The 288,358-nt window shown below is 41.6% G+C and overlaps 1 protein-coding gene across 5 annotated transcripts; it reads right to left on the bottom strand.

Moving 5' to 3' along the window:
* Window positions 1–51,852: 51,852 nt before the first annotated feature.
* On the bottom strand, window positions 51,853–271,730 carry FSTL4 (follistatin like 4). 5 transcript variants are annotated; one of them, XM_065849394.2, is made up of 16 exons: window positions 271,626–271,729; window positions 265,988–266,123; window positions 252,816–252,849; window positions 199,971–200,219; window positions 153,988–154,178; window positions 150,612–150,732; window positions 92,408–92,574; window positions 80,450–80,570; window positions 72,835–72,996; window positions 71,705–71,839; window positions 70,239–70,265; window positions 65,133–65,251; window positions 62,116–62,265; window positions 61,435–61,542; window positions 58,271–58,380; window positions 51,853–55,174 (listed from the first exon to the last, which is right to left on the bottom strand). In XM_065849394.2, the coding sequence occupies exons 2-16, from the start codon at window positions 266,114–266,116 to the stop codon at window positions 54,472–54,474; spliced, it is 2,526 nt and encodes an 841-aa protein (XP_065705466.1). In that variant the 5' UTR covers window positions 266,117–266,123; window positions 271,626–271,729; the 3' UTR covers window positions 51,853–54,471. The 5 variants fall into 5 exon arrangements, with proteins under 5 accessions (XP_065705466.1, XP_071670863.1, XP_071670864.1 ...); XM_071814762.1 differs by lacking the exon at window positions 271,626–271,729 and adding an exon at window positions 270,892–270,953; XM_071814763.1 differs by lacking the exon at window positions 252,816–252,849 and having other exon boundaries at window positions 271,626–271,730.
* Between the last annotated feature and the right edge of the window lie 16,628 nt (window positions 271,731–288,358).

Here is a 288,358-nt window from a genome sequence, read left to right as displayed (position 1 = left end):
CACTTCAAACTATTTTCCTTAGCTGATTTTCTAACCAGCCTATAGGCTCTGCCACCCAAACCCCGAAAATCACACATTACACCCCTGAGTCCCTCCACTGCAGCACTTGCATTTAGTGCAATTTTCTCTGGAGTTATTAATTTGCCTTGGTTATTAATGAATAAAACCCTCTTCTTTTCACCACCAGCTCCTTCTGATTCATTCTGCCAGTAACGACAATCCAATGTTCATAACGTAATTGCAACTCCTGTGACCTGTGATGTGAAAAAGGCAAGACAGCAGCACTGTGGAATGAAACTGAGAGGATGAACTGAGCACTTAGAAGAGAAAATGCATCTGTTTACAGACAACCTAGCAATCAGAAAGGATGCTAAAGAAAAAGCTGGGATTTTAATGGACTTGCAGCAGGGGGAGTATGAAAAAGTCACTGCGCTGCAGGCTGAGGCTTGGTTCCACCTGCTGAGCTGGTCCCAGGCAGCCCCCTGGCCGGTGCATGTCCAAGGCCACCACAGACATGACTGTCATCCCCCAGCAGTTGACTTCATTGGTACCTACGCCAGGAAAGTTAGACAATCTTTGGAGACTAATGCTTTTTAATGGAAAGCTAATCCTGGGATAGCTGGCATCCCTGTAAGGGACATCTGGATTTTGCAAAACACACTGTCCTGCTTCTGAGAGCAGTATCACTTTTTATCACTTTGTTTGCTTTATTGTAGTTTTCCTTTAAGTTTTGGGGTCAAATAGGCTCCAAAAGTCCCCTGGCCCGGCATGCTTTCCTCTGTTTCTGTGTCAGAAGCCATGAATGTTACATCGTTTTGTTGCAAAATGATAAATCACAGCTGCCTTCTGACCATGGGAGTGGTGGAAGGTACGATTAATATCCTGTCGTTGCTGGCTGGCAGCAGGTTTTTGGCATGTTGAAGGAAGGGAGCTTTGTAATGACTTAATGCCCCCTTTCCCATAAGCTTAACATTAACCATATGCTTAATAAATTTGCTTTCTCAAAATGGAGCCTGGAGCAAGTGACTGAGAGCTGAACTTTTCTAGGCTCTGTGCCTTCACTCATTCTGTAAAGCTGTAGAAAGCCACTTAAATGTCTCCAATATGTAAGTTTATCCAACTGTAAAATTGGGTATAATAAGGCTTGCTTACTCTACAGCTAAGGTTTAATTCAGTAATGTTTGTTGTGTTGTGTCAGACCTTGTCTAGTGGGTTTAATAGGAAAGGTGTTGTAAATGGGCAGCACAGAGGACTGTCCATTAGCAAAGACATTGTTACAAGAAAAATCTTGCTGGAGTGGAATACAGAAATGAAACAGCAGCTGGCAATCAAATAATTATCTTTCCTCTAAAACATAACCTTCTAGGTAATAAGATGAAGGCAGAAGAAATGGAGTCCATGTTACAGAAGGACAAGTGCTGCATGTTGCCTGGAATAAGCGCCGCAGAGCCTGCTCGGGTGGTGAGTCCCACGTCTGGGTCCCATCCCGCTGCCGTCGCGGTGTGCAGAGCTCCTGCCCCACCATTCGCTCACTGCATTTGTTCAGAACAAGCTGGCAGGGAGATCTTGCAGGGTAAAGCAGAAACCGAGTGGTGAGTTGGGAAACCCTGCTGCTGTGCGCACATCTAGACCACAAAAAATGCCAACAAGAGCAATACACAGCCCTCAGGCAGCTTTGTTGCACTGAACAGCCCTGTTGAGCTGACCAGATTTTTTTTTTTTTTTTTAAAGTGCATAAATTTATCATCTTCATATGTGATTTATAATAAGGAGAACATTCAAAGAATATGGAACATGGTTTGTCCTGACATAAAGCTTTTTGTTTGTGTTTCTTTTTTGCCTGCTAGAATGCTGAGATGGAAGTCACTGGGGTATTTGTGAGCAATGGTGTTTCTCTGAAGGCTGTTGGCTTTTATTCAACTCCTCTGTATTACGTTAAAGGCTGGGGAACAGCCACGTTTGGCCATATCTTGGTCACCCCATTGAAAAGTCATTGCCTCAAGGTGCTGAGAGTCCAAAAAGTGGTAGCAATGGGGCGATGAGGGATACATTGCTGCAAATATAGGTGCAAACAGAGAAACAGTAAGTGTGGACAGTGTGCACTGGGTGAAATTTGGCTGTGCCATTCCCAAACAGTATAATCTTATACCCTTGTTGCTGTTCTCCAGCATGAACAAGAAAATGCATTGGGAGTGGCTGGGGAAGCTTGTGAACAGCCACCCTTGGTTTTCCACATCACTAAGGTGGAATCATGAATCTAAGAAGTGACGAAGCTGATATGAAAACCCCATTTTCATTGCACTTGCAATGGTGTGGAGCAAATGTTGTGCAAGCCACAGTGTCCCCCCATGACTGCTGCCTGCAGAAGAAACAGCTTTCTCAAAGCGTTTAACCAAAAATATCCCACCTTTAGTTTGACCAACAATTACTTTGTGATATGGAAACCCTGAGGCAAGGAATTGGTCTTTCTTATCCCTTAAACACTTCTGTGGCTTTCCTGCCCCAAGCATTGTGTTTGCCAGGTTTCCCAACAATACCTCGGTCCAACTGAATATTTTACATATGTTTGTGAACCGTGTGGTGTATGAGTCACGTGGTGTGAGTCACAGTAACATCCAGAAACTGTAAACGTTTAAATCACAAGTATCAGATCAATCAGGTGGTCTGGAGGAGATGCTCTCAGAGGAAACCATCCTTCTGGTTTGGCTTTTCCAAGGAATTCAAGAGCTCCTTGACTTACTGTCAATTAAAGTCCTTCTCTTCAGTGTTAGATATAATGCTTCCACTACATAGCTCTTGTGTTCAGTGTTAGGAAAATGTGGCCCACTTCTCAAAAATGAAGTGTTTCCAAGGGTTTCAATTAAATCTGACTTTTTAAAGAGTTTCCTCTGCTAAGGGTTGCATTCTACGCTTTGCTTTGTCAGCCTTCATCAGAGGAGAGTTCTGCTGGGAAAGAACTATAACACTGACTGTGATAATTCTTATTTTACCCTTAAAAATGTCTCTTCTATATATTAATCTTCCTGTTGCACATGGATATAAGCCGGTGATTGCCTGGGCTGGAGGAGGAAGTCCCCCCAGTGCCTGGTTATGCACAGCGCTGTGATGGGGACATTGCAGAATCTCCTGAAAGCTGCTGGCAGGGGACACACTGTGGGGCTCAACAGCTCATGTGTAAATGACCTTCAGCCAAACCTCCCTCTCACACACACGGCTGGGTAGGAAAAAAAGATGGTAAATGGATAAGAAAATGACAGAGTAAGTAAGCAGACCAAAGTAACAAGTTTAAATTCAGCTAGGGCTCAGATTTCAATCTGTGAGCCCAGTGCATTTCATTGAATAAAGAAAGGGCAAGGTAGAGAACAGGTCCCTTTTCTTTTTGCAAGCATAGCACGCTGGTTGTGGAAATTAGTCAGCAGTCCCTCCAAGCATGGGAGCAGGGCTGGGTGAGCAGACGTGCTCCCTTCTTTGATAGAACAGAGCCAGACCTCTTAGCTGGACCACAGCTGCCCCACGGGGATGCTGCTGGGGTGGCCAGCAGGGATCGAGCAGGGATGCTCAGCCACTACAATTCCCAGGAGACGGCTTAAAATCAAGGATAATTCAAAGGTTATGGACCTCAGGAGTGGGCTGAATAATGTCATTGTCAAAGGGAAGATCTCCAAAGCTCTGACCAATGCTTCCTCATGCTCTTTCTCCCAACAAATTACTTCTACCATGGCAATTTGTTTAAATGTGCTGCTGCTTCTCATGGTTTCTCCCTCCTTATTTATTTCAAACATTGCTTAATGTTTATCTCTTACTGTTCTGATGACCTTCTGCTTCTACTCTTCTTCTTAATACAATCCCTGAATTTTGTTAGTCCTTGACGAGAGCTGTTCAAAAACCCACACGTGCCCTGGGAGTGCTGCGAAGCCTTTGGCCAGACTCAGCATCGTGCCACCAGCCCAGTGGGGACCAGCAATGCCCGTGAACAGGTTGTCAGAGGTGAAACCCAAACTTTTACGTGCTCTCTGTAAGTGTTAATGAACCTTGTAAAGGGAATGCTCACCGAAGTATATCGAGTCCCAGCTGTTCTCTCCAGGGAAGAGAACCTGGCAGAAATTGCACACTGCTGAAAGATTCTTCAGTTCCTGGAGCTGGTGCAGATATACAGGAGATGGTTGCAAAGGGAGATATTTGCAAAGCGATTGCAACCTCTGGAGAACTGGGCTCCTTACAATATGGTGGTGTTTCCTTTTAGTTTTTTTCTTTTCTTTTAAATCACCATGCCTTGTCATTGCCACTAATCCCCCTGTAGTATTTTTTCTATTATTATTTTTAGAAGTGGAACAGTTTTATCCAGAGCCCCCACACAAAAGGCATACTCCCCATAGACAGATTTGTGAATTGGCTTGTGAGTCTTTAGTGGGACAGAATCAGGTTTCCAGTGGTGAATCTCAGCTGCACTTCTGGAGAAATTCAGGATTTTTTTTTCTCTTCCTTGATTTACTAGTGCTGACATAAATGCCACAGCTGACATTTTTGAAACCATCGTAGACAGCACTTGAAGCTGAGCTGAAGGGCAAGGATACTATTGATTGCAGCAGAGGATGCGTTCACCTGCTACCAGACGCCGATGGCAAGTCCTTGGACAAAAGCAAAACCAAAGACTGAGGAATGGAGTGAAAGTAGATGGAAAAAAATCTCTCTTGAAGCTGATCACTGAAATGCTAGGGCCAAGCAACTTTTCTTAGTTATTGATAATCTATGAATGACATTAATATCCACATTGCCAGCCTGACTGCTTGCAGCTGTCTTGGTGAGTATCTGCTGCGGAAGTTAAGAAGGACATCTTTATTTGGGCTTGTGCTATAGGAAAGAGGTAGGGTTGTGCTCTTACAAGCCACCCATTAGTTTCATCCTTCAAACAAATAATTTCCATGATTCACTGTAGTACTTAACACACTAGGAAGTACTTTAGTTCTCAGAGGAAAAAATGTTACAGCTTTATATAACAATATTTTGGTATTACAAAATATCTACTATCATTGGTTACTTATTCATAGTTAAGAATTGCTGTTGTTGTCATTTTTACATTGGAGGTTGCTATAAAGTGAGAAGATATGCTATTCCTTTCTGGTTTTGTTTTGTTTTAGTAAATTGCAAGTTGTGATTTAAGTTTCCACATTCAGGTTTATTTCTGCCTCCCAGCAGGATAATATAATCAAAAATAACTATTATCGCTTTCATTTTTAAGAGGGGATGGATGAACCAGCTATCTTGTATGTCCTGTATGAAGTTAAATCAAATACATATTTTGATCATTCTTTTTTTTCTTTGGTACCAAATGGATATTATTTAGTACCAGAACCAAAGATGAGAAATCCCAAAGGTGAGTTACCTACTGTTCAAATTCCCAGACAATTAATTAATGAATACCCTTTGAATGAGGTGAATTCTAATCTTTCTCCTGCAGATAAGTGCCCCTGGACTAGTTGTGAGACTGAAAAGGGCACCTACCTCCTCCGTTTCATGAAATCTTACGTGATAACTGACTGGGGATCACTGATTGGGCTTTAACACATCTTGAATGCATTTGATAGCCCATATGTTTAAAATTTGCTCATGTAGCCATATGTCGAAAACTTCCCCAAATGCTACTTGTTCTGATTTTTTGGCTGTTTTGAAGTTCTAAGGAAATGACAGTCTAATGGTGCAGCCCCCAGCTACTCCAGAGTGTGCCAAACATATTGTAGCCAGTTACTCTGTGGTGACCCTAAACACATGGAAAGCGTAGGAGAGAGCACTAATAGCAGAAAGAAGTGACTGCAGCGAGGAAAAAAGTGTTTGGGAGATGCTGTGACTATTACCTTAAGTGAATCAAGGCTTCCTGTTTCTTTTTGTGTTATTATCGCTGTTTCCTCACATTTTTCTGAGCCACTCTCTTTGCTGAGTATTCAGAGGGGCTAAGCTTAGCCTAGTGAGTTCGGTTTTGCCTGCCTGCCTCTGTAGTCAGTGGAGACAGAGACTCTTGAAGTGGGTGATTCACACTGGCTGTTCACTGAGTCTGGAGGCTGGCTGAAAAGATTGGGTTACGGGGCTAATGCCGGCCTGACTGACCACCTGCCTTAACGGTCTTGCCCTTCAATTTTCTTATATATTTGGTTGTATCAATGGCCTTATGAGAAAGCAGAGATATTAAGGTGTGAGACTAACCTGCAAACATCGTTGTGTTTTTCTTTCCACTATTTCAGTCACGTGAGGAGCGGTAGTAGTGACATTTGGTATGAAGCAGTGAGCCTCTTGACTTCCCTCTGGTTTCTGGGTTAGTGGAACACAGAAAGGGCTCCCATACCCATTGCAGAACTGTGTGTCAGCTCCATAGGTTCAGATGTGTTTGGTTTGTTCATTTTTTTCAAACTTTTTGATAATGACTTTTAACAAATCCGCAGTCAAATTTGCTCTCAACTCAAAAAGCAGAAAGGTGGTTTGGTGGTGGTGGTTTTGGTGTTTGTTTTTTGTTTTTTTTCAGTACGTAGTTACTTTTCTCTGGCAAAAGAAGGTCATTGTTACTTTAAAATCACGATTTTTGGGGAGCTTAATGATTAGATGAATGAAAATGAATTCATGTGTTTAGATTCAGGTCTCTAAAGCACACACATATTTTCTATTAGCCTGTTCTGAAGTTAGAATGGCTCCTTGTAGTTTTGATTTTCATCATTACCAAACCACTCAACCCTTCTCAGAACAGGCTGGGACCTGGCTCTGCACCACCAGGAGCCTCCTTAGAGCTGACCTGAAATCAGCTCTGTGTTTTTTTCACTTTCCCTCAGAGAAGTCAATGCACATATTTTTTGTTCTCTATCAGTAACATGCTTGAAACAACCTAAAACCTTCGCATCTTGAGTTCACTTAGTTCAGTTCCCTCAAGCATTGGAAAGGTTCCCTTCCCCATCCCTTTGAAGAAGTGAAACAAAGATCTCTTGCCCCTTATCATTAGAGTGGTTGTTTTCTGTTTGTTTGTTTCTCCAAATTCCCTCACGCTATCAGAGAAAAGTGTTTTTGCTATCAGGATAACACTGTGTTGGGTATTAGACTCTGTTTGCAAATGTCCTGAAAAGGCTTTTTACCCAAAATAAAATAACGTAAGATGTGAGAAGTGAAACAGGTTATAATGCAGGACTGTAGCCCATCCAACCAAAGAGTTTCTTTTCTCTTTTCTTGGTAATAATTGTGCAAGAATTTTCATTCAGAAAAAAAAATCCTGCCAGAAGGACATTGTAATAGATAACCAAACTGTAATCTCTCTGTACGAAATATTGCGGATCATCAGCATAAAACCCTCTTCACATACACACCACTATAATTTCACATTTTCTTCTTTAGGGCTTGCTCATGCCCTTGCATGTATTAAGTCTCTTTCTGTAGAAATGATTAGATTATGGGCCTCTTTTAAGTTTATCACCTTCCTTTTGAAGAAGGGAGATTTGATGTGAAACTCATGAATTCCAAACGGTCACTTCCAAAGCGGCATTCACTGATGAGCCTGGACCAACCGTAAGACAATTAGATAAATAGGCAGCAGGAGCTCCCTCCCACACCTATTTGTGTTCACGCTGGCTATCAAGAGTGATAGTTAAAGCTGAATGAATAATGCAAAATGGAAAGCATGTGTTTTCTTCTCCCTTTTCTGCTCAAGAGCACGTTATATGCTCACATCGGCTGGGAAATGCCATTTTCCTGATCTCTTTGTGCAAGTCCTAAGTAATTTTCACTGAAACTGAAAGGCAACCATCCAAAAGTGCGCAGTGGAAACAATTTTCTGACCTCAAATATATTAAATTACAGAATGTGGCAATATAAAATGTCTAATCCCCCTAACAGCACCGAGTCCTTAGTCTAAATGGTAAGTAGGAATGCCAGGACGTAGCAGTTAGACTGAGGACTCGAACCTGATAGAGGGATTAACCATCTGATGTGACGAAGAGGAATAACCGGTGTTATTAGAGTTAACAGTAACAAAAACTTCCTGGAGGAAGATGATTAAAAACTTGTGCTTCTGAATTTAAAGCAGCACTTGCCCGGGTCTGGGGCAAGTGGCAATGCATCCCTGAGGATGCAGCGGTGCCCCAGGGTCACCGCGGGGCGGGACAGGCTGCGTTTGGCCTGGGATGCACAGCAGGAGCCCTGGGAAGTGCTACTGAACCAGGAGCCTGTTGCTGGAGATCAGAGGAGAATTTTGTAGGGGAGAAGAATATCTTGTATTTAACTTTTTATATCTTGCCCTGAAATGCATGATAGCGGCTGCTCTAGATGCTAGCTTTTCTGATAGATCACTGGCATGTTTTGGTGTTTTTCTGATTTTCCCAGATGTGCTGTTGATGGACCTAATCCGAAAACCACAGAAATTAAACCTCTGTCGTCTCACTCCCTATCCTTGCCACAGCCTCATGGGTTGGGCTCCACACAGCCAGTGGACCCCACTTGCCTTTTCTCCACCAGCAATGTGGAACATGCGGCACGGGCTGGATGTGTGGTGGTGGGGCAGCTCAGGAGGTTTTCATTGATGCCGGGTGTTAATTCCAGATGCGTTTCCATCCGCACTTGGATGCAAATGCCAGGTAGGATCACAAGGTTCATAGGAAATGAGTGTAATGAGGTCATGAACAGAGACAAATCTCCTTCATTTAAAAATTAAAATTTCATTTTGTCGTCTAGCTCTGAACTATTTAGGGCAGGGTAAAAGTAAGCTGTGACTTCAGTGTCAGACATATTCCAAAGCATGTAACGAGATCTTAATTTCTTGAATATAATTAAAGACATAGTACCTAGTAGGCTAATGGCTTTGAGTTAAACTGGGACATCACCTGCAGGTTTAATACAGCGATCACTAAATGGTGGAGTGTGCTGGGCTCTGTGTGCCCTCTGCACTGGCACCGGTGAGCAACTCCTCTGCTCGTTTTTGTGTTTGTCTGACAAGCGCAGGCTTAAGGTAAATTTTCAGAAGTGATTTAAAGCTACCGCAGCACACTTAGCATACTGACTTGACATGTCAAGGCCTCCAATGTGTTAAATGTTTTGCTTTTTTTCTGCCAAAAACAAAGTTAATGTCAAAATACATTTTTTGATGCTTAGGCATGTTTCAGACACTCACCAACAGCTGACTGATACATCTGAACAAACAGAAAATTCATTCATACAGATGTTAACAGAAATGTTTGGAAAACGTGTTTTATCTGCAATTTCTTATAGCAGAGAGAAGCTCTTCATGGTTTCCATCTCAATGCTCTGTCTCAGCTGCCCCCGCATGGAACCCCAGGGCCAGCTGCCCAGGACTGGGCTGTCCAATTCTTACAAAACTGAAAAGAAATCTACTTTTTAATTTGAATCTTTATTTATAAAACCTTTCCTCAGTCGTAGGAGGCTCTTGGGGGATGTTCTGGGGTTGGAGGCTTCAAAGAGCCCAGTATCAAATTATCTTCCTTTTAACTCCATTAACATTAGTCAAACTATGTGAAGGACAAGTTTTATTGTTGGTTTAGATTTTTGTGCTGTAAAGACACAATCCAGAAGTCTCTAGGAAAGAAAAAAGTGTTTCAGCCCGTGCTGCAGGTGAATGTCTGTCATTTCAAGGTCTATCCTGTGTTGAAGCTCTGCCCAGTGGTGGAATACTTCCCACATACTGAACTTGAGGACTGCACCTCAGCACATCCAATAGCCTAAAAACCCAGCACTTGAAATCAGTGCTGTTCCTCTACAGATGGCTCTAGGTTTTGAAATCGGGAGCCCTGACCACAAGGGCAGAGCAAAACCAACAGCAACTTGAACGGGCCAAGAGCTGAAGGTGAGGCAGGAGCCTCCTTCCTCCTTGCTGTGGTGACGGATGAGCAGCTGCAGGCTGGACCAGCTTCGTGCGTGCCAGCTTGATGGGGAATCGTTTTAAGTGTGCGTGCTGGCCAGGAGGTAATTTTTTCCTCAGTCTTAGATCTGAGGGAAAACCCTCTCTCTTGGTGGGAGATGTTGTGCTGGGCTTTATATAACAAAATAAATATATATATATATATTGTTATGCTGCTCCTGAACAATGCTTTTGGCCCCATGCAGGGTTTAAGTTAAGGACATCCCCTGCAGACAGGAGCTTTGATTTGACACCTTGGAGAAGCCCTGCAGCACTGCAAGAGCTCAGCCAGACCCAGAAGATGTTTTGCAGCATGTGTCCACCATGGGGTACCTCACATGGTGAGAGCTCTGCAGGTACCCCGGCTCGGGTGCCATCGGGTTTATTTGGGCATCTGGGAGCCCCTCCATCACACACATCCCTGGAAAGGCTGGAGTAAAATCCTTTAATGGCTCGGGTTCTGGTTATTCAGCCACAGTACTATCTAATACCACTTTGAGGAGGTTAATACACAGCATCAGGAGTAACTTCTGCACCACTCTGTGATGAGAGGTGCCATGCAAGTGCCAAGTATTTTTATTATAAAGCACTTAATAATAAAGTGTGCCTCTCAGAGGGGAAAATTTGCGAATAACTCTTTGCAGTAGAGAGGGCACTCAGTTTTGTATCGCAATCATTGCTCAGTGAATACCCTGGAGAAATGTTTGAAATGAGTGTGATATCTTCCAGGGACATCAGTGTACTTCCCGAGGGATTTTGCTCAGAAACCTATGAAGCTTCTGTTCCTATAGCTTTTGACAGCTTAGAACCTTCTCTATTTCTGTCATAATCCTTCATTACGTTTTGTCAAACTGTTCCAATTGCTATAGCAACTCTAATGAAATCTTGCTCCCTAAATAGCCACGCCAATTTTATCAGGTCAAAATCTGCCCTTTACAGTTAATTCGCTACGTTTTGACTACACTTTTTTTCCTCTGAGTGGAGTTTGCTATGAGAAGGAGCCCAAAATTATTATTAACCTTTTTTTTTTTTCCCTTTTTTTTTCTTTTTTGCTTTAACCCCAAGGGTTTCTTTTAAAATCATGGCTGCATTCAACTAATGTGTGCAAACCATAAGGAGCTGCAAGCTGTCTGCCTCCTGTTACCTCGGATGCTCTTGTGTGCTGACCTGTGTATTTAGAGCAAGATAATGAAAGTTCATCATCGTTACAAAACAGCATGCGTAAGATTTCTATCAAATCATTTGTTAGTCCGAGGAGATGGTGTGGTGTGTATTTTATGACAAAATCTGTGCTATTTCATGGCAGTGAGATCTGATCTGGCTTGAATTCAACCCCACATTATATTTGCAATACCCCAAAGCACTCAGTCTCCCTTTTTACATGGAAATCCAAGATTGCATTTTGCAGCACCTTTGGCATGGAAGCGGATCTGTAATTGAATAGTAAATGTCTCTTTTGCCACTTCCCTTCTGCAATAACATCTTCTGTGCAAGCAGGAAATTTTCTTCCACCAGCTGCCACTGAATGAGCTCTTTATGTTGGTTATTTTTAAATAATTTGCTTAACTTTCTGTGTTGGGAGGACTAAGATGGAAATAAAAGATGGGGTGGCGTGCTCTGCCCTGAGTTTCGGCTGGGGCCAAATAGCACTGTTAGATATTCCCCAAGTAGACAGAGATTAAATTATTCTCTTTGGCTGGACAAGGGGTTTTTTTGCTAAATGGATGACTGAAGTAAAATCTATAAATGGCAATGCTCTAATCATAAACCTACCATATTTCACGAGTTTTGAACAGAAACTAGGGAAATGTTGAATGAATTCAGCAGCTGAAATTGTCTGCCCAATGTGTATTAGGGTACTTTGAAAGGGTATTGTGAAACTTCCATTATATCTTCCTACATTTTACATGAACCGAGACCTTCCTCTTGCCTAGCTTGTATATATTTCTTCACAAAAGAACATAAAAAAAAACTTTTTTCCTTGCTATTGGAGAAAAATGGTTAAATCCCCTCTGAGGCAGCACACATTTCCCCAAATCAGAGAACTGCCTACTAAGCACAATGCTATGGAGTCTGGGCTAAATTAATATTTTCCTTCTACTTGCAGACCCTCATCAATTCCAGCACCTGAATTTCATTAGGGATGCGATTTTTAGAGGAGGGGAAAGGAGTCAGATTCCCAAATTTTGCTAAAATTCAGTGTGAGTTATATGCTTAACGTTCTTGTCTGTTGGCTCATGTGCTGTAAGTCTTGCTCCAACACCTTTGGTGGTACATTATGTTCATTTTGTGTCCTCCAGCCCCTCTCTGGGAGACAACGTTCAGCACAATGGTTTGGAGACTATCAATAATGACAGAACTTGCAAATGGGATCCAAGTCCCTTGGGGTGATGTTGTATGAGTTAACTGCTAGGGAAGGAGCAGAGCTCTTGCAACCTTCAGTTTGCACCATCATTTACAATGTCTTTTGCTTCTTCACCTATGCAGAGGATGGCATAACCCAAAGGTTACTGCCATTGCTGTAGAGTCTCACCCAATGCTCCTAAATAGCCATGAGGAGCTTGGGAGGCAGGAGGAACGCACACTTTGTAGCTGTAAAGCACGATCTGAGAGCAGCAGGGATATTTCTGTGCTGGACTTGATAATAGAACTGTGGGGTTCGAGAAATTGAGGGGGTGTCAGTGACCTGGTGCAAATCAGGAGTCTCTTGCCTGACTGCAAGAAAAACCCCCAAATTGGTAACCTTGATAAAGCTGCTCTTGGCAGTGCTCTCCCTCGCCTACAAATGTTTCCAATTTCTTACACTGTCCAATGTGATTTACAGATCCTGTATTTAAACATCATGCTGGAAATGCACTTTTTGGAGACCAAAATTCGTACCTCTTTGGGGAAATACCATGTAAATACCATACAAACGAAGCCTAACTTCACTGGAAGTGGTACATTTTTCGGAAGATGATGCAGGTAAGCTCTATGTGTTTTGTAGAAAATAACAGTTGCTGAAAATATTGTTATTTTACATTGCAGACTGGTAGCAACCACATCAAATGAAAGGGGAAGGCTGGGGGCACGCGTGTGGAGATCTCTTTGAGAGGTAGCGGCTGCAGAGAGAAAGGACTGCAAGGCAAAGTCAGGAGGGTAGAGTCTGAAATCAAAGCAGGGTCTGATTAAAGTGGGAAAATTACAATGCCAGGGGAATTCAAGTATAGCAGATGACAGAAAGCCAAAAAATATAATCAGAAACAATGTACAGATTCAAAGGGTCATACTTTAGTGCCAGGGAAAAATGGTCTGTGATGAAAGAAGAGAGGCTGATGCTCCCCTCAGCAGCATTGCAGTGCGAATAGTTATTGGCTTGCTTAAGCCAAACTTTAAAATTATTCTCAGAAAAACACACTGTCCTAAATCCTTTTTCCTATACTCATGTGTTCAGTTAAATGTCTGTTCACTAAATACTGTCACCTCAGAGTCTTGCAGGAATATGCTGGTACTCAGGAACTTTGCTTCTTTGTGTTACAGAATTTTGATTCCTTTTATAAGTTGCCTGAGCTCATTATACATTTAATAAGCTGCCATGGCCAGCCACATCGTCTCAGTTCTCTGCAGTTAGCAAATGCTGCTTTGCTTTGGCTTCTGCTAATCATGGCAACCAACCTACTCACATTACTGAAATCACTAATCCCATTAAATAACTTAGCAGATAAAAAACCAAAACAAAACTCTCGTCTAAAATGTAATGTCAATCACAGAGAGCAGTTCTACATTAAATGTTAGCTAGAAGGAAAAAAAAGCCAATACCTCTCAATTTTGTTCATAAAAATCTCTTTAGTTATGAGTTTTCACAAAATGCTGTCTAATTCAATACATTCACAAAGTTAAATCTCCATTTACCTGTCACTCTACCGTTACTCATAGTAATTAAAGCTTCTTCGTCCTATGCCCACCTCAGCTGGAAAAAGGGAGACAACAATTCTTGATCTGTGAGTCAGAAAACAGTAACTTATTCCTCTCAGTACTTTTCCTGAGAAAGGTACTATAGAGGAATTGAGACATCTCCGGTATTGAAGATTACTTAAAAACACATGTTTTGCTAGCTGAAAGAATTCCCTTGATATTTTGCCTTTGCAAATCCCATTTGCATTTCTAATCTTATTTACTTATGAATTTTCCCACGTCTATTCTCATAAATCAGGGGTTTGTATTCTGGAAATTGTGTTTCTAGAAATAATGTCTGAAACTAGGAAAATCTCGCTAGCCAAGAGGGTTCTCCCCTGTGCACCCTCTTTCTCCCTGTGACTTCTTTGGGATGTAAAAGCCATCTGGGGCCAAGCTTCTCACTGGCAGCATTTCAAGGAACTTGTGTTCAGGTTCTTTTTTCTTCTCCAGTGGCAGCAGCTGAGCACAGATGTCTGGATTGGCAACAATTATCAACCCAATTAACCCAGCTAATGGCACCACAGCCCTTTGTGAAGTGACAGATTATTTGCAAGCAGACATGGTACAGCCACTCACCCCTGTCGCAAGCCCTTGTGCCACCGAGAAAATGAGTGGAAGTAGGAACCACCAAGTGATTGGCCACTAAATTGTTGTTAATTAAGCACCAGCAGGAAGTTTGCCATAAAAATAGAACTAATCTTCTTCATCTATTTTGTCTATCCCGTATTTGGCACCGTTATTGTGTCATAATCTTAGTCCACTATCTGGGTAGCAACTTTAGTAGAACATGAAGCAAGGTGAGAGATGCAGGAGAGACCTTCTCACTCTACAACTGCTCGAAAGGAGGTTGGAGCATGGAGGATGTTGGTCTCTTCTCCCAAGTAACAAGGATAGGACAAGAGGAAATGGCCTCAAGTTATGCCAAGGGAGGTTTAGGTGGGATAGTAGGAAAAAATTCTTCCCAGAAGGGATTGTCAGGAATTGTCAGGAACAGGCTGCCCAGGGCAGTGGTGGAGTCACCATCCCTGAAGGGAATTGAGAGATCTGTAGGCGTGGCGCTTAGGGACATGGATTAGCGGTGCACTTGGCAATGTGAGGTAGCAGTTGGGCTTTTTCAACCAAAATCGTTCTATAATCCCATGATTCAGCAGGTGTATAGTGCTGCGGGGTGTTCACTGGAGTGAATGCGTGAAGCAAATTCAGATCAAACAACTCCTGATTGTCACTGAGGTGACCCGTTCCTGCAACCCTGTGACAGCAGGTAGTGCATCTTCGACCAGGGTGGCAAGGTGGAGCAGCCAGGAGCTGTAAGCCATCTGGACTGCACAACTTGAGGTATGCTAATCTGCAAGATTACAAAGACAATATTGCGACCTGTTATTGCAAAATGGTGAAATGTTTCTCAGCTTCATGAAGACTGTACAAAGCAGGTGAAAGCAAATAGCTAATTTTAGGTAGGTAGGTCTTCCTGCAATCCTTTTTCTTCTCTAGTTAACAACAACAGCTTACATTTATTACTGGTGGATCCCATGTGTTTTATACAAGAGGTTTGTATAATTTTCCCCAAATTAACCAGCTCAGGACTTCTGCCTCCTTATTCACTAGTTCAATTTCTCCCTTGAATTACACTATTTTTTTCTGTGCAGTGTCAGAAGGCCCATTTTGCAGAGGTCTAAACCGAACAGCAGAGTGTTATGGTAAGTGGCACGGCCAGGGAGTGAAGCTACTGTTGCAGAAAGAAATGCTAAAGCCGAGTTTCAGGGGAGATTTTAAGAAAACTAGAGATAACATCGTGGACTGCGTTATCCATTCAGATTAAACTGAATGTAATCGCTGCCCCTATCACTACACCACTAAATGCATTTAAAAGAAAAGATTTATTTGCCCACATATTATCCTTCCTCTCTCCTTTCCTCTTGCACTCTCTGCTACTTAGAAGTTCAGGTTTTATCAACAAAATAAAACAGTTTAGCATGAAACTTCTGCACTCTCTGTCATCTCTGGGAGAATTCTGGACTAATGTTCATTTATTTCAAGGCTCTCTCCTCCCCTCTGCTATTATGATTCAGGACTTCAGGGATCCATTTTCTAGGCAGGCTTTAAAGGTTACTCCCTTTAGTACCTTAATACCTCTTACTCTAAGGTTATTCTGCCATTTTTTCCCTAGAAGTCTTCAATTTCTGTTTTAAATGAGAAATAGTTCCTCTAACTGTTGAAGAGAGCTCCTCATTTTGCACTGCTTTTGCAGCTCTTTGTCTTAGCACATCCCATTTTTGATTGAAAATAGCTGCAGCAATTCTTACAAATTCTTTAGGTACTCCAATTATTTACAACCAGCAATGGAGTGGTGGCCATGGCCACATAGATCAGTTGTCTTCTGAATTCAAGAACAACTTTAGGTTTCATCCCGTTCTTGATATTTTCCAATAATTTTGGGGAATAACCAAGAAACGGAGCCTTGCTGGGGCACTAATGCTCATTATATAAATTCCAATCCAGAATAGGCAGCATAATTTGATTTTGAGTCGACATGTTTCTCTGATTCTCCACCTTTAGGACAGCAGCACCCATGTCTTGCTGAGCTGAGAGCTCTGTGTCGCTTATCACCATGTAAAGGGCAGAATGTATTAAATTTAATATTTCAATTCATGATTTGTTGCTTAGTTACATATGCCATGAAGGAAAAGCAGCAATAGCACATGATTTACGTAACTAACTGACAGTCCATATTTTAAGTCTTGAACATTGAATATTCATACCATGTTTATGCAAGCTATTATCTACAGGGGGGGCATGTCAAGAATAAATTCAACATATATTCTTGAATATTTTTAAGGCAAATTTAAACTTGACAAATGAGTTATTGGTTAATCTGAATACCTGGCTGAGTTTTACAATTATATCTGTAAGTATGGTTGTGCACAGGGTAACTCTTCTTCTTCCATGAGATTTTATCACCACAATGATGGACAGATTCCGCTTTCTAAATTCTGCTGTAATACATCATGAAGGTTTGTACAGGCATGAGGTGTGCTTTAGGAAGAGAAAGAATTAACCATTGAGACATAATGTCTTCAGTTCCTCGGGGAACCGTGAAAGTGCTCTTCCCCTTGTCTGCACCCTGTGAAAAATATCCCTAAGACAATAGGAGAGCCTTTTTCACAGAAGGCCATATGCTTGGGAATCTGAAAAAGAAATGTCTTCACTATGACAAAGGTACAGCAGCATGTAAAAAGTGCTGTCTATTGAAATAAGGAGATTTGCAGAGTAAAAAATAAATGCATTACCTCATTACTTTGGTTGGAAAGGTACTAAGATTTTAATTTTCAGTTCAATGGGATAAATTCCTATTTTTAAGAAATAATCTAGAAATTAAAAAAATTCTATAAATTCCTTGAAAATGCATATTTTCCCCTAATATGCCATGGTCTCTGTTCTGAGCAGTGATCAGAGATAGAAGGTGAGCTGCTTTTTTCTGTTCATTTTTGTACACGTATACTTGCAGTGGTCCAATGATATAATTCAGCATCTGATGAAGTTAATAGGAACATGCAATAGGTTATGCATCAGGCCTTTAAAGACTAAATATAGTCTATAAAGCTTTGGGTAATCTCTAATTTTTTTATTAATTTCAAGCTTATTCTGTCCTGCATGTTAGGAAGGGATCTTTGCTAATCTGACAAGTACTGAATGATCTGTTTTAAATTACTGGCTACTGCTGCAATGTATGGAAGGAAGACAAACCATGTCAACTTTGTTATATGACAGAATAAAAATCTGGAATTTAAGCAAAATTGTTATGATTCTTCCAAGTTTACAAAGAAAACTGTCCTGTTGTCTGTCTGCATATGCATGTGGAAATAGTGCAAAAGCCTTCCTTTCTCAGCTCTGCCTCTCTGAGCCGGGTCACTGAAGATAATTATTTAGATTATTACAGGATGCTACCTTGAGTACTTTTCTGCATGAGCTGCAATATGTTGTGTTTTGTGGTTGTTCGTGGTTCTTTTTCAGCTAAATTTCATTTGAACTAAGAGTCCTGCAAAAAAACCCAGAGTAGGGATAGATAGAGGGATGACATTTAGGGAATCGTACATGGCCCTGAGCAGGTACAACTTGCAAACCCAATGGGAGTAGCTTGGTTCATTCATCCAGAGTTCACGTGGAGGCCTGAAGTCAAGCAGCATCAGGGTTTTTCAGAGATCAATGACTGACTTGCCTGAAAAGTTAAGAGTCATTTGACCACAATAACTGGACCTCGTATTGTCTTTGTGATGAACAGGACTCTGTCACGGGAATGTAAACAGCCGGGAGCTGATTTGAACAGATGAGCTCCACCATGGCTCAGCAACAAGAAAATATACTTCACCTGTCCAAATATACCTTTGCACAATTTATGAGCTGAGAGCATTCAGTACAATGGAAGATAAACTTGTTACAGGAGCAACGATCTGCCCTCTAAGAGCCCGAGGAGCTGGGACTAGTCTGCACTGCTCATAGAATCATAGAATCATTGAATCATTTTGGCTGGAAGAGACCCTTAAGATCACTGAGTCCAACCATAACCTAACTCTAGCACTAAATCATGTCCCTAAAACCTCGTCTATACATCTTTCAAACACCTCCAGGCATGGTGACTCCAGGGTGCTTTACAACCCTTTCCAGGAAGAAATTTTTCCTGATATCCAATCTGAACCTTCCCTGGCGCAACCTGAGGCTGTTTCCTCTGGTCCTGTCACTTTTTACTAGGGAGAAGAGACCAACACCCTCCATGCTAAACCTCACTTTCAGTCCTTGAGCATGATCCATAGCTGGATTCGAAAGGAACTGGGGAAAGGAGATGGATTCCTCATACTGGCCTTGTGGGGAGGGAGGGAGGGAGGGAAGTAAAAGAGAGGTGGTCTTTCAACAGCAGAAGGCAGGGACGGCAGACACCCTTCAGGCACTATAACCTATAGTGGAAAGATATGTTTGGCAAGGAGAGTCTGTCCCAAGAGACCCATTCACTCCCTGTCCATCTCTCCTGGACACAATTGTTCATTTTCACATGTTAGATAGCTAAAATGGCTCTTAGTCCACTCTTCCATTAACCATAGACATATTAAACATAACTAATTTCATTAGACTTTTCTCAATAATATCTCACCCATCACAAGTCTCTGTGATCAAGGTATTGAAATGTATCGATTCAGATAATTAATCTCAAGCCCTTTCAGGATCACTTGGATTCCCTACAATGAGTGTCTCCAAAAAGTAACTATTATTCAATTTTTGTACTGTGGATATAGAAAGTAAAGGTGGATTAAAGAAATGAACATAGAGTTACAATAAACAGTGAATTTTTAAGGCCAATTTCTAAATTGTTTTTCCTTGGCCCATGTGTTTTCACTTAGGCGTTTGCACTGTAGGAATGCAGTACAGCATTATGTTTTTGGAGGAATCATGGAGTTATTTTGCAGCACAAACTGTGGAATCCACCTGTGAGTGACTTTGGCTTGTAGCTTCAGTGTCCTCAGAAGCTGCGCATTATTACCACTTTCATTGTGCTTGCAGCATCAGTGTGTGTTAGTGTTAGCATCTTTGTGTTAGTATCTACCTTCTTGTTAAGAAAAACCCTGAAGTTTCCTACATCTCGCCAGCTATGTTTTCCATTCCTGATGCCATATTTCTTCATTCTCTTTGGGCTCATAATGAACGTCTGTTCCTTTGTCTCATTCTCCCCCTTCACTGCTCTCCCTGTTCCAGTGCTTGATTACCATGGACTAAATTTGTGAAGTATCTTTAAATGCTTAAACGTTTTTTAAGCATCTGACTGACTTTTTTTTTTTCCCTGCTGTGATTAGGATATAGGCCTAAGTGATTAATCTGTCTTCTTAAATAATGACAAAAACGTTGCATCAGCATGAGAGGATCTAACCTTTGAAAAATTCCCCCAGGAGCATCCGTTTCTGCTGGGGATATTGCTGCCAGTCAGAGCAGTTAATAAAAAAGGGAAAGCCAATAACACTGCCAGAAGTTTTTGCCATATAAAAGTCAGAGAATTGGGTAGAAGCTGTCAAATATAATGTATGACATTATTAATATGAAGAATTTCAGATCAAAATGAGGCTTACTGTCCCAGCAAATGGGTCATGTGGAAGTGGCTGAGGAGCCAGGGAGTCTTCAAGTGGAACATCTAGAGGAGAGCGCTTGGGCAGACTTTGCAAAGTCATTAATCTTAGCGTTTCAGGAGGATAAGAAAATGAAAGATAACAGAGGAGATATTCCAGCTGTAGTGCTGGGCATCCCTGAGGTGTTTTTCTGCCTTTAGTATGAGCTCTTTAAGATGTAGGAAACCTTTCCTTCCTGGGGGCAATGTGGGCTGTGGTTGCCCGGAGGATGCTGAGGAATGGGGCAGGAGCTCTCCCAGCTGTCCAGCAAGTCCTCTTGGCTGGTTGCAGGGTCGAGGCACCAACATCACTAAAGGCAGTTTTCTCAGACTTGACACAGTGCCTTTTCTCCTCCTTTTAAAATGTCACACTCTGAAAACATTGGTTCAAACCATGCAGGAATTCACGGTGCCTGGGAAGAATTAATTATGCAGTCATCATGTTTTCATAAAACCACAGACTGTTTATTTGTTTAAATATTTGTCTCATTTGTTTCATGTAAATGATCACAACTCTGATTATCTGAACAGGCTATGTAAATTCAACTTGCATCTAGTGGGACGCTGTGCTAGTACAGCTGGTTGGAAACCAGGCAGATGAGGAATATTCATAAGACATCCCAAGCCTAAAAATGGCTCAGCAACCTCTGGAAGATTTTTAGCAGCTTCTGTTGAGTGCTCAGTTTGTTTGACAAATCCCATCTTCCTTGTGGTGTGTAAATTATCCACAAAAAGGGTGCTGCTTTTAAGCATTTATTTTAAATAATTCCTCAAAGCTGCATAGATTTTATCATGGATGTTTCATTACAAAGTATTTCTTTGAGTGCAGAAGGGATATGCTGGGCTCCTGTTGAACCCCTGTTCCTCAATTGAGTTAACCCTTGGAAACAAACTTCTGCTGCATATATTTGGCTTCAGAAATTTCTTTGTGTGAATATTCCTGTGTTTCTCGGGTAGATCTGTTCTGGCACTTGGTACGCTGGGCACCCCAGGCACCCCAGGCACCCCAGGCACCCCAGGCACCCCAGGCACCCCAGGCAGCCGTGGCCCTGGCACCTTCACCCTGACCTCACTGCAGGCTGGGTGTGGAGTTCCTGCATGGAGCCACGAGACATGGCAGGGAATGAGGGCAGGGGAAGAAAAGTGCAAAACCTGGAATTATTTCTTGCTTACATAAGCTCGGCACAAGGTTTGAGTAATAATTTTAAAGCAAAACTGACTCTCATCCTGCTGTGTTAGTGGTTTGTTTTTATTTTTAGTTAATTTAATTTAATTTTCTTACATTAAGGGCAGCTAAAGCACTTGAGAAAAAAAGGCTGTTTCAGGCAACGTTTGCTGCTTCAATGTGTCTTTTGCAAGGAGAAGTTTCGCTGCACCGCTGCAGAGAAGGGAAGGGCGGTGAACAAAACCACCGAAACATACATCTCCATTCCTTATTGCCTCTGATAGGTTTTTTTGGTCAACAATACTGGTAAGTATTAGGTTACAGGTGATCATCAGTTCTTTAATGGACCAGAATTTATTCCTGTAATCATCTCACCGTGCCAGCAGCATTTACCGGTGAACATTGATTTTATTCTCTGTCATTATGGGTAGGCAGGAAGGTCTGTAACAAAATACCCAGCTGGAAACACTCTCTGGTACTAGGACATGGATTTGTCCCACGGATGCTGTGCTGCTTTTCTCTGCTCCTTGTTTGTGCTGTTCTCCCATTCTCCTTCTTCTCACATGTGTGTCTTTGACTGTTCTCTATGATTGAGCAATAAAATAAGGGAAGATTTCTCATTCCCCTGAAGAGTGCAGGGAATAGTTACTTTAATATTTGGCATTTTCTACAGATATTCTGTCAGGAATGGAAGAGTCCTGCTCTGGGCTGCATGTGTGTCTCAAGTCATCTCCTTCAATCTTCTCCTTGCAAGGGATCTTCCATAATACCAACAGGAAAACTCCCTTCTCCCATCGCAGCATTCCCTGGCTCTCTAAGTGCTGATGGTTTTTCCTCATTACCCATCATGAGCTGTTCACCATCTCCTGCCTGAAATGCAAAGTGATCTTGAAATGTCTCAGCAACTTGCTCGCAGCATGTCCTAACATCAGGGGAAATCAGGGAGTATTTACTTGCTCAGATACTTTCTCTCATAATGTAATTGCGGAGCTTTTTCAACAGGGATTTAAAATATTTGTTGACACGGCAGAGAAAGTCTGTGCTGCTTCTCATCCTGGTGGTGTTTGGTGTCTTTAAGGACTGCTGTATTCCTCAAGAGTCTAAACTTTCAAGTAGTGTGATTTTAAAGCTCTTTGCACCAATGATATTTGTCTTATAACTCTGTATTAAAAAAGGTAATAGTGAAATGTCACGCAGCTGGGAAATGTTGTACCTGGAAGATTGGTTATGCTGCGCAGTCAAAATACCTACTGTTTTTTATGGTGTAAGGACTCATAACTAAAATTCAAAGTGGCATATTGCATTAGATTTCCTTGAGCTGAAAATTGTGCGGTGCACTTTTTGTGATGTCTCTGTTTCAGTAGCATTAGAGCATCAAAATATTACCGCCTGCTGATAATCTGATAGAAAACACCCAGATTGCCTTGAGTGAGAAAATATTCAGTGCATAAAAATGTTTCTGTTTTCAGCAAACTCTGACAGTGATGGAGACACTGATTTGGTTACTTTAAACTTGCCTTGCACCTTTTGCTAACAGAAAGATTTTGACAGGAGACTGATTGACTAATGCAATACCTGTTCACAATATTTTTAGTTAAAAGCAGGTGGGATCAAGACACTATGATTCAAAGTGTGTTTTACTGTATGATACTTGTATTATCTTCTCCAGTGAAAACAGATGATGAGTGTGATCAATACTTCAGACATTCTCATTCCAGGGAAAAATTTAAAACCTGATCATTGATAGCACTGAAAAAAAAAAGTTTAACATTTTTCACCTTGCCGAGTTTAAGAGTGCACTTTTTTTGCTACATGTTTTCTGAGAAAAGGGGATTGCGTGGAGCCCATGGACTGGGGGGTTAGGTTAAAATATGTGTATTTTTGCAGATCATAGGCTGCAAATTGTGGCTAAAGAACCATGGAGATCGCTGACTGGGAGCTGTGCCCCTCCTTGCTGCTCCAGAGGGTTTGTAACAAAGCTTCTGCCAGGAACAACCAAGCAGCGATGGTCCATCCAGCCCCTGCGTGAATCCCAAATGGAGAGCTCTGTCTTGTCCCATCACATCTTCCTGTGGTGACACACAATGTGAGATGTCAGACTGTATATATTCACCCCCTGACTGGTAAGAACTGCCTTTATAAAAGAGGGGTTTAAAACAGGGATTGCTTGAACATGAAGTAAATGCAGGAGATGTGGCTGGAGCCATGTCTGAAAATATCTGTAGTATATCTTTATGTATGTAGAGAATAATGCTCAGAAAGAAGAGGGATGTTTATTTATTTATTTATTTTTTAATTGCTATTCTTCAGGGTATTCTGGAAATCAGGATCGAGAACCCCGATGTGGAGTAAGCACGGCTTTTGCGGCCGATTGTGCTCTACAGCAAGGAGTGGAGGGAAGGTGTTTCTACTTTTAAGGTAAAACCGTGTTGGGTGAAACCTGCCCTCTGAGCACAGAGCTGGGTCTGGCTCCGTGCAGTCACAGCCACAACACTACCCATGGCTGCAACAGGTCACCAGCATCCTCAAATCCTTTCAATACAGCTGTGAGTGTGAATGACATTGCCTTTATCTCTCTGGGCGTTAGAAGCGTTACCTTTTTTGTATCTTCTGCTTTTCAGCCATATCTCTTCTTTTGAGCAGAGAAATATTTCCAGCACACAGTTTTGTGGAGATAAACCCTCTGTTTCTCAGGCATGCGTGGGCCTCAGAGGTACTGGTGTTGCTGGGTGTCTTCTCTTCCCTTGTTATATGCAATCTATATTTTTCTCTGAAGAGGTGCATATTTTAAAATATGAATTAAATTACGCCAGGCAGGCAACAAGCAGAGGAGAGAATAGAATAGAGGTTCCTGCTTGGATGCAATGCTTCAGATTTTGGGAAGGGAGAAGAAATTACAGTTGTACCAGTGGGACCCCTGACCAGTGGGTGATGCTGGGGCTGACAGGAGTGGGCAGGGGACAGGAGTGGGGAAACACCACGTGTATCTCCAGTGCACTGGCCCTGGGTCACCCCCTGATGACAGAATGGCAAGATGAAAAGAGGGAGCAAAATTAACACCAGATCAAAATATCAGGCAGAAAGTTAATCAAGGAAGGAAACTATCTGGATTGATTACACTGAGCACAAATTCCACCTGGTTGGCATTACTGAAACCAGATGAGGAAATGGGTATGACTAGAATGTTAAAGTAATTTTTTATGATTTATTTAGCAAGTTCTGAATAGGCCTGAGGGGAGAGGGAGTGACGCTGTCAAAGATATCATTGAATGCTGGAGTTAGCGACAGCTTGGAAGCAAGTTACCTGCCGAGACCAGGGGTTAAAATATGAGCAGATAAAGTACAGCATCAGGTACTTGTTATAGCTGTTACTGACCCCAAATTGGACCCTCAGAACAACCATAAGCATCCAGCTTCCCAGTCTCCTATAGCACAACCTCACCCATGCTGACAATCATATAGGGGCCAGTAAAAATTAAATTGAGAGTCTGCTACTTTCATAAGAATTGGATCCCAAGAAAAAAAAAATATATTTAGATGTCATTTTGACAGACTTGGAGAACATGATCACCAAACTGAAATTCAGCACTAGCTGAATATACATGATTATGGTTTTACCATTTCACAGCTGGATTTCGTGTATTGCACGAGTACCAAACCGGCAGCATGCACGTGTGTGAGTGTATCTGCAGAGCACACACACGTGCACATGTGCAAGCACACGTGTGTGCACACCCGCACGCACTGACACACACGTGCAGACACACGTGTGCACACACACACACTGACACACACGTGTGAACACACACGTACTGATACGTGTGCACATACACAGAGTTGCATTGGCAGAGCCAGACTCAAGAAGCTGGAAACTACCAAACCAAATCAATAAGAAGAAATTTAAACAGTTCCCATTATCATTCACATTCCTCTGATTTCAAACCCATTAGTGGATAAGAGGGAAGTAACAATTAGGTGTTAAGAGACTGAAGGCCAGGTTAATTTGAGAAGAAACAGGTTGATTTTCCAGCAAAAGATACCAACAGAATCTCATTTAATTCAATTCAGACATTTCATTTTATTAGAGGTATATTTGCCATGGTACATAGCTTCTATTATCCCTATAAAAGCGGCATTAGGGGTGTTTTGCTGTTAACTCTGTAATGGAGGATGAAATTGAAAATACAATGCAGGAATGCTCTCTTGGAATTCTCTTATAGATCCAAAATGTTAGGTTTGCAGATGCCAGGAAGACATTCATGTGGCTACAAGGGATGCCCACAATTACACGTGATGGAGACAAACACTTGGGAAAGCTTTCAAGCCATGTGCTTTAATTTTGGTTTAAATGTCAGGAGATTAAGTGGGAATAATACAGAGTAATACCTGAGTCTGAGTGTCCTCCTGGCCCAAATCAGGCAGTGCAAGGGCTTGAAACTGGCTCTTCCCCTTCCAGAAGAAAAGCTGATGGTATGCGCTATTTCAAGGGTAGTTTCATGCCAGAAAAAAAATTCAAGAGTTGTCAAATCAGAATGAAACCGAAATTGATGAGTTCATAATTTGTTGCAATATATATATGAAGATATCTGAAGTTTTTTACATATATATAAACTTTATATTAAAAAGTGTATATAGATATCTATGTAAGGTATGTGTATATGTACACACACTAACATATATATATGTATTTAAAAGGTTTGGATAAGCTGGGAGTTGGCTGCAGCCCTCACATTCAGCTCAGCCCTTCTTGCCACCCACAGCGCCCCCGGGGCTCAGCAACGGGAAATACTCTCATTCTCTAAAAACTGCATTTTCATGTGACGTTTATTTCAGTTGTTTGTTCTCGTTGTCCTTATTTTCATTGATGAGAATATGCATACGGGCCCATGCACAATTACTTCCTGCACTGAATCAAACGTGAAATGATAACTTAGAAAGATAAAAGGCTTTCTAACGCTTTATCAGTTTCTCGAGCTAGCTATTCCTGTTTCTATCTTAAGCTTTAAATATTTGCATTAAAATCCAGATTGCAAGTAACTAGTCTCAGAATAGCATATGAAACAGGAATTTTAAATGGAAATGTGGAATGGGAAATGCGGCATTCTGGAGCTGGGCTTATCTGAGTGTGCAGCTAAGATGCGACAGTCTGCGAAAGCAGCTCCTGCTGCTCAGAAGGACATTCAGCAGGGCAAACCAGGCGCTTTTTTCCCAACTTGAAAATGCAGGCTTCCTCGCTGCCATCTTTCTTTCATAATGCATTTTAATCAAGTCACAAGATGGAAAATTTGCAGTCAATCCAAGCCAGGAATCTATAATCTCACTCAGAATTACTTTATAAATAGAAACCGTTTAATACTTTTGTATAAATTTATGTCCAGTATGTGGTTTGGATTTAATGTGAAGTGTGTATTTGTGCAACTGGATGGGAAAGTGTACAAATGAAAGCTGCAGGAATGATTCAATTTGTATTTTCCTGGTCGTGCGGGGTGTGTTAGTCCCATTGATTGCTGTTCGCAGGCAAGCCAATTAACAAAGCTCTTTCTCCCACATTTTCCATAGCAAAATCTCATTAGTTATAAGAGTTCACACACAAGAAGTGGTGGTATATCATATATAACGAGGAAATAATTAAAGAACCAGTCATTCTGATTGAAATATGTCACTGTGAAAGATGGGCCAAAGCTGCAGCGGTCTCTGCCCTTCGTTCCCATTGCAGGATGTGCTCAGGAAGGGTGAGCGCTGGCATTTCTGGCTGCCAAACAGGTCCCCAAGCTGAGGTATGTGGTGTGACACCTCATAACCACGAAGTACTGACACCATCAGGGAGCACAGGTGAGATGCAAATTGCAGCTGAGTGTGTTTCAAAACCTCATTCCAATAGCAATGCAGAGATGTGGGGTTGCTTGCAGCAGGTGTCATTGTTGCTTGACGTGTTCCTTTGTCCAGGACCCATTTTCACCGACCGAGAGAGGATGCCTTGAGGGACAGGACTGGACCAAGCTGCCGAGATCCCTGGCTTGTGTTTGCCATCATAAAGACTCATATTTTTGCTGTGTGATGTGCATGTTCATGAGACAAACTGCGAAGTTTTGTGAATGTCCATAATTTTCAGTCCCTCCTGTACATCTTGGGGGGATTCTCCTGCAGCCCTGCCAGGAAGGATTGGTTGCTTCTATATATCAGCACTTCTGATGGATGCAGACATAGGAAAACCAGACCTGATCTCTGCCAAGGAGTGAGAGCAGGGGTATCTGCTGTCATCCAGCATCTTTCTTCCTCTTGGAGGAACAGACATGTATGATGGCTGTGGAAAGCATAGAACCTAAGTGATGAGTTAAAGGTCAAAATTAGGGCTGGGGATAAAGGACAAAAAAATCATAGTAAATAAAAGGACTGCTGACAGCAATGGGAAATGAATAATTTCATAGAGCAGCTATTGCTTAAAGCTCTTGCAAAGGACTCGGAGAATTACTCGCTTCATGCTAATTCAAAGTTGCCATCCCAAGCCCTGGAAACTGCTGATAAGAGTAAGATTAACACGACTTGCTTCAACGTGAATGTGTTCAAAAGAGATGCAGAATAGCAAAGGCCACGGGCTGGGGTGACTGTTGTTCTCTGCACCTATGGTAGCCAGGGTTTGGTTTATAGTGTGACCCAGGAGATGGGGTGCAGGGATCCACAGCCTCCTCTGGCAGCAGGCGGGGAGAGCGGCTAATGGAATTTTCAGAAAACCAACTTATGGATAATAGTGACAAACCAACCTTTTTGATTTCCACCCACTAAGGGCTTTCCTTCTCTAAAAGAGCTGCTAATCACTGCGGTGATTAGTTCACACTTCTACTTTTGAAAGCAAACAGTAAATTTAAGAGAATTAGGGGTGAATTTGTCTTGGCAGACATTTACAGTTGTGCGCTTCCGATGAAATGCCAGCAAAACCAAGTCAGTCATAATGCATGTTCTGCAGGTACCCATCGGTTAGTTCTTCCATGGGTTAAGGTGCCTGGCTGGGAACTTCTGTGCTGGTGTTGGTGGTGAAGTTCTCCAGGGGAAATCACCCATGTGTCATTACAAACAGCTCCGTGTTAGCACAACATATAGTTTTGTTTAACTGATTTGCTTATTCTATTTTGGAAAGGTTTCCGCTAAAGATATCATAGTTAGCATACACTGTTCTTTGTAGATAGATAAGTAAACTTGTCGTATATACACATATATGTGTGCATATGCACATATATATATATACATGCACACATAGCAGTCATTTTGAATGAAGTGCATAATACATACTTTTTTCTATTACACATTTTTTAACACAGCTCAGATTACTCCTTCATTCTGCACTCTGGTTCGCACTATTATGCATTAGTAAATCAGGTCTTGTGCTTGCAAAGGCAGAGGTTATCAGAACATTTTCAAGTGAAACATGCAGGAAACCCAGTATAAAAAGGCAAGGCTGTGTGCAGAGCTGCTCTTTCCCTTTCTTTGTGTGTGTACATACTTATTTATATAACACAATTAATGAATGAGAAATACCATGCTATGTAGGTAAAGCTGTGTTTTTCTTTAAAGCAAGTATAGTAACAAAAAAAAAAACCTATATTCGGACTAAAAGGGAAGTGAAAAGGAACATTACTTTTCGTGTGAAATACTATAGAAGTCTGAGGCCATTTTTTGGATGTTATGCCACCCTCTCCACATTTAATCAAGGATTTATGAAATGGAGCACAATTGAGGGGCAGAGCTTTTGTTTCCTGTCATCTTCTTGGCTCTCTTCATTCTTGTTCATGTTTCAGCAACCTATTTTTTATTTAGTTTTCCCAGAGCGATCAAAGACAGAACATGGATTAGAGCCCTGAGATCAACTTTAAATGCAGCCAAAACCTGGACTTGGGTAACTGCAGAGACTAAAAATGTCCATTAGGACTCGAAGTTTAACCAGACACCTGCAAAAAATGTACCTCTAGAGATGCTAAATCAATATTATTATTGCTGGCTATTTGTAATTTAGGTTGCTGGCCTTTAGAGGACTTCACTACCTAAAACTGGAAATTAGGAGGTTGTGCTAGACCGAGAATGCGTGATTTTGAATGCTGTTTTATCACATGTGAGTTGTTATACAGAAAAGCTTTAAAAACATACTTAAGGTACACTGATTTTTCTTCTTCTAACCAAAAATCTATATGCATCACTAGACCCTTTCATTACCAGACTGATCTCCATTTAACTCCATTTGCTGTGACCTTGTTAAGGGTCCTGCAATGATAATGAAATGTTAGATACTTTCAATGGTAGCATTAATACCCTGCTCTCTGTAGTGCGCTGCAGTTGATACTGGGTTTTCTTGTTCAGAAAATTAGTATTGCAATTTTCTAACCTTTGGTGGGTTTTTTTGCTGTTTGTTTTTTGGTTTGTTTTTTTTTTTTTTTGTTTTAGGTCACTTTCGTTTATTATGTTCATAACCATCAGACCAACTACATTTGCATTTTGGCCTAGGACTAATATCTATGCATTTATTTTCATTAAGAAGATTATATTGTTCCTGTCCAAAACAACATGGCAAAACATCACAATTACTCCAAGTGATCATTGCAAGTGTAGCCATTAATTAGTGCCTGATGTGGGGAAAAAAAAAATCCACTTAGGAAGCATGATAATTAACCACATATTTCTTTGGGTCAGGCAGCCGCATTGCATCAAATACTAAATTTATTGTTTCATTTAAATAATTTTGAAATAATTAAGAATTGTGTTGTGCATCTGACTGAGCAGATCCAAAGTACAAAATCATACGTCTATATTATGAACCAAATGGAGCATTGCCAGCAAATGTGAGAAATGAAATATTTTTCTCACTTCTGAGACCAAAAGGAGTGCATATGTATTTTCTATATCACCATATTTCAAAATCATTACCAGTTTGTTTCCATTTGTTTTCTGGTGCCTGAAGATGTACTAAAAATACATCTTTTTAAAAAGCTAAAATGTATGTCCAAACAATATTAACATCTTGGCAGTGCTGGCTGTCTGCACCCTTATGTACACCCAGAGGATATAACTGTGCCAGATACGGCCCTGACTGACTGCAGCATTGCGTGAGGTTTAGTTTATTAATATCAATATATATGATTTGATATTAACATCAAAGCAGGGCTGGATACCTGTTGAGTGAGAGCAACAGAATGTGTCCAGTCTCATACAGGTATCACGTTGTACCAGAGAGCATCCACTCACTCCCGTGTCACCTTCACGAGCGCTAATTCTTAGGAGTAAAATGCTATGTGATCTTATTTCGGTATTACCAAGCACTCAGCAAAAGATGCCTGTGTTAAGCTCAACAAAACAACATTTGGGCAATAAAAAGTTATTTCTAGACACTTCAAACCAATCTTTTGGCTCACTGCTTTGATTTGCCATCAGTGTAATGGCAATTAGTTGGAATCTGTCCTATGTTTTCTTCTGTATTTTCCCCTTCCTCCTCAATACACAGTGAATCATCATCAGATGTTTCTATAAAATATGTAATTTTTTGGGGGGTTAAGTCCAATGAGCTGGAAGCAGTGATTTTTTTTTCAGCATTGCCTTCAGTGGAATTGGTATCACTAATGTTCACATCAGAGAGAATGTGTGGGGCTCAGGATATTTTATTATTTAATTGCTGTTCAACCATGGTTAAAATAATTACAATGGAAGAATTTGCAGTATTACTTCTGGAATAAAAGAAATGTTGAGAGGGATGTGGTTACTTAAAAACTGGTAATTTTTCACAGAATTTGGTAATTTCTCTAAGGACTGTTGCCATCTAGTCCTGTATTCTCCAGAAACACCTGGGGTGAAAATGTCTCCAGCCCAGTGAAGTCTTCAACATTAAAGGTTTTAATACTCAGAAGGACAGAAGTAATTCTTTGAATTGTTGAATCTTGATTTTAAAAAAAACCCAAGTGGCGCGACATGCTTAGATAAAATAATTATCTTTTTTTTTTTTTTAAGTTTGTATAATGTCTATCTATGCAGGGTTTTTAAAACAAGGTGATTTTTAATTTGTTTGTGGGGCTGGTGGGAGGACAGCGTCTCCCTTGGGAACTGCAGAGTGACTCTGGAGCAGCAGCCCAGCGCTCTCCAGGGACGAGGGCTGGGTCTGAGCTGAGCAGCCCCAGAGCTCCCGCGCCAGGAGCCTCTGCGGGACTTTGCTTTGCAATATCTATTTATTTCTGCTTTCCCTGCCACGTGGCAGAGGCACATCTTTGCTGGAGGGCATCAGATCTGGTTGTATGCAAAGCGCTGGGCAGGACTTGCTCTGTAGAGCACAGACCTGCTTACTGCTATTTTATTTCAGATTTTCCTTTGATTCTTGAGTGAACCAATTTTACTGCTTGCAGAAAAAATACTGGTTCAACTCAAAAAAAAAGTCAGCATCTAGCAAAATGAATAATATTTGCTGAGGAAATGATGGGAGTGGGCTGTGTTGGACAAAACAAGAGGAGAGGTGGGCTGCTTGCAGGGGACCTGGCCACAGCTTTGGCCATTGTACCCTCCCTGCCTTCTGCAGCAATAAAACCAAACCTGTTTTCAGAAGGCAAGCAGGAATATGGGCAGAGGAATGGCGTGATGGGATGCAAAAGCCAACACAACATCATTGGTACCCGCCGGCCGGCTGGTGCGCATTCCCCAGCAATGACCCCGGCATCTGCCCTGGTGGGGGGCACAGCAGCATCCTGCTCCCGGTTTCCGTATGTTGATTCTTTTTCCTAGTTTCTAGCGATTTCAGTTTTCTGCCACTCTGCCTCTTCAGAGTTTTTGCTGACAGGACAGAACTGCTGGTAGCAAACACATTATTCATTGTGATTGAGTGCCTAGTAATTACTTTATATATTTTTTTTCAGTTCTCAAATTAAAACCATTTACTAGTAGGAACAGATGTTAAATTCAGGACTCTTGTTGATTGTTAGTGTGACACACACATGAAATGTTTTAAATGAGAAGGCTGATTGAATTTTAAATATGCTGATCTCACTGGTAGAATTGACAATAACTAAAACTGGGAATAACCGAAATGCTTCCAAGAAGAGAAAACAGAGGTGGGGTTTGTTTTTCTAACTCCTGATTGCATAAATCATGTTAAATTCTGCAGACTAAATACAGTAATTTACTGTATGTTAGAGTACCAAACATGAGACTTACATGGTTGCTACCTCAAATGGCAGGAGAAAAGAATTTTAAAAATATGGCAGAATTTATTTTCAAATCAATACATTTTTTCCTTGTTTGTTTATTCAGTAAAACTATATTTTTCAGGAAATCTGACGTTATTGCTTACCAAGGGACCGGTGCCTTTCATGAAGGCTGAGCAGCCCTCTTGCTGCCCCTTAGCCCGCAGGAAGCCCCAGCTCATTTTCCCATTCTGGAGAAGCTGATGGTTTCACTGTGCAAGGCCTGGTGATAAAAAGAAGTGACCAAATTATTGCAAAGCCACCCAACAGAGGATGCAAATCTCTAAGCTGGAGGTAAGCACCAGCTATTGCTGTTAAAATAAGGAGGAATTTTCTTTTACTTCTGTGACAAATCTGTCTATGCGTGTATTTTGCATAAGAAAATACAAACCCCATAAATGTATTTATGAGACAAATGTCTGTTTTAATCACAATGGAAGACTTTGCGGTGTTACATTTCCTAGGGAACCTGTTGCTTTGAAACCTCTTTGCTGCACTGGTGGCATCTCTGGGTTCCTCCTTGGGAGTGAGATGTGGGTCCTGCCCCCTTGCTTGCCCTGAAGCCTGAACTCTGCAATATCAGTTCCACGAACCTATGAAGTAGGTTATTTTCCAACTGTGCAAAGGTGTTTTCTGCAGAACACTTTCCTATATTTGAATCAGAGAAAGTGCATGTCTTGTATGTAGATTTGTTTAAAAATTATTATTATTTTTTGTATCCTGACTTAGCAGGATTTATTGCACACAAGGAATGAAAATTTGAGTTTGGAAAGTAATACAGTAACAATTGCAATTAACCTTCACGCCCTCAGGTAACCCCTGGATGTTGGGTTTAAATCACATTGCTTCTAATTAAGTTTAGTGGCCAAGTACTGCTTGTTCTAAAACATTTTACTGGCATTTCTTCCACAGCAAACTGCTTTAAAGCCTGAATGTTGTGCCAGCTTGACCCCATGTGAACCAATGCCAAAAGGTAACAACAAAAGAAAAGGAAATAGGAGTTGAAAAAGCAGTTTTTCAGCAGTTACAACTTTTATTTGTTACAAAACACTTTGGTATATATGTACTTTCCTCTTATGCCTGATATAATTTACAGATTTATAACACTTGCTGAACTTCTCAAAATGAGAAAACTCCCACTGAGACAGTAAATTGTTGTTGCATTGAATGATCCTTGACAACCTACTGTCACAATACGTGCCGCATTAAAGCAGCCTGGCACCGATGCTGGGGAAAGTTTCCTGACACGCGTTGTCTTCGGGGGCTGTCTCATGCTTTATGGTGTTCATGATCCATAGAGGAAAGGTTGCTAACAGCAGACATTGACCCACTGGTGGCAGTTGCTGTGAAAACATTATTCAAGCTGATTATGTTAATGACAGAAGGATGAGACGCTTCCTAAAAGGTTGGTGTGGCGTCGCCAGAGATGCTTTATTTGTTCAACTGATTGATCATTTAAAGGTTTATAAAACGCCTTCTCTGTATAATAACACATAATCTTGTATGTACAAATTAAACAATCCACAAAGCTAAGGCAGAATGGTTGTTGCAGATCTGATTTTCGTGTAAAATCTCAAGACTTTTACGAGCTTATTTACATAACAAGTCATGGTCTAGTTTCCTTTACCAGCGTCAACTCACCATGGAGTTGGCTTCAGCTGTAAATTTTTACGGTTTGGAGCTAGTGGAACAGAAGAGAATGGTTTGCATATTTTAGTGATTTGAAATACTCTTTTCTTTTAATCGAAGAAAGCAGTGTCATTTTCTTCCAGCAGAATGATCTCTTCCCTAAAAATATGATGCTTGCACACTTTCCCAGGGCAATGTTATGACCCTTCTCCTTCCAGTTAATGCCTGCAGACTGCCTCCTCCACATAGACTCTCCTCTCTACCAGAAAAAAATCTCCTGCAAACCTTGAGGTCTGAGCATCCCTGATCCCCTGGAGCAGGGGGAAGGTACAGCTCACCCTGCTCTTGAACTAGTTAAATCCAAGTAGATAAAAAGATTTTTACATAGACAAGATGTAGGATCAGCATGTGCTCCAGCTGGAAAAGTGCAGCAGGAACAGTCAAACTATTTCTCAGCATAGATGTGTAGCCAAGAGATCTTGAGGATCTCTACCAAATTTTCTTCTGGATTAGCCCTCTGTATTTCCTTCAGCCTCTCAGCTTTCCTCGTTTCACAATGACAATTAAAGGACATTTATAGCAATCTCATTTGTCTCATCTTAAATTTGTTTTGCCAGAGCCAAAGAGCTCTAGAAATGGATTAATAGATTTTCATGCTCGGAAGAGGCCATTCCCCATTTAATTTATATATCTGTTGCTACAGAATTTCACATTTTTTGACTCTATTAATGTGTTTGACAGATCTGACGAAATGGCTAAAACCAAACAGACCTGAAAAATGTGTTTTCTCTTTCCTACCTTCCTACCCCCTCAGGTGAAGAACACACCTGCTTCCGAATGCTTTGCGACTTAAGGCAATTTTTGCATTTTCAACCCATAGCAAGCTGCATAGAGGATATCTCAAAATGCTACACTATTTGACAAGTTTTCAAATAGTGTGGCCAAAACTTGTATATATGTCAGCCTGTATTAAATCAGTCCTGCACCTTTTTTAGCAGTTATGACTTTGAACTTCTACATAAAATAGAAACACCAATCTTTTACAGACGAAGCACATAAATAAAACTCTGTTTAAACATCCTTTAGAAAAATCAGTGCTTTATTGCAAAAATTCCCTAGTTACATTCCACTCTCACGTATTAGAAAAAAAGATAAAAACCAGATGTTTACTGCATATTCAATGGTTGCAAGAGAAAGCAGGTTTACTACCTTATTTTCAATCTTATTTTCTACTGGTAATTCAAGTCTAAATGAAAACAAGCAAAAAAACAACACAAACCAAAGCCAAAACACAGCAGAAGTTAATGTTTTGACATACCTCAGTTCTCACCACCTTCCTGGCATCTGTTTTACTTAATAAAAAAGCAATTAGACGGACGGAGGAGTTCTCTTGGCTCTTTTTGTTCTACAGACCACAGGGGGCAACATCTGCTTCTCCTCATCCTCTTCTCCCCTCAAACAAGAAATTAAATACAAATTACTAAATTAAAGTAACCTGAGGAATTAACTGAATTAAAAATAAGGAAGTTCAGGTTTAAGTCTCTTCGTTTCTGTCCTTTCGAAGGTTATGCCGCTGGAGCTGAGCTGGAGCATGGTCCCCTTTGCACTCGAGCCGATATCCTCCAGTCTGACAGAGCATGTGGTTGGGTGCACATCTGCATCTCCAAAGCTATTCCAGTGTTGTCAGCTGCTATTGATTAAACTGTATTTGATATTGCTGTTGGGGGCTGATCGGTGCCAATCAACTTCATTCCTGGCTTTGAAAATCAGTGGTATGTTTGCAGCTTCCCCGACTGGTCCATTGCATGAATACTGATAAAGTACCCTTGGCTCAGGCAAGAGTCCTTTAGAGTCCAGCTGAAATGCTAGTAATTCAAGTATTTCTGAGGAGATTTCGCTGTTCTGAACATTCCTGTGTGAGCATCAGATTCTGATATTCTTAGCACACAAATCATCTTTCCAGATAGAAATTCAATAGCTCTTCCTAGAACTACCAGTTAAAACTCAGACAGTAGATTAAATATTTACTTGTTCCTTCTCTGGTACCTCTGGGTTGCCAGGAGAATTTAAAGAGGTCCTAATTGCTGAGGAGGGGCTGGGATGCAGCGGGAGAGCAGCTGGGGCCGAAGGGTGCTGGTCCTCAGCTGAGCCCGCGGGATCCTGGCACCCACACCCATCCCCTCCTGGACTCCTTGCATTTTGAAACTGCAGAGATTGTATAAATCCTTTCCTGGGATTTGACGCTACAGATTGTGGAAGTCCAGAAGATCTCCTAAGAGTTGATTCAGCAAAGTGGTGAAGCCGATATCTAAATTTCCCGTCAAATCACTGTGACGTGAAGAAGTGCTTGGTGTTTCAGAGATTATGTAGTTGTGAGTATGGGTGAGTTTAGGTTTGAGCGTGGAGTTACAGCTTGTACTGAAGTGTTTTCAGTCAGGGCCTGAATAAGGTCTCCTATAATGAATTTTTATAGGCTTGAGATACAAGCTGTGTGCTGGCAACTGAACTAGTAGTTTTGCTATCTAAAAATAAAATGAACTAGGATTCTGGTCTCTCATGCTTTTGTCCTATTAAGTAATATCTGTGCAACCACTGAATATTTTGTTCTATTTAATTTAATTACAAACTGATGTTGCCAAAATAATTCTCTTTTTACTGTTGGTGCCCAGTTAATATTTCCTTTTATTTCATGATTCATTCCATTCACTTGTCCTGAAATTGATGCTTGATTGTCATGTAAACTACTTTCCAAATGCACTTCTGAACTGCAAAAACCACAGGAGCAGCCCAGTAATGTTAGTCCAAATGAGAAGATACAGTGGATGTTAACAAGGTCAGGCCTTCAGTGGTAACCCACCCGAGTGCTGCTTTTCTATGTGACTTATAAAGACGGATTATAAACACATCCAGGAACAATTAAGAAAGCAGTTTAGACACAATGATCTTATTTCACTCCACCATCTGGACTTTATATCTTTTGCATCCTTTATTCCACGTAGTTTCTTTCCTCTCGTGAATGGCTGTTTGCTGTAACAGCTGTACAGTGTACAGAAAATCCTGAAATCTGAACTAGACAACACACTGATCTTGTGTTTGCAAATAGATATGAATTTATTGCAGGAGATGAGATAACTGTTTCAAATTTTGCAGGCTTCTCTCTGCTTTGGAAACAACTGGCAGAAGGTCAGTGAATACGTGGAGAGGTAATATAAGAGAAATTTGGCACATTTGCTTTGCAGCTCATACTTTTTATGTATTCTGTTTCATAAAAGAAAAAGGAGCTTCAGTGCAATTTACTTTGGAAGTTAATTGGAGCAGACATTCAAGTCTTAAGTAAATCAGCTCTATATCATTTGACACACAACATTACTTCAATTAGTATGACTTTCGCCATTATCTAGACAGAGGAGAAGACATACCATGCTAATCAGAATATTAAAGTGACACTAGCACTTATATATCATGAATATTTACTTAACAAATGAATGCATAATAAATGAGATTGGTCTAGAAATCATTCTCAGGAGAGAAGATGTGAATTTTTCCCCCCTCAGGAAATTCTTTCTTGTGCCTAATCCAGTTATCAAATTTTCAGTGCATCTTAAGCTGATACCTCCTCCCCCCCGCCAGCACCTCATGTCACAGCTCATACAGGGTTTTCTGCACATAAGGGAATCATATGCAACTTTTCTGAATTGCCCATGAGGCTGCAAGTTATTTTGAGGAATTCTTTTACATATGTTTCTACGCCAGTTGACCCAACCAGAACTAACGGGTCCAAATCTGGAGCTTGAAGCCCCATATTCAACCCAATTTTCATAGTAAGAGCACTGTGATCACTGAGTCCATAAGTTAATACATGGATAAATTCTAGGTCCAGTGTCAAGACAGATGTGCCTGTGCTTTAGGTTGGGGACACAGATCTTCTCTAACGCCCTTCCAGTAAGATGTAAGCCTCAGGACACAGTAACATCTGCCATCCTCTGAGTATGGGCAGTTGTAGACTTTTCTGTAAATTCGGGGGAAGAGACATATTTCCAAGACCAGGAGAACAAAGAGGTTAAAAAATAGCCTGTTTCCTCCATAAAGCATGATGACAAATGCTGATCTCAAGGTCCATGTTAAGAAGTGCGCTGAACTTTACTTTGAAAACTCACAAAGTGAATTTCACACATTTCCTCCATCTGCTTCTGTGGGTAACTGCCCAGAGAAGGACACAGGACACACAGGGTTTTCCCATCCACCAGACAAAGGGTAGGGAATATACAGGATTGTCTCCTTGTGGTTGAAAGACCCAGGAATTTTTAATAACTTCTAGCCTAGGATGGAATGATCTTCAGGATTTCTTGGCCATCCATCACGCCAGTATCTCTGTGTCCTTATGTGGAGCAAGTGACACCTTTCAGAAGCCAAAAAGCTTGGGTTGGACCTTATCTAGGGCTCAGCATGGAGGGTGGCTCTCCAGTAGCTCTGTCTGGAGGGGTCAATCAACTATCTTTGCTGGATTTTTCCACCACAGATGATATCTTTTTGTGTAGGTGACCATCGTGTGGCTCCCATGTTGATTTATCATTTTGCTTTATTTCATGCTATTCAAGTTAGTTCTTCCAGAAGACTTTAATCTTCTTGAAGGGAAGACATCAAGACAAAGTTGAAAGCACATATTCTTAGTGACCCTCACTGGGACTTGCCCCAGAATCTAAAAAGAAGAAAAGCAGAATTATAAGAGCCCATAATTGCTAATGAAAGTGCAGATACAACACTCTTTCTTCCCAACCAACTTACTGTGGATCTGCCAACAGTTTCGCCCACACCAAGCACATGGATGATGCAGCTCTGTGCTTGTTCTGGGGCTGGTTCTCTTTCCCACCAAGAGAAATAAACTGCTTATTAACCAACTCCTGCCCATTAATACTACCTTGTTAACTTCTCTTTAAATGAGGAAGTCAACGACTGCAAAATCCGACAGCAAGGAAAGCTCATTTTCTTGTGATGACCATTGACAGAGTTTGTATGTGTGACTGACACGGTAGATTAAATTACAATAAAAATGGATCTTGCACATAAATGACATCTGGAGATATCTTTAGTGCTATGCTCATCTGCCTGAAGGGACAATGTGGTTTTCTATTACTGCTAAGATGCACAATAGCGTTGCTCGGCTGATTTGGTTTTATTTTTATACTGTATTGCCAGTTCAATTACAAATATAGACAGGCTGCATCAATGGCAATAAAGCATTCATCCTCCAAAAAAGCAGGCTCCTCTACCATTCAAACAGCAAGGGTACCGAAGAAATCGCTGGTCACTTCTGAAAATAGGATATCATTGTAACTTTGAAAAAGGTAGGTGTGTGGCTGTACATGGTCCCTTAAAGACATTGTTTTGCCCCAGCAAAAATAAATGTTTTTGATGATCTTTTATAGTACTCTTCAGGTCTGGATGTCACATCCATGATAAGAGTAGATTTCTTTATCGAGAATACTCCTTTCTGTCAGTTCTGTTTGCCTAATTTGTTGATTCTACAAGACTTTGGAAAAATTGCAGTTTGCACATAGCTGAGATATTTAAGATTTTTTAGAAGGCATATTAATCCAGGTTTTTGCCTACTCTGGGCAGGCTGTGGCCCAATTGCATCTCTGACAGCGATCTGTATGCAAGGAAAGGTTTATGGCGAAGTTTCTTGATTTTTGAGGGCTTGATATTGTGACCTTAACAATGTACTTTTAGCACAGCTTCTGCCTTTATCATGCCATCGGATGTATGAGGGGGTGAAACTATTTCTTTGCCATGCACAGAAGTGACCCAACTTCCATGCTCTGTCTTACCCTTTTTATTAACATTATCTTGCCATGGGACGGGGGCTGAATGCAAAAAAGAATCAAGTGCGAGTTGATTCTCCTGCTATCTTATTGTCTGCAGTACATAAATCTTGAAAAGTGTGCTTTGAATGGGAAAGGATACCAACTTAATGATACATTTACTCTAACTACAGCTGAGTGTGCGCAGAATCCTGATGAGTGCTGCAGACTCTTCATTGTAACAGACGCTGGCCTCCGCTTACAAAGTAAGTTTATTGCATTAGCTGCCTGTAAGCATTTTACTCTCTGGAAGATTCATAAAGTAAATTAAAATTATCTAATTATTTGTTATCTAATTTAATAGAGATCTTCAGATATTACACACATATTATTATATTACAAGCCAGAGTGACAGAGGTCCCTTTCTGAGCTCTGAACAGCTACTGAACATGAAAATGAGACCTCTGCTCACACCCAGACACGTCTAGAGGTCGACTGCAATAGCCTTACCAGGGAGAACTCACTGGACCATGACTTCTATTTATAGATATTTTTCAGTGGATACCTGTCCGTCTGCCTGTTCACCTGTCACCTAACAGAGTCCTGCTGCTCTTGGCAGCTTGCTCCGTGGTCGAGAGCCCAGCGCTGCTGCCAGATCCCTGACATGTCCCTTCTCACAAGGTCCATCTCCTGCCAGGTGCCTGTGGAGACATCGCGGTGCAAACAGGAATGCTCCAAGCAGACCACGGAGGTTCGTAGGCTTAGCTGATGGCCAAAACAATGTTTATTTACTAATCCTTAGTTAATTCTCCTCTCCACGCCTAACTGACCATTCTGCTGTCAAATCTGATAAAATCATAGAATCATAGAATAGTTTGTGTTGGAAAGGACTTTCAAAGGTCATCTAGTCCAGCCCCAAATGCCACCTACTTCCTCCTCTCTGAGCACTTTTTTGCTTATGTCTTTGACCTTGGTTTTGCAGGCTTTGGGATGGAAGAGGTTGTGTCCATCACCTGGGAATGCTCTGCAAACTGTGCCGTGGCCCATCGCCTTCTGCTTCGTGTTCAGCATGGGGTGAGAGAGGGTCTTGGGCTGGAGCAGAAAGTCTCACGTATTTGAAAGGGAGAACAAGTGATCCCTCCTTTTACTGTAATGCTGTTACGTACATTTTAGCCTGTAATTTTTGTAGTCATTATGACAAATTGGTCACGCTGATGTCACTCAGTTCCCCAGAGGTTTCTTAACACCCAAGTCAGCATGTAGTAGGCTGCAAATGGTATTTCAAAATGAAAAATCACAGGTGTTTTCTGGATGTCATCCAAAGAAAGGAGCGTGGATTTCAGGCAGAAATCAAATCAGACTACATGGCAAGATCCCTCTGAACATCTCAGACAGTCAACAGATGGTAGTTGTGGTGTCAGAAGTCAGCTTTCTCACCTGGGAAACTCATTGCCATGAGCAGCAAAGTGTACATTTAAATTAAGTGTTCTATAAAAAGCTTTCAGTAAGGAAGGGCTGAAACAGCAGCAATGCCACGTTACAGACTTTGGTACTGTGGGAGAAATACAGGAAAGAACACCCTTTGCTGCTAAACATAATGAAAATCCACATTATCTTCAGAGAGAGACTTGATTTTATATATCTGTATAGATAAATATATATACACATTTTGCTTCTTTCCATTTATTGTTTGTGCTGTGTGGCTATTGTTCTCCAATGCAGGGTGCACATGTATGTGTACTCCCTTCTTGTCAAACCACAGTGATGGCTTTTGCTGGCATCTCATAGAGACCCATCCTGGAAAGGATGTTTTGTGACCATGTTAGTGTACCCAGATTAGCTATTTATGTAAGTAAACTGCTTGGTGAGAGTGTTAGGTTTTGTTGCAGTTTAGAGTTTTAATGTTTTTGTGTTATGCAGGAAGTATCACCTTCAGGTAGTTAATATTTGTATTTTCTATACTGGTTTATTCCATTCTGTCCCTAATTTCCTCAAGATGTTGGGGAAGTCCTGGATCTTTTCCTTATCCTTCTCTCCACCTGACAACCACATTAATACACGTCATTTAAAAAGAAGATATCAAATCCTCAGCAGGATTCGTTATGTCTTTGCTTAAGCCCGCTGGATAAATACAATTTATGTACTCCTCATTGACACTATCTGTTTCTGATGATGGGGAAATGAAAAATGCATTTATGAGAGAGGCTTACTCTTGGGTTACCTCTAACTTTGAGTGCACAAATGTTGCTCTGTGTTAGACCTCTCAGAGTGTCAACAAAAATTTACTTTTGAAATCGAAGATATGAATGTTTGGGTAGATGTTTGTTGATTATCCAGCCTCTCCTTTCTGAAAATATTTGAATGTACAAAATATAAATAGCACTTTGCGTCACCAAAATGTAACTACTCATACAAGCACACAAAATTCCAAAATGTATACAAAATTGAAGTAATTAATGATGGCGGGTTTTTATTAGAAAAGAATATTTGAAAAAGGATTAGTTTTTGTTGAGGTGCAGGATTTCATCTTTGGTGTTTCTTTTTCGCTGCAGTGACTACAGTTGAACTCCTGAGATACAGGTGTTAGTTGTGAAACCGCTGTCACAAGATGTCTGGACTTTAATACTACAAGAAATACAAATCCTACGTCTGCAGGAGAATACTCTGTGTTTGTCTTGGCAAAAATAGCCATAGGGAAGCTATGGTGCTGGGTTTTAATGTACCATGTTGTTAATTATAACTGCTTGATATTTTCCTCGAATATTTAGGTTCATGTAAACAGCAGGTCTCCTAAGCACTGCAGAAAGGCATAAAATGATAAATTAAGCTAGGTCAAGGAAGAGAAATTATTTTAAATGAATACAAACATCTAATTTGTCTGGAATTTTAATGAATTGAAAAGCCAAAGTTGCTAGAGATGACAGCTTTGTAAATTCTGTTTATCTCTACTAAAATTTATTTGTTTTTCCCCACTCCTTATTCCTGCAGTCACACATCAAGTCAATGCAGTGAGACTTGCTCTACTAAAGTGGAACCAGTCAGCGTTTCCAGTCCTGGGGCACCCATGGGGCCACCTTTGAGTAACACCTGACTGGTCCATACTGGGACTGAGCAAACCAAACCTACCAGGGAGGGTGGGAAATGCAATTATTACATCTCTGTATAACCTGTATATGCAACACCTCCAGCTGCCGTACTAATTGCTGGATTTATTTTTATACAGTTATTGTTAACTGAAACGATCCTAGACTGCCCTTCTAAGGTTATGAGTACATGCAAGCCCAAGCTACACCTTACAACCACAATCCATTCTTTGCCTCTGGAGTAAAGGCACAAGAGCCATTTCTTGATGTTTTTGTTATCACAGGACACTTTTTTGCACTGTCCTAATAGGAACAATTAATGCACATGACATACACGACTTCTATGGCCTACTAAAATACGGTAGAGGCTGCTGCCTTGCCCTGTCATTAAATAAATAAACTAAACTATGTGATGGTACAACCAAAAATAGAGTAAATAAAATGGGACAAAGAATTAACTTAAAATTCACCCACTAAGGCATTAAAAATATTATTTTTTTGTGTCTATTTATTATGGGAATGATGAGTTTAATGAAGATTTCAACATCACCTTCACTGAACTGATGCTGCTAAGCTAAAGTATCTGTTACTGTAAGAAGACGGAATTGCATGTCCCATGCAGTGAACATAAAGCATATTTTTTTCTGAAAAAAAGCATGCTGATTTAAACTTTTGGGGTTTTTTTTTGCAGTTAATTACAGCTTGGTGCTGAGGCTGATGTGCTCAGCAGCACAGCCCATGAGGCACAGGACACACTGACGCTGTCCCGGAGCAGGACATCTGCTTCACATCCCACAGGGCTTTACTTACCATGCAGCACCTTGTCTTCAGAGGGAACTAAGGGCATCAATAGCCACATGCTGGATTGAAGCTATTAGTGATCGTATTATTTATACTGCTAGTAACCATCTTAAGGGTTGCAGGTAGAATTTTTTTTCATTTAAAAAATGGCTTCACCCTCACCAATACTTGAAATATTGGCAAATCCAGTATTCCTACTGATTGTTCCATATTCAGAAGACTATTGCTCCTTCCAGTTATTTTTTTATGCAAAACCTTGAAGATGCTGTATTCACTTTAGTGATGGAATGGAAACCCTGGAATGTACCCAGGGCTGGCTGACCTTGGACTTTTTTTGGCCCTGAGTTTTCAGCAGGCTCCGGACCACCCCAGCCTTCCCGAGGAGGTGTGACAGTGAGTGTAAATCTTCCCGGCTGTCACTTGCCCATTGATCGCAAGGTGCTTGGCAGCCATCTCAATGGTTTAGTGAACAGCGTGTGCTACACACCTGGCATCCATCAGCTGCCTCTTTTGTCTCTCCTGCAACACTGCATAAAAACAGGTTATTTGCAACACTGCAAATAAATAGGTGAGCATCTCCTTCCAGGCTTGTGTTAACATTGTTCCCACTACAGCCCCTAATTTATTGATCAGTGTGTACTTTTCAGTAATATTTACAGCCCAGCTTAATAGCGTGTCTGCATTTTGCTTGCTGCAGATGGTAATTCAGGGGTTTGTTTGGCTGCCTTAAGGAAACACTTTGAAACAACTACCAGTGGGTTTGATTTTTATTGCTGGAAGGATTTAAATAAGTACAAATTTAACATACTCTGTATCATGACTCAGGGTTTTGTGAAGACTGTCTCAGCCTCCATTCTGCTTTGATGACATTTTGAAGGGATGTTTGACACAAACCTGATTATAGCTCCCAAAAACCTGTGCTTGATCTGTTTTGTTTGATACTGTGACCACTGGAGTCTGCAGACCTGCTGCTGATGTTCTTACTCACTAAGGTGTCAGTAGAAGGTGCTAATCAATGTAAAGCTGGTTATAAATCTCTGGCTTGCAGCGATCAGCAGACTCTTATTGGACGGACAGTGGTTGATTTTGCTTTGAAGACTGCTGTACTCTTGCTTTTAATGTAATACCAGGTAAATGCATCTGCTAATTGTCCTTTTTGCTCCTTTTTACTGTAACGATGACATGGACCAGAGAATTTTCCACGTCTTGCCCGGGAGAGGCAAGTCCTGCAAAGCGGCCAGACTTGGGCAGCTCCCATCGCATCCAGGGAAACTGCCAGGGAGCAGCAGGAGCTGGGAGTCAGCCTGGCATCGAAACTGCAGTAATTAAAAATAGCACCTTCTCTGCTGCCCTTATTCCTCCCACACTTGCCAAAACCAATCTGCCTCAATTAAATGCCCTCTAGCACGTCTGGAAAACCAGCAGATGGACTGTTAGTGGATAAAGTGTAGTGCTACATGCACAATGGTTATTACTAGTGAACTTTTCTTCCCCTGCTAACTCCCAAGTGTTGTCACATACCAATGCATGAGCAGGAGCTTTAGGGAGTTTATTAGAGCATTGCCAAGTATCCCCAGCCCCTGGGCCCCCAGGGCCTCTAACAGAAGAAAACAAACGAAGCTGCGTTTGTTGACTGTAAAACAAATTAACTGCTACTTGTGCTGATGTCTTCAGCATATTTCATTTCAGCTTGAACATGTTGACTATCTGCATAATTTCTCCTTGAATAATTTTACTGCCATATGGGATACTGTGGACCTTGAGCTGCTGGCTCTGCGTACAACCCCTCTGTGCATGAGCCCACCATTTCTGCTGAGTCTCTGGTGCGGAGTTGCCCAGCTGAGGTGCTTGCACAATGCGGGGGGTTTGCTAACACCCATCCAGCTATGAGAAGTGGTGATGGCCCCGCTGACACAGCCCTTGCCCCGCCGGGATATGGGGACTCTGCAGACCTCAGGGCAGGGCATGCGGAGCAACCCATGCTGGTAAAATGAGGGGGTTTTTTTTAGGGTACAGATGATAGGATTTTAGCTTCTGAAGCTGTCAAGTGGGATGTTTCCATCAGCACTGATTTGAACATCTAAAGTAAAATAGTGTTCAAGAAAAACAACCAGCTTAGCCTTTCTAAACAGGAAAACTTAAGAAATTCTTCAACAAGATCCTGTCTTTCTTTTACCATGCAGTCTTAATGCAAAGCATAACCTCTAGCACTATATGCTGCGGTTAATATTGTTGACAAGCTAGGATGCCTTTCAGTGCAGACTTCATGTCTTAATTAAATGGAATTTGTTTCAGCAAATAATGCTTTCCAAAAGTGGTGTTGTTTGTGGGTTTGTTTGGTGGATTTTTTGTGTGTTTGTTGGTTGGTTGTTTGTTTGGCCTTAGGACTATTACCAAGATGCTATTAGACATTTTGATAATCAGCCGTCTGTAAGTCAGTGTCACAACACCTCCATGTGAAGACAGATTAATTTTTTTCCCAGCCCAAAATCCTAATTGTAAATCAAATACACAGATGTGGCAGGCTAAGCTTAAATGTAAAACCACAGAGCCATAGTACGCAGTGCATGAGAAAATGAGGAGCTCACCTATTCCACCAGATCCACAAGTTCCCAGCTGCAAATACAGTTACAAACTTGTGCATACATGTGCAACAACACATTCATCTGTTTTTTTAGGGTGGAGAGGAGCCTTGCTCATCATTTCACCTGTATTTCAGCTGGATTTGCATGCTGACGTTTTCAAAAGCCATTGATTGCAGACTTATACCCAGCACAAAAGGGAGACAGCATCCTGTCACCGATAATCCTAACACCCGAAGGATAAAACAGACATCGTCAGCATGAGCTTTTGACAAGTTTTATTGTAAAATTTGAAGAAAAAGAGAATTTACAGTATCTATAGAGAGCACTTAATGTGATTCTTTTTTTTTGCCTGTCCTCTTCTATACCAGGTGTTACTGCAAATACACTGAGTGGTGCTATATAACACATCAAAGTAAATACAAATGTATTTCAAATGTTGCACACTAATACTGTGTAAGTACAAATCTCTACTAAAGTTGATGTATTAAAAATACTTTCATATATTTTATAAATAGGGGGCGGGGGGAAATTCACATGTACAAGCATTAAAGAGGAGGCTTTTTCAGGCAAAGTTGATTTTTGTTTTCCACTGCACATTATCCAGTGTATGTGTTCAGTGTTGAAAATCATTATTAGTCTGTCTTGAGACAAATCAACCTGACTTTTAGCAAGACTTAAAGGGTATGGATGTGCTGTTGACATGTTGTAGCTGTGTACATATGGGACAGTGCACAACTGACAGCAGCGTCTGCATTGGACCAGTGATGCAGAGGCTCTTTCATCAAGGGCAAAAGAAACAAAAATAACACACCCCAAACCCACCTACTAAGGTTCCCAAAGCTTTTTCAGCAGGTCTTGTGAGGTTGTCTTGATTCACCTTCTGAATAAGCTTTTGTCTGCAGGGTGAAAGCAGGATCTCTGTTTTGGCAAGAGCTGGGAGCACACACAGATTTCACAGATACGTGAAGTTGGGGCAGGGGGAATAAGCAGCTGAAAATGCTGCTCAGAGGCAAGGGGAGAAAGAAAAAGGGTGAAAAACCCCTCAGTTTAAAAAACAGCCCCATATCAGTTAGCAGCAGGCCACTTCATACATTTATCTTGAAGCTTTACTTGTATTTTGCTCGAGCTGTGCTGTATCTGCTCTTTGGACTGAGCTCCCCTGGCATGATCCAATTTCCCTTGAGATTCCTGGTGCTATTTCTAGAGTTGTGCTTCATGGTGGACTTAAAAGACATATTGAAGTCCAGGATGAATACAAAATCCACACGGGCAAATCATAGGCTTGTGTGTCTAAAATACAAAGTGCAGCAAAAGAGGCAGGTATTTGTCTATTAAATTCCAAATGAGTGCTAAAATGTTGATCTCTGCTCTTAATGATTTAGGTATTGACAAAAGTGTTTAAATTTTGTTTTCTTCAGCCATATTTTTCAAATTTAATCACAAATTTTCATTAGTTTTCAGCGTCCTCAATGAAGTTTGATGAAATAAATAAAAGAGCTTTTAGCCTGCAGTCCCCTCACCTTTTATTTGGAGAGAATAATAATTTGTTAGGTTATTATTTTTGGCCATGCGTTTGCCCAAATATTTATCCATGAAGAAGAGGAAGAATGCTTGGGATATCTTTCCCTGGGAAAGCTTTGTGCCTCCAGAAGTGAGAACCTAGTGTAGTAAGTACTCTTCAGGGATGCTATTAATTTTCCTACACACAGTCAGAGCAACTATACCAGTAGTTAGTCTGTTTTAAACTATGAAAACATGAAGAATCCAGCAAAGCAACTCCATCAAGTGCCTGTTTCAATGGCCTCACCACCTCCTTGCCAGGCTTGGTGCTAAAACCTCCCCAGTTCTTCCCCCCTCCGCCTGCTCCATTCGATATTCTGCTAAGTGTCTGATGGAGAGGGTTTTTAGCTTAATCCAAGACACTTCAGCTAACTTGGCAGGGGGCTCTGGCACACTTTTCCAGTCTTCCTGGCCACAGTTCTGTATTTCTTTGGTGGTATTATAGTCGCAGTCCAGGGTAGTACTGTGCTTCCTGCTTCAGCGTTTTTCCTGCTCTATTGCTTCTAGAAATCGTCAGTTCTCACTGTGATTCTTTTGCCAACGTGGTCCATGTGTGAGGGAGAAAGAGCAATGCCACACCAAGATGTTGTCTACAAATGTGGTCGCATCTCCTTCCCCATTGAAAAATAAAAGACTATTGAAAATATGAAAAATAATAAAGAAAAAAAGAAGAATCACATAAAGAATTTTGAGGCTTGAGAAAATGCCTTGCCTTGATAGAATAAAATCTGTTTAAGAAACCATAAAGAAGCTGATGGAGCTACTGGGCTGAAATAATTTTACAGAGAGCAAATGGTGAGTAATTTTGGCTATGGGATAAAGATGGCATCCTGCGTGCCAGCGGTTGGATGCCAGTCAGCCAGCTTCAAAGCTGAGGTTGTGTTTAATACAGAGCTGACGTTGTGCTGAGCAAGCTCGGGAACTGGAAAAGTGCCGAGGGAGGAGGGTTTGCTGGCGCTTGCTGCCTGTGCCAACATGTGGTGTCTTCCTGCGGGAGTTCAGCTGCGCTCGTACAGCAGGGAATTTTATCTGCACTGGGACCAGACGTGCTCGTCTCCCTGTCTGACCTCACTTAGATCCAAGCAAATCCTCTGCAGAAATTCTGCACTTTCCTGTGCCGAAGTCAATTAACAGCAAGCTTACTGTGGCCTTAAATAAAACATTAAAACCTCTCGCTCTGCAATACTTCTTGCAGTTAAAAAAACCAAACCAAACCAAACCAAACCAAACCAAACCAAACCAAACCAAACCAAACCAAACCAAACCAAACCAAACCAAACCAAACCAAACCAAACCAAACCAAACCAAACCAAACCAAACCAAACCAAACCACCCAAAAAAACCCATCAAACAGAAACAGCCGACCAAACCCCCTCCTCTTCAGCTAATGCTTCACCCTCAGCTCTGCTGTGATTACAGGCAACATGACAGCCAACATCGCACCCTCTTGCTGCAAGTTCAAGAGCAACTGGAAAGCAGAGAGCTTTTGGGTTGGGCATCTGACGGTGCAGATGCAGCCATCACACGCCTGCAACTGGAGGGAGAAAACTTTGCTAATCTGAGAACTTGATTTTGACTTCTGGAAATGCCAATGCTCTGACATTGTTAACTGGGATGGGTTCTTGCCTACCGGCTGCAGCTGGCTTTCTGCTCCCTGCTGCGCCTGCTGCCTTTAGCTGATGGCTTTGGTCAAGTACCACAGACACCGTGGACTGCCAAGGGTTGGATGCTGAAGTGTTTAATTACAGAAGCCTCTAGGCAGCAGTAGTTTGTATGGTAGAAGCACCACAGCAGGGATCTTTTATTTTTTTAGTCTTGCCTTTTATCTAATAACTACAAGTATTTGGAAAATATGATCCACAATCCCCCATGTTTCCCAAATTTAAGACAAGACATGGAAAAGCCTTGTTGACCACTGAGTTCTGTACCGCTAGTATGAGATTTCATACCTTTTTCGGGCATTTTTTTTTTCTCACAATGAGAGATAAATCAAAACAGTAGAAAGAAAAAAACCCCGAAGGAAAGCAGAGCTTCTTTCCCAGTCAGTGATTCTCTGAGGACTGTAGGTCACCTGAGCATCACTGGAAACACAGCCCCAACCCGGGCTGCAGCTCAGTCCCACCGCTTAGACACAAGCCTCGAGTATTTGGGGACCTTTGTATTTTGGAGGCATCCTGATTTTTACCAAATGTGAGATTCCTCCCTGCTGGCCTCCTTTCCCTGTTTTTCAGGGTAATTGAAAAAATCCTCATAACTTCGTGATTTCATTCTTTAGAGATCAGCATTAAAAAAGAACTAACCTTCCTGTGGAGGCAGGTTAAAAAGAAAGGTGACATTTCAGGACATTGCTCTAGCAGATACAAGCGCTCTCTTCCCAGGCTCCCTGTGCTTGGCTGGGAATTTCTCCCGTCCTCAACACTAAATATCATTGCACTGTCTCTTACATAAAAGAAACACACACAGGCTGGGGGTAGATGATCTATTAGGGGCAAGCAGCAGTACCAGAAGAGGCAAATATAACACTGATCTCTGTTTTGTTTGCCGTGATCTAACTGTATTGTAGGTTGGGGTTCTTTTTTGATTGCGTGTGTGTTGGGTTTTGTTTTTTTTGTTTGTTTGTTTGTTTTTTTTTGCTAGCCCAAGAGAATATGTGTGTAGTGGTGAGTCAAGTGACAACTGCAGGTTTCAGATGGGAGGTAGAGAGGGAGTTGCGATCCAGTTTGGAAAGCGGGCTCTGGCTGCTTGCCTTATGGGCTGCTCTTCATTAGAATAAGGATTTACCTCCAGGTGTTCTAGGGAAGAAATTATCTGGGCATGAGGTGTTGAGCCACAGGACAGGAAACCCTTAGGGTCGAGTGTCACAGTCACAAGAGTTCGATGAAGAGAAGCAACAGCTATGGGTTTAACCATCGGGATGTTCACTTAAAATAAAGCCCTGAACAGGGAGGGATAAAGGGGTTCTTAGGGGAAAAAAAAGCATACAGGTATCGTGGCATTCCTGTGTCTTTGATGAATAACCAGGTTATTGCACTCACATCAACTCCTACATCTCCCCCAGCATCAGTTCCTGCTTTCCTGTTTATTTTGTTGACCTGCTGCAGGGTCGCACGTGGGATCAGCCGTTATCTCCTTACAGGATTGAGATCTTGGCCTTTTTATCTGTTTTGCGCAGTACCGAGCACTCTACTGGGCACTCCAGCAATTAAGACCTAATCGTGGTACAAATCAAATAAATAGGTATTTGTCAATAGGTCATCAGGACTCGTGTGGCTCTTGGGCAAAGCTGTGTTTGTGGAAGGTCAACACAACCACACGGCCCAACTCCTTCAAGGTGTGTGGTTTTTTAAGAGCCCCTCCCACCCGCCCCCCCAGCCCCTTTTGCAGGGGTTACCGAGCAGCTCCCCATCTCCCACCCATCCTGTGGACATGCCCACCTCTGCCTACTGAATTATTTTGGGACTTTTGTTCATTTTTCTTTTTCTCAATAGTGGTTAATAAAAAAAAAAAAAAGTCTTAAATAATATACTGATTATTACCACAGATCTCAAATTAAGGCACTCACTAGTTTTCTCTCCAATTTAAAAGTGGACAGTTTGTAAAAAGTCATTCGACTGCATACTTAAACACGTTACGTAAAAACACACTCATTCAGAAAGTGATCATACTAAGAGAAATACAAAGACAAAACAGTATTTCCATTATACTGCTGTTTAACCTCAACAACGAATGGAAAATGCATCTGATCTTGGGCCTAGAGCCTTATGTCAACTAGGGACTATTTCTTCCATTATTCTAGTATCAGAACACCCAACTGATATATGAGTGTCACAGGATAACCAAGTGGTCATTAATTCAATTTAAATTCAATTAATTACTGTGACTAGTTAATTTATTAGCTAGGAATCACTTGTGAATTGGTGGAGAACACAAGGGGAGTGGGAAAGAATCTACAAAGCAGGAAACATAGTCACTTTTTGACAGAGCTGAAAGGCAAAAATAAGTTGAAACATTTTCTGAGTATATATAAAATTTCTGTGTCATAAAAAAAATAAAATCAGAGTAACAAATGTGCAGCACTTTAATGTCAGATTTGACTGTCATTGGAACTGTTCACAAGTAGTGTGTACAATCTAAGTTGTACTTCATTTTCTAAGTATGATATATATATAACCATTAGGATAATTTGGAAAACACATCACCAGAACTTGGGCTGAAGAGGGAAGAAATGGAACATCTTTGGAAGGTCCAAGTGGGATTTTTCAAGTGAACGCTATTCCAATATTTTGCAACAAACAGGAAGAAGTGAGGTCTGTTACACATCTTTCACAGCCTATATATAAACCAGCCTCAAGAATATTTACCTGAACAGATATATACAGGGTTTTTTTAATATTCTTAAAAAAGTAATATTTGCTTGATCTATGACACAATGAGCGTCTCTACAGGGAAACTTAACATAGGCATAATAAAATATTCAATAAGTCATAAAAGATAACACGAGAGCAGTGTTTGGCCTTGGTAAAACACATTTAGGATGACTGCAATGTATGGATACAGCTTTGTTCAAGAAAGGAGTTGTGCATATATAAAGGTACTTACAAAGCTGGTCTTCTCCTTTCCTTGACATGGGTATGTTTCCTAATCGGATGAGTAGAAAATCATGGACACCATGCATTGCTAAAGGAAAGCTACACCAATCTGTTCTGTACATCTGCATTGCCATGATGGGATAGTATCTTCCAACTGCTATGGCTCATAAGTGAAAAGAGATGTAGGTTCCAGCCTATGGGTGTTGAAGGGCAATTTCAAGGACTCCACGTTTAATGAATTCATAGGATTCAGCTCCCCTTCTTCGTTTGTCTGAACAGATTTTTATATGTTCTCTATAGAACCAAAATCGTTTAAACTACTTCAGGTCTACAGCAATGCTAAAATGCTACTCTTTTGGTATAAGTTTAACATTTAAAGCAAAGATTACCAGTGTCAGTCTGCATCCTTCTCACTTAAAACCACTCTGTGTGCATTGTGAAATGGATGACTTTAAGCATCTGTGGGGAAAAATAATTACCACGCCACTGCATCTCACTGGGTGCGTTCAGTAGCTGCTGCCCTACAAACTCTGGGCAACAAGGTCATTTGTAAAACGAGCTGAATCTTTCAAAAGGCCGACGGGTGCCTCCGATATGAGAGATATTTATCTTGAGAGTTTTCACCAACATCAAGACCACATTTTCATAGCACTATGTGGGATACAACAGCTCGGATGCGCCCATTGATGGTGGCAGTGGAGCTCACTTGGTTTGCATGAGCCAAAGTTGCTCTTGCCCTGATTACTTCATGGTGATGGACATAGAAAGTTACAAAAAGGCAACAAGAAAAGTTTTTATATCTTCCAAATGTGCAAATGGATCTGTATTCTTTATAGGAAATCAACTGAAATTTCTCAATGCCAGCTGTTGCATTCTAGGGTAACCCAGCTGGTTTTACATCAATCTCTTTGCTCGTGACTAAAAGATAATTGGCTATAAACAAGTGTACTCGAAATGGGGAAAAAAAAAATCACAAAGAAAAATTGTTGCTCAGGATGTCTGAAAAGAAACAGTCAAATTAAGGCTATGACTAGAAAATGAGTGAGTTTTCTATTAAAAATACTCTTTGTCACTGTAGCTATTATTTTATGAAGAACCAAGTGAATTCAGTGCTAGTAAATATTTAATGAGAGAAACCAACAATTTCTAGAAGTGTTGCTGCCTCCTATGGGAATAACCGTAACTAATTCTCTGGCCCTGAAGAGCAGATTTTGCATATTGTGCCCAAGCTGACCGCAGTCACGAGCTGCTGAAAGGCTAATGCCCCCCTCTCCTTCACATTTTTTACAAACTCTGACCCCTGCTCAGTGTTTTTTTTTACCCACTCTAATGGCCTAGATATTTCATGCCAAATTTCACAAATATGATCACACAAATACGCATTAGAAGAGGGGGGACTCATTAACATTGCCTTCAGTAGTACCAAGAGCAAAATTAAGCGCAGAAGCAAGCGAGCTGACAGTTACTATTTCTGTTAAGCCGCCTTCTGAAATCACATCCGTGAATCCTCCCAAAGCCATCCTGCAGAGAAAACGGATCAGTTTTCATTAAATCGCTCTCCTAGGTTTCTGTGGCTTGAAAACTGCTCTCTGATGCTTATTTTCCCTCATCATCCGAAGGTGAATTTTAGCTGTGGTCACTGCTTCTGTGTCGGGGTGGGATATTCAGCACGGCTAACGGGCAAGAGATACAGGAAAGAAAAAGGATGGCTTGAACATAACATAAAAGCTCCTCAGTACAGAAAGTCAAAATCTGTTTTGTTCTACAGAATCACCAGGTTTCGTGGCTTATATGATCTCTCAGTGGAGATATTATTCGCTTCCCAGCATTTTTCTCATAACCACAAATCATACTCACAAATAAAAAATATTCCTTCAAAACCACTTCCTATTAGCAGAGCATACCTTATATTATAAAACTTGCAAGTAGACCAGTGTTGTACCATGAAGCCTATACAGGGTTTTTTTTCTTTATTTTTTTTTCTTTTTTTTTTTTCCCCAGTGTAAAAATATACAACGCTACTGCTCATTTGTTGCAGTGTAAAGGTCCAACTGGTACTTGCTTGACGAAGGCTCTACTGCTATTCCCTTTCATACCTCTCCAACCCAGACCACTGTGTTACCCCTCCTTATACCTGAAACCTCACAGCGTAAAGTATTTTGCCTCCCATTTATAACAAACAATGAATCTTTAGCTGGTGTAATGAGATACTGTCCAAATAATCCACTGTCTTTCACAATTCTGTTGTAGTTGCTCCAAGGCCAGTCTTTGGATGTGATGGGGTCTTTTAAATTCTTCAGTACATTCATTTTCCCCGTTGACAGCTCTACAAAAAGCACATCTGTTTGCAAATGTGAAGTAGCATATATATAGTACTGATTACCTTCAGTGAAAGAGGGTTGAAATGTCAGATCAGATACATGTATGTTTGTTTGTAAGTCATAAATCAACTTGATTTCCCCTTGGACAGTTAGTGCCTGGACTTTGATCCTGCCACTGTCTTCATCCGCACTGACCAAATACCGTCCGTCCGGTGAGATGTACGGTGTGCCCGTCACGTCGCTGTTGGGGCCAATGACGGCATCGGTCACACTGTCAATAACAAGCTGCGGTGACGCAGCCACTGACCTATTTCTCCTGCACTGGACAAAGAAGTAACCGCCCAGGTGGGTATAAGCCATGGTCTGTGGTACGCAGTTATGGTTTTTGAAGTTGATAGTCTTGATGTGGGTCACAGTTTCCAGGTCAATTTTGTGAACTGCAGATTTTGATTTGTTAAAGATGAAGCCAAACCTGAAATAGAAAACATGACACTGAAGTCATCTCTGGAGACACAGTGATATGCTTGAGAAAAGATGAAAGTCAGCACAACCAGGAAACTCAACCCTGTTGGTTTCGTAAGTGTGTGCAATACTGCTGTCTCTTTTCTGTAAGAAATCTCTCTCATTTTAGTGCTTCTAAAATGTGCTAAAAGGAAGTATATATATCAGTTAAAACTAGCAGCCTGATCCTGGAAGCTTGAATATGTGTTTGAGTATTTGAATAACATCTTCAAGAGCTGAAGACTTTTCTTGGGAAGACCAACAGACAATAGGAATGATGTTAAGGCTCAGGTATTTTGTAGGTTAGTGTTGACCAGTTTTGTATCTAATCTGTTTCAGGTTTAAAGAGATGTAATTCAGTAAGTACTCGAGACTTCTTCAATCTCAAAACAGAAAACTGTTCAAAATAAAGCACATCCCAGCCAGACTGGGGCCAGAAAATGATTTTGAGCTGCATGTATAACCATTGAGTGAAGACCACGTACAACCTCATCTCTTAAATTACAGCATCAGATGGCAGTTGTGATGCACATTTGCTACCCCTGGGACCTGGGGACCATTGCAGGAGCTGGTAAAGCTGAGGTGTAGAACAGACTTGTGTTAAGCACCATCCCACAGCTCAGGGAAGGTGTAAAACATTTCTTGAGGAACAAAACCAGCCTGGGTGAGCTGAAGAAAATGCGTCTTTACTTTCTGTCTCAAGAGAGGGCAGACAACAATGAGCAGAGAAGAAATGTTCTGTAAAAGATATATGCTGCAGCACATCTGACCTTTTGCTGAAGACAAGAAAAGGTCAAGAATAGCCAAGAAAGGTTTCTGCTTAATTTGAGAGGGAACCTATAGAAACAGCCTGTTTGTGTTCCCCTGGGTTCGCAGGTCACTGATACTAACTGATAAAAACTAATTCTACATTGAGTATCTTTTCATCCGTTCAATGCAGACAGAAGGAAATGAAGTGAGTGCTTAGTTTTGTATCTCTTCTCTGAAAGATGTAAAATTGCTTTGTGAAATATGGAGGATAACATGCTTGCACGCAGATAATATATATTTTGCTTAAAACACTGGGTCTATTTCTTTATTCTTAATCCATTTGTCAATGAGACACTCAGCAATGATTTCACTTCTAAAGAACAAGTCAATGTAGTGTATGATCCCATGAAAATCACTGGGCCAAGCCTTTCATTTTCTCATTATACTTGCATCCATTAGAAACTTCAGAAAATATCTGCAGTGGAGATTCATAGTGCACTGTGTGTGCAGAAATTGGATATGACACTTGTATTTCTCCTGGATGAATGCATTTTAAGTACACTTTAAAAAATGCTTTCCCTTACAGTATTTTTTCCCAAGACTTCCTTAATGCTTGGCCAAATGCCTGAAGAAGTCAAAAAATGGTTCTTATCATAAACTCTAATTTAAAAGTGGGTCAGAACGTGTTTTATGTGCACACGGCTGCAGAAGAGGTGCAGCGCTTGCATGAAATCTGTGATCTGAAATCTCAAAGAAAACTTTGCACTTAGAGAGTTTTTAATAGACAACAATCTACCCTGGGAACTAATAAAAATGGATACATTCCTAGATATTCATCTGAAATAACAGACAGCTGAAATACATATTCAGGAACATTTGCATACAAATATTTTTTGGCTGGCGGAAGAGACTGCTTAAATATACACCTTCCTGGGAAATGCTGGTATTACCATTTATTGTTTCTTAGTGGAGAATTTAGAACGTGATCTCAGTAAGCCCCATTAGACTGTGAGCAATTATTTTTCTGTGCTGAGGGTGAGAGAGAACGGACAAAGACCTGGCCCTGAACAAATGAAATAGGAAATTAGGCACAGCATTCTCTGCTTTGCACATCGAAAGCTATGGACAATTATCTACATTTAATATATCTTAAGGAAGAACATCTCTATACAGTTGATTAATCACACTGAAGCAAAAAGACAATAAAACAAACAAAAAAGAAATTGAATTGTTCCACCTTCCTGTCTTTGAACCCAGACCATACCTTCTCATCAGCTTTAGCATTCAGCAGAGGCACCTATCTCCTGACACTACTATTAGTCAGAATGATATTTTGAAAGCAAACTGGAAAAATGAGGTAGGGAAAAATTAAGAATGACAACCATGAAGTATGTCTCATTATTTTGTGTTTCAGGAAACAAAGTTATTTATTTTGGATCAGATTCAACACATAATAATTTAAGTGTGACCTCCCTGTCTTCCATGTTCACTGCAGGGAACCTAAGATTAATGTAAGGAGTCACACCATGATTTTTGAGTGTTGAACTTAGTTAAACTATACTGGAGACAGAAGATGGCTAAACAGTTGTTATAACATGGTAAGAATAGTGTAAATTGCTGTGCCGTTATCATCAATTTTGATAATGTTAATGGGAGGCTTCCAGTGCCTGCTTGGGAAGCAGCCAGTACTATTCCAAGTAATTAGTATGTTAGTTATACAATCTCATTAACCACTACATCACATTAACATTCAAAACTGATGGTTCATAGAGGTGTCTTTTTTAATATGCAGTGCATACCATTTTTCTGCTCAAACCATACACCTCACAAAGAGATCCAATATTTGAACAAGTAAATAGTTGAAAACACACGGCAGGACCATGCTTTATGCTTCAGGTAGAATGAACTTTTACCACTTCAGGCCATAAATCTTTGACACAGGTTTCTGCCCAAATTCATAAAGCGGTTTTGAGGAGGGAAGGCAGCTTTCCGGCCATCGAACTCCTGGCACAAGCAAGTCCAGGCAGCATGTCTCGCTGCAAGGAGGCATCACTGACCAGCATGAGGTTTGGACACCTGTGGACGGTCCAAGGGAAGTCCACGTTTGTTTCTTATGTTTCCATTGATTCACTGAATAACTACAGGTAATTCGCTCAACCGTTTCTCCATTTCATACATGAAAACAGGAATAGGAGTAGTTAGTTTGATCACGAATTCACTCATTAACAGTTGTCAAGTGCTGTAAGATTATTAGAAGGACGCCCACTAGAAGAAAGCAGCATGGTCACTGTTGCTATTCACTAAGATAATTTCTTACCTAACATGATTAATAATAAGATTTGTAGGTGGTATAAAAAAATCATCCACTCCTTCAAACGGTGTGCGGATAACATGCTGATCCTCCCCTGCACTTGCTTCGGGTATTACCTACAATAAATACACACCAGGTTGGGTACAAGAAAAGCAGTGAGTAAGGCAGAAATGTACATACAGATTACATAGTCATGCACAGTACGGGGTGGCTTTTCCCAGGGATGCAGAAGACTAAAACTGACTAATAACTTTGAAATATTGTTTGGTGTAGCTATCTGGAAAAAGGTGTGGTAATAAATAGTATTTGAGGCTTGACATTTGTAAGGTAAGTACACAATTCTACTTTCGTACCATGTTTATATCTCAGGAAAGAGCCATCATGCAGGAGCTGAAGTAAGACCACAAGACACTGAAGTAAGACACAAAGACCACAACAATTTATTCCCCGCTGTCTAAAATAAACATTTATTTCATGGTTATGTTTATTAATCTCACATAAATGCACAGTGATTATTTATCAGCTTGAAGGATCAAACACTAACTCGCAGCAGTTAATTATCACTTTGAAGAACTGTTCATCCATGAACTGCACCACATACAATTCAGGCCCTTGGGCTGTGCGCCCCTCCCCGTGCTGTCCCCCAGCACAGCACACACCTCCTGGTCATGGACACTCAGCCCCTCCATCGCTCCAGAAAAGGAGACGTGGAATTTTTCAATAATTAAAATGTTAAATATTCAAATTGCTTGCTTGGTTCAAGATGACTTTAGCTCATTCCTTGGGAACTTCTGCTGTAATGTGCAACAGTAGTTTCTTTGAATTTACAGCTACATAATTCATTAAGGAAATGCTTAGTTCAGACAGGTTTAGTTCAAACAGATGTTCTGGTCATGCCATTTAGATTTCTTCCAATTAGATTGCTCAAGAAAGATGTCCACTCTTGCACAGTGCTTTCAAAAAGCCAGACATTTGCTTCCCACAAGCCAGTAATGGCTCAACAACAGCATCCTGTGAGCTGGCTGCATGGGTTGTTTGATAAATCCCTGTCTGCCAAGGAACGAGTGGAAATTGAGACCAACCTGTGCAGTACCATCTTTGTTAAAAAAAATATTTTGTCATCTTATTGAAGAATGGATTTTTCCAAATTAGTTGTCGCCCACCTCTTGGGAAAGCAGGACGGTAAAAAGAAAAGATCTGCTGATGCTGACGCTAATCTCATTCTCTACATGTGTAACTGCACTTCATAAAGGTAACAGAAAGGACTATCTGAGAGCTGGAATCTTATAACAAGTTTCCAACTGTGCAGATGGTGTGTTCTTCTTAATAATCACATGCTTGTGTCATCTCTCCTTTAATTACAGAAACCTCTCACAGCTGGATGGAAGAAATTAAGTCCAGGAGGGTAAAGAGAGCCCATTTTCTCTCCTTAGACCTTGTACGGGAAACTGCTTGTCCCCAGGTGAGACAAGCTGGTGGCATTGCCTCAGAAACCTTCATTTATTTGCCTCTATTCTGTTTCTGGCATCTTTTCCTGAAAATGCCCATGCTGAGTTGCTGATCCATTCCTTACTATCTAAAACCTGCAGGCTGCAGCCAGTATCTCAGATGAAGCACGTGGCTGGTGGGGACGGCTCATCCCACCCTCACGGGGCAGCATCTCCAGCAAAGCCTTGGGCAGCCCCAGACTAACATAGACTCCAGATTTGTAGGTTTTTAGGTCAGAAAGCACAGTCACCCTTCTTCTCTTCCTGTTGGAGAATGCTTTAATGCAGACTTAGACACTAACATTTGTGGTAGAAGGAGTATTCACATGACACCTTTGTTTCCAGAAAGGCTGGGCAGTAAGTGCCAGAAAATAACTACTAGGGAAGGGTATGTCTGGATGGATCACATCAGCTCTCATGTCAGCTCTGTCATATGTCATACAGCAGCAACAAAAGGCCCCATCAGATGCCTGCACTTAATGTTTCTGTACCATCAACTGAAGAGTGAATCCTCCAGGGCAATCCAGAAACAGAAGCTACTTTAGTTGCCCAAATCTACGTGCATTATTGTGCTCCAGAGAGCCCAGTATCAACAGTGGGTCTGATGGTGCTGAGCATGGAGCAGCTCCAGGGAGCTCCCTGGGACCCCTCCAGTGGAATCATCAATACCCAATAACAGAGCTTGTTCCCAAGGTTTTGCATTTGCTGTTTATGGGCTTCTTTCCATACTCTAGAGCGCCCCTTATTGCATTTTACTGTGAGGAACAATTCTACCACATTAAGCTTCACTATCATCCAAAAGGAGGATGAAGGCTTGTGAAACACAAGTGACAAAATGAGTTTAAAGAAAATAAGCAGCAATTCAGCACACTGGCAGAAAATCTGGACTTCTCCTATGTGTAAGACAAGAAGAGGTAAATGCCTTTACCAAACTGAAGAAAAGGATGGTTTTGATCAATGCATAACGGTGATAGGCTAGTAATCCTGAAAGAGGTATGAATATTGAGGTACAGTACAATTCATTCACCCTTTAATGTTTCTTTTTACATGCAATGCTCCCAAATTCTGCAGAGAGAAAAATGCGCAGGTCATCATAACGTCTGCGAAGGGTGTGCTGCAGCTCTGCAGTGAACACACAGTCCCTGCCTTAGGCTCCACCTTGAATGTGTTGCTCAGCCTGACCTGCACCTCCAATGTAAACACTACCAATAGCCGAAAGAATAACAGATTTTTCTGCAGAAAGTGCGTTCTTTGTGGCTTCTTGGTACCTGCTGCTTTTAGACCTCAATCAAGTGAGAAAGAAGCTGCGCTCGCACAGGTTGCACAAATGACCTGGAGCATCACAGGTCCATGGTGTTCGCAGTCAGCTGCCAGCCCCTGCTGTACGGTGTTATAGCACTTGGCTCTGTCATCAGCCTTAAACAAAACAGACCTTGGCAACAAAGCAGCCCTGCTGCCAGCCTATGGCACAGCCATTGCTCAAAACCAAATTAAACAGCAGGAAAAATATGTGAGGATGGACGGAGGAGGGATGAATAAAACACACTAGATATGCAAATGAAAGAGCAGCTTTAAATATAGACCATTAAATGCTGTTAATTACCTGCAACCAACCAGCCACCAGCTTGCTACCGACGATGCCAAGCCAAGTAAGGGTAAAGGCTCGGGTGCACTAGGACTTACCTGCAGTGTTGGGGAGGATTTCCGCATGTCACCCCAGCTCAGCACCCAGACTTGGTCGTGGGACTTGTCATAATGTAATTTGGTTGGTAACGGGTCAACATCCAAGGACTTAAAAAAAAAAAAAAAAAAAAAGAGACATAGGTATTTACGTGGTGACCCAAATGCACATGACGAACACTGAATTAGTTCACTACAGACATTCCCACTGTTACACCCAGCTTTGCACACAAGTACCTCCAAATCAACTGGGGGATCAGCAACACCACCAGCAGTAGAAAAATCTGGCTGCTCAGTGCTGTTTCCAACTAGACATCACTCCATCTTCTGCTGTTACTTATAGCCAGTAGATCAGGGGACAATTTTTGCTTGAATTATACCGCCACCAGTTCATTCTTCCCAACCTGCTTATAACCAAGGCCAGGCAGCGGCTCTGTAAGTCAGAAATTCATTCTAGCATTATTTTATCATGCTAGCTGCAAGCCTGGCTGCAGATGCAGCCCCAAGATGACAATAAACAGTCTGTAAAGGGCTTTTGCCTGCCAGTGAGTTTACAAAAAGTGTAAACTCATGGGTGAAAGCATGGGTGATGTCCGCAGATCCACTGGGCAAAGATCTACTTTTTTTTTGTCCCATATCGAAGTATTTTGCCATCACTGAATACAGCATTCCCCTTGTAAGTACCTGCATGGCTTTCTGAGTCTGGATATCAATTATCAATACTCTATTCTGCTTAGGCTGTGTCACATAAATGTACTTGTCTCTGACATTGACTGCTGAAGCCCAGAGGCAGGACTGAGTGCCTTCACCTTCCCCTCTAGGACAGATCTCTTCCTGAAAAAAGAAAGAGGAGAAAAGGTTTAATTTCTACAAGTTGAGGGCCTGCAGCAGAAAGAAGCTTAGCCTTGAAAATCATAGAAAAAAACTCCATGGGGATTCCATTAAGATGATTTCTTCCCCTTTCTCTCCTGCAAAACGTGAAATAATTATTTTATCAGGTAGCACACAGCAGCTTGGCTTTACCCCATGACATTAAACAGCTGGACCTCCTGCAAACTCATGCTGAATTTAAATAACCACATAGTCTATGGATCTGTCTTTTGAAGTACACTGTAGTTCATTGACACTTGCAGTGCTGTCAGCATTTATTAGCAATAGAAATATCACTCTGTGCTTTGAAAAAAACACATTTACATTAATTGAATCACAGCTTTATATTTTTCATAAAGCCTTCATTTTCGGTTCAGGAAGGCATGCTCTAAGATGTTTGTGCTCAGGGAAATGGTAGCAAAACAAGTAGGATCCTACAGCCTATTGCTCCAACATAGACACTTCCCCTGTTCAAAAGGAACCAAATGCTGTTGCTTTGGACCAAATCCTGTTCACGACTGCCTGATGCCTTATTTTGTTTCTGATCCTTCACTCACTGAGTTCTGTGCGAAACTGGTATTAGGTTTAGTGGGAGCTCACCAGTACCCTCAGTTTGAAGACTCACACATGGTCTCACCAACAAGCCCACGCATACTGGCTACTCTTCACCGTTTTTCCTTCTGTTGAGTTGTTTTATGTAAAAGAACATTTGTGTGGGACCAGGCTGCAGTATGGAAACAAGGGTAAAGCCAAATGAACACATACATGTTTTAGTGAGCACAACTGTTGGTGTTAAATCTTGTTAATACAAGAGTTGGGTCATTTAAAATGATGGCACAACATCCCTGTGAGGACAGCGATTAGAGCAGCAGAGCTCTTTTGGGGAAAGAGGAGGTACCAGCAAAAGCAATGCCAATACCAAGTCTGTATCAGAGTGATGGTTTCAGATAAAAACATTTCACCTCAAAGCAGCCCAGCTCCATTGGTTCAGCACCTTGGTGGAGACCATGTGTAAGGGTTGAAGATACAAGACTCAACAGCTGGGCTGCGTGTTCCTTTCTGGCCGTCCAGCCAGGCTGGGGATCCTCACTACTGCAAGCTAAACTATGCTACAAGAGCCAGCCTTGGGCTTGCAGCAGCCACGTTACAATGGCCAACCACCTGACAGCCTCGAAAGTGCCCTCCTCATCCTCAGCTGTGCCCTGGGGCTGGGGCTCTCACAACACAACATCCACCAAAGCCAACATAAACGGGGAAAGGTCACTGGCCTTTCTGCTACAGAGCTCAGCTGCAGCTGCTCTGTCTGATTTTGTGCCTTCTAACAGCAAATAAAGAAACCTCTGTTGTATAGAAACCCTCCTGAAGTTGCAGGCTCGTGTCACTGTCTACACGGCAAACACTCAAGATACTAAAAGAGAAAAGGGAGTAAAAATAAGTCAATCCTCTGTATACTAAGGGAAAACGCCCTATGATATCTGTAGGAAACCCTTAGAGATCTCTCTGAAAGGCAGCCAAGTAATGACGTTAAAAATCCCTTTTTATGCCCACTGCTGTGCTGACATTATTTCCTTAAGTGCCCTCTCTCCTCTGTTCTTTTCAAGCTGTTTCTCCAGAACCACCTCTTCAATATTTACAGCTCTTCGGAAAAGAAACACAAGGTACCTGTCTTCGAGTAGCTACAGCTCAAGTGTAGCTTAATAATGAGTTCATGCTAAGGACCAGCCTTGGGGTGAGCATCACTCTGGATTTCAAGTGAAGTATATTCCAACATTCCAGTGGAAAAAAAACCCTGTATCAACCACAAATTTATTGAGATTTTAAAAAATATTGAATACAGACTCACAGGAGGATCTTAGCCCATGGTAGCAGAGCCTGACCCAGCCCACAGGGTTCATGATAGTGGTTCTACCCTTTTATTCCTCCCAAAATTGAATGCAAGGCTGAGCCCTTTTCTCCAGAAGGGAGCCACATTCTCAGCTTCCCCTGCAAATTGAGCCTTTTAAAAAAACCTAAATAACAGAGTGACTAAGAAAGCATTTCCGGATATATTTCAGCACCTGTATTTTATGAGATTCGATAGTTTCATGAGTATATACATGCTGTGTGTTACCACGTGTGAGCACACAACACAGGTCACTGAAAACACTGTCCTCCCAGGGCCTACCGGCATGTGTTACCCACGTGCCACATTGAGCTTCGCTGTGTGCGAGCCAGTGGTTGACGTTCGCTGCCACCTGCACAAATTTTCCTTGCAATTTCCTAAAGCAAGGGTTAGGTAAACTCAGTACTGGCAGAAAATGCACATGAGGACAGTGCAGGTCTCTGGTTCAGGAGCAGAAGATGCAGGGGAGCAGCATGGCACAACCATTCTCTGTGCACTCCTCACGGTTAAACTCACGGTTTAACCTGGGAAACTATTTCTAAGGAGCAGAAAATAGCCCATTCCTTTGCCTATGGAGCTGTCAGTAAAAGGGGCCAGTGAGCACCACGGAGTGATGTCTGCATCAACTTGCTATTGAGTTTCACACTTTCTGTACAGCCCAGTTACAACTTTTGGGCATGGGTATATAAATAGGTCAAACAGGGCAAGTGAAAATATTTGCCTACATTTTGATATGATAACTGTCATCAAAGTCTCTGTAGCATGCCAGTAATCCCCCATGTCTGTTTTATAACACATGTGATTCCCTTAATTTTCAAGAAGAGAAGATGATAAACCTCAGGGATGCCACACAAAGCTCATCAAGCTCCAAAATCCCTGTGTCCTTCAGCAATAACAACCTTTGAAGAGATTAAGAGAAAGTTTCCCAGCTGTCGGGTTTAGGACTTACATAACTTGTGAAAATCCTCTCTTCGGGCCTGATGTGTCTCTGGATTTCACATTCATTTGGCTGAAGGACTGTGATCCCATCATCGGAAAAGACATAGAACATATTCCCAACACTCAAGCCTTGAAGGGGGATAAAGCAAAAGGAGCAGGAATTCTTTTTTATGCTTCTGTAGCTGTTAGGACTTTTTTAAAAAACTCTCCCTCCTCCCCCAGCAAACAAAATCTGCCTTAGACAAAAGTTGGCCATTTGGATATAGTTGGTGCATTCACAAAATCAAATTTCATGTCACAATGAGGGCTTCAAGGAGTGAAGAGGTACAGACACATTCAAAAATGCATTGCCTTGGTGGCGGTTGCATGCAAATAACTATGGGTCGTGTGCGTTTGTACCAAAGCAGGCTTTGGTCAAACGAAGCCCCCATATCACACTATAGCTCCCTCAGATTATGACTTAGTTTTTTTAAAAAACTTACTTAAAAATAGCTTGCTAATAGTTTGAGAACTGAGAAGCTGTAGGTAAAATTAAGCTAAAAGTTGGTTTGTAACAGTTTACTTGATTTCTTGTAACCGCAATGCAAAAATCAATGTGTTTAACATCTGTTTCATGAATGAAAATACAGCCTCTGTTTTCTTCAACTAACCATAGCCACCGAAACAAATACATTTTTGAAATCTTGCAAACTGTAATTCACAAATGTGGAGTAGTTCAGCATTGCAATAGCACTCATTTATCCAACTGGGGCATTCCAGGAGATTTGGAAAACTACCTGCCTGTCATTGCTTTGCTGTTAGGAGATCACATTTTCTCATTTCTGTCATGCAGAAATGCCTTAAAACACAGACAATTTAGCTGTTCTTCAGCTACATGCAATTGCAGTAACGAGCATCTGTAAGAAATGTTCAGGATCTTTTCAAACACTCTAGTTAGAAAGATCCAAGCACCATTTCATCTTTTTCACATTGCCACCAGTATGTGTTTGCAATGACCACTGTCCCCCCCTGTGATGTTGATAGTGCACTTATTTGCCAACGATACGGTGATGTGATAATTTGTAATTAATTACGTTCTACCCATGGTGAAATAAGGTCCTAGTTCTACAGATCTGAACAAGGTTCAGTGTTACGATTCCCTTGATTAGTTTGTGCCAGCTCACATCTGCACAGCTTCTCACGTCTCTTAAGTGTTTGCAGGATTGAGGTCTAAATCATCACAGGAAAACTTCACAGTAAAGACATGTATAATTTGGATAAATACATTTTTGGAAAATTTCATTAAATACATAGTACTTAGTAAGAGTAGGAAGGCCGTGTTTTGTGTGTGTGTGTGGTTTTTTTGAGCTAAACCCCCCTGGTTTTGTGCCAAATAAGTGGTTTTAGAGTACAGCATCTCAGCGTGTGGTGTTGGCTGTACTGACAATGTTCAAGTTGAGTCTCTCCAGATCACACCACAGAAACACCCCAGTTAGGGTATCAGGTGGTACAAGAGCCACGATCTTTAAATGTGATGCCGCTGCGTGGGATCATGCATGTAAAAAAAAACCATACTGAACTTCCATTGAGAACTGAGTTATCTTTATGGAATAAGGGCTAACTCTTTATAAGTATATTGTTAAAACATTTCATTCGGGCACTTCAGACCAAAATCCGCACTCACAGCACACACTCAACTCCCATCTGCTTTGATAGGATTTGAGTGAATACATCAGAGGGCAAATTTAACCCTGGCTGGAATGAGTGCACATATTTTTGTAAGTAAAGGTTTTTATCCTACAAAGTGGAAACAGGCAGGCAACAAATTATGACCCTTGTGAAGATGCTTATTATTATTTTCATGCAGGATAGTAGTGTGATTTTGTCTGATGATCCTATTACAATGAGAGTGTATTTGCAAACTAAGATTTTGATAATAAATTTACCCAGCAGATACAGAGTTAGTGACTTGGCAAGTCCCATCACTTATTTTACAGTAAAATGAGTGCAGGTTTTCCTGCTGACCGGCTAAAAATTGCTAATAGCACTCAGGTACTCTCTTTTTGAAGTTTACCAATTTAAATTAAAAATACTTTTTCAGAGCGTAAACTTCACACCAATGTTTATATAAAGCAGGATTTTAACAGACAAAGGAGATGCTTTATTGTGACTTTTGAACTATTGGCCAAGTCTTGATCGGGGTACATCTCTAGCAATCTCATCGACATCAGTAAAACAGACTCCACTCTTGATTACACTGCCCTAACTCCTCATCCTAGGGAATTATTTTAGCACAGAGGTGGGCAATGGAGAACTTTGCTCAGTTGTGTTATTTATACTAATGAGGCAGGTACTACATTGGGAACTAGGGGATTAAAGAGGAGGGGTTTTACTTTTTCCCCTTTATCTGAAGATATTTCAGGTTGGATGACACAACTAGTTAAAAAACTAAAGGTTTTATAAAATGTAACATACTTCATCTGTAGAACCAAAAAAAAAAACAAACACAAACCCCAAAACGCCAGGAAGAACGGGGAGGGTCTCCTAAACAGAACTGTTCTAATCTGAAACATTGCAGATGAAGTGGACTCTAAAATGTTTAGTTTTTTAAACACTTCAGGAGGACAGTTAATGACTAGAAGAGTTTTCTTTCTTTGAGGAATACAATCTCCATCTGAGTGCACATTTGTATTTCCCTCCTTTGATATAAAAAGTAAAATGTGTCACCGTGGAATATTCTCTTCTGATACTCCAATAATTTTCCTCAATTTAATCTAAATGCTTGGAAGCATTTTAGAACTTTAATTTGGTAACAAAAAGGCTTTCAGCTTTTAAGTGCATGCATTATATGAATTATATGAACTGATGGTTGCCCACTGGCATGATAAAAAACAACACTCACTGCAAAAATGAACACTGGTATGAAAAAAATCTCTAGCTCACATTTGGGCTACTCATAGTATTTTTTGTAGACAATTAAAAAGTAGTTTGTACATTGAGTAAATACTGCATGTGCTTCCAGGTCCATGTTTAATGGCTGGCCATGCTATGTGCACTCATTTCTCGAGGTTTTACTTGTGAATGATTTGTGAAAGGTTTTGAGAACAGACTGATACACTTTTAAAAAAGACCAAGTACTTGTGTTAAAACTTGGACTTGCAGAAAAAAGCTTGTTCTACGCAATATTCTGTCTAGGCATGGTCCCGATAGCTTTAGTTACTACAGACCTTGTGGGCATGAGGATGTGATCATTTTAAAAGAGCTCTAGTCTACCAATCCATTTGATAATATTGCTACTTACACATAAGTTTTCATTTTAACAGAATTGAAAGGATATGTTCAAATGTAAAAACAAAATATCATTCCTCTCTTCCAGTTTTCTCTGTGTCAAGATTCCACATACTAAAGTATGTTCGATGGATTCTTTGTCTAAAAAAAATGTGCTGATCAAGTACTATAGAACAACACAGGCAGGGGAATAAACCTGCTCTAAAGATAGCAAACTGTTTAGGAACATCAATAGTACATCTGCATTTACTGCCCATGTTTTCCCTGTACATTGCTCACACTTTTATTTCAAATGTGCAAGGTTGACAAGCAGCAAGTCCATAATGTCTAGCAGAATTATAATAAGACTTTCTGCAACCAACTTCTTAGCTGTTCTTTAAATATTACTATGCTTCTACATCTGGTAGAGTTATCCAAGTACTTTCTTTAAAAAGGAGCATAGGGGATGCAGTACATGAAGAGTCATGTAGCACCACGCAGATGATGCTGGACTGATTAGATGCACTAGAGTTTTCACTTTGAGGCAGATGGGAAATGGCAATTCTTAGTGCCCATAATGCCATTTACAGGAACATTAGCAGTTAAGAGTGCAGCAGGCACTTGCAGGTGGCACATTTCGGACTAAGTGCTGGAGAACCGTCTTATGTGGCTGCCCCATGCCTCGTGACCTCCAAGGGGCTGCATTTGCTGTGTGCACACATCTACAACAGCGGGACAAGAAGTACGCACCAGGACAAGGTAGCACCAGTCACTAAGGGCTGGCACTTTCCCTGTGCTCCTCCAATCCTTTGGGCCAAGCCACAGCGAAGCAGAAAGCTCCAAACAAAGGGCATGAAGCACAAGAGACCTTCCCCACAAGGCTAGAAGGACACAGTTTCCTCTTATGCAACTGACAGATACAAGAACTGCCTTATGCCTGGTTTTCAACCCAAGAACCTTCCTCCAGTGAGCGGAGATCCTGCTTGCAGCGCCTGGTGCCGGGAGGTCCCCGGCTGTGCACTGGGTACCAGATCTACTGAGGCAGATGGGTGAGCTGCTCCAGAGCTCCTTGGGCCTCTGCATGACGCATCTTACTGGGTGTTCGGGAAATTATGACAGCATGATCATGCACAGAATCAAATATCTTTTCATTTCAAGCGCCTCCATAATATTTTTGAGTTAATTAGCTGTTTAGGATTTTTTTTTCTAATTTGCCTTCCAAGATACACAGAAGTTGACCTTGTGCAGGGCACACTATAAATTTGATCAAACTAGAGATCTTAACTGCCAATTAAAACAAGGAGAAATAGGACAACCTTTACCCTGCATCGATTTAAAGGATAGAGGGAAGCAAAACCTGTTGTGGGTTTGTGTTGTTTTTTGGTTTTTTTTTTCTGTACAGTCAAGAACACAATTTCTGTTGCTCACCTAGTAAACATCAATATGTGCTACTGAGGAGGAAGAGCCTGAATTACTTGTTTAAAAATGCAGTGTATTGAATTTATGCCTTACTTGTTCAATTATGGTAATTTGGGAGGACTTTTGACACTTGTGCAATTGTTAATGCAGCTTGAGAATCTCTGGCTACTTGCACTGGTGGCAGTTTATATAAAATTCACATTTTTATATATTTTACAATCACCTGGTATTTCATAGAAGGAAAATGTAAGAAGTTATAGGTACAATTTATATTATGAGCATGACATCTCTTATTTGAATAATTTAGCTTTTAAATGTATAGTCTGTACTTAATCTGGTAACTGTGAAGGTTGATAGAGTTAGTGGCAGGTCAGTGCAGAATGGCCCATCATGGAATTATTAAAGCAGACAAGCACATTATCACTACGACAAAAGAACTTTACTGCAGTACCTTCCTCTCGCCACAGTATGTTTGCAACTGCAGCATCAGAAAATTGGGAAAGCCAGAAAATAATCAAGAAAAGAAAAAAAAACAATAAAACAATGTCAAAATTTTCATTGCAGCAAGTAACTGAATTAATACTCATGTTCACATGAACTGTTTAATTTGTGAAAACTCTTCAACATTCATTCAAATAAAATAACAGGAAAGACAGATAGTTCTAAATACATTTGCTCCTTTCAGAGACAATTCTGAAACTCTGACATGGGAAAAATCCTCACTGAAATGAAGTCAACTTTAGCCTGTGCAAAGATCAAAGTCTTACTAAAGAGATGATGTTACCTTCGAATGTAACTGGACGTATGGTACAGGCTGTGATTTTCTGTACAATAAGCAAACCTGACATCTTTCAGAAGCCCGAGGCTGGCAGTTACAGCAGCGACACACTTTGCTGCATTTCTTCTTGGAATTTCATGCAACTACACTTTCTTTTAGGATTCAAATACTCTCTAAAAGCACATCCGCATTTGAATTTCTCTTTGAGGTACATCCTATTATTTCCCAACATACTGTAATTTCCCTTGCTCAAGTATTCAAGAGAAACAACCGATATTAACAAGAGCACATAAATCTAATGTGGAATAGAATATATTTTCCAAAGAATTGCCACGAGAGTGCGTATTTACGGCTAACTTCATTTTCAATTCTTGCTTTACATTAACAGCCAGAAAAAGTAGCAAAAATCCCATTTGCACCTAGCCTTTTAGTATCACCATGAACCCGGGAGATCTCCCAAGTGGTTAAGACAGTGGAATTAGGAAGGATCAGGCCTGTGGGAGCTTTTCCACTGGGCAACTAATCACCTTCATTAATTTTGTTTCGGGAGCACTGTGGTCGAGATAACACTGCTGCACTCCTGCGGGAGACAGGCAGCTAAGAATGGCTAGGAGAACATTTGTCTTTGAAATGAAGCTAATTTCACACCCAGGGAAACCTATTTTGCTAGGTAGTGATGTAAATACTGATAAAATACATAATTCAATCAAAGCATTTTTCAAGCACCTAAAGATTTGAGAATGTAGTCTTGAAACTGGCTTTAAAAGAGGTCTTGTACAGAAATTGGTGAAATTTATCTTCTGAAACTGCATATAATTCAACAAAATATTAGGGTTTGGATTCTTTTATTTTTAAAACTATCACCAATTTGTTAGCGTAGTAAAGATGTTAACTGCCCCACACCCCGTACACTTCTGGCACATGAAAGGCACCATCGTCCTGGATGACAAGATTTTTACCTTCCCCACCTGATTCCTCCCCAGAACAGTATCCAACCCTCTGATCAAAGCACAGACAAAATTGTCATTATCTTATGAGTCCAACACACGGCATGCAATGGACTGAACTATCAAATTGCATGTATATTGTTACATCTAAATACACTTTAAATAAGTAAATGCATGGAAAATTAAACTTACGGGTCTTTCTTGCCGAATCTTCTATGAAAAGTGAAGATATGTCTTCATCCACTCCCACCTCATTTTTAGCAATGCAGGTATAGGCACCGGTGTCTTCATACCGAACGCTACTGATATGAAGTTCACTTCCATTTGCTGTAAGAAAGACACGCACAGTGTTCCTCACTGCTGCTAATTGCTTTTACTGCCCTTAATTGCCTTACATTGCTGCAGTTGCCTGGCAATGGCTCAACAGGGTGGCTTCACTGCACAATATTTCCCCATACATAACTAGAGGAATTTCGGGGATTCTCGTGAGAGCTGATATTTTGCTTCTTTCCATTAGCACATACACACTCTGCGCCAGAAACGAACAAAGAACAACCCCAAGTGCAAACAATAAATTACATTTAATTTGTTTCTTCTTGTTAAAAAAAAAGTGGAGAAAAACAACTTCAATTTTGCAAGCGGTTTTTCATCAGATCGCCAAAAACTTGGGTTTGGGAGGGGTCCCTCTACAGTTCTTCCTATCATTTGGGGTTCTGGAGTGGGACTGTTGTCTAAAACCCTCAGAAGATTTTGAGATATCGCACCCAACCACGCTGGGATTTCTGCGTTGCCAGCACTGTTTGAGGGCTGCAATACACCACAGCCAGACCCGGGGGGGTGTGGGGAGATTTTAAATAATTTTTACACAGAAAACTGAAAATAAATAAGTTTGCCTTTCATTGTGTCTGTGGCACCCTCATTTGAACAAGGACCAACAGGAGCAAGAGCCTGAATCCCTCTGCAGAGGCGGGTGAGCTGCAGCCTGATTCTCAGCTGATTGCCTCCAATGGAGTGCTTATACCTCAACAAATAATTTAATGCATTTCTCTTCTGATTTACACAGCTGTACACAAAAGATGAGGCAATGGAGAACCAGGCACATGTTCTTTTAACAGAATGCCGTTACCACTTATATCAATCAATACTGTATTTCCCCAGAAATTCACAGGAGAGAAAGATAAAAAGAAAGAACAGGGGTTTTGTAACACGATTTCCAACAACTGGGGCTTAGTGAAAGTACAAGAACTTCTGGTTTAAAGTGAAAAATAATCCTCCTTAATCCCTGTCTACAATAGTTTAATTAATCAAAATTCTGTTCTTACCTAGGAGCGTCAGTTGTTTGGATAGTTTTGGCATGATATCAATGCCGTTCTTCAGCCAGGTAATTCGGGGATTAGGGATGCCTTCGGCGTGACATTTGAGGCTCGCTGACACGCCGGGCTCCTGCGCTTGCGTTTCAGGGTAGACGCGGATCACTGGTGGCACTGCGGGAAACAAGGAATTGGCGACTTTAAAGTCCCCATCAGGTTCTGCCCGTGTCTGTGGCTCGAGAGGAGGGTCTGGTCTGGGGATGTGAGCAATGCGCCAGCTTCCAGCGCAAGCTACAGTTAATGGCTTTTCTACAGATCAACTTTGGGGGCATAAAATAGAAAATAATAATAGAAAAGAGTAAATTAATAAATGGATACCAGGGAGCAATCCCAATATGTGATGTTGTATTTAGACTGTCCTTGCTTGCTTTCATTGTTACTGACTGAACTTCAGTAAAGTTGGATTAAAACCTAAGGCGGGTACTCCCACATTTAAAAATTAAAGTATAAACTCCAGACCTTCACTGAATCTAGTAAGGAAGGAACTGGGAGTTTTTGTCTATTAGAAGTAGCATATTATTTAACATTTTAATTAAAAATACATCAGGAAATTGCCTGCACATTCACTACCTGTTATTCTGAACAAATAAAATGTCTATAAATTACTTCTCTTCAGAGAGGCTTTCAAAATGTGACTTACCTTGCTTCAGGAAGGCCCCTCTGAACTATTCAACACACTCAATTAGTAGAACTACTAATTATACTACAATTTCAGACAAGTTCATTGATTTTCAATCATGTTGCCTTCATTGCTCAAATCAACAAGGCTTAATATCACCCGTTAACTATTTCTTAACAATTTTCTCACATTGTTCAAAGAGAATTGGCAATATTGCAATATCAGTGAAAAAAAATCAACAGGACTCTCCTTCCTTTCACCTAAAAAAAGGATGTGCTGTATTATGGCTGATGGCATTTGGAGGGTGGTCATGGACTGCTATGTTTCATAATCAAGTGGACAAATTTTCTACCAGATTAGGAAATTTTGGGACTCACAATGTAAATGTTGAATGGGGTACAGTTTTGGAAAGCCACGGTCAGAGTCAAATGCGATATGTGGAGACCCAACTTCTTCCTCAAGGAAGATGAGTAACCTCTGCTAGAACGAGTGAAGGACTGAGGAAAATTTGTGGGTTTTTTTAGAAAGCCTGAATGAGTCAATAAAAAAACTTCCACTGGAAATCACTGGCTTAAGGTACCTAACTCACTGCTGTGTTTTTATACAGTCCATCATCAGGCTCCATGATTGGCAAAATTAAATTGACTTAGCAGTTGCTTTAGAATAAAATGAAATCTGTAGCTTGCTACGTGTCTATATATCCATATGGGGATAGTTTAAATAATCATATTCACTAGCATATACTTTCCATCTTTCTATTTTTATTTTTTATGGGCCTTAGCAGAGAGAGGTGTATTTTACGTCTGTCTTACCTACCAGCTGCCAGGTATTAACCAGAGCTGAGTCATCAGCTTGGACGGAAATCTGCCACAACAGAAAGCCCTCAAGTCTACTTGGTTTTTACAGCTTTAAAAGCAGAAGATTGTTCACGTGTAATCTGGGAGGAAATGCCTAGGGGCAACTGGAGCCAAAAAAATGGGAACTTCTAGGAACCAAATGGCTTTAAACTTCACCTCTGCCCTGGACATGTGGGCTTACTTCTTTGTCTTATATTCCCTTTACCTGAGAAGAAAATGTGTTGAGAGACACAGGGTAGTGAGTATAAAACCATGTAAAAGAGCTTTTTAATCAGGAGGCTACCAAAAAAAGACAAGGTTTGTTTTATTATATTGAGTTTGCAAATTCTAAATGAAAGCATTTCCTAACTTCTTATCTTTTCTCCCCCCTGTCACTGTCAGGGTTCAGCTCGACTTCAGGAGGTGGCAGATCAAGCAGAAGGAGAGCAAAGGAAGATCTGCTGCTGGAAACGGCTGGCAGCTGTCACAGCCATCCCTGCCTTTATTTAAGGGACAGTGCCCAAGCAATTCAGGGGAATAAGACTGAGAGTCGAAAGCTCATGATTCTGCCTGTACCCTGGAAAATTAATTTAAATTTCTCTGAGTCAGTGGCTTCAGGCATGATGGGATAAAGACAGTAATTTTTGTCCACTTTGACAGAATTTTATGAAGGTCCTGCACTCAATGCTTGTCTCACCTATGATTTTCCTGCTACTAGTAACATTTTTAGAACAAAATGATTTAGGAACTGAGCTCCATTGAAAGCCTATGTGATTTATTCAGACTCCTAAAGGAGAGGTGGTTTGTCTCCTACAAATGCATAAGAAAAAACCTGCAATACCCAAGCAGGACAGATGCCCAAATCCTGGCGAACTCGACTGACATTTAGTAGTTAACATCCCCAGGTACTTTCCTAATTGTACAGATGGCAGAACCTGCCTCTTCCAGTCCCCTGATGCTGACCCCTTCCTGCCTGGGGGTTTGCCTGCCCCAGCCTTTTGCAGAAAGACTTAGGAAACATTTCTTCATGGAAAGGGTTGTGAAACACTGGAACAGGCTGTCCAGGGAAGTGGTGGAGCCACCATCCCTGGAGGGGTTTAGAAGATATCTACATGAGGGTCTTAGGGACACGGTTCAGTGCCAGAGTTAGGTTATGATTGGACCAGATGATGTTAAGGGTCTCTTCCAACCAAAATGATTCTATGATTCTATGACCTGTGTGCCCGTGTTTGCACCTGGCTGCATGAAAACCAAGTCTGGAGCAAAGCCAGTGAGGTCCTGTGCCCTGTGCAGAGCTCTGCTCCTGACAGGTTACCTCCTGGAGAGACGGAGATGCCCCAACCTGGGCTCAAGTCTTTCTCTAACACATCTCAAATGGCCAAAGATACCAGAGCAATTTTACTCTGAGTCTAGTGGTTTTTTTCTCACTCACCAGCTCTTAATGGAGATAGAGCCCATCTCGGACATCACCTATTTAATGCTTTCAAAACCAGTGTGGGCTGGTATTTTCTGTCAATAGTTTGCTTTAGGCTTTCCTCTGTGCATGGGTGCTCACATCAACCCTCCCAATGCCTGCCACAACGATCACGCTCCCCGGACACAGGGCGCTCCTACATAAAACAGAGTTTACTTGTCTCATACCATGTTAGTCTGCATGTGAGAGTTCGACATATATTACTCGAAGAGCTGAAAACATAATAGGTTTATATTGCAAAAGGTAGCTCAGGGGTCTTTGACACTGAGTCCATGTTCAGCATGAAAATTAGCTTAACTTGGAATTATAGTAAGGTATCTTTTCCAGAGTGTTTAACAAGGAAACTGCTTTCGTTCACCTACAAAAATATGTGTTGCACCTCCGTTCCTGCTCTCTTATAATTTTCCTGCTCCTTTGATTTTTAAACTCTTTGTTTCTTCTCCCTTGTCTTACATAATTCATTGCACAGGTGAATTATTGCAGGCAACTGCCTTGTGATAACAGCAAACTGCAGAATTCATTTTGATTGCCCCTGCTACAAATTAGTACATTCCAAGTAAGCACATTTCGCTTTAAACTTGCAAAGATTTCGGTGCCAGACTTTGGACTATATGGATTATCCTTTGCTATTTCCCTTGGTGTATATATCGTTGATAACCATTACTGTGTCTGCAGCCAAAGGCAATATAAAAATGCTATTATCTTAAGCAAAGTGGAAAAAAGAGGTATTCAAACAAGTAAGAGATTGGGTAGATTGCCTACTACTGCATAACGAGTAGTATTAATACACCTTACTTGTGAGCAGACCAATTCCTTACAATAAAACAGCTCAGGTGATAAAGTACACGATGAGCACAGATGGCAGTATCAAACACCAGAGACATACATCGCTGCTACAGGACATATCTACTCCAGGGCTTAGTAATAATTAACAGATTAATCATTTACTTGAGATGTTTTATTCTTTCCATTTATGATTTGAAAGAAGTTTTCAGCCTTATCTGTTTTCTCTTGAAAAGTCATATTAACAAAACATCTGTGTTTAAAACATCTGTTACTGGAAAATTTGTCCTATTGGAGCCTTATAATTGGGCCCAGGATCAAACAGCTTTTAAAAACTGTTTTCAAGGAAGACAACATTCTGATTTATGCTGATGTTTTCCAGAGCACGAGGACCAAGAAAAACGCTACCCTACACTCAGCAGTCTCTTGATTTGCATACTACCAATTTTCATAGTTGATTGCAATTTTATTAGATTTTTTATCCTCAGCAACTACTTTCCCTCTTGAAAATGATAAATGGCTTTTCCTTCATACAGTTAGACTATGCTGTACACATTTCCCAAGCAATATCCATACATAGGAGAGAACATAACTTTCCTACTGTTCTTGGCTTCTCCTGATCAAAGATACCAGCACACAAGATGAATTTTTCGTTCTGAAACTTTGTGCTGTCTTTCAGCACATTCTTTTCTTCCAAAGACTTTAAGGGCCAGGCGTGTAAATACACTGAAGATGTGAGGCAGTGGTTTGCAGCATCCATCTGGTGGTCTTTGCGATTTCTGCTTGTCCAAAGGAGCATCTGGATCTGGCCATATTATTTGTGATATCCTGACCCAGCTGATACAAGTACGTGCCCGTATTCCAGCAGGATTTGACTGCACTGAAGTCAATTTACTTTCCATGGGCAAGAAAAGGAACAACCATGACAATACACTGGAATAAAAGCAAGGCTTTCTATGGGGAAACTTTTGATAAATTTGATCAGTCTGGAAGAGATTCAAGCCAAACTCCAAATCCCAGAAACTTTTGTCAAAATTGGTCTCAAATATTTTTATTTAAGCTTTTATTTCCTAATTTTCTATATCACCTAATCAAGGAGCTGTTACAAGCCAGTTTTATGTTTTGAAGACACAAATGAGAAAGAAAGATAAAGAGAATACAATATGTTGGATAAAAGCATATGAAGAGTATGCACGTAACCAGGATCAGATTCTTTTAAGGAGAAAAAGGCAACAAGAGGAAACTATTTTGTACGCTGATCTGATGGGCCTCAGTGGAACAGTAAGCCAGGGTCCAGGTGGTACATAAAGGATCAAAGGACACTGGAGCTTTGAAAACACTGAATTAACTGAGTTGCAGTCTGAAAGTTGGGACCTGTCTGTACAGACACAGTGAGCTTGGGAAGGGTTGGGATAAACCCTTTTACTTCCAGTTGGTTCTTCCTTCTCTACTCTTTCCCAACAGAGAAACTTGAAGTTTTCTCTATTAAAAAGAAAAAAACAAAATTCTGATTGTTTTCACAGAATAAAACACTCTGTGTTTTTGATGTTCGAAGTGTATCAGTCCCTCCCTGGAGGAAACAGGCAAGCAGATACACGTTAGTTCTGGGCTGACTTGGTTCTGTCACATTCTCTTACTGTTTTAGTCCAACACAGAAAAGCAACAAAACCCCTCCCATGTTGAAGATGGAGTTTTTAGTTTGATACTGACAGACAGAGACAATCCCCAGCGCTGAACAGAGCCCGTCAACTACACTTAGAATCCCGGCGTCTTCACTCAGTTCAGCTTGGCTCAGCTTCTTCCCTCTACTCCTGTCAAGAGAAATCCCTCAATTTGTCCTCTAAGTTAGTATAAACCATGAAGTATTTCCTGAGCAGGGCTCTGCCTGGGGAACCCCACCAGGCATCTGAAGGGAAGAACGTTGTCCTCTCTTGGGGGCTGTTACCCCAACATCCTTTGCTGGAGGAAGCCACCACAAAGGCAGAAAAGGAGAGAATTTAGTGATGTGGGCAGCCAGTCAGCCACATCAAGAACCACAAAACCTGGATTTACAAAGCCTAATGGCTCACATGGGAATATCAGATGCTGTAAGACAAAGATTCCTAGACCCTGCAGTGTTTTCTAGCAAGTCTGGGTTAATAACAGAACATATGGCATTTTTTTCAGTATTTAGTCACTATATAGCAACATTAGGATTAGGATTTTTTGTATAACAGTGTTCTGGTATTAATAAGAAAAACTGCATGCAGCTGTGGTCTGAAACTTCCATTCAAAAAGAAAATGGGATCTTTCAACAATAAGTTAAATCTAAGTGGCAGGCATGAGTACAAAACAAATCAACCTCTCCCCACACTCCATCTAGCTTTCCTCTCATTCTGGTTTCAGTTTCAAAGCCTTTGGGCCTTATATTCTCAGTGATGATAAAGTCTACATTGTTGTCTGCCAACTAAACTCCATTCAGGCCTCATAATATATCACGTAATATACACGGGATTAAGTTGTTAGCTCGCTTTTCTTTCAACTGCCATTCATCAAACAAATAGCACTTTGAGGAAGGAAACCTATTTTCCCTGCTGCAGCATGCACAACCTAGTTATCCACATTGCCGAGACTTTACAGTTTACTGTCTCAAAAGATGACAAATTATTATGTAGAAATATTAAGCCAGTTTTCATTCAAATCAACTGGGTGTTTCATGCTCCCCTCCAGTTACTCGCTGTGGGTGGGGAGCAGTTACACACATGCAAAAGACCTGAGCTGCAGTCAAACCTAAATCCCACGTCCACCTCAGTGCTTCTTAAACTGCATAAATATTCCTTTTTACTGTTTCTCTTCATGTCAGCCTCTCTCTACTAACCTGTGTGTAGCTATATGCTCTTACTCTCTCCTTTGTAGAGGTCTGCACACGTCTGAAGAAAGAACTAAATCTTAATTTTCTTTACAATATATCTACTGTAATAAAGTTACTGAATTATCCTGTAAAACAAAATGTTTTCATACCAGAGTATGTCAAAATCTACCCACAGTGAGCAATGGGTTACCCTGCCTCCTATTCTGGGGATACTGCTAGTCATATTAGCACACGTAAATATGGGTTTAAAGTTGGATAAGGATTTTGCTGCTGGATACTCCACGGGCTGGTCCCTCAGTGAAATGCTGATTTAAGGTAATGTAATTTTAAACAAAATCCATATGGCTGAGTTTGAGGTCAGAAGAAAGACAGCAAATGCCTGAATATAAGTTCTACCAGGCACAAGTGTGGTCCAGGGGACAGAGGGGAATGAGGATGCTGGAGCGTGACCCGTGCGATTCTCTCACCTGTAAAATGGTTTGCCCTCATTTTGCAAACCAGTGGCCCATATCTTTACCCAATGTAAATAGCTCTCAGTGAACCAAGCTGACTACAACCAGGTTATAATCTGATTTATAGCTGAGTGTTAGATAGCTAGTTTTGGAAACACTGCACTGTATTTATTTAACTGTGCTGAGCTATTTCACGCAACAGAAATTATCTTCTGGAAGAAGAAATTACTGAAGCAACACTGCTGTTGACAAAAGTAGTCATTAGTCCAAGAGACGCTGTGAAACACTGCTCTTAACTCTATGGAAACGTTACTGACAGCTTGTTTGATAGAATACCTGCTGAAGCCCAGGTAATTATACATGTTCCCCCCTTGGTACCTTTCTTTTTGATTGCCTGTGTGATAGCAAGAGCGAGCAAACCCCATGCTGCCTTTACTCTTGTAGAAAGACAATTTGGTGCACGGCCTTTCACATCTCTGCGCAAATGAGATTAACATGCAACTTTGCTTACAGGAACATTTTCATGGATCGTCATATATGCCATTTACTAACCATTCACCTGAAGGATGTGGGTCTGATACAGCTCTTCATAGCCGTAGGCATGACAGGTGTAATTGCCCATATGAATAGTCGTTACCTTGGTGATGTAGAGGGAATCATCTTCTCCAAAATCCTGTATGTAACAAAAGACAGGAAAGATGCCTTATTATTTAGTAATAATATTTTAAACACCACACAAAGCAAGACTACCTCTTCAGCAGTTTTGATAGCATCACAGCTTGGAAACACAGCTTGAATTTTGAACAGTGAGTTTTAAAGTTCATAAATCAACGTGTAGGGAGAAAATGAGCAGCAATTTAAGAGTAAAGCAAACTAACTCATCTGAGAACATGAACTTTTGTGCTGGTTGCTAACAAGATGCTCTTTGTGCATGAAAAGATGGCAATTTCCAGCTGTTTAATTTATAGGGGAATTTAATATCAACCTGTTAACCTCAGACGCATAAAATGCTAACTTCTGGGTGGGTAAAGGCTTCCTTTATCTCTGCTGGTTCTTAGAAAATGCATTGTAACCTTGAGACTTGATGAGAAAGAATGGAAACTGTTTGTCGCCGATCTCAGACAATATCCTAGGCAGGAGACAAGGAAAAAGACAAAAAGCATTCTCTCAAAGAAACTTTTGATTTGTAACTGCTAGAGAAGCATCTTTCTTTATCCCCTTCATCTTCCCAGATCTGCTCTTGCACTACTTCAATTTCTGATTATGGATGGAGAGAATATGAGTCAGTAGAGAGGTTTTGGCACTTGAATATGTTGTACAAGTGCCCTGCTTAGGAGTATTATTTCAAATTATAGTTAAGAGAACCACAGTAATGATTGGTGTATGAAGGAGCTTCTCTTGTTACTCCATTAACATTCAGACTTCTGCAGCTCCAGAATGTTTGTAGTTCTAAGCAAACCCAGAAGGATACGTTTAAAAAACAGTTCATGAGCTTGAACAATTTTTCTTTAATTAGCTCCATGAGTTAAACTGGCTAAACTAAACTCTTCGCAGAATTTCATGGCAAAAATATGGTAAAATTCAAGTTAGAATCTCCTGATGCAGACCTGCAATGCCAGCTGGCACTCTTAAAGAAAAGTATAATACAAAGTATCCCATCTCTTGCAGAACGGGACTGATCTGGCACTACTTCTGCCGGCTCTGGCATCAAAACCATCTCAGATATTCCTGCCACCTCCGGTGTCAGGCAGATTTGGCATTCACACTACGGGATACACTGGTTAACCTACCCAATACGTTATTACAAATATCTACTAAAAAATTTCCATTTCAAGCATTTGCCTGTTTTCTGGTCAGCTAGATCTTTCCTGACAGAAAACACAGAGACATGAGTAACTGCAAACAGAAAAGATATCAACCCTGCTCAAATGATATCTGCATGAAATACAGAAAATGCTCGCAGTGGAGGGGACTCAATAACAGTTTCTAAAGTTAATCCCAAAGCAACTCAAATTGAATTTAGATCAATAAAAGCAGGGCGGCTACTTTTATGGAATGATTTATAAGGAGTTGTGGAAAAACAGGACAATAAAATCTTCCCTGCTCTAAGTACATTGCTTCCTTTAAGATATCTCAGAAAAATATTACGAATGCTTGGTTTGTGCTCCGTAATTGTCTTTTTATGGACGATCTGTGTTTTTCCAATGCATACAAATGTATTAATATAAGTAAAGACCCTTGCAAAAACAAACTCATGCAAGATTATATCATCATTCTCTTCCTCTCCAAATGCATTTTTCTTGTAAAGAGAAGTTTATATTTGTAAAAGCATGGTTTATGACTTTTAAAAACTATTTTCTGACTTCTAGCATTTAAAGGTTATCAAAGATGACTTCGGTTAACACTATATCATTTACATCAGGCACAGAACAAAATCATCTGCCCTGCATTAGAACTTGCACACACGCAATAAATTCACATAAGAATACAACATTATTAAGAATGACCAGTATTAGATGCGGGAAGGAAAAAGTGTTTATGAAATTCAGGTTCAGAACTGAACATTTGCTGCTACAAAAAGAATACTGAATTCTCTAACAAATTAATGACTCTTTCTGTGTGCTTATTTATTGCAGCTCACGGTTTCTCCTCATGGTTCCCTGTGGATATAATTAGTACATTAGGATTTCACTGTTACATTATTATATATGCATGCATTCTTATGCACAAGCACTTTCTGCATATATTTCATAAAGGTATATTTGGAAGCGCTGTAAAAACTCGAGCCCTGGAGCATCAGGAAATGATGAGTCTTTGATTCCTTAATAGCCTCTAACTCTACATCTTACCCTCATTCCCATGGGATGCTGTCCCAGGCTGTGGGGGCAGCTCTGGGATAATATTTGGCTATTTCCCACAGCCCTCCCCACCACCCTGCCTTTGGTAGCTCTTAGGAGCTGCTCCAGGGCAGCCCCTGCCACTCTGTGAATGGGGTGCAAGTTCTAACAACACTGACCCTGTGCTCAGTTGCTCTCTTGGCGTGCTGGGAAGCACCTTCACAGGGTGTAAGCCTGTAGTGCCGCACACAGTTTTATCAAGCCGAGAAGGGAGTGCAGGTCAATAAGGACATCTTGTCTTTCAAAACCATGTATCAGGCAAGCAGGAGCTCTTTCAACAAAAGTTCTCAGAAACTGTTTAGCACAAAACATTTTTAGAGACTCGGGTTCTGAGCTCCATCCCTGGTCTAGTGGAAGGGGTCTGCCCATGGCAGGGAGGTTGGAACTAGATGATCTCTAAGGTCCCTTCCAACCCAAACCAATCTATGATTCTGTGATCCAAATATGCACATGTGAGCTTGCTTGGAGAACTGGCAGGGGAGAGGATGGGGAAGGCAGAGGGAACAGGCAGAATTCACGCTGGAAAAAAAGGCAGAGGGAAACACTTCTTGTGTGCTTTGACTTTTCTCTGATGGCTTTTGCTTGCAAAGCCAGGTTTCCATGTCACCATGCACCTGAAAGCAGTTAGAGGGAGCCATAAACATCTATAAAAATTACTTAATGTAATTCTTCTGTCCTGAAAACCACCCAACCCTTAGAGCAGAGAACCCCAGGGCTGTCCAGGAGCCACAGCGAGGGCTGCACCCCCACCCCAGGTCCGGCCTGCTCCTTCCTCCAGCAACACCCAAGAGTTGGAAATAGCATTTTTAGTTATCAACCCATGAAAAAAGGGCAGGCAACCAGGAGAAAGGCAAAAAAACCCCAACTTGTGGGATATGGTTTTCTTCCTTTACCATTGAAGAATTTTCTTGTGAAGAGGAAGAAACAGAAGTGACGAAAATATATGAACAAGAGGCAGAAGCTATTTTAACCCCCACAAACTGATGAGTCTTGCACCTTGCCAGATAAGGATAAGGTGTTCATCACCTCTATTTTATGAATTTCATTATAAAATAACATTACATGTTCTGGTAAAAAAAAAAAAAAAAAATCAGCAAGGTGTGCTTATAATTGATAAGGTCGACTACTGGCAGATGATAAATTGACTTCTCCTGCAGTTTGTCTCATGTTTTCTCTCTCTTTCTGGAATAAAAAGTTCTCTGCCCTTCATGAGCTTCTTTTATGTCTTCCAGTTACCCTTCAAATAAAGGACTGATTAAGTGACCTCAGAATACGTTTTAACTTCCCAAGATTATAAAAATGCACAACCCTGCTTTTTAAATTGATAACAGCTCAGTAACCTAAAAATAAATTTAAAAAAAAAACCTTGCTACTGCACACAGTCAATTTGAAAAAATAACAAAGCAGATCCTAGAAAATGGGTATGCACTTTTTTTTTGTATTGTATTTCCTTTCCATCACTACTGATTACCCAAGGCATTGGTCTCTCCAAACAGATGATTTTTCATATTTATTTATCCCATTTCTCCCTTCTAATGCATTCCCTGGTCATGCAATCTGCCACGGCTCAGAGACAACGTGCTTAGAAATGTGTAAAACATTGCATATTGCTTATAAATCTCGTTCACATTCTGTCTCAAGTGAAATCCAATATGTGATTGTAATGCCACAAATCTCCTGCTCTGACACCCAGGACCAGGCGGTGGAGATGGAGCCCACATTAACCTGGGGCTGCCGAGCCATGGCTGGGGCCAATGCTAGAGGATGCAGGGACACCACCTGCCCACCATTTTTGCCCATTTCAGATGCTTTTTCATAGAATCATAGAATCATTTTGGCTGGAAAAAAACATTTAAGATCACTAAATCTAACCATTAACCCACACCGCCAAGTCCACCACAAAACCATGTCCCAAAGAACCTTATCTACATGTCTTCTAAACCCCTCCAGGGAAGGTGATGCCACCACTGCCCTTAGCAGCCTGTTCCAATGCTTCACAACTCTTCCCAGGAAGACATATTTCCTAATATCCAATATAAATCTCCCCTTGAGGTCATTTCCTCTCGTCCTGTCACTTGTTTCTTGGGAGAAGAGACCAACCCCCTCCACACTCCAATCTCCTTTCGGGCAGTTCAGAGATCAGAAGTTCTCCTCCTGTTCTTCAGGCTGAACCCCCCAGGTCCCTCAGCCACTCTCATCACACTTGTGCTCCATGAAGCTTTCTAACACATCCTGGAGTTGTTCTGACACAGAATAGAAACATTTAAAGCACCTAAAATTTTGGCAAGGTTTCTTTTTTTTCCAGGAAGTTTGAAGAGAAATTAGCATAGAGTAGATTCAGGCTTATTATTTTTTAGGGTAACTTTCAGTTACTTGAGAAAAATAAACAAACTTGCCTTATAGCTATAAACAGGAAGAAGGAAGAGAAAAACAAGTCCAAGTGGCACAAAACCAGAAAACCCTCCCATCTGTGCAGCTATGGGCAAAGGCTGGCACAGGTGCCAATGGGGCACATGCTCCCCAGCAAGCAGCCACTGCCTGGCCCACACAATTTTAAACCTATGCAGTGATTTTAAATCACCCCAATTAGTACTGAATGCTCCTAATACACTTTGGGGATGAGTCCCAAAGACAGCTGATACCCTCTCACCACACTGACTTAAGCATGTCCATAAGCAGAAATGTTTGTAGGTGGTTATTGTTCTCCGAATGGTTTCTTCTCTTGGGAGAATCCCACCAGTTGCTGGGATTTCTTGCTAAATAATAATAATAATAAAAACAACAACAATAATGTGCTTCACTTTCAAGCCCTTCCCTTTCGGTTCTTTCCGCCAAGCCCAAGGAGGCTGGGAATCTCCGCCATGTGTCTCCAGTCTCTACCAACAAAACTTGGGGCTAACTGGTGTCACTGGTTTTCCCCTAGACGAAGAGAAATGCCACCACAACTCCATAGTAACCAGTACAGCAGTGAAAATATATCAACCAGCTTATGTCAAAAAACTTGCCTGATCCTGAGAGCCCTAGAAATCTCTCTCTGATAATGTTTACAGGATTTTAAAACAAAATGTACCCAAGAGTTTAATGAGATTATTATTATGCAAAATCTACAACAATGGCTATCACTTTGAAAATTATTTCTTCTCACTAATCAAATGTCTCTGACCTTTTTTACAATAGATTCGTGAGTGATTCATATAAAAATAATAAAAACTAAATTAGTCATGGGCTCTTAAATCACTTTCTTTGGTGTTTTTAATAATTCATTTCCAGAGACAAGCTGAGAACCTATGCTTCATTAATATTATTTGTTCTTGGTTTTACACATGCTATCACTTCAGTAATTTACATGGAGAAAAATTCAGCCTTAAGCAAATGCCAGAAAACTATCGCAAACACAGCCTGATGGGTTATTAATTTATCTTTTCTTGCTTTTCTGCTCAAAGAATTTAGCACAACATAGCTTCTTTAGCTGATGAGCTAAAAAAGTTTTTTACTTGAACATATGGAAATGAACCTTTCAGATAGTTGTGCAACTATAATATAGATAAAAATGGATGACTTTTATATCCCGAAAACCTCACAGACACAATACCACAAGGAAAATCAATGGTAGCCGTCCTGCTGGAGCTGTTGAAAGGGAGGAATTAGCATTCCAGAGACCTAGTGAAATGTTTCTATTAACTGGATCCAGTAGATATTTCAGAAAAATGCAATGACCATGGCTGAACAGGTAAGTACCAATCTTCGAGGAAATTATATTCATAAACTACAACTTTGTCCCTACAGTACAGAGGTACATAACTGGGATTAATGGATTTCAGTCTGTAATTCCATTATCAATTCCAACAGTCAGAGCAGGTATGGGCGAGTGCAACTGATTCCACAGAGTTCTAATCTCTTTCTCAAATTTTTTCTAACACCTTTTTTGAGCATGTTTGACTAGTTACCTTAATACCACACAGGAGACAGGCTCACTCCTTTCTTCCGACTCATTTTCAGAAGATTCATGCTGTATTCATAGATCTGCTTTTTGTTATAACACCCAAGCCAAGAGCATGCAATTTGTCCATAGGAGAGTTGCATCTAACATCTCAAGCTTCTCAAAACTTTCACCAGGTTATGTGCCCTATACTCCTCCAAAAATGCAAGCAAAACAAAACCACTGCAGAGTAACATTTTCTTCCACAAACCCAGGATGTTTAGGAAGGTGAAGCCTTATACTCCACAGGTTATTTATGACCAGGTAACAACCAGAATCCCCAGATCCCTCTCTGCAGAGCTGCTTTCCAGCATCTCATCCCCCAGTCTGTATGTACAGCCAGGGTTGCTGTGTCCCAGCTGCACAATCCAGCACTTGCCCTTGTTAAACTTCATGCGGTCTCCACGAAGGTATTTCTGCATTTGCAATAATCACCTACAAACTTTGGCCTGTGACTCAAAACCAAGCGATTCCACTGAAGGCACAAGTGGATACAAGTTCTATGATCTTCATCATCGCAAAATCGGAGATTCTATATGTATTTTGAAAATACTGTAAATATTCATTTTCCACTTATCCTCTATTTTAGAGCCTGCAAAGACCTAAGATACTAGAAGCACTATGTGATTTCTTAAACTTTGATTTGAAAGAGAAAAAATTTGGCTTTAAACATGCAACCTCCTGTCATTTCCTCCCATTGCTGTATTACTGCAGCATGTGGGATGACACAGGGTTTGATCATTTTAATGGCCCAATTTCTATTAGCAAGGTATTAAGTGGGGTTAGTCACACATGATCTTTTTATTATTTAACAGTGGAACTACGCTAAAAACATCAACAGGAATGTATTGCCTTCATACAGCATGTTTTAATGAGAAATCTAACCCAAACTACTTTTACCTGAAAGGCTGGCCATTTGCTTCAGGTTTCTAATATTATACACGGAAAATTGACATTTACATGAATATACATGAAACGTGTATCAAGGCAAACAGCACAGGACTTGTAAGAGCCATGAGATATACACGGAGGTGAATCTTCCCAGGTGCACAGACAGATGTGGAATGTGAGCCAACCAAAGATTTAGAAAGTGGTCTGTGCCCCCCAGAGTCACTTCTGCCACTTCCCCACGCTCTTTGCACCATTGACCTGTCAGAGGTTTGGTGGGCAGAGATGGAGCCAGGGTTGGATTCTGCCAGAGTAAGGCAAAGAGATTTGTATGGGAAGGAGGAAAACCTTTTTGGAGAAGAGAATCCCTCCTTTTCCCCCAGGCAGGGACTTACACCTGCGAGCTCAGCCCATGGTGCCTCTGCGGTGCTGGGTGATGACACGAACCCCAGCAGCAAACCCCAGACTTTCTTCCCATGGCCTCAAGAAAGGCAAGAATGGATGAAGGTGAAAGCAGACTTCTCTCCAAAAGAACTTCCTTCCTCCGACAGGAGGCATTGGCAGAGGAGACGTACAGGAACCGTGTGAGCCTTTGCAGAACACGCTGCTGCGCTCCCATCAGCAGCTGTTCGGCTGCTTCCCAAACCGGGGACTTGGTCCTCATGATGAACAGCTTCTCCCCCAAACCTGGACTTGTCTCATCACAGCTTCAACCCATCTGCCCTTTAGCCTGTGTGACATCCCAACACTGGAACACAAAACTGAACGTGCATGAAACTGGCGCGGGGCTTTTTTGTACAGAACACTCAAGACATGAGAATGTGGCACATGGATTTGGTACTGTACACTTCTCCATGTACTTTGTGCAGGGTGAGCTGACTGATACACACAAGTGACAGTAGTAAACAACTGATATGCTGCATTTTGTTAACTCATGGGAGCATGCTTGTTAAGGGCAGTTATTGATTTTTCATCAAACAAGGAAAAAGACAAGTCATCAAGTATCTGCAAAGCACTCTCACTCCCCTTCTGCATCCACAGAAATTACGAAATCTGTATGTCAATGATCTGTAATGGAAAGCTTATTTTTGAACTAATGCAGATTCAAGTTAAAGTGCATGAATTAATATGAAATTAAAAATGAAAGATACTAACAAATTTATGTTACAGCATTACACTTGGTAATTCACCAAATTCTTATCTACCTGTATTCTGTAACATTTGTTTGCCTATGGTAATATTCTCTTCTCTGTTGTTTGCGTATGCTTTCACCATCCTTCTGGAGCATAAACCTTTGTTTATAAATTTTGTTTATAAATGTATCTATGTTTCTCTGGAGATAATGTCAAACCATGTGAAACAATATCCTATAAATACTGAATAAATACATTTGACTCCATGAGGAGTTTATTATATTTTCAAACTGTGGAATGCTTTTATAATCACATATTTGGGAAGACACACTGTTTGTCTAGGGGACTACTGTATATTATTTTGAAAGATGACACATTTTGACCACTTCACTATTTGCAGTCAGAAATCAAGTTATAGCTATCACAGTCTTATTAGTTTCAGCTACACTATAGTTATTTTTTGCATGAGAAAAGTTGATGTGTCTTTCTTAAAGCAAAGCTGCAAAAGGACTTCTGATAGATAAATCATATGGATGCTCTATGGATAATATTTTTTATGCTAAAAGCAATCTTAAATGTTTGCAAGAAAGATGGTTTAATTACATGTACCATTAAGATGGCTCTTTTGCAATTGCTATGTGACAACTCATTAACAGAGTTCTTCACAGACAGGAGAAGACAAATTATTACTACGTTGGTTATGAAAGCTTTTGATTAAAAGAGCAATGAAAAGTTATTGATATTTGGTTGCCAATCAAACTATCACATCAAAATTATTTAAGTAATGCACTTAAACAACCAAGCTTTATAGTAATCTTCAACCTTTCAGTTCTGCGTAAATTTAGGATTATCTAGGTTCTTGCTAACCGTCTTTGCCACTTCTAGTATTAATCTGGAACACAGTCAACCTTCTCATGTCACTATTTGTCATGAAATCTGGAGAGAATAAAGCCACAAAGGACTTTTTAGCGGTGCCTCTCCTGTGCTGCTCTCACACCTAGTTGTAAGGATTCTGTTTTTTCCAGAATTGAGCTTCTGTTTTCATCTGATTTCCTGAATTAGCATGTGGAAGAGAAAGAGTTTAATTGAAATATAGTATGAGGATTTTTCCAAGAACACGAATATCCTGTAGGTTTGTATGTGATTACCACTGCGGCAGGAGCAGGGAGGATTTTCTTGAAGTTAAAAAGGTACAATTAATCTCCTGTTGCACTTCCAATTAGCCAAATTGCTAACCTTATTGTGAAAAGCAGAAATGCAATTGAGTTTCTGCTTGAGGCGTACTAAAAGAAAACTGAAGTAATTTAATTAACCGACTTCAAGTATATTAAGAAGCACACTGCCTTTACTTTCCTGCTGTCAAAGCCTTTACATAGATTATTATTTAATGTGAGTTTTGATACCTACGAGAGGCTGAAGCTTTGAACCGTCTGGGGCACTGCTGAGTGTGTGTGGCTCCAGACATCTGCACACTGCAAGCCTCAAAGGGCTTGCTGGTGCTACTTCCATCCTACACACAAGTATCGACCCCAAACACAAGCATGTTCACGATGCAGATGAATGTGGCTCATGTTCCACAAGTACAGGTCTTCTAAAACTTGCAATTATTCTAAATAAAAAGACTGGATTTACCAGCTGAAGGACTGTCTCTTCATCCCTGCTAAGAACAAGCGCTTCAGACATGGAGGTGTCCATCCTCGACAGCCAGAGAGGGGACAAACCTGCACTCAAGAGTCCTACAAACTGCCCAGAGCAGGAGAGGGAAAATAAAAGATGGTGATCCCCAACTTGTGTCACCTCAATAACCAGACCACAATACAGATGGCAATGATATATACACAGCATCAAAAACTTTACAGTTTAATTAAAGATGAAAAAGGTGTGGAGGTGTTTATTGGATAAAAAGAAGTTGATGTACGCTAGTAGCAGGTGTTATATGACAGGGTGAGAGAGGCTGTAAACTGACATGTGAAACATTAAAATTGAGGCATAAATCCTCTTTTTCCTCCTTGTAAGAATTTCAGAGTGTTCCTTTGACATGGTTTCTCAGTGATATACTAGTTCAAACAGATCAAAAAGTGGGGTTTTTTTCTGCTGTATTGTATGGGACTGTCTTAGGGGATGTTGAATCAGGAATCAGTTTATGTGCAAGAACATAACTCTTCCTCTCAATGTTTAATAATCAAGGAGAAAGAAAATCACCTATAAGTAAACCACACTGGGGCTAGTGCTAAATTGGAGAAAACTGGCACTTCAGCCTGAAAATTTACTCTACAAAATTCTACTTAAAATAGTATGAGCTGCAAGTGAAACCACAGAGCCATGTGTTACCTGTCCTTCAAGGATGTCTTTGTACTCCAATCCCTGGACTATCACTTTGTGCCCAGCTCATGCATGAACTTCTGATCTTTTAAGATCAATGGGATCATAACTAAAATTTCATAAAGGTAAGATAAATACCTGGAATTTTCATTATTTTTGGATGTCTATAAGAAATCTATTTGGATTCACCAGCTCAGTTATAATTACTGAGTTTGTGCACACAGTAATCACCTCTACATAGTGCACACGGATTTCCTGCTAAGGTAGAGTCAACAAATAATGTAACGGGTTGCAGTGTCTATTTCTGTCCCATGTGCTGTAATCTTCATGTATTAATGCAGAAGAGTAAAGCAAAGATTTTTCACATTTCAGTAACCCTGGACACACAACAACTTAGGGAGCTACAGTATTGACTGTAACAACCCTGAACTGAGTGGTTACCAAATTAACAAGAGCTGAACATAAACATACATCAACTCTTGCTGTAGTGTAATTAAAATAAAACCTGATTTACTGTGTACTGTAATGCAAACAGAAATGAAATACAGACCATATTTTGTACACTACTTTCCACTCTCTCTGTAATTAAATGTTATTAAATAAATTAGTAAGTTTATACCATCATTCAGGTATTGTCTTTACTACAAACTATGACTCAGACATCAGACCAGCACTGCAAATTAGAAGAGATTCATCTTCCTTCGAGGTTATTGCCACACCCTGCTGAATAATCCCATATTTTAAACTGCTTATCTGAAATAGTAGCCAAGGAATGAGATGAGAATTGGCTGAAGACGAGTGACACAGGAGGAACAAAGATAAAAATGTATTATTTGATTTAGCTAGAGGAGAGATTTTATTGCCAACTATAAATGCATTCTTTTATGCTCTCAATGAACCTGTTTCTCTATACCAGGAAAGAAACCCCTGAGGAGTTCATGGTCTGCAGAGCTGTTTGCCCCTGCGTTCCCAGGGCTGCGATCCATGGACACAAGTTGCCCCAAGGTGAATGAGAAACAAGGCATGAAGTACCAGCGCTATTTAAGTGCTGGGTTATTACACTACTGAGTTTTAATTTCATAATAATATATCCCAAGTACCCCTGTTCTCAGCTGCATATATGTTGTTTCACATTTATTCCCGAGACATATTCATGCCAAACCAAAATATCACACCAGCTTCCAGTTTTCCAAAATAATAAGATAAAACTTGTTCTCTTAAAAATATAATCTGTTAAATGAAGTCATATTCAATGTCCTAAAAAGAAAATGACAAGTAATTCAGGACTTACATTGATATCCTCCAAGTCGAGGAAGTTGAGGATGATGCCGTTGCGCTTCCAGATGATGGGGGGCCGCAGGGCCCCGCGGATGCTGCACGTCAGGACGGTGCTCAGGCCAACGGTGATGGTGGTAATGCTGATCTTTTGGTCCTCCGGCAGGCTCAGCCGAACCACCTCTGCAAAAGGCAACAAGCCAGGAATAATACCAAATCCTACAAAAGGCAGCTGTTCCCCTTCTCCACCCTCTGCCTTCCTTCTTCCTAATTCCAGGGAGACCTTTGAAGGAGGTTGGCAAGGAGGTGGATTATCTATGCTATAAAAAACCCTTAAACAATAAAGCCACGTAAGAGACAGAGAAATTGAATCTGCCCCAACCAAAATCTCTGCATAATTTTCCCGAGGTATCCAGTGGTAGTTGTGGCACGAGGACACTAAGATGGGTCCTCTGGCAAGTCTGGCTGCAATAGTTGAGTCTACAACAGGACAAGCAAAGGTGCTCCTGCTTGAGACTGGGTTTGTTTCTCTAGAGGATTCCTGCCAAGGTCCTTCGAAAAGGCACAAGAATGAGTCAGGTTCTATCCCTGCATAAGCAGAATTAAGATAGGACTGATGTCACCGCAATAGAAATAAACCTAGTTTTGAATTGCCCAAATATTGGAAGCCAGCAAGCACAAAAACTCCTTTACCAAATGCAGCCATATATGGCATCTGAGATACAGATATTCTACTAACCCAGGAGTGAGAAGCCCTCTCATATTTTATTTAAATTAAAAAAAAAAAAAACAGTTATTTTGATTTATACGTACCACACAGACAGGTAAGACATTTGATATCAGAATTACTGCAGGTGCAGATTTGTCATAATTAAGCATTTCAGCAGCAGAGAACCAGCAACAGGGCACTCAGGCCACATCATCAAAGCTGCTGCATTTTTTTCCTCACTCTCATTCACAAGCTCTGCAATAAGAAAGCCTTGAAACTATATTGCATACAAATGCTGAAAACTGTTTTTTCAAGGTAACAGCACCTTGAGATGAAGAGGGCATGTTCACAGCACTTTGGTGTAATGCCACTTCAGCCAGCTCAGGAACATGGACTGGGGAATGGACCAGCCTCTCCTGGCCATAAGGTGCCTCCTTTCTCATCTCCCACTGGCATCAACTGCAGTAAAACGGGGATCAAAGAGACCGATGCTGCCTCACCCAAGGCCATGTGCTTTGGGAAAACCCACTTCAAGCAGTGCTCACACTATAAAGTGACATTTGGGGTCATGCTGCTCCCTCTCATCAGCTGGCAAAATTACTCTTCATCCTGATTGTTTGCTTCTCACCTCTGTTGTTACAACCTGCATGAGATCTGTGTATCACTTACAGAGTATTGACACTGGTAAGAGCCAAATGCTATGTGCACTTTCTTCCAGCCCTCTGAAGAAGTGCTGACTTTCAGTGAATCCAAACACTCATTTTTATCATGTCAATTCACAGCTTAAGATATGATTTTGCCTTAAAAGTTAACAGCTTTGGTGGGAAAATCTTGCTCTCATTTATGGGGCTTGCACTATGGAAATGCATGGAATAAAAATAAAAAAACCCCACAGTATGTACTTTTGCAAGCACCATTTTCCACCTCTTCACACCCTCTAATGGAAAAATTGCTTTAACATCTCTGGAGTAGTAAATCTGTTAAATCTGTTCACTAAAATATTCAGCCCATTTCAGTAGCCTTGGGAAGCCTGGAAGGATTTGTTTCAGCAACTGATTGCAAATAGTGCAAAACCTGCTTTTGCAGCAGCACCCAAACATCTCTGCATCCTTTCTCTTCCTGCTTCTTCCAACTAAGTGAGAAGTTAATTCCACGTGCCACAAATTCTGTTCACCACGGGAGATCTGGGGCTGACTTAGGGCTGCAAAGATCAATACAGCACTGCATGTCGTGTCTGCCAACAGTTAGCCGTTCTCCACTTAATATTCCTACAGCTCTTTTAGAAAGAGTACAGCTGTTTTAAACAAATGGTAACTACAGATTTGATATATGGGAGATCAAAAATTGGAAGGTGTGGCCAACTTACTGCTATTATTTAGTAGTTAGGTATTAAATGAGTGCAGTGTCTGACACAGTCGGACCATCAGTTTCTACACCTGAAACCTCCAAGTCCAAATGGAGAAACGGAGGAGAATGGAAGGAGAATATCACCCCTGCAAGGTCAACAAGCAGGTTAGCAGCAACGCCAGAAATACATCATTAAATCACATTGCCCTCCATACTGATTGGAGGAGACCAGAGACGCGGCCACGCAGGACCATGACCTGTAGCGACAGAAGAGGGGATGTCCCACCCCACCATCCTCATCCAGCAGCCTGAAACATGTAAACAGCCCACAGGGGCTAATAATGGAGTTATTTTCTGCATAAAATAGAGTTCTTTTTATGAATAAAATATTTGGAGTGCACTTGACAGGATAAAGAACTGATAATTACAGTAATTTGTAGCATGGAGTAGGGCTAATAAGGACATCTTTTCTTGAGTAGAAATAAAATAGAGGGCCATTCATTTATGAGAGAATTGCTTTTTCATCTTACTGCTGTTTTCCTTAATTCCCTCTGCTGTTTCTCACAGTCTTGAGTTCCCTGGCTCACGCTGGGCTCCCATCAGCTTCCTCTTCAGCAATGGTTTTTGAGTGTTTTCTTGCATTAGAATCAATCAATCATAGAATATCAGGCTGGAAGGGACCTCAAGGATCACCTGGTCCAACCTTTTATTTAAGGTTCCAAGCCCATCTTCCAAATGACAGCTAAAGAGGCTTTGGTTTTACATTTTTGAAGCACAGTAATGAAAAATACATTAACTTTTAATTAAAAAGACACCTTGCATAGCTGCCATTCTTGCATGAACCATATCAGGCCAAGAGGTGACTTTTTATATTAAAGCATGCAATTAGTACAGACCACTTTAACAATACAAACACACTCCTTTTCGAATATTTATATGGAATATGTTTGAGGGCATGTTATTACCCATACATTTGAGGGCATCCTGTTAACATCTAATAGCTTTTCTAGTAATACAAGACTATTTTTCGTGGCTTTAGTCATTACCTTATTGTTATCAACAGAAAAGATTTCCTTACACAACCAGGTGTACTGGGGAAGAAACAGAGATTCTCTAAGAGGATGTGAGGGCTGGGCTTCTTAAAAATCTTTTTAAAGACTCAGAATCCTGGACTTAAATTGTAAAGCCTAGACACACTGATGCTAGTTGGATTATGCATACAAATTATGCAAGACACAATAATGATTTTGTGTACTGCCTCTAGGTTAAATATTGAACACCGTCCTTTTTATTCTTAAAAACCTTTAGGAGATAAAAGGATTTTTACCACACTTATAAAACTGAAGAGAAGAAATGGGTAATATTCAAAGTGTGCTGACTTGCAGAACACAGGCTGGAATGGAATTTGGTCCTAAACTCAGGCAATTTTATCTTCATTTGAAAATTCTGTAGGATGATGCATACAAAACAGTTCTCTACATTCAACAGATTTGCCTAGCTAACCATATTTATCAAGTCATAACAAACCTGGTACTCTACTCTGGGATTTCAGCTGAAGCAAGTCCTCAGCCCACGTCAGTTGCCAACTACTCTGGTATCAGAGAGAGATGCCATTATCAGAGAATGGGACGCTATGATTTTTGACTCAACTTCTAATAGCTCAAGACAGCGATAAAGCCTCGGTAATAATCACCTTTTAAGAAGGAATGGGTATAACCATGTGTATGAGAGGTCCTGGAATAATCTTTCATCAGGTGTTGAGCCAAAATCACGGTCAATAAAAGGCAGCAGGGACACTGCAAAGTCTTTGGTGATGGCAGCAGCTCAGCTCCTGAAACTTGTGCAGCTCCAGGGATTCGGGCAGTGCCACCTTTTGACCTGTCCCCCCATCCAGGTGGGCACAGGATTCCTCCCTGTGTGCCAGGAGGGGAAGGACGGCTCTGCCTTGCCTCTCACACCTTCATTATGTTATGTTTGTTCTATTATATGTTATGTTATGTTATGTTATGTTATGTTATGTTATGTTATGTTATGTTATGTTATGTTATGTTATGATATGTTATGATATGTTATGATATGTTATGATATGTTATGTTATATATCATATCATCTTCAGTCTGAGAGAGGCTGCAAAGCACTGTGGCCTTTTGGTGACCCAGCTGTAGCCAGTCTGATGTTCTTACGTTCTGATGTTAAATTCCTTGCAATACCAGGTCTCACGGCTACATGTGAGAACATGAAGTCTTACTAATTCCTTTTCTTGTTAGAAATGTCAAGATATTATCGAACATTTTCCTTGGTCCTCCCTCTGCTCCAATTTCACTGCTTAAGGTGCTAAGCTGGAGCTGCACCGCACCTTTGCAAGCTGTGAATACTAATGCGGGCAGGTACCACTTTGTTGTGCGGTTTTATCATGGAAACCTTTTTCTCCGCTGTCATTTGCAGCCCGCCAAAGGCAATCATAATTTCACAATGAAGACACGTATAATTGAGGTCATTACAGGGAGCAACCTGGAATGAGCATCTATGGAGAAAAACTCATTGATTTAGCACTGCATGGAGATAATTTACATAGTAAATGTTGGTTGCTTGCCTTTGCTCATGCTACACTACATTCAGAAACAGCTACCACACTTTAAAAAGTGCTTAATATCATTAATTAGATCTTTTACCCTAAATCTAAAGAAAATATACTTTTTAATGCATTGTTGCCACCATTAATTGCTGTTACATTTGTTCACGGATATCTTGCCTTTCTGAAACACAATATGGAGCAACTGACTTTATCGCTGAGATTCTGCTTAGGGGACAAAGCAAGACTTTTTAATCCTGTAACTTGCTCAGTGGGGAGACAATGAACCAAAATGTAGCCTTGTTTGAAGCAATGGGAGGATGACTTTCAAAGAAGGTCTCAAGCACAGATTCGTGTCCCCAAATTAACGCTCCTGAGCAAAGAGACGTTTTGTTTGTGAATTGAGGCATGAGTAAGGCAGCCCTAAAGACCTTGTGTTTCTCCGGCAATGGTTCAAGTCAGGATTGATTTAATGGGATGCAAACTTCTGCCTTCCCTCAATCCCCGGCTGTGTTTATACACTGCATTGCATTGGTAAAATCTGTTTATTGCCTTGTGGCCCAATATTGCAGCATGAAGGTCAATGCTGATCCTAGTGTTTGTTTCAGTAGATAAAAGCCTCCTCTATATTAACACATTCTCAGGTGAGGAACCAAGTCAAGAAAATAGAAACAATTAATGGATAAGAGGAAAAAAACCCAATATATACCATAATTATTTTTCCCCAATAATTTTGATGAGATTTTGCTTTGCATAGGAAGGGGAGAAAAGTTTTAGACCTTCTTAAATCTGAGTCAACTGCAGTTAATGGATTTTAAGTGACCATGACATATATGAGATGTGTTTATAAACACACAATTGAACAAGAGATTTGGCCAGCCAAAGAGTGACTCTGGTGACACAGGTCGGGAGACCCTGGGATGAGATGTGGTGATCTAATTAGTCACTGCAAAGATAGATTAAAAGAAATGAAGGGCAGTTCACAGTGGGTCTGAATCTGGAAAGCACTGTATAATATGCTTATATATCATGCATATTAGCATATGATTTAGTTTCTACCCTACTCTATAAACCAAATAAATCAATTAATAAAAACCTTAAGACACATATTACCCTGGGTTTGCCTGCCTTTGCAAACTGTCCCACCAGCTGGTTTTAGGACTAGCTCCAGAAGAAATGTTGCCATGCTACCACATTTTTCTGGGCATTATGGTTCAGTAAGCCAGGCTTACCTAGACCTATCAGCTGTCTTCTCAGCTGTCCAGAGTCAGGTGAAAGGACGATTCATCACCCAGCCCCGAAAGAAAACTCTATTTTCTGATCACCAGCTTAGAATTACAGGAGAGCCAGTCATGCTGCTAAAAATGTTTATGTTATTAATTAACAACATTAGAGCTGTTAATGAACATGATTCAAGTTGTTCACAACTAATTAACCCAGAGAATTCCTACAGCTCCCACATTAGTTCAGAGCAGGTGACTGAGATGAGGCTTCTGGCTTTACATCCTATGAAAAAAATCCATCAAGAGCTGGCTCTGCCTCTGGCCACCTTGGGGAGACCACCATGCCCCACTTGGCCTCCCTGGGACATCTGAGGAGTTTGTTTTCCCTCAAAAAGGAGGTACCACAATGCATCATTCCTTTAATGCTTATAAGCCTAATTAATGTGAATTATAAAATGATTTATAAAGCTAAGTAGAAATGTTCATATCTCAGCTTTATTTTGTAACTGCAGTAATTCAAGTTTTTAATGTCATTTATAAATCCTCAGGACCTTGGGTATGCTACTTCAGGAAGTATTTTATTGTAAATTCTCTACTAAATTAGTAATGCTGTTTTCCAAGTCATTAAAAGGCACAATCATGTTTCTAGCAGTATGAAAGAATTCAGTACCTCAAGCCCTCTTCTGTCATTACTCTTGAAGGCCACAGGCTATGACTCCCTGAGGTAGCTCCTGATCTTGCACTGAAAGCTAAAACCTGTCTTGTCATGGAATTCAGAATAAATGTGTGCAAATCACAGCGACATTCAGCTCTGGTATGGCGTTAAAGGACAAGACCCTGTCTCTCATCCCTGTCAAGCTGAACAACCTTCTAGTCTCTGTGATCATGACTTTTAGATTAAATGTAAGAGAAAAGCAGCTACTAAAACAATTAAAAATTACAATGCCTTTTACTGTTCTTCAGCAACTAAGACATTTTGTGTGTCAATAATACACTGCCACCGACATATCGCACAACATTTTGGGTTGGAATGGACCTTCGAAGATCTCCGAGTCCAACGCCTTACCTCTAGATGAGATTGCTCAGAGTAGCTGGTTATTAGATAATGAGAATACACACAATAAAACTAAGCTCAACTTGGCTTGGCTACATCGCAGGTGGGGTGATTTGCTACCATGGAAGGTTCATTTTTCACACTGACTCTAGAGGAACGTCAGGTGAGGAACTCCAATAGAGTCACCTGCAGTCGAAATGTCTACATCTGGAGAGGCCAACTGTTCAAACTGCTGTTTTAGATATTTATTTAAATTATATGCAAATTACTTCCAAAAATCATACACATTCAAGAAAAGAAACCCAGCCTTGCCATATGAATCTATGGCAAGAACATTCACAGAGCTAATAAATTTGCTAAAAATCACTTATACCAACTCTGAACCAAATGCAGCTTCTTTATGTACTGTATTCCAAAGATCAAGTTGTTGGTTTTGTGTTGGTTTTTTTTTTTTTTTTTAAAGAAAACAAGCAAAACATTTTCCATCATAAAATCCCATCACTGCCCTCCTGTTACTAATCAGAGGGAGAACATTTAGTTTGTGCAAAAAGGGATAATTCATTCATTCTTGAAAGCACATGAATAAATGTAAGTTGTTCAGTGCTTAATTATCTAATCTCCTGAGGGTGATACGTGATGGATTCATTATGTAAATAGGTGTAAGTAGTCTATTTTAGCAAACAGTTTACATAAATACATTTGTTTTTATTTTAAATTCCTATTTCCCACAGACTGAGAGCAATGTTGATATGATTAATTTTTGATAAAATATTCCCATGTTGTGTCAACAGTGTCCCGCCTGGATTGTAACAGCCATGCATTTCCCCAGTCAATTTATTAATTTGAAAAGTGAAATTGCTAATGGTCTAACAGGCTCTCCTAATTACTTCTGGTAGTCACGCCGGTTAAACACTTAACTCAGAAGATCTGTCTCTTAAGAAGAGTAAAAGATACACCACAGTATGATATATATATACACACACACACACACACACACACACTATATACTATCGTATACATACTCTCCAAATAATTATGGAAGAGCAATATTAAAATCTCTCATTGAGCCCACAGAAAAAAGACCATTATGGATTTTTGGGATAGAAGAGAGGTTTCAGAGCTGCTCTCTGTGTTTTGCACTTTCTAACCTATTGGAATTGATGGAAATCATTAGCATCAGTTGTTCCTTTACCACGAAAGCAACAGTTGTCTCTAGTAAAAGGTTTATTTCAGCATTTCTAGGAGTTTAAAAGTTTTTCCCAGTCCTTCAGAAACACCTTAGCTTTGAAATGGAGAACTCTTTAGCACGGGCAGGTTCTTTCAAAGCAATGAAACTTTTAAGAACAGCCACCATCTATATTTAAACTACGGTATTTCAGAGCTTCACAGGACCAAAAAACATATGAAACGACTAAACTTTTTTTCTTTTTTTTGGTAACTTCTGAAAGTTACAGCAGCTGAACTGATTTATATCTGATTAAAGGCAGAAAAGATAGCTTCTGGTGGAGGATGTGGCTTGCCAAGTTTCTCCCTGGAGTGAATTTTTATGGCTGCTCTATAAACCCCCAGGGTTTATCACAGAAATACTGTCAGACCATTAAGTCCAGCATGACTTGTGGGAACCGCTGTAATGTGTACGTAAATTACTTCGAAAATAGAGACAAGTCGGGCCACAGGGTATTTGGGGTTCAAGAAGCATTCACATATAGTTTAAAACCACTGAGACATCAAAAATGGCTGCACCGAATCGCTCTAATCTCTGTTCATTTTACTCTGAGTTCTCCACCAGCGTTATGCGATGAACGTGATATATTGAAAAATGCATGAACCAGGAAACAACGAACCTGGAAAAAAAGTCCCACACTGCTTCTAAACCCCACATGAAGGGTTTCTAAAAAAAATCCAAAGCATTTAAAATCAGGTGTATTTATTTCTCTCATATTCCCACATTTGCTGCGTTCATAAACTACCGAATCAGTGATAGCACACCTTTCAAGTTATAAATAAGCGTGGGTAATGTTTTTCATGGAGCTTTCACTGCGCTTTCTAAGGATGACTGCAAATTCAGCCATGGTGATTATATGGATTTTGCATCTTTTCTGACTCTAGCTACGCTCAGGATACTTAATAAATGCAAAGACTCTGCTCTCCTGTGCCCATGCCCTCATGAGCTATTTCACCCCTCTTCTTCGCCTTCCACTCCAGCCCTTGACCATTTGGGTTTTGCCTCATTAAAGTCAGAGAGTTCAGTCTCTCTCCCAGGTTTTTGGCGATTTTTCCTTACAAACAGCTTCCTGGGTCCCAGGCCAGCAGTATAAAACCAGAGCACATTTCATTTGTAAATTATAGTTACATGAGCAGGGGAAAAACAACGCAATAAAAAGCAAGTGGCTATAGGGCATACCCATATATTTTTGCCATGCACCTCTGGCTGACATAGGACTTGCATAATATCAGTCAGAAATGCCACCTCCTGGGCTGCAAAGCAAGATTATGGACATAAAGACTCCAGCTACGCCGGGGCTCAGCTGAATGTGCATCTTGAGGATGTATTTCTCCTCATCCTGACACTGCTGTCATGGAGAATGAGGCTTCAGACCAATTTAACACTTGCTGCAGTGACATATAGATCGAACTGGCACGAATGGTGCAAATCCGGCCGAGGGGACCTTGCAAGGTTACAGCAAGCTTCATCCAGATAACATCCCGTATTTTAAAAATACATTAGTTGATAAAAACTTCTGTATCAGCACTCTCGTCCACGTCCTTCCCATATTCAAAACTGTTTAACTAAAGTTTAGTAGAAAGTCAGGAACATGCAGATGAACAGCAGCTGGTAATTTAATAACATTTCCTTCTGGAGAGGAGGCTGAAGGGAAACCAGAGAGCAAAGAACAACACCTAAAGAAAAATCCCCTGGTTCATGCTATCAGCTCATCTATTGTTGTGGGCAAGTTTTTCCCTGTTAAACCTTTTGAAGGTGAATCCCCTGCAGTTAGGAGCCCTTTAAGAACTGCATAGAAAGGCCGGGCGATTCATCCACGCTCCTGTGCGATGCCCGGCAGCCAGCTGGGGCTGTTGAACAAAATTGTGAACCAGAATTTCAAAGCTGGCGTTAGGTCCGTGTTTCTGTGGGTTTGGCCTTCAGGGGAAATTGCAGGATAGGCAACAAAAGGGTTGGGAAGGACCAAGTGCAGGGTTCATGTGGCTGCGGAGGTGGATTCTCCAGTGGAGTGGAAACCTCTGTAGAGAGCTCCAGAGATGGAATGAGTGATGGTGATGCCAGGAGAAGGAAATTTAAGTCCTTGCCCAGAAAGACATTGACTCCTGCTCTGCCTCAGTTTCCCCCAAAGGAAAGCCCTTCGGGCCATTCTAGGAACAACACATTTGAAAAGATTGCTAAGCAATCACGGTAATAGGCGCTGCACAAATACCCACAAGCGTGTCGTGTCTGTGGATTTCTCATTAAAAAACCCTTAGAGGTTCACAGATAAAATCTACATCTAAAACCGAAATTTAATTACACAAAAAATACTTCGAAGCAGAGATTTGCAGCTACTGCTCTGAGAAACTCAAATTCCAGTAATACAAGAATGATAAATGCTGCATCCTTGAAAGTAACAGGAAAAACAAATCATTCAGACTATCATATTAAAAGGCATATTGAAAAGCAAGATATGCTGGCAAAATCAAATGTGGCCAGTCATACTTTGTGTACCAAGTGATGTTAGCTTCTTGAAACTTTGAAATCTGCAGGGCAAGATGATTTATAGAAGCTGTTCTTTATCATTCAGGCTCGTAAGTCTTATGTCACATAAAAACCCTTGGCATTAGAAGAACATTCAGGTTGCAAAGGGAAGCAAAGAAAAGAGAACGGAGACATCCCTCGGGTCACACAAACACCCTTCCGAATTCCATCACTGTACACTATTTTTGCACAAACAGACAGAGCACATTTAGAGAGCAGATTTTCAATACTTTTTCTTATCTACTATCCTCAACCATATTTTCAACTACTCAAGTGTAGCTCTGAAAGAAGAAATGATTAATTTCTCCCTGGATTTTTCTGTAACACCCTTCACCATTAAGCCAGCTTGAGAAACACTCGCAAGGACCTCTGACGTGTTTAAGTGAGTTGTGTGGCCTCAAAGGTGGATTACTTGGCCCCATTTTCTGCTCAGCTCCAGCCTGCTCCCAGCTCCAACCTGGCCCAGACCCCCGTCCCTGCCGAGTCCAGTCACCCCATGAAGGGCTGGTCCCAGACTCCCGTCCCCGTTGTCATAGGCTCTTCCCATCACCTCTGGATTTGACATCCCCTACAGTCCTTACCCACCTCTGCTCTTCTGCCACATGTTCTTCATCATCCATTCCAACCAACAGTATTTAAAATTACGAGCCCACTTCCATCCCTTATTCCTATGAAAACAGTCTTCCCTCTAGCCCTCAATTTTTTAATTGTTCCCGTCTCATTTTCCACCAACTACATCTCGTTATCTCTTGGTATGGGACACTAAATGGCTCTGTGGTACCCACCACCTCCTCCCTATACAGGTGATTATAGACCACAACACAAAGATTTCTCTTGTACTAAGAGAATACAATCTTAGATATCACCATTTTGGTAATGGCTATTAAATATTGACTTTTTAGGCTGATTGCAGTAGGTACATGCCTTCTTTACGTTTAAAGATCACAAATTAAAATCAGCTCAATAAACTGAACACTTGAGGAATGCACATTACACTATATATAATGAATTATTGCTGGTTAAATCTGTAACTTAAACACAAACACCAACAGCCCAGAAATCGAGTGGGCCAAATAAAAGCTTGTTTAATGCTAAATTATTTGCCAGTATAGCTACCATATGCCAAGTGCCGCAAATAACAATATTCATCACATCAAGAGTCTGGGGATAGTTTCCTTTTCAGATTTTTAGCACCACACTCATCACAAATATTACCAACCAGATGCTCCATTTTCCAAGAAACAATTCACTCTTAATAGGAAGAAAAAAACAGAAATCCTCTCTGATTGCAAGTCCACGTGCACATCACAACCGCCGCGTAACAGGACCAGTTAAAGCACTGCCCCTCCTCACAGCCGGCTCCTCCCTGAACAAGAACCTTCCTCGCCTGCTCCAGCCGGACCTTCCTCCCCCTTGATTTTCCGCAGCTACGCAGAGACACAGAAACAACGTTCAAAATGCACTCATCCATTCGGCAAAGGTCAGACACAAATTACTACATCACAAAAAGCCACTGCTTTGCGCAGAACATCGGCACCGATGGCTCAATTGCTTTTGCTAATATCTTACCTAAATAACATCTCTGTGATACGAAAACCACAGAAAACAGTATTAAAGTGTAGCTACTGCTCACAATGGTAATGTCAAAGCTAAATATTTCCAGTGTAAAACCTACAGCCAATACAAGTATAAATAAGATCAGTTGTTGGCTTGTACACGCCAGTATGTATTATCCATTGTGTAAATCATGGCTTTGATAATGAAATGATTTTCACAAACGTAACATGACATTTATTCACTAAGATATAACACATACCTGCAGGGCATTCAGTGAAAAGCCTTCTGCAGTAGTTTAATTGATGTATAGTCCTTTGTGGCTTATATCCATTCAAAGTAATCTCAAATCCTACATCTTTAATTGACTCATCTGTATTATTATTAATTTGGGTAAACAAATGGCAATTCATGGAGCTATTATTTAGTTAGTCCCAACACTGTCACAGTGCCAGACATGATGCCTGACAAGGTTTGGTTTGGATTTTATGTATGGCTAGTGAGACACAGTACGCTAAAAGGGTCCAACCACAATCAGGGATTCACAAAGCAAAGCTTTGTCCAAACACATACTAAAAAAATGGTTCATGCCCTAGAGAGCTGCAATGGTGGCAGAAAAGGGCATGATCTCTAATTTCTCTGTCTTTTCTACGATTGTTTGCTTTCTCTTCACTAGGGCTACATTGAGCAAGAGAGCAAAATGCCAAAGTGTGGAACTGAGAAGATTGCCTCTGATCCTATAAAAAGGGCATCCTGCAAATGAAAATGCCACAACTAGTGCCAAAAGCTGAGACACTTCTTTTTCAGCCCAGGTAAGGTTGAGGCGGACTGTGTTTTTCCACCCCCTTTTCATTAAGAGCAGAGGACAGCTGTGCCACGAGCAAGGCAAACCTCACCTCCAACCTTCCCAAGGAACTGTCCAAGAAGATTCCTTCAGACCCTCTGCAAAGCAGTGGTGGTTTGGTTCATTGCACAGGCTCATGGCACAGCAAGGGCTGCAGGCAATGCTTGATAAACCTCACCAAATATTAATAGGTTGGAGCAGTACAGGATGGGGTCCTGTAACTATCCAAGCACTGTCTGAAATGATGAGCCTGCTCATCTGGGCTTTTTTGGCTGTCCCCCTGCAGCAAGCTGCTGACTGCACCTGAAAACAAAGAACATCAATGGTATCTCAAGGTGTGCTCCAAGGACTGGCTTGCACAGGCACCTCTGTTCTTTGCCCCAAGTTAAAGTTATGCCTGTCATTTCAAATCCCCCCTTCTGAAGCCATGGCTATCCCCCATTTTACTTAATGCACTGTAAATCATTAACTCTCAGTATAAATCAAGAGCAATGCTTGCCTAGGATGTACATTAAGGACGAAGTACTGAAGTCAAGGACATATCGTGAAAAAAGGCTCTTAATGATTCAGAGTAATATATTTCAGATGTTTGAGCAAACAAAGCATTCATAAACCACTGCAGGACTGCTCCGTTCAGACTGAATAATAGTAATTGAAGGAAGGAGAAAAGCCAAAGACACTAAACGAGGCAAATCAGTGCTCCCCAGTATTTTCAAGCAATGCAAACATAGAAATATTTCTGTAATACTGCCTACTGCAGTGTGGTAACTTGCTTAAAGTATTTTCTCCCAACTTCTTCACTTCGCAATACCTGAGAGCATTAACTGCTCATCAAAATTTATACTACATGCTTAAGGAAAAAGCACACTTATCTCCTGTAGAGTTACAGAGTCTGCAAGTCCAAAGTCAGGAGATCCTTCCTTCCTAGTCTTCCATGAATATATTGGGAGAAGGGGTCTGCACACCAGTCATGTAGGTCCTTGAAGACCTCCCCGAGGAGCAGCCTGGCTGTCACGTCTGCCCAAGCACTCAAGGAAAAACCCGCATGGGACGGTCTCTTGTGAACACAGTCTTGGGAAGACTTTAGGTCTGAGGTGGCCTAACCCCAGAACGATGTGGACCATATCACTGCAGCTTACAGTTTGCTGTAATGGTAGCGGGAGATGCAAACCTGCACTCACTCAAGGACTGAAATGCAGCACATGTGCAAGAGCTCAAAAGGGTATTACATGACAGAAGAGGATGTGAGGATTTTATGTTGGATGACTAATACAGACTGGGAGACACTGGCATTTGTCCAGGATGTCAAGGTTAACAACAACCCCTATATTACAAAAAATGTTATGAGCGAATCTTAAATGACTACAGATGGTCAGGTGTTGATTTTGCATGTCCTTTGAAAGACAGTACTGTCAGCAAAACAGTGCCTTCTAACCAAATTTTGAAGTTCAATACTCTGTCAGCAGGAAGAGTGTTGGCTCTTTAACTGACTCAGCAAAATACTGTTCTTTTACTTTCCTCTAGTGATTTTCCATTGGGTACTGCTCTGTTGCTGGTTCTCCAGTACAAGAATATCTGCACAATTCATAGTTGGTTTTTCTTCTCTCTCCAGCAATATTACTTTATGGAAAGAATGAAAAAATCCTTCCTTTACAGATGGTGAGCTGAAGCAGAGACAGACGTTATTTAGCTGCAGTTACGCAGTGTATCTCAACCAGAACCAGACACATGCCTTATTTCCCAAGGTTACTCTTCCAGCCTCTCCAAGATTACTCTGTAATCCCATTACGGGTGGAATAGCTATGTACAGGCAGCTGCTCATCTTAAAAAGTGAGTAAGGTTTGAGTTTTCAGTGGTTGTCATGCCCTGTTTTGACCTTGGCTTCTGCAAGGGCTTGCAGAAGGGCAGAGTGGGGATGGTTGCCACCAAATCTGAAAAAACACTCTGAGAGGAGACTGGAGGCTGGATTAAAATACAAAACCACTCAACTAACAGCCTAACACCAAAAGAAATGTCATCAAAAGACGTTCTACGCCTTCCTACTGTTACATTGCACTGTAAGTCATCTGAGTCAGTATTGTTGGAGCCTTTTGATCCCTGCTCGGTCTTTGCCTGAGACCTGCACCAGCAGCCTCTCCCAAAAGCAAACCAGGGTCTGCTACCCCATGGCAATGGTGCCTATGGGACCAGGACAAGTAATCACATCCTTGGCTGTGCTGCCACCTTCCTTGTCTTTTCTCTGCTTAAGGTAGAAGCTTTTCTTTGTGGCTCATTTCTGACAGAGCAGATGGCCTGTGTCCTAGGCTGGGGTCTCGGTAGTGCTGCTGGGGGTCACTGCACTCCTTCTGGGCTCCCTCCCAGCCTCATCACCCTGACATTACTGTCACATTTATCATCAGGTGATTCACACAAACAGAAAATACAAGAGACTAACTCATTTATTTCCACTTCTTATTGATAACCTCTCATGACTTTCATAACTCCGCCTCGCTCCACCACTCATGAGTTATGAGGTCATCTGTAACTCTGGGAAATAAATGAAGTTTCCCATCAGCCTATTGTATATCCCCATTTATTACCTTTTTATTACCAACCTTTAAAGTTTTATCCCCTAGTATCTTGTTTTACAGTGGCATAACATTCAGATGCAGGGATGTATATGAATCAGGCCAAAATGGTTCAGTTCAGTTGGGTTTCACTAGAGGAAGAGCTATGCTGACCCACAGATATAAGCACCACTTTCTTCCAAGCCATCAGACCATGTCTGAGCCTCTATAACCAAATTATGCCAGTGCTCTGGATCTTGTGTTTATACTAAATGAGATGCAAAGTTTTCTTCTGACTAATTCATACTAAGATCATTTGTGGAGCAAGATTTGCCATAGAAATGACAAGATGTATCATACAAATCACTGGTTCAAAGGTTTAGAGGCAACGTTTGAAGGCCAGCTGCTAGAGGATATGATCTGTACGCAGCATTGCACACAGCAGGGCAAATAACGACCCTTTAAAAAGCTTCAGCTGCAGCATTTCTGTGCAATTCTTAACAGAATCACTTTTGTCTTTGACCTGACAGTAAAATGCCAGAAGAATTAAATCAGACGGTACAGTAATCCTCAAGGTAATAGTTAAACTCTTGGGCTGTATTTATCACAGGAGCTCCTGTGCTCCAGATGCTTTAATGACTGGTTTTGCAGGACACAGAAGCCACCGTGTACACCCTCCTGGATCCCACAGAGATGCTGAAGCTCCTTTGGGGTCTTCGGCTTCACGAACCACAAAATGAGCCATGGCCAGCACCAGCCTGTGGACAGTCCTCCCTGGGGGGAGAAGGGACGGAGGAGGGAAAGCATTTGCCAGCTAAGGGCAAACTCCTTGGAAAATCTGGGGCTACATACTCCATGTTGGAGTTGGGGCAAGCACGGTCCCTTCTCCATGCAACAGAAAACCACAAAGGTCAAGAAGCTTCCCTAAGTCAAGAAACAGAGTAAACCAAAGGCTAGAGCTGTCTTCCAGAAGTTTAGCACAACACGAAGAACTGCAGCTGCAGAAATCAGCTGCTGATCAGTGTAGACAAAGGCAAAATAATTAGCCCATGAGCAGAGAACTTACTGAGGGAGCAGCTGCTAATTGCTTCAGTCATGTGCAACACTCAACAGGACTTGAGCATTAATTTATTAATTTATTTATTTTGAACAGAAACCTTTGAGACCGTCATTTAGTGCTCAGTAAGAAAATCAAAGCAAATCTATTAGGGCATGAGAAATTAAAACATTGTGACTTCTCTTGTTGCTTACTGTCTCTAGGTGGCTGTGGCAAGGAGCAAAGTGTCCCTGCCCCATGAAACCAATATTGCAGCCCCAGAACCGGCCCAAGATCAGAAGGGCTGAGGGTAGGACATAAATAAAGTCTTCACTAATTTCAGAGGAAAATACTGGGATTACCCACTGAAGCTTTCAAAATGCTAAAGGACTGGAGACCTGATAATACTGATTTATTGCCACACTTGCAAAGAGTAAGAGGGTGCTATAATAAGGAAATATGGGCAAACTGGAGAACTCGGAGCAGCGTCATAAAATAAAACTAACAGATCTTCAAAAATATTTTTTTTTCAGGCAATTAAGTGAAGTCAAGAACATGGAGGGAGCGCTGGCTTGTTTCCAAAGGGATGGCTAGAAAATAAATTGAAAGGACAAGAAAATTGTCTCTGAATCGGGACCAAATTCTGCAGCTCATGGGACCACTTCTACTGACTTTGTAGAAAGTCATTTTGCTCTAAGAATACAAATGTGAATGTCTTTCCCTGGACCCAAGGAAGGTTCGCCCTACCTGGAGAGCAGGGAGCTCCCCAACCCCAGTTGACGCTGAAGGGTTTATTCCACACAGCTCAGGGCTGTGGGGGAAAGAGGGGGCAAGAGACTTGTGCCAACCTTGAACCACAGTTGGGAGCTGATCCTAGACAAAGAACAGCAGAGCCATGGTCTCTTTCCTGAAAGGATTATGAAACCTATGCAAAACTGTGCTGGAGAAGGAATACCATGTGCTTAAACAACCCCTGCTCTTGCAAACAGGAATAAGGAATATGACCCTCTGCGCTTCATGTAACAGTTTCCAGTTGTGGATCACACCTGTTCTATTTGTGATGGAGAAACCTTTATTTAAGTATCCTTTCTTCCCATAACTCTTACTTGTTTCATGAAACAGCACCTTCTCAAGTAACATTTCCCTGCAAGTCCTGGTAAGAAGATGGGTTGAGGAGATGAGCAGCAGAGTATATAGCCTGCAGAAGACTTTATTGGCACTAGGGTAGAAGTCTTTTACAATCCTTTACAGGTGAATGGGGAAAACTCAATAATGTTCACTATCATCATTGAGTATAGTTATTAGCTTTGAACGTTTTCTAAAATAAGCCTGTCATTAAGACAAATGTCTTGTTAATGGTAGGAATTTCCCAACTGAAGCATTAAAAAATCTGCAGTGCCTGCATCATTACCTGCCTCAGAAAGCTCCTCTGCTCTACCCAGCTCCATGTCACAACAGTCAGTGCCACCCTCTGCTCCATGTATCTGTGTCACTTCCACCCCAGAGCCTTTCCCATGCTGGTTCTTGCTCTCTGCAAAGCCTCTCGTGGCTCTGCCTTGTGCTGATCCTTCCTGTCTGCATCACAGACAAAGAGGACATCTGCACTAACTTGGAGAGGAGGAGAAGACAAGAAGAAAGGCCACCCCATCATGATGTGTGGCATGCTCGGCTGCTTGATGTAGAGGATGAAAATGATATGACCCCAGCAACTGCAGCTCTATGTAAGCAAAAGACAACAGGAAAAAAACTGGGCAAACCAACAATTTTTTTCTCCTGAAAACATGGATCAATCATCTGCCAGATCTTGTCCAAGGACGGCTGTCCCTTTGGCTCTTCCCCGGCACCACGCTTCTTGGTTCCCTCCTCTTCTCCAGCCCTTCCCCATCCTGCCTACAATGATATCCTCAAATCTCTCGATTCCTGCAGCACAGCTCATTCTGCCTTCATGTGTTATTATTTATTACATACCACAATGACACGACCCAAACAAACAAAGTAGCTGACTCGTGGTCTACAAGTTAGGACACTGAAACTGGAGATCCTCTCCGTAATTAACAAAGTCTAAGGTACCTGTCTCAGACTAGTGAAGGCAGTGAAAGCCCAAAGTAACTGAGGTATTAATTTAAGGCCCTCGGTTAGATGTCCTGGATTAGGCAGGATGAACAGGTACCTTGGGACATACTTGCATCACCTTTCTGTAAATAAAAGTCATGTTTTCCATTACAAAATGCAATAAAAGAAAATAAATATTTTATAAGCCTGTGGGAGCCTGATATTTTTCTCTCTTCCCACTCAAATGAAGGTAGATTTAGCCAGTATTGTGCTCCCTGTTTCAGTACAACAGGAGTTAATATTTTCAGTATTAGTATACACAATCCATAGAGTCAGGTTCAAGTGGTTACCAGCAGGTTCTATGGGAAGGGTCAGTGTCAGGGATGGACTACAATGATTTATTTAAATATTTAACACCTTATGTTCACAAATCCTGATTCTTGTCTTCCAAATCTGATTTTTAACCTTACCGCAATAATCAAAACTTTAATCGTGACAGGTGTCACAGGGACTCTGCACTGCTGATAGCAGCAAAAAATCACCTTGCACTTGAAATGACCTTGGCAAAGTGACTTCTATTGAAATAACTGAGCTTCCCAGGTTCATCTCAAAATAATAGAAATACATCTTCTGTAATGTAATTTAAGAACTATCTACCAGGCTGAGGGCTGTTTTGATTTTATTGATATTAGTTTAGTGAACACTGTATATTGTAAAACTGATAGAGTGGGAAAATGACTGCACTGGATATCAAATTTGATGGAGCTGGTAGCTGACTGCAAACCTAAGTATGGGAACTGTCACCTAAGGAGGGACTCAGTATTTCATCGCTGATTTTTTAATGTTTCATATTCAGAATAACTAAAACAGTGGCCCTGAAAACAATAAAATATGCTTGTGTAATACTGCCATTTATGTGCAGTTCCACTTCATTATCCCTGTAATCTAACATGGTGGCTCAAAAAGGCGAACATGAACATTTTCTGAGTGATTTAGCAGGATGCTTTAATGATGTATTGAAAATGAACATTGACCCCATGTAATAGGTGCTAAACTGACACTCTTAAAGCACTCCATCCGTTTCACTCAGACTGACTATCCTTCTTAAATCATCCATGTGTCATTTTTACGATGCAGATCCATCTATTGAGACCATGGGACTGTGAAATGTCATAAAAAAGGCAATAAGGAAAAAAATAAAATTAAGTTGCAGGTGGCAAGTATTAGCATTTCAAAAATGTTCTGTTGCATTACGCTATTATTCCATCTCTGTCAAGGGGCAACAAGATTCAATTCTCCCCTTAAAGAGTCTGTGCTGTTGAATGCATTAGCTCAGGGTGCGAGGAGCTCTTGTGCCAGCTGAAGGGCATTTTACAATAAAGGTAAAATGTATTTAGGACTAAATTTGATAGGACACAAGGGTCAGCCTCCCCCTCAGATGACAAAGCCATGATTGCTTCTTTCCTTCCCTGTTGTGTTGCTTCGCTCCCAGGCTTTTCACAAATTAAAGCATTGAAACAATTTGCCCACCAGAAAAGCCAAAATAAAAGGCAGGGCGGCAAGGAAGTTAATGGGAACCCTAAAAGGTCAGGCTCTCTAGCTGGCAGACTCAGGACATTTTGTTAGGGAAAACAGCACAAAAGCGGTTCCTTTCAGCTTATTTCTAGCTCTCCGGCTTTAAGCTGAAGTGAGATTACAAACTGAGTTAAACCTCCCGAAATCACCACCAGGCAGAGAAACGTCCTGTGCAGGACTGCCAAGGATTCTCGACACTCTTCAAGGGCATACGTAAGGCTCTGAGTGGAGCTATAATTAAAAAGTGTAATTATTCATAATGATTTCCCAGCGAGGAGGGTGCCATCGGCAGTCCTGTGTGCAGCGACTGGAGGATTCATTCTGGTCCTCACCAAAACCTGCCACCACCAGTGGATTTTTAGACTTGGAGACCAAAGACACTGATTCAAATATGTAGTGAAATAATTCAACCAATATGACTATTTACATCTAGGGGTACCTAGAAAATTCCTTGTATGGTAACATGGGAGCACCTCAAGAACCGTAGCACCTATTTATTGCACCCTGGGAAGAAGGAGAAAGGACATTTTAGCATCAAGCCTGACCTGCTTGGGTTTGCAGAGGCACAGAAATCCCCACACCATACCCCAAAGCATGATTCAACTCCATCATCTTCATCTTAACAAGGGGTGTGACCCAAACATTTTCAAAGATCTCTAATAGATTTTGATTCTCAACTCCCAGAGAAAATAAAAACTAAATCTTTTGAACTTCTTGCAGGTGGTGTAGAAATAATCTTTAGCATTCCAAAGCCACAGTTTTAAACCCCAGCGTGTCTGCACAACCAAAAGTTGTAAGCATTGTGCTTCTCCAAATAGAGATTATTATCTTCTGTGTTCATGGAAGTCACACCACGCTAATGAGTCATAAATGGCTGTAGTTGACGTCTGCTGCTCTGACAGGTGGGATTTCATTATCAATGCAATTCTGGGTGGGGAAAAAATAAAAATTAAAAATAAAACAAAACAAAAACCCCGACCCAAACAAACAAACAAAAAACCCGGCACAAAACAAACAAAAACACACCAAAAACCCCAAAAAATCTTGGGAGGGGAAGAAGGAAACATCATTGTTTAGTGACTGTTTCATAAAATTCAGTGCTGCAAAGCTTCCCAGAGGTCTGTATGATTATAGGAATTATGGGACAGCGGTTGTTCATTGGTCATCCCCGCCAGGTTCTCTCTACCCACCACCTTGCTCTGCACACACAAAGCAATATTATCAAAACTCATAATTTTCTCAAATTTTGGTTCATTTTTTATATGCATGGCAAATTCAGAAAAAAAAACCCACCATCCTGACTCCAAGTGCACCCCAACTGCCTGGTTTCAATCCAATACTGCAAAACATCCAATATGAGAACTTTGCACTATAGTGGTAACAATAAGATTTTTTCTCTGTAGCATGGACTAAGTACTGGACATTTCTCTAATCTTGTTACTGAAAGCTGCTGAGCAATTCTCACTGCCGCTTCCAGAAAGCAAATAAAAAAGACAAATTCATTTTCAGCAGGTTCCTGGCATGGAGCATTTCAGCTCAAGCAGATTTGCTTTGGCAAAGGCGTAAGAACTGGAAATAAAACCTTGCTGTGGGAAATGGCGAGTCGAGGCACCACAGGGCTTGTCGGCACCTGCACAGGGTGGAAACCTCCATCTTTTTCCTGAAATCTTTTTTTTCTTGCCTCATTTGCCCTTTCTTGGCTACTTTTGAAACTACATTATTATTTCAAAGTCTCAGCCCTGTAACCCATCTCCTCTGAAGTCCCCTCCAGCCCCTCAATCCTTGCCTTCCCCGTGACCACCCCTCTCCCTGCCCCACCAATCCCATTGCCGAGGACCTAACTGTAAATCTGGCATATGATGATTTTCTAGTTCTGGAATTGGCAACCTTTCAGATGTTCACAGTATATGAATGCATGAACGCCTGTATATATAGATGCACACACAGCCATACATCCCTTAAGCATGCTTCAGCATATGCGCTTTCACCCAAACCCATTTCATCCCAAAATGGAAATGCACAGAAACACTTTTTCCTTGACAAACCCAATATTTGTGCAGTAGGTGAACTGAGAGTGATTCACCCCTATGGTAAGGAATTTGCAAAACATATTCTAAGTGTTTACGGTATCAAACAGTTTAAATTATGACTGCATTTTATCTTTCTGTTCACAGAAGGCTGGCTTTTTCTTCACAGGCATTCATCTAACGGGATCCTGTCTGCGCTGTTTTCCCCTGTGACTGGTAGCGGGAGTCTTCAGTCAGCATTTCGTTCCTGGAATAGGTTTTATTTCAATGGTTTCCAGAGTATGTGTTACTCAGTAATAAATAAGTGCTAACCAAGCTGGGACAATTAAAGATCAATTAAGGCATAATACATTTTATGATAGATTGTGGCAACAGAAGGTTGTTGTGCTTCTCACCCTGAGGACTGAACCTCGTTGCACTGGAAAAGCTGAATGATGGACATTTTTCCTGGTTTTCCTGGATTACTCAGTAGCAGATGGTCTGTTTGGATACAAAATGGAGCGAAAAAGGAAAGAAGCGAGGTGCAGGGTGGGAAGAGGCTGGGATTCTCCAGGCTGTGCTATCAGCAGGACACTGTGCATTATCCTCAACTTTCCTAAGGGGTGCCGCTGACAAAGTTGTGTCCTTTGTTCCTATTGAAGCCAAGCAGAAAGTTCTCCATTTCAGGACTTACATAAATATAAAATATTATATATTTTACATGTAAAATTATGTATTTTGTATGCATTTCACTTTGCGGGCTGTTGCATTTCTGCTAAGGAGAAGCAAGCTGAGAAGGTAACTAACACAAAGCAGGTTCTATGGGCCAGTTCAATATTTTTCCCACCTGCAGATTTCACAGCAAATGCTTTACCTCCCAGTAATTAATGTGATGGGAGAGGGAACTGTATGAGCTATACAGAAGTGTAGGATGGGTCTGTTTAAGTGATGCATCAAGTCTCCAGGGCAAACAAGAGACATTTACATCTTTTTGGAATCAGCCTGCTCCCTAACCATGCATCCCATGCTGTCTTCATGGTATTTAGTCAAGTCACCAATCCTAAACGCATATAAACAAGTTTAAATAAGTCACCAACAGAAACCCTCACATTTACTCCAGACGATTTTGGCTCTGATGCTGAGTACCCATTCCTCTCCTGGAGTAAATAGGGAAGGAACTACATTTTTTCCATGCAATCATTACCTACATATTCTGCTAGACATATGAAAAATATATTATATCTTATGCTTACACTTCAGGTAGCGCCCAGTACTGCTATTGTTGGGAAGAAACATTTAAAACTGACAAGCAGACTTCAAGCACACATCAGAGAGGAACTTTATGACACAGCAGAGCCACACACCACCAAATTACCATCCATTTTTGAGAATTAATGAGACTTATATACATCACATGCGTGTTACGCAGCACCGGATCTTAGCATTTCAGTTGGCTCAGGTTTTAAATATATTTTAATCATCCTAATATTCTTATTATTGTAATACATTACCAGGATATTAGATTGCAATTCAATTAAAAAATGTCATCTGCAGATAATTCATGGCATGCTCGCTATTAATTGGATACTCCAGCCTTGTTCCCATTTTCATATAGCAATGTAACTCACTGTACTACTCCAGAAAAATATAATTTATATTTCATCCCTTAACAGCCATTGGAAGAGCTGGGTATATCTTGCTTCGCATTTTCTCCACTCACGCTTTAAAAAGGGTTTTGCCTGTTACCATGAAACCCCGATCACCCATCGGCATCGTTGCGTTAGGTGATGCACCTGCGACCAGCACCAGGGAGTGGTTTGCCATTGACGCTTCCTCAGTCATCTTTCATCCATAAAGACCCCAGGAAACAGCAGCATCGGTAGGCAATAATAAGAATATTAGGATGATTTAAAAGTATTTAAATATTAAATGGTTTAAAGCAGTGCTGGATAAAAGGTCTTCAGCAAGATTTTCAGAAGTCTTCTGGGTATACAGTGGGACAAAGTCCACATTGAAGGCAGGTGCCTGCTAGGAAAAGTCTGCTGATTCTGGTCCAGCAACGATAAGCTGCACCAGCAAATCTGCCTTGTCCACATGCCATTTATAGGGGCATAAAATCAGCTTTGCTGCTACGGCTTATACCAACCCTCAACAAAACACCTATTCCGGCAAAACACTAATATGCTGAGTCGAACGCATTGATGCTGGGGTTAATTCAAATATAAAAATATGACAGAAAACCTTGCACCCTGACCAGCATTATCCCACTAACAACCTTCTCCTTTTTCATTCCACTTTGCAGTGGTGGATCTGCAGGTGGTGGCCGTTCCACTGCTCGTCCCAGCGCAGGAGATGCAGCTCCAGAGTGGTTTTTGAAGATGAAGCAGAGCAAAGCAGCAGGCAGGCGATGGCCTGTGCTTCCCAGACTTTGCTCCCTTCTCCTCCCCACCGCAGTTTGGTGGGGCTAGCCATGCTTATATAGAGTTTTAAAATCATTTTGGTTGGAAAAGACATCTGGGGTCCAACCCTTAACCCAACACTGCCAAGCCCATCACTAAACCATGTCCATAAGAACCTCATCTTCACATCTTTTAAACCCCTCCAGGGATGGTGACTCCTCCACTTCCCTGGGCAGCCTGTTCCAATGCCCGACAACACTTTTCAGAAAGAAATTTTTCCTAATATCCAATCTAAACCTCCCCTGGCACAGCTTGAGGCCATCTCCCCTTATCCTGTCACTTGTTACTTGGGAGAAGAGACCAACACCCTCCATGCTCCAAGCTCCTTTCAGGCAGTTCAGAGATCAGAAGGTCTCCCCTCAGCTCCTGTTCTCCAGCTGAAGCCCCCAGGTCCCTCAGCCGCTCCCATCACACTTGTGCTCCAGACCCTTCACCAGCTTCTTTGTTCTTCTCTGAACTCGCTCCAGCACCTCAAGGTCTTTCATGTTTAAAACTGACCCCAGGATTCGAGGTGCAGCCTCACCAGCACCCAATACAGGGGGGTCTTGGCCTTTTTGGCCACCTGGGCACACACTGGCTCATGTTCAGCTACTGTCAACCAACACTCTATAAAACTCTCTTAAAGCAGGGAGTGGTATCAACACAAAGTACAAGCCTGGCTCGCTTCCCATCCCACTGATCACTTCACTGCAGCTGAGGTTCAATTTTTTAAAGTACAGTCTTGGGTATTTTTTTGCTTGTGGTTATGCAGACTGAAATATATCAAAAAAACAAATCAAATCCTGTTCCATAAATCTCTGGAAATATTTAAAACTGTACTGGCTCCTGTGCCTCCTTCCCATCTGAGCATCACTCAAGCCTGCTGTGCTCCCTCCCACTCCTGCGCTCTCCCCTTCAGATCCAGATGGACACAGAAGTGCCGTTTCAGGAGCTTGGGTTTTGATTCCAGGTAAATGCTCAACTTGCTGCTGAATACGGGAGGATTTAAGGCTTGCATTTTAACGTCTTTCTGAATCAAAGCCAAAAGCTTTTTCCCTCTGTGGTCTCCAGAATAACATCTATTTTAAACAGCTGTTGAAATTCCTGTTTTGAGCTTATGCAAGACTTTTCATCAGCATTGCTGCCTTTTTTCTAAAGAGAAAAAATGCTTCCCTCTACACAGGGACATCACTGCTGCCACAGCTTTGTCCAACCCAGAAAACACCAAAGCAAGCCCCTCTCTGCACACGTGAAGCCATGGAAGCAGAGGGCATCTCTGCACCGCAGGACACCACGAGATGCTCCGGTGATGAGATGCTGCATTAAGCCACAGGCCACGTCCACAGCAATGCCCCTGCCCTTATTAGTATTCTCACTCACCGCAACAAAAAATAATCAGAAACAGTTCCTCTGCCTAAATAATTGTACATAAATTGCAGGTAGAACGAAGCAAAGGGTTGTTTCTCATTCTACTTAGGAAGTCTGTGGTGTTATACAGCGTCACTCGGTGCTGGCTGGGCCTCCAGAAATGTGTAGAGGTCGAGCAGAGGGTGAGAGCAACGTCTGTTGTCCCAGGAGGATTTTGAGAATGCCAGGTTGCAATCACACAAGATTTCCATTTATGTGCCAGCAACACATGCTGCCTCCTCATCCTCACGACCGCCTTGTGCAACTCCCCAGCACCAAACCCTCAGGGACAAGCAAGAGCCCATACAGGGACAACGTCCCACCTTGGCTTTGCAGGGTGGGGATGTTTGCACACCTTGAGCAACAAGATACACACACTTAATTGTTTTTAACTGATGAAGCACACTTCATGGTAATTTGCATTGGAAATTCATAAACTGTGTTTTAATGAGTTTCTGTTGGCTGGTGTCTTGCAGGTGGCAGGAGCGAGCCCCCCGGGTTGAGCAGAAAAGTGTTATTTCAGCTGGTTGGGTTCAGTTGCAAGGTTAACCAGCACCATCCCCCCACCCCCACTGCTGAGGGCTGATAGATTTCTCTGCTCTTTCCTAATTAGAGGCATATAATCACTATGACAGTGATAAACGTTATTGCACACAGTAAATTTAATATTATAAATATTACAGTGTGGTTTTTACTGCTGTGTCAGAGCCCTGTGAAGCAAATTCAACTCTTCGATTATGAAGGAAGGTTTTAAAGATTTTCCTTGTAAAAACCTACACAAAACTCAAACAAAGGTTACTTCAAGATCTAATTACTAGACTGCTGCTTAAGCAGAGCATGACTCTAACTTTGTGTTTATGGTTCTTGCATAGTGTTTAAATTCCAGCAATATATGTAAAGCAGCAATTCGGCATTAACACCCTGCTGGATATTACAGCTTTATTTTCATTTAGTTTGCGTGAGTACAGAGAAACTCCAAATCCAGTAACGAATATTGCACGTTACCTGGTAGGTAAATTACAGATTCTGGCTTTTTTTTTTCCTAATTGCACAGCCTTGAATTAAATGGGTTTATATCAAAAAGGGATCTAAGATCCCACAGTATTTGAGAGTAATACTGATTCTGGTGGTACACTGCACTGGTGTTTCACATCCCAAGGGAAGGATGCAGATGTTTCCTGTAGACAGACTCAACCCACATCAGAGAAAGAAAAACCTCTCCAGCTCCTCGAACACAAAAAATCAGACACAGGTTTGCATAGCCCAAAAAAGACTGGGAAAAGTGCATACCGGGGCAAAATAGAGCAAACCTCCATATTAACACCAGGAAAATCCCACCCAGGTGCCATGCAGACAATGGTCAAGTAAGAAAAACATCTCCAAATCCTCTCCAGCATATAGAAAACAAAGAAATCACGACGTTACTTTTACAGCAGTATATTGAGACCCAGACTTACATGGCAGGGTCAGTAATACTTGGTTAACTACACAGCATTAGAGCTCCACAGTTATTAAAGTGAAGGTTTGCCTCTCAATTTGGCAAACAACGCCTCTCGCTGCTTGATGCTCCCAGGTCAGACACTCAGACTTAACAGTCCTAAATATCCACTTTTCTAGCAAAATCATTGAATCATACCTGATTGCTGATTAAGGGACCAGTTTAGCTCTTTCTCTACAATACATCGCCATGTATTAGACCACTGGGAACAGAAAGTTTGCTCAGAATCTCCTTAGACTTTTCATGTGCTAAACGCAATTTTGATTTGCCAGACCCTGAGCAGCTCATTTCCTCTGGCCAGGACTTCCAACTGGCTTAGCAGCAGACCTCTGAAAATGTCTAATGAAGAATCAATAGAAAATCCCCATTAAATCTTAATGCTAATTTCCTTTTTTCACTGTAGTTACATTATTAGTGTCACACTCCTTGGAAAGTACCATACATGCTACTTGAATGGACAAGTAATAAGGTAATGAAACTATTAACAGCTCTGCATGTGGCCCTAATACATTAGAATAGCCTAATTTTAAATTATGATAATTTAATCTAGATGTCAACTAAGCAAGTAAACTTCACCTTTTATAGGTATCACTTCATCCTAAATTACTTCAAGGTAACATGCACAGATGTTACCTAAACACTACACGTAACACAACATTTGGATAAAGATCTATTGTAGAAGTTGGTGCAACTGAGAAATCAAATCAACAGATTGATTCTGCACTGGGCCAACTTGAGACTGGGTCTATCATTCTCTGTGGCTTTGTATTTTTAATTGTGGTATATCATCATCCCCCCTCACTGAACGTCCACTTTTACAACAGCGAGGTGACCTTCCCAATGCATTCATTTTATAGTCCCTTTTGCTTATTTTCTTAGGAAAATAAACGTTTCCTGGCCACTACAGCACTCCATGTGAAATGTGCAGCACAGCGTGAACTGAGCAGCACAGCGTGAACTGAGCAATGCAATCAGCAACAGCGAAAGCAACCTCACTCACCAAAGAACACACACGATTATTAGAATTACAGTTTGCATTTAAAGATCTAACGAATTTCCCAGTTAAGTTATGCACATATAAAACATATCAAAAAGTACTGTTACACTTCTGGAATGGAAGATAGCAGTGCAAACAAATCTACACATCTTTTACTCAGGAACACATTTGCAGACTAATTACGTGGCAGGAAAGCTAATGTAATTAAAAATAATGCAATATAAAGCGTTGTGAAGATTTAATATTCTATGCATGCCTTATTTCTTATTCCACTGGAAGTGGGTCTTATGTGTGTGTGTGGTTTTGGTTTTTTTTAATTCAGATCCAGGTAGCAGGAGGTTTGCAAATGAGCCAAAATACCCAGCACTGGTATTTCATTAAATAGCATGACACAGAAGTACGACTTTGGGACAAAAGGAGCAGGATGACACAGGATCATCCTCAGATGGGTCTGACTATCTCAGTTCAGAGTATAATTTTTTATCCCATCACCTCTACTGGCAAAAGCTGTCTCAATTTTGTACCATCTATACTGGTACAAAGGCGACTGATACTGTTTGAACTTACTTTTTCTTCAATTTTGCTAACTCACATCAATATGATTCTTCTAACTCAGTTTAACTTCATCCTTTACTTCATATACATAAACCAGCAAAACAACCTTCTAGCAAAGCAAATGAGGTGCAAATTATACCAGTTCTGTCTGTAGGCAAAATTCAGAGCCATATTCTTTACTTTCTTTGTAGTCAGGAGAACAAGGCACAAACCCTTTTATGAACTTTGCAGAGGGACCTCAACAGACTGGAGAAATTGGCCAACAGGAATCTAAGGAAGCAGAGCAAAGAGAAATGCCAAAAATGGGCAAAAAGATGTTTGTTCCTGCAGGATGGAAAGTCTGAGTTCCTCAAGGCACAGACCGTGCTCTCTTTTGATGGCTTCGAGAAGACCCGGCTCAGGGACAGACCTGCAGCAGCTGCTGATCAGCTCTGAGACCTCATGTTCCTGCTCCCACAGGCAGCTCTGCCCACGGATGACCCTTCACTTCATCAAAAGAGAATGATGCTTTTGTCCAAGCTTCTAGCAAGCTCACCTGGTTAAAAGGAGAGAAAGAGGATGTATATCTGAATGTTTCTGCATGCGTTTCAGATATGCATTAAATTTCACATTAGTGACTCCATCCATCTCTCACTTGCCACGGAGCTGTGTGGCTTGTTTACAGATAAACAAGAATAAAATGTAAACTCCTCTCAGATGATAAGATATACAGGCTGTGTCACTGGGGCTCTGCAACATGCATTTATTTAAAACAATAGTCTAAGTATGCATGGAAGAGCAGCTACATCTATTTTGTGGTGACACTCAACCCTGTCTGATATAGAAGTATCATTACAGCAGGCCCCAGCTGGAATTGTTCATAAAGTGCAGGATTTTATTTCAAGTGCTCCAGTCTAATTTCAGAGATGTACACATGAGTATATGAATTTCTGCAGAGATACAATGTTAGTCTGATGATAGTGTATTTTATTAAAGAGAGGCTCTAAAATAGCAATTTCATTATTTCAATTTCTGCAGGAATGGTAACAAATTTAATCCACGTGGCTTGAATCAGTTGATCAGGAGCTTTTTGCCTGCTGAAGAATTGGGGAAGAAAATGAAAATGTGCATCCTCACCTCATCTGCTGGGGCTTGTATCTGGAACGCTCGACACCTACCACCAGCCCTACAGACCAGGACATGGGCAGCTATGGATACCCCTGGTTTTGGGGAGGTAGCACTGGAAAGTGCTAGAGGAGGACAGACAAGGCCAGGGAGGTTCCCATCAGAAATCAGGATGCTGGAGGGTGTCCAAAGGGGAGGAGATGCCAGGATGGCCAGAGGGTATTTCCTGGCTGGGCTAAAGAGGATGCTCTGAATTCACATCAAATCCATCAGGGATAAGGACAAGATGGCTCCTACACTCCCACAATATTTCATTAATTTTATTACATACTGAATTTCCTCTGTTATTGCCACACAAGCAGTGATGGATTCTTCTTCCTTGGATGGGGAAAGTTGGGGATGTCAAAATATTTTTCCTCCCAGCCTTTTCTGATAAAATTATACAGTGCAGCAAAATAGCAATGAGTGGCACAAAAAAGTGGAGATTTCATGATACATTTCCTCTGGTCACAGAGCACTGAAGCTCTGCTTTACGGCACCACACAGCTCCTCCAAGCTCTCTCCTCTTCCATCCGAAGCTTTTGCCAGTGCTGATTTTCCATTCAGGTAACAGGATTTTTAGGCTTTCCAATAAAGGTCAATGCTCTTGCACACAACTTAAATAATCAGCAGCCAAGTTCTTCTCAGAACTTCAGAAGAAAGACAGGCAAGGTGCTAAATAACCAAACTGCCATCTTTTCACTCTTACTGTTGCAAACTGAGAGCTTTCCAAGACAGCCCCATTATTAATGCTATAAATCTGTTACACGTTTTATTCAAACATACAGACAGGGATGCACGACCCTTGTGACAGGTAATTTACTTTAAGGAACTTACAGAAGAAACCTTGTAAATCAGTTTGCTGTTTTCCAAAAGGTAAAACTCTAAGCTTGAGATGAAATAACTGAAATAATCCATCTTTCTATGTATCTTAGACTGGGGAAAAACTATGAGTTTAAGAATTGTGTTAAGATTTTATTAGTGCCTGAAACACTGGGATAGTTACCTGCTGGGTCTTAGTTAACTGCTTCTTATGCTTTGTGAAAAAGATACCTGAAATAAATGATCATCTGTGATGTTTACACCAAACATTTGTTTTCATTGATTCTTTTCATGCATAAACGACAGAGATAAAGAGGGGAACGCATTTTTCTGACATGCACGTTTTTTTCTGATCACTGAACAAAGAACGCTAATTTCTCTTCACAGTCCCCAGTATAACCCTCCTGAACACTAGAATTTCATGTTCAAAGACAACACAGCTCTTTATTGCAGGCCGGGACCAACTGCGTTACCCCTGCCAGTCCCTGAGTTTGTACTCTCAGGACCTCTATTTGATTTGCAAATTTAATCAGTGAATGGCATCCACACACCAACACCTTCAGGTCTGTCTCCAAGAGTAACACAACAGAGCAGATCTGTATACTAGGGCCCTAAAAGGCATTTTATGAACTTGCCACAATCCATCAACAGCTAAAAAAATGGGCAGGATTTTGTAGCAGAATTGTAAATCAGGATGGTCTAATCTTTCTGTTGTTCTAGTTTTGGTTATTTATTCTCATTTTGTTATTTATTATAATTTATTCTTCATTTTTTAACATGGTCTAGGCTTTTTAAGATTTGAACACCTTCTCTGAACACAAGGTGAGAGGCCACTGAAAATGTGCTCTCATGCTTCTGAACTCCCACCATGAATTTATGTCCTTTTTGGATGCTTAAATGCACTTGACAGTGTTGCCTGCATAACATCGTATTCTCCTCCAACACTCCCTGGAGAAAAGAGAGAGGACCAGCAAGACACTTTGTTTTTCAAAACTATATATGCAATTAATTTGATAATTACACGACAGTAAGGAACAACTTGCCAGGTAGAGCCAGGCACATTATAAAAAAAAATAAAGTCATGATCTTGAGGACACACAGAGTAAAGAGAACCCAACCCTAAATCCAGGTATCCTGGCAAGTAAAGGTAGAGGACAAAGTAGATTAGAACAACACAACAGGTATTTTTATACTGAGCACAAAGCCACCCAGGATGCAATAACTCTCACTAACCTTCTGTAATTCTTTTTTTCTTCAACCAAATTGCATTGCGTGGGCAGCAGTGCCGTGTCTAATCTAAGTAGAAAAGCAACAATATCAGCTAATTGGTGAAAAGCTTGTTTTTAATGTCACAGGTTTAACATACATATTACAGTATAAACAGTAGGAGTTTATAAACTGCCTCGGGCTTTGTTCAGCTCCATATGCTCCATCAGTAATTATTTCAGTCCTAAAACCCTTCTTGTGCCAAACTTAGACTGGTTGAACAACAGAAAGCATGAGCTGGCACAAGCCAGCTTCTTCCTTCACTTCACACGGTGTCATTCGTGACAGCAGACGCTTCACCAAAGCTGGCGCAGGAGCAAGAGGGGAGGCGAGACAAATCATGACAAGGAAGGTCATAACATACCAGACTTTTATTTTCACCTGACTTATATAAACCCATACTGTGGGTTGCACTGTAGAAGAAGACAAAGTGCTCAAGAACTAGAAATGCACTTTTTTCTCCTTTACACCACCCTGCCTCAAGCCTACAACCACCAAATAGGATACAGGGAGTGAATACTCCATCCTTGATTCCTGGAGAGGCTTCAGACAGGTGCTTAATATTTAACGGCAGAGAGGGACAAGGGCTGGGATGCGTTTTAGCACTTCATTGACATGCAGAGCTACTGCTGAAGCCAGAAAGAAAAGCCTCCCTGTAAACTATTATAGGGCCATCCTTTCTTTCCCTGCTACATAAAACAGAAGAGGTGGGTACACATCAGGATCTCAGCCAGATAAATGCAAGGCAGATCACAGTAAACGAGAACAACTTTCATGTCACTAATTAATTCTGAGTGTTTAAATGCAAAATGCAGAAGTGAAACCTCTCCTAACTCAGCCCATGCCAGCTAACAGCTTTGCTGTCTGCAGTGTCATTTCACATTCATGAAATAAATGAAATATGTAATTGGAAAACTTGAAATGAATTTTAAGCCCATCAGCAACCGCACAGTATTTACCCCAAACTGCAATGTTTCTCATGAGCTGAGAAAAATACACAGGGTCCTACCACAACGGAACTGTCCTAGAATGAATGTGAGAAAGCAGCTGTGGGTTACACGGCAGGCTCCCACCATCAGAGCTTGGATAAAAAGGAAAAACCAGCTTGCAATCCATACCTGGAAAGAGTTCTTTGTAAATAAACCAACAATTTTTGCTACAAATTTTAAGGCACTTAATTTATGAAATGACAACGACACCAGACAGTGTTTTGGGGCAGCTGTCTTATGTGCACAGCTCTTGCTTCTACATCACCACATGTTTTTAATGGAGAACGTTATACACACGCTTGTAAAATAAACATACCCACATTTGTGTTGAAAGTTTAAACAGAATCTTGGAAATACATGGAAAATTGCCATATTAAGATTCTGAATTTTTAAACCCTCAAAAAATTATATACATATACACACATATATATGAGGTTTATTTTGCTGCAGCTGGCTATATAGTGTCCGAAGCGTTAATTCAGGCACTGGGAAACACAGCACTTACCTCTTCCACTGATAAACACTCAACACAATGCAATCAGTTTGACGATTCAACAAAAAAGAGGCTTAAACTGTGTTTTTTTTTTTTTCCATCAGAGGAACTATTTTTGGTGTCCAAAGGGAACCAGGAGGACAAACAAGGCTGGGAGACGGAAAAAGAAATCTCAGAAGAGCTGAGACCTTACCAGTCCTCTCAGAGTGGGAATCTTTGATCTCCAGCCCTGGCAGGTTTTGGATATTTTCATATCTCAGGGGCTATGGGATTCTGTGCAGCTGATGGGTCAGGAGGGCTGGCCCTGGCTGTCACACGTGCATCCACCCTCTCTGCTGAAGCACGTCCCTGTTGCTTCACACAGGCAAAAAGGTCAAACTGCATAAAAGGATTTTAAACTCTACTACCGAGTCAGTCTTACTACATCTCTATGGTCACAGAGACGTTACATTCATAAACAGACCCGATGAGACTGAGACCGCTGCAGCCGGGTGTTCCATACCCGCTGACAGCCAAGGTCCCTTCTCCCTTGGTCCCTGTTTATCCCAGGAGAGCTCCTATGCAATGCAAAGATGCTGAAAGGTCACTGAGTCAGAGGTTTATAAGCAGCAAGAAAACCTGCACGTTTCAGAAAGCAAGCTGTATCATTCACCCCTGGGCAAGGACCAGCTTTCCACAGGAACCCTCGCTGTGGGACACGGGATCTGGCAGTGCTGGCATCAGGATTTGCTTCCAGCTGCTGCCCTGTTCCACTGTGCAATACTGTGATTCAGCACACACCAATAAACCAAACAACACTAGCTGAAAAAACGCAAGGGGAGTATGAGTCTCAAACTACCGGGTCAAACAGCTGCCACTTATTTAACCTACTCAGCATTATATTAGGTATTACAGCATAACACACACAAAATCCCAACAATGGCATTTATGCAAAGGTATGTAATAAAGTCTGACTCAATTTTGGCATGATCACCAGCTATAGGCTGCTTACAGCACCCTGTACAAAACCTCATGATGCTTCTCTCCAAAACAGAGGATGTCTGCACATTACCTATTAAAAATATCAGAAAACATATTTCCTAAAACCTCAATCCCATGCTCAGTCTCCTACAGGAAGCCACAGGCTGAAGTTCTCCAAAAGCACTGTGTAAATATCCCCATTTTCCTCCAAAGAATTCTTCTGCAAATGCCCTGTGAGGCACCACCCAGCTCCCTTCGCAGGTACCAGCAACACACACAGATGTACTGCTGAGTCCTTTAAGTGATGCACAGAGCATCCAGCTCCACTCCCTCCCCTCATCCTCATAAATCCCTTCGCAATTTGTGAAGAATATGTTCCTGCTGGGACTTCCACTAACCACCTTTCCTTATTCTTACAACACTTCTCATGCCATGCAAGCTACTGCCACAGCATTTATCTTCCACAATCATTAAAGAATAAAAAAAGGATTGTGTCATGTTCGACGAGCTGGGATTTGAATCTTTATCTGGTTTTCAGGTCTGACACATGAATCCTTTTAAGTTTCCTTTCCTGTAGGTTCACAGTCACATTCTTTCATGTAAAATATTCGCAAAAGAACCCCACACGCTGCTTATTAAATATTATCTTCCACCGAATCAAGGCATTACAATAAGCCTAGTGATGTGTGCTGTACATGGTTTGTGATCACCCAACTCAGAAATAGTTTCCATTGACAGAAAGAACTAACAATTCACTCTAAAATATTTGCAGTTAAGTGCTGTGGTGTTTTCTTCGATGGCCTGGAGGCCAGACCATGTGGGAAGAGCGCATCCTTGTGCTTACTGGGAACACTGGAATCATTTAACGGGTGCTGAGAATAAATCACTTACACTATCTGTCACTTGATCCATCCATCAGCACATCCCTACACATGGCAACTTACACAATGAAGGGACAGTCACCAAAAAGCGTGTGAAAGGATAAGTCAGATCCAGTGATGCCAAGTAAACGTGAATAATGCTGCACATCCAGACCAACCCCACAGTACTCCATAACAGCACCCAGAATTGGGGCTGAAGGAACCGCCAGCTCTGGACAAGTCTTTACTTGAATCCCTCTCTTCTGAAAAGATCATTGGCCTTTTAGATTGAGAGGAAGTTTGGTTCTTTAGGATGCACATAGAAGTGAGATATGGATATCAGGAGAGAAAAAGGGAAATGTTAACACAAACCATATTAATAAAAAGAAAGGATTATTTTAATTAAAATATATTTTTATCTTTTAAATTCAATGTGTTTTATGAGTGACGGGCAGTCAATGTCATACACTCACATTAATAAATTTCCTATGATAATGCTAAAAGGAAAGCAGGAATATATATGCACTAGAACTGCATCTGGATTTCTAGAATTTCAGACTAAATCAGTTATATGCTTACAGCAATCAGTTCTTTCCTGGAGGGACAGAAGTGTCCTGATAAACTACAGCTGACACCTATAATGAACAATTCAATTTCTTGAAGATTCAATAAACGATAATCTGAAGGGCAAAGTTCCCTGTTGCTGACAGCTTCCAGGTGAGAAAGGGGATTTGTTTTTATTAAAGACAGAGAGAGAACCAATAGGTTTTCATTCAGTGGGATCTAAGGAAACATATACTGACAAGTTTAACATTCTGTAGGGTTTTTTGTGTTAATCTTTGAGTATTATCTGGGTTATTTTTTTTTCTGCAAGGTTATCAAATGACTGCTGTTGACAGCAATGAGGTTTTGTGCCAAACAGATCTCATGGCTTTGAGTGCAAGTGTATGACTTGTACCCATCATACTTAATATTGCCTTAGAATGAAACTACAGCCATTTCCACATAGGTAACTCCATTTCAGGTCTACACAAAGGACTATTTTTATACAGGCAGGAACACGTGCAAACATTAGCGTTTTCAGGAGTTTTCCTCTCGCCATCACCACAATGGACAATCCTCCTTCTCCTTCTTTGCAACCCCCAGAGCCAGGGACCTGCCAGCTCTGATGCTGCCAACCCATAGCGAAGAAACAAAATACCATGATGATGGGCAACTTCAAACTGTATTACGCTGTTATTAATGTTAAGTCTGTGACAAATCTATTAAATCACGTAAAGTTCCATTAATGGTTTGATATGTTGTAAGAAAGAGCTGACCACGGTACAACTAGCTTGTGTACTAATTTATACTACTATAGAACAGATTTGGTTTGTGTAAGTGTTAAGTTTGCAACGGAATGATTTAAAACTCCATTAGAAAACACACTATGTTCTTCCCGTTTCATAACTACTAAAGATCATGTTTACAAAGCTATTCATATCTAAAAAAGAAGCAGTTATTTCAATGGTTCTCCAGCAAAGGTTGCTTTTGCACTAATTAAAAGACAAAACACAATAAACCAACTAACCAAGAAAAACAAAACACCACTTGGAAACTCATAATACGTAATGCTTGAAAACTGGCACTTCACCCTTTTACTCAAAATATTGCTGGACATCTGGAAGTTATTAGGTACAGTAATAATTTCTGCTTTGCCTCCAGTCTACATTTTTCGTCCTGGTCACTCATGGAACATTTCTAATCCTATAAAATAGAAATCTAATTCAAAAAATATTGATTCCAGATAACTTTTTATCTTTCTGACTTCAAGCCCTCTCAGCTGGGCTGGTTCCCTGCACAGCTCCCACGTACACACACATACACAGCATGATCTTGCATGTGCCAAACGTTGCCATCAGCTTTTTATTCTTGCCACCCAAAAGAACTAACCTGGCTGAAATTTCACCTCTTAAACAAATATGTGAGTGACGTTTCGCAGACACAAAAATATTTAAAGAAGGTAGACCTAAAGAAGTCCTAGGTCTGTTCTACCATATTAACGGTGAATGAAAGGCAAAATATTGTCTTCCGGATGAATGGAGAACTCAACCATAAATATTAAAATTCTCATATATCTCTTCAGAGTCCAGGTATAAATTAAGGCTACTTGGCCAAATTCCAGCTTAGTTAATTACCATCTCACATAAAATAATATCCTAATTTAATTGGAGTACGACATGATAGAGGATTTATATTGATAATAAAATTCTTGAATAATAATTCATTTAAGGAGCAATTTCATTACAGATTTATATGTATTAGTGGAAGTTTCCACTAAAAATATAAGCTGTAACCACCACCTTACTATATCTTTGCTGTGATCTCTCTTAGAGTTTTATATGATTCGCGCTACTGTAGTATCTGAGTATCTTCTATGTGAAATCAATAGCAATATCAAAGCCTATAACTGGATAATGAAGTTTCTAAAATGACAACAGAGCTGAAATTCCCTTCTCTTACACCTTTATTCTATTATGCTGTCATTTTAATTACACGGCTCTACTTGTGTGGGTTTTTTGATGTGTATGTGTTTTGGTGTTTTTTTTCTTTTCCTTTCAACCATGCAAACACTTGTAAAAGAACTCACAGAATCTGACATCAGATCTGATGCCTGGAACAAGTTGGGATTTTTTTTTGTCATGGAGCTTTTTACAAGTGGATTAAATCCTTAAACTGCAATCAAATCATTGCTGGAGCCACCTAACCCGAGAGCACAGGGTGATGGAGAAGGAGTTAAACGGAAGAAGGAGAACAAATATTGACAACACAATACTGGAAATTACTTTACAGCAGCAGAAACAACCATGGAAGAGGCTGCCTGGCATCCCTGCCCATGACAGCTGCTCGGTGCCCGTGGGTGAGCAGAGCAGCCCTGAGTTTCACTTTAGACGTACACTGGCCAGACGTTAGAAAAGCTCCACTGATGCTACATGTCCTTTGGAATTTAAACACCTTAAATCAGCATCACTGCCCGGAGCATCTGAGCCCCTCGCATCGCATCTGACACACAAAACTGGGGCTCCAAGATATAATTCTGAGGTTACTATAATTTAATATACCTGGTTAAGAGGCACCCAGCACTCTTGGGCAGCTTGGTTCCCTGACATGCTCGGCACTGCACAAGGCATCCAGCCTGAATTACGCGCAAGCCACAAGCTGGGTAATGAAAGCCCAGGATTTGTGTAGCTCATGTAAACAAATGCAACCCAGAAGTTGTTGCTACCCCAGACAGTAATTGCTATGGAAAATTTACAGCTGAAAGGAAAGCTCTGAGGGAGCAGGGAGCAGCACGGAGTGTGGTGGGAGGGACACGTCTCCCACCCCAGACACACATCTGCCCCTTTCTTTTTAACGCTGGGGAAATAAATTTTATTGTAGAAGGAAGCTTAGATAATTTCTTCACAGAGGTTAGATGCCTCCTTGGCTGCACTGACTGCTACCTCCAGCAATAATGCCTTAAATCTGCCTGGGCAGGGTTTGATAGCACAGTGATAAAAATGTCTGTGTGCTGTTTATACTCAGCTGCTTCTCCTGTAACAGTCATGATGAACAACATGTTTCATTTCTCCTCGTATGGAAACACCCTTGCCCGTTATCCCTGTTTGCTCTCAGTTTCTCTCCTGTTAAATGCTGTAAAAGGAGATTCAAAGTTTTCCTGGTATGGCTGGCATCTTCCAGAGGGTTTGCACATCAGTTACCAGCGCTTTGAGTCACTGAGATACGGTTGCAATAGCTTTTGCATTTTTGCACGGAGCAGCCTGTGCCCAACGAAGGGCATCTGGACCACGGCTCCCCACTGAAGATCCCCGAGCATCACTTCTCCATCTTGATTACATTCCCATCTCATTTACATCAAGCGAGACAAAGGGATTAGGGTCCATGGGGAGCAGAGAGCCCTAATTTCATTTCATTTAGTGTGTAGTCACAAGGCTTCTTTTTCTGTTGAATTATTCCTGGATAGCATTAAGATCTATGGCCTGCCAAATATGTTTAAATGACTTTTTGGTCCCCGTCATTACCAGAAGAAAGTTAACAAGAGCTGTCCAATCTATCTAAACAGCAATGGGAGGGAGCTGGGAGGAGACGGTCGTCTTTAATGAAGCAGTGAAGAACTGAGGCTTTCAAAAGAGATGATACACCCTAATTAAGTAAATACAAAATGGTAACAATGGCATGATTGCCTAATTATATTTTCACTGCATGCCTCTTCAAAGCAGTTGTCTATTTATTCTGTCTGGTTTCTGGGCAGACACAAGGAATCCCCAAGTGATGCCGTCCTCTGACTGAAGCAATGGCAAAAATCTATTAAAAATCCACAAAGCTGCATAGGATCATGGGCCACTTGTTATCTGCTGTCAGAGCAGAACGGTTCATCTAGGACGTGTGATGGGGGATCCAGCAAAAGAAATCCCACCTCAGGACACATCATGTCTGCAACACGCACCACAGGTTTCCACCATCCCCTTAGCTCAGATGCCCAAGCACAACCAGGAAGTATATTTTTTTTTAATTTTTGGTAAAATATATACCTTATGCAATAAGTAAGGGCCACAAAACCTAGATGGGAAAGCTGCTATGTTTTCTGAAGGGATAATGGACAAAGGGAAACAAAAGACAGACAAAATACTAATTCCTTAAAGTCTACTATTGTTTGAATTCCTAGAAGTAACATAATGAAGAAGGAATAGGGAAAATGTTCTTTTATTTTGACGTTAGACAGAATTTCAGACAGTTCACACACCCACTGTGTGCATTCTTTACCAAAACACGGTCAGAGACCCAATCTTCAGAAAACGTAAAATGGATGCCTGAAAACAGAAAACCAGAGGGGTGTTTTACCTGAAATCACTCAAATTTGCTGGGTTTAGCTTGAATTCAGGCTGCCAGAATATCTTATTCAAGTATCATATTGACCATAAGAAATCATGAAATAAGAGCTCTATGATAATAATTTCAAGCAATTATGGCAATCAGACTAAATCTGTCTGAAAGGTTCAGGGAACCAGATTTCCAACTTCCATTCTTTTTCTTTTCCACATCAGATGATGCAGAAATTGTGGATGTATTGCTACATAGCACAAGCAGTGAACAAATTTAGATGAGTCAAACATTTCTGCCAACATCCAAGAAACACAGGACAGCATCTGATTGTTTATCTTAATATAACAATACCCAAAGTCACCTGTTTTCCCCAAGTATTCTGTACCTCATACGAACATATCAGGGCACAGTCCTTGCCCCTAGCATCTTATGGTGTGAAAGATCTTGCCATGTTATGACACGCAACGATTTAACATAATTGTTTGTTTTGATTTTTCTACTGCTGTCTTTGAGGAGAGAAAAATATAGAAAACAGCACTGGAAAAAGAAAATAGTCTGAATTGCATTTTTATATAAACGAAGATAAACTCTATGTCCTTTCTTGACGTATTTCTGCTTGCCCATAGATGCAATAAAAAGCAGCCTACTGAAAGCTTTTCATCCCTCCAAGAAAATAATAATCTAAAACAAAAACGAGTACTCTAAGCAATTCTAGACAGTCAGTTTGTTAAGCAACCATGCAAGTTACTTCTGCTTTGGAGCAACAGAGCATCACCAACAAGAGTTGCAAACTGCTGTGTGAGCTGCATTAGGATTAATTATTTTATATTACAATGTCAGGAAGTAAGGAGAGCAAAAGAATGAAATGGAATTGCTTGAACCATTATTTTTGAAAAATCTGTCATGAAGTAAGAACAGATAAGCAGTAGACATCTCATGATTAAGTGGCATGTCCTACCAGGAAAACTATGATTCACAGCTAAGTCACTCTGCTGTTACAAATTCACACAACAAGAATGTAATTTACTCAACAATAAACACCTGGCTACCTGCTTAGGCTTATAAAGGAGCATCTCCAACAGCACTGGCACTGAAGCAGCTTTGCCTTACCCAGCACCAGCCCATGGTGGGTTGACTGCGGTATCTAAGGTGTCAGGAGCTCCCAAAGGTGCTCTGCCTCCGGGGGGTTCAGCAGGACCTTCTCAGTGCTACCCCAATGCGTCTCTAGGTAGTGAACTCATTCTCCAGCATTTCCTCTCAGCTCGGACAAAAAGATAAATTCTGTTTCCTTTCCTGTGGTGTTTTGCTTGTGGTGGTTTTGTTTGTTTGTTTTTAATCAGATTTGGCATATTTAAAACTTTCGCCTCTCACCAAATGTGACTGAAACAAGCAGACAGACTGAACAATTTTGTGGGAGGTGGGAAGGGGAGATGAAGCAAACATACCTGCCAAATGCAAGAAAATTATCAATATTGAAATATTGCCATCAGACCCCACACTGAACCCTTCCAGACAGCCCAGCAAGTCTGAGATGTGGGCTCTATCTACCCTGCCCTCCTGGAGGGGAGCTTGCTCTGAAAAAACTATTTTTGTGTGTTCTTATTTGCTGTTTCTAGGCAGGTAATATGATGGGAAAAGACCCATTGTTTGCACTGCCCTGACAAGGCTAGTGATGTAAAGGAACATTGCTGCTTTTTAAAAAATCCCCTACAAGGGAGTTGACAGGTGGTTCACTTCTATAAATTCAGGTTCACCGATTTAAGGACATAGCCTTGGAGCACAGATGGTACTGCATTCACTTTCTTACTGTTTCTAACAAGAGATGTTATTTTTCTGGAAAACAGTCAGGCTGGACAGTCCCATATTCTTCAGGGCAGAGTTACTCAATTCAGCCTCAGAGGTTTTTTTTTCAAGGATCCTTTCTTCACCTTTTCCTGCCACTGTTAGAGCAGATTTAGCTGCAGAAGAGGCGAATACAGCTGTTCCCAGATAGCCACAAATATCACCCTGAAACAGCCAGGGCTGGTGAACCAGTTAACTCTTGGGTGGCTGCTGCCAGCAGTGCTCAGAGCAGGTCTCAAGCCCAGGTCTCACCAGTGTGTTACAGCTCTGGTCCAACGAAGTCCTGCTCAGCTCTGGAAACCAGGACCAGTCTCTTTGCCTTCCTCCACCCGGCCATCCTCACCGCTCCCACTCCTGCAGGGCGATGGCTGGAGTAGCACCCCCCTATCCCCCTCAATTTTCCTGAACAGAAAGATGTGCCCTAAATCTTGGTGTCCACCAGGACCAAACATTCTGTTATCTTCCTGCATGCTCAGGAAGACGGTAATAAACTTCACCTGTCCCCAAAACCATCAGAGCTACTGCATACCCAATACATGGTGAATGTTTTTTCCTTTTCTATAAAAATTAAACAATATTCTCTCTTGGAAAAAAACCCCATGGTTCACGGTCCTCTAACTTTTATGACCACAATTAGGTTATATTTATATAATGCAATGGAATAATGGCATTTAAATAATATTAAAATCTTGCACCTATGTCCTACGGTTCCTTTCTCTTTCTGGCAAAAGAATGGCTTTGAGAGAAACCACCTACAGCAAACACATCACTTTCAAAAATCCAGAGCATGATCCCTTACCTGCTTTGTAAATCACTCCTCAACATTACGGGCACCTCAGCTTTAAAGTTACTCCAGTCCTTGTGTGTGATACACGGGGGTGGCTGTCTCAGACTGTGCTTCTGAACACTTCAGAGAAAGATAAATAGTGGCTGGTGGCAGCGATTCCCCCGGACCCCCCGCTCACACAAGCAGCTCATCGTGTGGTGAAGAGCGAGCGGTGATGGCAAGGTCATATTCTGGGGAAAAGTCACTCTGAGGCACGTTTAAAATGAAAAAAAAAGTAAAGTATTCTTCAAAAGTTTATATTTGAACCAGAAGGCAAGTTGGGCTTTTTCGAAGAGAAGAAAAAAAAAAAGTGATGTTCAGCATGAAAGCGAGTGACAATGTCATTGTGATGGGATCTGTGTTTGCAAGGGCCACGGCCAGCACCAAGCACCCCCCGTCGCAAAAGGAGCTGCTGCGCTCTGCATCAAGTTATCAGGATCTTCAGGCACTGGCCCTGCTGCAACACTAATGAGAGACCCCAGTGAAAGACTCTAGTCAGAGACCCTAATGAGAGACTCTTACGGCCACCCATTTAGGGCTGCCCACAGAAAAAGGCTCTTAAAAGACATGAAGTATATAAAAAGTGCACCTCTGGAGGGTGGAAAAAGCAAAAAGGTAAAGACTATTATTAAAAAAACCCCACACAACAAACACTTTTCTGAAAACTGACGGCTTCAGTAAGACCAACTAGAAACCCAAACCCTTCGCCTGCTCTGTGTTCTGTGACATGAAGAGAAGTGGGGGGGGAGGAGCTGGAATCCCACTTAACAGAGACTTTGATTACTTGAAATGCAAACCCTGTGTAAGCAGCTATGACAGAGGTCATCAGTCCCACTGCTGCATGCAGTAAAAAAAGAAAAAAGGAAAAATGTTCACAAAAGGATGAAGACCAACAAATTTATTGGGTAGTATAATGAAAGATTCCTATTCAAAATTTGCAGGCAATTTCAGAAGTTAAATCTTAATAATAAGAGAAACTGCAAGAAAGTTACCCACATAGGTCTTGCTATTTCCAGCAGTTCTCCAAACTCATTTTGATGTGTTTGCTCTACAAACTCAGACTCTAACCAGTTTCTTCAGATGACGGGTACAACCCAAGGAAATTTCCTGTCATTCTGATTTAACTAAAACCCTGTGATCTGATGAGATTATGATGTTGACATTGTAACATTGTTCAAACATACAAAATTATGAATACCTTTTCTAATATATGGATGATTCTCTCCTCCTTGTAGAGGACACACACTCTGCCAGGAAACAGCAGTCCCACAGATCATGTAAATTCATTATCTGATAAAAGATACCCTGCTACTTTGCAGGGGCATTTCCACCAGACAGCACTGGACACACAATGAATGTGATGAGCAGCTATAAGAAAATTACATCACGTGAAATCTGGGTGTAGTTCTTGATTTACTGCCAACCAAATTAAGGTAAAAGAAACTCCTGAAGTGTTATCAAGGCAGGGAGATGATGTCCAGCCACCAGGGCATGGACACCTCCCATCTGCATCCCTTTTTTGAAACCAGCAGAGCTTGCAACCCTTAAATTCTCTCTGACAGTGTCACACCATTATTTCCACATCTCTACCCGCTGTAACAAAGAACTAATGCTGATGTGGACATGTCTAAGAGGTCTGTAGTACAGTAATGAGTAAACCTGCAACCCTTTCGATGTACAGTACAAATGCATTTCTTTCTGCTCTGGAGAGGACGGGGACATTGAAGACTGCCCAAGACCAGAGGAGGAGGAAGACATGGCAAGTCCTGCAACAGATGTGGCTAAGAAGGGTTTAAATGGTGAAGAAATGCTAAAGAAATGGCTTCTTTCTTACTCCGGTTAGAAAGAGATCTGTGAGAGAAGAGACATAAATTACCCTCGAATTTTCCAGATTGTCAGTGTCTATGAATTGAAGAGAGATGCTATAGCCCCTGAGAGCTGAGACCCGTTTGCTACACACACAGAATAATTCCTAAGCATTAAAAAAAGTCTTAAAAACATCTCTTAGACACTGATAACCAATTTTTTTTTCAAGAGTTATGCAAAGAGAAGGCTTAGAAATGATTATCAGACTTTATTAGCCCAATGAAGGCAGAGAAGGACCACTCTCCATCATTTTTGCCAAGTCTTGGGAAACACGAGAGGTGCCCGAGGATTGGAGGAAAGCAAATGTCACTCCAGTCTTCAAAAAGGGCAAGAAGGAGGTGACAGAGCCTGGCCCAGGCTGCCCAGGGAGGTTGTGGAGTCTCCTTCCCTGGAGACATTCAAACCCGCCTGGACACCTTCCTGTGTGACCTCTCCTAGGCGTTCCTGCTCCAGCAGGGGGATTGGACTGGATGAGCTTTCGAGGTCCCTTCCAATCCCAAACATACTGTGATACTGTGAAAAAAAAAAAAAAAAAAAATATTAGCACTTTCTGCTACTCCTCGTGCTGTTTTCCTTCCAGGGCTCTCACTGGTTTATTTATAAGATGAGAGATGTCGTGGCCATTTTATGGAGTGGGCAGAAGAAATGGCTTGAAAGGATGTTTCTTTGCACTTGAGACCATAAATATTTATAAATAGGTGTGTTGTGACACATGAGCATTTCCTCTTAAATTAAATAAGCTTTAAAACTTATTAAAGTTACAGGTGTATGTGAGGGGAATTATACTGCCACAGGTCATACCAGCTTAAACCTGGAATAGGCAAATACCATCGGAGTATGCAGAATTCACATTTCATATACAAACCTGATACAGGAGCTAAGAGATTTACCAGGAATAACATATTTCAAAGCTGAGCACTGCTGGGTTTGCTGGAGACCGAGCCCTGGACATGTCAGTTGGGTGCAACAGTGCAGCAAAACAGCCCAGACAGCTAATTAAATCACACGTCAGCACAGCAAAATCATCTTCCTTAGTCTACAAGATAATTGCAAGAGAAACAGTAAAGCTCAGATACCACTTCTACTATCTTGAATCAGCTCTAACAATACCTGTAACATTTATTTGGTTGTTTGCAGAGCCCAGCACCAGTCATCTCCACTGCACTGAAACAAATCTGTTATTTCAAGGGACTTTAAATGGTTTTCAAGTGAAAACTTTTGCAGTTGGAATTTGAAATTAGCTGGGTCTCTCAATCCAGCTCCTGTGGGGCATCGTCCACTAAAACTAATAACAACAACAGCAATAATAACTATAGGAAACCAAACATCCCCACAAGTAGTATAACTGCTTCATCAGATATTTCAACCTCTTCTATGAGCAACTTGTATCTAATCCTCAGAGTAAATTACCATTGCACTGACAAGAGACATGTAATGAAATTGCTTTGCCACTGGCCCTGTTGGTTTCTTCAAAGTTTCTTTTATTATAGGAATTCAGTGGATCAATTAACTCTTAATTGAAGCACTTTTTGTTCCACGGGCAGAAAAACGCTTGCAAACCCTGATGGAAGATCTGTACGTTAGAGAGTTATGGCACTAGAGGATTAAGGCAATGGCTCGCTACAATGAGGTACCACGTCCCCCAGATCTCCTTTTCCCTTCCCTCTTGCTTTCTCCTTAAAGGAAATTACACCTGCCAAGTCATCTCTTACCTAATGTTTAACAAAAGGAAAGCCGATCAATGATTGCTTGGAGCTGTTGGTCTTCTCCCAGGAGCCAGAAGAATGAAGCTAACCTACCACTCTTTTTATTTTTAAAGCTCTTGGACACATGATACCTATTGTGGGGAAAATCCTTTATTCCCCAACTTTGTCTGTTAAAGAGCTCTTACAGAAAAGGAATCCAACAGTTCATTACTTCTATCTGCTCAACACACATTTGACATAATGGTATTAGTGCCTCATTGCAGGGCTTGAAAAGTGAAATCTGAAAAGCAGCTTTTTTGCCATCAGTTTATTTATTTGCTGAAGCCCTGTTTATGCCCCAGAATACAAACCGTATTATTTGCAGTTCATATAATTTATTTAATGCATTACATTCAAGAGGTCACCTGTGCTAATGCATCAAAGGAGTAAGTGGGTTACTCTCTATTTAAGAAAGGAGAAAACTATTTTCTCAGCCAAATTCTTCCCACCAATGCCCTGGCTTTCACCAAATCCAAGGTGGCGAGGGTGCAGGGCAAGGCAAATGTGGATGGGGAGAGCAGGCGAAGACACCAGCAGTGTTCACCTGGATGGCAGCAGCCAAGTTTGTCCTTTTGTGCCCTCAGTATCCCTCTCCTTCACTGGAGACGATGGCACTGGAGGGATGTGCTGCTCTCTGGAGGGGTCAGCCCATGAGCAGCCCCTTCAGCACCCACAGGTTTATATCTCTGCCCCCTTAATGTTTTGCTGTTGCCACGAAACTCCCGTGTGGCAACAGCAAAATGCACTTCCATCATCTTTAAAAGCTACTTGACTTGGTGGGTGGCCACGTAGCACTGCGAGATTAATGCATGCTATGTCCATCAGAAATTGCTTTCATCTTCCATTCAGCTATAGCTGTTGGATGTCAATGTATTAATTACAATCCACAGTGCCTGTTCATCACATTACACTGAAGTATTCAATAAATACCAATTAACACATTGGAGTCTTTCCATGAGTGTTTCTTGCCTGACTTGGAGTGAATGAGGTCATAAAAATATACCTTAAAAAAAAAAAAAGTAGGATAATAGCATATTTAGACTCATATACATCTCATATTTTAGTAGACAATTGGTTAGTAAAGTGCATTAGAAGAAAAACAACTCTATTAGTCCTGCCGAAGATGTATTGAGCCTCGCAGCAGATTCCAAAGTAGCCTACCTAGGAGACACACGGGTATTTTTTTGTGGTTTATACTGCACTGAATATATACTGTTGGTGAAAAAAAACAATAATAATTAGTGTCACAATAAGTGGAGATGTGTGCTCTAAAACATTGAGAATACATATCCATTTTACACCATCTTAAACCCATAAATTACCATATGGGCTTTCTCAGGGGCTGGAGATGATTTTGGTGGCTACCACGGTGTCACATGAATTAAGACAGACAGGGCAGATTTTTACGCTGTTTACTGCAGGAGAACCTGGCACAGAGCTCTTTTTGTTGCTACAATAAACTGCAGTCCCCTGAAGTGAAAAGATTGAAGGCAACAGCCTCTGATATCAGTAATGACCAAATGCAACCAGATGTTATCACTACTCCTGGAACAACTTCGCCTCCAGGTCCTGCAGAAATATAAACCCTATCTAGTGATGCCTGCATATTGGTTACAGATGCCAGGACTGCCATGTTCTTGTTTGGGTTTTTAGGGCAAAAAAAGGAGCTTTGGTTCCATGTGTTTTGGTCTGTTCATGAACCTGGGTTGCCCTGCTGCAGGAAGCCGTGCAGGATGGGAAGGTCCATGCCTCCCACCCCAGCCAAGGTGTCCTCAACAGGCAACCATCACAACAAAAAAATGAGATTCCCATCCTGCCAATCAGGCCCTGCCAGATGGTTCATTTTTAACTTCATTGCTGTGAACTGCAGGAAACTGTAACTTTACATGTGGACTTAGACCCACAAATGGGCAGTCATCCTCTAGGGGAACCCTCTCTGGGGCACGTAAACCACCAGCTTTTGGGGAGGATGCTGAGGAGCAGGTGACACAGCATGTCATCCTCCAGTTTCACCATAGAAGCATTAGCAAATGCTTTTCCTTCAGCTCCCAATTTCATTAAGGGCATTTGAGAGGGTTGTGCTAACAGAGACAGGTGAGATACCCAGAACAGTATTAAGCCTGGACCAGCAGCAGCAGCGCTGCAGTTCCTCTCATCAGATTGCTAAGGGCTCTGTACAAAGTGCCTGGATTTTCATGGCAGAAATTATATTTTTTTTCCCCCCGACCAGCAATGGGTTCCTTAGATCAGTAGCCTTTCAGAGGTGAGCAGAATATAAAAGGAAGACATTTGTGCAGCAAAAATTTTATGAGTCCAAGATCTATCAAGTAATAGCTGTGAGGCGGTATATTAAAAATACATATATAGCAATCGTGCTGTAGAAACAAACAGTCCAGTGGCACCGCCTGAAGTTGGCCAATATGGTGTAATGACTGGAAATGGCTCCTGGGTTTTCACAATTCAGGGTCAAAATAATCTGGCTTTTTTTTTTGCTTCCATGTATGCACAGCAGGACAGGGATCCAGGCTGCAGAACAGTTCCAGCAACGGGGCTGTGGTGGACAACCCCACTTCACAGTAGTACCAGAGAGTGGGGAAACTGAATTTTCTCCATGATTAAAATGAAACATGAATGACATGGAGGATTGGGTCACAGAGCCAAACAGGAGAACAAACACACAGGAAAAGTCGGTCTTGGCAGTGTCTTTCAGGAAAAAACTTCAAAGCCCATCTCTAGCAGAAAGCAACTTAGAGGCAGCTCCATCAGACCGGAGTCCTGCGCTGAAACTACGTGAAATCAGGCTGTGGGAAAACCCTGAAAAACACAGTTCACGTCAAAACACAGCCTGAAAGCGTATTTTAAATGTTAGCCTGCTCTTTCAAGCTCTCAATTCTCCCATTTAATTTCAAATTTAAAAGGTGCGTATACCTCATGGAATCACAGGGTGAGGATATTTTTATTCTCTCTTTTTCACCCTGCTTCTTTTTTGGTGCTTTGCTTGGACACTCCTGTCATTCCCCCTCCCTGTTCTGTCCCTCTCTGCACTCCACCGCCACTCCAGCAGTTTTTGGGGACCAATGCACGGTGCTGCAATCCGATGCCGGGTTCCAGCCGTCCCCAGAGCAGGACACTGCTCTGAGTGGTTCTGTGCCCAGGAGGGTGTCTGTGACCTTTTCTACCACATTATTCAGATTTGCATGATGAACACGATGACAAATAGAAAAAAGCTGCATATACTTAGCATACTTTTTTTTTGGGCAAATCACGGTCACCAATTATTTCTCCAAGCAGCAAGTTTCTATTATAGTAATACTGGTGGGATGTCAGTGCCCGGACTGTGGTGAAAATTATAGGATTTAAATGTAGCTTAAAGCACGAGTTCAGTGGGACCTGTACTTGCTGGTCTGCAGAAAGAGAAACAAAAATTCTGCAGATGTATTTTATATACTGCAGAGGGAAAATCTGACGGCAGAAGCGGTGCTTTGGAGGCAGGGCAGGCCTGAACTCCGAGTTATTTATTTCTATTGACGGCTCTTGATGTTCTTTCTGAAGTTCTGATCATCAAGAAACTTGAGAATGAGCTTTTTATGACGGTGCTAAAGACAGACTTTGGCAACAGCCACGTTTCACCTCAAATCCTGATTCCACTGAAGCATCTCTGAAGCTTTTTACTTTTCTCTATAGGCTAGCACTGTTTTTTATTATTTTTGGAAGTATTAAAGCTGAACGAACCTTTGAGTTCAGCTTATTCAATTTCCTACAGCTATTTTTTTCAGCATCTATCTGGACATCCTGGATTTGTCAAGGAGATTTTCTCCTGTGAAGAACATAAAATAAAAACATCTCAGCTGTGGCTCTACATAAATCGTATCATTGCTCTGAGGGTATGTACTGTATTTGGTAATTTTCTGATGGCTGCTCCAGCATTTTGATTAAAAAATTAGCACTGCAGCTCTGTAGTGCTATCCAATATCAATAAAGTACGTGCTAAATGAACTAAGAACTGGCTGACGGACAGATCTGAAAAAACATTTCTCAGAGGGGACCACTCAAATGGGGCTGTTTCTGGTGGTGCCACGTGAAGAGCTGTCCAAAGCCCAAACCTGTCTGCCATTTCCACTGAGATCTGGAACGAACGCAAATCCCAGCTGATATTACAGACACCAGAGAGTGATGGAGTGGAAGGCAGGACCGAGGTACTGAGCTTTTTGGCTTGGCCAGGAACCTGTGCCCATGGACAATCAAGCATTTTAATATAATCACGTACACATTTACAAATAACACATCGAGCACATGTCCAGGAATGAGGAATGCAAGACAGAACCATACAATGAAAACCAGATTAAATAACTAGTCCAGCCCCCACTTTTAGCAGAGAAAAGGGTCAATAAGTGACAAAATACACAACAGTGACCAAAGACCAGTGTGATCCCTGCCTGGGTGGTGGGGAAGGGCAATAACAGCACATGGGAGATTCCACCTTCGACACTGATCCTGGTGGTGCGGAACCTAAAAGGCACCATGAGCTACCCAAGACAAATACAACATGAATCAGGAGTGGTAGTTGCAGTAGATACATCTGAGACAAATGCTAGAGAGACATTTCTGATACATTAAGGAACATTTTTGGCTTTAAAAGCTATGAATCTGCTGAACTGGTCCAAGAGAAGAGGAAGAGCACATAGGTGGAGAAGCAATTCAAATAATCCCTGAGATGCCTGAAAAGGCAAAGAAAGAGAACATCCACAGCAGCTTTCCTTAGATGAAAGAAGATTTCAAAAGGGAAAAAATCTAACAGTTACCCACTAGGAAAAACAGGTAGAGAAAACAAGAGGAAAGCAGCAGCTAAGATGTTCTGGTTTGTACGTAATAAAAGAAGACCTAGGAAAGCCTGGCTGGGATGCTACCATATCGCGCCTTTTGACCTTGTGTAAAATCCTACGTATTTTAACTAAGATTTTCCCCGTTTTTAGTGAAAAGACATTTTTGCCTCACGGCTACACTGCATTTGCTCCACAAATTCCTCAGAAAGAGAGATTTCGAAAAAAAAATAAAGGTAAATGCAACACATAAAAGTTTGGATCCAACTTTCAGAAATAGCATCTGCTTTTGCAAGGCCAGAAGGAAGCCCTAGGAAAGCCTGCAATTCCACACTCCCAGCCCACTGACAAATCAAATTACACCTTTCAGAGCTCTACCGATGTGATCTGAAGGGCCACGCGTATGTCTAGGACTGTCAGCCATTTTATGATCTCACCAATATCTGTATTTGCTGTTCACTGACGTAATTTTTTATCTGCAAGCAAACGAAAATGCTATTATTTGTGTCCATGAAATTGCTTCGGTGAACATTGCCGGAATGGATCAAATAATTTTTTGAGAAATAGTATTTGCCTGGTTTTATGTGCCAGCGAGCCACTCATAAGTACTTCTAAATATTTAAACGTACTACTCCTGCAAGCATAGACATTTGATATGGCTTGTATTACATCACCCCTCAAACACTACTCCACACTGCAGATCCTTGCATTTAAAACCAAGACTAACAAATCAATGCACCCCGAAGAGCATTTTAAAATCACCAGTACATTGTATCCTTGTGAGTTTTCTTTGCAATTTGTAGACAATGGATTTCCAATAACAACTTGTAATTAGCTCATTTTCTCTTATCCAATCATTACATATTAAGACCACTGACATTTTGCAGATGGTATCTTTTGAAATTAGATATATTTGAAAAACTGGAGTTTGGCAATTCACACTTGAATGCACCGATTCCGGCATGCAACTGATATGACTGCACAAAAACAAACAGCAAAACAGTGTCAGATACTCTCCCTGCCTTTTCCTAAAAATATCTGGACAGCAATTCTTAACCAAAAAGCATGAAATCACAATAATTTTAACCATGTCTACAGTTGCTATTAATTTAGCCCAAATTTTATTTCAGGAGACTCTGTTAATACAAATCATAATGCCAAAATGTATGAACTAAGCAGAGTACACAACAGCCAACCTGGTTAGATGAACGAATATCTGATCTTAACGCAGCAACATCCGCTTTCTGGCCTAAGGCAAAGCCATGTCCCTCTTTCCACCCTTAAAGACGCATCCACATGCAATATTTTTTACTGATCTGAGCATTCTTAAGTTTTTTCTCTGGAACCATATTTTAGCATTTGCAACATTTTTGCTTAGAATAACTTTGTCTTTCTTGCTACAGATCAATTATGCGTTTGGAGCATCAGCCCATGCACAGGGAGCCCCCGAGCACGGGTTTGTATCTCCGCTTTACTAAGCTGCTGCATCCACCTACAGCTCAACACTGCCAGATCAGTCCTAATAAAGCCTAAATACCTATTAAAGCCTAAATACCCAGTAAAGGATCACAGCTTGGTTGTGCAAACACTGGTTACTAAATGCTGCGTCAGTGACTTGAATGCCTGTTGTTTTTTTCCCCATCATCTCAGCCAGTCTGCACCTACTATAGAAATTATCTAAATGCTTTAAATTTCTGCCTTTTGTTTCATTTTCTTTTTAAACTTTTAGTTTTATTTTTGCTATAAGATTGCACTATTAAATTCATCATTCTAGAAGATGGCCGGTAAGTTGCCTTTATCGTCAGTAACACAGCTGCACACCGTTCCTGCAGGCAAGCAGGGACGGGTTGCTTTGGGCAGCTGAAGGAAACTTCATTTCTTTCACATCACCTCTAACACTGCCTCAAACCAAAAGGAGAGGCCAGCCCTCCCCAGCCTGCTATGGAGTGTTTGAAGTTTAGATATCCCATAGCTCACAGAAGAAGCAAATCAATGTTGGTAAGCTAATGAATTATTTTCAAGTTTGTACCAGTATCTGCAGCAACATGAAAGAAAAATCACATACCAAGGAGATTGCAGCCGAAGAGGCAGAGCACGGTCCACAAATTGTCAATATTTTAGGCCTGTGATTTGATCCTGTAGATAACTGTTGCTACAGCATTGCTTAAGAGAACACCTCAAGCAAAACATTTTATCTCACAATATAGTTGTCCAATATAATTAACCAGGCTTGACCAATCTAGCTGGAAAGCAGTAGTGACAAACACCCAACCCTACGTGCCAGCTTCGTAAAGATGTGAGTAAACACTTCACCTGAACACAGAATTTACAGATGCAATTTCTGTTGGAATAGCTGGCTCGCTATGTGTATGTGGAGTACATATTATTATTATGGATGCATTTTTCTAAATATGGGTGCTCATTTTCCTCACACAGCATTTATTTATCACCTTCCTTAAGATTAGATGTCTATCCAGAATACATACACTTCTCAAAGCTTCCTTCCTCAATCAGCAACTCCTTCCCCTCTCCCAGTTCTTTGATCAATCTTAAACACAGGTAAAAAAGGAAAATCTGAACTAAAACTGAATCAGTGAAGAATGCAAACTTCTTTTAAGGAGTGTAACAGCATCATAAGAGGAAGTTTAAGAGAAGAACACATTGATCCTGCAGCCTCTTCTGCATCCATTCCTGCACGAAATATGCTCCTTCTAAACAATATTTATGTTCTTTAGATAATAAGGTATCCATAGACGATAACATATTGCTCATCTTGGAGAAATAGCAGTTTTCTGTCTACATGTAACATATATGCATAAATGATTGGGAAATAATGACTGGACTGAAAAACAACAATTTGTCATTTTTCCTTCAAACTCCCTTTGTCTTTTTTTTTTCCCCCAGCCAGATATGACATCAAGGATCTCAAAACGTTGCTGCAGAGCCTCTAGAAACTGTGTGACACATCAGCCCTTAAGAGCCCCGCTGGGAAATGCAAGGCACCCTCAGTTGGTCATGATAGCATTGAGGTGGGGAAATTATCTTGGGGCACAATTTCTAACCTGACCTAATGGAATACTCCTGGTCTTTTATGCAATCTTAGTCAAAAAACTTTCTAAACCCAGTGTGACCCACTGGGAAGAGATGCTGTGGGGTAGCAAAGATGCTTGCAAGAGGCCTTTTCTGTGCTTTCAGAAATGCAACAAAATGCAAAAGCCAGCAGTGAGAAGGGGATGTTGGTTAGGAGAGCAGAACAATGTTCACAAGATAAAGTCATTTTGATGGAATGCATGTTTTCCCTCTCTTTGACATATTTGTATTGCAAATTGACCTGTCCACATTGATGATAATATAGATCTACAAGATTATAGTGATTTTTTTCTTTCTTCTGGTAGGCTTTCACATTTGCCAGACTGCTACTTTCCCATTAGGGAAGACAAGAGGATTGCCAAAAGTGACATTCCTAATTCTAATGACCTCCAGTCAGATACGGTTCCAGAAGTTATATCCAAAAATCACTCATCCGAGCATATTTCAAGTATGACTCAGCTGGGTGATGCGCTTGCCAACTCACCCGACCATCTCCATGTTGATTAATCAGACACATGCTCTGCCTTAGCTCTTATGACAACTAAGCCTTTAATTTCTTAGTAATTTATTGAATCTTTGTGACAATATAAAGACAACAGACCAATACACTTGCTAGTACATTCTATATTTTTAGAATGTGAAAAATCTTGAGATCATATTAAAAATTACTTTTTTAATTATGGTCCTGAGCCTGCTTACCTAATATAACTTATTAACGAGAAATTAGAAGACACCTAGAAGTTGTGCTCGCCAGACCTGCCAGGAGAGCATTTCATTGGTCTCATACATTACTTACATATGATTAAGGTGATTTGAAAAGTGATACTTTAATCCTGTGTTAATAGATATTTCTAGTCCTCCTCATACATGCACATAAACTCCCAAAAGGCATATTCTTGGGATTCAGGAACAAAAGAACTTTCAGAAAACCAGAAGAAAGATGACGGGGTAGGCCATCATTTCTGTCCATAATCCAAAACCATGCACTAAGATGTGTATGGAAATTATTAGTATGATTAGAAATTATTATTAAAAATAATATTAGATGTAGTGCTTGTAAGGGCAAAAATCACACTTCAGAAAAGGTAAGAGATTGGATTTTTCTCACCCATGCACTTTTCATTGATTTGCGGCTGATCAGCATGGACAGGAATCAAAAATGCCATTTGAATCTCTGTGGGTCTTGTAGAAAGCGGAGACACACAAGGAGGGAGAGGAAGAGACTATTTTGTGGCTCCGTAAGTTACAGAAAAGCCATGAGACTATCTAAAATAAAATGCAACTTCTAAAGCAGCAGGGGAATGACAAATTGGAAAGCTCTTCACATTATCAAGGTCATCTTCAAACCTTTCCAACACTGCGACACAACACCAGGGCACGGCGCGCTGCAACAGATGTAACGCAGTTTTTGAGAGGATAAATTAGATTAAGACTTTCTGATGTCACTGAATTCTGGTAATTATGTTCCTCGGTTTGCTGAGCAGCCACCCCCGCAGCCTGCTGCCAGCATGTAGAAATGAGTGACTTGGGTGAATTTCAAGCAACGAAAAGATCATCCTAACAGGCCAAAAATATGAAAAACGTGCAGGATGTTGCACCTTTAAACTACTACTCCAAGCCAAATTCTGGCTCATAACAAGGCAGAAATTCAAAAACACTTAAGGACTGCAAACCAAAGTGGGCACTTAAGACAAGTGTTTGAAGTATTTTTGAGCATTTTTCCTACATTGTGTAACTTTCACCAAGCACTAAAGTTTGCTTACACGGTCCCCAAAATTTCAAAAGTTGCAAGCAATGAACTTTTTTTAAATTTTAATTTAAATTAAAAGCTGATGAGCCATTAACCAAACTTGATAGAAGCAGACATTCTGGGAAAATTGCAAATGGAGAAGTCAGGCTGATTTTCAGCTTCAGATGGAGGACAATTCTCTCCATATACAAAATCCTTTTGATAGACACTCATTGTTACGCCTTGGGTTTTGTTACTAAATTTTCACAGTTTATCGATCACTATCTCTATTCATTGGCTAATATTTTGTACCTGTCTTATTTTCATTGTCTACTTAAAATTCACTGAACTGAAAACTCATACAAATGACTCTTGGAATTCAGCTTCGAGTTGCTGTGACTTTGAGAACCCATTGATCCAAATATGCTCCCAAATAACTACGTGTCAAGTCTTTATAGCTGGGTTAATTCACTTTATGGCCTTCTTAATGCATGCATTTTTATGTTTTATTGTATATCTACTGGTTTGAGTGAGCTGTGTTGAATTAAATGCATATGGGGTTCAAACAGGTCCATAGTGACAACTGGGGGCAATTTAAAAGCACTTTAAACATTATTATCCTAAGATTTTTTTTTTTTTTTTTTAAGAAGCCGAAGTCAAGAAAACAGAAACCACTCTCTTTAGAAAAGAGGATCTTTGGCAAAAGTAGAAGATCCGTGTTAGCATCGTTGCTTGCCAAAGAACATCAACAAGGCAAGTGCTGGTGTGGGGCACATGGTGACTCTTACACCCAACCAGCATTTCCCACTGAGCAGGCACTGGAGCCAGGTGCACTGGTTTAGAAAAGGAAATTAAGAGCTACTGAAATTACTTTGTCTATAAAAGGCCATATGCAAAGACCAGAGATTCCAGCTTCAGAGGTAACCAGCTTGCTATTGGCCTTTTGCCTGCACTCAGCAGTTCAGTGGTTGAATTTTGCATTTGTTTAAAAGAGTATTCATCACATACAAGTATTCTGTAGCTCACTATCCTTATCGTTGAATAAACCCCCACATTTTCTCTCTTTTTTAGTATCCCAAAGGGACAGGCATCAATAAAACTTTCTGTCATTCAGGTGAAGGAGGAAATGTGGGCCTGTTCCAGGGAAGGACTTCAATGAATGTGTAACTTAAAACATGAACATAAAGTTATGAAGATAAAGGGGATAACACAAGTACTTATTTTTTCACACTGTTTAAGAAGCTCAGTGATCTAGGGATCCTTGCAAATGCTGCTGAGATATGGACTGAGATCGCACACTGTAATCCATTTACTAACACGGAAACTAAATGGAGAAAATATCATTGCCAGGCAGAATACTCAGTTAAACACCTTCCCCACAGCAAACTAACCCATGTTGCCACATTTAGACAGCTTCCAACCCTGTTTCCTCAGGGTTACTCAGAAACCACATACTCAGGTCTGCAGACACGGCCAGTTGAACATCATCTCCCCACTGTCAACAACAAGCAGCACAACAAAATACACAAGAAAACAATAAGCCCCACACAATTTTACCAACATCCTAGCTCATGCTTATTCTTTGGAGAACAGCAACGTTTAGAAACAAGCCTTCCATAGTATTTTCACAGCATTAAATACAAAAAGGGATTCTTTTTGCTGACCATGTCTGGGAATACAACATTGCCATCATAGATATCCACACGCTTTCAACGCCCAGGACAGACAAAAGCCTCAGGACTCACGAAATGCTGTATAAAGCTCCTGCAGGGTTAAGCGACCGTCATTGTTGTAATCATCAAAGCGGAGAAGGTCTTCTAGTGTACAATCCAATAAATCATCTTCCAGGTCCTCCTTCTTCATTAGCTGTAGCAAAGAGAACAGGTAATCTTACATATAATGTAAAGCGACAGATTGCTGTCCCAGCTCACCCAGCAGATTTTCCACTAAATGCTCTTTGGGGAGATATAGATATATTGTATCCATCATTGTGTATTTGCTTTTTATGAAGATACAACCGAGCCTCTTCTTTCAGCAGCAGCACAGAAACGCATTTTCACTTCACAAATGTATTGAAAAATAAATACAAAACAAGGAAAAAGGAAAGTCTGTTTTTCTCTCTCTCCTGTGTAGGTAAGGACAAAAATTGCATTCCTTACTTTTAGGACCAGAATGGGCAAGAGTGGATGGTGTATTCAACACTAACGTGTTTTTCCAGCCTCTGACAATTTGTTTCTTGTGTATTGTAAACATTTCATACATTCCACATTAAAAATGAAGAGAGGTTTAGAAGTCATACATCCAAGTTAGCAAATAGCCAAAATCAGACCTAAGGATAATGAAAATGCTGGGTTCGCTGAATTTATTGTAAAACATTTAGAAAACTGCTGAAATGTTGCATCTTCTGGGCAGGAAGGCTTTTTGTTGTAGCCCAGGGTCTCCTTTATTTACTATTCTAGTCTTGGCCCATTATATTGAAGCAATGTAAAGTAATAATGCTAAAAAAATGACCCTTCACCTAGCAAGTAAAAATGTTCAATAAAAGTGAGATCAACCATAACTTACAAGATCAATCTTTTAAGGATGGAAATTTCCCTTTGTCTACCTTTGTATTGAAAATTGATTAACTTTTCATAAGACTGACAAGTTTTTACTAGTCCTTGTGATTTAACGTCAGAAAAAACCAAAACACAACAACACACAACATGAAACACTTCAGCTGCAAGAAATTCAGTAGATTTATGAACGTGACTTTAAAATACATTAAAGTTTTAAATGGAAATAACATTCCAATTACTATGCTCTCTAAGGAGAGGGGGACAGACCATCTGCTGCCGCTTTTTTGCTCAAAGCAATTCCGTCATGGAGGACAAACAAGTGAGTGAAGATCCTCACCATGCCCAGGTACAGCCCCAGTGCAGGACTGCCCCCTCCACAGGGACCCTGCTGCCATGTTTTTTGCTTTAGGGTGAATCCCTCTGCAATGAGTATCCTAAAGATCCCCCTTCAGGTCTTAAAAACTACTCTTTTCTGCAGCAGTGTACATTACCTGCCTCGAGTTTTATCTTGCAGACAAGGTTATAGTGCTCGAGAGACTATTTTTTCTTTTAAATAAAACAAAGAAAATGCACAGCAGCAGCTCATCCAGCAGCGAGAGAAGGAGATCCCACTGCACCACATTCATTTCAGCTGCACCACATATGTTTTCACCCACAGGCAATGAAATACCCATCTTTGGGGAAATTTGAAAGTTGCAGAGAGTTTCAAATTAAAGATCCAATGCAAATCAATCACAAATTTACCTAACAAGGCAAGGAAAGTTCTGTTGAGACTGTAAGACAGAAGATTAAAAATTGCTCGTTACCAAAAAAAAAATCACTTGAAAACTGGGTGAATCAACTAGTCACGTAAGAGCACATGAAAATCATCTTGTTGTTAGAGCTGACAAGAAAAATAAAGAATTGACATCCTACATGTAAACCGTGAATCCTGTTGGCATGAGAGCCCCAGAGCTGCCCTGCAGACACATCCTCTGGTTGGGAATCCAGCCACGGCCCCACCGAGGGCCCAAGACCAGCACCACTCAGCTCAGGATTATAAGTATTCATGGTTTATCTCTATTCTGCATTAGCTCACATTACTTTGTCTTTTGAGAGGTGATCACACTGTCAACTCGGCAATGCTCTTGTGAGAGAGACCTGGGCTTCAAGCACATCTGCAAATAAAACCCATAGTAACTTTGTGGCCGACCTTAAAGCACTGACTCCTGCTCCTTTAAAATGCAGGTCATTGCTTCTTCCTAATGGTAATGGCTTGCAGGCTGCCAAACCTTTATTTCCACACAAGCTGAGTTTTAATATCCTAACAGAATAAGTTTCATGTAAAAAGGGGGGAAAAATGGAGAGTAGAACAGACACTTGGATGTCACTATGCAAAAGCTGGCTTTGAATTCAGATAAAAGTGTTTTCTTATACCTACCATGTCTTTATAAAAGAATCATTGCATTTAGATGAAGTATTGTATATATTCATAGCTCTGAGATCTAAGGGAATTTACGCTGACACTTTGCATTGTGCAGAAAGGATTGTACATCATGTCAACAGCCTGAGGATTAAAATTCAGTGCGAACTGTCCTAGACAGGAGCGAGCTGAGGGAGGAGCAAGCTTGTGTCTGCCCTCCTGCGTGCTCACAGCTCACGTTTACACGCGGGAGCTGCAACTCACTTCATGTTCGCTGGGAAGCAAGGGCAGATGAGATGCTCCTGCAGAGCACAGGGTGAAGTGCCAGCTCTGGAAACTGGAACAGCTCCCAGGCAGGTGTTGGCTTCCAAAAGGCTTTTAAAAGGCATTTGTTTCTAATTCTCCTCATGGACGACATGATTAAATGGAAAAGACAAGATCTTCCCACATCTGGCATAAAGCATCTTCTTATAGTTATGAGACTGTTTCCTTCTGCATGTGCAAAGAGCAAGTTCAGGACACAGAGTAACCAGGTTGAGTCCATGGTCTGCCTGTTCGGTTCACTTTACCAATTAGATGAATTCCAACACAGCATGCCCATAATTAGAAATAACAGGTTTTTTTTCAAGCTCTCACCTTTTCTTTCATTATTAAGTTCTGCTAATCAACATTTCAGCATCTTCCTAGGGATTTGGGGAAAATAAACCTGTTAAAAAAGATTCCAGCTTTGCTGTCGTGTTACTGCATGCTAATGCATGGTCCAGAAGGCAGGGAGGAAGAATTAAGAGATTTCTGCCTAACTTACATGCACCTAAAAAAATCCAAATTAATTCTCCCCAAGCTGGCTAGCTGGAAATACTTCAGAAGATGACGGTTATAAGCGAGGATTAGTATCTATTTTCAGGAGCATGGATGGGGCTGGAAAACTGCCATGTTTTTTGTTTGTAGAGTAGCTTCAAATGTTTGAGACAACATTGTTACCCCAGAGACACAGAGTGAGCCTCATATACTGAAGCAGATTTTCCTCCTTTACCTGCTGCCAGCCGGACAGTTACAAACGACTCTTCTCACAAGAGCGCTGCTGCGTTACATTTCATTCACTCTCTGAAGGAAAAATGCAATCCACTTCATAATTCCATTTTCGTTGCACAATAAACTCACCTGAGCCAGTTCTGAGCTGCTGAGATGCCCATCACTGTTTGTATCCAAGTGTTTAAACATATTTTCAACTAAGAAGCGCTTCTGGGAGACTCCGTCCTCAGCCAGGCTGCTCGGTGGGCTCTGCCGATGAGCCTGCAGCTCCAGGAGGATGCTTTTGAGCCGGCTGTAGTCTGCCATGGTACAGGTATCACCTAAAAGACAAGACCGCATTACCCGACCATGTACATTCGCCTTAATCTTTTTAAAGGATGGAGCTACTAAAAGGAAAAATAAGGCACAGCAGAATCCAGGCTGTCTGAATGTACAGCAACCACTCAGCTCTGTGCTTGAGGAGCTCCTGCAGATGTTACCTGCTGTAACAGCCGGCAGTTTTTCTAAATCCTGCTGTCAAGGATGCTCTTCAGCATGTCACCTTCCAGACTACAGAGCGTCAGACTTCCACACTCAGCTTTCTAATCCCCATCCGTATTACATGGGCTCTACATTTTTTCAAGATAAAATAAATTCATCTACCCGGTGATTATAAAGTGAAAAAAACCTAAACCTGGGGAAGCTGATGTTTAGAAAGTGCCCCAAACATAAATAAATGGTACCCCCTGAGTGTCACCTTGTGCCAAACATGGGGCTTAAATGCGGTCAAGGTGGTCGGCCGGTTGGAGGGAGGACAGCGAGGAGCCCCTGCAGCTGGGATGCCGCTGGTGCGTGCGCACATCAACCCGTGCAGACTGACACAAATGCTTTCCTCAGCCCCCGACCAGGGAAAAAGGTTATTATCAGGGAAATGCCCTCAAGCCACTTGCTCTGAAGTGACACCAGGTTGGCCAGAGGAACCAGACAGAACCTTCCTGACCCTGAAAGCTCCTGCTACGGTCGCAGCAGCCAGCTCTTCCACAGTTGTTCTCTGGGGAACATCTTGCTCTGATTTCAGGGCATCTTCTTAGAGAAGAAACACATCCACATACTAAAGTCATATAAGATGTTACGGTCCTTTTCTGCTCAACTGCTGTCTGGCAGAGCTTGGCAGAATAAAGAATGGCAACTGTCTTTTTTGTGTAAATCTGTTTGCTTTCGTGTAGACCGCAGTGGCTGGTGTCTTGCAGGAACCTGGCTGACCCTGCCTTGGAGTGGACTCTGGAGCACCCTCGCGTTCCAGCTCTCCCACACTGTGTGGGCATCAACCATCACCCACCAACAGTACCGACACAGTCAGCGGTTCCCATTAGATGCCCTTTTCTCTATACGGTATTTTCTCTATAATGTAGTTGCCCTTACTCTCTGTAATGGTGCTTTAAAGCAACTTTTTAAGGTCTCACCACTGATCCTGTCGGATTAAATCTGAGGGAACCTGGTCTTGCTTCAGTTTAAGGGACAATACTCTTGTAGATCAGCTCCCAAAGGACCCCAAACATTATTCCTCTACAAAATAACAGAAGACTGGCATACTGACAACTAGGTGTTCCTGTTCTTTTCTTGTTGAGCTGCACCATTTTTGGCCCTCTGGTCCCACTCCAGCTGAAACCCAATTACAATTCCTGGTGGGAGGCATTTCTCTGATAGCAAACCCATCAACTGCCAAGATTTCTTTTTTACCCTTCGTGTTGTGTGCTCACAGCTTCAGAAGCACCACAACTTGAGAAGGTGCGAGAGGACAGAGAGGCTGGACTTGTGTTCACCCGTCAGGTCAGTGCCTTCCTGCTGCACAAGCAGTAACTGCAAGACAAGGTTTATTTTTCCACCCTGAACTCAGACCCTTCTAGGTTTGAGAGTTTCTCACTGCTCAGGGATACTAAGCAGCTATAAAATTACTCCTTCTCTCTAAATAATCTCCAAAGATCTCTTGGTTCCACTAATTTTATGGAAAAAAAAAAAATGAGGCTAGTCAGCTACTATTAGTCTTGTTTAGCATTTGTGTTGGTTTTCTATTTTTTTTTATGGGGTTTTGTGTTTCCCATTTACGCATCCCCCCCCCGAAATATGTCATATGATGCCTATTGTGAAGTTAGTATGAAGAGATATCTTTCTTCCAATCATATGCTTATTTAAGAGAAAAACCGATTGCCGCATGCAGTGTAATCAAGTAATTAAGTAATTTTGCAATCTTGTTGTAAATACCACTTTAGTTACTACAATGATAGTTTTTTTGTGAGCTGGAATTTTCCTTCAACTTCAGTCAACTTTAAATCCCTGAGATGTATCTAAGACTAATGAAGACAGGGAAATCTCATTGATTTGCTTTTGCTTTGTGGTTTCCACTCAGGAGCACAATCAAGGCTACAGACAAGCCACACGGTGACCCCCAGGTGGGCTGCCCCGCCGACACAGTCCTCTCCACAGTGGGTACTACCCCGCAGCCCCCAGATCTGCTCACCCTGACACCTGCCTTCGGCCCTTTTTATTTCTCACTTCATCCTCCTACTGACTTTCACCAGTAGCATATATCAAAGCAGCTCTTCCTCTACACCTCCCAGACCTTTTATTTTCTGCAGCTGGGTCTTTTTTCCCAGAGACTCCCTAACTGGTGCCCGGGGCAGTGCTTTCCCAGCCCTCCTTCCTTGCTGCCTTTCTGACTCACCTCCACCTTAACCCTCTTTCTGACCACAAAAGGCAGAATTGGAAAAGGACCCAAGTGCATCTGAATCCTCTTCATCTCTTCTAACAAGCCTTCTCACTTTATTAAGCTTATATTGACAACTTTTCTGGCTAGCAGCTATCCCTGGCACCAGTCTGATCCCATGCACCTGCCTGGAGGATTAACTGGTGTGACAGTTCCTTGGACACTGGAGCCTCAGACAAAACTGAGCACAACTGCATGTTTAAACAGAATTTCCAGTGTGAATCATGCGTTAATGCGATGGCAAAATATACATAGTATGTGCAAGGAGCAGATGTTGGAATACAAACGTTGGATCTCAATTCCTGTGTGCGTGGGACCTGACCAGGTCACCCAGTGGTGACACAGCCAGGCTCTCAAATGAGTTGCATGGTGAGAGCTGGGAGATGGCAATCTTCTTTCCCTGCATTATAACCCTCCCTGATTTCTCCATGCTCTGCAAACAAAGGCACCAGACAACTGCTCTTTGTAAAACAGTACACACTGCTCTGGGCTGCAAGACAGCCCAAGGTGGGTATGCTCATTTGGGGACTTTCAGAGGGTCACGGTCATGCTGCAGCCTCCAGGCAAATGTGATGGGCACGAAGAGTAAAATAAAGGAAACCATGGAAGGATGGAGCTGGTAACAGTCTCTGTGAGGAATTCTCAAATCCTGTTATAAACTCTCACATTTTCCCCCACCACATCACTGCTGTGTCCAGGGTCAGGGACCATCTACCAACAGAGTTCCATCCTGCATGGCAGGATAACGCCATTCCACTGCACACACAGCAAAGAAAACCGGCAATAAGGCAATTGTGTCTCCTATTTAAAAAATAAGTTCAGTTTCACATGTTGTTAACACGTGCCACAGCTGGAAGGTCAGGAGGTGCTCTCAGCCCCTGTTAAAACTGCTCCAGTACCTCATTACCTTCACTTATCTCAGGAGAAAACTACACTCTTAGCTCTGCTGGAAGTGGATCCCTCAGCATCTCTTCACAGTGTGACTGTGATAAGACTCCACGGGTCTCGCACCTTTGAACATCTTCTCCTGATATCTGAGGGCCACGGTGACGCACAAGCAGTCACTTCAGAGCATGGCACAGCTCAGCAGTGCTCCATGTGTCAAACGATAAGTGAAAGCAATAACATCCCGGGGTTGCAAGATTAATAATTTGTGGTTTTTTGAACTAAAAGATTGGAAAATGCACTAAAACTGTAATATATATATGCATATGTGCATACGAATATATATATATCACTGTAGTGGAAAAACGGGAAAAACCACTCCAGGTCAAAGGAGATACTCCGTTTGACCCAAAACTATGACTTTATATTAATCCAGACCAAAGCATTAGTTCCAAAATTATCAATGCTTGAGCTGTTTGAGCTGGTGTTTTGCTGCGTAACCTGGACCTAATGCTATTCCAAACACAGCTTCAAAGCACTGCAGTGACCAGAAGTGGATGCTGGAGGAACCCTACGAAAGACACTGCCTGCTCCCTTCCCACGCAAGGGAGACATTTCTGCAACTTGAATCATTTGGCCAGCCCCAGCCAAGGACAGATAGGCCCTTCTGTAGTAAAGATCCTTCCCTTCCTTTACTAAGCATTATTCTTTTGTCTTTTAACCTATCTTCCCTCCAGATGCTGCTAACCCTCATCTTTCAGAGCTGTTGTACAGGTCCTGCAAAGGACAGCTCTGTATTTTTCTCTCCTTCCCACCCACCCATCTCCTGCTGTTGATGACACCTTGTAATCTTCTTACCTTGTACCTGGGATCCACCACCTTTATCTACTAAATACTGTCTCTTTAGGTTTCTGGCAGCACTGCTGCCTCTTGCATGTTTTCTGTTCTTCCAGTTACTATGCCCCTAGCTGTTAAACTGAAAGAATCACTGAAAAGCCACCTGTATGCCCTCTCACTTATCCGTATTCTTGTCCCTGCTTTGCTAAGTGCCCACAGCGGTTTCCTTTGCACCATGAGCTCATTGTTCGCAGTTTCTCTCATCGGTAGGTCTCGCTAATTGATGTCTCTCAGCTTGGTTTCCTTGTTATGGCTTCCCAGGGACATGCATTCTGTTGGCAACTGCCACCAGCTCAGACAAGTTTTGCACTTCCAGAGGCAGCTTGTTGGGAGGTGGGTCTCCCAGCCCACACACCGCGATGTGACTGTCACTGTTAAGGACATCATAGGCACCTGACATCAAAACTAAAATGCTGATCATCTAACACAGGGTGGGGTATTTTTTACACAAACTTCAATAACAACACATAAGACCATAATCTTTGGATTCCAGTTTCAGAATTAAAATAAATGAAAAGGCCACCTCCACCATTTCAAGAGACTCTGTATCACTGCCACTGATGGCCACTCTACTTTTTGAACACAAATGTAATTCGATAGCAATGCTTTGCACAACAAACATGAGCCTTCTCAGGAAAATCTACATGGTTTTTGGCCCATGGTGGGATGCTCTGGGCAGAGATGTCTTTGTTCCCCTCCCCAGGTCAGCCTGTATCCCTCCTGTGAGCTCAACATCTCACTTTGTAGCCTGAAGAAGAAAACACCGGTGGCTTTCAAACAAACCTCACACAAGGTGCAGCTCCCTCCTGTGCTCTTTGGATAAAACTTCAGTATACTTGCACAACATTCACGGATTTCTGGCATTTTCTTTTTTGTAGAAACAGACCATTCAAGCCCTGCTCCAGCAGCAGTCTGCAGTGCTCTCCAGCCCCAAACCCTCCTCCTGTAGCAGCCACGGTCGTGTGATGTAGGATGGAGCCGAAAGCGAGGAATGATGCTGCAACACCCCTGGCCAGGGAAGCCTACAATTCCCCCTTGAGGTCTCTGAAGAAAGAAGCCCTTTTTATTCATTTACAGCGCTTTCGAAACCAGTGAAGCCTGGCACCGTTTGAATTTTCAAAAAAAGCAAAGAAAAACAATACGATAGAAGAAAATAAAAGAAAAACCCAGTGTATTAAGGTCTGATTGCTAAAGTCTGGCCAGTAACTGTCACATTTACATGCTCTGCTCACTCCAAGCAACGCGGTTTCTTGCTCTGTTTTGCAGCAGCTATGTAATTCATCCTGCTTAGCACATATGCATGTTTTGGCAGATAAAATATTGATCAGCCTGCCAAGAAACACAGAGTGCCATTCTGTTTTCATGTCAAAACTCAGTAATGAACTACATTTATCAAGAGCATCCTTTCTGTGAAAGGTCAGCGGTGAATGTGGCTAAATTGTGATGACAGATCATTAATCCAGTTCCCTCAATAATTACCCTCTTTAAGGACTTTGCTTCTGGTTTCTGCGAATTGCAGCAGGTTTTTACCGTGGGATCCCTGAGCAATCTTCAGCCCACTTCTGAGTCAAAGTAGATAATCAAGAAACAGCAAGTCTGGGGATTAAATGTCCTTCAACGGAATGCAGTTAACATAAAATAAAAAATGAAGTGAGGAAGTGCAGAGCTTGCTTTGATGGGTAAACTAATCTCCTTGTAAAAGACTGTCCAAGGTGCCTTGCAATGCAATGATTACTAGAAATGTCAGTACTTCTTCAAATATCAAAAATTATCTGATAACACCTATAGAGCACCAATCTCAAAGTCCTTGGCGTTCAACTAACCTGACAGTAGGTGTGAACCTAAACACGTACAGATGTCTTTAGAGGATGTGAGCCCCGGTGGTGACTGAGCTATTTTGCAGCACAACTACAGAGGCTGCACGAATGGCAGATGGCACCTGCAGCTCTTCATAAAATCCGTGACAAAAGCTGTGCGGTCATTAGCATCCTGGCTAAGTACAAAAGTATGTGATTATCTGCACAAAAAGGTATATATGGAGATTTATTTTATTTCACAGTTCCTCTTAGATCGTGCTGGTTATTTTTGGCTGTTCTTATAGCAGTTTTCTAGCTCCAGGAAGAAATTCAGTGCAGGAGATGGGAACACTAAGCTTTGTTTTCTCATTCATATCCATGGGGCAAAAGAGATGTAGTCACTCAAAATGGCATTTCTAGACAAAATTAAAGGGATTTGAGAAAAGTTCTGTTTCCAAACAGCCCAGCCCAACATACACTTTACTCAGGTTTTACCTGGTATTGTTGGAAGCATCAGAAAAGGACTTTACTGTTACAGGATACAAATTCATTTACGAGTGTGGCTCCTTAATTCTTTTGCCATTTACAGCTAAATTGCCTATCAGCATCAGCCCATTTTCATGCATACAAAATGAAAGCATTGGGACGCCTAAACTGCAAAAACGTGGTTCCAAAGCATCAGACTGCTGAATCTGAGTGAGATGATTATGTGAACTCTCTACCATCAATAACCTGTGGCCTTGTGACCTGTTTGACTTGACAGAGCAGGTTTACACAGGGACAGGAAAATTAAAGATTACTTCAGAGGTCTCATTGCAAATCCCCATTCCTCCATGCACATTTTCTATCTTTCTCTTTCTGTCTGTCTTCCTTTAATTGCTCTTTTTTGCACATGCATGGAGAGACTGGTTGGACTTTCCTCCTACTCCTCCTGTGTGGTTGGACGAAAGGGAAAAAACCTGTTTTTCTCAACAAGTTGCATGAACATACTCCTCTGAGCAAGCGTAGCAGCTCGCTGCAGTGAGAGAAGGATATTGAGAAAACTTTGTGAAATTCAGAGATTTCTTGCAATGGAGAGACATCTGTGAGTTTAACCCAAATCTTAATCTACAACAAGTCATGATATCAACCACTTGACTCTTGATTGCTCAGAGAAAGCTTCCCATAAAATACCAGGCAGTGCTTTGCAGCAATTACACGGCAGGTAACCACACCGCAATGTTTCTTTAACGCCTGATAATAACGCAAAGAATATCCTGCTGCCTCCAAAAACCACCGAAGACCAAGATCTCCACCATTGCTGCGCACAGAGGGAGCCATGGGCTGTCGATATGACATTTGGGCAAAGCTGGCTAATTGCACCATGCTCCCATCGCAGTGCTACCTGCCCGACGACTTTATACACAGCTAAACCCCTCGAAGGCTGAGGACCTTCTTTATTGCTGATTTGCATTTAAAAGTTAAGTGAAACTCTGGTAAAGTTCCTGCTAAGAGGAGCAGATGTTTAACATCATGCAAATTCATGAATATTAGCAATCCTTCAGCTGCTACTGCTGAAAAAATTCAATTAAAAATAAAAGCCCAAACTAGCTTGCTTATCTTAGGGATATGTTTCAGTTAATAAGATGTACATTTATCAGATATCCATATATAATTTAGCAGCAACTGGGAGCTCACCAAATATATCACAGAAATGGAATGGAATATACACCACGAGAAGCAGATACTATTAAACGCTAGATATCTATAACCTGGAAGAGTTAAAACTTGCCCAAGTGTATATCTATTTCGCTATTCCATTTTATTACAAGAAAAAGCATCCATCCATTACTCTGCGAGCTTTTAAAATATATTAAAAACTTACAGCATCAGAATATAAGTTCCCCGTTCTATAAACAAAAACTCTATTCCTACCTCTCACAATTACCTTCCAAACTGCATCAACCTAAATGACTCACACGCCTTAGCTCCAAATGCACAGGAAAAGAGACAGATGGATCTGCAGCCTTTCTTGGGTAGCCCAAGAATCACAGCTTGTTTTACCAACTCCAAAAGCAAGTTCTAGATCTGTCTCCTTCCCAGGAGGGTGCAGGCAGCAGTATGGGCAGGAGATACGAGGAGCAGCCCCAGGACAGGACGAAGCCTGCAGGTGGGATAGTGCACAATAAATGCAACTTATCAAGTGCCTACCTCTGCCTATGCTGTGTGCCACACATTTATGGATGTTTTTTTTAAAGCCAGAAAGGATCATGCACACACTCTCACCTCTTCCATTACACAAGCACCAAATTTAACAAGACTTCCCCTGCAGCAGCTCCATGATTTGTTTGCTCTACAGCACACCTCCCAGGAAGGCTTCCAGCCCTGATTTAAGCTCATAGGAGTAATTTTTCAAATGATTACTTAGTCTCAATGGGCAAACAAATTTTATTTTTAATTTGTTTAGTTTTAATTTCCATATACCGAATTTTGTTACACATTTATCTGGTACATCAAACTGTAAGTCTTACATCCCATACATCATCTTCCCAGGTTTGCACCGATGCTGGACTCAGCTCACATCTTACCTGACCTTTCTGATGACAGTGACTCTCACTAAGGCAGCTCATGTTATAAACAGCTGGTTTTTTTTCTTTTCTGGAAATTTTATCATCCCACGGTGGGCAACACGATCATGGACACATCTGCAAGAACCTTCGGCTTCTGGTCAGCAAGCAGCAGGCAGCTGCACCACAATTCAGTGTCCATCACCTGAGCTGGCTCAGACGCTTCGTGGTACCACATGTTGATGCTCTATAACCCACAGAGAGTATGAGCCTGTTCCCAGGGCAGGGATTTCTAGAAGATTATGGTAGGCAATTGCTCTCATCCCGCCAGGACATCTCTCCCAAAGATGCACTCAGACAGCATTCCCAATCACTACTGGGCATAAAGAAGATGCAACTGACAGCAATGCCTGGGGCTGGGAAAGTTTTCTTTGAGATACCATAAGCAAACAAAGCTACTCCTACTGCTGTTTTTATTATTCACTGCCTGCTGAGTATTATTTGTTATTTTCATGTTAAGAAACTACAAACGTTTGTTAAAGCAGAGAGGAGAAACAATGCATGAACGTTAAAGCAGATGAAGAAGGAACACACGCAGGCAAAGCAAACAACTCATCCCTGCACCCCTTGTCCCAACTATTTGGTGAGCACAAATACACTAATAGAAGTCATAAGTGAATTATGCATGATTCATAAACAGAAAACTGGCTATGTCTAATGATTAATTTATTCACAACACACCCGCTCTGCTATAAATCCATGACTCTGCACAGAGACATGATCTTACATAGGCGCGCACACACCCAACTCCATGCGCCTGTTGTGTACCCCCCCCCCAAATTGCATTTTGACTTCAGACTGCATTGTTTTTCTTTGTAAAAACTACTAAGCTAAAATAGTGATGCTACATCCTAAGTTGCAGATGGGGAGGCGGGCAGCGGGAGAGGAAAATGTGCCATACACAGCTGTTTTTAACAGTGACAACAAAATGAGCTTAAAGAATGTCCAATTACTTAAGAACCCAACTCAAAACAAATTCACAGTGTAATGGATTGATTCAATTATTGAAAAACACTGTATTGAAACAGCCTGGGAAGACAGTGCAGTTTCTGCAAAGGTTAAGAAAAATAAGAAAATAAGTCGAAAGAGGGGTCTGGGCAGATGCCAGGCAGGTGCTGGGGATGTCACCCCCAGAAGGGACGCCCCCCCGCCCAGGGACAGGGATCATCATGCCAGGTCCAAGCGGATGGATTTGGCAGGGGATTGGATTTGGAGCGGGGAAGGTGAGGGTTGGCACAGATGGGGAGCAAACCAGTCAGCTGCCTTGGGGAATGGGAAACGCAGAGAGGTAACAGCAGGACTCAAATAGCAAATTCCCTGAGATGTTGAGGGCAGATCCATCAGTGGCACTTTGGAGGGAGCCCAGCAAGGTGCTGTGCTCGGTTCATGCAGGTTCAGACACACCTGGAGTCCCGAAATGCTCCTTTTCCTGCCCTCCCCCTGGCTTGGTCCCCACCAACAGGCTGGAGAGCCAGGAAACAGCCAAGCAATGCAAAAAAAAAAAAAGCAGCTTAGCAAACTTAGGATAATGGAATCATAGAATTATTTTGGTTGGAAGAGATGCCTAAGATCATTGAGTCAAACCATAACCTAACTCTGGCACTAACTCATGTCCCCAAGAACCTCATCTATGCATCTTTCAAACCCCTTCAGGGATGGTGACTCCACCACTGCCCTGGGCAGCCTGTTCCAGTGCTTCACAACCCCTTCCGTGAAAAAATGTTTCCTAATATCCAATCTGAACCTTCCCTGGTGCAACTGGAGGACATTTGCTCTCATTCTATCAACTTGTCGTGGGATATTGAGGTAGCTGTTTGCTTCTGAATGCAAGTTATTACTAAGAGAGGTGTCGTCACCTAGACCGTGTCCTCAGGAAAGACAGCACTGCATTTCCTCCCATGGGAGCCTGGCTTTGCTGTGCTCTATCTGGCCCATAAGGGATATTTCATATTCCTATACTTTTCAACATGAAAAACAAAGAAACAATAACAAAAAAAGGTAAAAATACTATCTATGAAAAGCCATGCTCCTGGATAGAAAAGTCTGAGCAGAGCTCCTGAAAATAGGGGTGTCCCGCATAAATCCAGACTTTTATTTCTGTTTCATTACTTCAACAAATCAAAGGTAGTTAAAGGCAATCCTACAACAAAATTGTAAAACGCAAACCCGTGCTTTCAGAAAGAATTAACTAGATCACATTTACTCTACACATTTCCTCATGTTTTTGCTGTAAGGATGGCTGGGTGAGAGCAGTCTGTCTGCATAGAGTGATCCCTTCCGAGCATCAGCAACAGCAGGAAGGCTCTGATCATTGTGGTTTTGCTGGGATGGACCAAAAGGAGTACTGGGGGTGGGGGAGCTGCAGGACTGGGAGGGGGGATTCCAGTGGGGCTGGGGTTCAGTCTGCGCTAGTCTGGACTCCTCCCTGTCCCCTGTCTGTCCAGTCCACTCAGAGGCTCCGAGATGAGGCCCTTGCCGTGCATTCAGAGAGCTCCTGGCACAGGCTGAGAGCTTCCGAGTGCTTTCAAAACACAAACAATCAGAAAAAACACGGCTCAACAGATCTGCTGGGGCCCTTCTACCTAAAAACACAGTAGCACCAGGTGTGGCTGTCAGCAAAAGATTACAGTTTCAAGTACAGAAGCAGCAAAAGCCAGAGATGGTCAAGAAGATCTACCACCCTTGGTTTGATGGTTTGGAGGTCAGAAACAAGGGAAAAACCAAAACAAACACATCAACAGGTAAACAAGTGGAAGACTTGTTTTAAAGCAAATAATATCTTTTGCAATGCATCTGCTGTAAGCATCAGTTTACACGTGGTGCTGCCCTTTAGTTGTATTTTTTGCACCTGAGATTGCTGGTTTTAAATGAAGGGAACAGACCTGGCAGACTGTTAATGCTTGGGGAGTGCTGCTTTATTAATGTTGAAGCCAATCTTCATGAGCAATCTGCAGGACAAAATAACAATAATAATAATAATCATCATCATTATTGTCATCATCTTTCTGGCCATTTGAACCACCTGAAAACATCTATGACACATCCACTTGCCATCATGAACTGGAAGAGTTACTTTTCATACACTGATGATTAGCTCAGCTCACTTCAAGAGTCACATTGAGGCAGAGTCTTGGTCCTTCAGTCTGAGTGACCAGAAAGCCTTGGCAACCTGTAGCAAACTCACAGTCCCCATTTCTATATAGAAAATTTCATCATGACTTGAACCTAGACATTCTGTAATTTAAATTAACCAAACGGGCTTTTTTTAAGATAAATGGTATGTTTTCTCCTTATGCCTACTTCAGTTGATGATGCTGTGCAATCTGTTGTTTGACATTTTACAATCCTCCACCTTATTCCTATTAGAGAAAGCAAAATTGTCTGGATTCCTCTGGGAAGTAACCAATGTTCACTTTTCTTATGGCTGACTGGCACATCTATCAAATACTTCTAGATAGCAAATGTATTATTTGGAAGCTTTAATAAACGTTAAAGCCCTCTGGCACTAATGTAAATTTTACTGATCCTGTTGTGCTCTGAAACATTTACCTTTCCAAACAATTCACTGGCTTCTACTGTCAGAAGGAGCACTTCAACACCACTCTGCCAGGGATCCCATGAATCCAACTCTCTTGCATTAATATATGTACTTTGCTTCTTACTGTCTGGTTTCTTATCCATACCTTGAGGTACGCATGGGAAAAGCAGACAGCAATATGAGTGATAAAGGCTACTGCATGCCATCCTTGGTGATGGATGAAGCCAAGAACATTAATTTTTTTTATTGGGTGTTAGTATAAACAGGTTTTCCCTGCTGCCTTCCTGGAGATACTCTTGCTTCTATACCGCCACACCGCAGGATCTGTCCTTGGATGGCTTCGTCCTCTATCACAGTAATTCTTAAGCATTTCTGAGCCAGCCGTTGCCTACGGTTACCCTGTTTCTCTCAGTAATATCCCCACTCAGAAGGTGGGTGATGTTTACAACTGCCTCTGCACACAGGGAGTGCAGAGGGTACGTACATGTGCTGGCAACTAGTTCTCATGACATTCTGAACCCAGCTGCAATAAGAAAACACCACAATTCTCCCCAGACTGTGTGCCCTTCCACATCCTCAGAGAAACTCACCGCAAAACAACAGCTGATTTTAGGCACTTCCCCAGCTTGCACTTGAATTGGGAAGTCTCCAAGATCCTCTTGCTAAGCACTAAAGGACAATATGATTACAGTAAGCTAGAGTATTTAGTATTGTTAAGTATGGGTGTAATAGTCTAATAACAATGTGCTGTGACTGTTGTTCCAATGTTGTTAGGAGACCTCTCAGGCATCTCATTAGTCAATTGTAATGTATACCCTAAAGGGCATTACTGTAATTATAAAATGTTAACTTCTAAAGAGGAAAACATGCACAATGAGGGTGAAAGCACTTCTAATGTAAAAATAAATAATTTTAAAGGAGTAAGAGTTTCACACAGGACTCTTAAATTGGTCCGACAACAACAGATTTAAATGGAAGCATTTACAATATGCATATGTATGTGCAAGAGTCCACTTCTCCAAAATTTGATGAGATCAAAACTAATCCACTTGAAGCAGTTTTAACACCAACGCTTCAGTTGGATTTTGTTATTATAATCATTCTGCACAATATATGCCGCCCCAGAAATCAAGAGAACCTCCCATGACAGAAAACCATAATCTGCCACTTAATGATAGAATGCCCCAACTCCAAAAAGTGTTAAACTAGATCCTTTCTGCACGACAAATGGTATGAACGAGGACTCTGATTCCCATCACACCACTTTGGCCAATTAACCACAAAATTCAACCCAGCTACACCTCCAAGTACACCTTCACCTGCCTGTACCCAGGCACCCACAGCATCACAGCTCTCAGGGCACAACACACAGAGAAAACATAAATTAGCAGATAGAGTAGATTTATTTGTAACACAAATTCATGCAGTTCCTCCTGTCCTCTCCCATTGGATCCCAGACACCAGAAACAATCATATTTGTATTTCTACTTTAAACCCATATATGAGGAGCAAATGCAGCCAATCAAGAAACAGAATGAATAAATATAAGCTCACCAATGCAACAGGCTGAATTTGGGAGATGAATTCCTCTCCTGTTTCTTCATGGGATTTTTTTTTCCTGTTCTCTTAAGCACTATAATGATAGATGATGAATGGGACAGTCATCTAAGCACTGGAAGTGCTTTGCTGCTGACAACGCAAATAACCTTTCTGCGGTTCAAGGCACCAATTCTGGAGTAGATCTGCTGGAGGCCTGTCAAGATAACAATATCCCCACTCTGAACCGTCGGCAGTGGGATTTTTCATTATATATGTCACCGAAGTAGGGAGGGGGAAGCTTCTTACTGCAGAAATAGAGGGATGAAAACATGTTTTTCCTGAAGATTTTCAGCACTGAGTGTGACACATATTCCAGGGTAAAGCACAAACGACAAATCACTATGTTTTGATCCGCAAGAGCCCTACACTGAGCCTCTGTCAAGAGGGAATTAGCCCAATTTAAAGGCGGGGACGCAGGGAGCCATGGCCTCAAGGGACCTGCTCACCCAGGCACAGCACAGTTGGCACCAGCATTTCTGTACCCACCCTGCAAAGTCTCTGCTTGTGCTCCCTGTAGACCCCCTGTAAAGAAGGGTGCTCCACAAATTCCCATCTCTCATTTGGACAAGGATTGCCGCTCCCATGGAAAACCCACACGCTGCCTGTTTCTGTCTCAGCCACAGCCAAAACCCTCAAATGATTGCCATGCTGAAGAGGATGGAGGCAGCACCAGGCATCGCCCTGGGTGCCTTCTGCCTCCTGACAGACCCCCCAGCATCAGAAAGTGGTTTAGGTTTAGAAGGGAAAGAGGGAAGAAAGGAATGCACATGACTAGACTCTTCCCAAAGAAAGTGTTTAAGCCATTTACAGGATAGCCTTCCAAACATAGTTACCATCTTAATATATTTCTGCCCAAATGGCACTATGGAGACGCTCAACTACAGTGGTGAATTTGTTTCATATACCAGGAAATCTTTTCATTTCATTCTCTGCTCCATTATTCATAACACACAATATTTATTTCAAGTGCATTAAGTACAATACAAGTGACAGATACAAGTGATGTATCCCTTGGTTCCCAGGGCTCTGCCAAGCAATGAACTGGCACAACTACACGCCCTTATGCTCACAGTAACCTTAAAGTGTCACAAGAGCTGGGGTTTATTCACAATTTACAGCCGGCCTTTGTTCCCACAGAGAACATCGAAATCCCACCTGCCTCCAAACAGCACAGGACACAAATGAAACTCAAACCACTGAAGAGGAAAAAATTCTGAGGTTTATTACAGCTGGGAGATTAAAATTCAATATTGCAGCAGAGAAGGATGTTAAAATGCTGCACAGATTTAGCTCCTCTTCGCTCAGAGAGGCGGTTTGATAATGGTAAGTCTGGTTTAACATAGTTTTATTGACATAAATTCTATTTGTTGAGGGCTCTGCAGAAGAGGTGGTGCTCGCGCTTTATACTCCCAGCCACTGGGAAAATCATCCAAAGTGATTTTCTTTCTTTGCCAGAAAACGTGTGCAGCTTAACCTGCAGCACAAGGCACACGCTGGGCATCGCAGAGCCGCTGTGCTGGCATTACTGTTAAGAGCAAAAGTCTGGATGCTGAGTGCTCTGAAGGAGTCATGTAATTCTGTTTTACGTGAGGAACTCCTTCTGACGCGGCAGGTTCTGTAAGACAGTAAAACTTGCTGATAATGTGTCTGTTTCTCCAGTGAAAACCTTTTCTCATCACCTCGGTATCTTGCTAAAGCCCCTTGCAAGTATACAAAGACTTTACATTAATGAAAAAGTCAAATGAGTTTATACATGGTCTGGCGCAAGTGATTTTCTTCTTGTCTTTAGCACTACATAAAACACAAGAGCTATAGAAAACAAGTGAAAGCTCCTGCTCTGGAAGGTAAACCAAAGAATTTAATGACATTCATTAGAAACAGGGTCAGGCCCTCAGTCATGTCAGGTCCTTCTCATACACTGTGTGGTTTTGTGATGCACAAACTATGATATATCACTACAAGTTTCTGTTAAACCATATGAAATGTGACGAAAAGTTAAAAGGGGATTCAGTGCTCAAGCTTTAAATAAAGATTTAGCCAAACCATGTGGCAGGCAATGACAATGACTTGCACACCACAGCCACCCATCATCCTCCCCTCACCTGCCTTCCAAACATCTCAAACCACAGCCAGGCAAATAACAACAGTACCAAAATTTGTAGTGTGCTGTGTCTTTACCACTTTGCTTCTGAAGGAAATTAAAAGTAACTTATATTAATGCTGCAGTTAACAGGGTGATTGCATTTTTCTCCATGGTCTACCATTTTGCAGAGGATTGCTCCCGCTCTGCTCACCCCGCTTTTAGGATGGTGGAGTATCAGTGAGTTTGCAGGATTCTGCCTTCATTTGCAGCACAGAAAAGATGACTCATATCAAGATCTGTGCTTATTTATTTCAATACCTTTTCCCTGGTAAAGAGGTAAAGTAACCTCTTGAGTTTTGCTTTTTTTTTTTTTTTTAATGTAACTACAGCCAAACATCTGAAAACTTTTAAAACTAATAGTCTGAAATTCTATGCTTCACACGCTAGGATTTGTAATAACACAAAATGTTTTGAGTTGCAGTCAACCAAGCAGAAAATATATCTATGGCTGTCAGATACATTTATTTTGAGCTGTGAAAAAATTATATTGCTATCTAATGTAAGGTAGCATCCTGCCATCCCAAAGATATCAGTCAACAGCCCGTTGGCCTAATTCATACTTCAGAGTTATTGCAAGTGACCCACATACAAAATGTGACTGTGGTATTCATGCGTAGAGTTGTTACAACAATGTAACCCTGTCGCACTTTTAAAACCAGAAATCTAGGAAGATTGTGTATCTGGATCTCTGTTAGGGGCGCAGAAGGTCAGCAGCAACTCAGCCTGCACAGGGTGAGATGTCCCTACTGCACAGACATATAGAGAAACTACAGAAATGCATTTCCACACAGTTGTTTCTTTACAAATCACTGTGCCCACCACTTCTTACCTCCTGTATCTGCATGGAAAACACAACATATGCCAAAGCCCTGAGCAAACCAGCAAATGACAGTGAGACAACATTTTTTTTAATGATGCTCATTAAATTTTGATCATCCTTTCCTACAACACATAAAGAACTAAGACCACTCTCTGGCTGTGCCCCTCTCTAGGTCACCTTTTTCCCATAGTTTTAAAAGCATGTTATTTAGTGCTTTTGGCTTCCAGTTGATTAACTTCCCTCTACCAGACCTCTCTGTTGTTCCCTGTGTACATTCAGGCTGAAGGAAGCCATTACAGGAAACCTCCAGCATTTCAGTTTCCCTGGGAAGCCAAGCCCAAAGGTTTACAAGCCACACACTCCCCCAGGAAAGCCACAGACAGTCTCATCCTGCTATTGGACAGCCTTCCGCCCCAACACTTTATCGGGATCTTTTGTCTTTGTGGTGTACTATAGCAGAACTGCTTTCTTAGAGACATGCAAATGTCAAAACAGTTCCTTTGCTTCTATTCATTAAGTCAAATTTTCATGTCAGGTAGAAGATCTCCACAGTCTTTCAGGTTGTTTTAAAAAGCTAAGCCTGAACTTTAAAAAATAAATAAATAAATAAATAAATAAATAAATAAATAAATAAATATATTTTAGAAGCCATAGAGACCCTGAAACCAACTTATTTTTCCAGTTTTAATTTATTAACTCCTCAAAGGACATTTAGAAAAGCCTTACCTGAGAAAGGGGTATGCTCCAAGAGCATGCTTTTCCCATGGGTATGTATTTGTGAAGTGAGGCAGGTGAAAAAAGAAAAATGTTAATATGCATTTGGCTAATGCCATATCGCCTCATACCTCTGTTTCCACGAGCTCACTTAGCTGTTACCTGTAGCTGGGGTGCAATGAGACCAGAGAAGAACCTGAGATAAAATACGAACAGTGCAGTTCAAGAGGGTGACAACAGCACATTTAAACCAACACCTGGCAGAAGTATGTGCAGATGGGGCTCCTCTAAGCCATAAAAGGACAGACTGCAGCTATGGTATTTCCTTTGAGGAGTGAAATGCTGAAAAACTACAATTGCGGAAGCCTCGGAGATGTGAAGATTAAAAGATTATGGCCATTTCTAAGGAAGGATGCCACCAGCAACGTCCACCATCGTTCCACCACGATGGCACTGCTCTAAGACCATGTCAAACATTGTAGAGATTGCAGTAGTCAATAAAAAATGGGAGCAGTCCACAACATCAAGACACACTTCCTCACACTACTGTCCTTTTCATGTCTTTTGCTAACAATATCAGGAGCTGTTATTAATCTCTCTGCTTCAAAGTCAACAGCTATTGCTTATCTGCACCTCTGCTTTTCTAATACACTATCTAGGAGCTTGAAAATATCCCAAACTCATATCAAGGGCTCTTGGGAGCGGAGGAGGGGAGGAGGAGTTCAGGCCACCTTTTAATAGCACTTTCCACAAGCTGCTGCTAAAAACGCTTCCTCATTTCCCAGCCCCAGCCATGAACATCGCTGCTCAGCAAGCCCCGCTGCTGCGTCTGTGGGGAGCGGAGCAGACACCACCAGCACGTAAAACCCTCCCAACTCACCGCAAATCACGTGGACTGGAAAACCCTGCAAGAAGTGCCTTTATGAGACTGCAGCTGAAGGTCTTGACAACTACTAAAATTAGGAAAACGAAGTTATCAGATGCATCTGTCATGAACCTGAAAATTACACTGATCTGTATAGGTAGGATGATTTTTACTGCTCGCAGGTTTAAATACAGAGCTCAGTTAAAAGGCACTCAAACACATATTGTGATTCAGGCTATGAAGACATTAAATAACATAATTCCTCCGGTTCATTAAGGCCAAATATGGGTTTGGGGAGCATCAAAACCTACAAACTCAGAAATTCCTTAATCTAAACTCTCCTGAACTTGGTGGCAGCATACTGCCCAAAATCCAGCCAGCTCAGCAGGGCATGCATATCATATTAATACCTTTATATACATTTACACACATGATTGCACACGTGAAGATATGGTGCTACAATAGTATGGGTCAGACTCTCCGTGGGTCAGAGATACGAGGACACAGAGCAGCTGCTTGCTGCATAATTCAGTCTTGGCATCCTTATCACCAGAAAAAGTGCTCTAAATTGTATTAGCTGGCTGCTGCATCCCTAACAGGTGTGGGGCTTCAGACATACACCTGCTTTTCCAGCAAACATCCCCTGCATATGAATGTGTAAGCTCTCAGAAAAACTTACTCCGAATTTTAAAAATAAAAATCCTAAGAATGGAAATGTATTGTAAGTTTATTAATTTCTCCTCCCTTAATAGTGAAGGAGAAAATATTTTCTACAGCAAAAAAGGCATCTAAGCAGTGAAAACCAACGGCTTTCAAAATATCCCCTGCACGTGTTTTGAACTTGCTTAATTATTTTCTTTTCCTTTGCAATCTCTATACGGTGTTCTTCAGCAGGGATCCATCTCTCTTCAGCTCATCCGAGTGTGTGGCTGTATTCATGCTGGTCACATCGTCACCCTTCCAGTCTTAAAGGCCACCACAACCTGAGCACCTGAAATACCGGGCAATGGATGTACGTTGGCAGAAGAACCATTAATGCTGGACACTCATTATATTAATGGAGAGCCGAAAGAAATGTCCTTTCATTAAAATATTTGATTAGGGGGTTCTTTTTAAACATTAAAAAAAAAAGTCCTACCTTGTTTTAGATGAAGAGTTTTTGCTTCTTTGACTTGAACTAAAACACGCCCCTCTTGGCAACCTCCCACCACACTCATACATCAGATGTTTAAAACATCTTGAAAGGCACAAAATTAAAAGAATCACATCTGTAGCCAATTTGGACATGTATTTGTTTTCTAAACAGTATTGAATTCAAATCAGTATCCTGAAATGATAATACAAGCACATTAAATTGGATAGAAATAATAAGAAATGGCCTTATTCATACCATGCTTAATGTGTATACATTAACAAATTCATAACTCCTAAATAACTTCATGGAGCTAACAGATCACAAAATCAGACCTGAATTAAAACTAAATATACAGGCAAGTACTTCAGTGCCAAGCTACCCAGCCTGCCAGACAGCAATGCCCACGAGTGCTACAATACTGGAATGCCCACACACATCGTGGCTATTTGGACCAGACAGAAAACATACTGTATTTCTGTAAAATCTATAGGTTATTGACTCCTCTTTAGTGTGATTATTCAGACATAGCAAACACCTTAGCCTGTAAAATCTTACCCAGCACATGCAGTTTATAGAGCTGTGTTTGCTACGGCAAGCTATGCTCTATTTGCAGTCCTCGATCTTCACACATAAAATAGTCGTTTATTTGATACCGTGGGCAGTACAAAGGCAATGGCTTGGCGGGCGATGCCGGACATCACCACCATTCCAGTCTCTGATGTAAAAACAAGCAGGAACTGACACTGCTCAGTAACAACTCTCTCCTCAACAACACAACTCGTGCTGAGGAGGAGGATGCGATTGGAGCCGTGACATGGTACTGGGACCCAGCACTTCGTTCGTGCCTGTGAACACAGTCACTGCTTCCCCCAGCTTCAGCCTTGGGTACCTCCGAACTACCAACATTTTCTCAGAGAGCTGCCTTTGGGTTAAGGGGATCTAGCCAAAAATCACCACTCATCAGTCAAGGCGATCCCAGTGGCTCAGGAGAAAAGTGTGATGCTGTCAGACGCCCTTTTGAAGGTGCTGGAGATGTGGTAGGTATAAAACAAGTCAAAGCAGCTTCCAGGAAAAAAGGACTCTCTGTGGTGATGGTTCCTGATGAGCTTCAGGGCCAACATGGGTGCCAACCACCTTAGAGTCAAATCCTCTCCTCTGCCAGTCCCTGACCACACTGGACTGCTGACTGAGAGGCAAACTGAGAAGGCTCAAACTCATGATTAGGTGTGCAGAAAACAGTATAGGTAAACCAACAGTAACCTCAAGGAGGGTAAAACTGCAGCTAGGATAACAAGGTTTTAGAAAAGATGGTAAAAATTATTGCAAGTTTGTAATGACTCCTATACGACACTGTACTTCACATAATATAGCACTGAGGGCTCCTGGTACTCATGGGGGAAGCCCAAACACAGCTTGGGTACATCACTTGACAAAGCATCTGGTTTCACGATGCGGACATCCCTGGTTACTGCCCTGCTGCCCCTCAGAGTATTTTGTTTTGGGCTCAGACTACAGGCAGAAATGCGGCGAAGTTGCCAATACTGTCAGTGGCACTCTCTGGGTTGGCTGCACACATCACTTGGTGCTTTTTCCCCATGATGTTGAACATTCATGTTAAAAAATTAAATTGAAAAGAAGAAAAAGAAACAGTTCAATTAAATACCTGTTCACATAAATCCAGACAGTTGCGACTCATATGGATTCAGATGATCTGTGTGGACCCAGACAGGCATTTCCCAGCACAGTAGATGGAATAAAATTTATAAAGAAAATGCTCCTGTTTTTCTTGGTAACAAGGTTCCAGCAATCCTCCTATACCATCCTTTTCCTCCCAATTACACCCAGGGGCCTTAGGCTTTCCCTGGTGCCACCAGGTACAACCAAATGCTAGAGCATCCTCTGACCTGGCCCAGCATCTGCCCACCTCTGCTGGTGGCACATTCCCACCAGGAGCAGATGGTTTTACAGATGCCAGAAACGGCAGAAACAAAGCAAGATTGGGAGGACCTAGTCCGCATAGGAAAAAAAAAATCTTCAGGAAATTCTTCTGTTTTTCCACCATTACTTCAAAATCTAGAGCATTCCTTTGATCTGGACAGTGATTAAGGAGCTATATAGTAATTTACAGCTGCTCTTTCTGACCTCTGAAATCAGCCATTAGAGGAAATCAGATGCTGTTTTCCAGGGCACCCACTGGCAGGTGGAGAAGAGAAAGCAAGAGCCTGTTAGAGGGTAAACGCAAAGGACCCAGAACCTTGAAGCTTTGAAATGACCCCATCTCCCCATCTCGCTGCCAGCATGGGCAGCAAACACGGCAGCAGGAAGAGGATGAGGAGGAACCAGGGCAGATAACGTCCCGTGCATGTATCCTCCATACCCCCGTGGCAGCCTCGGGGAAACACACTCTGTGCAGTTCTCGGAGGACCTGGCATCTCTTTCCTTCCTGGCCAGAAAAAGTGTTAGAAACATGCAATCTAAAAATACAAATTTTTTTGCCTACTTCCATTTTCTAAATAAATAACTAAAATGTGATGAAAAGAATGTTTCTGCAAGGTTCACACTTTTCAAACATTAATCAAGCAGCAGATATCTCCCTTACAGGCAGCAATCTCCTCATAAAAAAATCCAAAGATTTTATCTTCAGAGGAAACAGAGCAACACCCTCAATGTCACGAAGAAGCAGGAATTAAAACTGGGCTGAAGGGAAGGAAATACATGCTATTTCTAATTCCTATCCATTCCATAGAATAACTTTAAAAAAATGCTTACATCCCTCTCCCCCTCCACATTTTCGGAGCAGACTCTTCATGCCCTGGTTCTCGCTCCTCTGTTCTCCCATGATCTAGAGGGTGTTGGTAGCACCAGAAATACCACAAAGGCAACGTTTTCAAATCCAGCCTGGCTGCTGGGGAGCGTTGCAGAAATGTGCCTGAGTTCTCTGGCCCTGCAGAAATAACCAGGGCATCTACGGCGCTGAGACTCAGAGCAGGTCTTTGCCTGTCAGTGCTTGCTGTGATAGGTAATAAATGCTGATAAATATGATCCACTATAAAACAGGAAAACAACTAAATGACAAGGGAAATTGCACAGCTAGAAGAGAGACTATATGCAATTACCCACATTAATAACTACTGACAATCTTGCCCAGGGCATTTTAACTGTGAAACTTAGTTTTCCATGCTTCAGAAACAGTCACAAACTCTTCTTTTGGCAATATAATTTATTAGAGAATGAATAATACTATCAAATAGTAAAGCCATGGGTCTACCTTCTCATTTGAAAATGATGCCTTGGCTCAAGCATCACGAAACGTATTCCTGGGGTGGCGGGAGCTGAAGGTGGAATTGAGTCAGTGTTACGTGGCCAGGTAGCTACCTACAGGAAGTTGTGCAAGCATATTCAACATATAGTCAGATAACACAGTGAGGGAAAAGAGACATGTATAAAGTGAGGTCAAACACGGCTTTCCATTCGACTTTAGACTGCAAGAAAGTCATGGGACTTCCACAGCCTCCCCTGAATGTCCATCATTGCCCCAAGGTCCCACCTGGGCCAAGAGATTCACCTTCACAGAGCTCAGAGATGTGCAAAAATATTACAAGGCAGCTGGACACAAAAACATGTTAAAATGAGCAATGAAATGCTGAAGGCAAAGCTGAAGGATGGAGAGACATCATAAATCCAAGCAGTAGAGATCTCTGATTAAGGTTTGCCACATCGTATCCTGCAGAAGCATGGAAATGATTATAGTCTGCAAATACACTCAGAAGATAACACGGTTTTGCTTTCAAAGATAAAACAAAATAATTGAATTTAATGATGAAATGGGAGGTGGGGACCCACGCTGGGGGTGCTGCATGAGATAGCACCACCTGGCTTGGACATTGATCTCTTGGGAAAAAGAGATTAATGAAAAAGGACCCAGTCCTCCTATGTCTTAAAAAAAATATATAAATAAAGGAGAAGAAAACATGCATATTTCCTCAGCTATTGCTGTTGATGTGCTAAATGTCCTCTACAAGGTGTGTCCATCAGATCCAGACTAAAATTATACAGAGCTGAGAAGGAATAAGTAACAAACTGTCCACAGGTCAGGAGCAAGAGGGACGGGACTTGGCCTCCATCCATCCTCCAAACTCCTCCTGCCCCAACATCCATCACTCCTGGCTGTTTGCAGGGCTGGAAACCAAACCTAACAAAACCAAGCAGTTGTTCAGCAGCAGCTACAGCAGAAAATGGATCTGGGGACAGCACACCCCAAATGCTGTCCTTCTCTCGGGACCTTCCAGGGGAGCTGAGCCCCTTTGTCCCTCCCCTTGTAAGCCCTGGCACAGAAGTGGGGTGGCTGCTCCTGTGCAATTGCACAGACAAGAAGTTGTTCCCAGAGCACTGGGACTTGCTGAGCCAATTTCCAAATATTTTCACACATAATGGCTCCCTCTTGTGTCAATTCTCCACTCTCTCTCAGCAAGTTCAGCTTCAGCCTTGGCTTCCCATTGGACAACCATGAGGTGTTCTCAAACTTCAAGAAACCTGTTGTCTGGGTTTCTGTGGCTCTGCTGTTTAATTTGGTATAAACCTGTCAGAAAGTTAAAAACACGCTAGAGAAAACAGATAAGTAGCAGAGACCACTCTACACCTGTATCCATTTTTTGCAAACCAGCTTTAAATGGTCCACAACATTAGGATGACATTGAGGCCTACCCTACACTGAGAAGCTCCCCTCCAAGGTCACACCACTAAATCCCACCTAAGAGCATGGAGCAGATCAGGAGTTAGGAAGAGACTATAACTTCCAAGCTGTTCCTTGCACTGGTATCTCCTCTGGCACACTGGTGAAATGAGAAGCCCACAAGGATACACTTACGTTTCCATATCAGTGTGTGCATTTACCCCAGGTCTGCAAGGACCCAGCTGTTGCTTTGTTTTTCACTTAATCCAGAGATATCAATAGCTTAATCTATTTGTGGAACCAGAAAACAATGGAGGGTTGGCCAGGGCTAACACTGAGCCTTCTTCCTTGGAGTGTCTTCATAGGATTGGAAAGAGAAAGTCACACGGATAAAGAAGAAAAAGCACATTTCTGGTTTTGGTCAGAAATATGCTATTTTCAAAATTGACTACAAAACGAGGTAGCAAGAGCAGACCTTACTTGATCAAAGAAATAAAATAAATGCTACCATGACCACTAGTTCTGTATTTCAGATGCCATTTTATTCAAAAGAGCCTATGGCTTCTCCAGGGATTACATAGGCAAGCTTTAGGCTTGCACAATTCAGATAACCTGGAGAGATCTTTCTTAAAAAACAAACCCGACCAAAGTTTTTTTCAGAGCTTCGCATTCACGGAAAGCAGCTGCAGGTCGGCACGATACCAAGCACCCGAAAATCTGCTGTCACCCCCGCACCAGGATCACGCTGCGGGCAAAGCTGAGTTCAAACTGTGTTTCTGTAACTCTATGCGTCATATGCCTCTATTTTTACTCAGCTTTAGTGCTTGCATTCAATGAACTGAAGCACCCAAATACCTTCAATAAAACCAGTTTTGCACAAAATGGGTGGTATTTAACTGAGGGGTAGTTTCACTTTTTCTGAATGCTAATTTTTGTTTGTTTAAAAATATAAGACAGCTCTAAGGCAGAACACAGCTAGAGACAAGGAGTCATTGAGGATTTTCAAATAAGTATTTTAATTACTACTGATAGTAATTCTGTTCAAAGTTTTTAAGAACTTCTTATGAACAAGGTTACTATTTTTAAAAGAAAAATATTATCGGACTCCTGATACTTGTATGAATTTCACTGATTCAAAAAAAGTCACCAAAAATCATAGTAAAGTTCTCAAGGCATCACAAAATATTTTAAAAAGTCAAGGCCACTTCAAGGCCTTGGAATTCCTTTTCAAACTTTGTTTTACAAACAAAAGCGAAACACTATAACCATTGAGATTCACACTATGAATAAAAGTATTACAATCAAGACAACATTCTTTTTTCCTCTTAAAAGGTACCAAAAATCACCCCTGTGTCACCTCACTGTTCAGATTCACGTAACAAACGCAATCCACGGCAATCCAACCTTCCCCATGTTAAAAAAAATATCAAAAAAGGTTTTAACAGCTGGGAGTTGTTAAAAAAAACAACAAAAAAAAAACCACCACAAAACCATAAAAGACAAACGATGCAGATCATCCAGTTTATAAAAATCCATATGCCTGCTGCCAGCATGCTCGTACATGCTATAGGTGCTTTGATGCCAGCAGGGAAGACGGGCACTACGTGCACAGGGGGAGCACATAGAACACCCCCCGACCTGATCAATGCAGAACTGATACCAAGCCAGCTTTCCAATTCTTTCATTTTTGGGTTATTATACCTTGAAGACGAATGAGAAAACTCTGAAGTAAAACAGCCTGCCCACAAATATAAATGCAACTAACTTAACGATGTAGCCAGTATTAATCCTGCAAACGACTCCTCCTCTGACATTATCGGGAGCTCCGTGTACCCGTCTCGCGGGGAGCAGAGCATCACCGCTGCCCTTTTCATCTGGATAAACCTTTATTCAATCAGACCTAAGAGCCAAGGAACCTTTTTCATTTTGTAATACACTGAAAGCAGAATATTTGCTCTGACACCAACTCTGAGTGTTTCCCCAAGCCAAGTGGTAGGTAGGGATTACGTGCTAATTGCAGTCGCTCTCCTCGAAACACTGCAAGACAAATCTTCATTAATAAAAGGGTTTTTTTTTTTCAGCAGCCTTAGAAGGCTCATTATAAGTGATCACCAGATGTCACCAATTCTTCATAAAATACAGACAGAACATTTTTCCCAGAAAAGAAAACAAAACAACCCACAACCGTCAAAGTGTAACAAGAGCCACAAATACACCATTCTGGAGTATTTTTGGCTGCAGTATAGCATTCATTTTTCTATTACATATTTAAAACACCTATTGAAACAGGAACAAGGCAGCCTAATAATATCAGTGCTAATGACAAGGTCTCATTAAAAGATGCTGTACTTTACCCCAGCCTCCAAGAAGTTCTACAGAAGAAAACACAGCTGGTTTTCAGCTCAAATCCCCATCCATGGAAATAACATGACATTGCAACCCAGCAAAGCAGAAGGATGGCTGGGACCGGGCAACGCACCGTCATCTCTCTTTTTATAGAAAACATAAAGAGTCAGGTCAAAAAAATGATGGAAAACAAGTCTGGTGCACAGAGCTATGTGTTTTACCAGCGGAGTTCTTGGAGAAGAAGGTGTGCCAGACTGGCACAAGTTGAAGTCCAACTGCCCTGCAAACTCTCATCCATGCGCTCAACTCCTCAGCCCTGGTGATGCCCCCAGATTTCCCGTGAGGCGGTTAAGCTGAAGGTTTAAGGAGGGTGTTTTCTGTTGCAAACTTTCCCTGGGAAATCCAAGCAAAGAGACTTGTTAAGATAAACGAGACACTTCAGCTGCTGTATCGCTTCCCCCATTTTCAGATCTCAAATGAAATTTGGTCACTTTGTTTTCGTTATCAGCACAGAGAAGTGCCTGAGCAACTGCCATGCAGAACATGTTAGGACACATATCACTCATCCCCTGTGCGCACTGACACCGTGGATATGCCATCTGTTGTTTGGAGCATTTCATCAATTTTTACCTCTGGGTTGGTTTGAATGAAAAATACTCTGCACAGACTGTGCATTGCTACTTAGAGATCCGACAGTTGTATTTATTTCACAAGCGGTTTAAGACATGGCGTGAACTGAGTTGCTGGTAAGACTTTACTACAAGCTATCAAACTCTTAAGCAGACACCATCTATAACTATTCACATTCATCCTCACACCCACTGACTCACACTCCCTGTGCCAACGGTGAGCACAGCCACGGCTTCGAGACACCCCTGATGAGAGAAAATGGCCTCGAGTTGCACCAGGGGAGGTTCAGATGGGATATTAGGAAAAATTCCTCTCCATGAAGGGTTGCCAGGTGTTGGAACAGGCTGCCCAGGGCAGTGGTGGAGTCACCGTGCCTGGAGGGGTTTAAAAGATGTGCAGATGAGGTTCTTAGGGACATGGTTTAGAGGTGGACTTGGCACTGCTGGGTTAACAGTCCGACTTGATGTCTTAAAGGTCTTTTTCCAACCAAAACCATTCTATGATTCTGTGACTCTACAGAGAGAACCCCAGACTCATCAGGAGAAACATTTGACTCCTCATGTTCAACAGGTAAACCCAGAATGGAGCATCTGCTGCTATTTTATGGGAAAGCCACTCAGACCTAAAACCCTGTGCTTCCTCCCCATCCAACCTGCCTCTTGGCCGTTGGAAGGGTAACAGATACACCAGCTCAAGCTGAGAAAGTATCAAAGTGAACACAAGAATTTGGGAGTAACTACAAAGATCCACCAGTGAATATGAAAGCCACCAGCTCCCCAGACTGCCCATTTCCTTCCACTAAGCTCCCCTCGAGAGGACTCACTCCTGCCAGATTATTCCATTTATCAGGGGCTGATCTGGGATAAGCCCACATAATCAATTGGCAAAGCCTCGTTTTTATATTGAGACTTACAGAGATATTAGGAATTATTACCACTCTCTCCGAGCTCACCGTGTACACGGTATTGACTTCTGGAGCAAAAAATGATGAATCAGCTGATTTTTTTTCAGGCCATAAGTGACTCGGGGTGTAAAACAAGGAAGGAGAGGCTCCTCCATGAGCCCCCGACCTGCCCCACGTGTGGCCTCAGCACCAGCCCCCACAGGCAGCCCGTTCTGCTAGAGCTTCCCTGCAAACATCAGCGGCTGTGGTCCTGCTCCAAACAGAGAAAATGCTCGGCAAATTGTTTCAGCTTAGGCTATGGCCCCCGGCCAATATTTCAAGGAAGCAACAGGTCCTCAGGAGAGTGAGGAAAACCTCCTTTCAGCTGTGGGATATGAGCAATTAAACCAGAATCCATTAAAATGACAATGCATTAGATAGAGTGCACAACCCTGTAAATTTACTTTGTATTAAGAATATATTTAGCTATTTCTACACGTGAGTCCAGTCTGAAGAGAAAGATTTATCTATTTAATATTAAGGGACTTCAGCAAACAGTGTTTTAAAAGCAGCTACTTAAAAATGTAAATTTGACTACAAGGCACGAGTACACGTTTTACACAAATACACATATTTGCATTTCATTCTCTAAGTTATATTTACATTCACCTTTTCATGTATTTATTGCTGTGCAATTGTTGAAAGCCTTGACAATTAAGGCTTAATCCAGCCATAATAAAATACAAAGGCAAAAAATTAAATCCTGATTTCAGCAAAATTTGTATGAGGCCCCAAAAGCCCAAGCCCAATGAAAAACCTCTATCATTAGAGTACATAAAAATATAGTTATTCATATTGCCTCACTCCCCTGTCACTCCATGGGGTCTTTAAAACACATGCTCATAAATATCACCTGAGATTCCTACAATGGTCATACTCTAAAATTTTGGGTGTGATCAGTTTGTGAGTGCAATAGACAATGGGTGTAAGAAAAAATGTACTCCCGAGGAAGCCTTAAAGCATCATCTTCTCTAACACCTTACTCTTGCCCTGCGTGTCTCCTCACCTAACAACAAGCGGGTGGAGAAAAAGCCTCATCTTCTGCTCCCGGGGTTCACATCTGGCAAATACCTCCAGGCCTGTCCAGCCAGGACGCTTCCCTGGAGCAGACAGGATCCCCACAACACTGAGATTAAAAAGACAGACGTGGTGAGAAGCGATGCAGCAGCAGTCTGTGCTCCTTCCCTGCCTTCAGGAGCGGTTCAACATCTTCTGTTGCTTGCTGAGCACTGACAAATTTTGCTGTGGTGAGCCTAGCAAGGAGCTTTGCTTCCAGCTGAGAAGTCTTCAAATCTTCCTTATATCACAGACTGGATTTCCTGTTGCTCAAGACTCAGCACAGCTCTGTTCTTGAGCCTTCCCACAAAAAAAATGCAGCATCTCAGGGGTTTTTTTTAAAAAAAAAAGGAAGAGGGAAAACTTTTTCTTAAATTTCCACAAAGCATTCTCTGGCTGCACATGTCCTCTCTGACCAGTGGTTAGGTCAGACAGCCTCAGCTTCTCCACTTAATCCTCCAAGCAGTTTCTCACAGCTTTGTGATACCTGAATTCACTGCGACTTCACAAGCACATTCCTGTTGCTGGAACTGTGTACGCAAATAGATCAAGGTACTCACAATGCCCCTCTCCATCTCCCTGTGCCCTGACTACAAGAAAAATCAGTTCCTTCTTGCACTAACGAGAAAGAACTCGAGGCCACATTAATTACACCAGGGTGGGTCTTTCTTTCTGGGTGACAGCTGCACCAACAAAACCCAGGGATACAATGGGAACAATGCTCCACCTCAGCTGCTTCTCTCTCTTCTCCAGGCACCTTAGATGATGCTTCTGGTAGCTGACACAACTTCTATAAATTGTTTCTGAAAACCATCAGGACGTACACATTTCAGGGTATGATCCCTGGGAGCTCTGAACAGACCACACGTGGGTTTGGACCAACTGCAAGTTCTCCCCCTCAGTAAAGCAGCTGCATAAAACATATTTTACTACACGGCATTACTTTGCATACATTCTCTATATTACCATGACTTCCTACCTGCAAATTTTGTACAAAGCAAATGCAAGTTTGTACTTTTTAAGGATGTCCCCAACAGACAGCAGAAATTTGGGAAAACTGCCAGTATTTCCTTCCAAAAGCTGGTTACTAAAGCTCCAGAAGATAGCATCTTCATTTACGGCTCTTGCGTAAAGAAATTATGTAAAAGGTACATAAAGGTGGTTAATCAAAGGCCTGCAAGCTTTCTAACTCATGGAGGAAAAGCACGCTTGCTTTTTACAACAATAAATAGGACACATTTTGAGCAGCAAAATGTATGGGATTTGTTTGCAATGCTCACCTACAGCTTTCAGAAGTTCTTTCACTGGCATAAAAGGAAACCCTGCCTCCTTCCTCTCCTCCTCCCTCATCCAAAAAACAAGGAAATTTCAATTTCTGCCCCAAGAAGTGCAATAATGCCAAGGGTGCCTTGAAGTCCAACCGGGCAGCAGACACGAGAGCCCCTCCACCAAAGCACAAGATGTCGGGGAAAAAAAACAGCAACAAAAGAGATGAAAAAAATGCGGAGACGGGGAACAGAGGGCGACGAGGCAGCAGGAAAAGCACAGGTTTTGCATGGCGAGCAGGACGCGCAGCATCCCACCTGCCCACCAAGCTGCTGAATCCTCGCCACCTGTCTGCTTATCTAAAGCCGCTTCCAGTTTATATCTAACAGCTTGAAAACTGGTATATAATATCAAACTCTAAATCAGCGCTTCAAGCCGACATACCATATGCCATCATGTACTTAGGTTGTCACCGGAAGTGTTAACAGCGATTATTTAAAAATTATTACAGTTTATTCATGCAGAGAATCCCTTCTTGCATTGACTCATATCCCCTGAGCTGAGAATGTTTATCATAAATTGCATTTTTCCACAAATTTTCAAAGTTATTTTACATTATTTTAAATATTTTATTTTTAAACAACAGATTTTATTACTGAAGTATTAATTTACAGTAGTGTTTTGAGGGGAAATTACTTCACAGAACTAAAATTAAAAGGTATGAGCTACTCTCCTTCATAAACTTTTTCATTTTTTATGGCTTAAAAGGGATTTAACACTTTATTGAAATTCTGAACGTCAGTACCTCACCTGAATACAATCTCCCCGCAGTAAATTCTCCTAAACGCTCCCTGTTTAGTTAAGGATTAAAACCCCTGTCTAACAGTAATGGCGAACTACAGCGTGCCTGTGACCAATTCGTATCAGTTATTATTGATCATTTCTACGCTAATCCACAGAATTGATGGAGTTTGGCATTTTCATTACAAAAAAATATTAAAATCACAGAAGAGCATCTGGGAAGATGGACTGATCAGCTCCAAGAAAAAATAGAAGTGGAATATCCAGTAACACACGGAAACAGATGAGATGTATGGAGGTGACTGAGGAGCTGCAAAGGTGGACAGGGAGCATCTTCTCGATTGCCCCAGGATATGCAGCAGAGAGATATGAAGCTCTTTGATACATTAACATAGAAAATATGACCTTTTCAGAGTGAATTTTGTCACACAACTGTGCAAGAATCTGCAAAACAGGAGGATGAGCAGAGCCAGCACAGGGTTCCAGCAAGGGGCATCATTCCCTGGGTCAAGTACTATTTGAGAGCTCTCCGTAGACTTTTTTCCTGGCTTGCATGGTAATATTAACAAGTAGAGGTGAGGAGATTTACAAAGAAACCAGTCATAGTGTATAAACCCACACAAAAGTTGATAATAAAAATAAGGGAGAGCCCATTCTCAGCACAGGCGGATCTGGGAGGCTGCAATTGGCACTGACACAGGCTCTCCCTTGGACGAAGAAAGCATAAATAAAGAACAAGTAATTAGATTAATCAAATAGGGGACTATTTAGTAGCTAATTAAAATACCCAATTAATAATAACTTCTTCAAAATAGTCTGCTAAAAATGGGCCAACAACACCCATGCAGAAAATTAACGGCCTATTTTGGCTTTATATTTTTGCATGCCCGATGTCACCTGCCTGTCTCACCACCGGACCCACACCAGATCCGTGGCCCAGATCCCTTGGACTGAAACCCAGGACCCCTTGGATCAAAACCACTGAGAAGATCCCTTATTGCGTGAACAACATACAGAAAAGAGTAAATCAGCCTAAAAAAAATGGCAGGTCAATTCGCCTCTCTGTTTTACGCTAACAAAATCTGGTTTTCCACTTCTCCGCACCTTTTGCTGTATTGACCAGCAGCACAGAGCGAACACTGTGGCAAAGTGACTGTTATAGAGTCAGTGTGAGCAGGGAGCTGCACACAAGTGTCACTGACTTGACAAAACCTGCTCAGGTCATCCATCATCCTTATGGTTCCTCATTGCTCTTATTTCAGAAGAATTCATGGTACTAAGCCACAGAGGAAAAACAAACCAAAAAACCCAAAACAAACTGGACCAGATTATCTCCAGAGTCCCTTCCAACCCTAACCATTCCGTGATTCTGTGATAAACAAACAAAAAACCCACAAACTTCCAGTTTCTACCTGTTACAGGTGCTAAACTCCTACAAGTAGCCTTTACTGGTAATAAGTGATTTTCATCATTGAGCGCATGCTTTCCTCAAAGACAACTGTAAACTGCCACCAGAAATATAATGGCAATAAACCAATAGCTAATATTTTACTTACTCGGTGCTTTTCCTTATGGAACATTCAGGGCGTGTTTGTTTTTTTCTTTTCTTACTGTAACAAGTACCAAGCCAAACGCAATCATGAAAGAGAAATTAAGACCAACACCTTCCAAAGTGCTCAGGAGCCTCCTCACTCCATGTTATTTCCCATTGATCTCAGAGCAGGAGATTCATGACAATGCTAAGCGTTTGTGGTTTATTTTAAACCCTTAGAAATAGACTGATTCAGGGGCTAACATGTACCTTAAAACCACAAAAAACCTCATGCAGTATGTAAAGGCAGGAGTTATCATACAAGCTAATGTGTACATAAATCTGTTTACTCAGCATTTGAAATGTCTCCGCAGGGATAAACCTCAATTAGAACAGCTTTATACAACACCTACTCAAATGCTCATTCAATCCAGGACTTAAAACACTATTTCTACAAGTTTCAAGTATTTTCTTCAGCACACTGAGCTAGATTTTATTTTTTTTAACCTTCCTAAGAACAGGAGTTTTTAGAAGGTTTGCCAGCTCCATAATTCTAGTCATAGCAGTCTACAAAGATTAACCCTTATATATACTGCCAAAAGACACAACAATTACAGCCATCTACAGAGTTCCAATATAATTTTCAAGGCCCCTACAAAATGCTCTTCCTGCATTTCAACTAAATACGGATATTCTTTAAAACAAAAAAAACCCACAATCCTACTCACATTGCCTTTTAACTTATTGATTGCAGCTATATTTTGCCATCGGGTACACTTCTGAACTTGGGTAAAGACACTGTGGTTTGCTTTGTTTTTTTAATACCGCGGGATACAGCCCAACTTACATTTGCAGTTTTTCAGGCCTGCCTGGCAGCGATGGCTCCAGCAACAATTCTGAAGTCTGCGTGTCCTGACCACAGGACCCTCTACACAGCCACACATTTGAAACAGGGCTAAAAAAAATCTACCCAAGCAGGATCTCTGCAGCTCTTCTGGGCTGACTCCAGTTTGTGCCTGGTTTAGAAAATCTTCTAAAAGAGCATGGCAGCAAGAGTATGTAAATGTTCACTGGGTGACCGAAAGGAGAAGGTAATGGAAAATTTAAATAAGCGGGGAAAACAAATAAAAAATTCCCCCCTTCCAAAAAAGATATAAAATATTCTATAGGAAACCTATACCAAGATTTTGCGTTCCCAGATCAAAACTCTTCATGAAATATTTTGCAGATGTGGCTCTGGGCTGTTTTCTGATCCAACGGATGTTACGAGATGATGCGAATGAAATACGAGTAAATAGGTTAAAGAGATGCTGTAATTCTACCTGATTACTGCAAAATGTCAGAGTTCTCAGGCTCCTCCTTGGGGATGACAGATTTTTCTGCAGTCTTTCTGAGGAGCAAGGAGACCAGATTTGGGGGTCAAGGCAGCTCCTTTCTTAAGTTGGGTTTCCATTGGCATGTGGTCTTTTCAGATAACAGTATTTTATCTGTGTTAGGTTGAGGAAAAATAAGTTCTATTACTACATTCCCAGATCTCAGGTTACCAAAGACTTTTAGTTGTGTGGATGAGACAGATCAGATGCCATTACACACTAGATCCACTCTCACGGTCATAACAATACCAAACAGGAAAACTAAGCATTTCTTAAACCCCTTCTCCAATTCCTGATCTTTTTGAAGCCTCCAAAAATGAAATCTGACTGTACAAAATATGTAGAAATCCCACCAGGGCAGGAAGGAGAATGCATTTGGGAAGCGGCTGCTCAGGAGGAGCAAAGCACCAATGGCTTCTCCGTGCTCACTGCAGCCCTGTGTGCCGCTCCTGCCCACACCACCTCTTGCAAAGGAAAATTAAGCTTTTCAGTTTTAGAAGAGCCAAAGGAATTAGCCACAACTGATGAGCCCGAAACTGCAACCTGTTCACATCTTTATAGCGAACCCAAAGTAACTGTACTCTGATTTTCACTGGCTCATTATGTAAAATAAAACCCAGCTGAAAGCCAGTGTGGGGCCACAAAATGCCGTCAATTATCTTTCAGTTCTGTTCCAGAAAAACTGCAGCCAAAATCTCATGGGTTCAGAGGGGCTGAGTTTTTTCTCTTAATAGCCTTTTACTTCCTCGACACTGCACAGCTTCAGCAAGATTTTCTGTCAGTTTGTTCGGACCTAACAAGCTATTTTACCATTAAACCAAAACACAACGTGTCCAGGAGTATTAAACATTTCCCACAAGGCCCTGTTTTGCTGTGACTCCAAGAATGACAATGCCAAATTATGAGTCCAAGACAGATGTTTTCCAGATGTGATGAGCATCTCATGTATATGTTGGATGCAGACTTCTTCCCAAATGCCATCTGAGTTGTACCTGCTGCATTTAGATGGGTTGACCCCTGCTTCTGGGAATAATTTTCTCTAGAAAATGGCCATATATCGCAAATGCCTACAGCAGGGTGAAGACTAAAGTCCGATGATAACCACCAAGGGAACGAATGGGAAGGTACCAGGAAGCCATGTATGGAGAGGTCCGGCACTGAGCGTGACTCCTCTACTGCACGCCTGTGTGCCAGGTCCCAGCCAGCTGAACAAACTGCATAAAAACCATCCAGTACCAGAAACCATACGTAATCGGGGTTCAGCAGCCCGACATTTTGTTAACACAGATCGCTCTGTTCTCAGGACAGAAAGGACAAATGCAGGAGGGCAAAGCTGCCGCCCAAACAAGGGCTGTGTTTGTCAGAGTGCATGGACCAAACAAAACCACTTGGCTCTAGTTTAGAGCATGGATTTTATGCTCTAAATAGTAAATATTCCTTACTCCAACCTCCTTTCCCCCAAGCAGGTATCTCAAGTGCCGACTCACCATCAAGCCCATGGGAAAGAAGAGTTCCCTCGCCACGCACCGCCATGATGCCTTGAGCTGCAGAGTCTTTGGGACGGAGATGATCCCGCACGCTGGGTGAACAGAACTCTCTACCCTCGTGCAGGAGCACCCCAAAACCCCTGCTCAGAGTGACCCGAGCGATGCCCACCCACAGTCCCACACTCCATGGCCTTCAGCACAGCACCTGGAGTCCTTGAGCTCAGTGGGTATTCACAGCCCTTTATTTTTTTTTTCCCCCACATTATTCTAAAATTCAAGTATAAATACTTGGACACTGGTCATAGGAGAATAGCACTGTGGCAGTTTTCTTTTAGACTGTTTTACAACTCAAACCAGAGGAACACAGCAGAACCCAGAACCCACTTTCCCTTCCAAAACCTTCATGTTACATGGGACACCCCAAACTAAAATATTTATTTTATAAATATTTCCCTCAGAAGAGCCTGAGCACAGCTCTGATCCAAAAAAAATGGGCCAAATATCAGCGGTTCCTGCAAGTCCACCTATTGCTGCCAGTTTACCTGCAAGGCACCCAGATGCTACGGTGAAAGGTAACTTGGCACAGCTGGTCTGTCAGTCCTTGATTGAGTTTATTATTGAGCAGGTTCTGAGAATCAACATTTCCAAACAAGATTTGTTTTAATTGGCTACTTAGGTCCTCCCAAAGGAGCGCTGAGATGAGGCTTCCACAGCAAGTAACTACAAATACAAAGTTAAATCCGTTTTTCTACAAATATTCAGGAACACTTGCTTCCTGGCAACATTCCTGTTAGCAAATCAATTTGCTAAAATATTCATGAATAGCAAACTAAAGGGCCATGGATACAGCCAAAGTGCTTATATACAAAAATGCAACTAAATATTCACCGCAAATGTTTTCACAATATTTGGCTTGCTCTCAATTTAATGGGAAGAAAAAGAATTATAGTAACACCTGGCATTCCACATTATGGCTCCCACTGGAAAAACTCTGCTGAGGAGCTAGGCTGATGTTGGAGAAAGGTCCCCAGAACTGATGGGTGCTCACAATGTCCTTGCACGTGCCCGAAACCCACCAAGAAGAACCAACACCTCCCAAACCCCAGCAAACCCTCCCTGGGGAGCTGTTGTGCCACGACAGCAGGGAGCTGACAACGCTGTGACGGCAAAGCCTCGCCTGAGCCCTAAGGGCAAAGCAAAAGCCCCATGTATATTTTGGGTGCACTCATATTCTTTCTCTCGGGCTTTTTTACATCTCGACCACAACCCTCTGAGCAGGATAAATAAATAAAACCCCACTAAAATTTCAGATATTACTCGGAAATAATTTTCAAACTGAAATTCCTCGCATTATTCCTGGGAAACAGCTGCATTCACTAAACTCTCAAGTAAACTGTCAGTGTGTCAGATAAAAAGCAAGTTAAGCAGGGAAGAGGAAAACTCTGACAGTCCCTGCCAGGAGATTGCAGTGATTGTGGGAAGAGACAAATCCCAAGCATTTTACACGTTGAACCTGCTACACGTGAAACTTTGTTTAGCCCATCAGGCTGTTTCAGTGAAAACAACCCTCACTCAAAAGGAAAACAAATGTCTTTCTCTGGACTTGTCACGTCAATAGGCTTTTTACTGTGAAGGTTACATTTAAATATAATTGTAAGTGAGCAAGTTTCTCACTCTGAACTGTGCGGTTCTTTTCTCCTCTGAATTTTTAACTGAAAGAGCAGAAGAGGAATGAGCTGTGGTTTTCTCCATCACACATGTTTATTACCATGGGGATATTTTTTGTTCAGCAAGATCATTACAAGATGAAGAGGTGCAATTGCATTTGCAAAACTGCAATATTTCCTTTCCCTTCCAGAGCCCCCAACCCGAACATGAGGCAATTCTTTCTGCGAGTAGAGCAGCTGGATGGGTTTCAAAACCTGCTGTCCCACATGCCAAGGACAGCTCAACTCCACCATCACGGACATAATGCACCGCAATCACATCCCTACCGACCACAACCTGTTGTATCCCTGCTTGGGCAAAGGGATTCTGCATTCAGCAGAACCAGCCAGGCCATGATCCTCCTTCACCCCTGCAAAACCTACAGGAAAAGCAGCACACAGCAGGGGATTTTACAGGGACAGGGAGTCTAGAATTGGGATGATTTAACAAGAGCTCTGATACTCATTTCTATAACCTTGAGAAAGTCACCGGCTCTCTTCTAGACTTCAATTCCTGCTCTATAATGGGTGGATCGCTATTTTCCTGGCATACAGGAGTGTTGCAAGGTCTAATTCATTAATCTTTTTAAAGTATTCTGTATAGTTTGATGGAAAACACAAAATATTATCAGTAAGAACCTCCCATTTAAATATCACCTGGAAATCTTCCTCCTACTCCTTCATTTGTGATAGAGCCTCGATTAGAGGTAATGGGATTTACATGTACACTCCAGCAGCGGAGCACACTCCGCAGGAAGGTGCCAGCGTCAGGGCTAATTCACAAGCGATCGGTACCTGCAGCTCAATGAGCCAGGGTTTAAAGGTCTTTTCCAACCAAAATGATTCTATGATTCCATGTCTGGATGCTGCATCCCTGCAACCGCACAGGGACCAACCAAATCAGTGCTGGGCACGGGGATGGGGCACGAATCACCCCGCCACTGTGGCACCCATCACAACACAAACTGCAATGGTTGTACTTCTAATTAACTAAGCACTTAACAACTTCAATTCCTCTCCGTGACTCAGCTTTTTACCAAAAAAAGGAGGAGTTTTACTCGAAGAGCATTCAAGTCACGAGCAGACAGACCAGATCATTCATTAGATCACTATGTCAAGTTTTAATGTTTGTGGGAACAGTTTCATCTCACGCGGGCAAGGGAAGGCAGATAACCTCACCGCTGGCACTTTGTGCGCATCCAGCGAGAACACAGCTTCAATGCAATATGCAAAAAAAGCAACTGAGGAACTACAAAGGGCTTTATCAGCACCTCGTGCTGCAGAGCTCTGGCAGAATGCTTATTTTCAATGGTATTCCTCTGGCTTCAAGACACCTCCAGTAGGATTCAGCCCTTTCGAGCGTATTAGCAAAAAGTGCCTGTTAAATCCTCGAGCGGAGAGGCAGGAGCAGCAAAGGCTGGTTGGTGGAAGCTGCGTGAGCTTTTCTCCTCGCAGCCCCTTAATTGAATCCACAGCATCCAGCCTGTTGGTATTCCCCAGCGCTCGGAATTTCTATTTGCTCCACAGATTTTTACACTGAGCACCCAGAAAAAATTAGCATTTGCGCTGAATAGCTTTTAATCAACTATTCTCAAGTGTCAGTCCCTTTTATCTTTAAAGCACTTCTAAATCTCCTCGCCTGAGTCTCTCCAGACCTAAAATTTATTCTATAAATTTGTTTTCCTCCATTGGGTTTCCAGCGTCCTTTACCACAATCTAATTGTCCTAATTTTTGAGAAGCAGATGCAGTAATGGCACCACAGTGAGGAGTTACAGCTGACATAATTCACCTTTTGATTGACCGTTTCAAATATAGTGTCCGACACAGTCCTTCAGTCTCACTTTCCTCTGAACTTGTAGGGTTACTGCTACGGACATCAGGTCTTCAGAAAAGGTTTCCTATTATTAATACGTATTGGGTTGCAAAGACTTTTTTAATAAATAAATCTTACTTATATTTCTTCTTTGGGAACTTTTGCTGGGACTTGTTTTGGGACCTTTGCTAATTTTGATTGTTTTTCTTGTTCTCTCTTGTTAACAGTGTTTAATTTCCAGTGAAAGCCCAACTATATCAGGGACAGTTTCACAACTGACTCTTAGAGGGCCAAGATTTCCCTTCTGTGAATTTCAATAACATGAGCAAATGTCTTCTAAAAGGAAAATGGATGGAAAAATATTCCTAAAGCTCTTAAATATACTCCTACAAACTTCCTATTAGTGAAGCTACAAGCAGACTGTCTCATGTTTGCCTCCTCACACAAATCAATGGAGCTTCCGTAATTTACCCTAAAGATGGATCCGGTCTGTTTATAAGGAATTAAGCTGCCAATCACATTTAAGAGGATTCAGCCTGAAAAGCCACATAAAATTGATCCCTCCCCAAGAGAGTCAGTGGAAGGAGCTGAAAGCAGCCTGGGAATAGTAAGAAATCCCTTTGGTATCCAGAGTCCCGGAGTATTCAAGCACAGCAAGAACTGGATCAGCTCTACTGAGAGCAAACACACACCTCCATTATATGCAGCACTTACCTCTCTTTATAACATTTGAAACTCCTAATATATTTACATTGGACACTGAAAAGATCATTATAGGCCAGACCTACACGTCCAAGACCCCTGACTCCTCCCGAGAGGGATTAATTGATGCCTCCCAACGGCTCCAAATCCATCTCGCCGCTGCCGACGCAGCCTGTCAGCAGTGCTGCAAAGTTAAATCAGCAAATATTAATTGCCAGCTGGGAAATCTGCCATTAGTTCACACTCAGAATGTTTTTTTTCCAGCTGGAAAGATAGTGAGTGTTAAATGGAGCAGGTTTCTTTGCAGTCTGCAAACCAGCCGACAGAGCGGGTTTGTCTGTTTTGCAACAACTAAATGAGCAAAACAACCAGAACCTTCTCAGAGATGTTTTGAAATGCTGTTCTCCAGAGCAAATTACTTCTGAAAGTAACAAAACACCAAACTAACACATGGACAACAAATAAAACGTGGAGGAAATAAACCACCAGCACCTGAGGCTGAATTCGTATCTGCTCCAGATTACAGCAGAGATACATCGCACGAGTTATTACCCTGCTTGGTTTTTCTCCAAGTTTGTAATTTATTTACATTCAAGCAGAGAAAGTTTTGTGTTGATATGCAGAAGATTTTAATTTTCCATAATCAGAAGGACACTTTCTGAGAACTGGAGGAAATACAGAAAAGAAGTTGAAAAGGAAATATGTCACTTAAGGCCATAAAATCATTAAGATTATGGGATCATAGGGGTTAAATAGGCCTCAGCATTTAAAAATTTAGAGCAGAGTCAGACCAGGATTCTCAGAGCTGTTCCCAGTCAGGTCTGGAAAGTCCCCAGAGATGGAGGTGGCACCTGGCAGCCTGTCCCACCACTGGTCATCCTCATTGGGAAACCAGCTCCATCCATCCACCCACCCATCCATCCATCCATCCAGGCTGAACCTCCCGTTTTAGCTTTTCCTCTTCTTTCTCATTCTCCTCCCACGCAGAGACAGGCTCCATCCTCTATGCTATACGTGCATAAATGTCATGAGAGAACATTTTCATTCTTTCAATGTGCATACACACCTGCGCACCCCAGTACATGGGCACGTACATTTTGGAAGGCTATATATGGGTTTGTGGTATGAAATGTTGTTCAGAGCAACAATGAAAGGCTCAAGCCCAGCATTGTGCTCATGTATGCAACAGAAAGGAGAAAGGCGGGTGGTTCTCCACAAGGATTTCTTTCCAAATTCTGTACAAAACCTCTACAAAAAATATGATTTATTGTGGAGCAAAAATTGACCTTGTGTGAGGGTGAAGACTACTGCCATGTATTTGCTTAAAAGAAAATATATATATTTTAAGCAATGAGAATAAGTTATTGGAAAAATTACTACTGACATTCAAGAGAGACTGGAGGAAGAAAGAGAACAGGACTGGAATACCAGACACGAACGTGTCTTTATAGTGCCCCATCACTCCACATAAAACTCTGTCAGATCCATAAAATTAGAGCTTTAGCAGAAGTTGGGCTGAATAATAAAAAAAAAATGAATAAAGTAATCAGTACAGGCGCAGTGCATTCACATAATGGAAAGTTCAAGAATTTGGTCAACTAAGTTGGATTGAATTCATGCCAGAGCACACACTAAATCTGACCAGCTGCAGTACAAAGCCGCTATACAGCCTGGTAAGAAAAGCTGAGCTTTTTACAAAAAAAACCAATACACCTGGATAAAGGGAGGATGTCAGAACCAGAGAAAATAAGGAAATAAGGAATGAGCTTGGGCAGGAAACACAACTGCCTTGCTCTAGTAGGGCCTTGGCTGATGCAGGGGAGCTTTAGGATTGTTGATCTCGCAGGAAAGAGCAGGGAGGGAAGGAAAGAAAGAAGAGAAAAAATTGCTCCTAAACCCTGAAAATGGAAAAGCACAGCTCTAATCAGAAAGAATTTCTCTAATGTATGTACACTGCTAGAGAAGTGCATTGCTCTGATGTTTCTGGAGAAAGGAAAGAGGTAAGGGAAGAAAAACTGTACTGAGTGGTGCACACACAGCTTCTGCTGGCCAAAAATAATGAAATGAGTGAAGAGACAGTGGGTTTAAAAAGTCAAAAGGAGAGAAAAATGAATAGAAGTGGAAAAGAGGGGACTACCGCTATGGGAAAGCAAAGCATAGTCCAAATCACTGTGCTAAAATGATATAGCTGCATTATGCAAGGCATTTATTAAATAGGAACATTTCCAGGCCAACTGCTCTTTTTGGACATCTGTGGGACAAATGTCAATATGAGTGCAGATATCTTTCCAGTTTTCATGGATATTTGGAGTGTTTTTGGGGAAGACAAACTTCTCCTCTTCAGCAAAGAGCAAAAGCATTTTCTCCTCCTGTATTTTGTTACCCACTCAAAATCACCAACACTCAAATCAAGTGACGATGGAATCTCACAAAAAAAAGTGAAAATATACAAAAAAAACCCCTGCCACATAGAAGAAGTGTCTTAAATAGAATGTTTTCCTATGGGAAAACTAAACTATGTTTCACACAAGTGAAGACAACTGGATCAAGGAGAATTTCAACAGCTATGAGTAGGAGCGACGTTTCTCCTGAGACCTCTGGATGCAGGACTTCTGCTTTATGGTATTTCCCTTTGGGCTCTAAGCTCCTAAGTGAAGTTTTCCACCTATTTATCATTTGCTTTGTCAACTGAAATAAGGAGATGGCATTCGTATTTTTGTGCATGGCAGCGCTGGGGAGCTGTGCTGCACCAGAGGGTGCAGGATGAAGATGAAGCCTGGGGAGCAATCTCCTGCTGGGACCTCTCTTTGCTTCACCCACATTTCTATGTGCTCCCACCTGGGACATTGTGTCCGTTTGCCAGCCCAAGCCTTGGGCATGGTGGCCAGCTCAGCCCAAAGTCTGCACACCAAGGACTGAGGTCTCCCACAAACAACATTGATATAATTTACCCACGTTTACCAACACCAGAGAGCTGATGTTTCCTCGGGGCCCAATTCCACCCAGCAGGTCTGTGTGATTTTCCAGATAGCTTTAAAGAGACATGTACTAACTGCAAACAATACCGTGGCAGAATCTGGATGTCTGAAGGCACACAAGTTTTTTTTAACTTCTTGAACTCTCAGGGTTTCAAGAAGACATTTCATTCTAGGTTGTGCAAAGGAGAAATCAGTTATTTGCCCAGAGCCAAATTCTCTTCTGCTCTTCCTAATACTAATCCCGGTATGAATGAAATGCTCATGAGGTAGCACAAATCAAGCAATGCTCCCAGTCACGTACAAGCATTCGCTATACACCAGTATTTACAATGTACGTCACAAGTGATGAATATGTCAAAAGACCAAAAAAAAATCTTTCCTCAAATTAAACAAAAGAAAACAAGATCATTGCCATTTGCTTTGTTATCAGCTTACTGTGCACAAACCTAGCTCAAAGTGGAGTCAGATTGTTTGATCTCCATCATATGTTAAGGCCATCTAGTTTGTCAATGATAACTGGGTAACCTGGCAGAGGACACAGATGCAATCTGCGGTGTCCCTCAGCTCTAGGCAGAGACTTAAGTCTTAATTGAACAAGGCAACTGGGACAAAAAAAAACACAAAGCAGCCCACTCAGCAGCCTAATTGTACTCAAACAATTAAACTACCTACTTGATAGAAAACAAATAGAAATAACGTGCCTACTGACAGATGTACATCTAATATCCAGCTGGAACCATATATTTTGCACCTTTTAAGATTTTTATCCAGTCATAAAGTCTTACATGTTATGTTACGCTTATAATATTGCTTAGAAACCTGTAGCTTAATTGCTTACCACAAATTTCTATTTAAAATAAAACACTATCATTCTTGATTTAGAAACAGGAGACAAAAGTACAAAGCAATGGAAAGATACACAGAAGGTTACTGAGGAACTGCATGGCAGAAACAAGGGCTGAAGCCAAATATTCCTACAGACTCACACTCTGTGGCATCATTCCCCCCTTAAGGTAAACTTTTTTCCTCCATTTTATCTCTGCAGACAGCGGTGTGCAGTACTTTTTAACTTATTAATGAGGGAAGAGAAGCGAGTTTCTTTCTTCCCTCCCATAAACGTGTTGTTCTGCTGAGAAGCAGAGTTAAGCAGTGCTCCATGGCCAGAGTTTAAGGGTTACTTTAAACTGGGACACAAAACCACTACTTTCTGACATCATTTCATGGTGTGTTCAGGAAAGCATTCAAGTGTGACATTGTATCATTAGGTATAATATAGCCATTGCAGAGGCACTGATTACTGCAATGAGAACTCATTTTCTTTAACACTGTATGTGATAAGGAATGTATCAAACCCCAGGTCAGAAGCACCATTGTAAAAAGGTGGGCTATGTACAAAAATTAAAAAACTGAAGACACTTTTTGGGAAGTCAGGGGAAGAAAACCCCTGGCATCAAGTGGGATCAGGGAGCTGCTGAGCACCTCTGAAATTAAGATTTCCCCTTTCTTTGGCAGGTTTCTCATGCTGCAGTCCCATCTGCAAGTTATTCACCGATGGAGGCAGTTTCCAGCTAGATATGTGACCTGACCCAACTCAATACTGAGAGGCAGAAACACCAGCACTAGGAGCAAGGTACAAGTGTCCTTTTCAGATGCTCATTTTTTAAAGTGACAAGCAAAAAAATCCCTCTTCATCTTGACCTGCTCATTGCTGTCCCTCAAAATAAACCTTCAGGTGACCCCTTTCCACCATTAACTTCATACAAGGTCTACTGATCCCAGACTAATCACCTGCTTTGACGAATTTAAAGCCTATCTGTGGCCAACTAACCCAGTTCAGCTGGTATTCACGAAATCAATCCTCTGCCCCATCCACAGCCCGACTCCCAAAATAAATGAGACTTTACAATGCTGTGCAGTACCTACATCGCTCTGGAAATTTTGGTCTGGTCTCAGTCTCCATGCCTCCTCCAAGGCACAAGAACAGTAACGCTTTTGTACCTCCGAAGGGCATCACAAGGATATTAATTATGTTATCACAAATATTACTTTTAAAATCCTTCAGATGGGCTCCTGTTTCTTATATAGGCTCTTCTAGCATCATGTTAGTAAACAAGAACCTGAAATGGATAGCTCTGTATACAGCCAAGCTCCTCAGGGGTTCAAGTGCCCAGTGAGCTGAAGATAAAGGGAATTATTTTCATATTTGATCATGTAAATGTCACTGGATATATTTGCAACAACTCACTCAAATCCTTCAGTTGGTACATGGAGTCATATTTGACAATAAGTTTTCAAGATATACTATAGTGGGGTCTTTATAAGACCTCTCATTAGAAGTAAAATAATTTATACCTTCTTCCACTCCCTGGCATTTTATCACACGCTCCTGCTACTGCAGAATCACTTGATTTGTGACAGGATGGTACATGGTATGCACAATATTAATGGAAAAGACACAGGACTCCATCCCTTTGGTGATTTGATGTAATGGTGATAATGAAATTTGCTACTGAACCAGTAAAAGAACTAAAGATCTGTGTGTGCATCCTACTGGTAACCAGAACTGTATTTAAAATTATTTAAAACCCTGTTCTGGCCATATGTTTCCCACTCCTCTTTTCTCATCTAAACAGCTCCTTTCCTTTGCCCTCCTCATCTGCCTAAGCAGGTTCTTGTTTCTCATTTTAACAACAAACTTTTTGTAACACTGTATGCTTTTTCTTGGTCTTTCTCTGGTTCAAAGCCTTACCAAATGAATCGGATTGCAAAAAGTTATTACACCAGCAGTTGAAAGTACTGAGCAGCACAACTACAGTGCACACAATGCACACAGTGATGTTAATTATTTATCCGTTCCCAGTTTGATTACATTTTGGGTGGTGATGACACTCAGAGGCTTAATAGTTGCATAAAACATTGTGTTATGTTCCACAGTGTCCTAGAATAAACCATTCTTGAAAAATTTATCTCTTAGAGATAAAACATACCATTCGGTCATTTATCAGGATTACAGTAACATGAAGGATGAAAGTCCTGCAGAAGTATTTATTTTTAATGATGTCCTACCTTTGAAGAAACAGTCCTTGCTGTGGATAATGTAGATTTTCTTCCTCTGCAGACAGGAGGCTCGATGCAGTTGACAATGATTTTCATAAAATTTGCCATCAGATCCACAGATGGGCATGTAGCTGGACTTGCAATCTTCTATGCATCTGCACTCGGGCTGATCGGTCTCCTTGTTCACGACACACTTGCTCCCCCGGCCGCAGTACTTCTTCTCACACGATGCATGGAGGCCATCCTGCCCATAAAGCACTGGGAAGAGCAGAAAACAGTGTGAGCAACATTTCCCTAAGAGACCAGACCCATCTGCTGCAGCAGCACTATCATTACAGGAGCTACAAGGGTTTCCAAGGAGAAAAGCGCAGCCCTTGGAACAGCAGCAGCTGCAAGAGTGTCTTGGAATCACAGAATCATTTTGGTTGGAAAAGTCATTTAAGATCACTAAGTCCAACCATTAACCCAGCAGTGCAATGTCTACCTCTAAACCATGTCCCTAAGAACCACATCTACGTGTCTTCTAAACCGCTCCAGGGGTGGTGCCTCCACCACTGCTCTGGGCAGCCTGTTCCAATGCCCAACAGCCCTTCCCCGGGAGGAAATTGTTCCCAAGATCCAACCTAAACCTCCCCTGGTGCAACTTGAGGCTGTTTCCTCTCATCCTGTAGCCTGTTCCTGTGGAGCAGAGCCTGACCCCCCCAGCTCCAAGCTCCTTTCAGGCAGTTCAGAAATCAGAAGGTCTCCCCTCAGCTCCTGTTCTCCAGCTGAAATCCCCAGGTCCCTCAGCCGCTCCCATCACACTTGTGCTCCAGCCCCTCACCAGCTCCGTTCCCTTCTCTGAACTCGCTCCAGCACCTCAAGGTCTTCCTCATAGTGAGGGGTCATCTTCACGTCTGCGCTCCCAAACCTCCAGCTCTCACTCCTCACAACACTAAGCACGTGCTGAAAATGCTTTACTGAAAAGTGATGGATGCATGGCTGCTTGTTCTTTTAGCCCTTTGTGAAACTAGACCCTAAGATAAAATCCAGTGAGTGTACTCCAGTTCCCAAACTTTGGCCATGAGTTACAATCAGAAAGCAATTCTGAAAAGCTACACTCCTCCAGCCATAAAACTCACAAGGAGCTTCATTTTACCAATGTCCATGTTCAGAGTCCAATTTCCACCCATGAGCCAGAAGCAGAACATCCCCAGGGCTAAAATTCAGACAGGTTTCAATGAAAGCTCAGACAGACAATTGCCGAGAGCTTTTGGAAAACAAAACAAAATGAACAAGCAAACAAGCGCCAAGAAAGACTATCACTGAGGTCAAGGGAATATTGCGAGAAGATGCTTCTCGCTGTAAAAGGGACAACCAGTATCTATCTCTACACTCTGAAGAATGACATATAATGAAAAATAGCTTTTCTTCTTTTAAGAATTCATTGGATTATAATGTTCTGAACATTACTATCTGCTATTTGATACTATTAAAAGGCTAAGGAAGTTGCCCTTGTGCTATAACATTTCCTGCTTCTGAAGTTTCCTCGCTTAAAGGCTTACAAAAGAACATTATTATAATTCATACGGGACAGGGTACATCCAAACAAGCCACTACTCAGAGCAATAATTAGCATTATACCCAATGAAGAGAGTTCCAGGAAATCAGATTATTCTGTGCTAATTGGAGTACACAAAGTTGAGAATTACAAAGGGATGCTGCAAAAGGCATAATTAAGGCAGGAATAAACATTTTGTTGTGCACAGCCCGCTGCCAGCCTTGCAAAGCTTTCCAGCAGCCACTGCACCCAGACCAGTGATTCAGTCTGGACCAACAAGACAGTTTCAAAGCAAAGCCCTGTTGCCTCCATTTGCCAGAAGCAGGTCTGGCTCTCGCTGAGGTTTTGGCGCGCACTGGATTTCAGAGGAAGCTCAAGTGAAAGCACTGCTTCAGATGTGCTCCAGCATCCAGCGGGACAAATCCTGCAGCAACTGTAGCACCACAACGTCCTCCAAAATACACCCAGGGCTCTTATCTTCCAAGGTTTTTCAAGCCGCAGAAGAGTTCAGCCCAGGAGAACAGGTCAGATCTCACCCAAAGATCCTCCCATTGCATGCAATGGGGACGTGAGGAGCATCAGCATGAGCTACTTCAATTTATCAGTTCCTTTTCATCATGCTAAATTCCTTGCTAACAACAACACAGCCCTGCTTGCGCAGCATTTTATGGCAATATGAAATGCCCCGGTGTTAAAGCTATGTCTCATCTGCTACTGATCGAGAAGCTAAAGCATGTACACAAAGAGAAGCAAAAGTTTCTACAAAACCCCATTTTGCTTCGTCCTGTTAAGCCTTTGTTTTTTATCACTGTAAATCTGAAAGGGGAAAAAAATCTGTTATCAGAGGATTAACTATTTGACTCAATAACTCATTAAAATTCCTCCAACTTGGCAAGCTAAGAAATATTGACTTTTCCTGACTTATAATAAACTAGAAGGTCAAAGCATCTCTGAGCAGTGCAAAAAGCACAGTCCCTGGAAGGTGTATCTGAATAGTCTTTATTTGCTTTACTAATTGTTCCAGAGTTTCTCCAAAATGTCCTCAAGAATGCAAATTTTGTGACTGCTGGGAGACCTCACTGCCAAGGCCATCTGCATTTGCAGTGTCTGCTGGAGATCAGAGCAGCACAAAGGATCAGGGCTTGAGGAACTCCCGGCCAAGCATCTTCCTCCTCTTCCTCCTCCTCTCGGTGGCAGAACCCGCATCTCTATAAGCACCTGGCTTATCCATCACAATGTGCCTCAAAGACAATGCTTTAGAGACTGCTGCCAATGCTAAAGATATTTAAAAAACCAAAATATGGGAGCTATTACTGTCTATATAAATGTAATTCAGACATAACTACGGCAAAGCCCTTCTCGTGCTGTCTCGATCACTAAAAATTGATCCCTGAGAGCCAGCAGCAGCTGAGGACTGCACCATGCATCTCGCTGAAGGTTATTTCTGCCTCCTCATTCACGGTGGGATGCTCTGATTTAACGCATCCGGTCACACCTGGGCAGGCCGCAGCAGCACCCTGCCCCAACAGCTGCCAAACCCTCCTGGAGCCTCAAGTATTTTTGGTATTTTGAGTTTTTAATATAAACTTAGCGTTACTGAAGACACAGACTATTCCTATTGCAATGGAAATTCTAAGTTTTTTAATGACATATCAAAGATTCAGTTAAACACCACCTTATGAAAAAAAAACCAACACCAAAAACACAACACAAAAACAAACAACAAAAACCAAGATACTCTGGTTTTTCTACATCCACCTGGTTACTACAGAGAAATCACAGAAAGCCTGACTGCATTAATGCCTCATTTGTTTCATTCACAGTTTGGTTTATTCTGTGTTCCCAGAGGAACTCCTATTTAAACACACAAGTCAGGTAAAGGGGTAGACAGGATACCCACCCCGCCCTCCTCCCAAAAAAAAAAGGCAAGATTCACATATTCCAGAATCCTGATGTGCTTCTACTAGTCCAAGTCCTCTGCAATCTGTGTCTGCAAGCGGAGTGTCAACATGGGACGTCTTTGCCAGAATCTGATAATGTTGATAGCAGCTCTTTAATTCAATTACTATTTGCATAATCCTTCAAAGAACAAAAGCTCCCTACCAGCACACTCAGCTGTACAGACAGATATTCTGCCCAGTGATGGGATGTGAAACAGAACGGAGCCAGTGGAAACCAAGAGGAAAGGAGGTATCTGATGGCAAAAGCATTATTGAATTTATCCAGGTAATTAATTAATCCAGAGCGGCACCACACGTCACAGAAAGGGACTTTTCTCGGTCACATCCAGGCGCCTGCTCCCGTTGATCCCACCAGCAGGGCTGGAGCCAGGAAGGACACGGGCACCAAGCTCAGCCACACAGAACACACCTGCTGCCACTATGGGTTTTTTGTCACATCATTAAAAGTGACTGAATTTCCCACTCTTACATGGATTATTAAAAACAGAAATGGGAAAGGTAATCGAGTGAAACGACCAACTAACTGCTCACAGCATGCACAGGCCCCACTGTACTGCATGGAAAAAGACATAATTTATTTAATTTATTAGTTGCAAAGAAACTAATTTACTTAGGTTAAAAATGTATCATCTTGCAAAACAAGCCACTTCTCAACACCAAGTTTACTCAGCATGGCAAGAGTCTGGGTTGTTATATTGTATTAAAGCCAACAAGATAGAAAGAGGAAGCCCACTCACATACACCCATAACAACACTTCAATTGTTTCCTGGCTGTCCCTGAGAAATTTGGAAAAAAACAAAAGCCTGGTACAGGCAGTAAAATAATCAAGTTGAGGAACTTCTTAAGGCTGCTTAGCAGGCTGCCTAAACCCCAAAGCAAGACTTGAAAATGAAGATGTTATTGCCACAATAGAGAATATGCATCCTCTAGCTGCTCATAAAGACAGAGACCTCATCTATCTTTTACATGCCATTAAATATGTTACAGACTAAGGCTCAGAGGATTTTTTTTTAATTCCAAACACAATGCTATTCCTTGCTTCAGCAAAACTCCCAAAGAGTTCAATTGAGACCAACCAGACAAACCCATCACACGTAAAGCAAAACCAAAAACCACACAGCTTTATCATATTGCTACACATAAAAACTTGCTTATACACTGCGGAAATGTAAATTACTACATTTACATGTAGAGAGCCAGTTTGCCTTCAAGCAACAGTGAGCTCCTGCAGGCAGCTGGACATCCAGTTTTATTGCTAAAGGAAAAAGTTTAGATGTTACATTAGGACTGGAGCCAGAACTAGAAACTTTAATTATGGGGCACTGGAGACTAATAGAGCTGAAACTGGAAGATTCTATGCCAAGTCCTTCAAAGGTAATGCTGCACCTTGCAAATACAACAAAAATAAAATCAAACCATCTGTAACGTGATAAAAACATTCCGTCTCTAAACTTAGTTTGTTACTTCTATTAGGTAAACCAGCAAGGTAACAGCTCACAAGCTATTCATCCAGCATCTTCACACCAGTTTTCCAACATTCTTCCTTTCTCACATCCATCTTCTACAGTCCAAAACGCCACACCTGTAAGCACTGTTTACTGCTGAAAAATATACATTGCCAGTCCATGCAGATATATACACACAGGCAGATGTGTTCAAGTGTGTTTTTACACACATCTAGTCACATACTCAGATTATGCACATTTACACATGACCAGACACTTCTCATACACTTGACTTGCTAGAACCTCACTTTTGCTGGTCATGTAAAGCCAGATGCTGCAGCATGGTGCCTTAAACCTTCCTTCCCCAGCACACCTTTAATAAACACCTTTAATACTTGTGGTTGTAAGTAATCAAAGTTCAGATGCTTGACTATTGAACCTGCTCAGTTAGCAAACACATGTGCTATGTAGGTTATCACTACTGCCATAAAATAAGAAAGGACATATAAAGCAGGAATTTTATAAAAACATGCTCTAGGAGTTTCTTGGTTCATTGCATGCCTGGTATGAGTGTGGAGAGGCAGAGAGGCCACAATAAATCACCTGGAATAGGGGCATGGCAACAGTACATTCATTATCTCCATTACTAGCCTTTAGTGCTATGATTTCTTTATTTTTGTAAAGCAAAACTGGTGACTTATCCTGGAGAAAAATACAGAAAATGACATGTGCTTCAAGCACATGTTTTGCTCTGGATGCAAACTATTTCGTTTCAATGTCCAGAAGCTAGCTGTGTATGTGTGTGCGCCTCTTTGAGCGAGACGGAGAAGGACACATAAGCCTCAGAAGGGAAGGGCAAAAAGACAGAAAAAAAAACCAACAAACAACACAAAACAAAAACCAAACCACCAACCAGCAAAAGGAAAGGAAAATCTTCTCTGGAAAAGAGTTTTGCAACAAAGAATTACACTGATGACACCAATTCCAAGGGAACTGCTTAATCTGTATCCCCAGTTTAACACGCAATACAAACACAATGAAATTGCTCACGCAAAATCCAGCAACAGTGTGCAGTTATGCTGCAAATAACACCAAGGAAGCACTCAAAATCATAGGCAAGCTTTCTGTATCAATTTTAAATCTGAAAATAGAGATTAATATTATTTCTATAGCCGTCAGGACTATGAAACCCATTAGAGGTGATATCATGAAAGGCATTTGAAAATTTCCAGTAACTACACTATTTCTAGTGTAAATAACCTAATTTTTTCCTCATTTGAAATCCATTTAACCATTATGAGATCAAAAGCTTCATGAAATATTATTTTTGGATGGTATCAGGGTTTGTGAGACTACTAACATGAAAACAAGAGGCAACAGCCATGTACAAATCCAAAGATCCAAACTACATAAAGTTTATACAGAGATTACTGAGAAAGAAATACCAGCCAATATATGAGACCATATATATTTAGATCCTTGCCATGAAACTCTACCATGCACAATTTGCTTGATTATTCTCTTCTTGGAAGAGCTACTAAAGAGGCAATTCATAAAACTTCTCTTTATTACATGTTTATCTAAAGTTATCTATGACAGGTACTGCATATTGAGGGCAATTTTATTATATTACCACCGTACAGCAAGTATAGTCACAGACTGAAATCTGCTGGACTGATGTGCAAAAAATCAGCACTACATTAGTATATGACCAATATGTTGCCTGCATTGATCAGGAAGATTTAATTTAGTGCTTCCTTGGGCACCTGTATTTACAACATTGTGAGCAACCCAGTGAAAACAGGTAGCAGCACATGTACATTTACATGCGTGTATGCACACACATGTACTTGTAATGTACACATTACTTGATCGTTTATTTAATTATCTCAGTATTGCACAGTCTGAAGAACACATAAACTTTCCAGTATCAGATCTGGAGGGAACAGATCACATTAATACTTTGGTTTCCTTGGTAAAACTCCGTCTCAGAAGAATACGCTCTTCTGAAGGAAGGTAGTGAAATCCCCATAGGTCAAGGCTCAAAACCAGTCTCCTTGCCTTTAATCTTGCTCATCAATTTTCTGCCTGCCCCATTCCTTCACTCACACTCTCAGGACCAGCCTTGCTCCTCTCCTTGTTTTCAGTGGTCTTTTATCCTTTGACCAGCACAGCAAGCCCTAGCGCTCTCTGGGCTACTATAAAAGACATGAGAAATCAATAACTCAGCATCACGCATTTTTCTGCTGTTCCTTCAATGACGTTTTTGTGACAGAGACTACGAGGAGGTTCGAATCCTATAATGAAATAACTATAGATGACCTGCCCATTTTCCTGGCGATTTCTCCAATTACATTACCAGTGGAGCTGCTGGACGTAAGCTGAGCTGTCTAGACCTTCCCAGTTGTTTGCATTATTGACCTTTAATTGTGTCCATCCACGTCACCTTTGCTCACTCTCCTTTTCACCGTGGACACGCCATCGTCCTTCTCCTGGTTCCTCCACAATTTGCCCTGAACCCAGAGCCTTCCGCTACCCCAAACCTCCTTGGCATAAGGCAGTAATTTCTCACTTCCACCTATTTTTCAACATTTGATTCCAAAAACTTTCAGAACTTTACCATTGCTTTGACCATTTCTTCATGGAGGAGAAATCTATAAGCCAATTGTCCTGGGCCATGCTGCAGTGGCTGGGGAAGCGCATGGCCATCGCTTATCCTGCCTATATAAAAACAGGGGACATCTTGCAATATTAGCAATGGTTCAAGAACAAAAGATGCCAAGTTTCCATCAAAGGGGTATTCTACAGTCTCACAGAAATCTCTCCTTTTTCTTTTTTTTTTTTTGACTCATTACTTTGCAATAAGACCATTCATCAGAAAATAATTGCACTTGTTCCTGTGTGCCTATTTTCTCCTTACATATGCACAAACCAAATGTTATTTCAGATTGGACAGAAAGATGTTTTCAGTTTCCTATTTATTTTCTCATTCAGTGCACTGGTTCATAAGGCTCATTGAGGAAAAAGAACAGAAACAGAAAGCCAGCTCATCATCGTGTTTCTCTCATAAAAACACATTATTCTGATTATTTATTTTTGGTGAGAAGAGGAATAGATAATGAGCTTTTATAATTAATATCCATTCAGCTTCCTTATTACATTATTCTTGAATGCTGCTTTTAGTTTAAAAAAAATCTGACTTGCACCGAATTGTACGAACACCACTGCAGAAGGTTTCAACATGATTGATTTTAGAGACCTCAGTTTGCATTATCACAGCAATGCCCGTGTCAGCACTTCCATTAGTGTTTCCTTTTCTTTAAGTGGTGCATTCACACGTTTGAACCTTAAAAATGAAGTTGCATTCTTGAAAAACATTTTTCAAACTATGTTAAAGCACATCCTGAAAACATAAAGGAGGTAGAAACACCATCTTCCCGTTTCACCCATCTCTCTCACTGTCAGGCTGGTGCTGAGTACAACCTAAAACCACAACAGTGAAATACCCGATCTTCTAGTAACTTCCATATTCCACCTGGTTTTCAGCATTACTTGGAAATACTTTGTGACTTGGAGAAATGGGCTTCATTCTGCTCCACCATCGGAAGCACTCGGCTGTGCAAATAATAAGGGACAAATACTCAAATGGAGCTGCCTCCATGAGCCCCTACACCCATCACCCCTCCTCTAGCAGCCAGAAATAAAATTTTCAAACCAGCCCCTTTTCTTTAACAAAGAAAGCCCTTACCCTCCAAAGGAAGCAAGAGTGAGCCTGCAAATCCACCTCCAGGGAGAACTCCGTATGGTATGTTAAGACAATAAATCCATGGAGTCTTGTACTGTCACTTCTCCCACCTCCACCTCTCCTCTCCCAATCTGGATTAATTATCAGGGACAGAAGCTTCCAGAGGAAGTTTATCAATAGTTGCACGTATCGACAACTTGTGACACTTCCGTCATTTAGTACTATGCAGAAATGAAGACAGACAGCTGTGTGAGAATAAGACAGGATTCGTTTTGTGAGTTTATTTCTGAGCCCTGATGTTTTCCTATAAAAGCTGCCATTTGTTGGAAATAAATGGAGAGAAAGGGGGGAAAAAATATTAAAGCTATTTAGTCATAATGGGGTTTGTGTTAGTGCAGGTATTTTGTATGTGGGCGGCTTTTACTCCTGGGTGAAGTGTGATGCATGTTTGACTCACGGCTACTTTACTTGATGGAAGAGGCAGCCCCAGCAGCGGAATTAGTGCCATTCCGGCAGCACATCTAAATCAGCACAAACTTCCTGCTGGAAACTGTTGAGGTTGCACAGTGTCTTTTCACATTTTTTTTCTTAAGACATTTCATTTATGTTTTCCAAACTAGTTGCCTTAGAGCTTCATAGATTACAAGCGTAGGAATGTTATCATATAACAGAAGTGTGAGGCGAGAGCCAAACAGGTCCATTATGGGGAGAATTACAATCATGCAACTACTGAACGAGGATGTATTACATCTGCGTTGGGACACAGAAGAAAGGACATTTTTATAAATCAGTTTTGAGCCATTCCACAGAAAGGGAAAGTAACTGGTGGAGGGATCTTCTTACTGACTCTGTGTAGTTGTTTGCTTGTCTGTGTGCATGCCCTATTTTCATCCTTAACGAACCATTTCATTTGAGTCTAGGAGAAAACGCAATGACCTAAGGAGACAAAAGCCACAGAAGGCGCCCACAGCAACGGACCAGGAGCAGCTCGGCTGCTGCCCTCAGGCCACCTCCAACTCCCTCTCCATTGCTGGTTCAGCTTTGCCAAAGAAAATAACACAGGGAAAAGGTGAAGCCCTGGGGAATACTGAAGAGATACTGTCCAGTACAGTGTAACAGAAATATTTCTTAGCTGGTGTCTACAATCCCACCATGGTCTCCAAGAGGATCACAAGCTGACCTGCAGATTACCCATAGGACTCGCAGAATATTCTGCATTTTTTATAAGTAAGCCTTTACTTGAAGTTTGACCTGGGTGTATGCCAGAGCAGCTGATGCGGTGAGTGATTTCCTTTTAGGTAAAGATAGAAGAGACATTTGGGCATAGCATATCCACAGTGATCCCTGCATTTATGAAAACCTTTCCTGCTGAAAAGGCTCCAGAGAAGGTCAGTGGGACAGTGAGTAGAAAGCAAGAAGCACCTTCCATCACCAGCTGTGCTGGCACAAGAGAAGGGTCCAGCCACAAACCCCACCAGACACCCCAGCCGTTTTCCAGCTGAAGCTTCTTTGAAGCTGCTGGAATGATCTAAGGGAAGCACTTTAGAAAGAAATATGTATTTATGTAAATATATATATAATTTTTTTTTAAACACAAAAACCCCCGCAGGGCAAGACCCAACCATTTCTGACCATAACGTGGAATCAAACTCCTGTCGGCGGTGCCCCATCAGATGGAGCGAAGTGCTGCTCAAACCTGTCCCCAGATGTGTGCACTGCCAGGCAGAGTGAGCCAGTTTTAATCACAACTTCACCAAAACATACAAAATACACAACCTACCCCCCAGATTCCCTGACTATAGATGTGCCCCAGAAACTCTCTGTGCTCTAGGTACAGAGACCTGAGTGCCTTCAAGCTTTAAGTCAGCGCTGGTCAGTGTGAGCGAGCAGTAAATGCTCCATGAGCCCAAAGCCAGCCTGAAACATTGCCACAGCCCAACACTAATCAATAACCATTTGCATACCCCTCTCTCATCTCTGTTATCTTTAATGAAGTTCTTCTCCAAGACTAAGAAATACAGATAAACACTATTTTCTAAGCAATCACATCCAGTTCTTTCGTGCCTTACGTTAACTCTGCAATTCTCCACTGGTTTAATTTTCTATTTGTTGTCTAATTCCAGGAGACCGTTACACTCCAGCACTCCCGTATTTCGTGGACACACAAGTTTGTTTCACTGCCTGCTCCATCTGGGGCCAGCATTATCACACGGAAACCTTCATCTCATATAGAACAACACCCTGACATTTTGGTCACTGTCAGCAAATGCACACCAGACCCAAGAGCCTGTAGTTTAACATCAAGCCTTTCAAGGCTCTGTCCTCAGGGCACATCTATTTCTCCCCCCTTTTTGAGGATTTTACTTTCACAACAATAAAAGAAATTACTTCAACCGCGATTGAAGATTTACCTCTTTCTTAAGATGGTTTGAGTAACAATCCTGCTCCTGAATATCAGATTTCAAGACTTATTCCTGAGGTAAATACGCCCAGCAGACATCCACCGTCATTTGCCAGTCCAGCCATCACCCCTACCTGCACCAAGCATTTGCAAGTATATGCATCAACATCTTAAGCTCCTAAATTCAACAAAACACATCTTTTTTATCCCCACTTACCCTCCAGCAGTTACTTCTCCCCATGCTTTTTATACAAAGGAGGATGGAAGAATTAAAGCCACTTCTGTCGCATTACAAGCCTTTTACTCTCTATTTCCTCTGTGCTGAAGGAGGCATTTTAACATGCATTTCCTTGATGGAAGAGTTATAGGCTATTGAAAGGATAACACAGTAAAATGAAAAACCGACTAAAAAGCCAACGTGAAAGTGAAAAGCCTTTAAACTTCACATACTGTTAAAACTGGCTCAGAGGGTACCAGTACAGAAATAGAACATTAGCACTGAAACACTAAAATTAGCTGTGTTTTTTTTTTATTCTGAGGAGAAGGAATAACACTAGATTCTCAGGTTGAGTCTTTCAAAAGAAAAATCCATAAGAGGTGAAAATAGATAAAAATCAGTAAGAAATTAAGGGTTTCTGCAGTGGTGTATTTTTGTTTCAAACATTTTTAACTTAATCTGAATTTTCTTAATTTGCATCTGGTTTGGGAAACCGCCCATCAGGGCAGAGCCGTGCACCACCAAAAATGAGCTTTATCCCCTCATATGGCATCAGTGCTGGCGCACAGCTATGCAGAGAGTCCATCTAAGACTTATTTTGCTGTTAAATAATGACAGCAGCCCACATCCAGGATGCAGGAGTGTTCCTCATTCATTCACGCCAGGAAAATCACGTGGAGAGTTGAATCTGAAACGGCAGATATAAGAGTACATGTATTCACTGCCTTCCCTTTCAAAGTGCTCTCTACAGTGAATAAAAACAAGCAACAACTGATAAAAACCAACAAAACATTGTTTGCCTTTGAATACAAAGGCACCAAATGAAAAACAGGAGGGTCACATTTAATAGCAGAAAAGGAAAATCTTTGGATAAAAAGCAGGAATAAGCCGCAACATCAACATCAGAGTATATTGGTCAAAAACAGCATTATAGGGTTTTTTTTATTCTTTTAAGAAAAGGAATGCAATAAAACATATTTTGGGGCAGGGTGCATTTCACATATTGAGTGGAACCATGCGGATACGGTACAACTGTACCAACAGTACCTGGTGTGCACGGTATTGGACTCCATGGCAAGACCACAGAAACAGCTTCTACCAATTTTTGTGACATTACAAACATCTCTAGTACTACCTTTAGTTATGCCAGTAGAAGAGCAGTCTTCTTAGTTTATCCATGAAAGTGTCCCAGAAGCTTAAAAAACCAAACAAACCTCACAAAAAATAACACACAAAAAAACTCCACAAGCTTAAAAAGTATGATTTTCAAAAAGGCTAGATATTAGTAATTGAAAGAGGAGCAGAGCTAAGCAAATACTGAACATCCCATGCTGAGGACACAGCTCTTTTCCCTATGCTTATAGACCTCAAGTGATGAATTAATTCATAAGCAGAGAAGAAGCTGGTGCTGCTCTGTGACGAGGTACCCAGGTTCTCCCATGCTGCAGGGTCCATGCAGGACCCACCACCATCTCCCCGTGAGCCTGCTCCGCACCTATAATACCTTTGCTGAGTATTTTGCAGTTCAGCATTTCAACCCAGGAGCTAAGAGCATGCAAAGGAAACATGGGAGACAAGACAAGGATGACTGGAATGGCCTGGGGAAAAGTTCACTTGCAAAAACATTTGCTTAAGAGGCAAAAACTGTGTCTATTCACCCTCAGCGCAGCTCATCACGTTGCCACCCTTCCTGCATCCCTGTCTTCCCCGGGCATCGCTCTGTCGGATCAGCTGCAGCACAAAATGACTTCAGCCCATTCATAACAGGAGAACACATCCAGCAGCCAAAATCCAGCTGGTATTTTGTGCTTGCGGTAAATAGGATTACTGGCAGCAGTGAAAAGTGAAGTTCTCTGCCGAACAACACACTGGGGATGGCAGCTGCTTTCCAGCGTTGGACTGCGAATACCATATTGCCAAAGCTTTCTGTACTAATTGGGCCTATTTTCTCTACAGGAGAGAAAAAAGCAGGGAGAAAATTCCGTTCTTATGCTTACAAGTCTCCTATTGATGCACATGTGTTCAACTGCTCCAATTCGCATTAACACCCAGCATGGAGAGATTCAGACAACTTCATAGCTGCTACAAGCTGGGATTGTCCAACAGATAGAGCAAATACTTGAGGACAAAGAAAAAAAAAGTTTCATTTGAAAATTTTCTGCACAAAATAACGTAGCACAGCTTTGACTCAAAAGCCTGTACATCTCAATGGAAATATTTGTCTCTAGCTAAAGTACAAACCAGAGCTGCCAGCTGTTCCCGTTGATAACCCTCACCGACGCCAACGGGAGTCGCATTTGCAAAGCAGGTCTCCGTGGTGATCCCAGAGGGTGATTTACTGACTCCAACACGACTTGCAGGCACTAAGTGGCTGCCTCCAGGTTACCCAGGTGGAAGAACACACACAGTGCCCATTTCAGGGGGGAAAAAAAGGCCTGAAACTGTCAACAAAAAGAAATCCCTTGGGTCTGACCATGCAGTTGAGTCAATGACCGGTCAGTAAGGAAGAGAGAGAGGAAGAAAAGAAAATGGGAAAGAAAGCAAGCTGCTGCCAGTGCTGGCCACCACCCATCAGGGGCTCGTCATCCCAGCTGCAAAAGCTGTCTGAGACTGTTTCCACCTGGATTTGCTATGCACATCTGTACCAGCAATTTTAATTGACTTTATATTGAAATATTGTTGTGGAATTAGATACCATCATGTGAGGTGCAGATATATTTAACACGATTAGTAGGAAATATATGGTTATTAAACATGGGAGTGGGAGAATGGAAGACTCATAATTCAATACTCTTGCTTAAAGCAAATACTGCATTTTGAAAGGAAAAGCAAGGATCTCGTTTCTTCTTGTGCATCCTACCACCACAACTATTTTGAACACTCTCAACTAAGTAACAAGTGCCTGAATGTCTTTGAAAATATAAACTGGGATACAGCAAAGAAAGCTGCTAGCACCAAGCTTTGTACTGCATGGTCCAAAGGGAGTCCATGGCAGGGACAAGGCTGAATGCATTAAATCTCAATTAGATCATAGCACACAACAAAGCACAGAACATTACCATCATATTTGCTCACCCAAGGATTAAGTGGTTTCTTTTGGAGAGGTCTGTGCTTGCAAAGAGTCTTGGGGGCCGAGTGGTTCTTTGCAGCAAAGGGCAGGCACCACTCTGCATGCCTTTAATGAATTGCACCTATTAAATGCATCTCATTACACAGTATTTTACATGCATGCATGCAAATGACAGACTGCAGGCTGTGAAGAAACACAGCTCAATACTTTGGAAGTGCTTCCAGAGAATTTTTAGCTAATATATCTTCCTGGTGACTGTCTGGATATGCCTGAATGTCCAAAATAGCAATGTAGAAAGGAAAGCAAGAAAACAGAAAAATAAATAAAAAAACCCCGAACTTTGATGGCATACTTTAAAAAAGACATTAATAAGATAATGCTCTAGTCATTTTTAAAGCAATGATTAAGGCAACATTATGAAGCCATTATTTGCAAATGTGTTTGTTATACAATGCTTAGTATTAATAAGTCTTCATAATTATGTGTGCATACGATTTATCCTTGGTATCACAAGCCCAAGCAGCTGAAGTGCAGCTGACAGCCAGGCGTGCAGCGATGGGCACGCAGCAGCACCCAGCCCAGGTTCCTGCAGGACCAGCCCCGATGCATGAGCCACTTACAGCACCACCTACACCTGCAACAGGACCTGCAGGAGGATTTACTCTACCACACCGAAGCATTTTTCATCCCATTCTCCTCTGAGACAAACCAAGGTTCACTTCCATACAACTTCATAGCCCTGAAAGACTTTTTCTACTAACTGCTGTGTTTTTTTCCCTTAGCAATACTTGTCATGACACCTGACCATCCTCATTTCTTCCACCCAGTAATTTCCATAGCTCTAACTTCTGCTGTCTCCACTCCAGGCACAACTTTTGTCTAATATCTTCCAGCACTGGGCATTTCAATTGCTATCAGCAACGACAGACTTCACCCAGGCAGCTCTCTGTAAATAGTTTGCACTTTACTCCTAAAGATCAGTTAATGAAGTGCAAAACTTCAGGGCTGTTTGATTAAAGACCTAATGCTTGTGAAATCAATACGCTACGGAGTGAAGCTTTCTTCATATTTAAGCATTAATAAAAAAGTCTTAAATTTTATGCAGCGTTTGAATGCAACAACAGGAGTGCAGACACACTGTTTGTCAGCATCTGTAGCGGCTACATACAATTTACAAACACCTGCTGTTAGCGCACCTTAAAAACAGACATTATTCAATAAATGCTGCAGAAATTACCTTCAAAGTGGCAATGCCTTGACTTGCTTCTGCAGAAGGGCTATGATATCCACACATTGCATTAATGTCTTTCAAAAGGTTTCCTTTTCTGAGGAACAGTATGAGAAGTTGAAATGACAGCAACACCAGCAGCTTCGGCAGGGTCCCCGTCAGCTCTGGAGCATTCTACTTTCATTAGAATCATAGAACTGTTTAGCTTGGAAAAGATCTTCAGGATCATCAAGTCCAACCATTAACCCAGTACTGCCAAGTCCACCTCTAAACCATGTCCTTAAGAACCTCATCTCCACATCTGTTAAACCCCTCCAGGGATGGTGACTCCACTACTGCCCCGGGCAGCCTGATCCAATGCCCGACAGCCCTTTCCAGGAGGAAACATTTCCAAATACCCAATCTAAACCTCCTCTGATACAACTTGAGGTCATTTTCTCTCATCTTGTCACTTGTTATTTGGGAGAAGAGACCAATGCTCATGTTGCCACAATCTTCTTTCAGACGAGAGTATTCAGTCAACTAAGTGTATGGCTACCACACACACGGGCTTGAAAACTTCCAAGGAAGACAATCATAATATTTTCATTAAAAACAGGAGTTATTATTCCTCCCAACAATGAAGCCTGAAAGATAGTCTCTAATCTCTACAACGGGGGGCTCACTGGAAACGAGACATCACACCAGCTTTCAAAAACCCAGCTGAGACTCGGAGTTCATGGTTATGAATCCTTCCAGCTTCGGAGGGTTTTGTTGTTTTTCTTTTTTGCACAACCCTGGCATCAAAGCACCCACCATGCCCCAGAATAGCTCTGAGTTTCAGATGTTATAACTCCCTTAATGGTTAGGATACAAGCTGTATGTATGGTCACAGCCCAAATGATATTATGCATCCCCTGACTGCACACACTGAGATTATGACTGCTCAGTGCACTCAGCACACATGCGGTCACAAGGGAACACTAAAAGCAAATTCTGGGCCTGTCTATCATCCATAATTCAAAAGAAATCAGGGTTAAAAAAAGTGCATGAGCAATTCACATAATTTATATGCTGCAAGTGGGAGAGCTGGCAGGCTCCCGCATAGTGAAGTTGAAATAACGGTAGTTTAACACCAGATGTACCTGCAGCTATCCTGAGCATAATGCCATTAGCTCCATTACAGCGCAGAGCAAACCCTTCCTTAGCTGGGTACCCCCACCCTTGCCCCACTAGCAGACGGCTTAATGCAGGATTTCATCAGGAATGATCAGTCAAGCACAAACTACTTGGTACTACCAGCACGGAAAAAAAAAAACCAAATCAAACCAAACCAGAAAAAGCAAAAAGAGCCAACAACAAAACACAACTTGAAAAGCTTTGTGATGCAATTGATTGTAAAAGGTGCTACCATTAAAATAAAAGGAGGAAAGAAAGGAAAAAAAAGTATCAGCATCTCTACTCAAAATATGGCCAATCTTCCAGCAATGGTGCAAAGTTTTGGAGACACTCTTCTGAATTTTGATCGATACGCTGACATTCATCTTTGGAAGATACACTTTCTTCCTGTTGTAAACTAACAAAAAGCATTCTTCTTTCCACTGACTTTACACAAGGGATTATCAAATTAATTCAGTGTGTGTGCACGCTAAGCGGTATTAATTGATTGTTCAATCTACACCAGCTTTTAGTCAATACTTCTTACTGAAACAAGAGAAAGCTGGAACAGTGACTGCTTCTTCCAACCATCTCCACATTCATCCATATATATTCATGGAAAAACCTAAACTCCCCAGAAATGAAGGATCCAATGAACCACGCAGTAGGGTCAGGTGCTGAGAATAGGGCTGCCAAAAGTCCCACCTGTAAATTAGCTTCTTCTACTGATTCATTCTCTGCCTCATCACCCCCTCTGCCATTAGTCATAACATGACTCTAAAGAGACAGAATATAACTGACACAGCCCAGAAATCCAGTTGTAAATGTAGTGAATGCCTAACCTAGAAAGCCCAAGTCAAGCCTACAGCCCAACCACAGCTCCTGCTCTTGAGCCAAACTCTTTTCAATGGAGGAATTTTGCAGACACTACACGAGAACTTGAAGAGATCCCTAAAGAGAGGGAGTTAATGAAAATCACCCTCATCCTCTTGGTTTCACAGCACCCTGCACACATGAGGCCACTATCACACCATTATCAGTCTAAATACCACCTTTCTGCAGTTAATGCTGTAATATCTGATTTGCAGGGGTTTTTGCTTCCTTCATGTTGTGCTCAGCAAGTACAGAAAAAAAAATCAGCACAAAGTCTGAATCTTTGGTCAAAAAATCTCTTTTCACAGCCCATGTGCAGATTCAGCACCTCCACATTACAAAGATGAGACACGTCCTGATTTGTTCTTGAAGCACAAAACTTGGTGCACACATAACAACAAAAAAGGGATATTTTTCCCCTCTCCGATTCAGCCAACAAGTGTCAGCAGCAAAGTCGAGCAGGTACAATGGGAAGTGGTAACACTGATCCCGCTGCTCCCTTCTCTCTCCCTCAAAGCAGAACATGGAAGTTAAACACAGAACTGAAGCATCAGAAACCAGTCACCTAAAACCACCCCAGCATACCTGAATTTCTCCCTTTTTTTTTTCTTTCTCCCAAGTAGCACCAGCCCTTTTTAATTTCACTGCTTCCAGGGAGATGGGTGTCCAGCCCCAGATGTGCTGAGCAGTGAGTATACCACATTATCTGAAAGAACAGGGCCCCTAAGTTATGGGGAGGGTTCTTCCTTTTTTTCCTTCTCTAGGTCATGATCCAATATTCTTACGTGAGCTCACAGACCACATCGTCTAGACAACCCGCTTGCTCTCTCCCCCAGCTGCACCCACTTGCATGTGGAAAATAAAAGGTGCAAGTTTGAAATATGTCAGGGAGCATCCCTTTTAATGCAGTCACATGAACTGCCAGCATAAAGCACCTCACATGGGATTTACAATGCACATTTTTCTACTACATGAGGTGGGGAGAGAAATCTGCAAAGGCGGCAGAACATAATTTAAGTTTATTTATTATTTATCTTCTTTCTTCCAGTAGCTGGAGAAGAATTTAAATCAGGTATTTCCAGGGCTTCTCTGAACACCTGAACCTTCACTGAACTTCATGGGTGTGTGGAAGATCTAGACTGCGTTATCCCCTGACTAACAAAACACAATATATGGCATCCCTGCTGCCACCTTATACTGACATAGTGTTAAAATTAGTGGCACATCTGGAACCAGTAAACATTTCAAGCAAATTAACAAGATGAGCAACTCAATAAAAGATCTCTCTCTGAGCTAGATAGCCTCCAGCTGAGTAATGAAAACACGGGGGAAAAAAAACACACCAAAATCCCATACTCCAACCCAAACAACCTAATGCAGGACTTCTGCAGCCTCCTGTCTGCACCACAGGGCTTCTCCGCATGGAGGCTTTAAAATATTCCTTAATCTGATCTTTGCTGAAGTCTTTCCCAACTCCTCTCAGAGCCGCATGGCCAAGCAGAGCAATGGATGCCTCACTACAAACAATAAACCCAGACAAAACTAATCGTTAGGGAAGTTTTATACGAGGGTCAGTGTTTGTAGGGGTAGAGGGCATGTCCAGCACAGGGCTGACACTGCTGCAACAACCCCATAAGCCCTTAGAGGGCTATCGATGGTAAAAAGTTGTCCAAAATCACATTCAGGAGAGAACAAAATATCCCTCCTGCAGCAGCACTTCTTGACTGACCTGAGGAGAAAGAAGTCCTGCACTGCAAGTCAGAATTACTCTTTAAAGAAAGTACTTTGATTGCACTCGTATGTGCCTCCACCAAATAGCAGCCTCACCCAGCTGTTGAGAGCAGATGATCACAGTCCAGGGCGCACAGCTGCTCCTCCAGCAGCCAGAAGCATCCATCACACAACATGAACCTGCTCAAGGCTTATTTTATTTTCCTATTGGAGGGGGGCAGGAAAGCTGCCTTCCAGCACCTGTGTCCCACTTCCATCCTCCTCTGCAGCTGGAAGGACCCCAGCATTCAGCCTGTCCCCAGGGACACAGCACCACAGAATCACAGACTGGCTGGGGTTAGAAGGGACCTCTGGGGAACATCCAGTCCAACACATCTGCTAAAGCAGGGTCATCAGAGCAGATCACACAGGATCACATCCAGATGGGTTTGAATGTCTCCAGAGAAGGAGACTCCACAACCTCTCTGGGCAGCCTGTTCCAGGGCTCTGGCACCCTCAGAGGAAAGTTTCTCCTCATGTTTAGATGGGACCTCCTGTGCTTCAGTCTGTGGTTGCCCCTCATCCTGTCATTGGGCACCACTGAAAAGAGTCTGGTCTATCCTCTTGATGCCTCCCCTCTCGAGATATTTATAAACATTTATAAGATCTCTTCTCAGTGCACGCTCACCCCTCCACTGCCACACATTCTGGGGTAGAACCAGCCCTCAAGGAGAACTGGGACCCCCACAACCAACACGGTCCTTCAAACACACTCTGGCCACTGCGTCATGCCAGACATCAGAGCATATGAACTGTCTGGCCAGCGCTGCTGCAAAATTCCAGAGCTTGCTCACCCAGGACACCCACCTCTGCCTGGTATTTTGCCTCTTGCTTGTTCTTCCTAAGCCTCTTCCATACCAACTGTAGATGACTACACAGAGGAACACCAAGAAGCACCTGGAGGGGACCTGGATTTATCAGAGACTGCAGGTGCCACCACTTCCCCAATCAGCACCACTAGATGTGATGCATCAACAAGACCCAACCCTGCTCCTACCCACACCGGAGCCCCATCGTGTCCACACAACTCATCTACGTCCTGAGGAGTTAATGCACAGCCAGGTTATGTGGCAGAAACTGATTTTTCATTTCAAATGAAGCACAAGAAATGAAACTTTGGAAACATCAAATTTACAGTTCTTAAACCCAACACAATTTAAGGACAAAGAGATGAGATCCCTCCTACTAAATTGGCTGCCACAGAACCACCTAGTGTAGATTTTCCCTTCCTGATCCTTGCAGTGTCTTTTGCATTTTAAACATCTGAGGACCAGAGATCTTCAGTGCTTCTTAAAATGCTTTAAAAAGCCCTGGCACTGAGCCTCAGTGTTTTGGGTAACTCACTACTGCACCAGCTGCCCTGTTAACAGGGAGCACATCACAAAATCTCCGTTAATTCAGCCCAAGTCTGAGCTTTCACCCTGCAGAGTGAGAAGTCAGACCATTCACTCATTCAGCACGCTAACAATATTACTTTGAAAGCACGTGGAAGATTAATATAGAAGGTGTTTGTTTCAGAGCTAGGTAGCAGGTGCGGCACAGAAAACTCACATCTTCACTAACTTCTGATGCCAATATTTTTCTATATTTGACTTCGAGATGCAGAGAGTGATACTCCTCTAATTACTCAGATTCCTGCAACTCTGCAGGTGACACCCATGTTGACTCTTCTCCCTTCTACTAATTTAATGGTGGTTTCAATCCCAAAACAGCAAACCCAGCACCCTTTCATTGGTGTGCGTGATAGAACGTCTCACCTAGCACCCATTCTGGGAGCAACTAAAAAGCACATTGCCAGTATACTTTAGAAATATGCTTTGGATTATACAAAGCATTGCAAACACATAGTTTAGATTCTGCTGTGATTTTCTGGTACTGCACATAGGACTCAACTACATCTTCTGATCAGGTGAGAAAACATACAGATCAGCAATTCCCAGAAGTACACATCCCTATGGGGTACAGAGGCCTGGAAACTTCCCAGACAGAAGCATAACATGGGAAGACTTAATAAAAAACCTTACAAAATTCAAGAAGAAAGTGAAGTGCCTTCTCATTCCTAAGGCATGATGAACAAACAGCTCCTAGGTTTTAATTAAAAGTAGTGACAGATGAACTTCCAAATGCAATGCGAGTAGTTGGAACCAGCAACACTCACTGGCTTTTGCTTTGTAAACACCAATTTGCAAAAATCCATTGAGCATTTGTGAATTTGATCCTGGGTAAGATTCTATTCCTCTTTACAACTCACTTTGCGAGAACATAAGAGTACTGGGGTTTGCGGAATCTAACTTCAGCCATTAGCATAGTGAAATGTTCTCAGTGTGGTTGGGGTAAACAATGTTTCTGTCTGCTTGATGCTATTTTAATGGTTAAATTCCAGATTTCCACCCAGAGAAAATACTCTTTGCCTCCTCAAAACGTCGGAACTAGCGCTGATATGAAGAGAGTTGTTCATGCAGGTCAGCAAGGAGCAGCCGCTGCCACATCCCACAGTGCCACCAGCCACATCCTTGGCCGAGCACCCACACATCTTAGATAAACATGGGGCTTTCAAAACCAGTTTGCCTATGTGAAATAGCAAAATTAAGGAAATTGGGTCAGGATTAAACCACAGAGTTCCCACTGATGCTTCAGCGACATGTGTCACCTTGGCCCTCCAGCTCCACTGACACATTTCAGCTTGGGGACATCACAGGAGCAAAGCTCACGTAGGAAAAATTTCACAGTGTGACAAGAAGTGCAGAAGAATTGTCCAGTTTCATCAAGAGGAAACGTTACACCCAATAACTATAATTCTGATTACTTGTACAGGACTGCATTTAATACTCCTGGTTATCTTTAGCATAATTTTGCCCCACGTAAAGTATTGCTGAACTTAATGGAAATGGATTTGGTGTGATTTGTGGATGGTAGATGCTTCATTTAACACCTACCACAATGAAGGATAAACTAAGAATCCCTTTTTCCTGGAAGCATCATCAGGGTCCCGTCCAGAATCACCTGAAGGCAGAGTGAGCTCCACTATTATATGGTTGGCAATGAGAACTCCTGGTTGTATTTATTCCCTCATCCTATCAAGCTATATTTAAATTGCTTTCCTCAATAGGAAGAAACTTAACCAACCTGGAAAACAACAAATCAATGCTACTTGCATTGTTTTTCATGTCTGACTACACATTAATGCTGTGTCAGACACCATCAATGTCAAAAGAGGCAATGGACTTTGCCAGAACTGTAGCACTTTCTGAAAGAAAAATGAAAAAAGGGACGAGAAAAATTATTAACTGCCCTGTACGTTTTTTGTGCTGAAACTCACCTGTGATTTAGGCAGGGCTCCTGCCCCTGGAAACAAGAACTGGGAGATTTTTCCACATTGAGAATATAGATTTCTTTACAGAACAACTGGTGCTTGGAGTATTGGTTTCCTCATCGGTTTAAGATGATCCTGAAGGCCCAGCTGGGAGACTGCTTTGTGCAGCAGATCGGGACATTTCTAAGCAATAATATCGAGCCAGAACTCAACGTTGTGCTGTCAGATAAAATACTCATAAGTGCAGCAGCCACCTCCTCACTGTCTTCAAAAAACCAATAGCCTGTGGTATCTGTTTGCCACTCTTTAATCAGATAATTGTTTGCAATATTTTCATGCTCAAGCTAACTCATTTCAGAAGAATACAACTGTACTAACAAGCAAACTCCAATGACATACAGTAAAAACATGCAGTTTTAATGCACATCTTTTCCCTACGTATTTAGTTGCATTTTAAGCTGTTTTTAATTCCATATGCTATAGAGTTACGTGTGCTGGTCACTGCGGGGCTCCCCATCCTGCAAGCCAAGGGGATAAGGCAAAGTGTCACAGTCAAGTATTATTCAGAGGCAGTAACCACAGAAGCCAGGTGAGTGGGAAGATTTAATTCATTGCCGCTGAATACCAAATGGATCTAGAAAAGGAGAAAATGTATACAGCTGTATGCAAAGAGAGCTGAGTATGGAAAGGCTTCAAAACCAGTGCTTTTGGTCAGCAAACATCATCCCACTAAAATTGAGAGAAGTCTGCAAAATTATTTTGTCTTCTCTCACAAAAATCTGGAAGGACTACGGTAGAATTCAAGGAATAAAATCAAACCCTTTTTCCAAGAGGTAATTTAAATATATTTCCCTACTAGAAGTTTGTACAGCTAAGAACTTCTAGCAAACATACAAAAGACTGTTCACAAAGAGCACTTAACATTACATAATAAAAAGACAGAGGAGATTTGCAGACCAAGGTCATCTGTCATACTTAAATTACCATATAAACCCACAGTAATGTATTCTCCCTGTTAGCTCTCCTAAAACACTAACCAGGGTATACTGCAGTTGATTTTGGAGAGAAAGGGCCATAGCTTCAAATACAACAGAAATACATTTGCTCAAGGACAGGAGAGCTCACACCTCTTGCCTTCACATTAGGGACCTTAAAGATGCTGATATTTAATCAGCCTTAATGGCCAACAAAGAATGGAAAATTCCTTAAAAGAAAGACCAAAAAAAATGCAAATAAACATTAGCTCGGAAACATCCTGGTAGGCTACAGATCCTGGTGGGCATCAGCCCCAGCTGTATCCTGCCACTCCCAACTAATTCAGACAACTGGGAATGCATTTCAGACAGGTTAAGCTTTAATCAGTTCCTTCTCTGAAGCTTTGCAGCCCAGTCACATCACAATCAGTTTACAGACTATCAAAGCTCTGCATCTGAGGTGTATTGTTACAGGACTGACACCAGCCATTTTAGTAATTTATTTTTGGGTGGCATTGTTTACTTCTGCAAACTTGAGCAATGCTGGTTTTACATCAGATATGGTTTTGTAGCCGAGAAAAATGGCTCAAGTGCATTAAAGCATTTTTAATCTCTGTTCACATTCAGCACCCAACTTTGAAATATTCACAGTTAAACCAATTGATTTTGCTTCTGGCAAATCTTGCTTGCTTGTAGCTTTACTGAGTGCATAGGCTTTGCACTGTGAAATAAATACTTGTTATCTATCTGATCTATTTACTGAAAAATGAACGAACATCCATTAATACAGATCTAAAGTCGAGAATACACAGAGCATTCTGAATGGAGAAAAGAAATCAGAGTAAAGAATAAGAAAATATTTTTGATGGAGAATCCCAACTTCCCCTGCCTTCACTTCACAATATGGCAGAAGCATGAAGGACAGACGACAAGGGACAGAGACGCACAATGCTGATAACCATCCACTTTGTCTTGTTTGTGGCTTGTTTCTTATTTATTATTGGGTTTTGTGTTAGGCTTATCTCTGCAAATTTATCACTATACTCCTACAAAATATCATGTAAATATTAATGACCCTTCCTTGGCTTCAGCACCATGTGGTAGGTGTTACAAATGTTATCCGTGCTGCAGAGAAGTTCCAAAAGCAGCCAAAGTGAACAAAACCTTCCAAACCCTTCACATGTTCCTGTCACATCACCAAAACTGTTGTATGGGACTGTGCCACAAAAAGGTGGAGGAGCAAGATGCTGACAATGGCAAGGAATGCCATCAGTCTTATCATCCAGCCTTGTGCACAAAAACCTTCTCAAAATGCCGTGCTTCGCCGCAAGTTAGAAATCGCAATCCAAAGCATTACACATGGATTGCTTCTCCCCATGCCAAACTACTCTAACACACTGACTTCATATGCTTTTTCCATGTTGAAGCAAGAGAAAAGCATTAATAAGTAAACTGAAACATTGTGCTTGCCAGTTGAAAGGATCACCATATCTCATTTTCTGTTAATTCTGTAAGACTCGGCTGTCCCTAGGGACATGTTTTCCCGCTTTCCAATTCCTCTCTACCTGGTGACAGTGGACAGCAGATGTCACAACTGATATTGCTGGGTCCTGACACTGCAAAGCAAGGTGGTCAAATTAAACCTTTTGCAAAAGGTTATGCACAGCTTCCCTGCTGGGTTTTCTGGTGGGGACGGCCAAGGCAGAGCCGTCCCCGCTGGCTGGAGCTCCATGCGCAGCCAGGTCAGACCTGCGCACAGAGGGTAAGAGCACATCACTGAGCGGGGAAATTTTCAGAATGGAAAAAATATTCCAAAAATTAACACACTCATCACTCTCTCTGGTAAGATCTTCAGAAAAAAAAAAAAAAAAGATGGTTCTACTTTTTTCTCTTAATAAAAAAAGAGTTGCATAAAGACAAGAGGCAGCAGTAGTCATATTTATGATGCCTTAAACAGACCCTGAAGGTTTCCTGTCTTCCATTCAACTCAGCTTCTAATAACCTATTAGCATGAAAATGACAGTCAAGTCAATGTAAGCTTAGATGCCTTTTCAAGATACGATTTTCTTTCACATTGCAGAGATACCTTTCACATCAAGCTAGGAAAAAAACCCAGGCCACCCCTTGAAGTGCTCCAGAACTTATCAAAACATTTGAATGCTTTTCAAAACACATCTTGGCACTTTTCTCTGAATGCAATTAATACTTTTCTCCTTCAATTAGACACATTAATGCATGCATTGAAACATATAAAAATAAAATCCTTGGATGAGTTGTCCTTTTCAAAACTCTACTGTCCTCGCTCTGTTCCTCTGTCCTATCTTGTCATGTTAAGTTTGCATTTCTATCAGGAGGAGTTTTCTCTTTAGTTTCACCAAGAGACGTATTTCAGCACTGGCACCTTTTCCATCCCAGATGGATTCCAGGTCACACTGAGCCTCAGGTCCAACTGCCAGCACAGCCAGATAGCAATAGTTTTTATATCTTCTAAATGGTTTCTAAATAAACATCATCCTCAAACGCTGATAGGTATGAACATTCCTCATTTCTGGCAGATCTTCATTCCTTCTTCATTGACCCATTATGTTACAGAACGAAAATGGTATAAACTTCTTCCATTGCAATCAATTGGCACTATTGTGACTTACCGTCCTTTTTTTTCCCTGAACAGATGAAGCAGATACATTCCAGGAGTCATTTAAGCCACAGGAGGCAGAGATGGGTTTTGCCTTCAGGTATTTTGGCAAACTGCAATACCTCACCAAGCTCTGTGCCAGCACCATGAACAACAGCTCTGCCAGACATTTGCTTGCATCAAAAATCCACCTTTCCCTTTCAAGGGCATTACTTTTCATGGTAAACTAAAATACAGGTTTAGCTCCAAGCTCATCACCTATCTCAGATATTGCTAGGACATCCTGCATGGGCACACGGCCAGCAAGGTTTCCTTCCCACCAGATGGCTCCACATTGTGGGGACATCTTCAGCAGAACATTATATCACTGTATTTCCTACAACGCGCATCCAGTCGTCTTCCTGCACAAGTCACAGTTTACTCTGTCATTATCTTAAAACTGTACGTGAAACTCTTGACTTTATTAATGAGCTAGAAACCAACTGTGTGCCACCCTCTATATTATTTGGAGAGCTGGTGCTGTCTCTGATGGAGAGGGGAAAAAATGTATCGTTTATTCTCTTTGGTAATGCGTATGTTTTCAAGTATGACACCATTCCCTTTCAGCTCTTCAAACGCATTGCAAATTTAATTGCAATTTCTTCCATGGTTTTCTATTTTGAGAGTGTAAGTTAGTTCCTCTGGGCCTACGAGGAGCAATGCTGTCTATTTACCTACCAAGAACACTGGAATTCATGTAGTGAAGTTGCTTATGTAGTTTACTCTATGCTTTCCAAATGATCAAAACAGATCTTAATTTTTCAGGAAGAGGAAAATTGCACCTTTCTGCATGGTAGAACAACTGGGTTAATTGCCAACATTAATGTTCCATTTGTTTCTCAAGAAGCCACAAGCCTTCCCATCATAACTTAAATATGAATCAAGGCACAGTCACTTCAGAGAGCAGGATAAGCTACTCTGGGTCTTTCCTTCAAGCACGTACACACACCACACCAGTACTTTGGACCTGGTATTTCAGTTTCGCATGTTGTGACGATCAACCACCTACCTCTAAGTGCTCATTTTTGCACATAGAAGTCACAGAACACTGCAAATATGAGGGGGTTTTTATTGGTAAGAGACTTTCATCCAATTTTCCACATTTAGCTCGACTATTGTAGGTTTTAGGGAAAAGCAACTATGTCTTATAGCTAAAATCATACAGCATAATTTGAGCATCTATGAAGCTTTTAATGAAGCCTGAATGTCTTCCTAAGAGTAGTCTACGGGTCGTCACATTGATGTCCACAGTAGAAAGACACTACAGGAATCATCAGGTGAAGTTTTAGGGACTGGATTTAAGCAAAAAAAAGGAGACTCTAAACAAACCACTACAGATATGTACTGAATTTTAAATCTGCCCTTAGGGAGATGACATCGATATCTGTTCTCTCGCAAGTCAAATAAAAGACAAGGATGTTTTGGCTCCATGAAACCCTCCATTTCAAGCTCAGCTGGGCTGGTACCAGCCAGAACTGTTGATGGGTCTTAACCTTTTAATCTGGACCTGAATCAACTCCCACCATGGGAGGCGAGTAACAAACAATGTGCTGATAACATCCATTTTCTTTGTGAATCTACAACATCAAAAAATAATGCAACCACCTCATTCCTCCAGATACCCTTTTCTCACTTGAATGGAAATGACAAATTACATTTAAAAAGGGAACTTTAATGAACAGAAGTGAACTTCTAATGAAGGCAGTATTGATAAAATGTCAAGTGCAGGGGCTCTGCTCCCAACTTATTTAAATACACACGGAGGGAGAAACAAGTAGTTACGCTTCCCAGCTTCCCCAGGGGTATGTTCTGCGCATCCCCTTCAGCCCAGGTCTGGGGGAACATCAAGAAGGGAGAGCAGAAATAAGAATTGCTGTGCAGAAGATCTGTGCTCTGGAGTGTGCAAAGCCACGTGGGACAGTGTGCCTGCACATAGAAGAACCAGTAATAATGGGAAAAGTAGGACAAAAGAGAGACTGCAGCAATACTGCACTGGGTTATTCAAAGCTCCATTAACACCGTTACAGATGGGGACCTGCAGTGAGGGATTTTCATGTACTTCTTTCACAAAGCACACTTCAAGAGACAGGGCTCTTAATAGCCTCTGGTTTCATCTGTCTGTGCATTGTACTTGGTGTTCTAACCTCAACTCCTCTCCACCTCGTTTTATGGATAAAGTCCTCCAAAGGCACAAAGTCAGTACTTACCAACTTGGGAAGTTCATGGTTCTGACACCTCTCCTATGAACACTAACTCCAACGAACACTAACTCCTACTATCTACTTGGTATGCAATAAGAAATTTTGATTTTCTGATGGAGCAAACCTGGCTCTGTAGGCTACACATGGGCTTCCCACGAATTAGGCACTGGTGTGGTTTGAAAAGCAGCAAAGAAACTTAAAGATGCTGCTTTTGTTCACTTCTGAAAGGCGGATGCATTGGAGAGTCGGGCTGATTAGTGCACCCTGAGCAGCACCCCTGTGGTGATATTATTAATACTGCAAGCAACAGGACAACAGCTTGTCTGATGGGAAACTGGAATCTGAGCAGGACTGACTAGATCACCCTCAAAAATTAAAAAAGGATACAAAAAGGGAGAGGGGATCTAAATGGGAACAGAGCATTTTCGCATAGCGGCCACAAGAAATAAACTCCACTGCAGCAAAACGGAAGACTTTGGGCTGAATTTTATCAGCTCTTCACAATACTGTCTCTAGCAGGAGCCACATCCTAGACAAGGTCTCCTCCTTGTGACCCAGGAGGAATCCTCCTTCTTTTCCGATCCAGTAATTTCGAAGGAGGAAAATGGAAGAGAAGTATATCAGCAAACATTGGATCAATTAAAATGTATTTTGATGTTTTTACTGAAAATATCAAAAAGAGAAATGGAGCACTCCTCAGAACAAGATTTACTGCTACCAAAAGCAATTTGACATCTGTGACAGTACACTCATCAATCCTTTAAATGCAAACCGTTTTCATTTAATAGAGTTGTGGTATTAGCCAGTTTTCTCCTTACAGAATACATTCTGTGCTTGTAATGTTTTCACTGAAAATAGGACACAAAACAACCCTGACTGAGAGGATGGGCAAGATATTACAGTGTTTGGATGTCCTTGAATAAATCTGAAAGCATTCACAGAGGTACCAAAACATTTATCAAAAGGACATAGTTATAGATGCATTTGAAAGCCTTAACTATTTTGCCTGCCAACACATTAATTTTCTATTTTCACTAGCAATGTTGTGAGTTTCACCACACTTATTCAGTTTAATTAAATGTCTCCCATCTTATTAACTTCAATCACACCTTATTTAGAGATCAGTGAATAAATATTTGAATTTTGTTATTTATGACTATGTTTAGATTCACTATAACCTCAACACAGGGTATATTTTACAGCCTTCTGTCATACAAATGATTGAACGTAACTGCTGCAACATTACAGACCAAGTAAAATTAATATCCCCTCTTTACTTCTGATCCTTTTTACTAGCCATTATGTTTTAAAGTTTTAATGAAGCTACTGTACAAATGCAAAACTTAACTTGATTTTAATCACCTGTTTTGTGCTTATAAAAAACCAACCAACCAAAACAAACCCACACTCCTTTATCAAGAAAAGTATAACTTGGAGTGCAAAGTCACTAAGGGCACTGTCTTGCCAGGTGCACTTTAAAGCTACTTTCCCTTTGCTGCCACACACGAGGACCACAGTGACTGCCAGGTGTACTGATTTCATGTCCCTACTGGTTTCCAAAATCATTATTTAAATTTTCAGCAAAATCTTCACTCCTTCCATGAGAAACTCAGATGCACAGAGGAGTTTACATCAGTGATTTCAAACACTCTTGATGGAAATGCTTAAAAGGGAAGAGAGAGGAATAACAGGGACTTCTCTGTTTTAAATAGCGTTAAATCATTGAATCATTTCACATATTGTATGCACAAATTTCTGACTTCAAAATGATTTGCAAAGGTTTCTAGAGTAGCAAATGGGCTCCATGTCAAGCTGCATAGACGGGCTCTGTGCAACCAGGCTGAACAACCGTGCTAGCTCATTAAATAAAAATGCATCTCAAACCCTTCTTTCTCTAGAACATGAGCATCTCCAAGTAAAAGGGAGATTTGGCATTTGGAGTCAGTGTTACAGTTCTTAGACAAGAAACCCCTGCCTTTGGCAAGGCTCAACAAAGCTCGGGATGCTTTAGCAGACTGTAGAATTGTATTAATTACCAGTGGTTAAACATTTGATGAAAGAGAAAGTGTTAGCCAGTTCAACTGCAGGTGTCAATGAATTCTATTAATTAAGTTTACCCTTGTAAAATAATTAAGTTTTACAAGTCTACAAAAATATTCTATTTTGCTCATGTCTTCTTTCTCAAAAGATCACTAAGACTTAAGGCATCGAGATCACAGGTTGGTTGTGACCATGGTGTAAAGCCAGCAAACCTTATGGTAGCTTTCCAACACAGGCAAAAAAATGAGGTGTCACATGCTCATATTGCTCAAATTACGTGCAAGTTTCTCTGTCGCTATTTTTGGTTATGGTGATGTACCATTTCCATCAAAAAAGGACACTAAATCCTAACAAAAATCAAATGTTCTTCCATCTTCTTACAAAGTCCTTTGGCTTTCAACACGGGACAGACGGGGACACAGATTTCCATCAACCAACTGTAATAAACCTTGAGCTCTGACTGCCAGACAAGCTCCATTTCTGCCTCTGGCAGGCAGCTGCAATGCATCTTCCCCTCCTTAGCAAGAACAAGGAGAAATTTCCCATTTAACTTGTATTTTTTAAGGCTCTCTGGAGTATCTTCATTCCCAAACAAGCCTCCTCTGCCTGGTCCTCCATCAGTATCTCCTGCCTTACCCTCCGGATACAGGAACGCAACAGCGCAAGAAAAACTTGTAATATCCTTAAAACATCCTACAAAAGAATGTGATTTAAGAGCCTTAGGCACTGATTAATTTAAACACACTTGGCTGGCCAGAAGCAGATCACTTATGGCAAAACAATGGTAAACCTACCATGATACTTCCTCAAGAGGAACGTGAGAATTTTCATTGCAAAATATTTACACTGCTATCATACTTGCCTGGTCTCACTCCCAGAAAGCTGCTACCTGGTGGAGACATCAGCTCAACACCCAGCCAAGCACACGATTTGCACCAGTCTCCTCCTTCCCTTCCCATTCTCACACTATTTACCTCTTCCTCTCCTGCCCTGCTTCTCCTTTCTACTCAAGTTCCTGAAAGTAAGGAGTGACAACAGGTAGTTAAATAGAGAATAAGACGTCTGAAGTTGCTGTCGGTCCTATAGTTCTTAGATGTATGGTGAATTTACAGAGCAATAACAGGAGCAAGCCAGAAACTCTTGCAAGAACTACCACTCAATTGGGAAAACCAACAGCACCTTTATAACTTTATCAACTCTAAAACCTAACGAAGATCGAGATCACCTTTAAGAATAAGTCATTATTTACAAGAAAGAGGTGCCCTACAACAGAATTATCCGTCACAGACACAGAGTGGGGCAAATCCCACAAGTGCTACGATACCAAAGATGTTCCAACTGTCCACTTCACTCAGAAAGAGTTAAACAGACAAAAATCCTTTGGTCTGACAGTATCTATTGATACCATGCAAGAACTGCATTAAGAAGAATTTAGACATGAAAATGATGGATTCATTCTGGACCCTTAATGTCCTTTGAGTTTTGTAAAAATCAAAATGCTGGGAGAACAGAGCTCGAAGCAATAAATTTTCATCATTCTCCCATCTCCTCCATTAGAGCTCCTCATCAAGAGCCCCACGCGCATCTTACCAGAAGGGCATCACAACCTCCAGCTGCAGGGGCTGCATCCCACCTGCAAGGGAAACAATTCTCGTCCACACTCTTTTCCTTCCCAAGCCTTTCTTGCCCTTTCCCTGCCACTCTTCTGCTAAGAGCCCGGCTTCACTCACCAGGTCTGGCTGCAACAGTGCCGAAGGTTCAACAGACAGCAAACAGCTTGCCTCAAAAATCCAGCACTAGCACAAGTCAGTCAGGTTGTGCATAGCAGATTCAATCATGTTTCCTAAGCAACATACTTAGATTAACCATCACAAACTACACCGTTCCCCCATTTTTGTGCCTTTCTTGTTTATGTATACTTGCCTTGTTGCTTTTCCAAGCACTGGACTTTAAACAACTGTGACAATATTCTCAGGCCACTGCAATCAACTTTTTCCCCAGCATTGTGAAAACCAGGAACTTTGCCTAAAAAAATCAGTATTGGCAGGAGAGGCAATTAAGGTTACTGATGAAATTAAGTCTCCACTAATTTAAAATTAAGATGCTTTGGTTTTGCCTTTACTAGATTTTATTCTAACAGAAAAGTTTAAGATCAGTTGTCACAACAGCAAGTAGCCCTATACTTTGAAAATCCAAATTGGGATGAGCTGCTCTTATCAGGTAAAAACACACTCTCAGTGACTTTTGACTGTCTGTAACATTTATCTTCAAATCCTACTGAGGAAGCACTTCCTTCAGGAAACAAAATTTTCAGTCACCAGGACCAGAGACCTCTTTTTATATCTCACCCCACAAACAAGCGGTCAGAGCTACTGCCTGGGCAGCATGACCTGCTATCAGAATCTTAGAAGGGAATTTAGACGATCTAGCAATGAAAGTATCAGCTTATGTTTCCTATCACATTTCACGCTGAAAATATCATTCATGCAAATCACTTCATCGGGTGGTTTTCTGAGTCAGTATGGTTATTCCCAAATTGATTGCACAAGCAACTACTTTGCTGCATCAGTAAACTCCTGCACACATTGTCAAACCATTTTTCAAATTGACTAACTACAGGAAAAGCTTGACTATTTTCCTTGCCATCGAAAGGGGACCATCCCAGCACATCACTGGAGAAGGCAACGCAAAACTGCCCAAAAGGATGCAGAATGAATTAGAGACGTGTATAACTACACAAAGATTTGCAGGAATAAGCAGCAGCAACTAATCCCACAAAATCCTCTGAGAGAATAGGAAGATTTTTCACTCTCCAAAACGTGATAATGAAAAAACAATTCTCAGATGCTCCACCAGATGAAATCATCTTGTTTGAAAGTTTATAATTATATATGTTAAATGGATCGGTCCACTTTCAAGATTAGGGATAATGATTTTACATTTTTAATAGAGCCCTTCATCCCTGTGGATTCAATGTGAGCTTACATAGGCACTCCAGGACTGCTGCAGCTACCTCTGGCTTGAGATATGGCAGCTGTTTCATATCGCTGCATATGCTGTAAACACCACACTGTAGGATGGAATAAATAAAGAATATTTGTCAGACCCACAACAAGGACCAAGCAGAGGTCCCAGTTGCACCCTGACCACAACAGCTCAGCCTCAGGAGAGGTTTGGACCTGGCACATGTTCAAATTGGCTGAACACAAACCCAGTGCTGTGGCCATAACAACCACCTGACAAGAGCCCCCATCTTATAACCATATTGGCCTTCTTCACTTGCAAAGACGACTGTGGTTAGAGAAGTTAGTGTAAACCAAAAGAACTGGCATTAAAAGTCTTCGGGATAGTTATATGAATATTTGATCAACATGGAATGACCAGGGAAAAGATCAAAGGACCCTATTCATAGCATTTCCTAAGCTAAATGTGTGTGTTATCCCATAGCAACTTGAAAGGTCAAAAGACCACCCAGCTACATGCTCTACAACAGCACAGTGCAGACCACATGCTGCCCATGTGCTACAAACTCCATGTATCCACCTAAAACCCTCTTAGTGCCGATGTCCTCACCCCTGCCCACTGCTCAGGTCAGATCTGCACCAGGGCAAGTCCCCATGTCCTCGACAGCCTATGCAGTCATCTGAATATGGGCTCATTTCCTCACCTTTTGTGCACAGCCTGGCAGAGTCACAACAGGACAGCTCAGCAAATCCAGAGCCATACAGGCATAAGACACATGAAACAAGCTATGGAACAGAAGGATCAGCCCCGAATCCTCAATAAACACCCTTTGGACTGACCTTGAACTATAATTTACAAATAAGACCTTTGGTTTCTGCTCCCAAGTGTAGCCCTTGAGCTTTTGTCACAGGTAAGTGGAGATGGTGGAAGAGAAGTTAGTTAACCTCTTGGTCTTTTAAATCATGAACCGTCAAGCAGAACGTAATGACACAGAGAAAAGCTAGCAAGTCATTATTGGAGATGCAGTATGAAATAAAGTACAAGTGAAAGAGGAAACCTTCCAATTGATTTTAATAGGCTTTGAATTAAGTTCTTCAAATTGGAAAGCAAACCTTAAGAGATACACAGTCCAGCAGACCAAATTTCACCACTACAGACATTATTATCAATTCACAACAAAAAACTCCGTAGTAAAGAGCATGCCTAAGTGTTGTGATTGAGGTATAAAAGTGCGAGGAGGTATTGCAGTTTTTAGTTGTGCATCTTTCATTCTTTCCTATAACGATAAGCTCAAGCCACAGAAATTGCTGATGGGCTTTGATCTTCCTTAGACAACCTGCAAGTGTTCATACACTTCCTAAAGAACTACTCCCAGAAAAACATATTTAAACTTGCTGTTAATGCTCTGGTCTGAAGGCTTAGCATGGCATGAAGCCACTCTTTCCTCATCACACAGTGTGAGGCCAAACTAATCAATAACAGGTTGTTAATGCCAATGAATTCAAACCAGCAGTTTGTTTTTAAAATTAAAAGTTACTGAAACAGAACTAAATATTGCTTAAATCAAATTAGCTGCAGTAGCAATAAATAATTAAAGCAATAAACTAGCTCATAAATAGAGAACATAATTTAATTAATTTTACCACATGTAGAAATATCAATACTGCAGTGAGAGATGGAGTGTACGGGAAAGCATGGAGCTAAGGTGCTTTTGCATCCACAGCCACACACAACCAGCACGATAGCAAAATATTCGTATATATATATAAAAATCAAATCCTTGCAGTAATAGAGTACTTTGAAAGAATAAGTAGCTGTTGAGAGCCAGATAACTGGCTCAAGCAGGGAGACACTGTGTACGTGAAACACATTTTGCAAAGCTGCGGGAAGAGATAGGAAGGACAGAGCAGGATGAGTTATTTGAGGTAAAATCTTCACAAGCTCTAGATAAGGACCCAGGCTCATGATCTGTCCCTGCCATGCCACCATGTGCCCTTTCCCATGTTCCCCACAACCAGGGACAAACCTGTGAAGGTTTCAAGTTCTCCCCCACAGGTAAGCAAACAGGGGCAAAATCCTGTCCAATCAGTCCTGAAAGTCTCATGAGCAGGTGGGTTTCTGCCGTGTTTTCCCGGCTCAAGCAATTCTGCATTTACCCTAGATGCAGACACACATGCAAGTTCCCAAACCCCAACACTGGCTCATGCACCCACACGATTTGGGGTCCCTTGGTTTAACTGAATGGAAGAGCACAGATGGTTGTGATAGCTTTTTTCTGTTTGAATCTTCTATTCATGAGAAAAAAAAATCCAGCGTGCACACCCATATTCTTCTTTCATTACTCTGGATCACACATACGTACCATCTGCTTTTCCTCCAGACTAAACCAAAACCTTTAGAGATGAGCAAGATCTGTTGAAATAATGAAATACACAACTGAAGAGATTTTGCAGATGTTGGCTGTAGAGAATTGCCCCAGTACTACAGTATTAACAAAGCCTCCATTTGAAAAAGTTGCTACAAAATACCAGGGTAACACTTATTTATCTCAGGCTGTTGAAATGTTTTTTTCACTTGCTCTTAAGGAAGATAAGCGCAGACTTTGCAATCTTATCTCTCACTTGGTGTAAAGCACTGCCTTCCCCAGAGAGAGCTGGAAGAAGCTATTTCAGAGCCGTGTATCACGATGAGGTACACAGGAAAGTCATTTGAGGCTGGTCCGTACCACAGAAACATCTATCAAAAATAATTCAGCACAGCTAAACAGAAAAATCATCCTGACTTCTCCTCTAAAGACACTCCACCTCCAGCACACTGGGTGCTATTCATTACATACAGGGAGGGCTGCTGGAAGGGCACACAATGATTTTTAATAGACAGGGGGGTGTCAGTACTTCAGGCTGAGATGCTGAATTTTGTCACTTTTCCTTTAAACTTGCCCTTGCTCCAACAGGGGCTCTGTAAAATAATCACCACAAAGGTTGTCTCTCAAACCTGGCTCAAGGAACAACACAAACCAGGCACTTAATAATTATTCACGGCACACAGCTGCATCCTTCTGTATGTTCTGCATGATCTCTCCAGCCATCAACAAAGCAGGAGACCAAGCAACTAAAGGCCAAATTTGCAAACACAGCCAGGCACACAATTCCCAGGGCTGCTGCTGGGGGGTGAGACACAGCAGCGCGGGCTGGGGAGCTACAGCAGCTCCGCCAGCACGTCTGGCCCAGAGCGATGCTGCGGCGTGATGGCAAAAAAGCCACATCTTTCAGGGAACCTGGGGGCAGAAGGAAAGGTTTCCCATGCAGAAGTGAGGTTGGCAATACCCTGAACACCAGAGCACACTGCAGCCTTTCAGCATCGAATGGACACCATCTGCCGTGACACACTGATGCTAAAATGCCCTGGGCTTCCCTTTAGATTTGCTCTAACGAGCGCAGCTAAGATGTCAAGGTTTTTTTCTTTTGCAATCGTCAAAGTTCTTCAACAGGAAAACCACATGCTTCGAATATGCACATAGGAAAAATTGTGGAAAGCACCAGCAGCTGCCCAGTAAATACTTCTGCAGAGAGTAAATCCATCACATGGGCTCCTGGCCTCCTGCAGTCACTGCCTCACCTCCATGAACAACTAATTCAATCAAGATTTAGAACAGCAAGCCAGACTAAACAAAGGGCTTTTTTCTTTCAAAGCATGTGGTTCTCTTTTGTTCCTCTCAGTCCTCCCTCTCCCCTTTCTAATTGCTATAGAACAGAAATTGCATCTCCCTGAGCCTCCCGCACAGTTTCCCTGCCCAGCAGCAGCCAGGTTCCTGGCAGCCTTTCCATTCTGCCACTGCTCCTCTTTCTGAAGTGATCCCATTCAATTTCCCTCTAGCCAATAAATCTAGTTCCAGAGAAAAGAGCCTTAAACTTTGTTCCTAGGAGACTTGAAGAATCACTTTCTCTGCGCATCCACATGGGATGCGACATTGCAGTGCAAGCACAGCAGAAACCAGGCTCTGCAGAAGATGAAGAGTATTGAAAAGGTGGCTACAAAGAAGATGGAGACCCCTTTTTTACAAGGAATTCATGGAAAAAGCTGAGGGGCAACTGGTACAGGTTACTCCTGGGGAGATTCTGATCAGACACAAGAAGGAAATTTCTCCTGATAACAATCAGCCATTGGAATAATCTCCCCAGGGAAATAGTGGATTCCCCAACACTGGACGCTTCTAAGATGCAGCTGGACAGGATACTGAGCCAGCTTGTCCAGACTGAGCTTTTGCCAGGAAAAAGCTGGACCGGATGATCTCTGTGGTCCCTTCCAACCCACTATTCTACAATTCTGTGAAGCATAGCTGAGGAAAAACCCATTAGCAGATATTTTTTGACCTCATTAATGTTTATAAATATGTAAAGGGCGAGTGCCAGGAGGATGGAGCCAGGCTCTTCTGGGTGACAACCAAGAAGGGGTAGTGGGTACAAACTGGAACACAAAAGGTTCCACTTAAATTTAAGAAACTTCTTCACAGTGAGGGTGCCAGAGCCTGGCCCAGGCTGCCCAAGGGGGTTGTGGAGTCTCCTTCTCTGCAGACATTCAAACCCACCTGGACACCTTCCTGTGGAACCTCATCTGGGTGTTCCTGCTCCGGCAGGGGGATTGCACTGGATGAGCTTTTGAGGTCCCTTCGAATCCTTGACATTCTGTGATTCTGTGACATTGATGTCAGGCAAATATTGATGTCTTGGGGACCATAGTCAGGTCAGCAATTTTAGCAGTTTGCTGTAGCTGCCCCATCTGTCACTGACCCACAGTGTCACCTGGGCAGAAAGCTGATCCTGCCAGAGTGAGATATATCACTGGCACACACACAGTTTCTTTCACAGCTGTATTTTAAAGACACCAAAACACTTAACCACCCCACCCAACATTTCTAAGTTTACTTCAGTGTTATCCACATCTCACACATAAGAATAAGAAAGGTTATTTGTGTGAGTAAGACAACACAATGACTTTCAGGATACAAACCCAGTAGTCAAGAAGTTCCTGTTATTTTCAAAATCGTGTGAAAAGCAGCTAAAATATTTCTGAATTCAGGATGCTTAGTGTCACAGAGGCACCCCGAGGTTAGTTTAAGAGACAACAGGGTCCAAAACAACTTTTATTAAACCAGTGAGAAACAGGGTTTTAGCACTCCAGAAATGACTTAAATATAGGTTTGGGTATCAGTTGAGGAAAATTATTAAGGGGCAGCAACTAATACAACAGGAGGTCCACAGAGTGCATGCATGTGGCTTCACCCAAAACAACGCCGGAACCGCCCCTGAGTCCCAGAGGAGTGCACACTGCATGAACACGGTGCGGGATTATTCTTAAAGAGATACAGGTACTCGTAGTGAGTATGGAAAGTGTACCCGATTGTGCGAGGGTAAATTTATAATACACTCGCAATCCTGCGAGGGTTAATTTACTTACACATGCACGGAATACTACATGTGCTTATATGGAAGCACGGGAGGAAGATACACTCGCGATTGTGCGAGGAAATAATTGTATATGTGCTTGTATTAAGCACGGGAAGTTACACGTGCATATGTGCACGGAAAGGATAAATATACTCGCAATCCTGTGAGAAGTTTTACTCACACCCGTGGCGGCAAGGCAAGCGGGGTCTCCATCCCAGCTATAGGTATTACGCTCATAATAGTCAAGATACATCTTAGGTCCCCCAAACCCATTAAGATCAAATAATAGGGTTTATTTATTGGTTACAGCCTGACTTGCCAAAGCAAAGCAAATTATCAATGAAATAACTAACACAAATCCAGTAAATCCATACATTCAGGCCAAGTAGTGCTGATACAGAACAAATCATGGGAGGACCAGCATCCCAGAGGGGCCAGCATCTCTGTGCTGCCATTTCCAAAGCAGTGCCTGTTTTTCCACTTACAACTTGTATCAGATATCACTTTCCTTTTAAACTTGCCTCACCAAAATCATGACAAAGGCACAAAATAGCAACTGAATGAGGTCTGCACGGAGAAAGTAAAGCGTACCAAATCACTCAGACTGACACAGCCCCAGGAATCAATAGGAGTATTTTTAACCACTCTCATAAATTTCTTCTTTGCTTCTGCCACTGGAAGTACCAGAATAGATGGAGCCTCTTGGGCACCAACAGAGTCTAATTCACAGTATTTTGGTTTGCTTCTGCAAAAGCTTTAGAAAGACACAGGCATATCCAGGACATGATCATGGCTCACAGCCTTCAATGTATCAGCCACTTTGCTGTGCTCCTAACCTTAAACAAAAAGAAAAGGCAAAAAAAGCCAAAAACACCCAACATATATACAAACACCAGCAAGAAGCAGAAGCTCCTTCCTGTGCATTTTCCTTCTTCAGGGGATGCACTGAAAACATGCTACAGATTAGTCCCAGCTGGAGAGAAGAGCTTTCTTCACTCCATGTATAAAAAACTATTTTTTTTAGACAAGTAATTACACAATTACACAAATAATTGGCAACTACAGCTCTCACTAACACCAGCTGTCTCCCTCCAAGGTCATATCTTTCTTGCAAACTCAGTGACCTCAATTACAAGGGGGAACACTAAAGCTATACTCTAGTTTGAGGATATTCTGCTACTTAAATTTATTGCTTTTCTCCTTAATATAGGCACAAAATTTTAATTATTTGAAACTCGGAATCAATAGGGTTGGGTCAGCAATGACAGACTGCTTATCAGGCAGCAACAAGTTAAACCCTAATTGAGACCTAAAGTATTTGCTGTCACTCTGTAAGTAAAAAGGCACATCATGACTATTGGATTACATGAGACTGACATTTGTGATAGTACTATGAAGTTTAATATTATGATAATTAGTTTTAAGTTGATTTTATCTCAGAAATGGCACAAGCTTTGGTGATATTTGCACTCCAGTGAGTCATGTTTCCATGTCTTTTTCCTATGAGAGGATGCAGAAGAAGAAAATCTCAGGAGAAAAAATACCCGAGAGCATGACTGAAAGAGTGATGATTACTTTTTTAACTTCTTCTATCAGAATTAATTCCTATCAGAATTCTAAGCTAGCAAAGGAGTGTTTGTTTGTGCTAAGAAAAAGATTTAATATCTAAATTAAATAAGTGCACTATGTTCAGCTCCCACTGACAGAATGGCTGGAAATTAATGGCTCTGCCAGCAGAGCTGCCGCTCTCCAGGGAGCACCATTAACATCAGCCGCTCTGCTGATCAGCGCATCGGCAAAGGGGACACGCACGCCCCAAACCACGCTCCCCCCTTAGCTCCCTCTTCCCTGCTTCCAGTTAGCCTTAAAAGAACTCCACTGCCATTCTGACAGAAACCTTGTTGTCCCACGGGAATACACTGAAAGAATGAACAGGTTTGGTTTAAGGCAGGTCTGAAAATTATTGCTACAAAACCCACGAAAGTAAAATGGAAACTCCACTGTTAAGAGTACTGAATCAATATTAGTTTCTCTGTGCAAAGGAAATTAAGTTGGATGTTTTTAATGATTTTCATCATGTTCCTGTTGTTAAGCGAATACAATAAGTTTTTTTTTATGTCAACCCCACTATTAATTGCTGTAATATCTGATACTGAAAATAATCCTTCATGTTTCCCAAACAGAGAAAAACCATGGCAAAAGTCCATGTTTTGCACAGGCTGTCAGCAAGGCCAGCAGCACTGTTCTCATGACAAGACCAGTCTCACCCTCCAGTGAACAAACATCATCTTGATAAATAATCACATCAGAGCTTCTGTCTGATGGAAAGGCAAACGGGTGAAAAGAGAAAGGGCTATACTAATGATTTCTGTTTAATAATACAACAGCGCTTAGTTAAAGACAACTGCAAGATTATGGGGTCCTCTAATTGGACAGAATACAGTTCAGCTATAACAAATTAGCCCTGATGAACACCCTTCCTTCAAAGGGAGAATTGCAGTGCCTGATAAACAGATCTGCAAGGATTTGTTCTGGTGATGTTATTTGTATTGGGTGGACACTGAAAGGTGGTAAAGAGTCATTTCCAGCATTGTTTGACATTCAAAGAGAAATCTTTTTGAAGTTCACTCAAAGCCTGATCACTGCACCAGCATCTCCACACTTCCCAGAGATGCATTAGGACATTCCCGTGGTAACTGCAAAACTCTGACCTACCAAAAATGCTCACTTAGCGATGCCTATAATCCAGCTGACCTGTTTTGAATATATTCAGGGATGTCATCCAAATGTGAAACTCCAAATGTGGGAAGCATTTTTTTTATATTTCAAAAAGGAAAATAGAGAGGGATTTCTGGTGCCTGTGCTCCTTTACTGCTACCTCCACTTGAGACTTCCCTCTAATTGAGACACCTTGTAGTAGTGAAGAGCTGTCAGAGCTTCTAGGATATTTATTGTACTTGTGAGGGCTTTGACTTATTCCCCATGCTGTACCTTACAAGAAGGAGTTGCTCCTTACTGGTTTTGACACCAACAGACCACTGTAAGCTGTGACAGCCCTATACCCAGTGCACATCTTGCAGCCCAGAATAGACCCTGTCATAATGGCAGAAACAACCTTGTTTCTACAGGAATGGCCTCAGCATTCTCTCCAGCTTTTCTGTGACTCTGGCTGCTGCACATCACTCCAGCTCCCAGCAGTGGGAACCCCACACAGGTCCAGCAATCCTGAGCATCATGTAGCAGAGCAGAGGCTGTGAGTTCATCCATTAATTTAGCTCAGCTTTTGGCTGCTGCAGAGGTGCACTGTTTAAAGCATTATCATAAAGTTAGGAGAATATAGATCTTATTTTATTAGTGTTTTCTATGGGTCATTGTTGAACAGTGTTGAGGCACAGCCTGGATCCTGACTCCTGCATGCTGGGTAAATCCCAGCAGCATCTCGAGGTGCAGGACCGGTCACCTCACACACTGTACCACACATCTGCTCCAATCATAACCACCCTCTGTTTTACCAAACTGTTGTTTTTCCATGCAAGTGTCTCTGGCAATGGATCATCCCTCATTGACACAGGTGCCAACAGAGTTGGACATGTTGATAACAGCTGAGAAGCTGCATTGGGCCGCTTCCAATTTCTGGCTTCACTGACTATTCCCAGGGAATAAGGTTTGCCACAATATTGATTCTGCTAAAAGCAGCTAATGAACCTCTGTATTTAATAGGGCAACAACAGTTAAAATCTAAATACAACTACCATGTAGTTTAAGGAAAACTAAATTTTGGAAAACACATATGGGCAAAGAAGTAGTACTACTGTGGAAAGCATGAAACTCAAAGGATAAAAATATTACTTAACAGAGAAAAGTCATTCTTTAAAACATTCAAATATGAGAAGAAAAATTTATATCATACATATTTCACATGATAGATTTTTTCAATGGAGAAGCAAAACAGAAGGGGGACTGCATGTCACTGTTACCTACTTTGCAGTTGCAAAGAGAAGCTAAATTGAAATCTCATAAGAAATGACATTTTTAAAGTCTTCCAGTTCTGCAGATTTAAACAGCATATTTTTTTTCTTGTACTTTTTATTTTCTAAGCAAGAACATTATGCTATTATCTGCTGGCTCCACACGGTGAATTTCAGCTGTGGTCTTTCCACCAACAAGTGCACACAACAAACCACAGGAACAAAAACCTACAGATAAACTCAGAGCTGGACCAATGCACTGAACAAATTTAAAAGCCAGAATCCAACTTATGCCTTTGGAAGCAACAGGCTTTGAAGCCTATAGGCCCTATATGTCTAGAATCACTATTCACACAAACTAATTTTGTTCTGGTAAAACAGGTTACTAGATGAGCTTCATAATGGTGTCATATAGTTTCACCCTTAATTAGAAAAAGCAGCTGGGCTGAGATTCAGCCCTAATGACTGTCACATCTTCGGGGTCACTTTAACAGAGGGAATTTAGAAGTCCAGCAGAAAGAAGGCACATTTTAACCTCGCCAAAATGGAAAGAGTAAAAAGAGTGACAAAGACGTACCACCCGCGAGGGAGAGGCAAGGATGGAAATGAGAAGGGGACAAGATCCAAGTACCACTCTGATGCTACTTCATGAAACATGCATAGTGCCCATCTTCTGTTATATGCAAAACAAACTCCTCCAGTATTCTTCAAAAGATCTCAAACACAAACAAGTGGCATGACATGGATAAATAACTACTGCCGTTTGACAAACAAGGAAATATTTATGGAAGGCTATTAAACTTGGATTACTTAACTCAGACTCTGGAGCAGTTGCAGAGTCACCAATCAGCTCCACTGACTAAATACATATTTATAAACGCTTTAGCTGTTTTATTTACCCAATGGACCAAAATGGCTTATTCATTCTGTTCTGGTTTTATTTTGGTCTACCAAGTACAGTAAATGTGCAGTTAGATGCATAATAAAGACTCCTTTAGAAAAGTAATTACATTACCTTACACACAGTAGATTTTTCTTTCCCAAACACCATGAACAACTGGACCATTTCACAAGCTCATAAGGTCTTATTAAAAAAATATGACGACACACTAATTGCTGAGCTGAAATCTCGCTTGGAAATGTAAAGTCCAAAGGACACATTTACAAACAAAGCAGAGCCCAGCTGGAAAACCACTGATTTAAGCAGCGTATTTGCTGTGGCAGCAGCCAGGGCCATGGCTACAGCACCAACCACCCAAACAGTTTGTTCTCCACATCCAGTGGGATTTGGTGAGAAATGGATGCAGTGGAAGAAGATAACGGACTCACAGGTAAGTGCTGCAAGGACCGCTGATGCTCTCCTCTTCACCACCACCCTGGGAAAGTTCAGCACCTCCAGGAGAAGACACCAGGGCAGCATTGGAGCCTTCACTCCTGTAAACCACAGCCCTCCAGGTTGCAGCTCCACACACTGCATCTGCCACAGGTAGAGGCCATGGCCACCTGCTTATATAACAGGTGCCTGAACTCAGCACAAAGACAATAATTTCTGTCTTATTTTATCTTTATTTGGGCAGTGAGTTGAAGCTCTGAAATATTAACCTAATTGCCTTATGGTTAAAGCTCAGTTCAGGAAGAAATGGCACATTGAAACCTAATAAGTCTGTAATTGAAAATATACGATGCTCTTACACACTAAGTAGTCTAGCAGCATGTTCAAAATTCGTGACTCAAAAACCTGATTGAGCCCATAATCCATCTCGGACTTCGGCTTTTCTGGCTCGAAGTCTGAGTTACTTATTTTGCTAATTTCTGAGACAGGCTGGATAAAGTGACTTGTTGGAGAATATTTGCATATTACATTATACTGCCATTATCAGAAACATCTGCTGCCAGCTTTTTATTCAACCCTTACAAAGAAGGTTCTTCTACACCTGGTCTGAAAACTCAGGGTTTCCAAAGCATTTGCACCTTTCAATATTATTTGCAAGCAGCATGTGACCTCTCCACATGAGACTTCCAAATCATGCAATGCTCTGCATAACAACAGTATTTCTGCAGAATTGTGGCTGGAAAGGAAAGTAGAATTTCATACAAACAGCAATACACTGCTCAACAAAATCACTGCCATGCCTTCAAATCTCACTTTGTATTTCAACCTGGTTGCTGCTAAGGAGGACTAAGTCAACAAAAAAAGCCCATTTATCTGAAAATCTCTTATTCCTAAGCACAGGTCATCTTAAAAGACCAGTGCAAACCAGTCTCTTCACTGATCTGGGTCCATTGGAGCTAAGTGCTTGTGGGAGAGTGGGAAGATGCAACCAAGATGAGGTTTGTGGAACAAAGTAACATCTTCCAAAAGACCACCCGGTTTAGCTGGAAAAAGTAGAGAAGCTTGTAGAATCAAGTGATGTCAGGGTAGGGAAAAATGTGCTTATCTCTCAGGAAGGACAGGCAGTTTACAGGCTGTGGAACACAGATTAAAGGGAGAAGTGAAAAAGAGAAGGAGAGACTGCCCTGTGGAATAAAACTAATCTCTCTATTAAGCCTTCATCAAAATTTGGCATTCAAGCTGGCAAGGAGGTTATTCATCTCAGACAGAAGCTGGCACCACCATGACCTGCTGGGACTGATCTCACCCTGAGAGCACGGAGGATGCTCTTGACTTGCCAGGCTGGGGGACACAGGCAGAGGGTAGACACTGCCAGAGGTGCCCTAGGAGTCACAGCACTTGGTGTGTACCAAAAACAGAACAGAACAAAAATCCACAAAAAAAAACCAAACACAAACACACCACCACACTCTCCTTTAAGTCCAGAAAATATCTCTATCTTCTGAAGTTTCTAAATAACATGAGCTGATGAGAAGAGATCCACCTTCCAGGTTGGATACTACATGCTTCCTGATGCCTCCCTTCAACACAGCTGTATCTTATTTTTTGCATGCTTTTGACTTAAAATTCTTGCACAGCCTGAAGCCAAAAGCCTGTTCAGTAAGCTCTGCCTTGCTGTTAACTGTTCCGAGAAGCTGAGTTGATGAAGTTGGCTTTGCGGTGTGTACTTTGGTCACAAGCTTTAAGTTGGCAAGTCATGTGCAATATAATTGGTTGTAAAAACCCCAAAACATCAAGCAGTTCTGGTTTCCTAGAGACAAAGCAGTTGAAGGAGCCACAGAAGGAATGAGGCCATTGTTTTGCTGCAGGTCAGTACATGGTTTCAAGCCACAAGTTATCAGCTGTAAATGAGCATCCATCATCTTCCACTCTCCTACAGTGGAGATAGCTGCAGTTTGAGATTTCTACATGTCTGCTTTTAGGACCTGATACTGCAGTGCAATATCCACCCACAATGGATACTAGATACAAAGCAGGCAGGCAATGGCAGTATCCTGCCTTTTTTTTGGTCTTTTTTAGTAACTTCCCTTGTGTGCCAAAACAAGGTGACTGATCTCCAGCTGTTCCACACATGTTCAGACCAGGAACTGCGATTGTCTAAAGATGGGCAGCATGGTATGGCAGCCAGCCCCGGCAGCACCAGCGGCTTATTCAGCTGCCAAACCAGCACAGCTTATCCCGCTTTCAGGTGGAAAAAGAAACGCCTTGAAGCACACCCAGACTCAGCACTCTGCACTGGGGACACCTGTTTATGAAATATGGTAGTATGGAATACAGATATGTATTATTTTGCATCTCCCTGTAGAACCTCATGAAGTCTCAGTTTCTGACTCACCTCCAGCTTTTCCCTCTCCCCACACAGGGAACTGAAGTCTGAACACCTCCTAAGCTTGCCTATGAGCTCTTTCTTCCAACCTGCCGCTGGTACCAGCTGCCTGGTTTTGCACTTCTCAAGGAGTTTTCACTTGAATTCCTTCAGGTCCATCAATCTGCTGCTCCAGCAAAGCCACATACTATTCTATTTACTTACTAAACATTCATGCCCCTTCTGCCATGAACAGAATTCATTCCTCCTCCCGCCCCAAAGTATTAATACTTCACTACAGGAATCAATGTCTCCATTTACAAGCAGTTTATTGTGCAAAACCTTTCTGCTTCCAGCAGTGCAAGAGCTGTGCATGCAATAGGTTTCCTACATCTGCTGGCAAAGCTGGGCTCAACCACAGCCCCATTCACACTTTCAAATGTAATCTATCTGAATGAACAAACAGCCATTTGGAAGACAAACATGACCATGAGGACCAGTGCTGTTTAGTTTAGAAAACCACTCAAACTCCGTGGCTGAGTTGCAATTTACTGCTTGGTGTTTGCAACTACTTGTCCTTGCTCAGAGTCACACACACACACACACGATTCTAACAACTATACTAAGACCATCTGGGAGTATCCATATTAGTTTAATTTACTGCTCTGCACAATGAGTTGATTATTTGGGGCTCTTCCCCCTCCACATGGTTTTACTCCTTCTGTTAGCTCTTGTCACTTGGAACCACCAAATATGCCAAGCTGTAATTAAACATTATTACCAATAGATACATGGGAACGAACAATTTCGCCCCTTTCCCCCGCTCCCCAGTTTGGGTTAGCCTGACTCTAAAATAAAATCCAAATTAAAAAAAAAACGCCTGGGGCAACTCCTTGAAAATATTCTTACCTTCATTATCTCTATCTAATCCCCTGCGAGCACTGCACAAACTAGGCATCCCCACTGCATCATGTACTTGAGGAATAATGTTCAAGTGGGATGAGGTACAAAAAACAGAGGGACTGCAGTTTCCCAAACTTAGAAAAAAATGAGCTAAACATCAGGTTAATATTCTGACCCAGTGACATATCCTTCCCCAGGTAACAGATTGCCATTTACCAACAACATATGCTCTGAAAAAACAGAGAAAGTTTTCTGTGAAAACAGAGCAGCTGAGATGGATAGAGACATGAACCTTTGGTTTCAGTAAAGACTGAGTAACTGTTAAAATCAGTATAATAAACATAGAAACTACTCCTACTTGTGATCCTACAAAACAGATACTTTTAATATATAGCTCATCCTCTGAACTTAAGGCCCATCCTGAAGATCGAGCTGGTACTTCTGAACATGACAACTCATTGTAGGTACACAGCATATACATACAGATACATATAGCTGGTATAGTATATAATCTGGACATCATTGAGACAGGCAGACAGCTGAGATCCTGGGAGTAGAGCTGCTTCCGAAGAGTAAGATCAGCCACAGCGATCAATTTTGGTGAGTTTTGACCTGGTCATAAGGAACAAAGCACATTTCTTGGACTCAGCAACAGGAAGAGAACAACAGGATGGGAAATGAATAGGTGATTTAACACAAAGTAATTACAGCTGATCATTTCATTGTGTTAATGAAGGATTTGAAGAGAGAAACTGGCCATTCCTGCCAAGTTTCAAGAACCTTTCATCTACCATGGATAGGTGGAAACTTGAAATGCGTAAGAAGGGATGAAGTGAATAGAATTTCTAAAGGGCATTACTGTTTTATAACCATGAGTCAGTTTTTCATCTAGAACATAAGAATTTATGTCAAGTGGCAAGCAATGAAATATTTCTTAAGCTGTTGGCTGGATCCTCCACCACTGCTAATTTATGTAGCCCCAGATATTTTTCAATAAAACAATGGCAACTTGTCAAAGCTCAGGGTGTGCTCTGTTCTACTGCTTCTCATTGTGATTAGGAAACACACTGTAACATGAGGATTGTGCATCCCTAATAAATACATATAAAAATAAAGAGGACATCCACAATACAGAGCCTGCAAATACTTCAGAAAGGTTTCAGCCTTTTAACTCAAAACAGATACAGTTCATATCTTTATGATAGCATGATGGCATCTGACTGAATAAATCTGGAGCTACATCTCATTTAATAAGATTGTATGGACAAACAGAGTGGAAGCAATCTGCTTGAACATTTCTTGCCTGAATGGTTTCAAAAGCATCTTTTGACACTAATTTGTTGAATGGATAGCTGTGAGCAACATAAAAACAAATTAAAAGTTTTACATGTTTGGGCTAGACTCTCAACTAATAAAAAGCAAAGGTGATCCATTAAATTCAGCGTGGCTTTGCTCATTTGTATCTACTGAAGATGTGGCTCTTTATACTTGATGTGACTATACATGCACTTGGGTATACAGTTATCCTCAGCAGACAATTTATTCTAGTACTGAGCACCCTTTAGGCCCACACTGCCAACAGGAGTAGGAGCATTTGTCAGCTCTAGAAGTTACAGAATTAGTCCCCACGTTCTTGCAACAAAATAGCTGGGGAAATCCCCAGAGGTCCCCTTCTGCTAGACATGTGGAATTTGATGAACGTATATGGCTTTTACATACATAACTTGTGTGGTCATTCATCCACACATTACACAGTGAAAACTTGCCAATCTTTGGAATTAAGACCTGGCACTGTCAAGCCAAATGCTCCCAGGTGTTCCCTTCAGAGCACAGCCCCATCCTGCTCTGACCTAACAGAAACCCTTTAGTCTCCCAGTTGTCTGCTGCATGTTATCCTTCATCCTTTCCACTCAATACCTGTTGTCTCCACCTGATCTGCACAAACTGCTGCTGCTCCCAGCTCCCTGCCTCTGTTCTGCTCTCCTGCATCATTTCACTGTACAGGGCAGCTGATGAAAATGTGCAGGTTATTAATGTTTTTGCTCAGTTTCCCTTTCCTGCACACTAAGGGCAGGTAGTGCATAGGAACCAGCAACAATGCTAACACCTGATGTCATATGTAAATATACAGAGTAAAAAATGAACGGGTCTTTAGAAATGGGAAAAGATAGAAGACTGGATAACTGAAAAAGGGTCTGCCTGCTCTAACTTGCCCCTCAAATTTAGTTTAAAAGAGCAATATGATGAGATGGTATTCAAATCCTGTGCTTGCTTACCAAATGCTGGGTTTTCTCAAGTCTGTTAGTTTTTTTTTTTAAAGCTAGCAACACAACCTGACACCATATTCTGTTTTTCATTACATGAGCGTAATGCAGATGGAAACTGCAGCGGGTTGTATGCATGACCCACTGAGAGCAAAATTTCAACTTAATGAGCTTAAACTGAATGTAGGAAAATATTCTTGCAGCTTCTAATCAACTACCAGAATGAGGTTTTTTGGGCTAAAAGATCATTTTTTTGTCAAAAAGGATAATATTCAAACACCAGTTAAGTATTCCAGAAACGGAACATATCTGTAGCCATTTCCATTGAAATTCAGAAAGAAATCAGTCTTCAAACGTTATGGTGGAAGACGGCTGCCAGCTGCAGTCAGGGAAGCATCTCCCCTCCATACCACAGCAATTAAAAGATCATGTAATTATAGCTGATCTATCACCCACAGAAGTCAAAGGAAAGCCATTCGTCGGCTGTAATGGGCTTTGGAGCAGCTTCAGAATTTCTCCAGCACATGTAGTCCTGACACCTTGGAAACCAAAAAGGTTCCCAGATTAACTACGCTCATCCACAGCTAAAAAAGGAAGAAAGTGTTTTCACATCTTTCTTCCATCTAATATAAACACAATCCAGCACAACTAACCATCAACCATCTATTAAATGGACTATTTGTTGAAGGAAATAAGGATGGCAAGTTAGTATTTACCCACAGACTGTTTCTCAACAATCAAGACTTTGTTTCCTTTGGAAAAAAAAAAGCTTTCAAACTAAAGGACTCAAACCTTTTGTCAAAAAAAATTCTGGGAAGTGTGATCCAGGATTGCCCCTCCTTTCACCAAAAGCTCTTTTCTAATCATCCTGGTTCATCTGTGAGCATGGAATAATAAAAGGCACAGAGCAGGTTTACTGCAGCTCTCCCCGTGTCATGGTTTCTATTTGATATTTTTAACTTTCAAAGATTTTTTAGCTTTTCAACAGAAAGTCAAATCTTCCACCAAGGGAAGGCAACAAGCATAAACTCCCACCCTCAAAGATTTTCCAATCATATAGTTTCCTCAGGTAAAAAAACCATTATGCACAAAAATTACCATTTCAGGGAAAAAAGGCCTGAACCTTAAAAATCAGATCATACCATATCGCAATATTTCTAATAAATCCTTTCATGTGTATAACAAACATTTAAGCCCTCCTGTTATTTTCTTCCAGCACTGAGTGGTATCTGCTCTGCACACATTTTAATACTGAACAGGGTTCTGAAGGAGGCTTTTGTTGAATTATTTTATAGCACTATTGAGGACTAACTCCAGAGAGGAAGATACTTAATCGTTGCTGAAAATCCCCAGGTAGTTCCGCAAATCCACAGGCTTTTGTGACCAAGATGTATTTATCATGTTTGTTAGTATTTTCTTCTTGACTTCTGAGGAGTCTGCAGTTCTTCAGACATACTTGATTATTCACAGATTGTGTTGCTGGGCATAGGTCAAATTTATCTGTAAACCTTAACTCCCGAACTACCATCCCTTTCTCTCCACTCTATCCATGGATCTAAGAAGCTTTCTGACAGAGAAGTTGATTATATTCAAATCATTTCTGAAAAAAAGGTAGAGTTTCACCCTTCCAAATGGAAGCCAAGTCTTACCCATCCTGTGAAGGCAAGGAGAAATCAGCCTCAGCCTGGAAATTTGATGTCTAGAGGCGCTGATCTCAAAATCCAATTTTTGTACTGAAATAACATTTTCCAAGCACCCATATGATCTATAAACTCAGTCCTGCTTTCAAAAATTGCTTTATTTAAGTTTTTGTAGGTGTTGGTTACTTCCACTAGGAAATAAATTTTGGAGACCCAAATCATATCAAAGTAGACTAGGGGCACTTCCACAAAATTTTATCCATTAAGTCCATTTTCACAAGACTAGATTCAGTCTTAATGTTCTGTGATAAATTGCACCACAAACCCTATATCTAGAGCATGACTGAACCATCTCCATACCCAGGATCCCAGAGATGCTCTTCTGCATCTCAAAGCAACCCTGAACCATCCAAGAGCTCTCCTTGGTCTAAGACCAATGGAAGTCCAGTAAAACTGGATGTCTCCATTAAGAGTAGCAGAAGTTTGACCAAACACACACACATATGCTAGAAATCTGAGCTAAACAGAATTAATCTTTAGCAACAGCCATATATTTTATTCAAGACTCTTCGCTGCCTCAGTCTCAGGGAAAAAAAAACACACACACACCATAAACACATAAAAAATAAAAAGGAGATTATGTGCCTAGATGAAGAGTTACCCTTGGACCTGACCTTTTTATTTATGCAGTAGAACAGTGGTAGCTACAACCTCTTCCCAATATACAGAATGTCTGAAGCAACTAAAGATGCTGGAACAGAACAGGAATACATTAATCTGTTGCATGGGAGAGTGCCACCCGCTTCCCATTGTACCCAGACAGATGAAGCAACTAACTGCCTGATCTGGAAAACATCTGCTAAACAAAATCAAAATTAATGATGACCAAAATGAGCTCTTTGATGGGCGATTCTCACCCAGTTGCTGGGATCCATCACAGAGCAGCTAATTACTTACTAATGCACACAAGTTTCCAGGAGCAGGAGCTGAGCTCAGGGCACCAGCAAAACTCACATTTAACACTGCTGCACCCTGGGGTGGATTTGCAGCATGCCAATGCATGGAAAGCCTGGTCTGGAGCTTTTTCTCCTCAAAATGCTCCAGGGTCAGAGTTCAGATCCTCTGCCAGCACCCAACAAACCTTGACATGCAGCCCCAATACCACCATGCAGGTCTGTGCTGGAAGAGGAACTTTCCATTGGAAAAAAAAAAGACTTGCAACACTAAAAACTGCCAGACAAGCATTGGGACACAGTCTCTTTGAAATCCCACAGCAGTACACTCTTCCAAGTGTGTAAACTCATGTTTGTTTAAAAAGTTACTGCAAGAACACTCCACACCAACACACACATTCAGAGAAAACTGTATTTTTTTGCCTACCTTTTCTTCTTGTAACTTCAAACCTTCTGGAGTCCTACAAGGAAAAAGAGAATTTTGTGTTTTTGTTTTTTTCTTTAACACAAGAATTGTTCAAAGGCAGCATGAACAGAAACCCCTACAAAACATTAGTCATTGTCCCAGGGAAGCATCTATGAAGGTCTACAGAATGAGGAGTAAATACAAGCATACATTTCAGTTTGTCCACAAATATTCAGTGGATCAATATATCACCTAAAATAATTCATCTTTCTGTGATAAGTTACATGGCAGAGCACAAAACCTTTCTTTAAAATGGATTTTTTTTCCTCTATTGATGTTAAAAGGGAGCAGCTAGAGGGTTATTATCATACCACAGATTTAGAGTTGAGAAGGGAGGAGCCATTACAGATATTTTTAGCAGGGAGTTGTTCAAATACCTGAAGAATTTCAAAGCAACCTGACTACTCACACTTAGAGCTGAGGGCTCATTTCAGTCTTCGCACACCTACATCACTTGCCCTATTTCTTGCAAAGCATCACTGCTATCTCTAAAGAAACTTCTTTTAAAGACAACATTGCATAAAGCATTGAGGCTATTGCATTCCTAGACAACACTACTTGTACTAGCAGTGGCATTGCAGATGAATAAATATTTAATTCCAAGAAATAACATTATTTATGGGTTAATTACAAATACTTATTTCCATCATTTGAGTTAGTTCTTGCAACCAGTGCCACCCGGCCCCAGCACCATCTCCACCAAGGTACAGCCACACAGAGGCAAGAGGAGCAAGCTCACCAAACCCCTGGCAAAAGCTCATAAAACTGGTTTTTACTCCTGTGGATGTGCCTGGTCTAACCTTATGTCATTCCCTTAGTGCTCACTGTTCTCTAATGTTTGTTTATCAGAGAATAAAATAACAATGTTTGTTTCTTTACTGCTTTTGATAGGAAAGAAACACATGGCCTCCCCAGACATCAGAGCTTTCTGGCCCACCTGATGCTTATTAGAATTTTATTTGTATTTTATTTGTATCTTCACTTTTAAAAAAATAAAGTCACTCCCTGCAGACCACATTTAGAAGAAGGGATATAAAGTACAGTGCTACACATCTAATGAAATGTATCCACAGTCCCCTCCTGCACTGCCAGGCACCCTGTCACAGGGTAATTGAAAATACAGAAAGCTGCCACTGGAGCACCCAATAAAAAATACTGAGCTTTTCAAAGTAAAACAAGACAGAACAGAAGAAAACAAAAGAAAAAAAATCAGCTTATGGAAGTAACAACAGTACGTGCTCAGCTAACTCCTGGAGCCTTTACCTCCCTCACCTGAGTACAGACAGCATCCAGTGATTCAGAGTGAGATGTTTTATTCAAGGATGTAATAATATCTCACACTACGATGTTGTAGTTACTCATTTATTGCCTACAGAAATGCTCCTTTCTGCCTCCTGTCCCTCTCCCAGGACCCAGCTCCAGACATGGTCCATCCCACCAAGACATTCCCCATCCCAGGGACCTCAGCACATCACACATTTCCTGGCCTAGCGCTGCTCAAACATGGTGACAATTTATACTATGTCCCATTGTCATCAGTTGTGTAGGCAATAGACACTGCTTCTCTCTCCTACAAGCAACCAGCAAGTTGTTTCAAAAACAAAGCTTTCACCAAAGCCAAGAAGGATCAGAACAGCAGAAATGGTCTCCTCCTTGCAACCCTCCAAATCAACCAAGAGAAACAGAAAAAAATAATCAGTATTTGCTTATAAAAATACTAAGTTATTATTCCCTGTAAGATGCTACCTCAGTGCTCTTGAGAAATCTGTAAAATGGCATTCAGGATTAGTACAGACTTCAAAGCACTTATCCTCTTTAGGCAGCAAAGCTCTGAGCTGCGTAGACAGTTACACTCCAGGGACCTCTCAGAGCTTTTCAAAATATCAGTTTGAGAGGTGGGGCACAGGATGACAAAATTCAGATACAGCCTGCTATCATCAAGCCCATGTACATGTAATATATGCAAAAGGGAAGAGTACTTTTAAAGTTCCCCTGGAGTCCCTCACTTTAACAAGCTGTTTGAATTCTCTGCACTTCAAAAGCTTAGAAACACTAAAACTAATTACAACTATTACATTGATCAAAAGAAAAAAGACAATCACACTCTACAAAATATTCAAGTGTCAGCTCCCTTGTATTAAATACCCTTTTGGTAGCTCCATGAAAAGAACTGTGTAGACATCGTGGAAAACAAAGGATGGTCTTCAAAGTTTCCCTTCTTTTCTTCTGTTCCCCTTGTAAACTCTAATGAATATAAACTATCCCAAAAAACAGATGCAGGATTCAGAGGAAAAAGCTCATTAGAAATGCCAGGGAAGAACACTGAGATCAAGCTGCAAGTCATCACTTCTCATTACCTGGGAGAATATCAGCATTTGTGTGTCCCCCAAAGCATCCCCTTCCATGGAGAAAAGATCAGTGACATTGAGAACGCTCAACATTTCAGAAAAATGGGAAATAGGAAAAATACCTGGCAACCATGCTATGACTTAAAGAACAGCCACAAAAGCATTCAGCTCCAGATGGAAACAACTGGGGTTTCTATCCCTCCAGGAGAATGAAACCATGGCACAGACTGTCATGTTTCTTAGTTTGCCTCAGCCAAATCATTTTTCTCTTCTGTAGAACATAAAAGAATAAGCAATGCTAATTTTCTCCCTGTGAGGGTATATGTTGAACATAAGATGATTCCATTAGTGATCTATTAATAATATACCAGCAAGAGACATCACCAGCAAGTCTGGCCACAATCTTGGGCAATCTCCTTACAAAAAGTAGTCGTCACCCTTTCTTTGAAGGGTAAGATACTGCTCTCACATAACAAAATCACATGGAGGTTTTAATAATGTTACTAGTAGAGAACCAAACTATTTTGATAAAAATGACACTAAAGTCCTCAGATGCATTGCCTGAGGAAGAATACTTTTCTGCAGACACCATAAAGCAGATGGTTATAAATGGGACGTATTTCATGGGCAGCACTTAATGACTGCAAATTCCTTTAACTAAAAATCTAATTTTATCAGAGCATAAGTCATATGCTTTGAAGGGAAAAATTTGTTTCTGATTTCTCATTTCTTTCTCATATAAAGCTTCTTCATGAATACCATTTTAAATAGCATTTCATTAATGCAATACAATAGTTTTATTTGTCAAGATTTGCTTTTAGCACCTATTTTCCTCCTTGTTAATGTTAGTTAATTGAACACAGAATAAAAGGTCCTTCTGTTCTCTATCTGAAGTGTCTAATCATAGTTACATGGAAATCAATGTAGTATGTTTGTTACAGTATTGCTTTTCACCAGACACATAGCTACCGCATCTCCCAATGACCAACCAACACAGTGCCAACGCATGAGAGTGGATATACTGTCATCAAGTACAATTACTAATCCTGAACGTATTAGGAGGGACAACAATAAAAATAAAAATCAGAAACACTTCACTAGCCACTGTCACACAGCTTCACTCCCTGTAGCTGCTGTGTGCTGCTCAAACACCTCCATGAACCTTATACAATTTAACAACTCTTTCGCACAAAGCCCTTTTCTGCTCTTACAAAAAGAGAGCGCCTGTATTTCAGAAGACAGCATCTAGATGCCCTGCCAAGACATAATAGCCAGTCTGTGTCATAGGCTCCTGATTAATGCTGAATAATGGCCCCACAGACAAGCAGAGCACTTCTGGAATGAAGAATCAGATTTCATTCAGAACGAACACAGGGCAGCGGGGGAACTTCATTGTGCAGCATTAAAATACAACTACACAGAGGGAATACACAATATCATACATTGCTCCATAGCCAATGTGCTACAAACTGATTTACTGAGAGTCATTAGTGAAGGATCCAAGCAGCAAAACCACTTTCAAGTTGTTTGCTATCAGTGTAAATAAAACCTTTAAACACTCCTGTATAACAATGTATCTGCATTTGTCCTATATACCCACAAAGAACATATTGTGCACTATACAACACAATGTTCTCTGACCTGTAAATCCCTGTTGCAAGGAGAGCGGCGACATGAGCTTCTGCTCTTCAGCAGTGGAAGCTGGAGACCCCTCATCTCCTGGACCCACTGGAGAAGGGAGGACATCACCCTGTTTGCAGGGAGCACCCAACACTGTTTGCCTCAGGCTCCCACTACCACCAAAACACTTGACAGTCAAAGGCTTTCTTTCTCACTACTGTATTTTACTTCAGTTCCCATTGAATTAATGGGGTTTTCTTCGCACTCTTGGATAACAGAAGACTCAGCTTCAGCTTTTGTGCTTGAGCAAACTCAAGTTTGCTGGAGCCCAGTCAGTGTTCCGGTCGATGTGCCTCAGGGTGCTGCTCAGGAATGTCTCTAGCAAGTGAAGCCCAGAAAACACACGAGACCAAACACCACACTAAGAATACAAATTTCTCTGTCAAGATCACTCCAGATTAGCTTTATTACAGCAACATTATTCAGCAGTTGATAATTTTAACTTGTTAGAGCTGCACTCAAGTAAACAGAGTGCGCAAGAAAGGACCATGTGTATGTTCCTCTTAGATCTGTAACTACAGGACCAATGCATTAGAAGGCTAATTTCCAATCTGGAAAATAATGATCTATGAAGCCCAAGAAATTGCTGTCCAAAACTGTGGCAACTTTTTTTGCCACGGATTATATCTAATTCCCACACCTCAAGGGCAATCCCTATTAATAACACCCACATTTTCTCCCCAGCCAAGGAACAAACAGGCTGAGCAAAAGAGTTGTGGATGCTCTAACTACACAATTATTACTGCAGCATGAGTAAGGGCAGGTCATTCAGAAACGAAGCTAACACAGGACTGTCTGCAGGAAGCACAGGACAAAGCACATCTCCAAAGCTTTAAAACACCCATGGGACTGGGGACAAGATGCAGACAAACAAGTTGTTCTTGAAGCCCTCATCAGCTCCCAAAAAACGACACAGTCTAGTCTTTAAGAAAGTAATATTAACCATCTACAGACAGTTAAAAACAACCATTAGACAGGTAGAATTTATAACTGCTTGGTGCCTGTATAAAATCACCTCAGCAGTCACTGCTGTGTGTGATTAAAAGCAATATGTTAACTTGGATCCTACAACTTTAGACCAGACATTAAGGTGTAGAGTAGAATACATGTGCTTAGCAGCCCACCAAATAAATATGCCAACCCACTACTAAAATTGCTTGTGGTATCACAGTCACACAGGCTTCATCATACTCTTGATTTAATGCATTTGCCCACAAGGCGCTCAGACAGCCCTAACGCTGACCAGAAGCAACGAGAGATGGAGCATGGGACAAGGCTCCCTGCCCTAAAATACTGCCCCAAAATGCATGCAGGAACTGGCACTGTTATAAATTACAGCAGCTACATAGTACTTTATACTTAGTTTGTAAGCAAAGCGCACTGATAGTCTACGAACAGGGAGGTGAAAAGGACCATTTTCGGATTATTTTCTGCAACAGTTGTTCTCCCTTTTGTCCATGCACATCCACATGCGGTCACACGCTATTTCCAGCATTCTGATTTGAAGAGAAAAGGCAAGAACACTTTGCGAGGTTAGGAACTGAAACAGTCACAATTAAGCTTGAAATTAGGAAAGACAGGTTCCTGTCTGATATCTCTTCAGAGTTTTCCTTTGACTGAAGTCAGAGGATGAGTGCCCATAATCCAGACATGCACAGGGGCACATCACAAGCAGGAAGCACTGAGCAATAGCCGGATGTAGTATTTTAAGGTGCAAACATTCACAGTACATTGTCTCACTGTAATTTTTTTTCTTCCCCAACTTCCTCCATTTGCAGAGCAGTATTCAGAGTTTTATGTAAGGCTGTGCATTTGTTGTTTTTGTTGTTTGTTTGGGGCTTTTTGGTTTTGTTTGGGGTGTGTTTTTCAGGATTTTTTTGTTTAGCAGCCTCTGATCCCACACACATGATGCTTAACACATACTACTAAGTTGGTACCAAATAGGCACCAACTGCCTGCAAGTCCAGCAATTCACTTTGCAGCGTTTTCAGTCTCCTGCCCTTTAATACTGACATAGATTTAGTCAAAAGGAGACCTTTATGACCAGAAGTAAAGGTCAGCATAGGGGACTCTGCCAAAAACAATTCACATAGATGGAAGAGACTCAGAAGAACAGGTAACACATATCAGACCCATGAGTTGCCTGTATCACGGTGCTGTAGCAACCGTCTTACCAGCTACTTTGTGGAAAAGACTGCAGTGCTTGTGCAAGGGGATAAATCAAATTCGGCACACACGGCTGGGCTCACACTGGCTCTATCACTACATCAGATGTTACCTCTGCATACACCAAGCCTCCAGGAACCCACTCTCAGGATCAGCCTAACTGCTGTACAGTTTCTAAATATACAGCCCTAGCTCATTTAGCAAATTAATAAAGTGGCTGTTCCTATTACAGACTATTGTCTCAGATTTTTTTCCCCCCCTTTAGATTATGCTCTCCCTTATCTCAAGTGAGGCATCAAGAAAATTGCACTGATACCCACTACAGGTGAGGCACCCCACACACAGACTGCAGCATTTGCAGTGGTTCTGACTAATATACAACTTAGTTTGACAACCAGGATTTTGTTTACAATCACAAACAATATATTTTCAAAAACAATGCTAATGAAGGAGAGAACAGCCACTTCATTGGGTTTTTTTGAGGAAAGCACACAGAAAAAATAAATAACACACTACTGTTTAGAGAAAGCTTGTTTTCAGTATAGACACTGGCAATTTAGATTTGTCCTGTGTGGTATAAACATTGAGAGCAGCTCTAATGTCTCACATCACACAGTATCATCTGCTCACCCATACAACAGCTAATTGAGATAATTGCTGCATCTCTGATTTTACTCATTACTATTTCTAGACTTCAGGTGAAAAGCCCAGGTATGACAATGTGGAAATCCATGGAGATATATGGAAGCTCATGGGATGCCTGTTTTAGAAACCCCAAATTTGCAGATGTGCCCTTCCTATTCTACAAAAATGAGAATTCCCCTGCATGATAGTAGAAAGTACTTCAAGTAGAGCTGTCTTCCTTTACAAACTACTGCTACAGCCTTTTTTTTTGAAGGGAAACTACACTACATTTGGAAATAATTGTCAATATCTAGTCTTTTAAGGTTAAGTTCCTTCTGAACAGGATATCAGAAAGTGTAACCCTCTGCCACATCATAGCCAAGGTAAAACTGCCTCAGACTTTGGTCTTATTACTCTGGTCTTATTCCCTGCTTCAGGAATATACCAGCATCTCCCCACCTAGGTGTAATTTTTCACAGTTGCTCAACTGTGACATGAGGAAAAAAAACTTACTGGAACTTGATTCCTGGGATCAGTTTGTGCCCCAGCTCAGCACAGAGCAGGGCACCCCCAGCCCATGGTCCCTCCATTCCCTGGGGAACAGCATCCAAGCACTTGCTGCCTCCAGCTACAGCACCAGAATTCAAGGTCACTAACCTCCAAGGCACCACTCAAACCAGTGGTCCTGGTTAGCTGGAAGGTGACAGTGCCCGCCACACCAGGCGATGCAGGACCACCAAGAGGTATCACACATCACATCTTAACCAGAAGCAGGATTTTGGTTCTGTAAAGGACTGCATACAAAAGTTTTCATTTGGAAGTGCTTTAGATGCATCCTGACAATCCCTGACACTCTTGATATTGAACCATAACCATCTATGAAAACTAAAATTCTTCAAATTTTATTCTGCTCTTCCAGTATATGGTACCTGCCTTGTTCCAAGTAACCCAACATACAAATTTGCCAGCACTTTAAACATAACAGCATCCCATAAAATATCATTTATTAAACCCTTTGGGCACATGGGAGGGGGCAGGTGAGTTCAGGGATGCAGAGGAAGGACCCCAACATGTGTATCCAAATACTATGAAAACGTGCCACAGCACCTTGCACTGCAGATACTCTGTCAACCAGCACTCAAGGGAAAAGCTCATCTCCACAGGGATAATATACTAGCTAAGATTTAGAAAGGTCTACAAATAGCAATTACAGCTTGTTAGAGATACCACAAATGCAGGTAACAAGGAGGGAATTCTCAGTACATACCAAAGTGACACAAAAATAAATTTAAGTCTTGTCTCTCTTTACCTTCATTAATGTTTAAAACAGGAGCAGGCTGTAGCCCAGTATAGATTTTAATTTAAATCAGATTCTCTCCTTTTCTCCAAACTGCCTTACAAGCAGGAAGAGCACACACACAGCAGCAATTACTAATAATAATTCTTAAAATAAATACCAGGATATTAGATCTTTGACTGCATATAAAATTGATACACTGTGCCTGTCTTGTTCCAAGCTCCTGCTCTGAAATTATGCCTCTGTCTGAATTATAAGCAAAAGCTTTTTTCAAAAGCCTCTGCAGTTTTGTACCTTACTTCCCAAAGCACTCCTGTCAGATTAGGAAATACAGCTTTGCTGGGGGAAGGAGCACAAAATCATCCACACAACTCCCATGCTGCTTGGAATAACCAACAGTGGTCTTTTGCAGCAGCAGTAAGTGAAGCAACATTTAAGAATCTGAAGATAATTAGGAATTTCACCAATAATTGATACTCTCGAACAAGCACAGTTGAGGCTGCGAGGGGACTCCAGAGGATGCTCCATTCTGTGCAGGACAGCACTGAGGGGCTGTGTGACCCAGTGCTCACAGTCACACAGAAGGTTAAGGTGACATTTATGACTTGGAGATTTTAAGCAGTTCAGGTAATAACTAATAATAACAACACAGCCAATACTTTGCAAACACCAGTAAGTTATGGTAGCTTACAGAAATGAGCATGGTTGCTACATTAATTAGCATAAATGTAAGTGTTGGTATAATTCCACATGATACTTCAAGGTTGGCAATATAATTTAAGGTACAAGCCAGACAAGGTAACATAATGGGTACAAATAATCAAGGAACTGAACAATATTGGTACAGCTGGTCTAGTTTACCCTTGAACTGTGCTATCACAGTCCAAATTAGATGTGCCACTGCACACCAACGCCTTGCTCCATCCAGGGAACAGTTAAGGTGCATCAGGGAGGTATGAACATCTTGCAGCACAAGAGGGGAAAAGCAAATGTGCCAGCACTGGGATCTGCAAGAGCCACCAGAGCTTGTGTGAGCACTCGGAGCATCCCTGGGATGCAGCTCCTCTCCCCAGAGCAGTATGGGGTGCTGAGCACATTTCTTGTATCTCCTGAGCCTTCTGAAATTGAGCAGGTGGCAAAAATAGAGCATGGCATGAAAGCAATTAAGTATTTCTACAAAAGCACAGAGCAGTTTTAGTTGTGTAGCCCAGAACAGACGGCAGGATGCCTGCCAGGCTGCACAGATCTGCTCAGGAGTTCTCCGTGGCATCCAAATATTTCCTTTAACAACTCAGCACAAACTAACTATACATGTACCAACACAGAATTCTTCTCCATTTTCACACTATCCAGCTAGCACAATATTATTCAGGCTACCTGCAAGCAGCACCTCAGAAAACAAAATACAGAGTTTAATTTCTGAGATGCAGCACTGTGCCGACCTGTGTTTGAGAGGGTCCCTGCAGCAGATGGGAAACCCGCTCCTGGAAGAGCCAGTGGAGACCAGCAGCGCTACTTTGCTGCACCGTGGGCTGAGGAGATGAGAAACTTACCCCAGGAACTGTTAAACAGTTTGGCTTTGGCACATACAGAACAGCAGCCTCTTACACAGAAAGCAAGGAACACAAGGAAAGTTAACTGTCAAATTTCAGTATTTAATATCCTTTTGTAAAATACCCCAGTAGATAAAAATTTGGTCTAAGCTACTAGTGTGGATTATCTTGTAGAGACTGAGTGGAGTAGTACCACTGGCTTTCCATCAGAACCTCCTGCCCAAGTTCTCCTTCAAATTTGGACTCCAGGGTTATTTCAGATCCAGGTTGTCTCTCTCCTGCTATTCTCATGCTGAAAACTGCCTTCAGCCACCGCTGGTTGCTACATTTGAAAATTCCTTTCAAGGGAAGGAGAGATGACCCCAGATTGCAGCACCTGGACCTTCCTGGGCAACTCAAAGCCCTTCCAGACCACCACAGAGCTGTCCATGAAATGTGGTCACCTTTAAAATGCCCACCTTTAGCATGGAATCAGCTTTGCCAAAGGCACAGGCAAAACCTGCCCAAAAATATCACCCCAGAGTGGTGGGCTCTTCATATTGAGCTATTCTGGCACATATTCCACTCAGTAGGAGTTAGTCCCGTGATGATTCAGCCCTGGGAAGTTGTGCCTCTTATTAATCACTCCACAAGGGTCCATGTGCAGTACTCAGAAGCTTCCAGAGCTTTCCAGCACCCTCTGGAACCAGCCTGTGAGAAGTTCTCCAATATAAAAATGACAGCAATATTCTCCAAAATTAATATGGACCAGGAAAGTTGCAGCCTTTCAGTTATTGTCCTCCTTTTAATTAGGTTTTCTATTCATTCTGCACCCAAGGAATTTCAGACTGCATGCATATGTGTGTCGGCTATTTAATCAGGACTAAGATCATTTCTGAAAACAAACCTCTTCTCAGGAACACTCTGTAATTGGAGAGGTGGAAAGCTGAGCATCAGGAAAACACACCACTGCTGTGCTAAGAGTTAATTTCTCATGCAGAAGTGCTGTATATTGCAATCTATGGCCTCAAGACTTATTTTTCCTTTACAAATGCAAAGCACAGCTGCAATGATTCTACCATGGACCATGAAGAAATTGATTTAGCAATCTGAACATAAATTAAGCAATGTTTTTTGATTCAGTAAACTTGTTCCTATGTAGATCAGAACAAGTATTAGGGAAGGTCAGTGACCAATACCCAAGCATTTCCTTTGATCAAATTAACAGGAATTTTAGATCAGAGCACACGTCAAATTATTTGACCTGTAAATTAACCCTTTACATATTTTAAGTTATTTTAGTGAATTGCTAAAAGGTTCTCTATTTGCAATTCAATGTTTTAAACACATGTTAATGGAATTGCATATTAACCAAACCACAAATTTCATAACTTATAAACACTTCTTGTGAACAAGGAGCTCCAAATCAAAGCAAGCCCAATATCACTAGGAAAGGGAGTTCACGTGTTTTCTATTATTCAAAAGGTATTATGGCTAAACTACTTCCAGACAGATACACACCTTCTGAGAGAGAACAGCAGTTATCTCCATTTCACTGACCCACCTGAAACCTGTGTTCAGGGCTGCCAGATGGATCTTGTATTTGATGCCACACTGGATAAACACTTTCATGTGGAACAAGCTTTCTGTACAATTATTTTTTTTACAAAATCTGCATTATAACTTACACCCCTTGAAGCTATTTTAACTGCATACTTTGTACATTTAAAACTGTAATATTTGCATCTGTTAAATTCTGTGCAAACCTGAACAAATGCATTCCTAGCGTAGATCCTTTCACCTCAAGCAAGATCAAATAATTGGTACAATAACTTCATGGTTTATAGAGGCAGATCAAATGAATTAATGTCTTTCAAGTAGTATAATAGTTCTAAAATTAATGTTAAAGTAAATCATTTGTGTAAAGACTTTAATTCCTCAGAGTAAGTTTTTCAAAAAGATCAAAACTAATACGCACTAGTGAAGGAGATTCTTTTAATGCAAAACCATGCAAAATATTTATTTTTAACAAAAAAAAGCCAAAATTCTGAGACAGTACAAGAATACGTCTGAGTGCCAGTGAACTACCCAAGTCTCCACAGCAACAAATTGTCAGTGGAGGCATGGAGGGGAACTGGTTTTCTTTACTTTTACAGAACAGATGATAGATACCTCAAGGAAAAAGTACACCTGCGACAAAACTCAGAACTGCAGAACCCCCAGCTTCACTGAAACAATTTTCAAGTCCCACTGAGCAGTGAAAAGCATCTTTTTAATTGGCTTAAACTGCTTTATTGAAACAATGCACACAACTGTGGGTACTTGTAGATAGGATGTGACTGGGACAAATGCGATTCTCCAAGTAGAACAAAATCCTGAGGCTTAAATAGATCCAACTGCAGAACAAATCCATCAAGGGTTCATCATCAGCCTGGCAGCAATTAGCATACCTGCCAGTAAGTGTTCTAGGCAATGGCAGCTAAAAAAAATACAAAAGTCTCCTTTCCTTGCCTCCCCCACCACATCCCACTTCCAGGCATGTGAGCAATCATTTAGCAAACTTGTGATAATCAGGAACTAATTAAATAACTAAAAATTGTTTCAGTATTCATTATTTTCTTTCCATTAAAAGTCACATTTCTGGATTTTTATGGCCTATTCACACACCTCAGACATGTGAAAATCTGAGCCTACCCACATCAATACAGCAAACCCAGGCTGCAGGTTCTGGTCCTGAAAGCCATCATCCCTGCTGGGACAGCCTGCACTGGACACAGGTCAGAACAAGGACCTGCTTCATCCACATCGCAATGAAAGCCACCACTGTCACCTTCAGCACTGGAAACTGGTTTAATTGCTTCTCTGTTCCCACAAGCCCAGGGCTTGAATGCAGAAGCATGTTACTACCCTACATTAACACATGAGGAGTCCCACCTCCCATCAAGCCACCATCCCTTGCTGTGGCCACCCATGCTCCCTTGGTCCCTTTCCAGTTGTTCTGTGTTTTGCGGAGGTTTGACATCAGAAAATCAGGGGGAAAATGCTGTGAGCAGTTACTTCAGTGGCTCTCTCAGAACCACCCACTGTTCAGTTTTCCTTGTTTTAAGCAACAAACGAACTTGTTTCAGATTTCTCATCTGAAGGTCCAGTCACCCAGATGAAGAGCCAGGACAAAGTCTGCTTATTAAATTGAGTTTAATTGGTCCCAGCAGCCCCAACACAGAGCATACTGTAAAGTCCTTGGGGCAAAGACAGCATCTCCACAATGGCCAGACAGTTTCACTCCCAGAACCATGTCAGGATACTCAAAAAAGTGTAAGAGCTTCTGCTTCACTATTTCTTCACTGACCTCCTCAGCAGGTGTTTAACACAAATATACATGGATAAGCCCTCACTTGTTTTCTGTTTTCACAGTATGGAGTGTCTGAGCACAGCATAAAAATAGAAACAAGAGTTGTAGCTGCAGCAGCAGCTGGGGTACAGTACCTCTTGATGCAACCTCCCTGCATCCGGATACAGCCGTCTGCTCCTGTCCGTGTCCATCCATCCCCTTGTGACCGACGGGAAAACCCCAAGCAATACAAGAGATAACCAAAAGCTTCTTGATTTCATCATTTCACACCTGTTGAAAATAAGAGAGCAGCCATAAAACAATCCTCTCACAACAAAACCCAGGTCAGATTCAACAGCACAGCTGAAGATTCAGCTGACAGTTTATGTCCACACTCAGTCAGTGCAGATGTAGCTTTGCAGATTCCCACAGCAGATGTAACAAAATACCGATTTTCCTGTTTTGCACCCAGTGTATTGGCAATGAATTCCCACATAACAGCAGTTTTGTGAAACATTTACCCCAAAGTAATCCCCCACAGGACCTGCTGTTCCCAGTCTGTTCCCACACAGGACCTGCAGAACCAGAGCCATGGGATTTCTAAATCTAACTACTGCAGCCAGAAGCTAACCACATCAGAACATGGTATTATGGTACAGCAGAAGCCAAAGGGTGACTTTATCCCATTTCCAGAACCCCCAGCAGCACAGGGTCACTCATACTCAGTAACTCACACTTGTACCTTCAGCAGATCTTCAGGAAAGCCCCAGATACCCTATATTCACGTTTCAACACTGGACACTTCCAGCAACATGACAGAAAATATCATTATTCCCCTCAGACTGAGAGGATGATGCTGCCTGGAGCAGATACAGCCCCCACCACCCCCTTAGGCTGAGATTTGGCTTCAGGGCCAGCCAGCAAGCCAGGCTCTGACAGTTGACACCAAACACACAGAACAGTCATTTGTTCAGCAGATGAGGGCACCTGTCCAGATGGTCACCAAACCCACTACAACAAGCTCTGTGCCAAAGAGGGCTGATGTGCATCTTCAACCACAACAAAGGTGAGCTTCGCTGGGGGCTGCAATTTCTCCACTCATTTGCCTCTCTCCCAGACTCATAGAATCATTTAGGTTGGAAGAGACCCTTAAGATCATGAAGTCCAACCATAACGTAGCTCTAGCACTAAACCCTAAGAACCTCATCTACACATCATTTAACCCCTCCAGGGATGGTGACTCCACCACTGCCCTGGGCAGCCTGTTCCAGTGCTTCACAACACTTTGCATGATTAAATTTTTCCCAATATCCAATCTGAACCTTCCCTGGTACAACTTGAGGCCACTTCCTGTCGTCCTATCACTTGCTACTCAGGAGAAGAGATCAACCCCCTCCATACTCCAGGCTCCTTTCAGGCAGTTCAGAGATCAGAAGGTCTCCTCTCAGCTCCTGTTCTCCAGGCTGAAACCCCAGGTCCCTCAGCTGCTCCCATCACACTTGTGCTCCAGACTCTTTCCCAGCCCATCCAGCTCACCAGTAGCATCATCTCCCTGGCAGTGCCCCACCACAGCCCCACACCAGCTGCAGGAGATCGGGAAGATGCAAGCAAGGGTTTCCACCCCAACAGCATCCACTTTTTTGAATGAGTTTGGAAGCAAAACCAACAGAGTCACTCAAAGTGTATGACACACATTGTAGTTCCATCAGACAACACACACAGTCCTGCACTGGTGCCCTGGAAGCTCAGCCAGGAGAGCTCTGTACTTCATCTGAACTTTTCTGGGAACAGGACACCAGACCGTGTCATTACTTTTCACAATAAAAATACCAAAGGAGTCTTCAGGCCTGATACCATTTCTGTGGTAGCTGCAGGCAATTTTGACCTTTCACAGCAGCCACGGAGGATGCCAACACAGACCCACAATGAAGCCTAATGACCACTTAATGAAGCAGGTGATGACATTTCTATAGCATGCGAGTGACAGGCTGCTGCTTGGTTTGAGCAATATGTATTAACAAGGCAAGTTACCTGCTAACAGCAAAATTAAGCCCAGCTGAATTAAATCACCATGACATACCTCATCTTGACAGGGCCCATTTTACAGTGCTTTACATGTGCTTGCTGCAGGGTGTATCCAAGCCTTGGCACATCACTATCAATTTTGGAGCTGTGACCAGTTACACCAGTGCTGACTTGGGCTCGGCTATTTAATCTGCCAAAAGACACATCATCACTGGAATGAGCAAAGCCCACAGACACTGCACATCACACACCCATGGAGCTCACACTTTGCTTCTTCCCAGCATTAATGTAAACACCCTGAATTGAGAGCACTCAGGATTAAATCAAAATTTATTAGGCTTTCTAAATTCCAATTAGAAGCCTCAGATGTAATGTTACTGGGGCTACAAATAAATGTTTAATAAACCAAAGTCACTATATCAATAAGCGACAAGTACATTGTTACATTATGAATTGTTCTTGCACAGCAATACTATTTCTCACGTTCTTTACAGAAGTATTTTGTATGCTTGGGTGATAGCACCACAGCAAATACAACTATTTCACTTTGCAGTTCTAAAGACCTCTGACTCATACACTGCTTGAAATTACAATCATAGAGCAAAACAGGGGACTAGTTTCATGTATATTTAGTAAATAATTAACTGTTAGAAAACATGATAGCATTTGGATTAAGATGTTTGTAACACTGATGAAATTGAAAGGGCACCCCCTCCACCTGCTAGAAACTCTAGTTGTTTTATAAATTGAATTTGTAGAACATGTTTTTCTAGTCAGTTTAGATATTACTTATTTTTATTGCATACCAACTGACAGTACACTAATTGCTGTAATAATAAGAGGAGGACACACTAACATATGTTACATATCTGAATAGCCTAAACCAAGCAACAAATGTGCACCATAAATATCAGGTCAGGGTTAACTCTGAAATCATACAGCATTTCCATGTCGCTTGGCACCCTAAACCACACCTTGGCATCACCTTCCCCTGAGCAGAATCTGGTCTGCAGTTGCAGCAGGCACATTACATTAACTGGATTGCAGTCTAAAGTTTCCTGAAATCAACAGAAAAATTCAAATTGATTCAGTAGATCCTGACCACCACTGTAAACTCAGACAAGTTTTACCACCAGTTCCCTTTCTTCACTTGAATGAGGCACAGACTTGCTGGATGTGACCCTGTGTGGACATCACTGCCCAGACACAGCGCTTTCATATGGAAATGTCTACATAAAACAAGCAGCTGTACTCGGAAGAAAAATTAAATGAACAACATTCGTGACTAAACACTAGAAGTCTCTCAAGAGCTGGAGGAGAAGATGGGGGTTTATCACATAACTGCTCTAAGCAATCTGTATGAACAAATAGATTGTAATCTACTATGCAATACAGAAATTAGTAACTGTAATGCAGATACTAGAATTAAACCAAACTACTTTAAAGTAAACAAAGTCAAGCCCCACATCCATTTGCAGCATTTCCTTTGGCTTCAGGGGAACTACTTCTAAAGCAATTTTGGCTCTTACACTGAATAAGATACTACACAAAGCCTAGAAGTTCACCTAAAGGTTGTGGTTCATTTCTCTGAACTACAACAGTATTAACTACAGACTTCCTTGCAGCTGGCATCGCTTTACCAAGAAATACTACCACAAGCACAATGGTCCCATGCCACATGCAGTTACCTGAAGAAGCTCAAGCACCATCTCGCAGATGCAGTGCCCAGCCTGGCAGGACCTGCAGCACAGCCAAGCCTCGCAGGTGCTGTTGTAGCACCAGCAATTGCAGAACATCCACACCAAGCTTGGATAGGTTTGCGCAGACACCAACACCACAGGGAGAGTCTCACCTCACAAGAAAATTGGTGCAACGCCTTTGAATGAAGAGGAACACCAGCAAGAAGACCCAAGCCAAAAACACAGGTTTTAGAGCTGCTCAAGCAACAAAGGTCACCTTGGAAAAAGGAAGGGGACTAATCACACCAGCCATTTGAGTGGAGAACAAAATAAATTGTGTAAAGCACTTCTGAGCAGTTAAACAGCTAGATTACTGCTGCGAAGCCACAACTTTTTCCTCCACGACACAGAAGCTTTAAGAATTCAATTTGTGTGACTGAAACAAGATTAAAGAATTTGCCAAAAGCAGTCATTTGTTTTGTTTTCAGGACTACTTAAATTGCAGTTTATTTCTTTAGTATTGAGAAATTAATATTTCACAATAGCTTTTAATAATTTCCACCAAGCTTCACATTAGAACTAAATTACCTGAAGTTATGACTGTTGCTATAGCAAAAGGAAAGAATTTGGACCAAACCATTACATCTATATAAATTGGCTCTATTAACACCAGATAAGAATCTGGTCCTCAGTTCCTCTGCCATCAACTGCTCCAATTGCTTCAGCCTTATCTAGACAAGAATTCTATGACCTGTAAAATATTTTTGATGTGCATAATTTCTTGTTGAGTGCTACAAGTGCTACAAAATTAAGGAGAAACGCAGTTCTAAGATAACCTTTCGGTGAGACACAATGAAGCCAAATAACAATTTCAGTCAGCTATCTGCAGTATCTTAGGTAAATACTTAAAGTTTACATTAAGAACTCACTGGAATCAGCTGTGATGTTTAACTACAAACCAGACACTTCATTTAAGCAAAAGCATACAGAAGAATGCTTCCTCTGAGCTTTAAATCCTCCAAGACACTTCAGTGTTTCCCAGAAGAAACGCAGGGGTCATCAGTCCAGCAGGGATGAAGGGCTGCCAAGAAGCTCCCAAATCTCACAGGTATTTAACCTTTGTTTTCAAGACTGCCTCCGTGACACTTTGCTACCTCTCAATCACGGGTTTGCTCTGAGGTTATGCTCATAATCATCGCATACCATCCCTGCTGTCACCCTCCGGCTGGGCACCCAGTGCCAACACCACCGGAAAAACATTTATTTCCACCACGCAGGAGCATTTAATACAAGTTGGGAAGAAAGCCCAGAATCTCTTATTAAATAAAAATAATAAAAAACCCAACATCACTCACTGTTGCCGGCTGCAAACTCAACCCGCTGGCTGCGGACGGAGGCACTGGAGGCTGAAGGTCGCTCGGGGTAGGGGGGCTCCCGTCCCACCGCGTTACCCTCGCCCTCGCGAAGCCCCCGCCGGCAGCGGGGGGCAGCGGGCCCCGACGGGGCGCTCCGCGGGACCAGCCGCCGGCGCCACGGCGCCACCCGGGGGCCGCGGGGGGAAGCGCCGGCCCCACTCGCGACCGCGGCGGGACGCGCCGCCCGGCCCCGCGCTCTACGGACGGCGGCAGCCTCGCAGCTTCAGCACCGGGGAACCGCCGCACCGCCCTCCGCGTCCGAGGGGAAGGAACCGCGTCCACTCCACAGGCGGCATTGCCACCTCTCGCTCCCCACGCTGTGAGGCGCGGGGTGGGAAGGTGGCGACACCCTCCAAGCCCGTCCCGCTAGCCCGCAGTCCCGCTGCGGGCGCCCACCTGTTACCGCGCCCAGCTGGGGACGCGGAGCGGGCGGACGGCAGGTCCGCGGGGGGCGGCGGCGGCAGCGGCAGCATCCGAAGGCTGCCCAGCCCCGAGCGCACCCCGCGCGGAGCGGACAGCTCAGAAAAGCGGCGTAGCTCCTGCGGGCGTTCTCCGCTCCGCCCGGGAGCGGAGAGCAGCGCTCCGCAGGGTGCGCAGAGACGCGGGGCAGTGCTCAGCGGAACCGTGCGGTACAGGGCGGGCAGCCGCAGCAGAGCGCTCCCCGCGGCACTCACCTGGGGAGCGGGGCGGTTCGGCGGGGCCGGGACGGGAGCGGCAGCGGCCGAGTACGCGGCGCGGGCCGGGCCGGCCCTATTTCTGCTCTCTGGGCCGGAGCCACCTGACGTCAGCGCCGCATTTGCATATTCCACCCAATCGCCGGCACCTGTGCCGGGACGGCGGCGCCGCCCCCTCGGGGCACACGGCGGGGAGGGGAGAGGAGGGGGCGCCCATCGGGGCGCTGCGGGCGGGGCAGCGCATGGAGCAGCGCACGGAGCAGCGCACGGAGCGGCGGGGCCACCCCCTCAGGGCACGGGACCCGTCATTGGAACGTGCCTGCGCGGGTACCAGAAACACGCGGGGGATCCCCCGCGGGGGTGGGCAGCGCCTCGGGGTGTTGCTGCCGGTACCCGCGCTCTGATAACCCCTCTCCCCAAAGGCAGCCTCTGGGGCCGGGAGAGGCGCTCAGCGCGATACGGACCCCAGGCTGCCCCGGGGTTGGGCGGGAGGAGACCACTGACCTCCCACCGTGTGTCCCTAAAACGGGGATGCTCTTGTGGGACACCGAATTTTCCCCATAACCCGCCATGAACTTGCACTGCACAAGAGGAGCACGCTGTTCCGAGAAGTGCTCCTTCTCTTTCCACATCGGTGGTTATACAGAAAGGCAAACATTGAAATTCCTTCGTTCTCCTCTTCATCGCATCTGGTTTCAAAAAAAAACCAAAAATCAATATAATCATTTCTCATTTATTTTTTAAAAAGGTTGGATGTTTACGGGAGAGCAAGAACTGCAGAAGCAAAGGGGATTTAGGGTGTTTGGTTTCAAAGGTTGCTTAAGAGAATTAGGCGCAAACTGGACACATCACAAAGGCGATCTAACACCCACAGTTAATAAGAGAAGGAGATGAGCTGTCTTAAAGACCTGATTAAACACACCAATTTGTTTATTTCTTCCTATAAACACTCTTACAGTTGGATCCTGCGGAATTACATTGGATTTGTCATTGGCTTTGGTGTGAAAAGGACAGGACACCTTAGTTGAGATGTTTAAAAAGACACAGGCTGCTATCAGAAACTGGGTCTAGTCCAGAAGAAAATCTGCTTATCAAAAAATCATTCCACAAAATTAGGCAAGAAGTTGGAGAAGAGTCTCTTTCTTGAGAGTAGGGGGGGATTTAATTTTTATTTTCTTTGCAGGAAATACCAAGTGATCAGACAGGTGGTTTTTCTGGGATTTTTCACATCCTTAGTTCTGGCCTCTTAAATGCAGCACCTCCAAAATATATTTGGTGTTTACCGAAAAAATGGAGCTTATTCTACTCAAACCAGGCACAAAGGCTTGTAAGGATTCTTGTTGTTTTGTTGGTTTGCGGTTTTTTTGTGGGGTTTTTTTGTTTGTTTGTTTGTTTGTTTTGCTTGTTTGTTTGTTTCTGGTTTCCTTTTTCAGGAAGGAAGCTATCTGCAAGTGCTGATTTAAGGTTTGGATTAAAAAAGAAATCACAAACGTTATGAAATGGGGAGTATCCACTGTGAATTGTGTATGGGCAATATAAAGGATGTCTTTGTAGAGTGTCCTAAAACAAGAAATGACTGCATATTTCACAGCTGGCCTATAGGTTTTTGAGGTCTGTGGTTTTAAAAAATAGAGCTGAAATCCAATCAGAGACAAATACATTCTCTTCACTGAGATCTTTTTCTCTTTCCTGAGGGAAAAAATTGGAAATAATATCTGTAGAGACAACTCTTTCCCATTTCCTGAAGTGAAGGAAGAAACATCTTGCCACTCACCAACATCGTTTATTCTATGAAAGGATGTTTGTGCTGTCAATTTGAAGTATTTAGTAATTTCTCTGGATCTCTTAAAGACAGACATAAACACAAGATGCATTAGTAGACATGTGCAGCGTCCGCACATCCCCTATTTATTTATATCTGCACGTGCTGGAGGATACAGCGGAGGGAGGCAACTGTGCTCCTAATCCAGGGATGTTGGGATGCCCAGATTTCCCTTCCTCACCGTTGGCACAGTTCGATAGCAACAGTCATGTTTACAGTCTTCTCTTGCACACTTGGGTCCTGATATTTTGCTTCAAAATCATGTGAAGTTTTCCAACCATTTGAAAACACTGTTTATAAAAAGGGACCACCAGGCACCCCCACCTCGCACCCTCATCCTCCAGCCAGCTCCATCCTTCTCCTTCTCAAACCCTTTCAATCTCTTGAGACCTTCTAAAAGCCCCGTGGGAGCCTGACTGCATCCCGAGGGGCGTTTTGGAACAGGAGCTGTGGGAGCTTTGCAGAGGGGGCTTCTGTGCCCCCACGCTGGTTCACCCGCCCGCAAAGGCTGGGCAAGGCAAATGGCTCTGTTACCAAACTGTAGGAAAACACTGCTGCTTGCTCCAGAGCGGGCTGGCAATGAAAACCTGATAAATTCCTCATCTTCAGGGCTGGATGAGTTCGAAGCAAAATAACTGTTTCTTTCCTTTGAACTGGGAATTGGAGAGGCCCAAAAACCAGTGATTTGAGTTAGAAGGAAAAGAAAAATGGACTATTTTAAGGACAGATTTGAGGACGGAAATATTCCTATGCAGAGAAAGGGGGAAAACAAGTTTGCTTTTTTTTTTTTTTTTAAATACGGGATAACTTGTTCACTAAATGAAAATTAAGCATCCTCCTCTTCACTCTGTTAAAAAATACACACAGAAAACAAGACAGCAAGTAAAAACACTCTAGAAGTTCAGAGGAGTTGAAGCTGATAATGACAGTATGTTTAATATAACGTGGGCACATTTGAGGACTGTGAAGAAGGAGATACCTGGGCCAGTCCTGGTCTCATCTACTTCGGTGAGAGGAGCTGGAAATGTGCAACCTGTTGTCAGCTTTGACTGATGAGACTTGAGGACTTTGGTGAGAAATATTAAACAACAGATTGGCAAGGCAGAGCTCGTGTCACTGAAGATACGATAGCACTCGAAGGTGACGGCAGTTAGTTTTAGGGAAAGAGTTTTGAAGAACAGACGGTGTTCTCTTATTGGACTTTAAAAAAAAAAATTATAAAACAAACAAAACAAACCAAAACCATACAGACAAAAAGAACCACGCACATACCCAAGAATCCCTGATTTCTACCAGCAAAGAAATTAACTGGGAACCATCTAAGCCACCCGAAGCCCTTCCAAAATCTACTAGGTGACCTTCAGAAGAGGAAGATATGGTTTCCTCTTTAAAAATTCAAACTTTGAATGACAGAATCAGCCACAAACCCCCCTCGTCCAGCCCTGTGAGCTAAATGCAGTAATTAAACATGAGTTTTTAAGAGAACATTGTATTCATTAGAAACAAGAAGCTGAGGAGGTAATAGAACAAGAAGATTCACGCTCATCACTTTTAGTTATTTGAACCAAGAGCCTAAATCAGACCTGATTAAAATAAGAACTCAAAACCATATTCAACCAAAACTAGAGATTTAAACAAATAAAAATGTGACAAGAGTCATGATTCGATTATTATGAGTCCGTCTTTTAATTGCTCATTAAGATGACAGCGTGTATCTTTGCCTACATACATTTAGCAAAGCCTTTTCACTATGACAGTGCATAAAATTACCCATGCCAACTGTATATCTCTTACCTTTTATGTCAACTTTAGATTTGCCAGTTTTTCATTATCCTCTTGGTCACAAATTAATAAGGAGGAACAAATTTAATAGCAGCCTCAAACCTTTAGAGATTATGTCAGCCTTGTGTATCTGTGCCAGTTAAATTACCATTTATTTCTGCTTAAATTTAATGTGGTCATCTTCATACAAACACGCACATATTTAAAGCTGGCTCTCAGGGTACATGCACTGAGGGGCTGCTCTAAAAAGCTGACATGGAATTCACCCTTGAACTTTCCTCACAGCATCACTGCATTGAAGATGCAGCAAATGGAGAGGACCAATGTCAAGAGCTGCGAACATGCAGGAGTTCTTCATGGGCACCTTTCTCCCATTGTTTTACCAGCCAGGATGTCTGTGGATCAGCCTGCGCAGCAGTGGTTTGTCCCTTGGGTGGTCAAAATGGGTCGAGGCGCAGATCTAGCTAGATGCTGCTTTTAGTGACCCATCCTTCTCCTCCTTCGTTATGTTTAGTCAATGCTAGCTGTGTTTGGTAAGTGCTGGCAAACAGTGGATGCTGGATTGCAGTGCTTCATCCCTACCTTCATAGCTGTAAGCCCAAAATAATACAAAAATAAATTGTAAGAGATGTTTTATACCAAAGGAAATACTAAACGTAGAAACAGTGGTTTGATTCATTTCACAGCTGTAGTCTTTTTTGATTTGTTCGTAATTTTCTACACTACTGCTTCCAATTTGGTACTGTCTGGGCCTCGGATGACAATGAGAATGGGATAACAGATGATGAGCTCAAAACACTGAACACAATCATACTCACCCTACGTGTACTCACAATCAATATGTCACTTTGAGGAAGGAACCGTCAGCCACTGGGCAAAGTTTGGAATATAAAATGCCAGAGGAACTCAAGGCACATTTCTTATTTCTTAGGAGTTGTCAGAGCCGCTGGCTTGTTGCTGTGTAGGGGACATGCAAAGTTTTCAAATAAATAGCTCCAGATATGTGAATTAAAATTCATGCGGCAACTTTGAGCGGCTCCCTCCATCTCCATTGCCAGCAAAGGGTAACTACAAGGCTAACGGTGGGACCAGCACGAGCAGGTCCTACAGCCATTGACCAACCTTGTGGCTTTGCAAGTGGCACCTATTTTCCTCAATTTATCAGTCTCTGAACACTTTTTTTGTCTCTTCTTCCAGATGCCCAGGAGAGATCATCAAAGACAGTGGGCAGGGTTTAGCTAAAGACAAGAAAGCACCACAATTCATGGGCATGGTGAATAATAAGGGGTTTAGATTTTTTCCTTGGTTATTTGTATGTACAGTTGAGTCACAGGGAAGTCTTGGTGCATATTCTGGACCATATGGTGATATTTCTTTCAAGCTTGTTTTCAAGAGGACATTTAAAGTGAGGAGCTTTAGCAGAGCTGTTACAACAAATGAGTGGGCAGTCAGTCAGAATATGGAACTCCTAATCCAGGTCGTCAAAATTCCCCACGTCAGAGAAGGAGGCTGATGAATGAAATAGGTGAAGACGAAAGAGTATGCACCAAAGCAGAAGAAAAGCCAGCAAGAAAAGCAAGCCTGCCTCACCCAAAACATTTGGAAAAGTTTTCTAAAGCATCTTTGCATTTTATCTCATTGCTTAAGAGGTTTTACTTTATGCCTGTGCATATCTACGCTGTGTATCGAGTTCAAGAAATACATATGAGCAAGGGTGAATTGGCTTCAGATTCCTTAAATTGCCTCTGCAGACAGATGGGCAGCGAGCGGGCTGGGAGGGAGCGTACAGGCAAGGAGGATGTCGTTCTTCTGCAAGGATTAAGAAATGTAAATGGTACCATCAGTGCTAAGAAAGACAAACCCCTGCAAAGCATGAGCCAGGCTCAGTTCGAACAGCAATTAAATGATTTAGAACAAGACTGTGATCATTTACAATTTTTAAAGGTGAAAGGTGTGATTTTGGTAATACCTTAAAATTAAAAGGCTAGCCACTCCGTCTTTGAAATGATGGTTTCTCTCCTGGAAGACTTATCTCATTGTCAGTCCATTAGCAGCCAGCCATAACCCATCCATACAAAAATAATTGGCTATTGATATACGGTAATGCTGAAAAGTTATTCTTATTTTTGTTCATTGCTACAGAAAGATGTCCTCTCCAGCCTATGCTTTCAATCATTATAAATGCGACTGTGAAAAACTAAAAACACTTTTCTGAGATAGATTAAGATCTACTTCACAAATAAATATATTTTATCACTAAGAGAAAAGGCAAATGTCGCTGGTAGTGAGTGTTTTATACACAGTAGAGACCACTTACGCTGGAATTTTCCCTTCATGGTAAATTAATGCTACTGGCTATGCGCAGTCCCCTCCGCACCAGCAGGCTCAAATGTGGGGTTTATACCTGCTGAAGAATTATCTCTGAACCACAACAGCAGCCCCTCCTTTTCACTTGACCACAGTGAGCTAGAACAGGGTAAAAAGGATGGTTTACCTAAAAAAAAAAGATTTACCCTAGAAGGGCCGAGGCTGCTGCTCTCTACAGGGACTGAGGTCCCACCTTCCCCTTTGCTCAGAAAAGGGTCACATCTTGCACACCGCTGCAGTGCCCAGGTTCCCGAGGAACCATCAGCCTGGGAGCAACAAACCCCACCACCAGCACCAGCCATCGGGCCCCGTAAAATGTTATTTGTGCACAGCCTGGGAGGTTTGCGCTCCGGCTGTTAAAGCTGCAATGAGCCGGTGGCAGATGCTGCTCTTGCCAGCTAAGCACCCCTCAAGAATTGCTAATAAAAGCAGAGGACATCAGGCTTCATAGCGCTCTATTTTAAGATAAAGAGTGTCTGGTTGGAATCATGCTAAGGAGTTTTGCTTTCTTGAGGACAGCGATTTGACTGCACTGTAACACAATCTCGAGCTGAACCGACGCAAGGAGTTGTAAAACCCTTGCTGGGATGATACGCAGGGAGATGTAAGTGGAAAAATGGAGAAAGTGAGGAAATAATCAAGCTTGACAGAGAATTTTTGGGACCATAGTTTGAGCCAGCAGTCAAAATTTCTCATGCTTAAGGCTCAAAGATACACCGATGAGAAAGCAAGGTGTTGAATGGCTTCAACAAATCTGTCTTGGGACCTTGTGTAGACATTGATTTTTGGTTGTTTTGCCTTATTTATGGCCATTCACTTGTAACAGGAGTTGATAAAATGTTTAATGAGTGAAAAAATAATTTTGCATTTGTTTCAGCTGCCTATGGTATTTTTCCTTATATATTTTTTTTCCTTTGGCCAAATTTCTACTGTAACTCTTCCAACACAAACTGTTTTGGTGGCTGTTGTATTGCTATTAGAAGCATATCACTCTTAGGAGTTACTATACTGAGCCTCTGTTATCCCTTTAGCAACAGTCTCTCCCGCAGTAAAAGGAAATGCATTTTTTTCTCGTCTCTTATTGTGTGGAATTACTCTTGGATATTACAGCCGTCAATGTTTAGTATTAAATCATTTCCCTGCCAATTCATTGTAATCAAATCTTCCACCAAGTCAATAGCAATAACATTTTTATAAGGCATTGTCTCTCTCAACCTATTAGGTGCTTTCAGATCTCTGAATTTTCCATTCTGAAAATAATAGATAGTGACCTGGAAGAAAGCATAAGATCTGTGAAAGTCACACGAGCAACCATGTAATCGCTCATACCACCAAACCTCTGGGTCAGAGCTTTGACTAGTTCAGACAGGTTACTCAATCACAGGAGTGACTTTTATTTTCTGTAGGAAAAAAAAAAATGCAAAATGAATAAATGAGTTACCAGGTCCACTGGAACCAATAACAATATTTCTATCTTGTTTAATGGGACCAGATGTTGGCTTTGTAGAGTTATATGTGGTGTTACACTGGGTACATCTGTGCCGCAATGCAAATATCCGACTACATCTCACGGGGAGGCACTTACGCTGGTTTAAAGGAAGCACTGACAGCTGCAGCTCTGTAGAACGGAGCGGAGGGCTGCAAAACCCACCCCTGCCCCAAGTACTTCTTTGTACCATGAACTGACATGTAGCTGTGTGCTGTCATGGCCTCGGTGTCAGCTTGGAGGGGTGTGCGGACACCTGTGCGCGCTCAGCTGAGGATGCTGCAGAGTCCCACGTACCTCCTGGGTGCATCACCCAAAGCAGTGGGAGCTTCACAACTCATGGTGAAATACTGAGTTAAAGACTTCTTCCTTCAGCATCCTTTCAACTGAAAGCAGCTTTTGCCTGTCTCTTAGATAGGTCCTCAGGATAAACTTCGGTTACATCTTTTTCTGCCTTTAGGAGGGGCAGAGTAACACTGCTGGGGGCTGCTTTGGGTTAGAGGGAATCAAAACAAGTCACAGACAAAGACAAAACATGATGGGCCACCTTAATTGTAAGTGTACAGCTTGCACAGAAGCTAACAGAAGTTTTGTGTGAAAGGCAACAGCACAATTATGGCTTCTTATCATAGCTATTTACAAACACAGATGGAGAAAATATTACAATGAATGAAAAAACCCCAAATTTCTCTACAGCTATTCTGTGCTAATGACACTTGCTACACTGTAACTCTATAAACGAAAGAATAAAGGTTTATCTAAATGAGTTTGTTCAGCCTTCAGAGGCAAAGGCTCAGGAGGGGATCTCATTGCACTGCAGAGAGGGAAGGCAGCAAAATGGACCCAGATGCTCCTCACAGGCACAAAGTGAACGTGCACGGCCAAGGGTGCAACAGGGATGTTCTGGTTAGATAGAAGGGAGCAGCGGGAAATCACCTCAAGGGCAGTTAAAGACTGAAACAGGGACTCAGAGAGGTTGTGGGATCTTTTCTTTGAGATATTTAAAATTTGACTGGACAAGGCTCTGAGCAACCTGCTCTAACAGACCCTGCCTCTAGCGGGAGGTTGGGCTCAGTGACCTCCAGTCCCATCCATCTAAGTTAGTCTACAGTTCTGTGACTTTATAAATAACTTTTGACATCACCCTCTAGAAAAAAGGAGCATCACTTCATGAATATAAACAGCTAATGCCATTATAAGTTTCAGGCAACCAGGCTAGGATATATATATTCTAACACTACGGAAAGTAACAAGTATCCAGCTGACTTCTAACTAAAAGAGCAAGACAGAGGCTCAGACTCCAAACCAATAGTGAAAACTTCTTTATTTGCTCTCTAGTAGCAAGAAGTTCTGAAATTACATATGCAATATTACGATGAACAGTTGCTGCTGTGATATTAAATAAAATTAACACATGTAAAAAAAATTATTATTTCATTTTCACCTTTATGAAAGCTCCTGATGAGGTCTGAACTGGGATCTTTCACTTACACTGATGTCTGCTCTGTTGCAGTCATGCGTGTTTTGGGTGATGCTGCTCCATGGAGTTGCTGCAGCTCCAGGAAAGATTTCCAAAGTACCAACCCAGCATCTTCAAGAGTTTTCTCTCTTGAACTTGCAGCTCCCTTCAGCCTGAGGCTATGTGGCTTGGCTTTGCATTTTACTAGTGCTGCTGTTGAATTCTTGAATCACTTGCACAACTTAATGGCACACACTCCCTCTTCCATGGATTTTAAAGATACCAGAGGATCACTCAGAGTCAGGAGGACAGCTGTGACTTTGTTCTTCTTTCACTCACAACACCCATCCTGGCGTCAGTGAACTAGATACCTCTGGCAGCTTATAACTAATCATATAAACTAAAATTCAAGGTGGCACAAGACAGGCTGTAAAGTAGTTGCGCTCAGTTTAATTTGAGCTTTGGGGGGCTGCAATAACCTCAGTGTCACTGAGGAATCAGCATCATGACCCTCGATTAACTTCTTATGTTATTTCCGTATCAAGGAGCAAAACAATGCTGATTTTGAAGATATTTTAATTTTTCTCACCCAACAGCACTGCGAAACAATAGCAGTGATCCAAAAGTGAACATATGCTGAGGAGTTTCTCCCAAGGGTGGCTTGCATGCCCTTACACACTCAAAATATGAAGTATGGAAGTACTCTGCCAGCAGTTCTCACTTGCAAGTGTGGGTGACAGAGTGTAAACCACAGCCATGAGTTTCCTTGATTCTGATGGGTAATTTATTTCTCTGCAAGGCAAACCCATAGAGACCAGCAGTCAATAGTGGTAGAAGTGGATTAGTGCAATAACAGACACCTTTTGGGTCGGTGGGCAGGTGGAACAGCGGAACAGTTATTATTCCTATTAGCTCAGATTCAAGTGGAAAAGAAAGAAAAAAGTTAGTGTCAACTGCAGGCTGTACATATCTTGTTCCTCTGTTTTCATTGACAGGATTACAAAATCTGCCGCTATTCTAGTTTTTTGCCTTTTTTTTTTTTAATATTGATGTATCTTAGGAAAAAAAAAAAAGAGGATGGGGACATCTCTAGTCCCTGTTCTCATCTCACCTTCTTCATGCATTGTGTAATTCCCTAATGTCTGGGAACCTGTTTGAAACTCCTCATTGTCAGCATGTTCAGATCTTGAGGGACAAGACCCAGAGCTAATATTCGAAACAATATAGTCCTATTATTCCTATCTATGAATAATAAGAAGAGTTGAATCCTTTTTTCTTTCTTTTTTTTTTTTTTTTTCCCCTCACATGGCCTTAATGAAGATTTTGCGATCCTGTCTCCCTTGGGCACATGAGTAGCATCTAATAATACCTGCATTTAAATATTCTCTCCCTGCCTGAAAATCCACACTGAAATCTGAAAACCAGGAATGGTTTGTTCCAGGCTTCCTGAGGAACGTCTAGGGATGCTGGAGTCAAGGCATGAATCTGATGAAATAAGAGACTTACACAACCAGGACAAAACCTATTTTTACAGCAGCATTCTCATGGGAAGTGGATAAAACATCCCATTTTCCTCCCGCCCCACTTTCTATGTCCCCAAATTTATTTTCCACTCCCATTAGGCATTATTTTCTCCATACTGGATATATGTGAGCTATATGGGGAGCTGAGTTAGCTCCACGTGAAGAGCTGCTCTCCTGGGAAGGGAGGAAGAGCTTTAGGTTAGCTCCCTCATTTTTCTGTCCTTCACTTAAAGAAGTGGCAAGATCACCAAAAGTACAGCTGGTCTTGAAATATTTTGAAAATCTGGTGACTTCTGTGCTCTAAAGCCTACCTGAATTCTAGTTTTAAAATCCCGCTGGAAAGCATGTGCAGTCCCTGCGCCACCATCTCTACATCTGTGGTGACCAAATTCTCTCTAGACATTCGTATCATCAAGAAAGCAAAGAAACCGCCTGACCAGGACAGCTTGCATGGATGAGGCTTTATTTGGGGCAGCTGATTTTACTGGTGCTGCTATGGGGCAGTTCCACATGAACGCTGCTCCTCAAGTAGACAGAAACCTTCAAGTCTTCGTGCCTTTACTGGTGAAAACACTAACCATGACATACACTTGAAGCACGTATTGACAGATTGTTTCGATCTCTAACTGGTGTTTTTGCTTTGTTAGATAATAGATTTGAGTCCTAAGTTCTTGTTCAGATAAACTACCCAGATTTGGTTGGACTCAAAATTAATACCTAGACCAAGATTTGGCCCCCAGCTGGACTGGTCTAACTGGAGATTTTAGGTCATTCAATTTTAAGAAGCGAGTGAAACAAGCTGTAATAGAGCTGGTTTGGAGAAAGGGAAAGTGGGCAAGATTGCAAAGATACGAATGAATAAATTAACGCTTTTCTGCTGTTATTTGGAAGGTTACAAACATTTAGAGTGTCACAGAGATTAGATCATCAAAAAGCTCACACTGGCAAAACATCCCAGGCATCCTGGTGAAAACGATGCTGCATGACCTCAGAGACCAGTCATTGGATCCTGACTATAAAAAAATAACCTGCTGGTTGAAAATTATTTATCCAAGCAGTTGGTGAATACTTATAAATAAGGAATACCATAACACTGACTGGAGTTGGCTCAAAAATTATCCACAATTAATAAATTGACCCATCCTGCATACTGTGTTATTTTCCCTGACATTTTCACAGGCTACAAATCTGATAATACAATTAAATGACAAGTTCAATCACTTCTTTATTTCATGTATATGTATATTATAATATTTTATAGCTGTATTACAGAAAAGACTGTTTGCTCACGTTGTATCTTCCCTAGCATAATTCAGAACTTTGCTTGCCTAAGAAATTACTTGTCTGCATTTTGATTAAAAAAGCAAAACCTCATTGTTCCTGTGGCAAATGAATTCAGTCTTTAAATGAAATTCATTGTCACATCTTTTTCTATGCAGCAAAGGCATTCAGCTCCTGGAATGGTTTTAACCTCTATCACAGCACTTTTGTGTCTGTATCTGATCCAGCCGTGATTCATTTTTCTTCCAAAGCTTCATCAGTGTTTGGGCTCTGTACTTAGTTCTCAATGAACTGGCTATAACACAGTATTACAGCTCCCTGGAAAATGACACACAGTAACTCTGTCAAGTTTTTTATTAGCTTGGATAGGTCTTTTATTTTAGCAAGGTCTTTTATTACCTTGGATAGCTTTGAACTAGTTCTGAAGTGGATGAGTGAAGACCTGGAGATCCAATTTTATATCAAGAGACATTAATTTTTTTTAACTGCAACCCCTTGATTATTGATAGGCTTTTGTTCTTTACTGTCATTGCGCAACACATTGTTTGAAGTGAATCAGAGTGCACAAACTTTCACAATTACTTACCAGAGTTTGGACGGGTCATGGCAACCAGCTGGCAGAAGTTCTCTGACTTTCATGATGCGAAAAGCATCTTTTCTAGATCAGAAGCTTATCCGGTCCTTTTTGTTCCATAATATTTGTCAGCAAATATCACAAGAATGTCATGGGGAAAGGAAACATCTATAAATCTTAGGCAGTGATTATTCTTTTTTTTCCATTAATCCACACATATACACAAAACCAGCAAATCTGGAATAATTTAGCATTCCACCTCAATAACTCCGTCAATCAAAAATGGACTCCATCAAAATAAATGAGAGTGAAGGAGGCAGTAAGACCAAGATCAAGCTGTAGAAGTGCAGAAATTTGAAAAAAATTACAAATAAATAGAATTTCATTGGACATGTCAAAATCTCAAAAACGGTAAATCCTTGCCAAAATAGCATGCAAGTCACCCAAATCCCACTTCCCTTGAGCCTAGTAACCATTCTCTTCATTTGCATGCTTCGAGTTACACCATTACGGCTTCAATGTTTGTTAAGTTTGAACTGATCTCATAATCTGGATTCCTTGTCCAGAGTAAAATAATAATAATTAAAAAAGCTTTTGAAAATCTAAAAGAAATATAATTAATTTGTTAAAGCAGAAAAATACACCAAATACCTCTTAACAAAATTGTATTTGACCTTTTGCATTTTTCTGCTGAGAAGACAAACTTTTTACTTCATACCAGCAGGATCCTCCCCACTGAGAGAAGTGAAAACCCCACAACTTGGAGTTTATGAGGCTGTGTTTTATGGCACTATATAAGATAATGCACTTATGCCTGCACTTGCCCCTACCACTTACTCACCAAATCTCATTTAATAGTAAAGGTGCTAACAACCACCATAAATACATAAGGAACAGGACCATCTTCTCAATGTGCCAGGCACACAGGGCTGCTCAGGGATGGGAATGTTGGGAGAGCAAAGACACTGCCTGTCTGCAGTGCAAAGATACCCGTCATCTGCCCCCAGCGCCAAACCAAATGGCTGATGGTGGCTGGTCCTAAGCAGTCCCATCTTAATTAAGTTTAATTTAACAGGAAAAAAATCCCACGTTTTCAGCAGCTTATGTGATCACAAAAAGCAGCGATGGCTCATTTAATCAAACTATAACTCCAGCTGCTACGACAAACATCTTAAAGGTTTTGTGGCTTCCCTTCTACCCCACTGAAAAAGTGAGATAAGCTACCTGGGTATGGGAGTCACTGATTAGAGTTAAATACTAATACGTTATGTCAATTAAAATTTTTAGTGGCTATAATACTGTTTAACATGGGATATAATCCTTTACAAAGCACATAATAACATGAAAAAAAATTGAGGTGATCTGAAATTTTGCAAGTAATGGAGACAACTGAAATACAGTTGGGTATATCAGGTTGGCAAGAGTTACTTAGAGTGAAAAATGTTGAAACAGCTTGTGTTCATGATAGGAGGTAGATGTAATATTTTAGATATGACCGCTGGATGAATTCCATTTCATCAAGAATTCTGTAAAAACAGCAGCTAAAACCAGATTATGTTTTAGGGAATTAACTGTGCAAATAAACTCAATTTAGTTCCTACATTGCTGTGAGAACTTTAAAGTCAGACTTGGCTTTTCTGGAGCTTGGTGACAGTGATATTAGCAAAGGGATGCTCTGGAACTGGTTTAATATTGCTAAACTAATTATTTTTGCTGGTGTGCTTGTCTTAATCCAAAGAGAACTGAAAGCAAGGCACAGTAAATCGAAAGTGAAATACAGCACTGTAGGAAGACCTGGGCATACACAATGTATGTTTCAAAGACCATCAGGCCATGCAAGTTGAGCAGGGACTTTCATGGGATCTGAAGCAAAGGGCAGAGCAATGGAGCAGGTTCTTCTGTCCCAGAATTCCAGCTGCTGATTTCATTTTCACAGTGACCTTAATGAGCAAAAAGTCAATCTGAACCATGCAGGGAATTCAGAAGGAGGAAATAACTAAAAACCCCAACAACTTAATTTAAATCAAAACCAATGATTTATTTAGTTTTCATATTTACCAAAAAAAAAACTTGGAGCAGTTTTACCTTCCTGAGTCTGCCAGAGCATCTGAGATGGTGGGATGCTCATGGATGCTGGTGGGATGCTGGTGGATGGGGACTCAGATTCTTGGCCCTGCCAGGAGCATCTTAATCCTGTGTAATCCCACATAATCCAGCCTGGCAAGAGGCTGCTGTGTGTGACAACTCCAGCCCGAGGATAACTCCTTAGTCTGCATCGTGGGTTGACATAAAAATGCACAATTCATTCCCAAGCAGATGACTCTCTCTTTCTAGCAACATTTCCTTCATTTTTGTTCAAGACTTGCAGCAGATTCAAAACAACAGTCTGATGGGACGCACTAAGTTGAAAAATTAATCCAAAAAATGGCAACATCACCAATGTGAGTTGGAACTAAACCTGTCTAGGAAAACAAATTCCTTAACTGCTCGGTGCTGAAGGACAGGGTAGGTAACATTAACATGCTTAATTGTTTACTTGCCTAACTAATATAACATAATCTGCATTGATTTGATTTTGATTTCATGCTGGATGAGTATACTGCTTCTCTGCACCTTTCAGTTAATTTGTGGACCGTACCAAAAAGTCATTTTTATAACACATTTAACGCTCCAAAGCTACGAGGGAAGAGCAGAGAGAGAGAAGACAGCCAACTCTATTGGTATTAAAAGGGTCATTAAATACAGCATTAGGTAAAGGTCTTGTTTTGGGTTGCATTCAGCTCGCTTGATTAAAAATGAAGTGTAAGCAAAAGGCATTCAAGAGAAACATGAAAATGCAAAGTACAGTGTAGATTCTCTTGTATATAACTATATAGCACTTATGGACAGTCACTGTCTCTTATTCAAACTCTTTCAACAAGAAGTCTTTAAAGTTCACAAAGCCTCAGTTCATGGGCTCTGTATTCCAATGGTTTAAGGGTGAGTATGTTAAAATGAGCATAATGAGACGACCATTTAACTGATAAATCCTAAACATTCTCATGAGAAGAAGAGAGACAATTTTAGGCCAAATGAAATGTTATAAACACACAACTTTTTTAATCACTCTTTTGGGTTTTACTGACATGAGGCCAGAAACTTCCCCCTGAGTTTATTTGAGGAATTTATTTCTTTGAACAGGAGAAGGAGGGAAAAGCAGTATTTGACCCGAAGAAACTAAATCTCAACTTTGATGGAAGCAGTTTCCTGAAATACGGGATTTATTGCATTAGATGTTATGGAATTTTAGCATATAAACAATACTTGTTGAGTACATAAGTACAGAAATACTGTTCTAGCTAAAAATGAAAAAACTTGAGTGGCTTCATGGGCCTTTAATAGGTAACAAAGTTCACAGCCTTCACCTTGAAGTCTCCAGTTGAAATTTAGATTGATTATGACTAAAAGTAATTTCTGTCTGACAGCTCATGTGAAGAGAGTTACTTCATTTCATAACAAATGCGTGGCCAACAGCCTAAAAATTATTATCACAATTTAACAAGTCCATTGGCAGTCCCAAAGGCACCGCAGACTGGTGAAGTCAATCCTGTCTGTCTGGGCTCCAGAGAAACCAAGGTGGGGAGGGGAAAAAAGACACCAGAAGCAAACCTATGAGCATTATAACTCTTCTGTGGAAGAGTTCACAAATTTAATTGCTTGGGCCTCTCTGTCGGAGCAAAATTTACCTACTTCCTCACACATGGTTGCTGGCTGGCTAATGTGTGATTTTTGTTCCATAGAGCTGAGTTTGCTGGTTAGTGGGAAAGGCAAATGTGCATTCTGGGTCATGAGCAATTGGGAAGGAGACAAATTTATTCAGACAATAATATGCCCCTTTCTGTCCCAGGAGGGAGGCACACACCATAGGGCAGTTCTGGCAAATGCCAACAGTGAGATTCAGTTGTGTGCCTCAGTTAAATCCCCAAATTAGGTGGGATGAGCCAAGCCACATTGACTCAGGTTGTTCTTCTGCATCTGCTGCATGACAAAGACTTTCCAATACAGCTCCTATTACCTAATTCAATATACATTTTTCTATTTCAAATAAAAGTGAAGAAGCAATGAAGCAAAGAAATAAGCCTATATTCATCCAAATTTTAAATTATTTTTGCTCATATCTGAGAAAAGTTCCCTGCCTTTCCCAGAGTAATTGACGTGTTTGCGGTAAAGGAATTTAAAGCATGTTCATGAAACGTGGATTTCAACTCTTCCTAAATAAACGTGCTAGGCAAAATGTTTGCAAACATATCCATTCAGGAACCTGAAATGCGAAGTGATTTCTCTGATCAACTGCAGCTAAAAGTATTCATATCATTAAGCAATAATAACCAACTATTAAATTTAAATAATAATTAAGATGTAGTCATTGCCTATTAGTGACAATCCTAGGAGGAGAAAGT

Source organism: Patagioenas fasciata, chromosome 14 (assembly GCF_037038585.1).
Source record: "Patagioenas fasciata isolate bPatFas1 chromosome 14, bPatFas1.hap1, whole genome shotgun sequence".
Taxonomy (NCBI): domain Eukaryota; kingdom Metazoa; phylum Chordata; class Aves; order Columbiformes; family Columbidae; genus Patagioenas; species Patagioenas fasciata.
This window is presented reverse-complemented; position numbering and strand designations above follow the sequence as displayed.

What these genes read in the sequence shown, in the direction of transcription:
- FSTL4 (XM_065849394.2), bottom strand. Translation starts at nt 266,116, where the DNA reads ATGATGAAATCAAGAAGCTTTTGGTTATCTCTTGTATTGCTTGGGGTT. An exon ending in TGAAGTTACAAGAAGAAAAG is followed by an intron (nt 200,220 to 252,815) that starts GTAGGCAAAAAA and finishes TGCTCTTCCCAG; the next exon opens with TGCTTTATGGGCAGGATGGC. An exon ending in TCGACTTGGAGGATATCAAT is followed by an intron (nt 80,571 to 92,407) that starts GTAAGTCCTGAA and finishes TGTTACATACAG; the next exon opens with GATTTTGGAGAAGATGATTC.